We start from the raw sequence: 259,019 nt of genomic DNA, 5'->3' as shown, positions 1-259,019 counted from the left end.
GTGTGTGTGTGTGTGTGTGTGTGTGTGTGTGTGTGTGTGTGTGTGTGTGTGTGTGTGTGTGTGTGTGTGTGTGTGTGGGCCCCAACATTTAATATTGGTTCCTTTAATATCATTCAGTGCACTGAAAATGTATATAAATATTCAGAGGGATGTTTTAATACTCACAGTGAGTCATTTAATACATTCATACCAGTGTATTTCTCTGTTCATTTCATTTGAGTGTTCATTTTTGTGACGTACAGCATTTTTATCACCTGTATCCTATATTATCAGTGGGATGTTGAGTCAATTAGTGACTGGTGAACTGTGATTTGTGTGAATTATTTCACATTTTGATATTCATCTATTTTTTATCTATTTTTGACTTTCCATTTCTAGTTAGATCATTTACCTTTTGTTACTTTTACATGAGTTTTATTCTTTTTATGTTGAGTGCGTATATAGTTTAATTCTGAGTAACTTTCTAAAAGAACATTATATCATTGTGACTTCAGACGGACCAAACTACAATATCTGTAGGCATTTAGTTCATGAATCTGGAGCGCTGTCCTACTTAATTACAAGAAAGACAGGCAGGGGGCGCTACATAAAGTGGATTGTGTGAATTACTTCACATTCTTATATTCATATACATTTTATCTATTTTGGACTTTCACATTTTACAAATCACCAATAGCACACAATATCACACTGATAATACTATATATCAGGTGATAAAAATGATTTCAGTGGTCAATATGTCACAAAAAACACTCAAATGGGATTAAATGTGTATAATTACTCACTGTGAGTATAATTACTCATATAATTAAAGGTAAATTGAGCAAATTTGTTATTTCAGAAGTGTGTATCAAACTGGTAGCCCTTCACATTAATCGGTACAGTAGCCCTCAGTTTCAAAAAAGTTGGTGACCCCTGAGCTAAACGATCTTAAGAAAGTGTTTAGGTTGAATCCGAAATCACCCCCTAAACCAGGGGTCTCCAAACTCGGTCCTGGAGGGCCACTGACACACCTGAACCCGCTAATCAATGTCTTGCCAGGCCCTAGTTACACACTGATTAGCTGGTTCAGGTGTGTTTATTTGGGTCTGCAGCGAGTTTGGAGAGCCCTGCCCTAAACCCTCAATCACTATTCCCTACGTTAGTCCACTTATACAGTTCACTAGAAGGAGTCAATGAAAACGAGTGAGTGAATTCAGACAGCTGTTGAGTGTACATCGACTGTACACTCGTTATTGCGGTGCATTGTGGGATTGAATGAGTGCACTCGATAATGTCCAGACACTACAACTGGCTGTCCCCTTAAATAATGCCCTATTTGAGGGAATAGTGTGCGATTTCGGATATTTCACATGATTGTGGATTTAATGGATGGGCCTACAGTATTGGCCAAAATATGGGGATATTTGCATGATATTTGTCACTTCAGGGTCTATTAAACAATCAAAATATGAGGAGTATTTTGTAAGAAAGGCAAACGTCTGCATAAGTTTTATTGTATTATGCAAAAAAAGCATAGAAAATCAAAAAGCTCACTGGAAATAAAGCATTCTTTGACTACAATGTAATCAGTTATTAATATTTTGTTGGCTTTTTTCTAATCCTCCTTAAGTTCTTCCCAAAGTTGAGCTTCATTGGAAGATCTGCATGACTTGGCTGGAAATATGGCTTTATGGTCAGGTGACTGAGGAGGCCACTTGAAGACATTAAAATGCTACGCTTCAACACTTTCATTGCATGCAACTTTGTGTTTTGGATCATTATCATCTTCAAACAGATCCTCCATACTTGGCTACACTCTAAAAAAAAAAAGGTTCTATGGCACCAAAAATGGTTCTTGGCTCGTAATCATAGAGGAACATTTTTAAGTGCTATATAGCACCAATTTTGGTTCTTCAGCGGTTCTTTGACTAAAGTGAAGGATCATGTGACACTGAAGACTGGAGTAATGATGATAAATTCAGCTTTGATCACAGGAATAAATTACATTTTAACATATATTCACATTGGAAACAGCTGCTTTACATTGTAAATAATAAATCTGTATTTTTGATTGATAATATTGACATCCATCAATTTTCCTTGTATGGAATTCAGCACTTAATGTGAACATTCCGCTTATTAATTATTTGAGGTATTTCCTATAAAACACAAAAGGAGATATTTCGCAGAATGTTAGTGCTGCTCTTTTCCATAAGAAATATAACAAACAACACCATAAATTGTCCAAAAAAGTTCTACATATTGCTTGTGCACTATATTTCAATGCCGTCTAAAGTCACATTACATTATTGTGTCATGTTTCCACAAAAATATGAAGCAGAACAACTGTTTCCAACATTGATAATAATCATAAATGTTTGTTGAGCATCAAATCATCATATTAGAATGATTAGTGAAGGATCATGTGACACTGAAGACTGGAGTAATGATGATAAACTCAGCTTTGATGACAGGAATAAATTACACTTTACTATATATTCACATTGGAAACAGTTGTTTAAGACTTCAATAATAGTTCTTCAGCGGTTCTTCAGTGGTTCTTTGACTAAAGTGCTATATAGCACCGCTACCACATACAGAACATGTTAAGATATGGTGCTATATAGCACCAAAAGTGGTTCCTCTGTGATTACGACGAAGCTGATCAATACCGCAGTGTCCATTCAGCAGATAAAAGCTCAACAGTTATCAGAGACATGGTCAAATTGTTTTTGACTATTAATAAAAAATACAATTGAAATTGGAGTTTGTGGAAACAAACAGAATTGCAAACCAAAATTAAAAATGAAACTCTGAAATATTACAATGAAAACAAGCGGGAAGATTTTTAGTTGAATAGCATATATTCTGCCTTTTAAATGAACTGTTACTATACACTGTGAAAAAATGAATTATATGATCAATAAGTTATGACAAAACATGTTTTTACGTTGCTTTAATTCATCAAAATATGATTTTTTTTATGAGTTATACAAGATTCAACTCATTATAAGTCAGTTTAATGCAATTTAAGTTGAAATGACTTAAACGTTCAAGTTGATTTTACTTAAAAACGTAAAATGTTTTTACATTGTATGATTCATCAAACTAGAGCTTTATGAAATGCTGTGTAATAATTCAGCTATACCGTTACAAATGTACGTACTATAAAAACTATTATTCTGTTGGATTTCAGGAAGTGTCTGTGAGGTCATGTCAATCAAACATTATTGGTAAATACGGGGAAGTGAAACTTGTGACATGCTAATATTACCGTTTGACCCAAAATGAGAAGTTAAGTTGCCTCGTTCCGCGGATTCCACCTAAAATTCACGAGAAGTCAGTCAGACTCTGGGTCTAAAGCAAGCGAAGGGCTATGAAGTTACGTCTGTGTGATGATAATATGTTGTTGGTTCTGATTCTGAGTATTGTTCAGATGAGTTGGGTTCACTCTCAGGATCAGCAATGGCCTCTTCACACAGTGTGCAGCTCAGACAGACTTACGGTGACCTACAGAAGCTGCGGTGAGATCAGTGTCATACACACTCATGTTCAAAAGTTTGGATGTTTTTGACAGAAACTGATGCTTTTATTCAGCATGGATGCTTTAAATTGATCAAAAGTTACACTAAAGTACTTACAAATGATTTCTAGCTCAAATAAACGCTGTTCTTTTGAACTTTATATTGATCTAATAATCCGGAAAAAACAGGTATCATGGTTTCCACAACTGTTTTCGACATTGATAATAATCATAAATGTTTGTTGAGCATCAAATCATCATATTACAATGATTTGTGAAGGATCATGTGACACTGAAGACTGGAGTAATGATTAAAAATTGATTGCTTTGATTACAGGAATAAATTACACTTTACTATATATTCACATAGAGAACTGATGATTTACATTGTAAATAATATATCTGTATTTTTGATTGACAATATTTACAGATATTAATTGTCATTGTTTGGAATTCAGCACTTAATGTGAACATTTCACTTATCAATTATTTCTTGTGTTCCCGTTTTCTATAAAACACAAAAGGAGATATTTCGCAGAATGTTAGTGCTGCTCTTTTCCATATGAAATATAACAAACAACACCATAATTGTCCAAAAAAAGTAGTAGTCTAAAGTCACATTATATTATTGTGTCATGTTTCCACAAAAATATGAGGCAGCACAACTGTTTTTAACACATATAATAATCATAAATGTTTGTTGAGCATTAAATCCTCATATGAGAATGATTTGTGAAGGATCATGTGACACTGAAGACTGGAGTAATGATGATAAATTCCTCTATGATCACAGGAATAAATTACATTTCAACATATATTCACATTGTAAACAGCTGATTTACATTGTAAATAATATATCTGTGTTTTTGATTGACAATATTGGCAGATATTAATTTTCTTTGTATGGAATTAAGCACTTAATGTGAACATTCCGCTTATTAATTATTTGAGATATATTTCCTAAAGAACATAAAAGGAGATATTTCACAGAATGTCAGTGCTGCTCTTTTCCATAAGAAATATAACAAACAACGCCATAAAATGTCCAAAAAAGTTCTTCATATTGCTTGTGCACTATATTTCAATGCCGTCTAAAGTCACATTATATTATTGTGTCATGTTTCCACAAAAATATGAAGCAGCACAACTGTTTTTTTTAACACTGATAATAATCATAAATGTTTGTTGAGCATCAAATCCTCATATGAGAATGATTTGTGAAGGATCATGTGACACTGAAGACTGGAGTAATGATGATAAATTCAGCTTTGATTACAGGAATAAATTACACTATACTATATATTCACATAGAGAACAGCTGATTTACATTGTAAATAATATATCTGTATTTTTTATTGACAATATTGACAGATATTAATTTTCATTGTTTGGAATTCAGCACTTAATGTGAACATTTCACTTATTAATTATTTCTTGTGTTCCTGTTTTCTATAAAACACAAAAGGAGATATTTCGCAGAATGTTAGTGCTGCTCTTTTCCATATGAAATATAACAAACAACACCATAAATGTCCAAAAAAGTAGTAGTCTAAAGTCACGTTATATTATTGTGTCATGTTTCCACAAAAATATGAAGCAGCACAACTGTTTTTAACACATATAACAATCATAAATATTTGTTGAGCATCAAATCATCATATGAGAATGATTTGTGAAGGATCATGTGACACTGAAGACTGGAGAAATTATGATAAATTCAGCTTTGATCACAGGAATAAATTACATTTTAACATATATTCACATTGGAAACAGCTTTTTTACATTGTAAATAATATATCTGTATTTTTGATTGATAATATTGGCAGATATTCATTTTCATTGTATGGAATTCAGCACTTAATGTGAACATTCCACGTATTAATTATTTGAGGTACTATTTCCTATAGAACACAAAAGGAGATATTTCGTAGAATGTTAGTGCTGCTCTTTTCCATACAAAATATAATAAAAAAAACACCATAACATGCCCAAAAAAAGTAGTACGCTTGTGCACTATATTTCAACGCCGTCTAAAGTCACATTATATTATTGTGTCACGTTTCCACAAAAATATGAAGCAGCACAACTGTTTTAAACACTGATAATAATCATAAATGTTTCTTGAGCATCAAATCATCATATGAGAATGATTAGTGTAGGGTCATGTGACACTGAAGACTGGAGTAATGATGATAAACTCAGCTTTACACTTTACTATATATTCACATTGGAAACAGTTGTTTAAGACTTCAATAATATTTCACATTTTTACTGTATTTTAATGTATTTTTGATCAATGAAATGCAGCCTTGGTGACAATAAATCTTACAAACCACAAACTTTTGAATTTAAAACATGCACATATCTGAATGTTTTTATTGTTGTGTAGTTTAAATCAGGGACGTCCATCATTTGCATCAACTTTTCATGATTTCCCTTTATTTTCAATCTTAAAATGTATTTCGAATTGCCGTCATTTTCCAATTTCCGTCTCAGACCCTTTACAGGATATAGGGTTAGCTTTCATGCCTTGCCCTGACCGACTGACCGATCCTGTAAAAATCAGATTGGCCTTGATTCTGAGTGAGTTTTCATCTTCAATACCATCTTAAATAATATATTAACATCTTTAATTGTGTGATAGTCAGATTTAAATTGTGTGATAGTCAGATTTGAATTGTGTATATAAAGTCAGAATTGCGTGTATAAAGTCAGAATTGTGTATATAAAGTCAGAATTGTGTGTATAAAGTCAGAATTGCGTGTATAAAGTCAGAATTGTGTGATAGTCAGATTTAAATTGTGTGATAGTCAGATTTGAATTGTGTATATAAAGTCAGAATTGTGTGATAGTCAGATTTAAATTGTGTGATAGTCAGATTTGAATTGTGTATATAAAGTCAGAATTGCGTGTATAAAGTCAGAATTGTGTGATAGTCAGATTTGAATTGTGTGTATAAAGTCAGAATTGTGTATATAAAGTCAGAATTGCGTGTATAAAGTCAGAATTGTGTGATAGTCAGATTTAAATTGTGTGATAGTCAGATTCGAATTGTGTATATAAAGTCAGAATTGCGTGTACAAAGTCAGAATTGTGTGTATAAAGTCAGAATTGTGTGATAGTCAGATTTGAATTGTGTGTATAAAGTCAGAATTGTGTGTATAAAGTCAGAATTGTGTGTAAGAATTGTGTGTATAAAGTCATAATTGTGTGATAGTCAGATTTGAATTGTGTGTATAAAGTCAGAATTGTGTGTATAAAGTCAGAATTGTGTGTATATAAAGTCAGAATTGTGTGTATAAAGTCAAAAAAAAGAGAAAAAATGGAAAAGGGGAAAAAAATTGCCTTTTTGACAATGACTTGTGTTTATAAATAGCCCCGTTCCTTTTTTTGTTTGTTTTTTTGTTCTGTTGTTTTCTGTTTAGTTATTCACTTTTGTATTTTGACTACATTTTGGTATGTGTATACTCTCTTTCCCCTACGAGAGTTTTGTATTTTGCTGTTTTTTGTCAATAAAAAAAAAACAAAAAACATCTTTAATAAAGCCTTGAGGCAGTAACGGTGTGTTCTCTATACAGGACAGTCCATCGATGAGCTTTATTCCTCATTTGATCTGCTGCTAAATACCGTCAAAGTATTGAGTCGGGACGAACCCCTCTGTCTTCCTCATTTCCCACGGTACACTTTTTGTGGAAGCAGGAGAGGAGGTGAGAACAGGAAGTGTTTGTCATTTCTATATCGAATGCATGTTGACATTATTAGTACAAATGTATTCAATTTTCATTTCTCCAGAACTCCTCACCTTAGACTTATCATTTCAGTCAAAAAGAAACATTCCTCTGAAGGTTCGGCTTTCACATTTCCATTTCAACATCTATGCTTTGATTCTGAAATGTCTTTATTGTCTTTATGTCTCACTTGAGTTTCATCCACAGGGTCATTTTTATCTTAACCTACATGCGATAAATCAAGATGGCTTCCAGATCGTCTGCGTGAATGCATCTCTTTTCTTCCAGTGATCCTAGAGGAGCTGTTCTTCTGCTGAGTGTGTCTGTAACATGTGTTCTCATGTTGAACTCATGTTATTATTTTCACTAGTGAAATGTCACCATAGGCTGCCATTGAAATTCAATTCTTGATATCAGTTGAATTGCTACTAGTAAAAATGTTCATTCTTCTCAGCACATCTGCTGTGAAGATTGAATGTAATCTCAGTATTTGTTTGTAAATCTTTGTTATGACCAGTGTTGGGGGAAACGCATTACAAGTAACTTGAGTTACGTAATAATATTACTTTTTCCAAGTAACTAGTAAAGTAACGCATTACTTTTCACATTTACAACAAAATATCTGAGTTACTTTTTCACATTAATTTGACTGACAGCTCTCCTGCCCCCATGTTGAGAGTTAGTGCAGAGGCGTGTGTGTGTGTGTGTGTGTGTGTGTGTGTGTGTGTGTGTGTGTGTGTGTGTGTGTGTGTGTGTGTGTGTGTGTGTGTGTGTGTGTGTGTGTGTGTGTGTGTGTGTGTGTGTGTGTGTGTGTGTGTGTGTGTGTGTGTGTGTGTGTGTGTGTGTGTGTGTGTGTGTGTGAACATGAGGGTTATTGTAGTTTTAGACTAAATGTGAGCATTTATTCATCTCACTTGCACAATAAAGATTCTGCACTCCTCAAAATTAATAAAATCAGTCAAATGCAAAATCAGAGTACTATGCAAACCGCAAAATAATTACATGTTAAATAAAACAACTATTTTTATGCATAATCTAACTTTATATTTCATTTACCAATGTCTTGCTGCTGACCTTTGATGATGAAAATTACTAGATTTTTTGTTTTTATTGGAAAAACTTTTTTCTCCTGCATCCTATTCTACCATTATCCAGAATGGAGCTGCGCCCTCTAGTGTTCATGCGTGAATTCGCATTTTTACCTCAGCCTGGGGCTTATTATTTCAATTTTGGTATCAAGAGGTCTTTACCGTTGCACAAAAATATAACTTTTTGTTATAAAAAAACACAAAAAACAAAAGCAAGCCAAGCCCAGGTGAGAATAATAACGCAAAAGTAACGTAACGCATTACTTTTCTTAAAGGAACACTCCACTTTTTTTTAAAAATAGGCTCATTTTACAAGTCCCCTAGAGTTAAATAGTTGAGTTTTACCGTTTTTGAATCCATTCAGCCGATCTTTGTATCTGGCGGTAGCACTTTTAGCATAGCTTAGCATACATCATTGATTCTGATCAGTCCATTAGCATCTCATTCAAAAAATGACCAAAGACACTTTCAATATTTTTCCTATTTAAAACTTGACTCTTCTACAGTTACATCGTGTGCTAAGACCAACTGAAAATGAAAAGTTGCGTTTTTCTACACCTATATGGCTAGGAACTACTTTCTCATTCCTGCGTAATAGTCGCGGATCTTCGCGGCCGTACCATGGCTGCAGCGGCGCAATGATTGGTTGGTATTCTGTGAAACATGGTGGTAGTTACACCTTCGGCTTACTATCACAGCCCTTTACAACACACAGAACCATGGCTAATCACAGATAAATCCACAACACAATTTGTCGGCTGCAAGCCTGAAACTCTCTCTGCAACTAAACGAACTTAGTGCCGGTCACATTGAAAGTTTCCTAGCTGGGCTACTTTCAGGCGCTGTAATATCATTGCGCCGCTGCAGCCGTGGTACGGCCAAGAAGATCCGCGACTATTACGCAGGAATGAGAAAGTAGTTCCTAGCCATATAGGTGTAGAACATTTACAACTTTTCATTTTCAGTTGGTCTTAGCACACGATGTAACTGTAGAAGAGTCAAGTTTTAAATAGGAAAAATATTGAAAGTGTCTTTGGTCATTTTTTGAATGAGATGCTAATGGACTGATCAGAATCAATGATGTATGCTAAGCTATGCTAAAAGTGCTACCGCCAGATACAAAGATCGGCAGAATGGATTCAAAAACGGTAAAACTCAACTATTTAACTCTAGGGGACTTGTAAAATGAGCCTATTTTTTAAAAAAAGTGGAGTGTTCCTTTAAAAAGTAACTAAGTAACTCAATTAGTTACTTTTTAAGGGGGTAACGCAATATTGTAATGCATTACTTTTCAAAGTAACTTTCCCCAACACTGGTTATGACTGCCTTTCTGTTAATGTTCAACATGTATATGAATAAAAATAATCCAACGCCATTTCCAGCATATCTCAAACCGTCCTTTGTGTTTCATTTCTATGAAGGAAATAATATGATTTTGTCTATGGATAACTTCACTGCAAAAATATCTAAATAACTAAATAAATACAATCACTTCATAGCAAGCATTTTAAGCACAATTTGTCCATAATTTGAGGAAATTAGAGCTGAACTGAAAATAAAACATTATAAAGATATTCACTTCACTATTTGTGATATGTACCTTCCTTGTTTTCTTCACACATCAAAGTCTGAGTAACTTCACACACACACACAAATAAAAGCTTTATTCAGGGCTAACACAGTCAATTAAAGAGAAATATTTTCACAAAATAAATATTGAAATGTTTGGGTTTTTTCACTCTTTGTTCAGATCATAGCTTTTTGTATGTAATATTGGCTAAATATTTTTTTGTGTTTTAAGGTTGAAGTTTACATTGAAACTGCTTCTGACACTAAATAAATATATTTCACACAGAAGTTCAGCAACTCTGAGTGTCACCAAGAGATGGCGCCATTAACTCTTCTGATCACTCCCTCATCCTCTCACCACTGCTGAGGATTCAACTTTTCATCTGGATTTACCTTTACTAATTCAATATTATTTGTTGTATTGTTTTATGAGTTTTAACATTTTGTCAGAGAACATGGGAATTAAGTTGTCGCAATCAACTGATGCAATGAACTCAAGTGGAAAGTGGAACTTTTTTTTTATTTTACAAAATATCACACACCATATTTAACTGCAAACAATGCAAACTTTTATAATGATAACACACCAATACCTGCTATTCACGAGGAGTGACGTGACCTGATAATCTGGAGACATACAGACCTAATGTACACATGAAAGATTAAACAGGCAGATCTGGTCGGCTGAAGTGTCCCTATGGCGGTGTCTTCTCGTGTCCTCCGAGATTAGATCCGCCTCCTTCCTCATTTCACATACATTTACTTGTCATACAGACCAGAACTTCCATCATGAAAGCCCCAGAAAAACGACAGTGTAATCATTCTGAATGAAGCATCACATGCTTGCACTCCAGTGATTTAGAGAGTAAACGGTTCACTTTCTTTGAAATGAGACAATGTAAACCCATCTTGGGAATTTCATCAGTCAGTGCTGAAGTAAAAACAACCCAAGTTGGGTTGAATATGGAAAAAAAACAGCAATTGGGTTGTTTTAACTCAGTGATTCAGTTAAATGTTTGCTTAAAACAACCCAATCACTGAGTTAAAACAACCTAATCGCTTGGATCTCTTAGTTAAAACAACCCAATCGCTTGGATCTCTTGTTTAAAACAACCCAATCGCTTGGATCTCTTAGTTAAAACAACCCAATCGCTTAGATCTCTTGTTTAAAACAACCCAATCGCTGAGTTAAAACAACCTAATCGCTTGGATCTCTTAGTTAAAACAACCCAATCGCTTGGATCTCTTGTTTAAAACAACCCAATCGCTTGGATCTCTTGGTTAAAACAACTCAATCGCTTGGATCTCTTGTTTAAAACAACCCAATCGCTTGAATCTCTTGGTTAAAACAACCCAATCGCTTGGATCTCTTGGTTAAAACAACCCAATCGCTTGGATCTCTTGGTTAAAACAACCCAATCGCTTGGATCTCTTGGTTAAAACAACCCAATCGCTTTGATCTCTTGTTTAAAACAACCCAATCGCTTGGATCTCTTGGTTAAAACAACCCAATCGCTTGAATCTCTTGGTTAAAACAACCCAATCGCTTTGATCTCTTGTTTAAAACAACCCAATCGCTTGGATCTCTTGGTTAAAACAACCCAATCGCTTTGATCTCTTGATTAAAACAACCCAATCGCTTTGATCTCTTGGTTAAAACAACCCAATCGCTTTGATCTCTTGGTTAAAACAACCCAATCGCTTGGATCTCTTGGTTAAAACAACCCAATCGCTTTGATCTCTTGGTTAAAACAACCCAATCGCTTGGATCTCTTGGTTAAAACAACCCAATCGCTTGGATCTCTTGGTTAAAACAACCCAATCGCTTTGATCTCTTGTTTAAAACAACCCAATCGCTTGGATCTCTTGGTTAAAACAACCCAATCGCTTGGATCTCTTGTTTAAAACAACCCAATCGCTTTGATCTCTTGTTTAAAACAACCCAATCGCTTTGATCTCTTGTTTAAAACAACCCAATCGCTTTGATATCTTGTTTAAAACAACCCAATCGCTTGGATCTCTTGGTTAAAACAACAAAATCGCTTGGATCTCTTGGTTAAAACAACCCAATCGATTGGATCTCTTGGTTAAAACAACCCAATCGCTTGGATCTCTTGGTTAAAACAACCCAATCGCTTGGATCTCTTGGTTAAAACAACCCAATCGCTTGGATCTCTTGGTTAAAACAACCCAATCACTTGGATCTCTTGGTTAAAACAACCCAATCGATTGGATCTCTTGGTTAAAACAACCCAATCGATTGGATCTCTTGGTTAAAACAACCCAATTGATTGGATCTCTTGGTTAAAACAAACCAATTGATTGGATCTCGTGTTTAAAACAACCCAATCGCTTGGATCTCTTGGTTAAAACAACCCAATCGCTTGGATCTCGTGTTTAAAACAACCCAATCGCTTGGATCTCTTGGTTAAAACAACCCAATCGATTGGATCTCTTGGTTAAAACAACCCAATCGCTTGGATCTCTAGGTTAAAACAACCCAATCGCTTTGATCTCGTGTTTAAAACAACCCAATCGCTTTGATCTCGTGTTTAAAACAACCCAATCGCTTGGATCTCTTGGTTAAAACAACCCAATCGATTGGATCTCTTGGTTAAAACAACCCAATCGCTTGGATCTCTAGGTTAAAACAACCCAATCGCTTTGATCTCGTGTTTAAAACAACCCAATCGCTTGGATCTCTTGGTTAAAACAACCCAATCGCTTGGATCTCTAGGTTAAAACAACCCAATCGCTTTGATCTCGTGTTTAAAACAACCCAATCGCTTGGATCTCTTGTTTAAAACAACCCAATCGCTTGGATCTCTTGGTTAAAACAACCCAATCGCTTGGATCTCTTGGTTAAAACAACCCAATCGCTTGGATCTCTTGGTTAAAACAACCCAATCGCTGAGGTAAAACAACCTGTTTGGATGTTATCAGATCATTACATGTATTTGCGCACAAATATAACAATAAAACATTTTTTTTTTACTTTTACAGGCTAGTTTTCAGCGCAATATCATGCTAATGACAGGCGTGACTTTCTTGAAGGCCAAAATCTGTTTTTTTGTTGTTGTTTTTTTGCTTTGTTTTCTGTACTGATGTTTACAGGAAAATGGACGCAGGGACATTTTATGGTAGGAAGGACAGAAATTTGTCAGAATCATACTCAACAGTGGATTTTGTAGTAAGGACAGTGAGCTTGAGAGTGACAGTGATGAAGAATGGACCTCAGAAAGAGGTTTGAGAGGTAGAAAACATCTTATATGCAGGAAATTCTGAATAAAAGGCATTTTTAAATCTTATATACTACAGTAACTCCTGAGGAAAATTGGATTTCAGAAAGTGAAGATATTTGAGGAAAGGAGGGCAATTCGATCAATGTCACAATTTGAGTCAATAGCTACAGACCTCCAGACTTCAGTGGCCTTCAGATGAGCTCAAGAACAGTGTGTAGAGCTTCATGGAATGGGTTTCCATGGGCGAGCAGCTCATCCAAGCCTTACATCACCAAGTGTGGGATGTAGTGGGGTAAAGTGCGCCGTCATTGGACTCTAGAGCAGTGAGACGTGTTCTCTGGAGTGACCAATCACGCTTCTCTGTCTGGCAATCCGATGGACGAGTCTGGGTTTGGTGGTTGCTAGGAGAACGGTACTCCCCTGACTGCATTGTGCCAAGTGTAAAGTTTGGTGGAGGGGGGATTATGGTGCAGGGTTGTTTTTCAGAGGTTTGGCTTGGCCCTTTAGTTCCAGTGAAAGGAACTCTTTATGCTTCAGTAAGACATTTTGGACAATTTCATGCTCCCAACTTTGTGGGAACAGTTTGGGGACGGCCCCTTCTTGTCCCAACATGACTGACCAGTGCACAAAGCGTCGGTCCATAAAGACATGATGAGCGAGTTTGGTGTGGAGGAACTGGACTGGCCTGCACAGAGTCCTGACCTCAACCTGATAGAACAGCTTTGGGATGAATTAGAGCGGAGACTGAGAACCAGGCCTTCTCGTCCAACATCAGTGCCTGACCTCACACATGCACTTCTAGAAGAATCCCCATAAACACACTCCTAAACCTTGAGGAAAGCCTTCCCAGAAGAGTTGAAGCTGTTAGAGCTGCAAAGGGTGGGCGACTCCATATTAAACCCTACAGATTAAGAATGGGATGTCATTAAAGTTAATGTGCATGTAAAGGCAGGCGTCCCAAAACATTTTTCAATATAGTGTATTTGAAGTGGCCAAACGCCATAATGAAATATATGAAACACATTTTTCACTGAAAAGAGTAGCAGTTCCCTCTTGATTTTCCTAATAAATTTTAAGACAATATTAGATTTTTCTCTGTGATTTACTAACTATACTGCAGATCGTTGCCTAATCTGTTATCTTAAATTCCAGAAAATAAGATTAAATATTTGTTAAAACATAATTCATGCATTAGAGGGTTAATAACCAAAAGTTATATTTTTGTGTAAATGTAAAGACCTCTTCATACCAAAATTTAAATAATAAGCCTCAGGCTGAGGTAAAAATGTGAATTCATGCATGAACAGTAGAGGGCGCAACTCACACAAACCTTTCAGCCATTGGGGATAATGGAAGAAAAGTTTTACCAATAAAAATCTAGTCATTTTTGCTCATGGTTTAACTTGAAAAAGTAATCTGATTACGTAACTCAAGATACTTGTAAACCCCCAACATTGGCTATTAGTTTACTTCTTTTAAACTAAAAAATAACTAAAAAGTCTACTTTGTATGTACTTCTTATAAATTTACTTAAAAGTGCACTTAAGTATACTTGACTTATACTGACAGAAAAGTATATTTGGCCTAAACTTTTCATACTTAAAAGTATAATTAAGTACACTTGGCTTGTAATTGCGTTTATTCTTTTGATTGAGTAGCCATACAGTTTTTCATACTGTCTTATAAACGTTGGCCTACATTGTTTGAAAATATTGATTCATAAAGAAAACATAATTCTGCATATCTGATTTTTTTTTGTTGGCTAGTCCACTGATAGTTTACATAGGAATATACTTCAAATCTACTTTAGTCTTTTCCTGGCATTGACTGATTTTTCCAGCTATCCATGTTTTCAGTTTCACTTCTACTACAGAATCTCCGGATCAAAACACAGGCGAAGAAGAAGCAGAAACAAGCGCTAGAAGATTGCTCTCTTCTCTCCATATTGGGACAAATCTGAAGTGCAGAGGCATTGTTTGTGAACATGATGGTTATTGCAGTTCTAGACTAAATATGAGCACTTACTCATCTCACTTGCACAAAAAAGTGTTCAGTGTTACTCAAAATGACTAAAATCAGTCAAATGCAAGATCAGAATATTATCCAAACCTCCAATAATTAAATATGTTAAATAAAACAAATATATTTTTATGAATTTAATCTCACTTTATTGACCAATGTACTTACTGCTGACTTGCGGTGATTTAGATAAACCATGAGCAAAAATGACTTTACATTTTTTTGTTTTCATTGAACTTTCTTCTCCTGCGTCCTATTCTTATGCGGTCCAGAATGGCATTGAAAAGTTAGTTTGAGCGGCGCCCTCTACAGTACAGGAATTAATTTACATTTTCTTCAGCCTTATAATTTCAATTTTGGTGTGAAAGGGTCTTTACATTTGGTCAAAAATATAACTTATTTGTAATTTTGTAAAAAAATATGGACGTAGTGTCCGTGACGTCACCCATTGGATTCTGAAGAGCAGTTTTGAAGCGTAAAGTAGAGTCGAGCTGGCCTTCGACATCTTGGCAGCGCGTCATCGCACATCACTCCCAGGTAATAGAAAATGGGCGGGACGTGGGCGGAGCTGAGGTGATGCGATGACTAACAGACAGCAGATAAATGGCTATCCACCTGTCACTCAAAGTGGCCACGCCCTTAATTATGCAGAACTTTAAGGCTTTATATAATGTAAACGAATGAGTTATAAAAAAATTCACCCCCTATCAGTCGTCATGAAGGGCAAAATTAGCCGTATAGACCAAAACCACTTTTTCTACCAGACTGTAAACATGTTTTATTCTGCTGTAAAGTTGGGCATTTTAACATGAGCTCAATGAGATTCTGCTCCTTCTGGAGTCTGTCTCTAGTGGCCAGTCCATGAATTGCAGTTTAAGTCACTTGCGTATTGGCTTCAAGAGAAACTGGAGGAGGAGCCGCTAACTTTCCCCAACACTTCCTATAAGTTCACTAGTAGTATAGTTGCAGTACAAATGCAAAACTCAATGTACTCAAAGTTATGTACTTAAAGTTAAATACTGTTACACCTAAAGTATATTTACTTTAACTCTTTCCCTGCCGTTGACTGAATGTATCCACGTTTTCACTGTTAGGGGGCGCTATTACACATCTTCCAGTACAGAATCTCCTGATCAAAAAACAGTACAAATGAAAAACTATTTTTGTACTCAATGTTAACTACTGTTACACTTACTTTATACACTAACAAGTCGGTCAAAGTAGTATTGATTAAAGTAGTATATTTAGTACATTGATATTATAAAGTTTACTTACATTTAACTATAAACTGTGTTGATTTGCAGTTCTTCTCACATCCACTTTGTTACTTTTGACCATGTTTGCCCTTGTTCTCGTTTTTAATAAAGTTTGTAAAAGTGATTTTATAGTTTCCAAAATTTCTGGCTTTAATTACAAACCCATTTTGGGTTAATTTTAATCCAGCAATGTAGTAATTTTACACCACAATTTAGGTTAAAAAAACAACCCAGCAAGCCGGGTCAATCATTTAACCCAACATGCTGGGTTAAAATAACCTTGAGTCAAAAAAGGGACGTACCCAGCGCTGGGTTATTTTGCCAAAACAACCATATTTGGGTTGATTTTAACCCAGCAGTTTTTAGAGTGTACTTTAATAAAATGAACTTTATTTTTTGTAAGGGTATGTTGGTTTCATTCTAATGCAGTACAATAGTTTCCCTGATTAACAGGTTGAAAAATCAACAACAGTTTAACTTTGTAAAGCTTCAAACAGTTATCCGGCTTTTGATGCATTTACAACGAGGAAGAATCACAAATGTTGTGAATATATTTAGTCACTCAAATAAAGGTTATTGTCATCCGTGGCTCCATGGAACCTGAAAAAGAGGTTCATTATTCACTGAAAAGTGAATCCGAAGAATCAATAATGGTGTTTATTAATCAACAGATGAGTGGATTAATTGTTTGCACCCACAGTAACCCAATACAGCAACATGAAGGGAGCAGCACAACAAACGACTGTTAGCCGAGAATCATCCATCACCACAGGAAACCTGTTTTTTCACTTCTTCTCCAACCACCCATATCTTTGAAGAAGCTGCAAACGCAGTGCTCTAGCATGTGCTTATTGACGAACTGCCTTAAATTTGTTTTATTTTCCACGTTCACAGTAAAGAAAAATCAGGTCTCCAATTGAAAATTTTCCAGTGACTGATCACATCTAAATTTTTAAGTTGGCCAAATTGAATTTTCTGTGAATTGATGCAATTTAATTCAAGAAATTCTATTTGGCCAACTAAAAAATGTAGATGTGATCAGTCACTGGAAAATTTTCAATTGGAGACCTGGGCCCGTATTCATAAAGAATCTTAATGCAAAGAGTAGCTCCTAGTGACAAAATTCTAAGAAAATTCTTAGAAATGTGGGTGTTTACTCTTAAAATCAACTAAAAAATCCTAGTAAAGAAAAAAGTAATTCAGAAAGCATCTTAACACTTAAAAGAGGTCTTAAGGTCAAATTTGTTAGGAGCACGGACGAGGACTTTTAAGAGGCTTACGAGTTTCTTTAGCAGCGGAGAAAATGGCAGAAAGACGAAGAGGGAGAAGAAATGTGTTGCAGACGATGGATGACAGTGACTTAAGACGCTATAGATTAGATCGTGCTGGAATCATGTTTGTTGCATTAAACCCAACTTTCAAACCACCAATTAAATAGACATGCCAGCAATCAGTGTAATTGGAAAAAGTGGAACAATGTTTATAGTTCTAAGCCAATCAAATACCTTATAGGAAAGTAACAGCATGGTAAATAATAAAATAATTTATATACATATATATATATATATAATGTGTGTGTGTGTGTGTGTGTGAGTGAGAGAGAGAGAGAACGGTAAAATAGGACAATTTGCGCTTTTAATTTCTAAGTGAAGGCTTAGAATAGACCCTATACTTAAAAGCGCTCCTTTTTTCCCCTTTTTGGACAACCAACCAATCACAGTCTTCAAAAGACGGTGTCATACGTAGCAACGGGGTCAGCCCCGCCTCTTCACTAAGATAAAAGTTTGTGTATTTTCCTTGCTCAGAGTTGCTCTCAGATCGGTCCCGAATAGCTCTTTAGCTAAGACTCCTACGTAAAAGTTTTTAAAGGGTTAGTTCACCATAAAATGAAAATGCTGTCATTAATGACTTCCCCTCATGTCGTTCGACACCCGTCAGACCTTCGTTCATCTTCAGAACACAAATGAAGATATTTTAGTTGAAATCTGATGGCTCTGAAAGGCCTCCATTGGCACAATGGCACTTTACACTCTCAAGACCCTTAAAAGCTACTAAAGACGTCGTTACAAAGTCCATCTCACTACAGTGGTTCTACAATAACGTTATGAATCGGCGAGAATAGTTTTTGTGCGCAAAAAACCCCTAAATAACGACTAATATAGTGATGACGATTTCAAAACACGGCCTCATGAAGCTTCGAAGCGTTATGAATCAGTGAGTCGATTCAGCAGTTTGACACGCGATCCGAATCATGATTCGACTCACTGATTCATAACGCTTCGAAGCTTCATGAGGCCGTGTTTTGAAATCGTCATCACTATATAAGTCGTTATTTAGGGTTTTTTTGCGCACAAAAACTATTCTCGTCACTCCATAAAGTTATTGTAGAGCCACTGTAGTGAGATGGACTTTGTAACGACGTCTTTAGTGCCTTTTAAGGGTCTTGAGAGTGAACCGTGCATTGTGCCAATGGAGGCCTTTCAGAGCCATCAGATTTCAACTAAAATATCTTCATTTGTGTTCTGAAGATGAACGGAGGTCTTACGGGTGTCGAACGACATGAGGGGAAGTAATTAATGACAGAATTTTCATTTTTGGGTGAACTAACCCTTTAAGCTAAATTAGGAGTTTTCTGAGAGGACTCTTAGAATCTTTATGAATATGGGCCCTGGTCTTTTTTTTACAGTGTTTGGTCAATTATGCTCCAAATGGTCCAATGTTGTAGCCCTCACTTGTCCAGGACAGGCCGTTTGTTATGATCTGATTATTTCATTTTTTAAAATCGTGCTCATTATGCGGCAGGGCGTGCGGGATGGGATGGCTCCGCTGTCCTCAGTCTGCACTGCTGAGGTATTCTTTCAGCCTCGTTCACAGAGGATAAAGGAAACCTTTTGTTGCTGTGAAAGGTTGTTCCCTAGCAACAGGGTTGCATTTGGAAGCCTAGGTAACGGTCAATAAATAACATCACTCTCAAGTTTCGGCTAGTTTGGAGATGGAGGTCTCACTGCATCTTGTCTTACTTTGTGTGCTGTGTAGATTTGTAGGCCTCTCAGTGTAACCTGTCATCCAGCGTAGGTGTAGTTTACATGATAATGAAAGAAACGGACCATCGCTCTAACTGCCTATTAACATATCTGAGCAGTGAAACTGAAGTATTGTTCTTCTCGGTGGAGTTCTGATGCATCGCTTGAACACTCATGCAGACTTTGAGAGGAAATGATAAACTGCTCAAACGAGTTATTCATTGACCCATATGGCGACTGAACAGAGCAGCAAAACTCTGGGCTGGAGGGGAAAAGCCTCTTTATGAAAAATGCAAAACGTGTTTTTGTTTTGTCTTGTTTAATATGAACTCAGCTGTGTCATTTAATCAATTACAGAATGATAAAGTCCTCAGCCGTCGGTCATTATAATATCCAGTATCAGAGTGGAAAGAGATGTAGTCGGGGCAGGTTTGGCCAGTCTGGACGGGTGGAGGAGGGTCTGATATCCTACAGACCAAACCTTCTGATGGACTAAAGCATCATCGGTGCCCTCGCCTCGCTTATTTCTCATTACAGCCTGTTGCATTATTTGTATTTTCTTTAAACCTTCATGGCTAACTTCACACTGTATTTGTCATTTAATCTGTGTATTTTTTTCTTTTCCACTATTTTATTTGTGTACCGCTTTGATGCTTTTCAATATGAAGGTGTCATGCCATTAAAACACAAATATCAATATCACTCTAAATAATGCTGGGTTAAAAATAACCCAAGTTGGGTTGAAAATGGACTAACGCAGCAACTGGGTTGTTTTAACCCAGCGGTTGTGTTAAATGTTTGGATAAAACAACCCAATTGCTGGGTTAGTTCATTTTCAACCCAACTTGGGTTATTTTTAACACAGCATTTTTAAAGACAAGTGCAGCTAATAATAATAATAATGTGTATTCTTTTTATTTTATTAATTTACAAGTATTTTTTTTATTATTGAATTAATGAGTCTTTCTAACCAGATGGTATAATGTTAATATTGATCATTTGTGATAATTTGCTAAGATTTACAACAACGCTGTAAAAAATATTGTTGGTTTAACTTAAAAAAGTAAGTAAGCTCGTTTGCCTTAAACTTTTGAGTTCATTGAAATTAAAATTTTGAGTTAATGAAGGAAATTGGTTTAATAAATAGTAACTCAAAATATACTTGTATCTGAACCACATAAAAAAATACAAATGTTGTAATAAATCATGAAAATAGCACAATTTGGCATGTTTCACAGCATGAAACATACAATTACGCAATTTTTTTTAACAAAATCTTTTCATAAAATTTGAATAAAGGATAATGTTGATTCTCAAAAATGTTCATTGTGTTAACTCAAATTTTTTATTTCAATGTACTCAAAATTTTACGGCAACCAGGTCACTTACTTTTTAAATATTTTTTTACAGTGAACAACAACAATATTAATAATAAACACACACACACACACATACACACACACACACACACACACACACACACACACACACACACACACACACACACACACACACACACACACACACACACACACACACACACACACACACACACACACACACACACACACACACACACACACACACACACACACACACACACACACACACACACACACACACACACACACACACACACACACACACACACACACACACACACACACACACACACACATAAAAGATTTGCTGCCTTACATTTTTAAGTACAATAAACTTGAATGTTTAAGTAATTTAAACTTAAATTACATTAAACTGACTTTTAAAAAATAAGTTGAATCTTGTATAACTTAAAAAATGTAAAAACTTTACATTTAAAAAAACTTCACATGTAAAAATAACTTATTATAGTTAAAGCAATGTAAAACATGTTGTCATAACTTATCAATCATCATTTTTTACAGTATATATATATATATATATATATATATATATATATATATATATATATATATATATATATATATATATATATATATATATATATATATATATATATATATATATATATATAGTAAATTCCTTATAATGTTAATACAGATCATTTGCAAAAACATTACTACTACTACTTTATTTTACCTGTCTTTGTCAGTTAGTCTGTATATTGTATCTTTATATTGACACTATTGTACACTATATTTACATGGACAAAAATGAAGTGTAGTGTTTACTTTGAAACAACAGAAACCGTTAGTAAATTTGACAAATAATAATAATAAAAAAGTATTGTATTGTATTAAAATATTGTAAATATTTACTTCGAAAAACTTCTGGCATGATATAAATGTTGAAACAGATCAAATTTGTATTGTTTATATTTATTTATATTTATTTATCTTCCTGACTACATGGGATCATGATTTACAACCACTTTTTTGTAAGTCTTCCTACTGTTATTATTTTCTTTTATCTTTAGCCTATGTCTAACCTTTTTTTGCACCTTACTTAGTCAATTCATTTTCATTAAATGAACTCTCGTGTGTCCTCCAGTGCCCACATTCAGATAAGATGCAGGTGTGTGTGTGTGTGTGTGTGTGTGTGTGTGTGTGTGTGTGTGTTTATATGATTGTTGTGAAAGTATTTTTGTGGGATGCTTGTGTGTGTCTGCAGCTTCAGTAACGCGCGTCCCCTTGGAGACTAGAGCAGGAGCAACACGTGATACTCCGCCTTACTGATCAGCTTTAGAGGAGAGAGAGAGAGAGAGAGAGAGAGAGAGAGAGAGAGAGAGAGAGAGAGAGAGAGAGAGAGAGAGAGAGAGAGAGACGCAGTAATAAGCGTTTTCCTCTCTCCTCCCTAAAGCATCTCGGCGTGGGGGGGATTTGGGAGAGTGGGGAACTCAAACGCAAAGTTGACGAACTTTGCACATCTTTTACAAACGCCATTTTGATTCCTCTCCGGAACAACTTTTTGCAGCTTCTTTTTTTTCTTCTCTCTCCTCAGCTCATCATCACCATCATCATCATCATGTCTCGGCGAAAGCAACCCAACCCCAACAAAGTCAAACGTAAGTTACTCGGATCTCCTACAACTCTCTCGTGGGCCTGCTGTGTGTTTATTTGATGTGTTTTAGCTTAAGTTCGTGTCTGAGTTAAAGTTAATGTGGAGTAAGAGGATACTTTTTTTCCCAACTTCAGCTTCCTCGTTGCGCGAGGAGAGACCTGATGCTCACGCGCACAGCCCAAACCTGCCCCAAACAACTCCGTTTCTCTAAGACATCGGGGTGTTTCGACCCACACAACTTTGTGTTCGCCTTTAACAACTTTTTAATGCTGTATGGAAGTTGTTACATGCGGTGATGGGGGTCAAAGTCTGTTGCTGTTAGCTAGCGTTAAGCTAACGCGCTGCTGTCGCGCGGAGCATCACATCTCGCGTGCACTTTGATCGCTTCGGCTCGAGCTGGTTCTGCCATCGACCATCGAAAATGTCGTTTTTAGTGCATATCATCTGCTTTGTACGTCTTTGTTAGTCTGTTTACTTGTTTATTCTACTTCGACGACAACCTGTTGCGTCACAAAGTTTGTTTATCTGTTCAAGGATGGCCTATATTTGATCACGAAACCGTTCAGGTAGTGGCAGTTTGAGTGAAGAAAAGTCGGTTGGGTTTTTTTTAAATCGTCGAAAGCGTGTCGTCTGTCACATTATTAATCATTGTTTTGGGATTAGTTAAGATGCTCATCATCAAAGTAAACACGTTTTATGTCTATTACATGTTGTTTTAAAGTGTTCATGTAAGTTTTATTGAAAGTTTGTCGAGCTGAACTGAAGGAATGGATGAGCCCGTTCGGTCTCTCGGGAGACGGCAGCAGAGCTCGCGCTGGTTAGATAATGGTTGCTAGGCATTTGTGTTCCGTCTCTTTTCCGCCCCTCCTCGGTGAGGCAGAAACTTCAGGAGAGTCTGAGGTAAACGTGGCAAATTCACTCGCCACATCTTGTACATCCTTTACGGTGTCTTTTTATGGTTTTAATAAGCTTTTTGCAGTTAAAAAGTAACCTAGTTATTACTATTTAAAGAGACAGTAGCGCAAAAATGCAAATTCTATCCATCCTCTTGCTCACCCTCAAGTTGTCCCAAACCTGTAAATGTATTTGTTCTGCTGAACACAAAGGAACATAGTATGAAAAATACATTACATAATATTTTATTTTTGGGTGTACTATCCCTTTAAGTAACGTTAGGCCTCTGGTAACCATAGTTACAATAAAACGCACTACAACAGCAAGATTTGTGATTGATAATTTGCTCTATCGATATGATGTGATGGCTAAAATGGGCAAGTTAGTGCATATATTTGTACGTCAATGAGCGTTTTGAGTCTTATTTACAAGTTGGAAACTCGGATGCTGATTTGTGAGGTTAAAAGGGGCTGAAATACTGATGTATATGATCTAATTTATTTATATAAATTTTTTTATTGTTTTAAATCTGTAGCACTTTGAGATTTTGTTTAATTTAAAGTGCGTTACAAATAAAATGTATTAGATAGATAGATAGATAGATAGATAGATAGACAGACAGACAGACAGACAGACAGACAGACAGACAGATAGATAGATAGATAGATAGATAGATAGATCAGTGAGTGGAAAGCAAGTCTGTAGCAAATCTTGTCTGTCACTCAACTTTCACGGTTTGCTTCACATTTAGTTAAATAAGTAATAGAAATTAATATTTTCCATAATTTTGTATTTAGACGTAGGCTTAGTTAAATTGTGAACACTAAACCATAAAAGTGCCTTAAATTAAGCGCAGTCAACTTAAGTCTTTTCAACTTAAATGATATTAAACAGACTTAAAAAACTGTAAAAAGCTATTAATTTTGATTAGCATGCAAACACAAAGACTGGTCTGGAACGGTGTAAATGAGTGACACGGAGCAACAGAGACTTTGGCTCCGGCTCCACTACAGGTTTTCCGGTTTGCACACCAGTGAAGCTGCTCCGACTTCCAAAACACCCGCTCCATGCTCCGCTCCGCTCCCACTTCACGCCACTTACACACCCTGGGGTCTGGATTGGTACAAATAATAAAACAAGTCCCATTGCTGCTCAACCAATCACAACAGACGACCAAAACTAGTTTTTTGGAGGGGGGTCGTGGCAAATAAAGATGTTTCCCCTTGCCTCTTTGGCCTTCTTTTAAAGGAAGGGAGGAGAGGACAGATCCGGATGAGAGGTTCACATTCCATTACGAAATTCAACACTGTAGACGAGCAGAGTCAAGAGCTGCAGCAATGCACTATCACTACAGGCATCACGCCTTCTCTCCATCGCTATATATATATATATATATATATAAGCGACCCCTTAAAGTAAACCCCCCACCTGATGTATAAAGATGACAGAAAATGCTTTTCCCTCAAACGAATGCTGTCAAAGTTTGGCAGAGATCGTCTTTGTTATGAATAGGACCATACGGAGGCCTTGCAGCCAGTATTAAAGGATCAGCTTGATGATGTTGTGGCTAAAGGAGGAGGATGTTTCCATGTCGTTTTGTTTGTTTCCTCTTTGGCTAAGGCTAATAGGAAAGTTTGCACTCATATTTGTTCTTTTTTATTTTGGGAGATACATTCTAGAGTTTCTTGAAGTATGCACTTGGACTTTTTTTTTTTGTTCTCTGAGCCTCTGCTAAACGAGTTTGTGAAGTGTTTTCGCATGCTAGATCTGGTGAATGTGATCCCAGAGGAAACGCAGATTGATGCTAGACTATCAGGGAAGTTTTCGGATTGCATTGAATAGAATCTAGGGCTGCCAGTAACGACTATTTTTATATCGATTGATCTATCGACTGATTTTTCGATTAACCAATCGACTGATTTATTGTTTAATCTATCGACTAATTTATTGGTTAATCTATCGCCTAATTTATCGATTAATCTTTCGGCTAATTTATCGATTAATCTATCGACTAATTTATTGGTTAATCGATCGACTAATTTATCTGTTAATCTATCGACTAATTTATAGATTAATCTATTGACTAATTTTTCGGTTAATCCATCGACTAATTTATCGACTAATTTATCGACTAATTTATCGACTAATTTATCGACTAATTTATCGACTAATCTATTGACTAATTTTTCGGTTAATCTATTGACTAATTTATCAATTGATCTATCGGCTAATTTATCAATTACTCTGTCGGCTAGTTTATCGATTAATCTTTAATCTATCGGCTAGTTTATCAATTGATCTGTCGGCTAGTTTATCGATTACTCTATCAGCTAATTTATCAATTATTCTGTCGGCTTGTTTATCGATTACTCTATCAGCTAATTTATCAATTATTCTGTCGGCTTGTTTATCGATTACTCTATCGGCTAATTTATCAATTTATCTGTCGGTTAGTTTATCGATTAATCTTTAATCTATCGGCTAGTTTATCAATTGATCTGTCGGCTAGTTTATCGATTACTCTATCAGCTAATTTATCAATTATTCTGTCGGCTTGTTTATCGATTACTCTATCGGCTAATTTATCAATTTATCTGTCGGTTAGTTTATCGATTACTCTGTCGGCTAGTTTATCGATTAATCTTTAATCTATCGGCTAGTTTATCAATTGATCTGTCGGCTAGTTTATCGATTAATCAATAAATTAACCAATAGATTAATCTATCGACTAACTAATCGATTAATCTGCCGCTAAATTAATCACAATTTTCAACAATTTTACTTAAAAACATTTAATTTAACTTGCAACGTTGGCCTTCAGTAGGTGTACTATAAAAAAGTATAAACGTAAACAAGCCCTTGACAAAATGTAAAACTAAAAGAGTAAAAATGTAAAAAGGTACAAATTTGTAAACCAACATAACAAAAAAAGAGAATATCAGCAAATACTTTTTATATAGAATAGTGTTGTCACGATACCAAAATTATGACTTTGATACGATACCAGACTAAAACACCTCAATATCGATACCATGGCAAAGAACAATAAAAGTAATTGAATAATATGACAGAACTTATTATTCATTGTTTTATAATTGTTTTACGGTTAAAAACTCACTTGTCCGGCATGTTCCTGCCCTGCTTCACACAGAATATAAGGTCCGGCCCTTTAAGAGCTGCACGGACCAAATTCATTGTAACACCCGATTTCTCATTCAACTCTGTGTATGTTCACTAAAGACAAATCCCACTGCGTTTACTCGAACACTCGCCAGGACGTGCATTTTTATTAACCAATCGCGGCAGGTCTAATAGAATCCCATGCATAATGTCCCCAGTATCCTTTACTTAATTGTTTATGCGTTCTGAAACACTTGAAAATCCGGTGTCCATTCCCTCATGGGATAATAAAGTATATAACCCTCCCTCGGGTCTCAGTGAGTGTCCTGGGTATTGACATTATCTAAATTCATTAGAGTAATTCCTCTCTTACGATTAACACTTTACAGCACTGCTTTGCATCAATGAATGACCCCGTCAGATTTACATTTAATTTTATTGGATTTTCTATCTTCGATAGTCAGACCCTTGACCATTGCATCTGGAATGCTTTGTAAATAATTGATATGTGTTTTAAACCTCACATCTTGTACCTTTTTATAGCTAGAACATAGGCAGCTGTCCTGGTTAATTCTTACACATCCATTCGTTCAAGATGTTTTGCGGTTTTATCGATTACTAATGCTATTGAAGTCTAAATGAGACCTTACACATGTGCATTAAGGGACTTGAGTAGTGGTGATCCTGTTATCCTAATGGAGAGGGACCTGCTTTTGGCCTTAGGGCAGAATTGGTTGGCCCTTTGGCTCCCAGGCTATATTTATCCTGCCGTTTTTAGATAAGATTATATTCCATCCCTCTGTGTGGCGGAGGCAGGGAGGGACACAGAAAGAGTGGATGGAGTGAGAGATGGAGGTGTATTTGTAGTTTTCCCCCCACAAATTGGGTGTTTATACATAAATATGAGGATGCTGTTGTATAAGTAGAGACGCTTAACATCACACAAAAGAACTAGGCGAACTCATTCACGAATGGCGGCAATTAGTTGGAGTTGTGGATCTGTTTGTTGATGGTATTGGCTCACAGATTACCTTGCGTTGTATTAAAACGAGTGGCTTATTTTAGAGTGACATGCTTCGGTCTGGACGCCCCTACAAGAATAGTGTTGGGTGCTGACACTTTAGCCCCAGCTATATTTGTGGATGTCCAGGGCTGTGTTTCCCAAAAGCATCGCGATCGTAGAACAATTGCCTACGATGCTTTTGGGAAAGTCAATCAATGCCTGTTAACGCAGTTAGAAAAATGCAGACATTTCATGAATGCTGCTCTGCCTCCTTCTCACCGTGGCTCATTATCGTTAAATGTGTCATATATGGGATGGAAGGCCTAACCTCAAAAATTCAACCAATCTTCTCTGTGATTGCTGTCATGGCCCACACAGGCAGCACTTATCTTTGGCAGTGAAAACACGAAAAACATGTTCGGTTCAGTAACAGTGAAGCTGCTGAAAAACTAGCAGTTGCCAAAGATAAAGTTCAAAACAACAATTGAGCAACAAATCGTGAAGAAAAATTCAAAACGAGTTTGCTAAGGCCCTGTTTACACCTGTTTTATTAATGTACATCCGTCTCTTTTATTCACTTATCAGTGCTTGAAGTGGAAAAAATAAAGTGCTGGTACTCACCAGAGGGGGCGGAGCTTTGTTTGGGGGCGTGGTTATGGCGGGATTGTTTAGTCAATAATTCAAAAGGTCCATATTTTAAAGCTCTTTCTAACTTGTACTCGGCCTTAAAACTAACATATCGTTCTTGTAATTGTTTAACTATAGCATTTGTTACAATAAGGGTTTATTTACAAAGCAAGACCTCATTACCATGCAGGCCAATGTTTACTTTTTCTTTCTTTTTCCTAATCAAATAGCAACACAGTTAGAAACTACAGCTACAACACGAATATACATCTTTAGTGATCTAAATCTACTCCCTTAACTGATTATCTATTATAAATTCTATGAAAAGTCAAAATGTACCACAATAAATATAATAGAACGTGATAAACTCTAGTAAATGTGGTCATTGTGAGTTTAAAAAGCTTGCAGGACGATGTTTTCCCCTCCTCATCAGCCATTTTAGTGTCTGTTTTAGCTCATGTTCGACGTTCTCCAGTGTTTTACTACATTCTCAATAGAATTAAAATGGGACGCACATTTTATCATCAACGCCGCTGGTGCAAATCTTTGTTTATACTCGGCCTGTCACGATAACTACTTTTTGTTTCGCGATATATCGTCCCAGAAATAATTGCGATAAACGATATTATTGTCATTTTAAGACTATTTTATGCCACTGAATATATAATCCTAATATAACAGCATAATAATGCAAGTAGACCTACACACTTTCAAATGACAATCTTTTAATTCTTTAGATCATGGAAATTAAGGGTAAAAAATATATTATCCTAAATAAAAAAATAAAATAAATAGTAAATAAACATTTTCCCTTGTGAAACGGCTTTTACACTCGTCATTCTGCATTTATATGTGCAGCGGATCAGGGGATTGCGGCTTTGAAATCGAGTCCATTTGGGCTTATTCTTCCAAACTGTCAGTAGTTGTCAGGAAAACACTATAACGCCTCAAATGGCGGCTTTTTTTCACCTGTCGAAACCGCCGAGAGTGTGTGTTAGAAATCAGGAAATGCGAGAGAACATTGTGGTACGTTTTTCGTCCTCAAACCAAACTTAGGTCTCCAGCCGACAAAGTTTAAATCCCGTCTGGCTAGCGCTCTTCCCATGATGTTTCCGCATTAGGTCAGTAGAGGGTCTTTTTAGTGGCTGTTCGTGTGAATTTGACCAGCGTTTACACTACGAAAGCAATGCGTTTTCGACTACCTCTGGAAGTGGTCGATACTCAAGCTCAACTTTTTAGACCCCGTTTACACCTGTATTAGCGTCGTCCATTTGTGATCCGATCGACGAAAATGCATCTTTATGGTGCGTTCACACCGGACGCGATACACGCGAGTGATTTACTTGTTAAGTCAATGCAGAGATGCGAAATGGCATTCTGCGGCGCGATTCGCGCGAATGAGGCGGCGAATTGTCACACATTAACAGTAGATTTTAACAAAAAAAAGACATGTAAACACAGCCCATGTCAGCCATTTCTCAACGAGACGAACCGCTGGCGGAAGCCCCGCCCATGACGCAAATTCGCGTCTGTTGTGCAGCGAATGTCATCGCGCGAATTTCACGCGCGATTGAAGCGAGTAAACTCAAAATGTTCAAGCGTCCACCTTCGCGCGAATCGCGTCCGGTGTGAACGCCACATAATACCAGGTGTAAACATGGCCGAAGACGAGCATGACTATTAGGAAGTTGTGATATTCTTTTCGTCGCTATTATGATGTATAGGGAACTTGATTTTGCCTGTGGGGAATTGATTGGATGGTGGTGGTTTGCGTTTGGTGGATCTCATGTGAGTGACAGGTTGCCCCGCCCACATCATCAGGGAAGTTATTCTGATTCAAGATTTTGAGGGATATGAATTTAAAATATTGATGTGCATGGATAAATCATTGCAATAAATTAGATTTCATGACTTTTGTTTATACTTTTGTTTCACATTCAAATGATTTTCCTCCGATGGAAACATCCCATAGACTGGATGGAATTGAAGGATGGACCCAAGTCATATCTAGAAACTTGGCCCAGTAAGCAACCAGTCGAAACTCAAATGCATAGTAACCACATGGCAACCAATCACAACATCCTACCATTGTGGGCCACGTTTGTTTTATTAAAAAGTGATTAATTGCCATCCTTTATAGTCTGTAGCTATAGGATTTTGGGGAATTTTTCTTTAGAGCATTGACCCAATCATTTGCCGTGTAAAGCAGCCATCAGGCTAATGGGCCATCAGGCTGAATGCATCTTTTTGTTTTTTGACGATGCCTCACAAACACTTCTGAAGACCTGTTATTGCAGCCCGTCTTATCACCTTTCCCCATTTCTCCCCCGAGCCGCTCCAACCAGCAAATAAAGTTGGTATTTGCTAAGAGTTCAAAGTCTAACCCAACGGCTATCACCGATGTGAAAGAATGCCACAATGGAGGACAGGAGGGAGAAAGGGAGGCAGGGAAAATGGAGCTCCAGCAAAGCTGAGGAGAGGAGATGAGAGGAAAGACAGGAAGTGAAACTTGCCTCTTCTCTGAGGTGGAGGGGGAAGAGATGAAGGAAGTGTTCGAACAATAGCGAGTTAGCTGCACGACTGTTTTCCCTCTCTGAGATTCAGACAGACATGGTGATCTTGACACCACAGTCCCTGTTTTTGCAGGCGTTTCAACTTTATTCCCAACTCTCCTGTCTTGTTTACTCAAGATAAGTGTTTACGCTGAAGTCATAGACATTTCGTATTTTTAACGGAATATTGCAGTGTTTATTGATCCGTGAACATCATCATTTTAATTTAACTTTAATCAAAATCTCTATTAATCTCTGATTATGTGTTTACTGGCATGGGGGCGGGGCAACCTGTCACTCACATGAGATCCACCAATAGCAAGCCGCAACCATCCAATCAACTCCCCATGGAAAAAAGTCCCACCCTACAATTTTTCCCCTCATTCGAGAATGTTTTTCACTTGGTTATACGTCACAGTAGGGCTGGGTAAAAACATATCGATTCTCATTTTTACGAATAGATATCGATTCTTAAATCCCAAGAATCAAATGGTCTATCCTGTTTTCAGGATATTATAGAGCCCCTCCCATCCAATAAATTGCAATAATATTTGTGCTTTTGATATGAAAAAAATTCTCAGATTTCAAATTATGTCCATTTTTATTACGTAATTTAAAACTTTTTGGTGCCGTTTAATGTGGCGTGACAGATCGCTGTAGTGACATCACAGAAAGACGACAATAAAACAGCTTGTGAACAATGTCACGTAACGTCACGTTTACCTCAGAAAAAACATATCCAGTGTCCATAAACTCGTTAGTCAGCTAGAAAAATTGACTTTTGCATTTTGATAAATATAGCCACAGCCACCATTTAAGTATATTTAAAAAAAACAACGAATTGGAGTAGGGATGCTCATCTCATTTCCTGACCGTCAACCGTCGCTCATTATCGAATATTAACCGTTAATTGATAAGATTATAGATTTCGCGAAATATGTCTGTGTAGGCACGTGTGATTGCACGTGTCGATGCGCCCCGTGAGTTGACAAATATAGCATATTTTTCTTTAACCATGCAGCAAAACAAACAAAAAATACCTTAAAAAAAAAAAAAAAAAACGTTTAAACCGTTACATTTTTACTCGGTTAACGGTTAAACGGTCAATATGGCCACATTTACACTGCAGGTCTTGATGCAAAAATCAGATTTGACAATATCCGATTTTTTTCAAAAAAATTTTTTCTTTTAAACGCGACCCGTATCCGATATTTGCATTTACACTATACACTAAAGAAACAACCCAAGACGTTCTGACCCGGAAAAGAAAGTAAAACGGCGCGATATGCAATGGATGCAGACAAAATGATTATTCAATGTTTTGCTATCTTTAAAGATCAGCAAAACATTGCTCTCGTAATGCTGCGTTCACACCAGCGAATAGAGACGTTCAAATTTTTCAACTCGGGCGTCAGACGCAAATTCGCTTCAAACGCGTGATACACAAAAAGCACCACTCGCGCAAGACGCTCAATTTGCGTCAAATTTGTGCAAACTGCATGTGCGAATGAGGTGGAATCGCGCCGCTGGACCTCCAGACGCGCGTCAACGCGCCTTTCCATTTTTTTACATTTTTATGCATTTGGCAGACGCTTTTATCCAAAGCGACTTACATTGCATTGCATTACATTACATTTTGCCAGTTCTTGAATAATCCAGAATAATCATTTCCCTTGATTTAACATTGAAATCACTCGCTCCTGACGCTCTATTCGCGTTTGGTGTGAACGCAGCATTAGGCGGAGAAAAAAGAGGAGAGCCCTTGTCATGTGATCGCAATTCGTGTCCACCCGAGTTGACGTCCATTTTTCAATGGCATACGATTCGCATTTACTGGGGAATATCGGATTTGACCGCTTACATGGAAGACGCAAATGCACGTATCCGAATCATATCGGATTTATTACCGAATCCGATCGGAGGATATCAGAATTCATGCGTTTTTTTCCTGCTTACACGTTCACGTCATATCCGATTTGTGCCACATGCGAGGGAAAAATCGGAATTGGGTCACTTGAACCATGCAGTGTAAATGGGGCCTATGAGCATCCCTGAATTGGATTTAAGTGTTTGTATACAAATAAGTTAATATTATAGTAATGTAGTACTCATGCATAGTTGACTACATCAGTTGAGAGACTTTTTTCCTTGAGAAATTTGCCATGTGCTGTATCTGATATCCAAAATCAGAATCAATTCGAAGGCTTGTGAATAGAAATCGAATCGTGAAATTTGTGTCAATGCCCAGCCCTACGTCACAGCAGGGAAAGAAAAGACTTGCGCAACTTCTGTTTCACGCTGAATTGAAGCGCTATCGACTGATGTACGGCTCTTTTTCTGTCTCCGCTCTCTCAAGCCTGAAGCTCGCCCTCGCTCTCTCTCCCTCCCAGCCTGCCTCTCTCTTGCTGACTAAACAGTTTTGTCAGCTGGCAGTTGCTCGCAGGATTTGCGATAGCTTCTGGAGGCTGGGACGGGGGGGAGGGCTGGTACTCACAGGCAGCACTTGTTGCTTAGTGGAGCTGAGAGAGAAAGAAAAGGAGGGAGGGAAGAAAGGGTGGAACAGACAAGACGAGGGTGGTTGCAGAACGGGGGGAAAAAAAGCCCAGGAGCATCGCACAACCAGTCCGATTCGGTCTGAGGGAGATCGAACGCAAATGATACACTGCATTGAGTTGGGACGCCTTGTGACCCAAAAAGGGTATTTTGTTTCAGCTTATGCACATGCTGCATCTGACACGTTTGAGGACACGCAGAAAGGCCTTTGTGTAAACAGCGCAAATCTGGTCTGGCGCTAATCGAAAGCCAAGAGGCGGTTGTTTGCTCCCGTCTGCTCCGCTGCTCTTGCCACTCGACAGACAACAAATATAGCCCGCAAGGATGAGCTGCCCTAATGACATCTTACCTGGCAGCCTCAGTGCATGCTGGGAAAAGATGTAATCCTGAGATGCATGACGTTGACCACAGATCTGTTGGTGACGTTTATGGTCTTTGTGGTCATTTTTGTCTTGCGCATACTGTTGGGGTTGTGCACCAAATTAAACAATTGGTATATTGTCATTGTACTAAAGTAAAATTTGATATTGTTTGAAAATATCAAATGCAATATCATATCAATGCCCTGGCACATTGATGGCGAGTTTTGCATGTGCCGCCCTCACGTTTTCTTTTAGTATATTTATAAAAGTGCAGCGCAATGGAAATATTGTGTGTTGTCCTTGGGCCGGATTCACAAAACATTCTTAAGAATAAAATTATTCTTTCTTCTTATTTTCTAACTTAATATTTTGTATTCCCAAAACTTTTCTTAAGAATGTTCTTATCTTTTTTCTTATGATTGCTCTTAAGATAACATTTAAGAAGTATTCATATTCACGAAAAGAATGTTCTTAAAAATCATCGTAAATAACTTCTTAAAGTTAGGATAACCTCCAACCTATCTTAAATACCCAAATGTAAGATCTTTAACGAATGTATTGGGTTGTTTCAAATACTAAGCATAGCAATTTAACAGTAGCTAGCTAAATATAATATTTACAACTAATAGTACCATATGAACGAGTATAAAACTATAAAACCAGCTCGCACCAACCAGCAAGTGTCAATAGCGGACGAGAAACCCCACGTAATTTAAAAGTTAATGTGTCACAAATTGTAGTTTTAAGACTTTTTCAGGCGAGAATGTACTTGTTTAAAGATTAAAGATTTGTCTTGTGTAGATCTAACAGCCGATCTGTGGTACCCGAGCAGCGTTCTTTATAAACGGCTAGGCTCTTATAAAATACAGATTTTACAGACACGGCACATTAAAAACACGACATTGAGTGATTAACTCCCGTCAAGCCAGTCACGACGAAAATAGTCTGCACACTTTTGATATCTACGGTAATCTGCACACTTATTATGATATCTACGGTAATCTGCACACTTCTTATGATATCTACGGTAATATCTACGGTAATCTGCACACTTATGATATCTACGGTAATCTGCACACTTATGATATCTACGGTAATCTGCACACTTATGATATCTACGGTAATCTGCACTTCTTATGATATCTACGGTAATCTGCACACTTTTGATATCTACGGTAATCTGCACACTTATTATGATATCTACGGTAATCTGCACACTTCTTATGATATCTACGGTAATATCTACGGTAATCTGCACACTTATGATATCTACGGTAATCTGCACACTTATGATGATATCTACGGTAATCTGCACATTTATTATGATATCTACGGTAATCTGCACATTTATTATGATATCTACGGTAATCTGCACACTTATGATGATATCTACGGTAATCTGCACACTTATGATGATATCTACGGTAATCTGCACACTAATGATATCTACGGTAATCTGCACACTTATGATATCTACGGTAATCTGCACATTTATTATGATATCTACGGTAATCTGCACACTTATGATGATATCTACGGTAATCTGCACATTTATGATGATATCTACGGTAATCTGCACCCTTATTATGATATCTACGGTAATCTGCACCCTTATGATATCTACGGTAATCTGCACATTTATTATGATATCTACGGTAATCTGCACACTTATGATGATATCTACGGTAATCTGCACATTTATGATGATATCTACGGTAATCTGCACCCTTATTATGATATCTACGGTAATCTGCACATTTATGATTATATCTACGGTAATCTGCACCCTTATTATGATATCTACGGTAATCTGCACACTTATTATGATATCTACGGTAATCTGCACACTTATGATGATATCTACGGTAATCTGCACACTTATGATATCTACGGTAATCTGCACACTTATTATGATATCTACGGTAATCTGCACACTTATGATGATATCTACGGTAATCTGCACACTTATTATGATATCTACGGTAATCTGCACACTTATTATGATATCTACGGTAATCTGCACACTTATGATATCTACGGTAATCTGCACACTTATTATGATATCTACGGTAATCTGCACACTTATTATGATATCTACGGTAATCTGAACACTTATTATGATATCTACGGTAATCTGCACACTTATGATATCTACGGTAATCTGCACACTTATGATATCTACGGTAATCTGCACACTTATTATGATATCTACGGTAATCTGCACACTTATGATGATATCTACGGTAATCTGCACACTTATGATATCTACGGTAATCTGCACACTTATTATGATATCTACGGTAATCTGCACACTTATTATGATATCTACGGTAATCTGCACACTTATTATGATATCTACGGTAATCTGCACGTAATCTGCAGGAAACGCAAAAAGACAAGCTTTGAGGTGTTTTTCATTCAGCGAGTCTTCAGTAAAACCATTCAATAAAATAACACCTTCTTAAGTAAAAAATTAAGATGTTCTTAAGAAAATATTTGAGAACTTCTTCTTAAGAATTTTTCAAGAATTGCACTTACGAACTTCTTAGAATTTATCTTAAGAATTTTCTTAACTTCTTTCTAAAGAAGATTTTCGTGAATCCGGCCCCTGGTTCTTATTTGAAGTTGCTCCGTGTTTTTTTTTTCCAAATCCGAACCATACACTTACCCATCTACATCCACATCTACACACACACACACACACACACACACACACACACACACACACACACACACACACACACACATGTAGTGTTTTCATCTTTTATGGGGACTTTCCATAGGCGTAATGGTTTTTATACCGTACATACCGTATTTTCTATCCCCCTACACTGCCCCTGCCCCTAAACCTAACCCTCACAGGAGACATTCTGCAATTTTACATTTTCAAAAAACATCACTTAGTCTGATTTATAAGATGTTTTCCTCATGGGGACCTAAAAATGTCCCCACAAGGATGAGGATTTCGGATATTGCTATCTTTGTGGGGACATTTTGTCCCCATAACGTGATGATTACCAGTCCACACACACACCCCACACACACACACACACACACACACACACACACACACCCACACACACACACACACACACACACACACACACAATGTCCTGCCATCTCCTCTCATGAGCTGAAAAGGTACTGTTGTTTGTTCTGCAAACACGGGACACACCTCGTATCCACAGAGACCAGAGCTCATGCCCCAAGTCCTACTGCACCTCAAGGCTCGTAAAGAAGTCAACCACACACCTTCTTGCAACCTCCTGTGCAAACACACGGGCCTCCACCTGAGAGCATCCCTTTGCACAGCTGCTAAGAGCATAGGGGGATGGGGGGATGAGATTACTGGACTGGCCTTGGGACGGAGGCGGAGACACTGGGAGTGAGTGAAGACTAGGAGGGGAGGAAGGAACTCAAGGCTTTAATACTCCACCAGCATTCCTGTCTCCCACTTTCTTTTGTAAAAAATGATCTGGTTTAGACAAGTTTAGACAAAACAGTTGGTCCCGTTTTACTTTTCGCATCTCAAATTTGAAACCGATTTCACGCACGATTTTCAATCACTATGCATTTCCAGTCGGGATGGTTTGAGTAAGGGCAAGCTCGGGGTAATACACAACACAACTCTTGACGAAGTATTTTGGTCAAGAGTCAGTCCTGATCTTACCTGATTCACGTAAGAAGTGATTACGAGATTTTTAAGTTTATACCATCTGCACTGTGATTGGCTGGATTAGTTCCACCTTGACGTTGCATTGCACACACTACAAGATTAGCTTACATGGCGATAATAGCAAACAGTTTTGAAAATATTGCTGAGTCTGACTGCTCGAGACTTGGGCCATGTCCAAACTAATACGTTATCGTTTGAAAACACATCTTTTTCTCTCTGTTTTGGCCTTCCGTCCACACTGAGACGCCGTTTTAAGTTGACGAAAACATAGCTTTTTAAAAACGCTCAACAAAGCGGATAAATTTGAAAAGATCATAGTGTGGACTGTGAAGACGGAGGTATGTGAAAACGATGACGCATGTTTAGTAGGGATGGCTCGATACCACAATTTTGTCTTCGGTACGGTAATACCGAAGTATTAAATTGATACCATACAGGGTTTGAATTTTGCCGCGGGTATTGTGCATAATTTTACTCACTCGCGCAAGTTTAGGGTAATGTTATATGAAGCGGGAAATTACCGCAAAAATGTATTATTAAATGAATCAACAAAGATGATCACGTCAAATCAGTCATTTGGAAACTTTCTTCTGAGAAGTTATTTCAGCAATACTGCGCGTCTCCCTTCCCTAGCTCTCAAAATGAGCAAATTGAAAAAGCAATCTGCGCGCTCGCATTCGACACTTTCGCTGTCGTTTCGGGAAGTCACTGCCCACGTCTTTTTAAACCTTGCCAATTTGAACATGCAAGCGATTTTACAGCATTTCGTTATACATGGGATGGGAGCTCTTTGAGATGCGCTCAACAACACACTCAAAAATGTCCATCTTTAGTGAGTAGTCACATAAACACCGTTGGTTATGTCTTACGCGAATGTAAATTGTGCAATAGTATGCGTGCAAATATTATGAAATCTAAATGTCACTGGTTGAAACGAACGCTGGAGATTTCGTTATATTTAAACGATACAATCTTATGTGTGTGCGTTGATCAATGTTGAAATATCTACATTAGATCGTTTGAATTATCGATCTCTTAATGTCTTGTACAAGACAGGAATGGCAAGTGACGGATGCATGGCAAGGTTTGATGGTTCTTCATTAGTTTTATAACCAAATTTCACATCTACTCCTCTCTTTATTAATTCGTTTTGGGCGTCTTGAGTGAGATTCCTCTGCTGTATTCATTTTGTTCTGTTGCCACGTTTGCCGGTTTCACGTCAGTTTGGGTAGCGCGCGGCAGCATATACCGAAATGAGCAAAATCATGATATTGTACCGTTTTAAATAAAATATATACCGGTATTTTCCCAGTTCCGGTATACCGCACATCCCTGATGTTTAGTCATGTGACGCATATTGTACCAATAGATATGTGTGTTTATACTGCTATTGTTCCAGAGTTGTGTGCTATTCACTTTCACACAGTTGCTAAAATGTTACTTTGCACACTTAAAAGCGTTTTAGACCAAACATAATAATGGTTGGCCAAGTGCGACCTGGACGCATCAGTGAATGGTGAGATATTTTGCTAAATAAAATGATCCTGCCTGAAGAATTGTGTGATAACTTTGATGTCTATCATCTCAGTGAGCTTTTATGAGGTTTTACGCATGCGCGGTATGTTGAATTTGGCGTTTACTGACGTTTCAGTGTGGATGAGAAACTTTTGGAAAACGCTAGTGTGAAAACTTTATCCGGATTAATATAGACATAGCCAACTTAACGAGCATTGGCGACCGCAACGAGCACCAATTTGGCCATGTTATGGGGGTTTTGTTGCAGACAATGGAAAAATGTGACTGCAAAATCCAGCCAAAAGTAGTGTAGCATGAGCTTGCCTTAAGGCTGTATCCAGATCTGCGTTTTCTCGTCCAAACTGAAACGTTGGAAAATGCTTAAAATATCTTATTGTGCAACATAATAAAAGCTCATTGGGATGATACAATAATTTAATTAGCAAAATATCTTGCTTCCAGTTCCATTTATGGTCTAAAACGCAATCGTCCTCATGTTTTTTTTTTTGCAGGATCGCAATTATGAGTTACAGTATCTTTGAAATAATGTAAGATGACGATTGTACAAAGTAACATGTACCTTTAGTAACTCTGTGAGAGTATAGCATGTGTCAAATGACTGAACATGATGTTCTTACGGTGTACTGAAGACCTAAACGTACATAAAAACATGCATTTAGCCCAAGATGCGTGACCGTTATACCATGCAAGCATCAATGCCGAAGAACTCTTCCTGAAAGCCACACCCGGTCAACTCAGAAAAATGCAACCTCCCAGAATCCACCTCAAATCCAGTCATCACACACTCCTCGATGACAGGTCAGCCATTTCGAAACAACACCAGGCCACGCTGCTTCTGTTTAGGGACATCAGCATTAGAAAAGATAGCAAATGCTGATATGCCGGCTACTGTTTCCAAAATAAATGCGTCTTTGTGATGGGTTGGGTTAGGGAGGTCTAGGGCTCTAAAGTGGGCGCTCAAGCCCAATTTTGAGCTTCAAATTCAAATGGCCGGGTGAAAAGGTAGAGGTGTGTCTGCCTCACTGGTCTGGGGTTAATGGTACACCGTCTAGCTCCCATGGGAAGCAAGGAGTCAATGGGGCAGGCTCTGCTGACGTGCCCCTGAGGAGACGGCACAAAAGACAGCGAGCAGGGTTCTTTCTTCTCCTGAAACCTGGCCTTTCCCATCAGGGGCTATGTACACAATGAGCAGACAGAAACGCTGCCCTCCTTCAACACCTACGCCAACACGCTCTGATATTTCTGAGGGACCCACCCAGGTGGGGTGGAAAACCATCAAATAAATAATGTAAAAGTCTCATTCCAATTCTATCATACAGGATGAAATCTGCTTCAAAGAGATAAGTGAACAAACCTGACGCTAAACCTGAACCAATAGCATTTAATTTATTTCCTGTACAATAGCTGTGCGGTTCAACTGCTTGTTCAAATGCAGGATCATCCAACCTGTCTGTGCCTGTCACTGAGATTATAAGACGGGATGAGCGGTAACTGCCGCATTACAAAACATCTCCATCAGAGTTAGTCATGAGAAAATGCTCTCACAGCATCCCACAAAACATGAGTCTGTCCAAGAGTTATCATTAACCAGGGAGTTAGAACTCCACTCGTGAACTTTGTTACCAAGTGCTTGGGAAAAGTAGAGCAGAGGCAATAATAAACTTAATCAAAGAGCAGAGAAGATAACCAGGCTGTTGATTGCCTCATGAGAAGACCAGATCAAGGGTCCATCTGAAAGTACAGCCTTTACAAAAAATGCATGTGTCTGTTAAAATGGCTGCCTGGCGTATCCTTGTAGGTAGGGCTGTGCGATATTGAAGAAAAATGCGATATAGTTGAAAGACTAATATCTTTCACTTAAGGCATAACCGACTGTGTTTACATGAATACTCATCAAGACAGCCATTTTGACACAAACTGTGTGTGTATTTGACAGTTCAAGTGTGTAACTTGAAAAAGAACGGCTTGTGCGCACGTTTCGGTGTGTGTGTGTGTGTCAGACAGCGCGAGACTGCAAACGAGTTGTTTTTCGCAAGTTATTGCGTTTAATAACTCTTTTTGACGTCAAGCAAGTCACATAAGTAACAGTCGTGTGCCTGGTCTATTCTCTGATATATGCGTCGACCTAAAACGTACACTTTTCACAATGTTGAAGTAGCCTATTAAAATCACTCAGATATTGCGTACCCTTGCGATATGCATATTGCGATATTTCGATATATTGCGCAGCCCTACTTGTAGGGTTACGGTACTACTAGCCTATATTTTGTGGTCGAGCAAGTTGATAAGTTTATGAAATTTCATAAACTTTCGATACATGTGAAGGGTCATAATCCCAGTGTGTGTTTTGTCTCCATCAACGTTGCATAACTTGTCATAAAGTGTGTAGTGTCCCTGAAATGTCTTCTCTTAGATTGCTCTCATAATCTTTTGAAGAGTGCCTGGTGGGAATCTTAAGGCACTTAATGATCCGATTCCGATTCTGCGAGTAACGATCCGATGCCCAAAACGATTCTTAACATACTTTTTTTGGTCCTGCTGTGCAAATACATGAACTTTACATTTGAACCAAAAGCTTTTTGTTCATAGTTAGAATATCTGTTTGACAATATTGCCATATTAAAAATGATTATGTAGATTTCTTTCAATATTTTTATTTTATTAACAAAGTTATATTCAGGATTAACAAGCTCTGAATGAAACTGCAAATTGCAAAGAACAATTGTTAAGAATAAACAGTTCTCAATTTACAACTAAGTGTGACTTTTTCAGTTTCTTTAGAGCATTTTAACAAAATAAAGTCTTTAAACCAAAAAAAGTTTCCTTTCAATTCAAGTCAAATTTTATTTATATAGCACATTTAAAAGCAACAGAGTTACGCCAGGTAAGCAGGTCATAGTTTGTCCATTTTATCTTCAAATTCACCCTTCGCCACGAGTTTGATTGACAGGCGATCTGACCAATCACATCGCCGAATCTGCCGGTTTGTCCGACAAAGCAGTCAGGAGTTCGTAGATTAACGTCGGTGGATTTGAACTTGAAAAACGGTGTGTACTGACGTCTTTCCACGGTTGAAACAACATTTCTTTTACATGCTTATCAATGAACTAGAAGGAAGAGATGATGGGCGCATAGTGGTGAAGTGGCTCTTTGAATTGAACACAGAATCGATTCTGAATTTTTGAGAATCGATTCTGAATCGTAAGAAAACGAATCGCGATGTATCGACCTTTTCTCCTAGTTGGCAGCTGATAAGTTGAAGGAAACTTGTCTAATGACAAAAGATGTGCTGCACTTCTGCATTGCTTTGGGCTTTTTGACCACCATAGATTTGTTCCCGTATTTCAGCCGTTAATTCGTTTTAATCGCCACCTGATGATGTCAGGATTGGTCACTTTTGAGCTGCGTCTGTGTTTGTGATTCAGCTGCCTTTTTCATGGCTTGCTAAGGAAATGGCCTATCCCACAAGTCTGTTAAACCTCTGCTCAACAGGAAATGGTGGATACTGGATGTTACTTGTGTGATAACTCGTGCTACATTAAGGGAATTGTTCATCAGAACTAGTAAAATGACAAGACAGGAAAAGTTGTCTTTTGTTAGGGGTAAACATTAAATACTTAATCAGGTCGTGCTCTAAGAACCGCTCGCCATGGGGAGAAAAAAAGCGCTCAAATCAGTGGAGGAAACCAGAACTTTTTCCATTGTTGAACCATGTGACGGTTTCGGCTAAGCCTGCTTGCCTTTGTTTGAAAGTTGTAATTGTTCCTTCCTGCGTGTTTTAACCCCTTTTATCCTTTCAGGACCTCACAATGTTTGAGGGCTGTCACCCACCCACCAATCTGTGCCCACTCTGGTGCCGCCGCACATCTGATGGGACCCTCTTTATCAATGTGTGGGCAAACATTAAGGGCGCCTATAGAGATGGAAATGAGGCCTTTGTGGCCCTGCAGCCGAAATGCTAGTGCCCTAACGCCTCTACAGACTGTCATGGAATTACAAAAGAGATTGGTCTGTAATGACCAGCCGTCCTTTGACTGCTACACTCAGGGCTTGTGTACTTTCTTTCATTTGTGTGGCGGGTGATGCCATTCAGATTCGTCATTTTGAAGGTGGTTTATTGACGCATGAATAACATGTTGTGATGTCCAGTGGATAACACTGATAATAAAACCACCATGGTTAATTTTCTAGCGAGTTTGTACGATATATTTTTTAGAAACGATATGGATTGAGGCAATATAGTTTATATCGATATGCAATAGTTTCAATCCGAGCGCTTTGGAAAAATAGTGCATAATCCAATTTGTCCTAAACATGGCGTGTACTTTATATTAAGGGCTTCAAAATAACTGGTAAGATTTAACGCGTATAGTTTGAATCAGCAGACGTGCTCTTTAATGCGTTTGAGATGTGGTGCTTTCCTCAGAGTGTAAATTATTATATTTATTAAAATTATTAAATGGATGCCGCCTTAATGGGACAGTAAAAGCCCTCCTTACACGACCCCTAACCCTACTCAATAAATGCTTTTATTATTATTAGACATTTCGTTAGGCACTTTATTTCCATTTTTAGAACATTTTCTTAATTTTTATTGAAAGTAAATGCCTTTCCGATGTGTAAATGCTATCTGTAATCTGTAAATGTTAGAAAGTCATGCAAATATGTCATGATATGACATAATCTCCGCTAATATTCAGGCTTCAGTGAACGAGCATGTGCGCATGCGCACCAAACAGACGGCGCGCAATAGAATAAGAGCGCAATAATTCTGACTATAATATACATATTACTAAAATATTTCGTGTTGGACCATTATAATGGGGTAATAAAATATAGGCTACTATAATTAGTGCTTTTGTTTTTATTTTCATTTTTAGTTTGGTGAATTAAAAGATTGTTTTTAGATTGATAGAATGTTACAATGTGAGAATGTAATGTTATTTTAACCCCCTTTATGCACATAATATATTGTATAGTGTATAAATATAATTATATTCACTATATTTGTTTTCATAGCCATATCAACAGTTTTTGTAGGACATCACTGAATATAGAATGTGGATGTGAAATATAAATATATAAATAAAAATATATATATATATCTTTTTTTTTTTATAAATACTTTTTTTTTTAATCCAAATAGAAAAACGTAGAAAATAATGAGATGCATACCGTATCGCCATTTAACCAAAAAATACAGAGATATTTTTTGGTCATATCACCAATGTGTTCTATACATTATGTGCAAAAAAGTTACTATGCAAAAGGGCAGTTTAAATCCCTACATTAAAAAATTATATTAAAGAAAAACAAAAACACAAACTCAGAGTTAGAAGAGGAATGTTCTGCAGGATCACACACACACACACACACACACACACACACACACACACACACACACACACACACACACACACACACACACACACACACACACACACACACACACACACACACACCCGCTATGAACACAACTGTTATCCCTTTATAGTTACTACTCTCATAAAATACTTGAATTACATGTTGACTTCAAAACCTAAATTTATCGTCCAACAGCGATATTTCAGCTAAATAATTAATATTCAGTGCAAAAACATTTATCTCCCTCTCGACTGCGTTCTCTCTGTTTGACGCGCGTTCATGCAAAATGGAAATACTTGCGTGAATTAGTAACATTTACAGATGAGGATATAACATGTAAAATAACCGTTTTGCGCAGAGGATCACGGTATGTTAAACGCTAATGCATTCACTTGAAGCTTAAAATCCAGAATCCTCATGTTTTGGGCGCTTGGATCATGTACCTTTCCCAAAGCAGCTCACTCCACTATTTCCTGATGCATCCAGTGCGCGACTGGTAGTTTTCCGTGGGCAGACCCGACTAATCAATAATGAGAATGATTTCCATTATCGATTAGTTGTTGCAACCCTATCTAAAACATATATTTGGTTTTCACCAGCATTACAAACATTACAGTTCTGAAAGCTACTTTGACCTCAAACATGACATCCAATGAAATTAAATCTGAATTTGTTGTGCATAATGTGCCTTTTTAAATATAATCTGCTAACAGATCCTTCCAGAGAGTTTTTGGTTCTTTGGATTAAAAACTGGAAATTTACTCTTTTTCTTGTGTGAAATGACTAGTGCTGTCAAAAGATTAATCGCGATTAATCGCATCCAAAATAAAAGTTTGTGTTTACATAATATGTGTGTGTACTCTGTTAATTATTATTTATATATAATTACACACACATTCATGTATATATTTAAGAAATATTTGCATGTATATACTGAATATACATTTATATAATCTATAGGGCTGTCAAAAGATTAATCACGATTAATCGCATCCAAAATAAAAGTTTGTGTTTACATAATATATGTGTGTACTCTGTTAATTATTATTTATATATAAATACACACACATTCATGTATATTTTTAAGAAATATTTGCATGTATATACATTTATATAATCTATAATATATATAAATATAAATGTTTTATATATAAATATTTTTTTTCTTAAATATATACATACTTGTGTGTATATTTATATATATAAATAATAATTAACAGAGTACACACACATATATTATGTAAACACAAACTTTTATTTTGGATGCGATTAATCGTGATTAATCTTTTGACAGCCCTAATAATCTATAATATATATAAATATAAATGTTTTATATAAAAACATTTTTTTCTTAAATATATACATGCTTGTGTGTTTTTATATATAAATAATAATTAACAGAGTACACACACACACATATATTATGTAAACACAGACTTTTATTTTGGATGCGATTAATCGCGATTAATCTTTTGACAGCCCTAATAATCTATAATATATATAAATATAAATGTTTTGTATATAAAAATATTTTTTTCTTAAATATATACATGCTTGTGTGTGTTTTTATATATAAATAATAATTAACAGAGTACACACACACACACATATATTATGTAAACACAAACTTTTATTTTGGATGCGATTAATCGCGATTAATCTTTTGACAGCCCTAATAATCTATAATATATATAAATATAAATGTTTTGTATATAAAAATATTTTTTTCTTAAATATATACATGCTTGTGTGTATATTTATATATATAAATAATAATTAACAGAGTACACACACATATTATGTAAACACAAACTTTTATTTTGGATGCGATTAATCGTGATTAATCTTTTGACAGCCCTAATAATCTATAATATATATAAATATAAATGTTTTATATATAGAAATATTTTTTTCTTAAATATATACATGCTTGTGTGTGTTTTTATATATAAATAATAATTAACAGAGTACACACACACACACACACACACATATATTATGTAAACACAAACTTTTATTTTGAATGCGATTAATCGCGATTAATCTTTTGACAGCCCTAATAATCTATAATATATATAAATATAAATGTTTTGTATATAAAAATATTTTTTCTGAAATATATACATGCTTGTGTGTGTTTTTATATATAAATAATAATTAACAGAGTACACACACACACACATATATTATGTAAACACAAACTTTTATTTTGGATGCGATTAATCGCGATTAATCTTTTGACAGCCCTAATAATCTATAATATATATAAATATAAATGTGTTGTATATAAAAGTATTTTTTTCTTAAATATATACATGCTTGTGTGTGTTTTTATATATAAATAATAATTAACAGAGTACACACACACATATTATGTAAACACAAACTTTTATTTTGGATGCGATTAATCGCGATTAATCTTTTGACAGCCCTTGAAATTGCAACTAAATGCGTCAAATTTGAAAGAATTTATTTCTCTTGCGTTAAGTTCTCACTTTTGGCTTGTTCTTTGTTTGTGGACTGCCTGTACAGCCCTTTTGCAGGATTGTCAGCCTGATGCTAACCACCAAGCTGCCACATTTACAAAAAAAAAAAAAAAAAAAAAAAAAAAATTGGACTTTAACGCTCTCTCAGCCTGCAAATTCTCCTCTGAAGTTCCAGTGCCTCCACCCCCCCATTCGACATGAATCGCTCCCTTGTAGGAGCGTGTCCTCAGGCAGACGCCTATGTAGAGAGAGCCCTGCACTGCAACTCTGGAGCGGTTCGAAAGAGAAAAAAACAATGTGACTCTTATTTCACGCAGGGGCGGGGGGGCTGGACGTGATGCTTCAGCCGAGAAGCACACACTGGAGTGTGATGGACGACCCCTGCTGCAAACGCCGGCCTGGCTGTCACTCAGGCGAACGGCAATAGCTAACAGCTGGCAGCCTGGGGCGGGATTGGCCGGAGGGAGTCACATGGGTTGGCTTTTGGGGGCGTGGCCTTAAAAGTGGGTGGCGGACGGCAGTCGCAGCACCAGTTGGCTGATGTTTTGGCCTTGTACTTTGGCCTGCATCCTCACTTTTGGAGTTTAGGCCATGCAACATTGCAACAGGAGCCAAACGTGGGCCTGGAGGGGAGGTGTAGGAGTGATCGAGGGAGTGAGGGAATGCACACAATATCGCTGTCAGAACTGGGCCTTCGAGGTATCCAATAAGTGCGCTTAATATTTTCTCACACCACACAAGCGTTCCTTTTCAGGGGAGGAGAAAAGGCGACACAAATCATGCGTGGTCACTGCATGTGTGCAGATTTGAGCCACAGAGAGATGTTCTCAGCATCAGCTCGATGAAGGCTGTATTCTTCTTCGCTTTACAAAGAGCTCCATTATCGAGTGGCGTAAGAGGCATATCTGCCTAGTTCTCTGTCAAACACCCCTCCAGTGGTTTTCCTTCTCTTCAGTGTTTCACATAAATGATGGAGGACTGCAGCCTCATAACCTGACCAGGGTTTCCGCGGGGTCTTAAGTCAAACATTTCAAAATCAAAATCTTAGGCCTTAAAAAGTCCCTGAAGTATTCTGTTCTAGGTCTTAAACAGGTCTTAATTTTCCTACGTCCATGTAACGTTACCTCTAATGCTCATTGATATCCTGCAGCACTTCAAATAGTCTAAATATAATTTGCTGTAATACGACTACAAATGAGACCAATATGCAGCTTATATTGCAGCTAGTGCTCTCAAAAGATTAATCACGTTTAATCGCATCCAAAATAAAAGTTTGTGTTTACATAATATATGTGTGTGTACTCTGTTAATTATTATTTATATATAAAAACACACACAAGCATGTATATATTTATATTTTTATATATAAAACATTTATATTTATATATATTATAGATTATATAAATGTATATACATGCAAATATTTCTTAAATATATACATGAATGTGTGTTTATTTATATATAAATGATAATTAACAGAGTACACACACATATATTATGTAAACAAACTTTTATTTTGGATGCGATTAATCGCGATTAATCTTTTGACAGACGTAATTGCAGCCAATCAGCTTTTGTGTTATTGGAGTCTCTTTCAGATTGTACCACAGACACATAAAACAGATTTTATTTTTCAGCTAATAGTCCTCCAGTTTTTCGTGTTTCTGCGATTACTAAATATAATGAAAAAATCAACATGCATTTTTTTTTTTTTACATTTTTAAACCAAATTCAACAAGGTTTATGTATTTCGTTTTTTATTATTGTCATGTGTAGCTATTGTGCATTTAACATAATACATAATATGGTAAATGTGGTGTCCTAATTATGAAAAAAAAAAGATAATTTCTGGAAATTACCACCACAAAATCAGTAATTTTGCACCATCACCACCAAAAAAAATTTACGAAATCCTGGTGGGATTGAGCTATGAGGAAGTGCAAGTTTATCGATTTGTTTAATTTGAATTAATTAATTTACTTTGCAAGTAAATTTGTGACTGCACTTCCTTTATAGGAATAATTTAATTCATAATGGTCTCAAAAAGTCTTAAATTTGACTTGGTGAAACCTGCAGAAACCCTGTAGAGTTGCATTTTAGCCAATTATTCCCAGTAAATCAAATTGTCTTGACTTTGGTTTAAATGGTTAATAACTACAATTAGCATCTTTGTTTGTTGTCTCTCGTTGTTTTGGTCTCTTCTCCCATTGATTTGTATGAGGGAATCCCTTTGCATAATGGTGCATTCACTCAGATCAGTTTCAGGATGCGTGCACGGCATCATGGGTCTCTTTTTCAGGATGGCTTGTAGGAGCTTGCCGGTTAAACGGGCTGAAAAGGCCTGAAGGTACCCTCGCCACACCTCCTCCTCTTCCTACTCCTCGTCTCTTTGTGTTCTCAGGTGTACAGTGAATTTCATGAAACCAGCAGCCACACCCATACCTCAACGGCGCATAAAAGAGAGATGGTTATCGAAAGTGTCTCTATACTTTTATTGCGACGTTTGGCAAGCAAGCTTCAGTCGTCATGTGGCTTTTTAGATAACTTTAACACGTTTGTGTGTTTACTTGTGTACAGTGCACTAAATACAATTTTTACTATTTTTACTTTACTCGATTTACATCACATGACTGGGCATTTTTTAATATATTAAAATATTTGTCCTTTTCTTTATCTGCGATACTGCGAAACAACATTACGCTTTTGAGCGTTTTCATTTTCGCCTCAACTGTTGATGCATCCGTTTTTCCATCCCTCATTATTCCCAGTGAAGTTTTCCGATGGTTGATGTGATTTGCATGTTTGCAGGATCCAAACATAACTCGGTTGTTGTAGCTGATGCGAGCCATTTACTAGCCAAAAAAAAAAAATAGCCAAAAATATGCTGCCACAATTGTTCATCATCGGGTCAGAGGTCACTCTTCCACCAGAACTAGTATCGCGTATGGCCGTTACCGGAAGACAATATTTCTGTAGATATTTTTCTTACAAAAATGCATAGCTTTGTTTCAGAAGGCTTTTATTACCCCCCCCCCCCCCCCCCCCCCTGGAGCCGTATGGATTACTTTTATGATGCATTTTTTGAGCTTCTAAAAGTTACTATTCACCCCCATTGTAAAGCCGAGAAGAGCCATGATATTAATTAATATAACTCCAATTGTATTTGGCTGAAAGAAGATAGTCATATACACCTAGGTTGGCTTGAGGGTGAGTAAATTATGGGATAATTTTTGGGTGAGTTAACCCCATTTTTGTCCAATTTTAGTGTATTACTTTCAATAAAATTTATTTTACGGAGTGTCTATTTACACCAAGTGCAAATAACATGCCTTGTTCGCAAGTGCTATTTGCACTAGCTCCTTAAATCTTAGGATCCTTAAATCCTTAAGGATCTTAGTTTTGACGTGATCGACCCGGTTTCGAATCCGCCTTTTGCAGAGCTCGCTCTTCTCCCTTTTCCCATCACATATCACATCGGAAAGGCGTTTACTTTCAATAAAAATGAATAAAATATTCTAAAAATGGAAATAAAGTGCCTAACGAAATGTTTAATAATAATAAAAGTATTTATTGAGTAGGGGTTGTGTAAGGAGGGCTTTTATTGTCCCATTAAGGCGGCATCCATTTAATAATTTTAATAAAAATAATAATTTACACTGTTATTATTGCATCCTGTTAATGTACATCAATACTGAGGTGCAAGTAGTATGTATCTGTCAAAATAAAGTATAAATAGCATCTAATGACTATTTATATTGCAAAGAACTGCTACTTTTACACGGTGTAAATAGAATATATCACTATTTTCATTTAGTAAACAGCATCTACAGCTATTTGCACTTAGTGTACATATCATCTATCGCTAAGAAAATGTTATTTACACTTGGTGTAATTTTATATTGGCTTGTATGTGAAAATGTATGTAAAAAAAAATGCAAAAAAGCTCATTTAAAGCAAGAAATAAATATTTATTAAAAAGCATTCAGAATTTTTGGTTTCAGCCCAGAATTTTATTTTCGGTGCATCCCTAATACACAGACTGAGGTTTGGAGAGCCCTCTGTGTGCCTCTGGATTTATGGAGCCGAGCTGTCACTGCTGCCCCTCCATGAATGTCCCATTTGTTGCACAGATAGACAACTGTCAAAGGAGAACGGCATGGGCCCACTGCGTCCTTTCTGCCATAAAAGCCGCCACATCGGCCAGAGGGAGGAGGGAAAAGTGGGAGGGAGATAGGAGGAATTCCCATATGACTGCTTCCCCAAGAGGATTCTTTTCCATGCATCAAAAGTTCCAGTTTTGCAGCTAAAATGCATTCAAAACAAAATGATAAAACCTTGTACCTTCACCAGACCTCAAAACAATGTGAACAGTGGCCGTTTCAGTCGCACAAAGCAGATGTCAACGCACCCTAGCAGTGGCCGAGGGAAAGATCTCTTGGTCTTCCTGCAGAAACATGTCTGCTAAATAAAGGGAGTGATCATAACAAGAACAACAGGAGGGAAGGAGATTAGATGCTCAGATCCTCCTTTCAGCCATTCCTCTACACCTCACGCACCCAAAGCAAGCGTCCCCATGTAGTCTCGCATCATTGTGATTCTTCTCATTCATGGCTCTTGTTTCTCCCTCAAGGAAGAGTTCTAAAATGGCTGCCCTGTTTTTGGACGGACTGGTGGGGACAGCGATATTCTTTCAGAGAGCACACACACCATCTGTAATGAGGGTGGACAGTGTATGCTTTTTTCCAGGCAGCTGTCAATGGCACACTGATCTGTCAGCATGGACCCTGCATCTGCACTCCTCTGTAACTCACACCACGGCCTTCCACAGAAACCGTGCGTCTGTCTTCGCTTACAAGAACTCCATCTTGGTCAAACCAGCCTCTCTTTTGTGCGAGAATGCAGTTCTTTCTCTTTCCGCCCATGCATATTTGCATGGATATGGAGATGAGCCTTGTCTCAAACCTCACCCATGTGACCAGTCAACCGCTCTCCCACTGTGAAGTCTGGCCAATCCAATGCGCCATATGTGTCTTTAGGCCCAAATAAAGGCCCAGCGTCTGCTAAAAAGAAAGGTAAAAGACTTGTCCCTGTCGCAGGCACCTGTGAGGTTTGACAGCCGAGTTGTCCGTTGCCAAGGACCCCTCAATTTGCATGGCTGTTTACATCATCTCTTAAAGGGTTAGTTCACCCAAAAATAAAAATTCTGTCATTAATTACTCACCCTCATGTCGTTCGACACCCGTCAGACCTCCGTTCATCTTCAGAACACAAATGAAGATATTTTAGTGTAAAGCTGATGCTGAGAAAGGCTTCAGATAGGCCTCCATTGGCCTTCAGTACATTTACACTCACAAGACCCATAAAAGGCACTTAAAACGTTGTTACAAAGTCCATCTCGCCACAGTGACTCTACAATAATTTTACGATGCGACGACAATAGTTTTTGTGCGCAAAAAAAATCAAAATAACGCCTTTATCCAACTTGTTCTTGTCTTCCGTGTGTGCCTCCACGACGCATGCGCGAGAATATGACGCAGATCCGGCGTTCGGACACATGACCCAGAAGCGATTTGTTTACAAGCAGAGGAAGACGCGCGTGTCTAAGCTGTTGAATTCTACATTGATCGTGCTTTAGGTCTCGGCGTAGTTCTCAAAATGGGGTTAAAGTGCGCATTTAATGGATTCCCGAACGCCGGCGCTACGTCATATTCTCGCGCATGTGTCGTGGAGGCACACACGGAAGACAAGAAGAGGTTGAATAAAGTCGTCCCATCGTAAAGTTATTGTAGAGTCACTGTGGTGAGATGGACTTTGTAACAACGTTTTAAGTGCCTTTTATGGGTCTTGGGAGTGTGAATGTACTGAAGGCCAATGGAGGCCTATCTGAAGCCTTTCTCAGCATCAGCTTTACACTAAAATATCTTCATTTGTGTTCCGAAGGTCTGACGGGTGTCGAACGACATGAGGGTGAGTAATTAATGACCGAATTTTCATTTTTGGGTGAACTAACCCTTTAACCTCTGAAGAGCCAGGAGCTATTGAGTCCAGAGGTCCTCCTTAAAACACCCAAAGAACTTGTGTACCAAGAACCAGATCCTCCTGTGCATCCTTGCAACTCTACATGGATCCATTTAAAGAAGCACTGTGTTTTCAAAGTGACGGATTTGGAAGCTTTGAAGCTCTTTTTTTTTTTTACTGAATCTGAGATGTGCGCATAGATACAGAGCTGGTTTGCATGAAGCAAGCTCGCCCCAAGGCAACGCAGCCAGGGTTATTTTGTAAATGAAAGCCACTTCCTGTGTTGCCTGTTATGATGTATACTCGGCTCAGGTGTTGAATGATGTTTAGGAGAAAAACCGTCGACCACACAGGTTCAGACTTCATTTGCAAGAACTCCTAATTGTGTTCAAATGAGTATCTTTCGTCGAGGCGAGGATCTTTGCAAATTAGTCTGCAAAATAGCCGGGTTTGGTGACGTGTCCTCTTCTCTGTTCTGCTCTAATACAAACCATGATCTGTAAAAGGAACTCAAACCTCACTGGAGTTTCCACATGTTGCCACACAATGGCTGGTCAGATGATTTCAATTCGCTAAGTCTTTGCTTTTGATTGCACTTCTGCTGAATAATTGAGAAACTCTGTACCAAAAACGACTGCATGAGCCATATTTATTTGGACATGGAAACACATTGTGAACTTTATTATGATGGTAATACCATGGAATTATTTGAAGCAAATACGTCTTCTATGGTCATTTTTAGTTTTGTGAGTTATGCAGTTATTCAAAGGTGGTTAACTGTTGACATCTAGCTTCCTGAATTACAGTTTAAACGGTTAGTTCACACTAAAAATATTACTCGCCGTCATGTCGCTCCAAACCCGCAAGACCTTCATTCATCTTCAAAACTCAAAGATATTTTTGATGAAATCCGAGAGTTTTCTGACCACTTTCAAGCAGGGCTCTGAACCGGTTCAAGGAACGAAAACGAAAACCGGAAACGAACGAAATTTTAAGAGGAACAAAAACGGAAACGAAATCAAAATCAATTTGAATCGTTCTGAACAGAAACGTTAATTTGAAATGACCATTAACCGGTTAAAAACGTTATTTTATCGTTCTCTTTAATATTTTAATTTGGCAGTGACCAATCATGAAATGAGTAGCTACGGCATGTGACGTTGACGGATCAAGCGTGAGTGAAATGTCATCTATGAATCTACCGGTAACGCAAGTCAGTGTGAGCGCGCATTTTCATTCCTCAAGTACATTTCTTTCCCCGCTGAGGTCTACAATGAATGTGCAGGTATTGGAGGACATTCTTTTCGAACGTTTAAATAAGCAGAACGGACTTTAAACTCAAATAGTCTGATTTAGGCTGATTTAGTTTATGGATTTTGTTTAAGCCTGTCCAAGTAGGCTATAGCATCTATCAAACATTTTTCCTATAGTCTTTCAGATTGCCAATACAGGACAGGTCAATGTTTTCTATATAGACGGCTGATGCTTCGTATTAAATGGTATGTTATATTGCATTAAATGATCAAGCTTTATTAGCTGACTGAATTTGATTATGTGATGCAAGAACGTGTTGCGCAGTGTTTGCTTTGAAATTAGCAGTTGACGGTGCTTTAATGGTTATCCAGTTTATTTATTCTTTATTCATGCATTTTTTAAAACAAGTCGTGTTGAAAAAAAGTTATGTACAAAGAATGTTATCACTCTTCTGAAAATAATTAGGCATAAGAGGCCACTTTCGATTGTCTAACGCTCCATTAAAACAGGTCCGCTGTTTATGCTTTGTCATTAATGCATGTATTTCTGGTTTTAAAAATGTTATTAAATAAATATTCAAGTTTAATTACCATGTGTTATATTATTATTGAGTGAAAATAAGTCTATTTATACATATTTGTTTAAAGTATAGGCTTAATTAAAATAACGTTATTAACCGGTATTTTTTCATATCAAACCGTTTTCGGAACAGTAATGTTTATTGAGGAACGCAAAAACCGAAACGCTATAATATCGATTCTGCTCGGAGTGAACCGATTGATATTTTTTCCGTTTTTAAGCCCTGCTTTCAAGGCCCAGAAATGTAGTAAATACATAGTCCATGTGCTACAGTACTTCAACCTTAATGTTATGAAGTGACGAGAATACTTTTTGTGCACAAAACCCCCCCCCAAAAAATAACTAATTTTGATTCAAGTATTTCTTCTTTTCTGTGTCTGTCTCCTAAGCTGTTGACGTAGTAAACACTAGGGCTGGGTAAAAAATATTGATTTCTCGATTTTAATCAATTCTCATTTTTTTACGAATCGATTTCGATTCTTAAATCTCAAGAATCGATTAGTCATCATGTTTTCAGATGATGAATGAACGGGACATTGAAGCGCATCCAATCAATCGAAATAATCTTTGTGCTTTGTTGCTATTGATATGAAACCAAGTCTCAGATTTCAAATGACGTCCATTTTATTACGAAATGCAATAGCGTTTTTGCCGCTGTGGCGTGAGATCGCTCAAGAGAAGCGGCAGCGCGGAGCTCACGTGAACTCATCCGCGTTAATGCCAGTTACAGCGCGAAATAAACACGAATGAGCATCTGAAAGTGTGTTAAAGATACAGTACAACTTATGAAGTCATGTCTCATGTAATCGCTCAATCAGTGTTTCAACCGCGGAAAGACGTCAGTAAAACAGCTCATAAACAATGTCACGTTAAGTCACATTTACCTCAGAAAAACCATATCCAGTGTCCATAAACTCGTTAGTCAGTTAGAATAATAAACTCTAGAGAGGAGCATTTTACTAAATATATGCACCATATTAGGCTACATATGCATTAGGGCTGCGCAATATATCGAAATTATATATATATATATTATATCGACTGTTACTTATGTGACTTGCTTGACGTTAAAAAGAGTTATTAAACGCAATAACTTGCGAAAAACAACTCGTTTGCAGTCTCGCGCTGTCTGACACACACACACACACCGAAACGTGCGCACAAGCCGTTCTTTTTTTCGTGTCTTGTTACACACTCGAACTGTCAAATACACACACAGTTGTGTCAAAATGGCTGTCTTGATGAGTATTCATGTAAACACAGTCGATTATGCTTTAATCACTTAAAGCAATATCGTATCGCATATCGAATATCGCATTATTTAACAAGGATATCGCATTTTTCTTCAATATCGCACAGCCCTAAAATGCATTAAATATTGAAGAACATTAAAAATTATAATGAATGTTTGAGCAAATCTGGCGAGTTTTTATGACCGACACCATTTACATGTTTATATTTCATACAACTTTATTATTATAAAAAAATTTAAGTGTTTGTATACAGATCAGTTAATTTGTATCTTCAATATTATAGTAGGCTACAACTGACTCCCATAGTTTACTAGTTAAGAGATTTGATTTCCTTAAGAAACTTTGCCATATATTGTACCTGATATACATCCAAAATAATCGAATTTAATTGGAAGCTTGTGAATTGAATCGAAGATATTTGTGTCAATACCCAATTTTGTGCATTTACTACGTGAAATGCACAAAAAACGTTGAAGATTAGAAATTGTTGAATAAAGTTGTTTTGTTTGTATTCTCATCATAATATTAAGGATGAAACATTGGAGTCACATGGACTATTTTAACAATGTCTTGGCCGTTGAAAGCACATGTGGATGCTTCAGAAATCTCGGATTTCATCAAAAAGTATTTGTGTTCTGAAGATGAATGAAGGTTTTACAGGTTTGCAATGACATGAGGGTGAGTATTTTTCATTTTTGGGATTACTTACCTTTTAATGGCACTTCAGGGTACTCAGGGTATGGCATAGTAGAGTAAGAATGCATGCTAAGTATGTATAACGGGACTGTGTTATTGCATTGTTTTGGCTGTAACTTTACATATCAGTGTGACTGCGCTTCCTGCTTTAGACCCACATCTGATGGGATTACTACACTTTCTTCAACTTGGTCAATTGTCTTCTGTGGCCTAGTCTAACTGAAGTCATGAGTATCAGTGTGTTTGTGTCTTGTAGGGTGTACGGTTTGCATTGATAAGGATATGAGACCTCAGGGTGGTGCAGGTTCTTGTTAACTCCCTCCATCCATCCTCCGCCCCCCCCATCTCCATGTCAATGTCTCTGGTGTTTAATAGAAACAAAGCAAACAAGCCAGGGAGTGAGTAGTTCACTTGGTGCTGTCTTTCAAGCAGCGTGCAAACTGGCCCATCCCGTTTGTCCAGATTCTCACCTCTCTCGGTTTCCCCGCTTTCTTTCAAAGCTTTCTTTAAACCTTCCTGTCTTTGCACAGGTCCAATCTCCTCTCTTTCTTTCAGTTTTTTTTTATCTCACTATTGAAACTGATATTGAGGGGTGATGTGCTAGGCAGAAAGCGGCACTATCTCAGCGAGCCAACTGCTCTCAAACTTGTCTGTGCCTGTCATCCAGCCCTGAAACAGAGCAGTAGCATTCTTTCTCCCTCACACACACACACACACACACACACACACACACACACTGAAGTGCTCATGCTCACACGCGGAGGCGGAGGTAATCACATAGTGTGCATACACAAACAGGTTTAACCCAAAAATGGATATAGGCTAGCTATACCTGCGCTCATTAAACATAAATTTAGCTTAAATTAAATTGTTTCCTGGCTTGATGAAATGACATGTGACCTGTAGGTTCTCTCTCTTAGATTAGTCTGATTGAGTTTTGAATCTATTGTCTGATTTTGCTAAGAAAACTTGGTGCTTCTACTTAAGGTTAGAGATTTGCGCAAACCCCACAACCACAGCATTAAACTTAGATGCATAACTTCTGCTCTGAATGGGAGTGACGGCTATTTAAGTCACATTACTTAAGGCAAAGTCACATGACTATTTTGATGCATATCTAGGAATTTACACTTCTGCCGTTCAGTCGGTAAGAACTGGAAATTTAAAGAATTTAAAAGTCTCTTGTGCTTAACAAAGGCTGCATTTATTTGATCAAAAGAAATGCAGTAATATTGTAAAATATTTTCAGCTGTTTTTTTATGGGAATATATAGTTAAATGTAATTTATTCCCGTGATCAAAGCTGGATTTTCAGCATCTTCAGTGTCACATGATCCTTCAGAAATCATGATGATTTGATGCTCAAGAAACATTTATGATTATTGTCAACGTCGAAAACCAGTTTTTCAGGATTATTTGATCAATATAAAGTTAATTTATTTCAAATATTATTTTTCAATAAATGTCACTTGATAAATAACAAAATAACAAAAAGTATCTTCCAACCCCCAAACTTATGAACTCTAATGTATTTTATGCAAGGTTATAAACATTTTCTATAATTTATTTATATTTTAGCATTTCCATCCAGCATTTTATACAATTTATCCTAAAACCTCGTCTTATAAACCATAATATGTAAGGACTTGCTACAAAGCTTTTGTTTTTATTTCGTAGTAATGTTTTCATCTGGTTTTTTTATATAGTAAAAATGGCAGTTTATGTACGTTTTCTATTATTTTATTAATATTTTAGCATTTCCATCCAGCATTTTATACGTTTTATCCTAAAATCTCGTCTTATAAACCATAATATGCAAGGACTTGCTACAAAGCTTTTGTTTTTATTTCGTATTAATGTTTTCATCGGGTTTTTTTATATAGTAAAAATTGCAGTTTATGTACGTTTTCTATTATTTTATTAATATTTTAGCATTTCCATCCAGCATTTTAGACAATTTATCCTAAAATCTCGTCTTATAAACCATAATATGCAAGGACTTGCTACAAAGCTTATTGTTTTTGTTCCGTAATAATGTTTTCATAGTTTTTTTTTATATTTTAAAAGTTAAAGTGGCTGTGTAAAACTGATCTGGCCTACTCATTTCCTCTCCTTTTTTTTCTCCTTTTCTTTGACTATTGTGTGATTCACACTAAATAATATATTTATAGTATCCTGTCATCAGAGCGATGTAACATGGGAGAAGACACAGAGGTGTGTTTCACAGGGGCAGAGCAGACACACACACACACACACACACACACACACTCACATTGGCGTGGCTAAAGACCACAATAACCTAAAATGTCTCCTCCACCCTGGCCATTATACCTGCCTCTTTGCCTCTCAATTAGGCAGTCTTACCAGCCACTAATCTGATAATCTGTCCTGTCTCTCTCATCCCATCCTCCATCCCTCACATCTCTCCTCTGATGACTCCTCCGCTTGTCTCTCCATCTTCTCTCCATCCCCCACCACCAGTGGCAAAGTTTCCTGTGAACTTTTTATGGTCATCTGTCTTCAGTCTGTTAAGTCTCCCTCTCTCCCTCCCTCTAATGTAAAGACACACACTCCATCACCCCTTCGTCACGTCTCCTCTCTTTTGAAAAGCTCCTGCACAAAGAGGATAAAGCTGCGTAAGTCTCTCCTCCTCTTCATCTGTGCATCTCTGTATCCCTCCATCCTGTCTGCGGACGGTAAACGGGCCAATCGCTGATTAGTGATGCAACAAATGATGCTGAACGACTGCTCGCGGTGTTTATTAGTAGCAGACCCAGACAGAATATGCACTTTTTTTGTGCGATTTTAGGTGAGAAATGATTTAAACATTGGGTGAGATCAAAAACATTATAAAATACTAGTAATAAAATACTTTTACGAAATATTAGTTCCAACAAATAGGTAATTTAGCAGGTTGGGATACTTTTTTTCTTTCTTTTTATAGTTTAGCTGCTGCAAGTTAAATAAAAGTTGCTATCTATATATATATATATATATATATATAATATGATTTTTTGATTTTTTACTTTTATTTTTTATTAAATATATTTTTATAGTTTAGCTGCTGTAAGTTAAATAAAAGTTGCTATATATATATATATATAATAAAAATATATAATAATAAATTATATTAAATTATATATTATATTAATAAATATATATATAAAAATTATATATTTTATATATATATATATTTATATTTATATATATATATATATTTTATATATATATATATTATATATATATATATTTTTTTTATTAAATATATTTTTATAGTTTAGCTGCAGATTCAAGTTAAATAAAAGTTGCTATATATATATTAAATTTATTTTTATTTATTTATTTATTTGCAATATTACAGTATACAATATTTTATTATATAAAAGTTTGGGGTTGGTAATTTTTTTTTAGTTTTTTTTTATAGTTTTGAAAGTTGTTTCTTAATATATTAACTAATAATCATTTTAATATATTATAAACTGTAATTTATTCCTGTGATCAAAGCTGAATTTTCAGCATCAGTGTCACATGATCCTTCAGAAATCATTCAATGTGCTGCTCAAGAAACATTTATGATTATTATAAGTGTCAAAAACAGTTGTGAATTGTTGAACAGCATTTATCTGACATGGAAATATTTTGTATCATACTAATGATAACATCATATAATAATGTTTTACTGACTTTTTGATCAAAATAATGCATCATTGCTATAAAAAAATACAGATTTTAATGACCATTTCCAAAGTTGACCCATCGCATATTTAAACTAAAGTACACAAAACATATTTAATTTCAAAATCACACCACGTAATAATAAGGGGGTCATGTTGATTCAGTAACTGCTCTGAATGATTCAGTGAGTCAGTAAGGGATTTGTCAGAATGATTCATTTGAATGACTCATTAAGAGAGTCAGTTTGTGAAGTGAATAGAAGTGATACGATTGACAAATTTCAGCTGTGTATTGTTTTAATATTCGAGGAGACGGCTATTTCTTGATTTGGCAGAGATTGAGTTAAACTGTACCATGACTGCGGGTCAAACTCCAGCCATCGAGATCGAGATTGTCTGTATGAACAGGGCGTTTCTTGATTCAACACAGCAAGTTTTGCAATGATTTTATTACTTTATAACAGATTTCAAGGTCAAAAGTCTGGGCCTCATCCCGAAAGAAAGTGTGTGTGTTTGTGTGTGTTCATTGGATGCATATTAAACTGGCTCTTTGTGGTCTCCCTGCAGTTTGAGCAGTGGTTGCGGACACACGAGGTGAACTGCGGTCCCTCTTCAACGCCCGAACGGCTGCAGAATAATACAACCTCGTCTGAGGACGGGTAAATATGATATAAATATTGAGCGTCCTCAATGTTTGCACATGCCGCATGGACGCCTGGCCCTGCCCACAAGTGTCGCCGATTCATATCTTCTCCCTTTATTTCATCCTTTCATCCATGTCTATTCATCCTCGCTGTTTTACAGTCGCAGCTACACTCATTGCCACACATTTTTACATCCTTGGCTCGCATACCTTTGCTCTATCATTCATCAAATTCAACCGCTCGGCTCTTTTGCAGTGTTGCATGCGGTCCCTTACTGCAAAAACAGTGGAGCTAGCCATTTCAAATCGAGCTGGATAAACAAAACAGATGTGCGAATCTCCTGCTTGTCAAGTTACAGTTTATTATTGCGCTTCATAAAAGCACAGAAACCCTTAAGCTTGAACTCTGTAATCTGCTTTCAGCTCGTGAGACATCACACACACTTCATACACACACTCTCTGCATGAAGCTGGGATCTGTCAGTGCTGCGTTGTCTTGTTTTAAAACGCTTTTTGGTTCAGGTTGGGTGGGTTACAGACGTGACTTTGCATCAAGATGCAGGAAGGAATCCGAAATATGTATTTGTGATTTGTTGCTTTGAAGGAAAACATTTGAGATGTAAAGACGAAATACCAGATAAAGGCCAGTCTTCAAACTAAATGGACGTAGACTTCAATTGTCTTCAGTTCAGTATCTACATTTATTATTACATTTATTAAGGATGGATGGAAACTACCGTTGCGTAACACTTCACAATAAGGCAATTGTAAGGCATTTATTAATCTTACTTAATGCTAATTTCGACATTAATACGATTAAATATCTACATTTATTATTACATTTATTAAGGATGGATGGAAACTACCATTGAGTAACACTTCACAATAAGGCAATTGTAAGGCATTTATTAATCTTACTTAATGCTAATTTCGACATTAATACAATTAAGTAGTGCTGGGCGGTATGACCAAAAATGTATATCACTGTATTTTTCTAAATTATATCGGTTTCACGGTATATGGCGGTATTTTTTCCCCTATGCATGACAGGGTGTTAATCACATTTTCTACTGATTGAGAGGAAATACTGCAGGAGATTGACTAGAATACCCTGTTTTACTGTCATGACGAGTGAATATTGTACACGCTCAGAATCATACTTACAGACACCTGAATATTAAAAGTTGAGTTGAGGGCACCTTAAGCATTTTAAAAATTTAACAACAAACTGCCAAAACGAGGAGAAACGCGGATATTTGCAATACATTTAAGAGGACTCTCGGAACGAATGACACACATCAGTTTAACACAGAAAGAATAAAGCAGTTACTTTTTGGCCCATTCTTCTTTGAATTGTCAGTTTATTTATTAACTTACATCATTGTCTTTTGTGTAGCAGAATAATCCATCGTGTCAGCGCGTTCGTGATCAGACATAGGTTATCAGTGTAATCAGTGCATACATTTCATTTTAATAAGAAGTGATGAAATATGCGCGCATACACGCTTCTAGTTCATGTCTAGAGCACTAGAGTTTATGAAATATGTCCATAAAAATTTTAAACGCACTCGCTCCGGTCTATATCAGTGCTATATGATCCATGTGGTGAGCGTTGTTAAACTCATCGCAGCGCTCCGTGCAGAAACCGCTCTCTCTCGCGCGCCGCGTGTAGTTTGAATTCTCAACTATAATCAAGGGCTGAATCCGACATTGCTCCCATAACCTCAAATATAGCATTATTTGGAGGGCACAGCGCTTTTTAGTGGTGTCTGAAACCCTAGTGGACGTTATTGAGTGCACTCATTCTATCCCATTGCACCGCAATAACGAGTGTACAGCCGATTTACACACAACGGTTGTCCGACTTCACGCACGTTTTCATTCACTCCTTCAAATAAAGTGATAACGTAGGGAATAGTGAATGAGAGTATAGGATACAGCCATAGGCTGTGCTGTAATGCGATCTCAACTGTGCTCTGACAGCTCTTACTACAGTGCATCAATGAAATGGGTCCCCTCTCAAACAATGACGCGCTGCGCCGCGTTCCGAACGTTGTTTAAGCGACATATACCGGTATTGCGGTATCATCAAAATTCATATCATAAAAAAAATAAATACCGGTATTCAGTATGAACCGGTATACCGCCCAGCACTACAATTCAGTATCTACATTTATTGTTACATTCATTAAGGATGGATGGAAACTACCGTTGCGTAACACTTCACAATAAGGCTATTGTACGGGATTTATTCATCGTACTTAATGTTAATTTCGACATTAATACAACTAAATATCTACATTTATTATTACATTTATTAAGGATGGATGGAAACTACCATTGCGTAACACTTCACAATAAGGCAATTGTACGGTATTTATTCATCTTACTTAATGCTAATTTCGACATTATTACAATTAAATATCTACATTTATTATTACATGTATTAAGGATGGAAACTACCATTGAGTAACACTTTACTATAAGGCAATTGTAAGGCATTTATTAATCTTACTTAATGTTAATTTCGACATTAATACAACTAAATATCTACATTTATTATTACATTTATTAAGGATGGAAACTACCGTTGCGTAACACTTCACAATAAGGCAATTGTACGGGATTTATTCATCTTACTTAATGTTAATTGCGACATTAATACAACTAAGTATCTACATTTATTAATGTAGACTGTTCATTTATTGTATACTATTTACATTTTTTTAATTTATCGACTAATTTATCAATTAATCTTTCGACTAATTTATCACAATTTTCCTTAAAAACATTCAATTTTTAAACATTTAAATTTGGCATTCAGTAGTGTACCATAAAAAAGCATAAATGTAAACAAGCCCTTGACAAAATGTAAAAATAAGAGTAAAAATTTAAAAAGGTAAACATTTGTAAATCAACATAACAAAAAAAGAGAATATCAGCCAAATTACCGTCTGGTTTAACAAAGACATGCTTTTTTTAAGGTGGTAAATAATGCCGCAAACCAGTAAATTGAACTTTAATGCTTTATATAATGTAAACGAATGAGTTATAAAAAAAATTCACCCCCCCACAGTCGTCATGAAGGGCAAAATTAGATATATAGACCAAAATCACTTTTTGTTCCAGGATGTTAACATGTGTTCTTCTGCTGTAAAGTTGGGCATTTTAACATTTTAGCTTCTGGAGTCTGTCTCTAGTGGCCAGTCCATGAATTGCAGTTTGAGTCACTTCCGTATTGACTTCAAGAGAAACTTTGGGAGGAGCCGCTTGGTCTAAAAGGGAAACTCCCACAAATGCATATGCAATAAATTCAGGTGCAAAAACATCCCCGTCCACAGCTTTTCAGCGCTAATTTATCACTGCGTGTCTTTAGTAAAGCCTGACAGTGGTTAAACGCCAAAAGAGAGTTTGCACCAACGCAAGATGTTGGCCCTTCGCTTATTTTATACTTTTATTAACACATTAGCTTATTTTATTAGCTAGAAAGTCACATTAACCAAGATTAATTAGCATTGATCGTTGTTATTTTATGTTAGCTATTGCATTAACTAATCGAGCCTTAAAGATGTTTTCTTCTTTGTAGCTTCAGTCTAAATGGGTTTCCGCTGCTCGTCCTGAAGTGTTCTCAGGTAGCAGGGTCAAAGGTCAACATTCTCTCCTGTAAAACAGCTGTGTTATCTAGGGGAAAGTATGATGCTCCCAAAGACACATTCTTTTACACAGAAGGCAGCAATAGTACAGAATTATATATATAACAAGCAGCCGTTCATCCGGTCCCACAATTATATTCTTATCTTGGTATGATTTTGGATTGTACGGGTAAACCCAAGATGTGCTCAAACTAACCTCTGACTCCCATGAGTCAAGCCTATTGCTCAAGCCTTGCTTTCGGGCGCCCAAGCTCAGACTTGTGGCACATCTGTTAAAAGTCACTTAACAGGACCAAGCATTTATCACATACAGACAAGGGCACGCAATAATGACGGTGATGTTGCCAAGATAAAAGTTAACGCTCTCAAATCGACCAAAAAAAGACGCCTTTTCTGCTCTGTAAAACGTTTCTATCGTAGTGTGTAATATGTTGTTTCGCTCAGGTTTTTGGTAAGATATTGAGACATGTATGGTGGTTGAGCCTGAGGCGTCTTCGATTAGGTGAGGCAGTCTGTCTTCCACCGAAAACCTGTTTGAGTGGCTCCAGGTTCAGAGATGAACGAGATATCGAGATCTCACCATAAACAGTCGCAGTTTAGCTTGTGGCTAATTTCCTTAACACAACTGAGACTGTGTTGGAGAATCATTTCCAGTATTAAAAAAACAGTAACCAGACCAGATAGATTAGAAAAAATGGCAAATGTTTGTTGTTGGTATGTCTTTACAGTAGGTTCGTGTGTGTGTGTGTGTGTGTGTGTGTGTGTGTGTGTTTGTGTGTTTGTGTTTGTGTTTGTGTTTGTGTTTGTGTTTGTGTTTGTGTTGTGTGTGTGTGTGTGTGTGTGTGTGTGTGTGTGTGTGTGTGTGTGTGTGTGTGTGTGTGTGTGTGTGTGTGTTTGTGTGTTTGTGTTTGTGTTTGTGTGTGTGTGTTTGTGTGTGTGTTTGTGTTTGTGTGTTTGTGTTTGTGTGTGTGTGTGTGTGTGTGTGTTTGTGTGTGTGTGTGGACTGGTAATCCCTACGCTATGGTGACAAAATGTCCCCACAAAGATGGCAATATCCAAAATCCTCATCCTTGTGGGGACGTTTTTTGGTCCCCATGAGGAAAACATCTTATAAATCAGACTAAGTGATGTTTTTTGAAAATGTAAAAATGCAGAATGTCTCCTGTTATGGGTAGGTTTAGGGGTAGGGGCAGTGTGTGTGTGTGTGTGTGTGTGTGTGTGTGTGTGTGTGTGTGTGATGGGTAGGTTTAGGGGTAGGGGCAGTGTGTGTGTGTGTGTGTGTGTGTGTGTGTGTGTGTGTGTGTGATGGGTAGGTTTAGGGGCAGGGGCAGTGTGTGTGTGTGTGTGTGATGGGTAGGTTTAGGGGCAGGGGCAGTGTGTGTGTGTGTGATGGGTAGGTTTAGGGGCAGGGGCAGTGTAGGGGGATAGAATATACAGTATGTACGGTATAAAAACCATTGCGCCTATGGAAAGTCCCCATAAAACATGAAAACCCAACGTGTGTGTGTGTGTGTGTGTGTGTGTGTGTGTGTGTTTGCGCTCGCCACCCTTTTTTTTTTTTTTTGCTTAGCATATCTGTTTCTGTTCTGCTCTTGGGGCATTGAACTGATTTTATAGAGGAAGTATTTAATAAGAGGTCTGTTTTTCTCACACTACTGGATTTAGACTGTTTTGGTCACGTGATTAATTGTGGGCTTCTGATGGTTTAAATGCATTGTCTGGTTGTTCTTTGGTTAGTCAGCCTGAATCCTTCTCTTGGTCCTTCAAACGGCTCACTTTCAAGATGGAGACTTATAGTTCACCCAAAAATTTAAATTAGCCCATGATTTACTCGCCCTCAAGTCATCCAAGGTGTATATGACATAATAAAGTTATATTAAAAATGTTCAGGCTAATCCAAGCATTATAATAGCAGTAATAGTTGCTCTGTTTTTGAAGTCCATAAAAAATGCATCTGTCCGTCCTATAACTGCTCCACACAGCTCTGGGGTGTTAATAAAGGCCTTCTGAAGCGAATCGATGCGTTTGTGTAAGAAAAATATCCATATTTAAAAGTGCATTTCATTTTTTTCTATGGCTCTGCATCAGCCGTCCCCGCGGCATCACTTCCGGTGAATAAGGTCAAAATACCGGCGCGATCATAGATATATACACATAGATTCCTCATTAGTGCCTGCGGATCGGTCGAATGAGGCATCTACGTATATATATCTTTGATCGCGCCTGTATTTTGACCTTATTCGCCGGAAGTTACGGCGCTGGGAAAACTAGATGACATTCGTCTGATCAGAGGTAAAAAAAATAACAAATACTGTTGGGTTTCTCGCAGAAACTGATGGTTTCGTGTCTTAAGACATCAATGTGTCGCCACGAGCCGCAGGGTTTAATAAGGATTCGTATGTCTATGTGTTTTTACTCTCATTGCTCTCATACTCTAAAATATCCCCATTGACATCATTATACGACTATCACACTGTTAAAAATCTTCATTTGTGTTCTACTGAAGAAACAAAGACTCCTACATCTTGGATGCCCTGGGGGTAAGCAGATAAACATACAAATTTTGTTTTTGGGTGAACTATCCCTTTAACTGTACAATTTCTGTCATTTACTGATTTATTAATCTGAATTGGAAACCTGGCGAAACATATCTAGAGAACCCTCCTTGGAAATAGAGAATTTCCTTAAAAGAGCATCTATTATTAACTCGATATTATATAATATTTGGACCCCCAACAAATACAATCCAACCAATAATCGATGGACAACTTTAGGTCCAGTTCTAAAAAATGTTGGCTTGTTTATGAAGCCATTTCACTTGGATATACATCACAATAGTGAAGAAAAGATGGTTGCAGTTTCCATTTCATGCCGAAGGACATTAATTAGAGCTTTTAATTGTCTTGGAAACTCACTATTCGTGTGGATCAGGTTACAGGATTTGCCTGATTGCCGTAATTTTCATACTGAATGGCCAGACAAGGAGAAACTTTTGCTTAAGGACATTTCTTTTGACTTTGGGCAGGGTTGTGTTTTGCCTCAAGCACAAAGCTAGTTCAGTAGGCCATTACTGTAAGGTAAGAGGCTTATTCCTGTTTGAGCCATCTCAGAGAGGGCGGCTACGTTCACACTCAGTTTTTGGGATTTGCATCTACATTTGTATTCATACAGTCATACGGCAACTTACTGTAGCGTTTCAAATACAGTCTGTATGAACGTTCAACGGGAGTCAAACCCATACCACAGCGACACTGACCAAAGTAATATCAAAGATGGTGGCGTCCATAAAACTAAACTTTCTAGCACTTATTTAGTTGTCCAGTTGTAAATAACTGAACTATGTGTGAACGTAACCGTATTTAGGGATTAGTTGACTTCAGAATGTCATCAAGATGTTCATGTCTTTGTTTCTTCAGTCGAAAAGAAATAAAAAAAATTTTTTTTGAGGAAAACATTCCAGGATTTTTCTCCATATTGTGGACTTCAATGGGAACCAACAGGTTGAAGGTCCAAATCAGTGCAGTTTCAATGCTTCTTCAAAGAGCTCAACACGTTCCCAGCCGAGGAATAAGGGTCTTATCTACACTCTAAAAAAAAAAAAGGTTCTATATTGCACCAAAAATGGTTCTTGGCTCGTAATCATAGGGGAACCTTTTTTAGTGCTATATAGCACCAATTTTGGTGCTTCAGTGGTTCTTCAGCGGTTCTTCAGAGGTTCTTCAGCGGTTCTTCACCGGTTCTTTGACTAAGGTGCTATATAGCACCTCTGAAGAACCGCTGAAGAACCACTGAAGCACCAAAATTGGTGCTATATAGCACTAAAAAAGGTTCCCCTATGATTACGAGCCTTTTTTTTTAGAGTGTAGCCAAACCATCTGTCATTTAAAAAAAAAATACAAATGTATATACTTTTTAACCACAAATACTCGTCCTGCTCTTCCATTTCGCCCTGCATTACGTAATCATGTCAGAAAGGTCACGCGTGATATAGGTGGAAGTAGGGCTGGGCGATATGGCTGAAAACTGTATCACGATATAAGGGTTTCATATCGGTCGATATTGATAATCGTTGATGCTTTATGACCTATTTAAAATTTTACATTTAAACATTTTTATTTTAAACTTAACCTTCCTCTGATTATAATCCCCTCAGTTATAAAGGCAGAAATGTCAACACAACCATGGAAAACACTCAAATAATTAAAATATAAACAAGTCTAAAATTTCAACATTAAGGTGTTATTTCTTTGTAACTGTTAGCGTTTAGATGCTTTGTCATAAGGCACTGATGCAGTGTAACATTACCTCTCAATGTAGTTTCAAAGGCTGAATCCAAAATCGCCCCCTATACCCTACATAGGGCACTATTTGAGGGGACAGCCATTTGTAGTGGTGTCCGAAACCATAGTGGACGTTATTGAGTGCACTCATTCAATCCCACAATGCACTGCAATAACGAGTGTACAGCCGATATCGATTACGTGTCTATCGCGTTACATATCGTTATCGTTTTATCGCCAGCCATAGCCAAACCATCTGTCATTTTCTAAAAAAATACAAATGTATATACTTTTTAACCACAAATACTCGTCCCTGCTCTACAATGCGCCCTGCACTATGTAATCATGTCAGAAAGATCACGCGTGATATAGGTTGAAGTACCGACCTAGTGCCAAAAAACTCAAATTTATATTTGTCCGACATCACCTAACCCTAAACCTTTAAGTCTCGTTGTAAATCTTAGTTAGCGCTGACCCACATGTTGAGAACCACTGGTTTAGACTCAAAATTAGGATGTACTGATATAAACATTTTGGCCGATACGATAAATTTTTATTTCTGAAAGCAGATAAATCCAATATTTTGGCCGATAAATCTGCATCCAATTTTTTATATGATTTTTGAGAGCCTGATTACAAAAACAAAAGTCTCACCATTAAAATCCATGACCCAAGCACACAATTATGATTTTCTCATTATAATTTTATGTAGCCTATATGGCAGACTTGTGCTTTTTTTTTTTTTTAAGTGATTCCAATCATATTTCAAGCAATTTAAAACCATCATGACGAACATTGCACATCTTGAGTATCTCAGCTGAAGGAAATAAATCATTATTTATTGGCTTTATATATTTGATATCAATATGGTGGACGATATATCATGCATCCCTAGTCAAAATATACAAATTATAATGCATTTACGGGATGCCAGACCTGCACAAATGCACACTTGCAAAATTACGCTTGGCGTGTTAGTTTAGTCAATATTTCAACTACTTTTCATACCTAATTTAAGATTGTGGCTAATTCCATCGCCAACTGACTCCCTGTTGTGAAAACAATTTGGTGAAAAAACCTAAACCTTTATTTCTTTTTGACTGAAGAAAGAAAGGCATGAACCTCTTGGATGACTTGGGGTGAAATACAGGACCGTATTCTGTTGCTGTGGGAATGGGGGCACAACCTAGCGTTTTTTGACTTTCTCAGTTTGTGTAAATCCACTTGGGGTTCAGAGTATTTATTGTTTCCCACATTAATTGCACACATGTCTAGTACAATTATGTGGTTTTGTTTCATTAATACAGTGTATACTTTTTTCTTGATTTACCACGAAAGAATGGAAGTGAAATGTGACAACATGCCCCATAGGTGGGGCACAATGTAACATGACCAAATAACAGCTTAAAATGTTACCTGATATAATCAAAAAAATATACAAGACAAACTAAAATATTTTGTCAACAAAATACAATTATTAACTTTTTAAAATAAAATAATGGCTTTTTTTAATCATTAAAAATATAAGCATTTTTGAGTTTGACTACAAACACTGCTAAATACAGCTCAAAACAATAATAATAATGAATAATTTCTGAACATTAACTCTGTCATTATTCACCTTTTTCTCATGGTTTCTCAAAAGAATTCATAAAAGTATAGAATATAATGGCATATTTCTAATAGGGGCTCATTGTAACGCACACACACCCCACCTGCGCAACTGGGATTTATATCGCGGCTCGTGTCTTCTGCTGTTAGATCAGCATTAAACAACATCTCAACTGATAAATAACAGCTATAAGATTACAATAATATCGGATTTGTCTTATTTTAAATAAACACAAAAAACAGAGATGAAAACTAAACTTAAGTAAGAAATTTGGGTGACACTTTAGAATAATGGTCATGAACTACATTAGTTAACATTAACTAATAATGAACTGCACTTATAAAGCGTTTATTAATCTTTGTTAATGTAAATTTCAACATTTACTTATGCTTTATTAAAATCTTGTTAGCATTAGTTAATGCACTGTGAACTAACATGAACAATTCATATTAACTAACGTTAACAAAGATGAACAAATACAGTAACAAATGTACTGTTCATGTTAGTTAATACATTAACTAATGACCATTATTCTAAAGTGTTACCGAAATTTGCTATGGTTAAATACATGTTCAGTGATATCTTCCAGAGAATTTTGGCGCTATTTTTTCTCTAAATAATGTTGATATGGCAAATAGTAAATACACTAAGTTTCGTCATTCTGGCATGTGTGGAAAGCGTTAAAACATGCGCGTTACAAACTCCACAGGGCGAATGACATTCGAATGATTTACGTGAGTAAGAGAGCGAGTACTAGTAATATTCCTTCCACTCTGTCCTAGTTTGGCCCCAAACCAGCCCCCTTTCTCTTGGTAAACACAGTGCTCTACTGATACCCTGATCTTTGCCCTTAGAGAGTAAGAGAGACTGAACGCCACGAGTTCAAGCTGGCACACGTCTCCATAAACTCAAACGAGATGTGATTGTGCGCTCCTAATGTTGGAGACCGAATGTGCCGGTTTGTGTGAGAGGATTTGTGTGGGTCTGGCAAGTCAGGGCAGGATTCGGGCTCAATAGGCCCTAGTTTGAGTCACTCAAACATATGATTGGTAGGGAGGATGGATGCCAGGTGGGAGAGAATGAGTATGAAACTCTTCTACACCAACAGATTTGGATGTTTAGTTCCCAGGGCCCGTATTCATAAAGAATCTTAATGCAAAGAGTAGCTCCTAGTGACAAAATTCTTAGAAATGTGGGCGTTTACTCTTAAAATTAACTAAAAAATCCTAGTAAAGAAAAAAGCAATTCAGAAAGCATCTTAAAAGAGGTCTTAAGGTCAAATTTGTTAGGAGCACGGACGAGGACTTTTAAGAGGCTTACGAGTTTCTTTAGCAGTGGAGAAAATGGCAGAAAGACGAAGAGGAAGAAGAAATGTGTTGCAGACGATGGATGACAGTGACTTAAGACGCTATAGATTAGATCATGTTTGTTGCATTAAACCCAACTTTCAAACCACCAATTAAATAGACATGCCAGCAATCAGTGTAATTGGAAAGAGTGGAACAATGTTTATAGTTCTAAGCCAATCAAATACCTCATAGGAAATTAACAGCATGGTAAATAATAAAATAATTTATATACAAATATATAATGTGTGTGTGAGTGAGAGAGAACGGTAAAATAGGACAATTTGCGTTTGTAATTTCTAAGTGAAGGCTTAGAATAGACCCTATACTTAAAAGCGCTCTTTTTTTCCCCTTTTTGGACAACCAACCAATCACAGTCTTCAAAAGACGGTGTCATACGTAGCAACGGGGTCAGCCCCGCCTCTTCACTAAGATAAAAGTTTGTGTATTTTCCTTGCTCAGAGTTGCTCTCAGATCGGTCCCGAATAGCTCTTAAGCTAAGACTCCTACGTAAAAGTTTTTAAGCTAAATTAGGAGTTTTCTGAGAGGCCTCTTAGACTCTTTATGAATACGGGCCCAGGAGTGTAGCTTCCTTCCTCTACTGCCTCATCTATCTGTGTTGGCTAATGCTTATTTCACACACAAGAGAGTCTGCATTTCTCCCGTTTCCTTTCGAGCGCTGTGATGTAAAGGCTGTAATAAGCAGACAAACATATGGTCACTGGATTTACTGCAGTCTTGCCTCTAGGGGTGGGAATATTAAGGCACTTAACGATTCGATCCGATTCTGGGAGTAACGATCCGATTCCCAAAACGATTCTTAACATACATTTTTGGTATCTAATTATCCTGCTGTGCAAATACATGAACTTTACATTTGAACCAAAATTGGAGCTAATATGTGTTTTGTTTTTAGTTAGAATATCTGTTTGACAGTATTGCCATATTAAAAATGATTATGAAGTAGTGTTAGACCGATACATCGGCCGATATTTGCGATTTTTACGTGCATCGGCCGATATAAGGCTGCTGCGTTCGCCGATATTTTTCCCCTGCATTATTTCCAGACAGGCGTCCACAGGGCAGCTCTCACCGTCTTCAAACTCTCTTGCTCTCCCTCGCGCATATTAATCAAAATCAATTGAGAATTGACACGATGGTAAAAGGTGGAAAGACTGAAGTTTCACGCGGAGCATTGGGAGATTTTTTCCTGAATTACCGCTGGTGTTGCTCTACAAGAGATTAAGTGAAGTGCACCTACACTCTAAAAAATGCTGGGTTAAAAATAACCCAAGTTGGGTTGAAAATGGACTAACCCAGCAATTGGGTTGTTTTAAGCAAACATTTAACCCAACCTCTGGGTCTAAACAACCCAATTGCTGGGTTAGTCCATATTCAACCCAACTTGGGTTATTTTTAACCCAGCATTTTTTAGAGTTTAACCATTAAATGACTAGGTTGTAAATAGTTTTAAAATTAAGTATAGTACAGTCAGTTTACACTTTATTATGCTGCTTGCGTGTTGATACTGTGCGCAATAGTGTCATTATTTTATTTATGCTTAAATATTTATTTTCACCACTGAACTCTTTTTTTTTTCTTCTTGTTCTACCTCACCTGTTTTTACTATTTGTTAAAAATTGTTTTTTTTTTTTTCAGTTCAATAAATGTTCTTTTTTTTTTAATTGTAAATTTTAAATTGTCATCATGATCATTGTGTCATTTTTATGTTGTAAATTAAGGGAGCAAAAGCAGTATCGGCTCCAAATATCGGCTCCAGAAAATCGGCAGCCCATCGGCTAAGGCTAAAAATGCACTAAAAAATCCATATCGGTCGATCCCTATTATGAAGATTTCTTTCAAAACTTTTATTTTATTAACAAAGTTATATTTAAGATGAACAAGCTCTGAAGGAAACATGGTAAGCCATATATACAACTGCAAAGATCAATCATTAAGAATGAAAAATTGTCGCACTTAGTTGTAAATTGAGAACTGTTTAGTTTCTTCAGAACATTTTAACAAAAAATATCTTTAAAAGGTATGTCACTTGTTTATGGTCACTGGATTTACTGCAGTCTTGCCTCATTGCAGACCTCTCTACTATTTCTCAAAGTGCTTTTTTTTCCTCCCGCTTGGGGAAAACCTTTATACCTTCACCCTCTCCCTTAATATAAGCAATTCAAGACCTCGTCCCACTAAAACCGTGAACAAAATGGTCGCTCCATGCGATATCTGTGTGCTTTTGAAGCGCATGTGTGACTTTCGGCAGTTTGGCTTGGAGCTATTGTCTGACAGCAACTCTTGAAATGCCCATCCCACCTCGGCTCTGTCATTTGCATCCCAGAAGCCAGAAGCCAATTACTTTAATAAGAGCTCCTAATGATTGTAGGCTGGAGGCTAGGAAGGAAAAGCTCTCGTTTGTTTTTTGACTAAATCATATATTGGTGACTTGAGTTTGTGGCTGGAGGGAGATGCTTTGGCTTCAGGCCCAAGTTTTAAGGTAAATTTAGATTAGGAATGCTTCTCCAATAAATAGTCAGGTGCTATTTGTACTGTTTGGCAGTGTCATATGTGTGTCCCGTGGTAAAGAGGGAAGGACAAGCTCTTGACTAAATTTCAATTGTCGAGCTGAAACCAACTTTTAGCTTGAGCTGATTGGCCAGTTGTGTAGCATCACACGTGTGTTGGCCATACATTTTTCCCCAACACTTTTTAAATAAACACTTAACTCAAGTTGCAATAATTCAATTGAATTACAAAAGTTTGCGGGGTGAATTAAAATAAGAAACACCTAAGCTTATTTTAAATCCTTGGTTGAAAACCACTGGTTTAGACTCGCTAGAGTCAAAATTAGGATGTACTGATTTAAAAAATTTGGCCGATACTGATAATTCTTTATATCTAAAAGCCGATAAATCCAATATTTTGCCTGATACATCTGAATCCAATTTTTTATATGATTTTTGAGAGCCTGATTACAAAAACAAAAGTCTCACCATTAAAATCCATGACCCAAGCACACAATTATGATTTTCTCATTATAGTTTTATGTAGCCTGTATGACAGACTTGTGTTTAAAAAAAAAAAAAAGTGATTCCAATCATATTTCAAGCAATTTAAAACCATCATGACGAACATTGCACATCTTGAGTATCTCAGCTGAAGGAAATAAATCATTATTTATTGGCTTTATATATTTTGATATCAATATGGTGGACGATATATCATGCATCCCTAGTCAAAATATACAAATTATAATGCATTTACGGGATGCCAGACCTGCACAAATGCACACTTGCATAATTACGCTTGGCGTGTTAGTTTAGTCAATATTTCAACTACTTTTCATACCTAATTTAAGAATTTCCTGGTTCTAGCTTGTGGCTAATTCCATCTCCAACTGACTCCCTGTTGCGAAAACAATTTGTTTTGTAAAGAAATGCTGTCGATCTAGTCAACCTTGACACGTTTTCGAATAATTTTGAGGATTTGGGAAGATGTTTTAATAGGGATGAAAGAGGAAAAGCAGCGAGGGAAGACAAAACAAGATGGAGAGAGACCGAGAGCGGGAACAGCAGAGGGATTCTTGCTTGCTCGGTTTGGCACGGTGTGAGGACTTTTCCACCCTTGTGTGCTTCTGACTAACACAAAAACACTCAAGAAGCTCACACACACGCAAGCACACGCAAACACATCAGATTCTCTACTAGAATCATCTGTGCTTTCCCAGAGTTTGACTTGTTTTAACAAGGATGTGCAAGAACCTCTTTCTCTCTGTGTGTGTGTGTGTGTGTGTTTGTGTTTGTGTGTGTGTGTGTGTGTGTGTGTGTGTGTGTGTGTGTGTGTGTGTGTGTGTGTGTGTGTGTGTGTGTGTGTGTGTGTGTGTGTGTGTGTGTGTGTGTGTGTGTGTGTGTGTGTGTGTGTGTGTGTGTGTGTGTGTGTGTGTGTGTGTGTGTGTGTGTGTGTGGGATAGTGAGAGTGATGGGTGGGAACAGATGTAGTAACAGCAGCCCCCCAACTCCCTCCACCCCCACTATCTCCCGGCAAAGGAGCGAGAATCTTATGACAAGTACAACTCGCTCACACACTCTTGCCCCAAACCCCCACTCCAAGCCCTTGCACAACTCGAAACCTGCCCTGCTGTTGTGCAATCCCTTGTCTTTCTACCTCTAATCATCAACAGAACCCAACAGTATCTGGCTTGACTTTCCACACCCATCTCTACCAATACAGGTTTCCCCTCCTTTCCCTTTTCCCACTGTGAGCTTCTTTCTGTTTTTCTCTTCAGTACATGATACTAGTTTGTCCCCCACCCCAAATCATCAACCGCTTTTCCAGCAAAAACGCCCCGCCCATCATGCAGACGTCCTATCAGAGGAGCGGCTCATCTTGTCTAATGAGGGGAAACAGATATGCAACCACGCTTTAGTGTGACTGGTGGCTCGTACACAACTTCCCTTCAATGCACTCAGTTATCAGATGATGCTTTTCATTCTTGTAAAAAGTTTGCACTGACCCTTTCAGTTAGAAAACTGATGAAATAACAGTTTCATCGCAACCATTGAAAAGACATTTTTAATCCATAAATACCATTACGTTTTTGGGGAGCCATACCACATTACATTTTTACAACCTTGCCTTGTCATAAAAAGGCCAACTTAGCTGATATCTTAAAGGGATAGTTCACCCAAAAACGAAATGTTTATGTTTATCTGCTTACCCCGAGGGCATCCAAGAAGTAGGAGTCTTTGTTTCTTCAGTAGAACACAAATGAAGATTTTTAACAGTGTGATAGTCGTATAATGATGTCAATGGGGATATTTTAGAGTATGAGAGCAATGAGAGTAAAAACACATAGACATACGAATCCTTATTAAACCCTGCGGCTCGTGGCGACACATTAATGTCTTAAGACACGAAACCATCAGTTTCTGCGAGAAACCCAACAGTATTTGTTATTTTTTTTTATACCTCTGATCAGACGAATGTCATCTAGTTTTCTCGGCGCCATAACTTCCGGCGAATAAGGTCAAAATACCGGCGCGATCAAAGATATATATACGTAGATGCCTCATTCGACCGATCCGCAGGCACTAATGAGGAATCTATGTATATAGTTCTATGATTGCGCCGGTATTTTGACCTTATTCGCCGGAAGTGATGCCGCGGGGACGGCTGATGCAGAGCCATATTAAAATATGGATATTTTTCTTACACAAACACATCGATTCGCTTCAGAAGGCCTTTATTAACACCCCGGAGCCGTGTGGAGCAGTTATTTGACGGACAGATGCATTTTTTTATGGACATCAAAAACACAATTATTACTGCTATTATAAAGCTTGAATTAGCCAGAACATTTTTTATATAACGTCTGAAATAAGAATGCCATATACACCTTGGATGACTTGAGGGTGAGTAAATCATGGGCTAATTTTCATTTTTGGGTGAACTATCCCTTTAAGAGACTTAAGCAAACATGAGCAACGAACTTCATGGCTGTTAAAAAGTGTGCAAGGACGGTCATGAGTCTGCAGAGGTTCTTCTCTATAACACAATTTCCAATTTAGCTTTTTATTTGTTGTCACTACAGTGACTTTTGGTTGATGAATGCTCTTGTCAACCCCCACTTTGGTTATTTTGAGGAGTAAGAACGCAGACGAGGAGCTCCATCCGCATTTAGCGCTAGACTAGGAGGCTGTTTTTGGAGGAATTTGGTTTACCTCTATTTGGCTACTAGGCATATGTGAAGTTTCACTTATTGGTGCAGAGTTGGCCACCCCTGATCATATCTGCCATTTTGTTATGGTCCAGACAACAGCAGATCCTGTTGTCCAAATGCCTCGCCACACACACACACACACACACACACACACACTCGCATTCCCTTATCCTCTCCAAAAGAGGAAGCTGCCCAGACTGCAGAGGAGCTTCCTGTGTGGTTGTGGATGGGGAAACGGCAATTAGCAAAGAGAATCTTTCACTCGCTCGTTCTCCATCTTTTTTCCCCTCCCCATTCCTATTCTTCCTTTTTGACGACAGCTCTCCCTGCTTCATTTTAACACATTTGCAATCCCTTTTAGTCATTTTAGTCATTAGCACACTTGTTGAATCATAACCAAAGTAGCTCTAGCATCGCTCATCATCCCCTCAGGAATGAACCCCTTGCGACCTCCCCATCTTAAAAGTACCGCTTAGACCCTCATCCAGATTAGCATCTACAGCCATCTGGCAGGACGACACCCACCGAAGCAGAGATGTGTGTGTGTGTGTGTGGTCGTGTGTAGTTGCCTGAAAATTTGGTGAAACCAGTCATAGGCCACGCCCTATTCAGTTTCCCTATGATGTTGCAAGTTGTTTAACCCAATCAGATCTGGGTTTTTTTCTTAAACAGGGCTCGACATTAACGCTTGTCCGGGACAAGTGGATTTTTTGAAGGGGCAAATGAAAGAGAATTTTACTTTGCCCGACCGGACAAGTATCCTGATAAAACATCATTAACAAAAAATAACAAGGGAATCACCAAAATGCAAGAATGATTCTGCATTCATTAGTGTAAGTGGTGATCGATGGTGGATAATAATATATAATATATAATGAACTGACGGTAACGTTGAGCTGTTGGCGCTCGCGCAGCCTCTCGAGGAGAAATCGAAACAAACATGCGCCGCTCACACAGAGAAACTCAGTTAACACACTGCCGTAAACGTAGAAATGTGGAGTTTATTCATATTTATAACATATGATACAGTTGCAACGTCACATTACCAAGAGTGCTGTTTTCCTTAATAACGACTGAAAATGACACTGATTTCATACGACAGTTCCATAAACAATTATTAACATCAAGTCACTTACATTTTAGATGCAATATTGAGTGTTTTTGTTCTATTTCAGCAGCAAAAATAGTTCCAAACAAAGATCACAGCAGAACCATAACGCCTGTCACAGCAACAGCGTGTGTTAGGGAATGATTCAGTGTTTTGAATGAATCGGTTGAATCAAAGATTCAATGACCTGTTCGTAAACAACTGCCTCGTTCTTGAATGAATCAGCCGTTTGAACGAATCGACTCAATGACTCGCTCATTAAGACGGTCACCTGCTGCCACCTACTGGCGGTTTAGTTTCATCTTTAAACATTCTTTCCAACTTTTTCTTATTTGTATATTCAAAACAATCTCATAACATTATTTAAAACAGTTGTAATTTTTCAGTGTAAATAAGAAACAGCCCTATAGTGTCATCTTCTAATTTAATTTATTGATCAAATTTAAGAATATAAAATGAAAGCTGAAGCATAGCCTATATTTGGGGAAAAATGCCCTTTATAAAGGGTAAAAATATCACAAATATGCAGATTTAAAATGTCAAAGCTGATTGAACACTGGTGAGAATATTGCTTCAAAATAAATTTTATTTACAACACACAAAAAAAATAGATTTTTTTCCGGACAAGCGCATTTTTTACTTGGACAAGTGAATGACAGATTTAGTTAAGCACGTGAACAAGCTTAATGTCGAACCCTGCTTAAACTTGGCTAGGAAAGTCTTAAGTTGCATATTTCAAGGAAGTCAATGAGGGGAATTTCAGTGTTAAATAAGGGCCCATTCACAGAAAACAAAAAACAAATGTGATACACATGCAGCGGAATAGAAAAAAACGCGAGATCTAGAGATTTCTCAATTTAACCTAAGCATTGGGTTTTTAAAATGCTTTGTCATGCGTGAGACTAAAGATGTGAAATGCAAGAGCACCGGTTGTTCAACTAGCACATGTTTACATAGAAAAACAATGGGAAAGGACCAAAGTGGAATGCAAAAACGTGAATGAAGCTTCATAGTTCATCATGACGTCAAGCTTTGTGTATGATGACTCTTACGCACTTGGCGTTTGCTGTACTCATGTGATCATGAGACTCTTTGGACAGGTGCTGGAGCCATAAAGCACCAAGAGAATGTGTGTACTGTGCGTCTCATCTAGAGAACACACACATGTTCTGCTGACTGGGAAAGTGCCCTGTGTTGTGTATGCGCTGAACAGTTTTCCATTCCCAAACCGTTCTGATTTAGCCCCCAGAAAAGGTTCTCCAACTAGATGTTTTCTGCTCATAAAGTTCGAAGATTTTTATGATTTTGAGACATTATTACGAGACTGTTTGAATTTAAAGGGTTAGTTCACCCAAAAATGAAAATTCTGTCATTAATTACTCACCCTCATGTCGTTCGACACCCGTCAGACCTCCGTTCATCTTCAGGACACAAATGAAGATATTTTAGTTGAAATCTGATGGCTCTGAAAGGCCTCCATTGGCACAATGCACGGTTCACTCTCAAGACCCTTAAAATATACTAAAGACGTCGTTACAAAGTCCATCTCACTACAGTGGTTCTACAATAACTATATGAATCGGCGAGAATAGTTTTTGTGCGCAAAAAAACCCTAAATAACGACTTATATAGTGATGACGATTTCAAAACACGGCCTCATGAAGCTTCGAAGCGTTATGAATCAGTGAGTCGATTCATGATTCAGATCGCGTGTCAAACTGCTGAATCGACTCACTGATTCATAAGCTTCGAAGCTTCATGACGTCGTGTTTTGAAATCGTCATCACTATACAAGTCATTATTTAGGGTTTTTTTGCGCACAAAAACTATTCTCGTCTCTTCATATAGTTATTGTAGAGCCACTGTAGTGAGATGGACTTTGTAACGACGTCTTTAGTGCCTTTTAAGGGTCTTGAGAGTGAACTGTGCCATTGTGCCAATGGAGGCCTTTCAGAGCCATCAGATTTCAACTAAAATATCTTCATTTGTGTCTGAAGATGAACGGAGGTCTTACGGTGTCAAGCGACATGAGGGGAAGTCATTAATGACAGAATTTTCATTTTTGGGTGAACTTACCCTTTAAGCATGACTTCCAGTGCACTCTGAGTGCACCTTTGGCTTATCTACCCTTTTTTTTCTCCATAGTTATGGAAAATTCAACGGAGGAGACGAGAACCGAATCCGCAAATTGCACCCTTACTGCGGAGGAGGTGGAGCAAAGCGATGATGTCCAGAGCCCCGCCCCCACAGAAACACACACAGGTAGAAATCTATCCATTGGTCTGTCTATCTGTCTGTCTATCTATCGATCTATCTATCGTTAGATCCTTCTGTCTGTCTGCCATTAATACAAAGACATTAAAACATCCACAGAGGGTTCTGCAAGTGTAGAGGAGGAAGGAAATGAATGGGAGAATGGACAGAATAGAGCAGAAGAAGAGATGCATGTAGCCGATGGAGTGGACTTGTCTTCCATTAACTCCATGATGAGCACTGTGATGAAAGCAGCTCAACTTAACGGCGTAGTAGACTCCGCCCACACCACGCCCAATAAGGTGCCAGTCAAAAGCCCCAGCTCCAACCGCAGTGGAAGGAAGAACCAGGTAAGACGTTATGAAGAGTAAGGGCGAAGGTCACATACATATTTGCTAAATCGAATAGAATCAGACAATAGGAAGTGTCATGTATATGTGAATTTATGCATATCTGCAATTTATATATAAATACACTATATTGGCAAAAGTTTTGGGACGCTGTCTTTACATGAACATGAACTTTAATGCCATCCCATTCTTAATCTGTAGGGTTTAATATGGAGTCGGCCCACCCTTTGCAGTTCTTACAGCTTCAACTAATGGGGTTTTGGTTTCCTTGCCACTGTTGCCTCTGGCTTGGCTTGCTCAGTTGGGGACACTAAATTTTTCAACTAAACATCAAAATAAATCGAATTAATAAACTAAATTAACCATATAAACTAAATCTAAAGCCCACACTGTCACTGTATGATAATTGAAATGAACTGAAGACATCAGCGTTTTCTCCAGAACGGCTATACGGCTGAATAAAATTATGCTGCATTATTTTCCTGTTTAACACTGTAAAGCTGCTTTGAAACAATCTGCATTGTTAAAAGCGCTATATTAATAAAGTTGACTTGACTTCAACTCTTTGGTTTAGGAGTGTGTTTATGGGGAATCTTCTAGAAGTGCATGTGTGAGGTCAGGCACTGATGTTGGACGAGAAGGCCTGGCTCTCAGTCTCCGCTCTAATTCATCCCAAAGCTGTTCTATCGGGTCGAGGTCAGGACTCAAGTTCCTTCACACCAAACTCGCTCCTCATGTCTTTATGGACATGTTGGGACAGGGGCCGTCCCCAAACTGTTCCCACAAAGTTGGGAGCATGAAATTGTCCAAAATGTCTTGGTGAAGCGTTAAGAGTTCCTTTCACTGGAACTAAGAGGCCAAGCCCAACCCCTGAAAAACAACCCCACACCATAATCCCCCCTCCACCAAACTTTACACATGGCACAATGCAGTCAGGGGAGTACCGTTCTCCTAGCAACCACCAAACCCAGACTCGTCCATCGGATTGCCAGACAGAGAAGCGTGATTGGTCACTCCAGAGAACACGTCTCACTGCTCTAGAGTCCAGTGGCGGCGCACTTTACCCCACTGCATCCCACGCTTTGCATTGCACTTGGTGATGTAAGGCTTGGATGAGCTGCTCGGCTATGGAAACCCATTCTATGAAGCTCTACACACAGTTCTTGAGCTCATCTGAAGGCCACATGAAGTTTGGAGCTATTGTTAAATCTGTAGTTATAAGTTGGTGATTTCTGCGCACTGTGACCCTCAGCATGCGCTGACCCCGCTCTGTGATTTTACGTGACCTACCACTTCATGGTTGAGTTGCTGTTGTTACCAATTACTTCCACTTTGTTATAACACCACTAACAGTTGAGCGTGGAATATTTAGCAGTGAGGAAATTGCACAGATGGAAACTGATCACAGTACCAGTTCTCTGAGCTCCTGAGAGCGACACATTCTCTCACTAATGTGTGTAGAAGCGTCTGCAGGCCTAGTGCTGGATTTATACACCTGTGGCCATGAAGGGATTGAACACCTGAATTCAATGTTTTGGAGGGGTGTCCCAACACTTTTGGCAAAATAGTGTATATATACTGTATAATAAAAGTAAAATATAAGTAAAGCAATGAATTAAGTTTCTTTTTATAAATGTTTCTTCGTATTTTGTGGAACATACGTGGAAGGATGTCCTTTTATTGTCGCAAACAAGAACTGTTTGCTGTATGAAAACAGACAATATATTTATGATCCAAACTCAACACTGAATTTCTAACACTGATTCATAATTCTCAAAAAACAAACTCATACTGACTCAGTCCCCAAATGAACCAATCAGACGAGCCTTGGCTGCATGCCAATTAGCATACAAAAGTTTGTGCTTTGCTGCTGATGAGAAAGTTGACCACCAGGTCATTAAATGCATAATGTTTGAGTTTGAAATGCATTATTAATTTTAGGTAAATGCATTCAAACACACCACTATGTCATCCTGGCACATTTGGCATACTACTTTTAATTTACTATAATGGAACACACTAATCCTAGTCTTGCACAACATTTATGGGATGCAGCACTAAATAATGTGTTTTTGTTGTTAGAAAGTGGTACAGGTGGGAAGGACTTTATGGATCCAGCATCCTGTTTTTAAATGAAAAGTGACAAATGGTCTTCTGGCATCTCAATCCACCTTTTGTCCACACGACTGCATCACATGGCTCCCATTAGAGCATGCAATTCATCCCTTAACACTCCTTTGTGCGGGCAACAGGTGTCACTTTTAACCCCTTAACACTCTTGTGGAACTTGGGGGGAAGTTTAGTCTCAGAAGTTTTGGATCCAAACCACCCTTCCCCCTTTAGAGTGTTCCTTCCCCATTTGAAGAACTCACCAATCAGAGTGTTGCTCTCTTGGCATATTTGCATAGTCTGTATTCGGCAATTTTTGCCTGGAGGGCAATAGCTATAAAACCTCATAGACTTGCAAAAAAGGTTTGCGAGTCATATCTACAGACCAGAATAGACATTTGAGGGTGGGATCTTTTAGCATGTTAGCAGGGTTTCACCTGGAGAGGCTGTAGCCTAGTTCTCAGGCCTCTTTCACTCCTTTTGAGGAAAAGTAAAGAAGCTTATGGGAGTTGTGTAATTTACTGGATTAACGGAGCATAAAGAGACGCGCCAAAGTACAGCACAAACAGGCTCAGACAAAACCGGGGGAAAAAAAGTTGCTAACAGGTGTTCAGGTGCACCTTATGAATTGTAAACAAAGAAAAATGCCTAACAGCAAATGAATTACGTCCTCTTTGGGAATCAAACTATGGAGATCATCCTTGGAAGACTAGCTTTAAACCCATTTAAACGCTCCGTCTCTTCTGCTCACCAAGGCTGCCTTTATTTGATCAGAAATACAGTAAAAACTGTAATATTGTGAAATATTATTACAATTTATAATATATTGTAAACTGTCATTTATTTCAGCATCATTACTCCAGTCTTCAGTGTCACATGATCCTTCAGAAATCATTCTAATATGATGATTTGATACTCAAGAAACATTTATGATTATTATCAATGTTGAAAACTATGGAAACTTGTTTCCGCCACAGAATAAAACAATTTAAAAGATAATTGCAACTTTTTATCTCACAATTCTTCACAATTGCGTGATTATAAAGTCAGAATTGCGAAATATAAACTCTCAATTCTTTTTTCCGCAATTCTGACTTTATAACTTTCAATTCTGAAAGTGAAATTTTGAGATATAAACAATTGCGAGGGGAAAAAAAGTCAGAATTGCGAGGGGCACTTCAGCGCTGGAAATATGCATGTGTATTTAAATTGGGTCATTTATGTAGTAGAAATGTGAAATTATTTTTGAAGTTGGTGCCTTCTAGACTGAGAAAAGCCAGAAAATGTATTTTTGGCTCATGTTGAAAGACAACAACTCCCAGAATGCACTTGCTTCACTGCCCTTCAAGGCCACTCCCAAGCCACGCCTACCGGTTACATCTCTCACCGTCGTTTTGATTTTTATAGTATTAAAATAATTTATTTAAGTTAGAGAACAGACACTACAATTAAAAACTGAACGTGTACTCAACACAGCGCGAGCTCATCCATCAGAATGAAGAGCTGACAGACCACATGATCGCGGAAGGTTTGGTTTCAAAGCAAAATGAGCCTATTTAAGTGAGTTTGTCTTTGTACTGTTTAATTGTTGTGTTTTCATGAACACAATTCAAGTGACCCGCCCCCAATTGGCGCTAATTTTAAACCGAAACTAAAATGTTCCGGCATTCATTCACGGCCGCACAGTGTGTGTCCAGTCTGACGCATTTTCAGTTCATGCCTATGGAAGCATAACTCTCATAGGAATTCATTGAAAACACTGGCTTTGCTCCGCAGCGCTCCACTATGAATATCCGTGCGGCCGTCTGTGTCATTCTGTGAGTGAGATCCCACCACTGGCTGTAGTCTCTAGCCTCGGGCCAAAAAAGCCTCCGATGACGCTAAAGGATGATATTATGTGATATTATGATGATAAATGATGATATACTACCAAGTTTCTACTGATACAAAGCTTTAATGCTAATCGCTGAAGTAACCCTTTAAAGCTACACTGTGTAACTTTTTTTAGTTTATTCTTATTTAAAAACACTTAGTTTTTTCAAAAATATATGTGCTCATTAATGTATATTTACTTCTTTCAAGTAATAAAGTATTCTCGTAAGTTTATAAAATGCCATTGAAAATACATACGGGTGAGGGTTCGAATGCGGGTCGCCATGTTGCCCCTCCATCTTGAAAGTACATTAGCCAAAGAGGGACATACCCGTAAATTCAAGCTTCGCCTTTCGCGTTTTAACACTCGATGGCACCGTGTCGAATGTGGACGAGGTCGAACTGGAAGCCATGTTAATCTTGGACTAAATCGGCCACCGTTGGAGTTCAAACGAAATCGGAATTGAGAGGAACAGAAACTAATATTCACTGGATGGTCATATACCTTTTCACCACTAGATGGGGGAAAATATCACACAGTGTAGCTTTAAGTCCAATTCTGAGGGAAAAAAGACTAACTTTTTTTTCAGAATTGCATGTTTATATCTCAAAATTCGAAAAAAAAAAGTTCTGACTTTATAGCTTGCAATTGTGAGAGAAAAAAAATGAAATTTGCGAGTTATAACGTCGATGCAAGATGATTTTAGTTGAAACCGCTCAAACATTGCATTTTAGTCTGGGAATAGGGTTAAGCATTGTCTGTGATACCGGGGGATAAAGTCAGAATTGCGAGGAAAAATGTGCAATTTTGACTTTATATCACACAATTGTGAGGAAAAAAGTCAGAATTGTGAGATGAAAAAGTCAGAAATTATATTTTAAATAGTTTTACTCCATAACGGAAACAAGCTCCCATAAAGCTTCATATTTTTGTGGAAACCGCAATGCATGTTTTTTCAGGATTCTTTGATGAATAGAAAGTTCAAAAGAACTTTTATTTGTAACTTTTATTAGTTTTTACCGTCCCTCGTGATCAATTTAATGTCTTTTCTGAAAAGAAAAAAAAAGAGTTAAATAGTGCAATAACACATTTTATGACCTATGAACTTTAAGCAGGCCGTTATGCCTGAATCGTAGCGATTACATGAATGTGACTTGCTTATATGATGAAACTATTACTCCCAATTAAGGTCAAAAAAGCCCACATTGTCTGTGAATGACACTTCCCCTCATAACATGCTGAATGGTAAATGCGGTCAGCGATTGTCTCTCGCTGGTCCTGAACTGAAGCCAAGAGAGACAGAAGGAAAACAAGCTGTACGCCAACGTCCCATCAGAGGAAAAGGAAGTGCTCGTTTCTTCCTAGAGATGTTGTTGAAGAATCCAGTCTAGTTGTGTTTGTAGATCATGTGGGCGTCTATTTAGAGCCGAATTAGTGATGATTCATGCGCCTTCCCTGTTTTTATATATATTATGAGATGTCTACGCACTTGTTTTATGACATCATATCATAAGTATATAGGGCATTTTGTCATGTGACGTTAATGATCTGTCGAGAGGAGCGTGTCGGTTTACACAGATGAAAGAGGAAGCAGTTCGCACTTCTTCAAGATGCTTTTCATGAAATACACAAACTCACAACTACACGGTTGTGTCTGCAGTTTTTGTAGTTAAACTGTGCAGTGTTTGTGCTCGGCGGTTGTGCAGCAGTGACTGATGAATCTCCTGTGGTTGAGCAAGTGTTTATTTAACAGTGAATTTAGCTCAGTATCTCACACACACACACAACATGTTCTGACAAGATGTTCAAGGTCAGAAGACAAGGCCTCACTCCCTGCCTCCTGCATATGGGTTTTTACCCACGCTCGATGGCATTCGGGGCTTATACAGAAAGACTGGCTTTTATTGTTTATCTTTGAATTGTACGATTTTTTTTTTTTATAAATTGTTGTTTTTTGAGGTTAATTTACTCTAAACTCTTTAAAATAAAGGCTCTTTATTGGCATTGATGGATCCATGAAGAACCTTTAACATCCCTGCAGTCTTTCCATTGCACAAAAGGTTCTTTTATATCGAAGAAATCGATTATTAAAATGTTCTTCACACTAAGAAAAAGGCTTCTTTTAAGAACTGATTTCTCTTTGGGGAACCAAAAATGGTTCTTAATGGCATCACTGCAAAAACCCTCTTTTGGAAACTTTCTTTTTAAGAGCGTGCTGTTCAAAAGTTTTATTTTTAAAAGAAATTCATGTTTTTATTCAGCAAAGCCACATCAACGCTCATCCGTCCTTCGCCGGGTCAAAATGACCCAAAGCCCTAAAATTAAACTTTTTTTTTTTTTTTTTTTTGGTCCAGAAAGCTTATATCATTTCATTTTTTTGGCAATTTTTTTATTTATTTTTTATATACATTTTTTTTTTTTTTTTTACGATTCATGATTTTTATTTTATTTACCTTTTTAAATAACTTTAAATTTGATTTAAACACATTCTTTTCAAAATAACTCCAATACATGCATAACCAGCTCAAATCAGCTCAAAATATCTCACATTGGGTCAATTTGGGTGTTTCTGCTGACCTTTTGTTGAACAAAAATATATGATAAATATAACATGATTATTTCATGACTCATGCCATTAGATGGCCTTATAGCTCAATATGGAGCAAATGGGCTGTTCCGCTGGGTCCTAACGTCAGTTCTCGAGTTTCTCTTCAGAATGCTTTCAGATACACATGTAGACATAATAAAATAATTTTTGGCAAAGTCTTAGCATTTTTAGTTTTCATTACTAAGGGGGTCAAATTGACCCGCGAGAGAAGGATTTGTTACTTTTTTTTAATTATTACAACCACATAAACTCCTCAAATCCAGTCAGTTCATCGGGATTCGGGTCAAAACCCTTTATGTGATGTTGGGGATAAACTGTGATAAAAAGTAAAACAAAATATCCAGTCCACAATCACTTTTTATATTGAAAATAAGTCATTTTGTGTGTTTTTTCCCCCAAATCAGTGACATCATTCATGAACTTGGCAATTAAAGAGTAAAAATCCTGTATTCTTTTCAACATTTAGTAGTTTTGATCAGGACGGAGGTTGATTTAACAGATTTATGAAAAAAAAAAAAAAAATATATATATATATATATATATATCTATATATATTTATATCAACAATACACAAGGGTTAAGTAATCAAAAGTGACAGTAAATGCATAAAGAGATTGTTCTTTCGACCATTCATCAAATAATTCTGCAAAAAGCTTCAGGGTTTGCTCAAAAATATGAAACTGTTTTCAACATTGATAATAATCAGACATGTTTCTTGAGCATATTAGAATGATTTGTGAAGGATCATGTGACACTGAAAACTGGAGAAATGATGCTGAGAATTCAACTTTGATCACAGGAATATAATGCGTTTTAAAATATTTTATATTATTTAAATTGTAATGTTTCGCACTGTTTTTCCTGTGTTTTTGATTAAAGAAATGCAGCCTTGATGAGCATTTCGAAAACATTTCAAAAACTGAGTGTTGCTGTATTTAATAGTGTACTCAGACACACTTTTAGCAGACATACACTTTTGAAATATTTGTTTTTAAACAGACTCTGGTGTGCATCCGAGTCCTGAAAACAGCTTTCGTGCCAACCAGACATCAGATTTGCGTCCGCGCCAAATCTCAGCTGTGAAATTGCCTTAAAACACCGTTTGTCACATAATATAACACAATGCTGTATGTATGCTATGGAGATTATAACTCAGACATGTTGCCTTGTATATATTTGTTTCAGGAAGCCAAAGATAACAGCGGGTTGCTTGTCTGTCCGCTGTGCGATAAGGGCTTTCAGACCCAACACCAGCTCACCATGCACATCCGCCAGGTAACATGCACACCGAATTCATTTGTCCAGTATACTTTTGCTACCTGTTGATTTCTCAAAAGTCCGTATGCAAGTCAGCAAAGATGGCGTAAAGTCAATCCAGTAGAATAAACCACAACAGATAAACATGTCAGCTGTGTGGACGCCAACGAATCGGGAACAATTCTCGTTTTTAATTGATATTGAAATGGATTCTCATCCTCAATATATTTTACTCAATGCTGTTTTCTGAAACTGCCTGAACTTCACGTTATTTGTAGCGCAGCCATCCATAATCACAGGAAGATTTGTACTTAACTCTCACCTTTAATATGTCACTTTTAACTTGTTTTAGTAAACAATTAACAAACTTTTGGCGCTCTTTAATGTGGCCTGACCGATGCTCAATCTTGGAAAGCGCAATCATGTCCCATAACGTCAAATTTACCTCAGAAAAGCCATTCAATGCTCATAACCTCGTTAGTCAGCTAGAAAAATAACTATAGAAAGGGGCATTTTGCTAAATATATGCACTATATCACATAAAATATTTTTACTTAAACTGTTGTTCATGAGAGAGAATGGAAGGAGCTAAAAATGAAATTCAACACCGCCCATATAATTGCACGTGAAGAATTAAAACGCATTTATTATTTCGTAGCACTTAAAGGGTTAGTTTACCCAGAAATTAAAATTCTGTCATTAATTACTCACCCTCATGTCGTTCGACACCTGTAAGACCTCCGTTCATCTTCAGAACACAAATGAAGATATTTTAGTTGAAATCTGATGGCTCTGAAAGGCCTCCATTGGCACAATGCACGGTTCACTCTCAAGACCCTTAAAAGGCACTAAAGACGTCGTTACAAAGTCCATCTCACTACAGTGGTTCTACAATAACTATATGAATCGGCGAGAATAGTTTTTGTGCGCAAAAAAACCCTAAATAACGACTTATATAGTGATGACGATTTCAAAACACGGCCTCATGAAGCTTCGAAGCGTTATGAATCAGTGAGTCGAATCATGATTCGGATCGCGTGTCAAACTGCTGAATCGACTCACTGATTCATAACGCTTCGAAGCTTCATGAGGCCGTGTTTTGAAATCGTCATCACTATATAAGTCGTTATTTAGGGGTTTTTTGCGCACAAAAACTATTCTCGTCTCTTCATAAAGTTATTTTAGAACCACTGTAGTGAGATGGACTTTGTAACGACGTCTTTAGTAGCTTTTAAGGGTCTTGAGAGTGTAAAGTGCATTGAGCCAATGGAGGCCTTTCAGAGCCATCAGATTTCAACTAAAATATCTTCATTTGTGTCTGAAAATGAACGGAGGTCTTACAGGTGTCAAACGACATGAGGGGAAGTAATTAATGAAAGAATTTTCATTTTTGGGTGAACTAACCCTTTAAAAAAACAAACTTTTTCCCTTATAGAAGCCAATGGCTCCTTAATTGATTTTTGTTTCGTGTCTGGAGCCCTGTGACCATATATTGAAGATCTTATTGAGTTAGCTGACCCAAATGTCCTTTTTCCAGCACAACACCGATAGTGGGAATTCGGACCACTCTTGCAGTATCTGCGGGAAGTCTCTGAGCTCGGCTAGCTCTCTGGATCGCCACATGCTAGTGCACAGTGGAGAGAGACCCTACAAATGCTCTGTGTGCCATCAGACTTTCACTACCAATGGCAACATGCACAGGTGAGTCTCGGTTTTCAAATGAAATTACTTGCATTCAAAATGTGTCCCTTAGATTTTGAATGGCACACAAGAATTGATATCGTTTCAGCAGGAGGTTGTATTTCTCAAAGACAACATGAAACTGCACACATTTAATCCCCATAATGGAATTAATTTCTGAGGAAAGTGATGTTGGGGATAAACTGTGATAAAAAGAAAAAAGAAAAATCCAGTCCACAATAAAAATACACACAAAATGACTTATTTTTATATATATATAAGGTCAGAAATTATATTTTAAATAGTTTTACTCCATAACAGAAACAAGCTCCCATAAAGCTTCATATTTTTGTGGAAACCGCAATGCATGTTTTTTCCGGATTCTTTGATGAATAGAATCATCAATTTCTATTAATTTAGTAGTTTTGATCAGGACAAAGGTTGATTTAACAGATTTATGCAAAAAAAAAAAAAGAGGCAAAATTTTATAGTTTATTTTAGTGGATGTTTTCATCCCGAACATAACGAAAGAGTAGTGAATTTGAACAATACACAAGGCTTAAGTAATCAAAAGTGACAGTAAATGCATAAAGAGATTGTTATTTCGACCATTCATCAAATAATTCTGCAAAAAGCATCAGGGTTTGCTCAAAAATATGAAACTGTTTTCAACATTGATAATAATCAGACATGTTTCTTGAGCATATTAGAATGGTTTGTGAAGGATCATGTGACACTGAAAACTGGAGAAATTATGCTGAGAATTCAACTTTGATCACAGGAATATAATGTGTTTTAAAATATTTTATATTATTTAAATTAAGATTCAGTGGGAAATAATGTAGGATTGGGACTTTACATTGGGAAGTAAATAGATTTCAATAGGGTGTGAACATTTTATTGGCTATAATACTATTGGTTAATTTATTTTCTTAACCCATGAGGCCTTGATTATTTAAGTAAATTCTTTTGAGAATTGCTTTTTTTCTTCATTTAATTGATACTGATTAATTTTGTATTGATTTAGAAAGTTAATTTTGATGAGCACAAAACCAGTCATGCATCTCACGGGTATATTTGTGGCAATAGCCAATAATAAATTATATGGGTCAAAATTATAGATTTTTCTTTGATGCCAAAAATCCTTAGGATATTAAATAAAGATCATGTTCCATGAAGACTTCCTACCATAAATATAGGCTATAATAAAAGTATTATTAATAGTAATATGCATTGCTAAGGACTTAATTTGGACAACTTTAAAGGAGATTTTCTCAATATTTAGATTTTTTTGCACTCTCAGATTCCAGATTTTCAAATAGTTGTATCACGGCCAAATATTACCATATCCTAACAAACCCTACATCAATGGAAAGCTTATCAGCTTTCAGGAATCTCAATTTTTTTTATGTCTGGTGTTATGGTCCAGGGTCACATTTAATGCGAAAAGTGTAATTAGCCATTTATTATTTTGCCTTTGGGTTGCATTCATAATTTCATGCCCACACCTTTATGAACTGTTGATTACTCAAATTCATCTCGTCTTAAGTGCAGTTATAGATGGCTATGGGTAAGATGTGCCACTGTACATGTGTGTGATGTAGCACAGCCATCCGCCCTAATGTGTCGTCATATCGTCTGCTTAAATAGTCAATGAGCTGTAATCCCAAGCTTAGCATTGCCTTTGTGTCTTAGTGGATTTAATATGTTTGTTTGTTTGAGCAAGCAAAATAAGTCATATGCAGTTACTTTATGTTCCTTAAAGGGATAGTTCACCCAAAAATGAAAATTAGCCCATGATTTACTCACCCTCAAAGTCATCCTAGGTGTGTATGACATTCTTCTTTCAGACGAACACAATAGGAGTTATATTAAAAATGTCCTGGCTAATCCAAGCTTTATAATGGCAGCAGCCCAAGATTTGAAGCCCCAAAGAATGCATCCATCCATCATATAACTGCTCCACACGGCTCCAGGGGTTAATAAAGGCCTTCTGAAGTGAAGCGATGGGTTTGTGTAAGAAAATTATCCATATTTAAAGTAAATGATCTACCCTCCGGCGGACCGTCTTTCGTATTCAAAAAGCGTAACTGGCACGACGATAGTCAGACGTAGTGCAAGCATTTTTCTTACACAAACCCATCGATTCGTGTCAGAAGGCCTTTATTAACCTCCAGAGCCGTGTGGAGTACGTTTATAATGGATGGATGCACTTTTTTGGGCTTCAAATTTTGGGCTCCCATTATAAAGCTTGGAAGATCCAGGACATTTTTAATATAACTCTGATTGTATTCGTCTGAAATAAGAAAGTCATATACACCTAGGATGTAGGGATCGACCGATATGGATTTTTTTAGTGCCGATACCGATTTTTTTTCATCAGCCTTAGCCGATGAGCGATACGGGCTGCCGATTTTCTGGAGCCGATATTTGGAGCCGATACTGCTTTTGCTCCCTCAATTTACATCATAAAAATGACACAATGATCATGATGATAATTTAAAATGTACAATTTAAAAAAGGAACATTTATTGAACTAAAAAAAACAATATTTAACAAATAGTAAAAACAGATGAGGAAGAACAAGAAGAAAAAAAAAAGAGTTCAGTGGTGAAAATAAATTCTGAAAATAAATATTTAAGCATAAATAAAATAATGACTCTATTGCACACAGTATCAACAAGCAAGCAGCATAATAAAGTGCACACTGACTGTACTGTACTTAATATTAAAACTATTTACAACCTAGTCGTTTAATGGTTACACTCTAAAAAATGCTGGGTTAAAAATAACCCAAGTTGGGTTGAAAATGGACTAACCCAGCGATTGGGTTGTTTTAACCCAGCAATTGGGTTGTTTAGACCCAGCGGTTGGGTTAAATGTTTGCTTAAAACAACCCAATTGCTGGGTTAAAACAACCCAATCGCTGGGTTAGTCCATTTTCAACCCAACTTGGGTTATTTTTAACCCAGCATTTTTTAGAGTGTAGGTGCACTTAACTTAATCTCTTGTAGAGCAACACCAGCGGTAATTCAGGAAAAAATCTCCCAATGCTCCGCGTGAAACTTCAGTCTTTCCACCTTTTACCATCGTGTCAATTCTCAATTGATTTTGATTGATATGCGCGAGGGAGAGCAAGAGAGTTTGAAGACGGTGAGAGCTGCCCTGTGGACGCCTGTCTGTAAATAATGCAGGGGAAAAAATATCGGCGAACGCAGCAGCCTTATATCGGCCGATACACATAAAAATCGCAAATATCGGCCGATATATCGGTCTAACACTACTAGGATGGCTTGAGGATGAGTAAATCATGGGGTCATTTTTTCATTTTTGGGTGAACTATCCCTTTAATAGCACACACACACACACACACTGTAAATGTTATTATGCGCTTTTGTGTTTCGCCTCCCTCCATGTTACTCTACCGCAAGAAGTGCGTATGTGACGAACTATGTCAGTGAAACGTCAGTAGGCTATAATCGATTATGGTCATCGATGCTATGGTTAATTTCAACACCCCTATTGAATAGGAAAGGCTTATGTGTGGATCATCCTCGTTTGTCTGTTCTCTGGCTTTGCAGGTGAGCAGAGCCCAGATAGTAGAGCTGCACGATTAATCTTTAAAAGATCGCGATCTCGACTCAAACATCAACGCAATCTTATTCCAAACTGACAGTAATTCGCCTGTGTCTATTAAACCGTTGACAAAATCACACCAGAACATTCAGATACTCCGCTGACCAGAGAGAGCCATGTACATAGATGCCAAGTCCGCAACTTTGGGCTTCTTTTTTGGGCAAGTCGCGTTAAAAAAATCACAAGTCACGGGTTGCGTTTTTTTGGGCTTATTTTAACCCCTTACCTGTCACCCCCCTTTTTGAGAATACACATGAAAATGCACTATCCAAACTTAAACGGCTGTAATTCAAGAATGCTTTGGAATATAGACCTAAGTTTGGTCTTGTTTTAAAGCAGACACTTGGCAGATTATTGCTGAAGTGAACACAATTCAAAATATGAAAGTATGAAAAAGTTATGAAAATTTAAATTTACTGTAAATAAAAAATACTGTACTAAATATTTTTATTTTATATAAAATATATATTTTACAAAAATGTTTTAATCTAAAATTACTATAAAATCAAAGCCATATGTCTAACCAAGTTGTGTTCCAAATTTGAAGTTGATATCACAAAAATTGAAGTTCCCATGAGATTTTGTTTAGGTGCTGTACCACAAATAGCCACCGGGTGTCACACATATTCCATTGATTGTTTTTTTGATGCATTTTTCTGTAAATTTCTGTCCAAATATCCCTTCCATCACAAAATGGTCACCAAATATGGAACCCTGAAACTCAGACCTTTCCGACGATATGTGTTTTTATTATAAAGTAGTTCAAATAAATGTTGTAATATAAAACATGACGACGCCCACTAGGGGGAGGAGCCCGCTAGAATAATTTAAAGTACCGTTTCCATGGTAACGCAATGTCCAATTTCAAAACGGTTTTCACAGGATGAATTTTGAGTTCGTAAGCTTTCGAATGATACCTAATTTATGATAATTACTCAAATATATGATACGAAAAAAAGCCGATCAAAAAAAGAGTGCCAGGTGTCCCGCCAGCGGGACGGTGACAGGTAAGAGGTTAAAAACTGTGGTTGCTTGTTAGGAAAATATAATAAGCAATTTCGTTTCTTTACATTTATGGTCACTTATTTGTCCAATACATTGACTGACACTGTCTTCTCGCAGCTAATAGCCATTCAGTGCAACGATACAAGCGCTGTAGTAATCCGTCCTCATACATCCCGCCTCCTTCTCCCCCTCACTGAAGAGAAAAAACACGTTCCACGTGCAGGCATGTGACGTTATAAATGCACGTAATGATAGTTAGTAGACTTAAATAGACGTATACATTTTTACAAACAATGCCACCAGCAGAGATGTACAGAGATGGAGAGGAAACAGGGAGGAGAGGCACCTAATTTAATAAAAAAAAAAAAAAATGTAATGTATTCAAAATTACAGGCTATTATAAAAAAACAAGTCTACTAATAATAACAGTAGGTATGGTTCGAATTTATTTTATTATAAAAATGTGGCTATATTGTAGCGCTCCCTTAGTGCTTGCCTGTGTCCAAATGTGCACACTATCCATCATAAATAGTGTGACAGTCATTTTCAATTCTATTTAGGGCAGATATTGTGCACATTGAGATGTAGGGCTTATCTTTTTCAAGCTTTGCAGTGTGTGTGTGTGTGTGTGTGTGTGTGTGTGTGTGTGTGTGTGTGTGTGTGTGTGTGTGTGTGTGTGTGTGTGTGTGTGTGTTCACTACTCACTGCCCCTAATATGTGTGCACTAACTCCGACTACCATAATTGTCCTTCATGTCACTTTTTTTTTTTCTTTCTCCAAACCTCTTCTGTTCACAGCTGATCGGAGGATATTACATGTCCTTTATTGCAATTTGATGATTTTTGTAAAATCACACCTCTTTTTGCTTTTCAAACTCCGAGAGGTTTCAGTTTAATATGTTGCAGGCTCATTTATTGATAAAAAAATATATTGATGATAATAAATAATATAATAATATCGGGCTTGTTTTGGAAGCTGCGGTTGCTTATTTGTCATGTAGCCTATAGGTATGAAACGGCTTCTTTTCAACCACACAATATCGTTATTCCCGTGTTACAAATATTGATATTATAACAAGAACTGGGATGAAAGCGTATTGTTATAAACACTGATGTCTACGGAAGTGATCAAAATGGAGTAAATCACCTTTTGAAAGTAACACCGCTTCAAATAACGATAGTAAAAAAAACTTTTTCTCAGAGATGCTGGGCTTTGTTAGAAAAGTGAAAGCGTTTGTCACTCGATTACATCCTTTAGGCCTCACCCTGCCTTTGCCTGGCCCTGCGTTGAAGAGTTGCCCAGAGGATGAGTGTGCCACAAAGATAAATGAGAGGCGTTGGTTTGTTTGTGCATGCTGGTGATCATATACGTGTGCTACCGCTGGTTTGTCAGCTATGTAGCCTTGCTCTTGTTTAAGGAGAGAGAGAGAGAGAGAGAGAGAGAGAGAGAGAGAGAGAGAGAGAGAGAGCTTTGCAGGAAGTGAAGGGTGACTTTAAAACACCTCCCCCACCCATCGCTTCCCCCAGTTTTGGTCATGGTATCTTCTCCCAGCAGGCCTTGCTGATGGAGGAGGTAAACATGAGCTTCCTCCCAAGGTTGGGAAGGTTGATGGTGAAGTGCATATGGGGAATCTGTGTGTGTGTGTGTGTGTGTGTGTGTGTCTGGACAGCTCTTAGAGTAGTTGTGAAAGGCCTGAAGGGTAGGATGGCTTGAATAGACGCTCTGTAAATTGCAGTGATCTGGTAGTAAGCAGAAGTTGAATTGTACGGAGGAATTGGAAGTATTAAACTAACTTTGATTTGCATGGAATGTGCGGATGTGAAGGTTTTACTACATCCTGTCCTGATAAAGATGATTTCCTCATCTTTATCATAGTCGTCATCTTCGTTTTAAATTGTGATGAGCATAAAGAAAAAGCCTGTGTAAAAACTTGCAAAATTGTTGTAATCTTACAGGCAAAAAGAGTGCTTTTGCACAAACAGTGTGTTTAATTGTGATATAAATAGTTTTTTTGCTCTCCATTGTAGATATGCAGATCTGAAAAGATATTTGAGAGACTTTATTTCAGTGCTGAAATAAGTTGCCTGGCCTCATGCATGTCTGAGGAAGTTGTGCATGTAGTTGGCAAGGAGGCAGCCATCTTGTGCCAAAGCATCACATGGGGGCTGGGAGGAGAAGGAGGGAGTCACTGTTGCCATGGAGAAAGGTCACAACTTCCCAGAAGAGAGTTCTGATTGGCTGCTTTTATTTGCTTTAACTCCTTCAGTCTTCCGCCACAGGTTTAAAGGGGGTGCCCTTGCTGTGACATTGCTTGGAAAAGAGGAACTTTCTGACACCACAGTGCCCTCTGTCTGTGCCCTGCGGGAGGGCGGAGGAATGCTTGGATTGGATGGAATGAACCTGTTTATGCATCAACAAGTTTTATGATCCTTTACAGATTAGCCAGCCTGCTCATGAAATGCCCATATTGACATCCTTCATTCAAGGACAGGAAACTTCAGTCTAGAGCCACATTACTCATTACAATGTAATTGAAACTGTTCTGCATGACTCGGATTCAATCGTATCATTATTATGAGCTAGCAATATCCAGCTAATTCGTATTTTTCAGTGGAGAAGTTGTCATCTTGTGTATGAGGTTACAGTGGTGGCGGTTTCCATCCAATCACAGTTTGCTGACTTGGCAGTGTTGGTTTTCTGTGATTGGTCAAAGGCAAGGTCAGAGTCCAGAGCAGAGAGATATAACAGCCTGTCAGGTCCTCACACGAGTGTCCAAAATTCTGCCTGCTATTAATAAACCACTGACTGCAGAGTGAAAACTGAGATCTGCAAGACCATGACCTTTTTTACACTTGCACATGAATGTGCTTTCATAGGATGGCACACAGATTAAACTTTGGATGCATCCGGCATACATGTTTCATTTTTAATCTGACTACAATAAAATCCGTATTTTGTGAGTTGAATAGAGTGTGTGTTATGTTGGCCAACAGTGGGTTTGAAACGGTTACTTAAGTCATTACGTTGGACCTCCAATTCCTATGTATCCTCACTGGTTTCCTCAGGATCTCTCTGCAAAAAAGAGGATCAACTTCTGGCTCTCTCCATGCAACATTACCGCTCTCTTCCGCTGATCTCTACCCGCCATCTTGGGCTCCACATATGCACATTTAGAGGCTGCGGGATAATTGCAGGAGTTTCCAGGCCATTAGCATCTTCCCATTACAGTTGACTCCCATTGGGATGAACAAGGGTTCCTCTACCCTAAGTTTCTTGATTATAATTCATTAATTACTCATCCATCTAAGCATTGGGATGAAGCAGGAAATGTCCTCAAGATGCAACTACTTCCCAAGCATTTGCTTCACAACCATTAATTTTTCTAAATGGTTTCATGCATATAGTCATGTTAATAGTGTCCTATGTGAACATGTTCTGCATTTATTTTCCCCAGGTTTTCATTTTTTTTCTTGAAAATCGTATTTAAATGTGCGGCAACTATAGTTTCCGGTGGGCAAATATGTTGTATGCAGCCCTTTAATGTCAAATTTGACTTGGATGAGAACATTTGGCATCTAACTCCACTATGTCTTGATTCACAAACAAATGTATTAAGTCGAAGAACATTCAATGCAAACTCAAAAAAGCTGCATCTATCTTATAATCTGTTGAGTATGAAAATACAACAAACAACAAATATCTTAAAACAACAACAAAAGTCTTAAAGTGGTGGAACATAGTGCAGAACAAAGTGCAGCCATTAAGTTGTCCTAACAGGGCATTGTTTATCAAAAAGTTAAATGAAAATAAATTAATATAATGATGAAAAAATTACATCTATATAACAAATAAATAAATAGTCCCATAGTATTCAATGGCTGACTGTAGTAGGCGATTTCATATAATAGTGTATATGTAAACTCATTACTTGTCTGAATTTCCACATTATAATGGAATCATAAGCTACTAGTCATAAAATGAATGAGGGTCCTTGACTGATTAGAATGAAACGCATCCATTCCAAATTGGATAAAGGGTCCTCAATATTTTGGCCCTTACAAGACATAATATCATAAAATATGATATTTTTCCCTAATGAATTAAGGTCTACTGTACAGTAGAGATGTCAGTTAAAGGGTTATGTTTTAGGTGGGATATTATGAAAGCAAAAAGCACTAAACAACACCAAAAATCTTGATTTATTAACCTGTTAACACAGTATACCCCATTTCCCCATTATATCTACTTACAAGTCATTTGCCCAGTTGCCGCTTGGACTTTTGACTAAGTAATCAAAAAACTATAGATCTCTTGTAAGAATTGTTTTGTTTGGATGATTCTAGAGACCTTCACGATTATGTAGATATATATATGTCAACAAAAAATTCTTATTAGTAACATGAAAATAACCTTTCTTTGGGAGGGTTTGCCTTCGCTATGCTTCCTGGAAGTAGGGGTAGGAAGTTGGCAGTCTCATGTGACAGGAAGGAAGTTAATACCTTTTTTTTTCTTTCTCTTGAAATCCTTTATTTGGTTTCTTGCGTGTCATTGAGATATAAAACATGGATACTATCTAGAAAAATACTTACAAAAGGAAAATTACAACTATACACTGCGGCAACTATAGTTGCCGGTGGGCTTAAATGGGTTATTAACACTGCAGTGCCCAAGCATTTTTCAGAGATATGTAACCGAATAATTTCGCTAAACAATCTGTGACAGATCGGCAGTTTTAAAGGACTCTTTTATATGTTTTCAGACACATGAAGATCCACGAGAAGGATTCTGCCAGCTCCATCCCCAACAGTCCAACTCTGTCTCCACCCAAGCGGCGACGTCCCTCTGCAGCCAAACGCAAACTAAGCCATGATGAAGACCGAGAGAAGACGGAGGAGCCATCCAGCAAAAAGGTAAGTGTGGATCCGACATCTTACCCAGTGCTACCTGCACCCCAAATTGAGCTACAAATGGTGACCTGTGTGCCGCAGGTCCTGGAGGATAGTGGAGCAGATGAGCAGAGTTTGAACAAAGGACAGGAAGAAGTCTTGACCTGTCCCATCTGCTTCAAGAACTTCACATGCAGAAACGACTTTGACACCCACATGGAGACTCATCCTGACACTACACTGAGGTACAAACACACAGGACATTAAATGTATGTGAACAAAACGCAATCCTGATTCTTGAGTTTTGTTGTGAAAAGTGCGTTTCATTAGCCTGACGTCGTCATACTCAATTCTATTCAGAATATGAGTCTGAAACTGCTCCGTTGGGCTGTGATTATGGGGCGTGTTTCAACCGAACCAGGAAAGACCTCAATTGGATAGACCTACAACCAATCAGAGCAACGATGGACGCATAACGTTAGTTGTCAAATGTCAACAGAACTCAACTACACTGTGTTGCCAAGTCCGCGGGTTTAAGCGACCCAATTATGTGATATACAGACCCAGGAATGCGAATTTTAGCAGGCAGTCCTTCCAAAATAACACATTTTACCCCCCAAATACCCTTTTTTTTCCCGGAGAACCCCCCCTGGAAAGCTATTGGGCTTGTTTTTGGCTAGTTTTGAGTAACGTTAGCAATAGGGCAGGTTTTGGTGTAAAAACTTGGCAACCCTGTCTGCACGCAGCACGCTGGAATAAGTTTGAAGAAAAAGATGAGTGTAAACGATCTTTGCCGGTGTTGTAAAAAAATAATTTAAGGATACACAGAGTACTTACCAACACCATCATCATTTCTGAGAGAAATAGTAAAGGTGAATGCATATACGAACAAGTTCTCCGTTTAGGATTTGAACAAATTCAACCCAGTCGCTCTGTGATGACGTGGATGATTACGTTACTGTTGATCATCTGTCCATCATCGTCTAAAGCCCGCCCTGACAATTTCATTGGTCCGAACAGCTTCTGTTCGGGCATAATTACTCCTCTACCGATCAAGTCCAGACCGAACTGCCGAGTAAAAATGTTGTGGGCGGGGCTTACTTCGGCTGGCACCCAGGCTAGCGTTTCATAACTCACAGGCTATGTTTAGTGTTTGACAATGGAAGAGTTCTGGCCCTTCCTACACTCGGTTTTCTGTTCAGTATATTATAGCTGTCCATTAAGCTCAGACAGGAATGTTGTCCCTTTGTTCGAGGTGAGCGTTGTATTGCAGAGGGACGCCAGTAGCTGGGGCTTTAGGCTGGATCCCTGCAGTTGCTGGGAGATATGGTGGCATGCTTTGTGCTGGTACAGTCATAATTTAACATATCCGAATACAGAGCGGGCAACTCCTCTTGCTTACTAACTATGCAACGGGATTTTATTTCCGTGGGATTTTCCTTTTATATTGTACATTTGGTTGGCTTAGATGGAAATCTTTCGTCTTGTTTTACAGGTTTGGCCTTCTGAGTGTTGGGGTTTTAAGCGATATTTGTTTTGCTTATTGAGATGTTGTTGGCGGAGAATGATCATACCTACATAACTGTAATCCTGTCGACGTGTCCCCCTCCCATTCGGGAGAGGCCTAAGAGGTTCTTCCCTTCCCCCCCGCATGTGGACCCCAGGCTTAGGGCAAGGGAGTGGCATGTAGAGGAAAGAAGGGAAAATGAAGGGGGGAAGGAACCACAGAGGTTGTGTGGCTGGGGGGGGATTTAATGAGACACAGGAGGAGACTTCAGCAAGATGCATTCTGCAGGACATCTCTGTAGTAGTGTGTGTGTGTGTGTGTATGCGTGTGTGTGAGGTGGCAGCTGTATCCTTGGAGACGTCAGTCTACAGACTATCCCTCTAAAACCATTGAACCCAACCGACCGATAGCTCCTCTAGTTAATGGATAGCTGGGTAAAGGAAGTCTGTCTTGAGTTTCAGAGCGGAGTTATTGTTGTATGGCTGCAAATTTAGCACTAATCCTGTGTAATCACAAGAGCTAAGAGTGCTAGTTAAGAGGATCTAGACTGCTGTGAATTGGGTTCCACTCTGGAGATTTCCAAAAGCAGCAAAATAACCACACTCACACGTACGAACAGACACAGGAATGCTTTTCAAGATACAGACGTGTTATCGGTGTCACCCAAAACTGCCCTTCCAAGTAAGACGGACACTCCCATGCATGCCTGCTATAGTAAAATGCACCGTTCCAACTCTGAAATCTGATTGGATGAGCCCTGTTTGAAGCCATTGCAAAATAGCCAATGGGAACAACCGCATCCTGAATAAGGAATGGTTTAGTGTTTTATAGGAAAGCTTCTCCCATTTCTCACCTGACCAAATGTATAAAACCATTCACAAGCAGTTTAACCTGTTTGCACTTTAGCTCATTATGCTTCTCAGGTGGATGCTCTGCCTTGTGTTGCATTGTGCATGTCTGCTGAGATAAAAGCAGCTTATAGTCCCTGTGGACACGTCGTCACCATGATCAGGGGCAGGGCATGTGTCAAGACCAGCGCACAGACATTAGCCAGCTGTCTCTTGCAGCACCCAATAAACTCAGAATGAGAGCCATTGTAAACGAGGGTGTGATTATTATTGACTTCCAATTCACTTCCTAGGGTGCATTTCCATAGTACACTGTATTTCTTGAAGATTGTGTTATTGAGCATGAATCTGTGCATATACAACATGTAGATTAAAGGATTAGTTCACTTTTAAATAAACTTTTGCTGATATTTTACTCACCCCCATGTCATCCAACATGTCCATGTCTTTCTTTCTGCAGTTGAAAAGAAATGAAGGTTTTGGATGAAAACATTCCAGGGGTTTCCTCCATATAATGGACTTCAATGGGCTCCAAACGGTTCAAGGTCCAAATGACAGTTTCAGTGCAGCTTTAAACGATACCAAACGATGAATAAGGGTCTTATCTAGCCAAAACGATCAGTTTCTGCGAGAAACCGAGCAGTATTTATGCTATTATTTTACCTCTTACCAGACAAGCGTGATCGTCTCTGAGCTCCGCCATACCTTCCGCCAAGTGAGGTCAAATATGATCGTGGTCATAGATAAATCGATCGTAGATCCTTCATTCTACTGATCCATGCAGGTGCTAATGAAGCATCTACGTATACATCTATGACCACGATCGTATTTGACCTCACTTAGCGGAAGTTATGGCGGAGCTCAGAGTTGATCACGTTCGTCGGAAAAGAGGTAAAATAATAGCATAAATACTGCTCGGTTTCTCGCAGAAACTGATGGTTTGGCTAGATAAGACCCTTATTTATCGTTTGGTATCGTTTAAAGCCCTTTGAAGCTGCACTGAAACTGTCATTTGGACCTTGAACCGTTTGGAGCCCATTGAAGTCCATTATATGGAGAAAAATCCTGGAATGTTTTCATCCAAAACCTTAATTTCTTTTCGACTGCAGAAAGAAAGACATGGACATCTTGGATGACATGGGGGTGAGTAAATTATCAGCAAAAGTTTATTTACAAGTGAACTAATCCTTTAACTACAAATAAATACAAACAATGTGTGTGGTGTATCTTGAAATCAACACCTTACATTAGCATTCTTATTCCCAGATGTGATTTATGCTGCATTTCATTCCGGACACACCGAGGTTTGCTCCGCCACAATGCAGCTACCCATAAGCAGCTACCCACGGACCCCAATGGACGACCCTTTATTCAGAATAACCCATCCATCCCGCTTGGCTTTAATGATCTGGCTTTCATTGACTTTTCATGCCTGAAGTTCCCTCGTATTGCCCAGGTAAATCCATAGTCAACTTTTCTTGGTTAATCTGCACAGTATATAAAAGTTCATTTTTCTTGACTGTAATATTTCAGTTTTGTTAAGTTTAAGTTTTATTTTAACCCACAGATTTGGTGTGAAACAAACCTTCGCCGATGCACTGGCAAATTCCATCGTTTTGTATGTGACACATGTGATAAGGCATTCCCTCTTAGCTCGGCTCTGGACTTGCACAAAGCCTCACATGGGACTTCCAGTGGCACCCAAGAGACAACTGAGTGTTCGATTAAGAAAGATGAGCTTCCCGCTCCGGAGAAAAGCAGCTTCATGGACTCCCTGGGCTTGCAGCACTTCTCTCAGATCAAGCCTGCTCCCTCAGAAGACGATGTCCTGCAAGCCAAGCTAGATAGCATCCGGGTTATCCATGTAGAGTCGAATCAGTCCACCGTACCTCAAGAGGCTGGCCTTGGTGGAGGGGTTAACCTGTCTCTTGTAGACCCATCGACTCTTCACGGTCTGTCCCATCAAGAAGCTCTCAAACTGCTGTCCCTTCAGCCTTTCCAGACAGGTTTTCTGGTGCAGCCAGATGGTGGTATGGTGAAGAAGCCCGTTTGTGGTGAATCCAACATGGAACTCGCTGATATACAGCAAATACTCAAAGTAGCTTCATCTGCTCCTAACCAAATCTCTCTCCCACCGTTATCCAAGGCGCCTTGTAATTCTGTGCAGTCGGGCTACAAGCAGATGCCTCCTCTCAAGCCAAAGCCCTTGGTGGCTCCCAGAACTAGTATGGTAGCTTCAACTCCACCACCCCTATTGAACACCCAGCAAGCTTCACTGGGCTGCATCAGCCCTAGCCTTCCACCCCCTGCCAGCCATCCTCTCAAGACGGCTAGGGATCCCTCATCATCTTCCTCACCCTCTTCTGCCAACAACCAGGCTTCTGCAGAGAGGATACAAATGGAGGCGGACTGCATGGGAGATGCCCATACCCCAATGGACATGGATGAAAGACATATCAAGCAGGAGAATGGCAAGTTAGAAGAGACCACTGGAAAGAAAGGAGCGTCTCAAAAAGGCTCATACCCCTGCCGATTTTGTGACCAGGTCTTTGCGTTCTCAGGTGTGCTGCAGGCTCACATGCGATATCATTTGGGCATCCTACCCCACCAATGCAATATCTGCGACTATGTTGCTCCAGACAAGGCTACGTTGATCCGTCATTTGAGAACGCACAGTGGCGAGCGGCCCTATGTCTGCCGGCTCTGTCATTACCCATTCACTGTCAAGGCTAACTGTGAGCGACACCTTCGCAAAAAGCACATGAAAAACAATCGCAAGGAGATTGAGAAAAACATCAAGTATGTTACCTCGTCCACGTCCACAGCAGATGTACTGGAGCAGGCGGGGACTAGTGAAACGACCTGCCGCTTCTGTGGCGAGGACCTAAAGACTTTCCGTGGCCTGCAGATTCACTTGCGTACACACAATGGCTGCCAGCGAAAGCCATTCGAGTGCAAGCGTTGTGGAGCAGCCTTCCTTGCCAAGCGTAACTGTATCCATCACCTTCTCAAACAACATCCAGAGGTCCAAGAGCAGGATATTGAAGAGCACATAATCACTCTTCTAGCTGCATCGAACCAAAACAGCCCAAACCCATCTCCTCTCAATGGGGTTTCTCCGAGCACTGTGGTGCAGCCTATCAAGGTTGAAGACCTTAACTTCTACAGCGTAGATATGGATCAACCTCTGGACTTCTCGAACAAAAGTCGAGGGGGCAGCAGTGCTGGAAGTGTGAGTGGATCACCTGGGATCAAAATTGAACCCGTCTCCCATGACTCTTCCATGGAACCCATTGACCTCTCAATTCCTAAGAATCCTCTGAAGCAGCTTAAAAAAGACATTGAGGCTGCATTGCCACGAGAGATTAAGAAAGAACATTCATCCATTAGCATCCTTGCACAGGCTCTTCAGGCCGATAAGTCCATTGATGAGAAGCCCCAACCACTTGGATGCTACCAGGTCCCGCTAGCCTTGACCTCCCTTACAAGTAGCACTAATGCTGCAGGACGGCCCCTGCGTCTAAAGCCCCTGCTTCCTAAACCTTCCTCTGTTGCTGTGAAGGAGCTTCCACCACTGGCATCCATTGCTCAGATCATTTCCTCCGTTTCTGGTGCCCCTGACCTTCTAAAACGGGACAACACTAATACCCTTCAAGCTGATTCTGATACACATGGCAAGAAAGAGTCACCAAATGCCGTGACCGAGGAGCTCGTTCTAGAGAGCTCGAAGAAGAGGTCCAGGAAAAGGCCTTCCGGCAACATGGCGAAAGAGAAACCTGTGATGAATGCCACAGACCCGAGTATTGATTTGGAGTCTAGTGGGGAGTTTGCCAGTGTTGAGAGGATGTTGGCGAACACTGATGCCAACAAGTTCAGCGCCTATCTTCAGACCAACACAATTGACTTGGCAAGAAAAGGCGGGCAGGAGCCAGGTGCTAGTGACGAGAAAGAGGTGAAAGATGAGAAGCACTCGCCAGCCCGTCAGACCGTTCAACCCCATCAGTCCAAAGGGAAGAAGAATGCATACTCAAATTCTGTGCAAAAGATGACTTGCCCCTTTTGTCCCAGAGTTTTCCCTTGGGCAAGTTCGCTTCAGCGCCACATGTTAACACACACAGGTGACTCTTATGTACATTTTTACAGCACTACAAGAGTGATGGACACCTTCTGTGTTACCCCTCATAGTATGTGTGTAATTAATTATTTTCTTGCTTTTATTTTGAATTTCTTAAACAGGTCAGAAGCCATACCCATGTCCCCAATGTGATGCCTTCTTCTCGACCAAGTCCAACTGTGAGCGGCATCTTCTACGCAAGCATGGCGTTTCCAACCGAGTGCTTAGGCGCAATGGTGTAATCCCCAAGTCTAAGGACGCAGAGGATGGCTCACAAGAGAGTGCAGGTATCAAAAATAATATTTATATAATACACTGCAAAAAATGCTTTTCTTACTTAGTATTTTTGTCTTGTTTTCAGTCCAAATATCTAAAAAATCTTACATTAAGAAGCATTTACTAGACAAGCAAAAGTTTTTGTCTTGTTTTGGGGGAAATAACTCAAAATTAAGGGAGTTTTTGCTTAAAATAAGCAAAATAATCTTAATTCAAACAGAAAACAAGATTATTTTGCTTGCCAAAACAAGACAAAAACTTTTGCTTGTCTAGTAAATGCTTCTTAATGTAAGATTTTTTAGATATTTGGACTGAAAACAAGACAAAAATACTAAGTAAGAAAATCATATTTGCAGTGTAGAAAAAGTAAATCGCTTCTAGACAGTGGTATCTTTTTAACTTTTGATTAAAGGATTAGTTCACTTTCAAATAAACTTTTGCTTATTTACTCACCCCCTTGTCATCCAAGATATCCATGTCTTTCTGTCTTCAGTTGCAAAGAAATGAAGATTTTTGATGATTTTTTTTTTTAGGATCTTTCTCCATATAATGGAAGTCAATAGCCTCCAAACGGTTCAAGGTCCAAATGAGAGGTTCAGTACAGCTTCAAATGGGCTTTAAACCACATCAAACGGTACCAGACGATCAATAAGGGTCTTATCTAGCGAAACGATCGGTCATTTTTTTAAAAATAAATAAAGTTTTGAAAAAGTCACGCTTAGACGCAGGCGCAAAGACGTTTAAATATGTGTAAACACTGACTCAGTACTTCCGCCTGCGTCTAGCGTGACCTTTTCAACGTAATTGCGTTTTACGTGACGTCACGAGCGCGCATCACTGAACAGAACAAGGCGAGCATTTGTGCTTATAAAACTTAAACTTTATTTATAAAAAAAGAAAAGACTGATCGTTTCGCTAGATAAGACCCTTATTGATCGTCTGGTACCGTTTGATGTGGTTTAAAGCCCTTTTGAAGCTGTACTGAACCTCTCATTTGGACCTTGAACCGTTTGGAGGCTATTGACTTCCATTATATGGAGAATGATCCTGAAATGTTTTCATCTAAAATCTTCATTTCTTTTCGACCGAAAGACATGGATATCTTGGATGACAAGGGGGTGAGTAAATTATAAGCAAAAGTTTATTTGAAAGAGAACTAATCCTTTAACCACTGAGGTTAAAACTGCACTTTATTACCTGATGTATAATGTGCCAATGTATATTTTAGAGAGCACATCTGAGACTGACCTTCCTGTGGGTGAGGCAATGGATCTCACAAGATCAGACCCTGAGAAGCCTGTAGCAACAGATGCTGAAAAACCCTCACCAGCTAAGCCGACAGAAGCAGCTGTGGTAGAGCCTCTTCCTCACAAAGAGGAGGAGGACGACCCAACAGCCCTCGAATCATCGAAGCACAACGACCCAGAAACAGAGGATGGCGATTCCCATAGCAATAAGACCCTTGACTTGACGTTTGTCTCTAAGCCAAAGGACGTCAAGATCACTGAGAAAGACCAACCACAGTCCTCCCCGACAGCAGATGGTGACATGTCGGATAAAACGCCTCAGGAGGAGTCCAAATTCACCTGCAAAAGTTGTAAGAAGAGTTTCCGCTACGCTGCCACCCTGACCAGACATGAGAAAGTTCACCAGCATGATGTAGCATCAGACTCAACTAATGGACCTGCGCAAAGCCTCGCAAAATCGGGTGATGCAGTTGTGCCTTGTGAAAGTAAGAAAGAGGTTAAAGAAGAAGAGGTGAGAGCTGAGAACGAGGGATCGGGCAGTGTGGTGGAGAGTGGGTCAGAGGAGGAAAAGGAGGAGAGGAGTGATGAAGAGGGAGCTGCAACTGAACCAAAGAGTGCGGAGGGAGAAATCGAAGAGCCTGGCAGCAAGCCAGACAAGAGGAAAAAGGTGTGCAATATATGCAACAAACGTTTCTGGAGCCTTCAGGACCTCACCAGACACATGCGCTCTCACACAGGTAAAGACAAACACATACTTGGTAGGGGTGGGAATCTTAACGATTCGATCCGATTCCGATTCTGGGAGTAACGATCCGATTCCCAAAACGATTCTTAACATACATTTTTGGTAACTAATTATCCTGCTGTGCAAATACATTTGAACCAAAATTGGAGTTGCTATGCTTTTTGTTTATAGTTAGACTATCTGTTTGACAGTATTGCCATATTAAAAATGATTATGAAGATTTCTTTCAATACTTTTATTTTATTAACAGTTATATTCAAGATTAACAAGCTCTAATGAAACATAGTAAGCCATTTATACAACTGCAAAGAACAATCATCAAGAATAAGTGTGACTTTTTTCAGTTTCTTTAGAACATTTGAACAAAAAATGTCTTTAAAGCAAAAAAAAGTTTACTTTGGTTAGAGCCACAAAAAAATCTTTAAAACATAGGCTAATGCAGAAGAAAAACAACTTTAGCGCTCGCTGAGAAGCCAAATTCAGTGTGTGCGCATAACATCACACCTGCAAACTTGTCGCTTTTCGGCGACAATCGCCGTTTTCTTGGTCAATTGGGTCATTTACGTGAAGCGGCCGCGCGACGCGCACACGTGAACGCGATCATCTGTGAAGGCGATCGATCATCTCTTACTAAAGAATAAACATGAATGACCATCTGAAGGTATGCTGAGGATACATTACAATTTACTGTCATGTATATATGTGGTGTAATCACTCAATCAGTGTTTCAACTGCGGAAAGACGTCAATATAACTGCTGTAAACTACACAATGTCATGTAACGTTAGCATCACATTTACCTCAGGCAGTCATTCAGTGTCCACAGAATTTTATTCACTAGAGAAATCAACTCTTTCGCTAAATATATGCTCTATATTAGCCGTTATATTCATTATATTAGCCGTTACATTCATTATATTCTACTTAACCTGTTAGTGATGTCTTGATTATTTAATGCATGTTAAATAAACCTGTCATGAAAATGACAGACACTGTGTATAAATTATTATATTTCAACAACGAATTGGAGAAAAAAACTTTTATAATTAGATTTAGAAGTTATTGCAAAAACTGCCTTATGTGAAGTTTACATGTTTGCGTACTGTGTTATTTGAGTGTTGATTATTAGACCTAAAAATAAATAGCAACTGAATTTAGGCTAATAGTTTGGGCTCTGTTTTGTTAACCTTTAATATTAATGTGCTCCCTAATAGTAAGGGCTCCCTATATAATTTACAGAAATATCTTAAATAAACTTTTAGATATTATTTAATTCATTCAAGGACAGACACTTTTTTTTCTTCTTCAGTAAACCACTGTTAAATATCAAAAATAAATAAAAAGCAATTTTGTAAAACTGCTGTACCGAACTCGTACCGAACCGTGATTTCAAAACCGAGTTGTAAATACAATCATTTTTTAAATATTAAATGTGTCATTCTCTTTAAAGGGTTAGTTCACCCAAAAAATGAAAATTCTGTCATTAATTCCTCACCCTCATGTCGTTCGACACCCGTCAGACCTCCATTCATCTTTGGAACACAAATGAAGATATTTTAGTGTAAATCTGATGGCTCTGAAAGGCCTCCATTGGCTCAATGCACTTTACACTCTCAAGACCCTTAAAAGACACTAAAGACGTCGTTACAAAGTCCATCTCACTACAGTGGTTCTACAATAACTTTATGAATCGGCGAGAATAGTTTTTGTGCGCAAAAAAACCTTAAATAACGACTTATATAGTGATGACCGATTTCAAAACACGGCCTCATGAAGCTTCGAAGCGTTATGAATCAGTGAGTCGAATCATGATTCGGATCGCGTGTCAAACCGCCAAACTGCTGAATCGACTCACTGATTCATAACGCTTCGAAGCTTCATGATGCCGTGTTTTGAAATCGTCATCACTATATAAGTCGTTATTTAGGGTTTTTTTGCGCACAAAGTCTTCCACCCACTGTCTTCACAACAGTTTGTGTTGGCTGTAGTCAGATGACTTTAGCTGTGGTCACACTGCTAGCCTACATTATACGACTGAAGAAATAATCTTTAAATAAATAAGCTTTTAATTATTTAACAATATTTCATCTTTAATATGAATGAGTTTGTCTGGAATTTATCATTTTTACTTTCATGTTTTTACGTTGCTTTTATTTGGTTCTTTGTTCAATCTCAGACCATTTTTTTGTCGTATAGGTCATAGTTTGACTCAAGCTTTTTTGCTTAAAGTTAAAGACCCAACTTTATGCATGTTTTGTAAGATTCCCCTCTCCGTTAAACATATTTTGTTGGACTGTCCTGGGTTAAAACAAGAATGCTCTTTTATCAAGTTATTTCACTTAAGAACTTATTTAGTAAGATTATGCATGAAAAGGTTTTGGATTTTTTTATCATAAGTTGATTTAAAAAAAATCTTGTATATGACGTGTTTGTTTGCTTGGTTTTATTGTATTTATATGATATTTGTATTTTTGTAATTTCATGAATATAGCCTTAGCTGCTGACATGGCATTAAATAAAACAATCTGTATTCCATTATTTTATTTATATTATTAAGATGTCTGCATTAGAGTAAACTCTAATCGGAGCAAACATTAAACTTTGCTGAAATTAAAAATCTTGATTTGGTCTCTACACTGCGTTCTGGTAACTCTGCTAAACTATAATTACTAAAACGAAATCTATAAAAACTAAATAGAAATGTGTTTACAAAATAAAAGCTAAACTAAAACTAGCAAAATAATTTATAAAACGAACTAAAACTAAACTGAAATTTGTTACAAAATCGAAAACAATAATAAAATAAAAACTAATTTAAAAATGCAAAACTATAATAACCTTGGTGCAAAACTGCATAAAACGTCCGGTTGTTGAACCCTCTCACCGGGAGAGCGACGCCCCTGAGCAGGTCCTAGTTTGTCCATTTTATCTTAAACGAAGCCAATTCACCAGCAGACGAACGTTCGCCTATCAACAGGTTTTTCTGTTTGGCCGGTGACCGCGCGCGCACAGAATCGATTCTGAATCGTTAGATAACGAATCGCGATTGATCGACCTTTTCTCCCACCCCTAATACTTAGCTCTTGTTTGATAGCTAAATGTTTCGTATCTTATTTCGAATGCTTTGTTTCTACCAGGTGAGAGGCCTTACAAGTGTCAGACATGCGAGCGAACCTTCACCCTCAAGCACAGTTTGGTCCGGCATCAGCGAATCCACCAGAAACTACGGGAAGTGGATAGTGATGGTTCGACTTGTGGGCTCGCAGGCGGACCCGATGAGGAGGGCTTCAGCGGGCGATCGGCTAGCGAAGGCGAATGCACACCCACCAGCACCAATCCACCCTCTGAGAACGAAAGCGAAATAACGGACACTGTGAAGGGGGAACCAACCTCACAGGATAAAGAGGAGGAGCGCGCACCCTCTCCGGAGACGCCCAAAGAGTCCGATTCCTCCACCGCATCTGACATCGAGCCGTCGGAGGGATTCATCCAAGGCTTGCTGGAGATCCACACCAAGCCCACTACTGAGCACATGCTGCCCGCCTCCGAACCGCCACTGCTCGGGGTGAAGTGAAGAGCGACGCTTTCTTTTTACGTTGTGAAACTGTGCTGCAACAAGAAGCAGTGCCATATAACAAAAGTACATTGCAGTGAAAGAAAAAAAAGCGATGACTATTTCCAAGTGCCTTTCTACTTTTTTTTTTGCTATATCTTTATCAGCATTTATCATGATCTAAAGTTGATTTTTATAGTATTTTACAATTTGTTTCGCGCAATCCTGAGAGAACTTACAATAAGCAATATATGAACAAATTAGCATATCGTATTGTACAGTTCGATATGAAAAGCAGGTTTATGAGACTAACAGGACATATTTCTACTGAGAGGCTCGCACCCAAGTGCATAACTGGAATACGCAAAGACGACTTGTTCACCGCGGGGCTTCTTCTCCTTAATTTGCCAGTAGTTTGTGCAAATCCTTCAATGACAAAGGCTTCCAGAGTAATGGTTTTATTACAATAATGAGCTGTGCCGTCGTGTAGAGAGTTCTGGAAAGGTGTTCAACAGCTATCACGTAAAGTATATGGGCAATGTTTGCCCAAAAATAGGTGATGAATGTCCAGCTGTGCTTGTGTCAGATGTCCTTTTGCTGTTTGGCACAAAGGGGTGTTTTTGTTTTTTTTAAATGAGGGATGTTTTTAACTCACTGGCTCATCCCTCAAGCCCTGTCTCACACACACAAAACAAGGAAGCCCACGAGTTCTGAATCTGATGTACTTGACGAAATGGTGACCGTCTTCCAAAAACATCACTTTTCAAGCCTTACTCTTTCTCCTGAGCTTTAGGCAGGTGTCTCACTTTCTGCCGGGCTCATGATGTACTTGAACCCTGTCGCCCTGCTGCCTCCCGTCAGGATCACGCGCTCTTTTGTAGTGTTGGATCTCCTTGACCTCTCAGTTTTATGAACTCGTGTTGTAAAGAAACCTCAGACACAAACAAAGCAAACCTCAAAGGGCATGAAGACTGTTTGAAATCGCATGGACTGGTAAGCGTCTTCGGATATAGGTCTCCTGATTTCCTGGAGCATGTCGATCCGCACATGAGAAGCGAATGAGTGAAGAGGAATCGGGTTGTGTGCGCCCCCTAGTGGCGAAGATCTGACATCTCTGCTCTGGAAGGAGACCTGTAGCGGTGGATGAACTTGAATGCAATCGCAATCGCTTTTCTCAATCGGTGTATTTTCCGGGACTTCTGCTTCTCCCGATGCCTTTTTCCTGGGTTCATTGTGAGTGTGTTTTGTGTTGGTTGTGCGTGGAAGTGGTCGGTTTCCTGGTAAGAATGCTCACAGACTGTTTTTAATGTATTTATTATGACCCAGTGCGGGTGAAGAAGTAAATGTGGAGAAGCCATGTATTAACACAATTATGCTGCGTAAAAAATGATTCAAATTCAATACTTAGCATCCCAGCTTTGATCTGGGTTCTTGATAATGATGATAATAATCACTTTTGATCCGAAAGCTTTATGTAGATCTTTGTTTTTTTTAGAATGTGTGGTCTGTTTCTGTTATCTTTATTATATTATTATGATGATGATTATTTCAGTTTGACAGAGAGAAATACAAGTTGTTTTCATTGATATATTCTTTTACGTATAAAACTGTGAAATTTACTGTTATTCTGCTATGGGTGAATCTGTAGGGTAGTTTTGCATGATAACCTTTTCAGTTATAAATGTGTTTTTTTTTTTCTTCTTCTCTTTTCGCCCCGTCTGCCGCCTCGCTCTGTCTCACTCTCAGGGTTCGTACAAAAAGGCTTTCTCAAATCATTTCATTTTCCTTCACCTTTGATTTCTGAATACGTTAAATCGTCAATCACTACTTTTTAGCACTTGACTGTGAATTCAAATAAAGGGGTGGAGTTATCAAATCCACATTCCACTCATGGGTTTTCTACAAGATATGTTCACCTTTTCCTCCTTTTTTTTTTTTTTTTTTTTAATCCTCCCTGCCTCTTTGGAAGAATGGAGACCTGTCACTGTTTGACGTGCTGACCGATTTGTAAAAGGGAGTTTCGTGTCGCTGCTACATCCCCAAAAATAATTCTACTGGACTTGAATGGAACCAGAATCACCGGAACATTTTTGGTACACTACTCTTGTTCTTCGAATGAGTGCTTCAGAATCAGAAATTTAAGCTGTTCTGTATCAAATCTATTCAAGCAATAAAGATATATTAATGAAAAGGTGTGGCAGGATTTATTTTCAACCTTCCCATAGACAATCAGGCAGTGTTTGTTGCCATTTTATTGCATCATTTGGTGTTGTTCAGTCCAGAATTATCCTGGGCTTGTTGAGCGTAACGAACATTTTTCTCAACCCATGTGTCCAGAAAGCAGTGCGTCCAACTGTTAAAGTCGCCATGAAATCAAAAATTGACCATTCTTATTTATGTCATATTTTAAAGGGATAGTTCACCCAAAAATTTAAATTAGCCCATGATTTACTCGCGCTCAAGTCTTCCGAGGCGTATATGACATTCTTCTTTCAGGCAAATAAAATTTGAGTTATATTACAAATGTTCTGACTAATCCAAGCATTATAATAGCAGTAATAGTTGCTCTGTTTTTCATCCAACTGTTCAAGTCCATAAAAAATGCATCTGTCCGTCATATAACTGCTCCACGCAGCTCTGGGGTGTTAATAAAGGCCTTCTGAAGCGAATCGATGCGTTTGTGTAGGAAAAATATCCATATTTAAAAATGTATTTCATTTTCTTCTATGGCTCTGCATCAGCCGTCCCCGCGGCATCACTTCCGGTGAATAAGGTCAAAATACCGGCGCGATCATAGATATATACACATAGATTCCTCATTAGTTCCTGCGGATCGGTCGAATGAGGCATCTATGTATATATATCTTTGATCGCGCCTGTATTTTGACCTTATTCGCCGGAAGTTATGGTATGGCGCTGGGAAAACTAGATGACATTCGTCTGATCAGAGGTAAAAAAATAACAAATACTGTTGGGTTTCTCGCAGAAACCGATTGTTTCGTGTCTTAAGACATTAATGTGTCGCCACGAGCCGCAGGGTTTAATAAGGATTCGTATGTCTATGTGTTTTTACTCTCATTGCTCTCATACTCTAAAATATCCCCATTGACATCATTATACGACTATCACACTGTTAAAAATCTTCATTTGTGTTCTACTGAAGAAACAAAGACTCCTACATCTTGGATGCCCTCGGGGTAAGCAGAAAAACATAATAAACATAAAATGTTAACATAATTAACTCATGTGTCCTCATAATCTTAAATCCAAAACGTTAACCTTCCCTCCCCCCTCGAAGCGGCTTTGCTTCTCTTCCTGTCATGTGCTATGGCGTGAGGGCGGGGCTATCGCGCTCTGTCTCGTCTCCTCCATTTTGTAAGCAACGCCCAACTTCCAACGATCCAATCAATTCCCTAAGGTCGAAATCAAAAAAATCAAAAAAAAGAAAAATGTAGAAAATTAGAAAAATTTAGAATTTTTTTTCTATTTTCAGAAGCCGTTTCACTCGGATATACATCACAATAGGGAGAAAAAGAGCAATCGCATTTGCAACTTCCGTTTCATGCCGACTTTAAATATAGTCTGAATGTGTGTAATAAATCCAGACGGACCACATTTGCCATGTTACGCTTCAGCGCCATTCATGACCTCATGTGAGGATAAAGTGTCTAATGATGCACACTTCAGGGTCATTGGGTACTTTTTGCTTAAATGTTTTATGAATACTGTTAATTTGGAACAAGCGGCAACCTTCCAGTCTCTCTCTAATCCAACACGGAAGTGACTTAAACTGCAATTCTTTGAGTGGCCACTAGAGACAGGCTCCAAAAGATCCCATAGACAGAAAAGAGTGTTTACCACCTGGTACAAAAAGTGATTTTGGTTTATATAGCTAATTTTTCCCTTAATTTTCCCATCCGTTTAAGCTCTGGAAATTACATGAAGCTCATATTCCTCCATTTAGATTCATTTGAATAAATCTTGCATACATGATCCAGTCAAAAATCTTTTTTCCAGTATTTTCTGATATTTAGTGGAAACAGCCCAAACTGTCTGCAGGGTGCACACACTTAGAGTTACACACTTTCAAAACCAAAAAATCTTTTTTGAGGGGGTTATTACACCTCAGACAACATTTATTTACATGCTTATCACTTTTAGCAGTGTTTTATGTAACTTCAAAGTGTTTCCTGTAAAATGACTCCAGTATTGTGTGTTTAAAGACGACTGTATGTGGGTAGGGGAAGCTTTTCAATTTGGGTCGGCCAAATCCAGGCAGAAATGGTCCCAGAGTAATTTAGTGTAAATAAGTTACTTTGTGTAAAACAAATGCCAAAGTGATGCATATCTCCAGAAAGTAGAGACTCTCAAATGGCACCACATATGAGGTCAGAGCTCCTCCACAGACATTTAACATTTAAAGTATATACATGATGATGTCATTCTGGACCCTGTAAGTGGTTAAATTATATTAACCCTTCAAGTTCTGCATAATTAAGGGCGTGGCCACTTGAGTTACAGGTGGATTGTGCTATGGTTGCACTAGGTGGGCGTGGTTTCAACACCAGTCACCTCACCTCCACCCACGTCCCGCCTCTTTGCCCATTTTCTGCCAAAATGGCGATGACTGGTTCAGCCCACTTTGGCCTTCAAAGTCTAGGATTTGGACATACTTCTCATGTTTTTCACCTACTAGATAGTAGGGGATTAGGCATATTTGGACACAGGTACTGGGATTGTACCTGTGGATTGGTTGGTTGGCTTCAGTAGTTAACTCCAGCTGCTGGGGTAACTATACATATAATGTAACTATACCATTATGCAAAAAGCCCTGAATTACATCATCGGCCCTGTCCCAAATGGCACACTTCACATGCACTTATGGTCTTGTGGATTTACAATGGCCACAGCTTGCATTTGATGGTGTGGTTCAAAGCTCGTAGGGTGTCCCATTTGTCATTTTAGGTCATTTTGTCCTTGATGCACACTTCTGCGGAGCCCAAACTGAAGAAAACTTCGCAGCCGACTTCTACCCAACAGCCAAAGTGGCATTATTTTAAGGATCTGAGCTCATGGTCTGAAGCTCATGGCGCAGGTGCTCTTAGGGCGTATCCAAATCCACTTTTGCTAGTTTAACAACAGAATTTTTTTTGTCCCTAGTCTCTTAATGTGTGTTTTGGGCGTAACGTGCAATAAACCAATCACAGTCTCATCTCCCTTTCCCTTTAAAAGCCAGTTCTACTTGGGACAGGGCCATAGAAACAGCCAGACAATAAGAATAATACTTCCAAGACTAAGCATGTGAACTCGTTCATTTAATTTACATCTATTATGAGATGTCAGGTATAAAATAAAAAAAGTGATTACAAAAATGTTGGTGGTCCAAGTAATACATTATAATATTAGTGAAATGAGTTGGTGATTGTATATTTGCATGGCATCTAAGCAGAATCTGCAGACTTTACATTATCAACACTGACTTCTGAGGACAAATCTGTGGAATGATTTAAAAACAGTAACGTATTAAATACAGCGGTGAGCTTAAAATTGATGAATATGTAAAGGCCAGGAAATGTGTAGAAGGACAAGCACAGATTCTGTAACCGGAACATGACATTAAAGTTTTCGTACTATATCAGGTTTGTTCAATCCTCCAAGAGAGTTTAGCTCAAATGCAAACACCCTTGAATCCGAAATCGGCGCCTATTCCCTCAAATAGGGCATTATTTAAGGGGACAGCCATTTGTAGTGGTGTACGAAACCATAGTGGACGTTATCGGGTGCACTCATTCAATCCCACAATGCACCGCGATAACACTCAATGGCTGTCTGAATTCACTCACTCGTTTTCATTCACTCCTTCCAGCGAACTGTAGCCTTGAGGGGCGATTTCTGATTCAGTCCAGGTCTTCAGGATTACTTGAGAATGGCAGACAGGTGAGCTTGATCAGGGTTGGAACTGAAGTCTAAAGGACGGTGGACCTCCAGGAGAAGAATCGAAGAACCCACTACTATATCAACGTCCTTTCTGTATGTTCATCCAACAGGATTTATCCAGTCCGAGAGCTGGAAATGTCTCCTTTTGATGAGCTCTACTCATAGCAGGTGCCAAATGTCAAGGCTTCTCTCCGGTGTGAATTTGGCGAAGATCTTCTATTTGGCAAAAGTTGATGTATATATCAACAAATACAAAAAACTGTATCGGCCTCCCGATGGACATGATAGGGATTGTTATCCATGGGAATGTAATCAGCTCCACTGATTGGTGTTGTGTGGTTCCCTGCTCAAATAAAACCCATCACTGAATGCCGTGGTGTGGATTCTTGACCAAAGTTTTTAGTCTCACTCAATGCCACCTGTATAATTAAGGAGGTTAGAGTCTTCCCAGATGGAGATTGGCTTCTGGAATGAGTGTAGAATGCAATTCTATTTCTTAAAACTGCTATTTTGGCATCAGGATACTAGCAGTCCAGATTCTTCAATGTGCATTTGGCATCCTCGTTCCCATCCACATCATTCATTTTTATAAGTCACTGATGAAACTGGACTGGAAGGAGCTGAAGAGACAGTAATAGCCTTCACATCATCCATTATAGCAAAGCAGTTTTCTTCAGATTTCACTTGACATTCTGAAAAAAAAACATATCAGTGCAGTTACATTGCAGGAAGCGGTAATAATTTCAGTCATTTTAATTTGTAGGGCTGCCCCCTAATAGTTGAATAAACGTTAGTCCACTAAAATTGTATTAGTCGGTTAGTCAGGAGAAAAAAAACACACAGGAAGTGGCGAAGTCACGCAGTCCGCGAGGGACAGATGGTTAACGGCGGGCTCTTGTGGGAATTACAGACAGGAAATCCAAACGTTTGCCTATCATTCATCGACTTCAAATGTTAGTAGTAGCAACTTTACATAACTCTAACGTTAACCTAGATAAATGTGTGCTATTATTGGGCATACACTCACCTAAAGGATTATTAGGAACACACACTAATACTGTGTTTGACCCCCTTTCGCCTTCAGAACTGCCTTAATTCTACGTGGCATTGATTCAACAAGGTGCTGAAAGCATTCTTTAGAAATGTTGGCCCATATTGATAGGAGAGCATCTTGCAGTTGATGGAGATTTGTGGGATGCACATCCAGGGCACGAAGCTCCCGTTCCACCACATCCCAAAGATGCTCTATTGGGTTGAGATCTGGTGACTGTGGGGGCCATTTTAGTCCAGTGAACTCATTGTCATGTTCAAGAAACCAATTTGAAATGATTCAAGCTTTGTGACGGTGCATTATCCTGCTGGAAGTAGCCATCAGAGGATGGGGACATGGTGGTCATAAAGGGATGGACATGGTCAGAAACAATGCTCAGGTAGGCCGTGGCATTTAAACGATGCCCAATTGGCACTAAGGGGCCTAAAGTGTGCCAAGAAAACATCCCCCACACCATTACACCACCACCACCAGCCTGCACAGTGGAAACAAGGCATGATGGATCCATGTTCTCATTCTGTTTACGCCAAATTCTGACTCTACCATCTGAATGTCTCAACAGAAATCGAGACATTTTTCCAGTCTTCAACTGTCCAATTTTGGTGAGCTTGTGCAAATTGTAGCCTCTTTTTCCTATTTGTAGTGGAGATGAGTGGTACCCGGTGGGGTCTTCTGCTGTTGTAGCCCATCCGCCTCAAGGTTGTGCGTGTTGTGGCTTCACAAATGCTTTGCTGCAGACCTCGGTTGTAACGAGTGGTTATTTCAGTCAAAGTTGCTCTTCTATCAGCTTGAATCAGTCGGCCCATTCTCCTCTGACCTCTAGCATCAACAAGGCATTTTCTCCCACAGGACTGCCGCATACTGGATGTTTTTCCCTTTTCACACCATTCTTTGTAAACCCTAGAAATGGTTGTGCGTGAAAATCCCAGTAACTGAGCAGATTGTGAAATACTCAGACCGGCCCGTCTGGCACCAACAACCATGCCACGCTCAAAATTGCTTAAATCACCTTTCTTTCCCATTCTGACATTTAGTGTGGAGTTCAGGAGATTGTCTTGACCAGGACCACAGCCCTAAATGCATTGAAGCAACTGCCATGTGATTGGTTGATTAGATAATTGCATTAATGAGAAATTGAACAGGTGTTCCTAATAATCCTTTAGGTGAGTGTATATCCCAGTGTTTGTGCGGAGTGTGGAAGCTGAAGAATTAGCCGGCACGATCACATGCATTTTTTCCTGATAACAATGGAAACAACTTAAAATACTCACCATTTTTGGTCATACAGATAAGAGTCATACGTCATTTGTTATTTGTATAAACTCACAATAACAAGAAAACTTTGTGCTTTTGTAAATAAAGAAAACGAACAGGATGCGCTTTCTGCCGTCTCTGTGAACTGGAGCGCATCACAAAAATGAACCGAAACTCAGCGTATACTTGCCTCACCGACATGAGAAATATCTATAGTCATGTCTACTCAAATGAATAGACTACTCTGATTACGTAATCTGTATGAAAGGTGCATTTAGCCCACTGTGGAGATAAGTCAGCATGGTCAAATCCATCTTTGCAGCCGACACTGACTCAGAAATCACTAGTTTATTAATAAATAATTAAAATGTCTCCTTGCTATTTGTTCCGAGACATTCACTATCAACTTGTGTCATGCTTTGCGGCAAGCGTACGCTCAATAGGCTATATATTACATCTATATAGCCTATATTAAAGGCTCATTATGGTTCAGTATATTCAGTAATTAAATTAATATAAACTTGCGATTAGTTGGCTTAAATGAATGAGTCGACTAGAAAAATCTTTAATTCAGTTTTCTCTTAATTTGACGTTCTGTATGTGTGATTATTGTCTGTGAAGCTGACCTTTTCTCTTAAATGATTAAGTTTTCACACTGGGAATGTGAGTGCAAAATTCACCATACAAGTTGTATAAAGTGGTGCAGGTACCAAAACTAGGAAGCGATTTTTAGCACTTCTGGTTCCCTCGTCCCGAAGTCAATGTTTTTTTTAAGGCAGCGGCTGTTTGCACTAAGTGAAAATAAAAATTTTTTTTAGCGATAGATGATATTTACACTAAGTGCAAATAGCTGTAGATGCTGTTTACTAAGTGAAAATAGTGATATATTCTATTTACACCATGTAAAAGCAGTTTTTTGCAATATGTGTAAACAGTAATTAGATGCTATTTATACTTTATTTTGACAGATACATACCATTTGCACCTCAGTATTGTTGTACATTAACAGGATGCAATAATAACAGAGTGTAAATGATTATATTTATTAAAATTATTAAATGGATGCCGCCTTAATGGGACAACAAAAGCCCTCTTACACGACCCCTAAACCCAATAAATGTTTTTATTATTATTAAACATTTCGTTAGGCACTTTATTTCCATTTTTAGAACATTTTCTTCCTTTAATTGAAAGTAAACGCCTTTCCGATGTGATATGTGATGGGAAAAGGGAGAAGAGCGAGCTCTGCAAAAGGCAGATTCGAACCCGGATCGACCGCATCAAAACCTTGATCGTTAAGCCTTATGCTTTACTGACTACACCACTGAAAACGTTGAAATATGCCAGGGTTTTTTTTAAATCTTTTTTGTCCCACCCAGGCATTGTTAGGCAGAGCTAGTGTGAATAGCACTTGCCAACAAGGCATGCTATTTGCACTTGGAATAAATAGACACTTTCACGTCTTATTAATTTCTACAAAATTAATTAATTTCTAAAATACATCAGTAATACCCACTCGTGATTTTTTTGAAGCTGTTACGTGTCTTGAAAAAGGCGGTTGCTAACAAGTGTGTGATGATTATCTTGATGGACAACACGTGCAAGTATCATAAACTCTTGTTGATCACAGAGCTTGTTTTTTGCGATAATCCAAAAGCCTATGGGAAAATCCTATTGGGTTTATGTCGAGGGAACCAGTGTGATTCAAACTGCCGGTTAGCCTACAAAGTGATGTTAAACCTGCACCACTCTATACAAAAGCAGCTGTGCAAGTGTTTGATATGGTGTCAGTCCTGTTTATAGATATCAATATTGTATACTTGTAGCCAAAAAGTACAACAGTAGTTAGGTGAAAATGCTGAAAAGAGTGAAGTTTCTAAGAATACACATAAGTGTGTGCAATCTTTATGACCACACGTTTCATTGGTGTTGAAGGAGAAGTGGCTACATTCTTCTACACATATTGAACCATGTAAGAAAAATACACATTATATATTTGAATCTGCTGTTTCACATAAGCTAAGCCATACTTACCATATTCATCTCCAGACTCTGGTTCTTGTTTAACTTCTACAGGTGCGTTAGATGGGCCTACGCCAACGGTGACCTTCACAACTTCCTTTGTTACAGGTAAATCCTTCCCCTCTGTAAAATATTCATTTTAAATTAGACAGAAAATAGCGGTTCTGAATGTCATGAAAGTGAGTAAATGTAAGGATTAGGGGTGTAACGGTACACGTATTCGTACCGAACCGTACCGATTCATTATCATATTTGTTGTTTTATTTTTGTAATGTGTTTTTGTAAAGTCATGTTATAATATTGTTTTGAACGGCTTGTGATTTACAATGGTTACCAGTGTTTCCCCTAGAATTTTTTCCAGCAGCGGTGCTGTTACGTGCCGGAGGTTGTTACCAAGCCGCTCGTTGGGAAAAAAAAAACTTAAACCATGACTTCTGGCAAGTTTTGTGGATAGAAATAGACATTTTGAATATTAAAATCCAAATTAAGCTTTTCATTAGTTTAAAAGGTGACTAGCTTATAGCCTATTTTACTTCAATAACCTGCAGGGACGTGCAGAAAGTTCCTAAGGGGCAAGGGCTCATATATAAGAAAGGGGCAAAAAAAACAGTGTTTGGATACTATTTAATGTTTTTGCAAAAAGTCTCATGCTTATCAAGCCTGCATTTATTTAATCAAAAATACCGGAAAAAACAGTAGCCTAATATTGTGAAATATTATTACATGATGTTTTTTTTTACCTTAAGTTTTTATTAATCAAATATATATATATATATATATATATATATATATATATATATATATATATATATATATATATATATATATATATATATATATATATATATATATATATATATATATATATATATATATTGTTGTTTTGATTCACATTATGGCTCAATCGTCAACAAGTTTATTAGATGCTAAAATCATTCTCCCTTTTACGCCCATTTAAGCTAAACTGTGTTTAAGTGAATACTCTCCAAGCCAGTCATTTTGAGATATAGGTTATTTTGTTGTGTATTTGATGGTTTAGTCGCGCACACGAAGCATATGTGCAAGTCGGTCCGTTTCGCAGCGTGCGTACACACACACACACCCGCCTTGAACTTGGAAACAGCGTCTATTGCGCGGATTATTGTGCTTTTCATTTAATCAAACACGTTCTGCAATTCAGCCAAAGTGGAGAGTGCATTTGACAACAATCACAGATTGTGCTGAATCTGACGTTAAATGCATGTTTGAGGAGAAATGACAGCGCGCGCTATGAAGGGAAGGAAGTTGTGCTAGACGATGCGCGAGCATAGTTTATAATAGTTTTACCTCATATCTTCTTTTTTTAATCCTTGGAAGCGAAAATAAGATTAATATCACAGCCCTGTGATATTGTGTAAGTGTAAGCAGACTACATTTTTGTTTAGTTCTCTGGCCATCGTCAATCTCTCTCTCTCTCCTTTACAGTGTGTAAGTGAATGTCGTGATATTACTGATCATGTGAAGATTTTGCAGTGGCGCTGAAAATCCAGCGGCCACTGGTTACTATTAACTGTTTTCATTGTTTGTGCATTTTTTGTTTTTGTGGTGAATTGTATTAAAACCAGACCAAAAATCATAATAATCAAACTAAATCATAATAATTAATGTTAATAATAATTAAGGGACCCCACAACAACAACGACAAAAATATATCCCCGTTTTTAATTAATAAATAATAAGAAATTCGATTTTTAGTGATATTTTGACCACTCAAATAGGAAATGTCTGAATCTGGTCACCTTGTCCCACCGGCTGTGAGGTGAAGACCACGTCCCAAGATTCTGCGCTCAAACGTGCCGTCATCAAACTACGCCTTTGTTTTGAATAGGCGACCTCTAGTGGACGGAAAAGTTACATAGTGCACCTTTAACAGTCGACTAGTTTTAAGCGCACTTTTTAACACACTTCAATCGGAGTTCCCATACGAACATTTGAAGTATTCAGTCTAATTTATCCTAACGTTTTGACGCTCTATAATGTGGCGTGACTGATCACTGTAGAGGCGCGTCAGTGATCGGCGGCGCGCGAGTGAACGCGATCATCTCTAAACATGAATGAACATCTGAAGGTGTGTTGAAGATACATTACAACTTACGGTCACGTATCATATGTGGTGTAATCGCTCAATCAGTGTCTCAACCGCGGAAAGACCTCAATATAACTGCTTGTAAACAATGTCTGGCATCATTTACCTCAGGCAGTCATTCAGTGTCCACAGCTGTTAGTTCACTAGAGAAATCAACTCTTTCACTAAATATGACCTATATTAGCTGTTATATTCATTATATTAGCCTATATAATCATTATATTAGCTGTTATATTCATTATATTAGCCTATATACTCATTATATTACCCTAAATATTCATTATATTAGCCTATATACTCATTACCCTATATATTCATTATATTAGCTGTTATATTCATTATATTAGCTGTTATATTCATTATATTAGCCGTTATATTCATTATATTAGCTGTTATATTCATTATATTAGCCTATATACTCATTACCCTATATATTCATTATATTAGCTGTTATATTCATTATATTAGCCTATATACTCATTATATTACCCTATATATTCATTATATTAGCCGTTATATTCATTATATTAGCTGTTATATTCATTATATTAGCCTATATACTCATTACCCTATATATTCATTATATTAGCTGTTATATTCATTATATTAGCCTATATACTCATTATATTACCCTATATATTCATTATATTAGCTGTTATATTCATTATATTAGCCTATATACTCATTATATTACCCTATATATTCATTATATTAGCCGTTATATTCATTATATTAGCCGTTATATTCATTATATTAGCCGTTATATTCATTATATTAGCTGTTATATTCATTATATTAGCCTATTTACTCATTACCCTAAATATTCATTATATTAGCCGTTATATTCATTATATTAGCTGTTATATTCATTATATTAGCCTATATACTCATTATATTACCCTATATACTCATTATATTAGCTGTTATATTCATTATATTAGCTGTTATATTCATTATATTAGCCTATATACTCATTATATTACCCTATATACTCATTATATTAGCCGTTATATTCATTATATTAGCTGTTATATTCATTATATTAGCCTATTTACTCATTACCCTAAATATTCATTATATTAGCCGTTATATTCATTATATTAGCTGTTATATTCATTATATTAGCCTATATACTCATTATATTACCCTATATACTCATTATATTAGCTGTTATATTCATTATATTAGCTGTTATATTCATTATATTAGCCTATATACTCATTATATTACCCTATATACTCATTATATTAGCTGTTATATTCATTATATTAGCCTATATACTCATTACCCTATATATTCATTATATTAGCCTATTTACTCATTACCCTATATATTCATTATATTAGCTGTTATATTCATTATATTAGCCTATATACTCATTATATTACCCTATATATTCATTATATTAGCCTATATACTCATTATATTAGCTGTTATATTCATTATATTAGCCTATATACTCATTATATTACCCTATATATTCATTATATTACCCTATATATTCATTATATTAGCTGTTATATTCATTATATTAGCCTATATACTCATTATATTACCCTATATACTCATTATATTAGCTGTTATATTCATTATATTAGCTGTTATATTCATTATATTAGCCTATATACTCATTATATAACCCTATATACTCATTATATTAGCCGTTATATTCATTATATTAGCTGTTATATTCATTATATTAGCCTATATACTCATTATATTAGCCTATATATTCATTATATTAGCTGTTATATTCATTATATTAGCTGTTATATTCATTATATTAGCCTATATACTCATTATATAACCCTATATACTCATTATATTAGCTGTTATATTCATTATATTAGCTGTTATATTCATTATATTACCCTATATATTCATTATATTACCCTATATACTCATTATATTAGCCTATATATTCATTATATTAGCCGTTATATTCATTATATTAGCCTATATATTCATTATATTACCCTATATATTCATTATATTACCCTATATACTCATTATATTAGCCTATATATTCATTATATTAGCCGTTATATTCATTATATTAGCCTATATATTCATTATATTAGCCGTTATATTCATTATATTAGCCTATATACTCATTATATTAGCCGTTATATTCATTATATTAGCCTATATACTCATTATATTAGCCTATATATTCATTATATTAGCCTATATATTCATCATATTAGCCGTTATATTCATTATATTAGCCTATATATTCATTATATTAGCCGTTATATTCATTATATTAGCCTATATACTCATTATATTAGCTGTTATATTCATTATATTAGCTGTTATATTCATTATATTAGCCTATTTACTCATTACCCTATATATTCATTATATTAGCTGTTATATTCATTATATTAGCCTATATACTCATTATATTACCCTATATATTCATTATATTAGCCTATATACTCATTATATTAGCCGTTATATTCATTATATTAGCTGTTATATTCATTATATTAGCCTATATACTCATTATATTACCCTATATATTCATTATATTACCCTATATATTCATTATATTAGCTGTTATATTCATTATATTAGCCTATATACTCATTATATTACCCTATATACTCATTATATTAGCTGTTATATTCATTATATTAGCTGTTATATTCATTATATTAGCCTATATACTCATTATATAACCCTATATACTCATTATATTAGCCGTTATATTCATTATATTAGCTGTTATATTCATTATATTAGCCTATATACTCATTATATTAGCCTATATATTCATTATATTAGCTGTTATATTCATTATATTAGCTGTTATATTCATTATATTAGCCTATATACTCATTATATAACCCTATATACTCATTATATTAGCTGTTATATTCATTATATTAGCTGTTATATTCATTATATTACCCTATATATTCATTATATTACCCTATATACTCATTATATTAGCCTATATATTCATTATATTAGCCGTTATATTCATTATATTAGCCTATATATTCATTATATTACCCTATATATTCATTATATTACCCTATATACTCATTATATTAGCCTATATATTCATTATATTAGCCGTTATATTCATTATATTAGCCTATATATTCATTATATTAGCCGTTATATTCATTATATTAGCCTATATACTCATTATATTAGCCGTTATATTCATTATATTAGCCTATATACTCATTATATTAGCCTATATATTCATTATATTAGCCTATATATTCATCATATTAGCCGTTATATTCATTATATTAGCCTATATATTCATTATATTAGCCGTTATATTCATTATATTAGCCGTTATATTCATTATATTAGCCTATATATTCATTATATTAGCCGTTATATTCATTATATTAGCCTATATACTCATTATATTAGCCGTTATATTCATTATATTAGCCGTTATATTCATTATATTAGCCTATATATTCATTATATTAGCCTATATACTCATTATATTAGCCGTTATATTCATTATATTAGCCTATATACTCATTATATTAGCCGTTATATTCATTATATTAGCCGTTATATTCATTATATTAGCCTATATATTCATTATATTAGCCTATATACTCATTATATTAGCCGTTATATTCATTATATTAGCCTATATACTCATTATATTAGCCGTTATATTCATTATATTAGCCTATATATTCATTATATTAGCCTATATACTCATTATATTAGCCGTTATATTCATTATATTACCCTATATACTCATTATATTAGCCGTTATATTCATTATATTAGCTGTTATATTCATTATATTAGCCTATATATTCATTATATTAGCCTATATATTCATTATATTAGCCGTTATATTCATTATATTAGCCTATATATTCATTATATTAGCCGTTATATTCATTATATTAGCCTATATATTCATCATATTAGCCGTTATATTCATTATATTAGCCTATATATTCATTATATTAGCCTATATATTCATTATATTAGCCGTTATATTCATTATATTAGCCTATATATTCATTATATTAGCCGTTATATTCATTATATTAGCTGTTATATTCATTATATTAGCCTATATACTCATTATATTACCCTATATACTCATTACCCTATATATTCATTATATTAGCCTATTTACTCATTACCCTATATATTCATTATATTAGCTGTTATATTCATTATATTAGCCTATATACTCATTATATTACCCTATATATTCATTATATTAGCCGTTATATTCATTATATTAGCCGTTATATTCATTATATTAGCTGTTATATTCATTATATTAGCCGTTATATTCATTATATTAGCTGTTATATTCATTATATTAGCCTATATACTCATTATATTACCCTATATACTCATTATATTAGCCTATATATGCATTATATTAGCCGTTATATTCATTATATTCTACTGAACCTGTTAGTGGTGTCTGGATTATTTAATGTATGTTTAAATAAATCTATACAGACACCGTGTATAAATAATTATATAAAATCAACGAATTGGAGAAAAAACATAATTTTATAATTAGATTTAGAAGTTAATGCAAAAACTGCCTTATGTGAAGTTTATGTTTGCACACAATGTGTTATCTGAGTGTTGATTATTATGTTATATCTAAAAAAAATAACAACTGATTTAGGCTTATAGTTTAGGCTCTGTCCTTTAATATTATAGTAATGTGTGAGTAAGGGCTCCCTATATAGTTTACAGCATTATCTTTAAGAAACTTTTAGTTATAATTGAATTAATTTAAGGACACATTTTTTTCAGTAAACCACTGTTTAATAAAAATAAATAAAAAGCAATTTTGTTAAACTGCTGTACCGAACCGTGACTTCAAAACCGAGGTACTTACCGAACCGTCAGTTCTGTGTACCGTTACACCCCTAGTAAGGATAACCTATCCCATACCTGCATGCATTACACGCAGGTGTTTTTTCATGGATGACGAATGAGCGAAGAATTTGAGACATATGGGGCATTGGTAAGGCTTCTCCCCCGTGTGACTCCGCAGATGCACGGACAGATGGGCAAACTGTCGGTAGCTCTTCTTGCACTGAGGACACTGGTACGGCTTCTCTCCGGTGTGAACCCTCTGATGAACCACCAAATCTTTAGCCTGGCCAAAACTCTTCCCACATTCAGGACACTCGAATTTGGGTTTATTTTCTTTGGTGTGAGTCCGCAGGTGGACCTTCAGGTGCCCCGCCTGGCTGAAAATCTTATCGCACTGAGGGCACTCGTGCTTTTCTTCGGTGTGTGTCCGCCGGTGGAGAACCAGACTGCTGGGATGACTGAAGCTCCGCTCACACTGGGAGCACTGGAAGAGTTCATCGCCCCGGTCGTAATGGTGCCGGCGCTGATGGCGAGCGAGGTCAGAGAGTTTGACGAATCCTCTCCCGCACTCGGAGCATTTGTGAGGGCGTTCTCCTTCATGAACATATCGCACATGTTTCCTGAGGCCGGCTGCTTGAGTAAATGTCTTCAAACACAAACTGCATGTATGAGACACCCCTGAAATTATAATACACAACATTTTCATTCAATTTGTTTCAATTATTAATCAAATAAACACATGTATTTGTCCTTTCAGGAACTCTCCAAAGACAAATATTCTTCATCAATTATTAAAAAGTCAACCCTGCTACCAGGATTTTATATACACTGAACAAAATTATAAACGCAACACTTTTGTTTTTGCCCCCATTTTCCATGAGCTGATCTCAAAGACTTATTCTATGTACACAAAAGGCCTATTTCTCTCAAATATTGCACACAAATCTGTCTAAATCTGTGTTAGTGGGCAGTGTTGGGGGTAATGCATTACAAGTAACTTGAGTTACGTAATAATATTACTTTTTCCAAGTAACTAGTAAAGTAACGCATTACTTTTCACATTTACAACAAAATATCTAAGTTACTTTTTCAAAAAAGTAACGCAAGTTACTTTTTCACATTAATTTGACTGACAGCTCTCCTGCCCCCATGTTGAGAAAAATAAGTGCAGAGGTGTGTGTGTGAACATGATGGTTATTGTAGTTCCAGACTAAATGTGAGCATTTATTTATCTCACTTGCACAATAAAGATTCTGTACTCCTCAAAATGAATAAAAACAGTCAAATGCAAAATCAGAGAACTAACCTCCAATAATTAAATGTTAAATAAAACAACTATTTCTATGCATAATCTACCTTTATATTTAATTTACCAATGTCTGCTGCTGACCTTTGATGATGAAAATTACTAGATGTTTTGTTTTTATTGGTAATACTTTTTTCTCCTGTATCCTATTATTCCATTATCCAGAATGGCAGCAGAGCTGCGCCCTCTACTGTTCATGCGTGAATTTGCATTTTTACCTCAGCCTGGGGCTTATTATTTCAATTTTGGTATGAAGAGGTCTTTACCGTTGCACAAAAATATAACTTTTTTGTTATAAACAAAAAAAAAGCTCAGCCCAGGTGAGAAAAAGTAACGCAAAAGTAGCGTAACGCATTACTTTTCTTAAAAAGTAACTAAGTAACTCAATTAGTTACATTTTAAGGGAGTAACGCAATATTGTAATGCATTACTTTTCAAAGTAACTTTCCCCAACACTGTTAGTGAGCACTTCTTCTTTGCCGATTTATTAACATTTTAATTCAAGACATTTAAATTATGTAAATAAATAAATAAAATAAATACTAAAATAATGTATGTATTATAAAATAATTAATATTTAGGCCCAGAAAACGTTCGATCTCAGAATATGCCAACCCTTAACGTAATCGTGTGGTGAAACGCCGCCTCAAGCCCGCCCACCGACTCGTGGAGCGAAACTAATCGCGCTACCGAGCAATAAACATGCCGAAGAGAGTAATATATTGCGCTGTGCCTGGTTGTGGAAGAACACAGTCGCTGCATAAGCATCCTTCAGATTCTAATATTAGTGTGGTTGAACTTTATTTTAATGAAGATCCAGCTCACGTGGGGAAGACGTTGCACGTTTGTTCGCTTCATTTCACCGCAGATTCGTTTGTAAACAAGACAGTGTTTCCCACAGATTAGAAACCAATTTGTGGTGGCGGGCATGGGATGGTTGGGGGGATTGACTGGCTCAAATATTGATTTTGATCTCGATTCAGTATCAATCATATGTATATATCCTACTGTACATATAAGGAAACATAATTTTGTCTTTTTAGCACTATTTTAAACTTTTCTTGGGTTAAATTATATTTGCTTGCATTCATTAATATTCACTCGTGTTTTCTTATAGAAGTATCATTAAAAATATTAGGATGTACGTTATTAACTTTGTTAAAATTTCACATTTAAAGAAATCTAGTGTAGTGTAATGCAAAACCTAAAAATAAGTCAGAAGTTATGATCTGCAATATATTTTTTTGGGCAACTAGATTAGACACATGTATATTGATTAAAGAGCCACACAGGCACCTATAGTGGGTAAACCATGGCTTTACAAATGAAAATTATTATTTTTCCAGCCACAAAATGACTCTAATTTGCCTCTTTGCATTGGAATTCTCTATTTTAACCTTGATTACTACACTCATTGTTATATAAATAATAAAAATTAAAATATTCAATAAATATTATTAAACTAAAATATAGAACAATTATTTAATTGAAAAATAGTTAAGGTGTATGGTCACATTTGTCCACCAATGAGTATGAGTGTGCGCAGTTAGTAAGCAATGAGGGCTAAATACAAGAAAAACATTAACATTAATGTTAACAATGTTGATCTCCATCACTCTCCATAATAAAATGATCCTGTTAATATGGTTGACGTAATAAATGTTTTTTTGCTGCAAACACCTGTATAGTAAAACTATCGGCTTAAGCCATTAAAATGCATTGACACAGCGCTGGGTTGTTTCGAAGCTCTGTGAACCACGTGACTGCGCGCCGCCGGAAGATGAGAGCATGTCGCAACTGGCTTAATGGATAACAACGCGCAATATGTGGCGGCCGGTGTTGATTCTGTGACGCACCGCCACAAATTAGTCTATGTGTGGGAAACACTGGAAACACAACGAGACTGGATTTGCAGGCAGATTGAGATTAAAACACAATGCTGTGCCTTCTATATCGGATCCGACAGGAATGGTGCAACACTTATGTGAGTAAAACATGTTTTTATATGCGATGGTATTGCATTGTTACAGATGATATCTACTGATTATGTTGTGGAAGTTTTGAACATGCTGATTTGTCTGCAGTGAAGTTTTGCTGATGCACGTACTTGGCTTGTGTGTGTGTGTTAGTGACGCACGTTTCGCAGATATATCCACCGATCGAGCGGCCCAAGTAATAAAAATTAACATTCATATTAATTGCGGGTGGATGAGAGATAAATCATTGTGTTTGATTGATAAAGACATTTTGCGAGCCCTGTGAGCGGATTCCGGTTGCCGTTTCTCCACATTGGAAGTTTTCAAAACAATTCCCCACATTTACTGACGGGGGAGCCGAAACTCATTATTATGCAAAACTGTTATCCAATCATAGCAGTGGGCGTTTGCTTCCAAGTCTTCAGTGCGGCACGCCCATAAAAACAGAGCGTTCCAGGAGAGAGCCTCAAAACCAGGGCAGAAAATACTTATTCATTATGATGTTTCTAAATGTAAAAACCATGCAAACGTCATAAATTGACCTCAGACAACAGTATAAAAAAATGTAAAAACCAGTTCATGACACCTTTAATGTCAAGCCACCAGTGTTAATTTTGACAGCAAATTTTGATTTAGCTTTAGTCATAGTCTTTTGACTAAAATGCCATTTAGTTTTAGTCATATTTTAGTCACCTGAATTGTTTTTAGTTTTAGTCGACTAAATCTACAGTAAATTGTCTCCTAAAATCTAATGAGTTTAGTTAAATTGTAATACATTAAGCATTTAAGCATTACATAACCGACTGTCACTTAACTGACATTTTGACATAATTTTGTTTTTGACATTAAAAATACACGAAAGAGCTCAATTCACTTTTTTGTTTGTTTTTTTAAAAACATCTATATAGTTTTTATAACTTTGTATTTCTGTTTTAGTTAGTAGGCCATATCAGGTTAAGCTAAATCTTAAAATAAGTTTATTTATTTTTTTAATTTCAGTTAACATTTATTTAATTTCAAGTAATGAAGATTTTTTTTAATGATTTTAGTTAACTATTATAACCCTGATACTTTGATACTTTATTGAATATGTGTCAAATACTGGTCTTTCCTCCTGACTATGAATTAATTGGGAATTAAATTAAATACAGTTTATTGTGTAACAAAAAAACGAATATATAATGCATGACTTTTAATTATAAACAAGCTCGAAATACACATTGACTCTTATTTTGAAATGTCTGTGCCTTACAGTTGCAGGAGCTCATTCAGGAGTTCAGGAGATAAAATATGCGTTGTTACAACCATCTAAAACATATTACTATATAAACATCATAAAGTAAACATTGTCATTATTCATCAGCATTAGTTCATAAACAATTGCGTGGCATAAATGTGCGCTCTTCATTGATTGTGAGCCGCTCTGGAGCGCTGGATTGGGGGTGTGTGAGCCTGGAGAAGCGCAACAGCACCGTGTTTTCCAGCGGTTAGATCCGCACGTTCTGATCAAATGTGCGCATCTGTTACACAGGACATCAGTTCTGACTGGATCTCTTCCCTAATCATCCCTCCCCAACATTTTCGTCTCGTTTTTATTTGTTGACGAAAATGACAGTTGATTTTCGTCATAGTTTTTGTCATCCAACACTAGTTTTTATTTAGTTATCGTCTCGTTTTCGTCAGTGAAAAAAGGTAGTTGACAACGAAATTAACACTGCAAGCCACCCCTTACAATGTCTTACCTGAATGAAATGCATCTTGATGTTTTTTCAGACTTGCTTCAGAGATGAATGTTTCATCACACATTGAACACTGGAGAGGGTTCTCGCCCGGGTGGCCGCTCTGGTGGGCTATCAGGTTTCTCCTCCAGCGAAAACTCAGGCCACACTGAGAGCACTTGTAAGGTCTCTCACCCGTGTGAATCCGCTGGTGAATTTTAAACATACAATGCTGACTGAATCTTTTCCCACAGTGAGAGCATTCAAATGGCTTCTCCTGCAAGTCGACTTTAGGGCCACCTGTTGGTTTCTCCGTTCCACTTTGCTTCTTTGTGGAAGCTTCTGGAAAACAAAGAGAAAATAATCCATAAAACTACATTTTAATCAAAAAAACGTGAAGTATATAAAGTATTTTTGAGGACTGGCTTACTTTCATGAATTCGCATGTGAGCTCGGAGGAAACTGGGACGCCCAAACCCCTTGGAGCATATAGGGCAGTTGTGCGGCCTCACTCCTGTGTGAACTTCCAGATGTTTTTTCAAGTCTCCAGGGGTGTAAAAGCTCTTGCTGCACACAAAGCACAGGAACGACCTCTCTCCTGTGTGAGTTTTAATATGCACGACCAAAGCCGATCGCTGACGGAAGCTTTTGTTACATGTGGGACAGTTGAAGGGCCTTTCACCTGTGTGAATCCGCTCGTGCTGTAACAAGCCTTGCCGTCGACCAAACTTCCTCCCGCAATAAGAGCAGGAGAAGCACTTCCCCTCTATGTCAGCATGCTGATCTGTTAAAAGGACAAAAGAAGAATACATAGCATCAAGTAAAATTTACAACAAAATTTGGCTCACTATACTATCACTCACTATATTACAATATTGTAGTATTATAAAAAAATACTTAATCTTTTCAGGAAGTGGACTGTGCCTATTCCTTGTCAAATAATTCAAATGTCAACCCTGTTACCAGGATATTTTATAGTAAACAAATTATCTTTGAGGAAAAAAAAGTAGTAGAAATATCATCATTAAATTCTTTTTTTGACTGCTAAGACTAAGAAATGGCGGTCAATCCTATTACCATCATCACTCACCTCTGTTACAATACTGTAGTATTATAGAAAACAAATGAGTTTAGTAAACAAATTATTTTTGAAAAGTGGATATTCTTAGAAATATTTTGAATAAACATTTTTAGTGTCGAGACTTTGAATTGGACGTCAACCCTGTTATCATCATCACTCACTCCTATTATAATATTGTAGTATTATAAAAAACTACTTCATCTTTTCAGGAAGTGAACTCTAAAGACAAGTATCTGTGCCTATTCCCGTCAAATAAATAAAATGTCAACCATGTTACCAGGATATTTTATAGTAAACAAATTATCTTTAGAAAAAAAGTAGTAGAAATATCATCATTAAATTCTCTTTTTAAATAAACACATTTAGTGCCCAGACTAAGAAATGGCGGTCAATCCTACTACCTTCAGCACTCACTCCTGTTACAATACTGTAGTATTATAGAAAACTATTCTGTAGAACTACTTAATCCTTTCAGGAAGTGAACTCTCCAAAGACAAACATTCTCCATTAATTAGTAAAAGTCAACCCTGCTACCAGGATTTTGTATGGTAGTAAACAAATGATTTTAGTAAACAAATTATTTTTGAAAAGTTGATATTATTTACTTAGAGTAAATATTTTTAGTGCAGAGACTATGAAGTGGACGTCAACCCTGTTATCATCATCATCAATCCCCCCCATTATAATATTGTAGTATTATAAAAAACGACTATCTTTTCAGGAAGTGAACTCTCCAAGGACAAGTATCTGTACCTATTCCCCGTCAAATAAATAAAATGTCAACCCTGTTGCCAGGATATTTTATATTAAACAAATGATCTTTGAGACAAAAAATTTGTACAAATATCATCATTAAATAATTTTTTTAAATAAACACTTTTAATGCCAAGACTAAGAAATGGCTGGCAATCCTCATCAGCACTCCCCCCTGTTACAATACTGTAGTATTATAGAAAACAATTCTGAAACTACTTTATCTTTATCTTTTCAACTCTCCAAAGACAAATATTCTTCATCAATTATTAAAAAGTCAACCCTGCAACCAGGATTTTTTATAGTATACAAATTATTTCAGTAAACAAATGATTTTAGTAAGCCAATGCTTTTTGAAAAGTGGATATTTGTAGAAATATTTTGAGTAAATATTTTTAGTGCAGAGACTATGAATGGATGTCAGCCCTGTTCTCATCATCACTATATATATATACAATATTGTAGTATTATAAAAGAGTTCTGCAAAACGACTTTATCTTTTCAGGAAGTGAACTCCCTAAAGACAAGTATGACTTTGACTATTCCTCGTCAGATAATTATGTCAACCCTGTTACCAGGATATTTTATAGGAAACAAATGATTTTGGAAAAATGCGTAGTAGTAAAAAAAAAAAAAACATCTTTAAATATATATATTTTTAAATAAACACTTTTAATGCCAAGACTGAGAAATGGATGTCAACCCTGTTATCAGGACTCTCTAAGGACAAGTATCTGTGCCGTTTTTTTGTGTTAAATAATTAAAATGTCAACCCTGTTACCAGGATATTGTATAGTAAACAAATGATTATTGAAAAGTGGATATTCTTAGAAATATTTTTGAATAAACATTGTTAGTGCCAAGACTATGAAATGGATGTTAACTTTATCTTTTCAAGTAGTGAACTCTCCAAAGACAAGTATCTGTGATCATTTCTCAACAAATAATTAAAATGTCAACACTGTTACCGGGATATTTTATAGTAAACAAATGTTTTTTTGAAAAATGCATAGTTGTAGAAATATCATTATTAAATTCTTTTTTTTTAAAGGCTATGAAATGGATGTCAACCCTTATATCATCATCACTCACCCCTGTTATAATACTGTAGTATTATAGAAAACAAATGATTTTTGAAAAGTGGATTTTCTTAGAAATATTTTGAATGAACATTTTTAGTGGCGAGACTATGAAATGAAAACAGTTCTGCAAAACTACTTTATCATGTGTCGGTGCTCAAGTTGAGAGTGATATGGCTTTAAAAACGCACGCCGATGATAATATTTCATGATGATGAAGAACTGCAATGTCACGTGAGCGTGTCTGTGACAGTTTTCATTTGTGTGTTCAGGAGCTGTGAAGGCTCCGCCCTCTGGGGTGGGGAGCAGCAGCTCATTTGCATTTAAAGGAGACGCACACAAAACAGCTCATTTGTCTCAAACCCAAAAATTGCCTTTTTCAAAATGGTATATTAAATGATCTGTTAGGAATTGTGATCTGAAACTTCAAAGACACTCTCTGGGGACACCTGAGATTTATATTACATCTTGTAAAAAGGGACATAATAGGTGCCCTTTAAGGAAGTGAACTCTCTAAAGACAAGTATCTTTGCCTGTTTTTCAAGCGTCTACCAAGTTAACAGGAATTATAGTGTGGATATTTGTGGAAATATCAGCATACCCTGTTACCGTTCACCTTGTTACCATTTTGAATTTTACATCAGGTATTTCTGAAGGTTATACAAGTTTATATACATGTCCTTACATACACTGAAAGTACAATTTATTTCTTATCTTCATTCAAGAAAACAAATGCCAATATTGTAATTCGTCCTACCCGGATGAAATATAAGCTGATGTTTTTTCAGGGAAATTGCGACAGAGAAGGTTTTGTTGCATATGGCACAATGATATGGCTTCTGATGCTCTGAACTGGACCTCTGATCAGCATCATGGTCTTGATTCACTGATGGACTGAATCCCGTCTCAGTCTCCAATAGATGATCCCCTGTGCTCATTTCTGTAAAACATGTTAAAACACATGACTATGCATTTATGCTGTATTTAGACACAACTATGTTAAAAACAAACAACTAGAGAACATACCGTCTACTAGGGATGCCACAATTCTCAATATAATATTGAACCGTTCGGTACGGCCTTCACGGTTCAATACGCGCTTGTGAATTGCGGTTTTTCGGTTTTGCATTGAATTAATTATTTTTCTGCAAATTCTATAATTTTCCTCCATCCCAATACTGAACAACACGACATCCATTCACATCACACGTTAGTGGTAGAGTTATACTCACGGAACACTATAGTTATTCACAATAAAGAAAGTTCATTATTTGCATGCGTTTTAAAGCCTTGCCGGCTCATTCGCGTGCGCGGTTTCAACATGCGCTTTTCCGAGCGCGCGCACTAAACGCTTGTCAAACACGTGATTACTGAACTAAGTAGTCGTCTTACTGTCTTACGTCTTACTAATACTGTCAAATACACACAAGGTTTACATAAACACAGTCGGTTATGTCCAAGGTGAAAGTAAAAGCCTGTGTGTCTGTATATTAGATTGACAGCAGCGCAGCAGTGAACACGCTGTCCTTAAGGGACAGTTCACCTCTAAAATTATGTCATTATTTACACACTCTAATATTGTTCTAAACCTGTATTAATTTCTCGATGACAGAATTTTCATTTTTGAGTAAACTATCCCTTTAATGTTAATACAACAACAAAAGACAAAGAGAAAATCACTCACTGCTCTTGACTGAAAAACTAATACAGTAGCTTTAATAAGAATCAATGTATATTTTATAGTGAAGTCTATGTAGTGTTTTATTTTTACATTCATTCATTCAATTTCATACTTAAATGCTGCTGTACAGCTCTGAGCTGCCAGTGTAAATCCTATATATTTATTTTATATTATACAATACACTAGGAATGTGTACAAGGGTTAAAAGTTTTAAGTTTAAGTAAGGTTTTTCAAATCTTTTGAGTAAAATAAATAAAGAGTATTGCAATAAAAAATAGTCTTTTTTTCTCCTTAACCTCTTGCTGTTCCTGTCGCCTAAGAATAGAATAACAAAAAACTGATGTGACAAGCCATCAGAACCGAACCGAACCGAAAACCGTGGTTAAAAACCGAGGTATGTATTGAACCGTGGACTAACTGTATTGTTGCATGCCTACCGTCTACAGAAGCTCCAGGGTTCCCAGAAAGCATCGCAGACAGCTGTGATGAAACGGGAACAACACACACACCCTCCACGTCATCCTCAGGGATAAGCTCATCAGCTCCGGCGATCACAACATCACGTTCCTGCAACTTGTTCAGATGGGACTGCATGTGTGCTTGTAGGCTACTGGGACGAGGGAAGCTTTTCGAGCACAAAGGACAACTGTGGGGTCTCACGCCGGTATGAGTTCCCATGTGAGTCTTCAGATCTCCTGAACCATAAAACCGTCGGAAGCATATGAAACATTCGAAAGGCTTTTCTCCAGTGTGGATTTTCCTGTGGACGATCAACACTGAGCGCTGCCTAAAACTTTTATTGCACACGGTGCAGCGGAACGGTCTCTCCCCAGTGTGGATGCGTTTATGTTGCTCCATATCCTGATGCCGTCCAAATATTTTCCCACAGTACGGACAGGTAAAGCGCTTCCTTTCAGCGACACTCATACGTTCTTTTGAAAGAAATCAATCAACAGGATTTTTAATGATGACAGACCAATGAAATTGATGACCACATATTGTACTGTGCAATGGTATTGATGATTTGACTCAGGGGTTTTCAAACCGGGCAGCAGGAGACCGGGGCCCTATCAAGGGGCCTCAGCAAACTTCCTGTAACAAATCCTTCCCTAACGGGTCAACCGAAGCCCTAGTGATGGGGAGTCGACCTCAAACGATTCGATTCCTCGACTCTGAATAGCCTCAGAGTCGGGGTTGACTCCAGCACATGAATCGACTCTGTTGCTGTGTCTGAAATCCCTCACTTGTTTACTGATTCTCTAATCCCTATATAGTGCATGGCAGTTGAGTGCACTATATAGGGCCCTATGATTTCCACGATCACGGAATCGCGGAATTGGCATATTAACGCGGAATCTATTGTTAACGCCGAATTTCCCGGAATTTTACATATTTGGAATGAAATGCAGTTTTGTGTGGGAGAAGAACGTATATCTGGGGAAAATGCAGATGGGGGAACCAAATCTGGGCAACACAACCCCTCCCGTCATTTTAGCTCCTTCTTCAAAACAATTGAAAGATTGTAGCTTTAATGATGATTCATCTATATTTCACTTATTATTTATGCTGTTAAAGCTACACTGTGTGATATTTCCCCCATCTAGTGGTGAAAAGGTATATGACCATCCAGTGAATATTAGTTTCTGTTCCTCTCAATTCCGATTTCGTTTTAACTCCTACGGTGGCCGATTTAGTCCAAGATTAACATAGCTTCCAGTTCGACCTCGTCCACATTTGACACGGTGCCATCGAGTGTTAAAACGCCAAAGGCGAAGCTTGAATTTACGGGTATGTCCCTCTTTGGCTAATGTACTTTCAAGATGGAGGGGCAACATGGCGACCCGCATTCGAACCCTCACCCGTATGTATTTTCAATGGCATATTATAAACTTACGAGAATACTTTATTACTTGAAAGAGGTAAATATACATTAATGAGCACATATATTTTTGAAAGAACTAAGTGTTTTTAGCTAAGAATAAACTAAAAAAAGTTACACAGTGTAGCTTTAAGGAAGGTGTTGATAACTTTATTCAATTTCTGTGTAGACTATGTCTGACAGGGAAGGCCACAGGTAAATATAACAAAGCCTAATAAATGTTGAAGTTGGTAGCTATTATTTCATGTTGATAAATGCATTTGTTATTTTTTTATTTAGATTTTTATCAATAATTTAATTGAATAATAAAATTTGAGCACATTCTTTATTTTTTTCAACTTAAATACAAAATAACTCTCCATACATGCATAACACAGCTCAAAATATCTCACATTGTGTGTCTCTGCCAGCCACTTGAGGAAAAACACAATATAACATTATAACATATTTCATAACTCTTGCCACTAGATGGCCTTATTGCTCTATAGCAAATGAACAGTTCCCAAAACCTAAAGTCAGTTCTGTATCAGTTGATTTTTTTGGGTAAAGTTGTAGCATTTTAGCAACTTTGACCATTTTTTATGTGTTTCTATGTATACTGAAATGTCAGATATTGTAATAATTCAAGTTAGTAAGCAATTTTAATGGGGATTCCTAGGTTTGTGTGTGTGTGTGTGTGTGTGTGTGTGTGTGTGTGTGTGTGTGTGTGTGTGTGTGTGTGTGTGTGTGTGTGTGTGTGTGTGTGTGTGTGTGTGTGTGTGTGTGTGTGTGTGTGTGTGTGTGTGTGTGTGTGTGTGTGTGTTCTGCACTGGGGATTTTCTATAGTATCGTGCCTTCATTTGTGTATGTGTTTGTTCTGGATCGTGCCAGATTTCGTTCTTTTTTTTGGACAAATTAAAAAATCTCACATTCAATTAATTCCTAAGGGGGTAGGCTTGACCTGAGAGCGAAGAATTTGTATCTTTATATATATATATATATAATAACCACATAAACTACTCGAATCCAGTAAAAATGTTTGCATGTATTCCAAGTTTAAGTACGACAAAAGTCCTAAGGTCTTGGACCACTCCATTTAACACTTTTTTTATTTATTTATTTTATTAAAAAATAATTTTGGGTCAAAACTACCCAAGGAGAGGATAAGGAACAAGCATTAAAATAAGTTAAAACAACCATAAATCAAGATTTTTAATTGGGAAACCTAGATATACGAGGTAGACTAATTTTAAAAGTGTGCTTTTTAGACCTGGAAAAGATGAATTATTAAAATATTAAAACAGCATTGGCATTTTTATAATGATTATACATTTTTTCTAGTTACGCCAAGCTCTAAAATATTATCAAATTGAGAACCACTGTGTTAGAGGGTCCTCAATAATGAAAAATTGTGTAAAAGTTTTAAACTATTAAAAATAATAAGATTGATAATCACAAATTATTGTATTCTAGAAAGAGATAAAAAGCCCCCGAATATACAGAAACTTAGAAAGTAAATATTTTATAGATATATTTTTCACAAATAATTACATAAATGTAATTATTTTTCACTGGATCTTTTTTTATAAACAATGTTTACTTTTAAACAGCAGACAACCTTTAAATGTTAATGTATTATTTACTTATAATGATTATCATCATAAATAATAAACTTAATACATTGAATAATTTTTTTTTAAATGGTTAAATAAAAAATAAAAAAATATATAAAAAACATTTAGCTGTGGTACCGAATTTGGTACAGAGTACTTTAACATTTTTATGGTATTATTACCGTATTTTTATGGTATTATTACCGTATTTTTATGGTATTATTACCGACTACTGGAATTTTGGTACCACAACATCCCTAGCTAGCCACATTTATTACCCAATTACTGAACCATTATTTAGAGGAGTATTGTACACTTCAGGTTTGTTCATTCATAGGATCTTTTGACTTTTGTAAGACAAGTAAAAAAGAGAAAAAGGTCAATTTATAATGTTTTGTTTCATAAAGCAACTGATTTTCAGTTATTTTTTATTTCTACTTCTTTCCAGGCACAGAACACTTATTTTTTGAGAGTCGTTTAAGTGAGAGAAGATCCTGTTGTAATGTTTAATCGTTTATTTTAGAATAAAAATAAAATTTAGCCTTGAAGAAAAAGTGGATTTTTGTTTGTATACGCTGTCGTTTATAGTTCTTAGAAAGAAAATCGGAATCGGCCAAGAAAATTGCAATCGGTGCATCTCTAATTAGAAAGTTTGAAAACCCCTGATTTATCAATATCTGCAATTTCTCTGATTTCAAAATGACTCTCACCTGGATGAGCGACTCGTTGGTGCTTTATCAGGGAGAAGGAGAGAGAAAACCTCCTGTCACAGAGCGTGCACTGGTACGGTCTCTCCTCTGTGTGATGAGTACGGTGGTGTTTTTTAAGGTTTACCGCTTGACTGAAGTATTTCCCACACTGGGAGCACTGGTACGGCCTCTCTCCGGTGTGAACGCGCAGATGGATCCGAAGCTTGGCTTGCTTGTGAAATCTCTTTCCACAGTGATTGCACTGGTGCGGCTTGTCTTCATCGTGAGCAGAAAACTCTTCCTCTTGAAGAGAGCTCAGCGGTCCAATGCCTAGAAGAGAAAATTACGCAATGTTAAAAGCAGTTATGTGGAGAGAGGCTTTGGCTTGGTAGAAACCAGCCCTGCATCCCAGAGTGCTTACTATAGAATCCACCCTAAGTAGTATGTGAGATTAGAATACCCTAAAGAATAGTCTGACGGATGGTCTACTATTTCTGGTAGATTTTCGAAGTATGGATCCGCGGCTAATATTGCCCATTGGATGAGGATTTGGTCCAGAACTACAAACGTGAATAAAAAGAACTACAAACATGGCAGATGTGTGTGAGTCCGAAGACTAATGCTGCGTTCACACCAAACGCGAATTGAGCGTCAAAATCGCGTCTACCGCGTCTAGTTTCACGCGCGAACATTTTGAATGCATTCGCGCGTCTGCAGAGAATTGGACGCGCGTAGAAATCGAGCGTTTGAAGCGAAATTGACGCGCGTTCAAGGCACTCCAGGAGAAATATGTCATAAAACACCACTCTGCCTCTTTTCATTTTCATTAAACATATATATTAAGCATTAATAGCCACACAAATGTGGTCCAGGCAACTCCTACATCATCTTCAGTACATGTATATTTAAATATCCTAAAAATATAAAGTTATTAAACTTCTCTTTGCCCTCAGTCAAAACGATTTGGCAGACAACAAATTATAGATTCATGAGAGCAAAGCTCGGCCGTTAGATCTACACAAAACGAACCACTACAGGACATCAGAGCCAGCGGCAGACGCCAGAAGGACTGGCCGAGGAAAGGCTGCCTTCGCCGGGGTTATGAGCAGTGATTGCCCGGTGATCGCCTGGATCTCACAACTCCAAAAACACAAGATTATTTTTTTAAAATAGGCGCTCTCTTTATAAATAAACCACAGATTTGAGCTTTAAACAACTGAATTCCCACCTGAAAACGTCTTAAAACTACATTTTGTGACACAATAGTACTGTTTTTAATTTATGCAGGGTTTCTCATACACGTCACTTTACCTCGTGACAGCAGCGAGCAGGCTCCTGATTGGTTAACGCGGCGCGAATTGACGCCAAAGTTCAAATTTTTCAACTCGGGCGTCAGACGCGAATTCGCTTCAAACGCGTGAATGCACAAAAGCACCATTCGCGTGTAACGCGCGTATCGCGCAAGACGCTCAATTCGCGTCCAATTCGCGCCATTCGCGCGAACTGGACGCGCGAATGAAGCGGATTCGCGTCCTTCGCGCCGCACGTAACGCGCCTTCCGCGCCGCGGGACCTCCAGACGCGCGTCAACGCGCCTTTCCATTGACTTAACATTGAAATCACTCGCGCCTGACGCTCAATTCGCGTTTGGTGTGAACGCAGCATAAGTAGAGACACCCTGAAAGGGGTTTTATTAATAATAAATATCTAATCTGATTTATTTAAAGAGGACCTATTATGCTTTTTTACATGTTCAACTTTCATTAGTGTGTAATGCTGCATTTAAATACGCAGAATAAAGGGGCGGGGCCTGGTTGAGTGAGTTAGTAGTGTGTTGAAGTGGTTATGGTAAGGGGCGGGACATTTCCCAAACACATTCAAAGAGCTTGACCAATCACAACACACTGCTCCAGCCGACCAATCAGAACACATTGTGCTTTACAGGAGGAGGGGCTTCATAGAGACATGCTACTTGCATTCGCTCCAATTAGTAGGACAAACTGTTTGAGTAGTGGAGTGTGTGTGTGTGTGTGTGTGTGTGTGTGTGTGTGTGTGTGTGTGTGTGTGTGTGTGTGTGTGTGTGTGTGTGTGTGTGTGTGTGTGTGTGTGTGTGTGTGTGTGTGTGTGTGTGTGTGTGTGTGTGTGTGTGTGTGTGTGTGTGTGTGTGTGTGTGGTGTGTGTGTGTGTGTGTGTGTGTGTGTGTGTGGGCATGTTTTCGTGAAATATCAGGACACAAATGTGTATAATGACATGGGTATGACATAGTTATTACAAAAAGAGGGTGAAATATGAGGACGTTCCTCATGTCCTCACTTTTCAAAATGCTTATAAATCACACAGAACAAGTTTTTTTTCACAGAAAGTGAACTGCACAGTCTCCTGTGAGGGCTAGGTTTAGGGGCAGGGGCAGTGTGTGTGTGTGTGTGTGTGTGTGTGTGTGTGTGATGGGTAGGTTTAGGGGCAGGGGCAGTGTAAGGGGATAGAAAATACGGTTTGTACAGTATAAAAACCATTACGCCTATGGAATGTCCTCACATTTCACAAAAACAAACATGTGTGTGACTGTGTGTGTGTGTGTGTGTGTGTGTGTGTGTGTGTGTGTGTGTGTGTGTGTGTGTGTGTGTGTGTGTGTGTGTGTGTGTGTGTGTGTGTGTGTGTGTGTGTGTGTGTGTGTGTGTGTGTGTGTGTGTGTGTGTGTGTGTGTGTGTGTGAGAGGATGTTAACTGTGACAGTGTGAGTGACAGGCCGGTGACAGAATACACTTTTATGATGTGTTAGTATGTCCCAAAGCTTGCCTGCTCTTCTGCTACACACTCAAAATAACCTTCTTTTTCTTCACAATGAGTACTTTCTTTAGACTTAAGTCTAGTCCCAGACTAAAATGCATGTTTGAGCTGTTTAAACTGAAAGCAACTTGCACTGACATATCCTAAAATGGCTTTTTTTTGTCTCAAGATGCACATTAGTAACGTTTAAGCCATGTTTATATAAGCCACTTAAATGCCCTGATTGGACTAAGGCCTAATCCTGGTTTAATCTAAGCCCTGTCTGTGAAACCAGGCCTTTAACTACTAAGTACTTACATAAAAAATAAAATAATAATAATTGTTGTGTATAATGCACTTATTGTGAACACTTTTGCTGATATTGAGGTGGATGCGGGTAAGGTTAGGGTAGGTTTTTAGCAGTGGGTTAAGGTGTCATCAGTGTAATTATGGGTGTAATTACACAATAATTACAGCTGTAATTACATGCAGATATTTTTAACCCTTGTGTGTCAATTTAAAATTTATTCTGAGGTCCTTAGGACAAAAATGTATGTCAGATTATTTTTGAAGTAAAACAAAAAAGTTTAAAAAGTGTGTGTGTGGGGACAGGGAAGTTTATGAAAATAATTTATGAACAATTTTATATCAAATATATATTTTATGAAACATTTTTAACTCTCTAAAACGGCTAGAAAATCAAAGCCATAATTCTAAATACGTTTATAAAATATTCCCAATTAGACGCCACACACAGTGGCTGGATCTGTGATTTGCAGTACAGTTTTCTCTCTCAAATATTACACACACAGACAATTTCTTTATTACACACATACAAACCACCCTCTGACATCCACACCAACACACCCACACATGTATAGCGGCATCATTTATCCAATTGGCTTTATAATATTCAGAAGCAAAAAACAGGGATAAAGCGATTGTTTGCTTTATAAGCCAAACCCTGAGAAAATGGCAAAACATAGTAAAAAATGTTATTTTGAAGCCTTGCCAACAGAATGAAAGCCTATTAACAAAGACTGCATTCGTTCATAGTTAAATGGCTCCGGGGATTAAAACAGTTTCAATGGAGACATGAGTCCTGAGTGTACAGAACTATTTTGTGTAGCAAGTGTAAAATAGATTTATTAAAGGAAAATGGGGTGAAATAGTAAAATTACAATAAATAAAACAAACAACTATGCAGTTGGCATTAATACAGGCAAAATGATCAAAACTGAAAGACAAAAATGTCCATAAGGACACAAAAGGCTTAAATACAAGTACGATGTTAAAACAATGTTAATAATTAATTTAAATGTTAGTACATTTTTTGTGCTATGTTAAAGGGATACTTTATCATATTATATTATATTATATTATATTATATTATATTATATTATATTATATTATATTATATTATATTATATTATATTATATTATATTATATTATATTATATTTATTATATAAATTATTCCACCAAGTTTATCTATATCTTTGTCAAATGGCACAGCTTTTTAAAAGCTTTTTAAAAATCGGAACGTACACGCTTAACATCAGTCAATCAAGCATTAGACTAAGTTATGATATTATGATAATCAAGCACTATTTAATGATAGAATTGTAGTAATTAGAACTAAAACCGTTGGTAACCATGTATGAATGCATATTTGTAATTTAACTGAACTTTGGACTGGTGGTGGTGCTTAAGATATTATTGGTGTTTCTGTAAAAAAACAGATACTAGTAATTATATTATATTATTGAAAGATAATAACAATACTACTTATTCTACTACTAATAATAACAACATACAATGCACTAAGGATTAATGAGCGGCTGGGTTCATGAATATTAATCACGTTGACAGCATTCGCTCAAACTGATTTGCTGAAATCAAAACAGGGACAGGAAAAGATGAGCGCCAGCCAATGAGATTGCCATTTGCGCATTAGTTCCGCCCACTACCAGAAAAAACGACATATCTTCTGCTTGTTCTTAAAAGCTGAATAATTCCAAATGAACAAATGAAAATACAACAAAGAATATTGTTAACATGTAGCACGTCGATTTTGCGTGGTATGTAAGACTCTCGCGCTCTCTCTCTCTCTCTCTCTCTCTCTCTCTCTCTCTCTCTCGCTCGCATGTGTGTGTGTGTGTGTGTGTGTGTGTGTGTGTGTGTGTGTGTGTGTGTGTGTGTGTGTGTGTGTGTGAGAAACGCACTCCGCAAAGCAACAAAGTTCTTCACACTAGAGTTTACGGTACGTCAGATGAGCTGATTTGAAATCGTATAGATCGCTTGACGAGAGCGAAACTCTCGAGCGCTCAGTCTGAATGTTCAGCGAGTAAAAATATATTTATGCTAAACTTATTCTTAGCATCTAACACACACACTGGGAGTAAAATCAGAGAATGTATTAGCCAATGGCTAATGATAGATATTATTTAATCGCCCAGAGGGACGATTTACTCGTATGTGCGAGTGTTTGACTCGCATTGTAGAGGCATGTAGCACTTTTTGAGGGTGAGCAAAAACGTGCCGTTTTTGTGTGTCCCTTTAAATGCAAATGAGCTGCTGCTCATGGGCGGAGCATATTCTGTCTTGATAATCTCACCCCCTTTGTTGTGTGTTCCCGGGGGCGGGTTTTATGTAAATTTCAGGATTAGTGATGTCACTAACCCGGGAGGAAGCTTGTGTAGTCCCTACCAGCCGTTAGTTGTAGTCCTTAAAAAGTGATTTCTGTAAAAGAAAATATCTCCCTTTGCTTTGAACTTTGAGCGTCGTAACTTTGCAAATGTTGTTTATGCTCAAACAGCAACATTACACACAAACTAAAGTTAAAAATGTGAAATCATAATCAACGACCCCTTTAAGACTTGCTTTTCGGGGCGCTAAATAATGGCACAAATACCAGTAAATTGACGAGCACAAACTTTAGTAAATCACCTTGCGTGATTCATTTAAATATTCTCCTCCCATAAATACTGCGTCTGAAAGGGAAACTCCTACAAATGCATATGCAATAAGATCAGCCGCAGAAATAACCCTGTCACGCCTTTTCAGTGCTAAGTTTTCACTGTGTAAATCCTGACAGTAACGCCAAAAGAAGGTTTGCGTTGACGCAAGCTGTTAGTAATTCTGGCCCTTAGTATAAAGTGGGACCAGGTATAGTAGGCGAATTGGGATGCAGAATATGATAAACATGGTAAGGTTTTTGCAATTATTAGACTCACCCTTTTCAGCAGAATCCTGAGAGAGCTCAGATGAAGGAGATGGAGCTCTCTCAGCCACTTCCTGTTGACTTTGGGCATTGTGTTCATTAGATGCCTCGCTCTCAATACTGTCTACAAGGTCCAGCGAGTGCGATTGAATATTGTCCGTAAGTGCGTCAGTCTGTGAGTGTTTGTGCAGATCTTCAGAGTCCGCAGAACTGCAAGGCCTCTCGTTGTCATGAGCATCCGAATGGTCCATGTTGTCGGATTCAGAGAAGTGCGATACAGCCCAGCTGTTGACACAGTCAGGGCAGCGGTGGGATATCTCTCCGGTGTGCGTCAGCTCATGTTCCTCCAGCTGACATGCAAAATTTTTCCCACATTCAACACAAATTAAGCACTTACCCTCCGTACTGACATCTTGACCTGCAAAAAGAGAGGATACTTCATTCTGATTGGTCAAAACCTCTGCCTTTCGATATTATAGGCATGATGATACAACACTGAATAATAGGGGTGGGGGGGGCGGGTCAATTCACTTAAGAATCACGATTATATCTGCCTCGATTTTCAAAATTTCAAACATTACTATTCTGAAGTGTTACATTTCTTAAAGCTACACTGTGTGATATTTTCCCCCATCTAGTGGTGAAAAGGTATATGACCATCCAGTGAATATTAGTTTCTCTTCCTCTCAATTCCGATTTCGTTTTAACTCCTACGGTGGCCGATTTAGTCCAAGATTAACATGGCTTCCAGTTCGACCTCGTCCACATTCGACACGGTGCCATCGAGAGTTAAAACGCGAAAGGCGAAGCTTGAATTTACGGGTATGTCCCTCTTTGGCTGATGTACTTTCAAGATGGAGGGGCAACATGGCGACCCGCATTCGAACCCTCACCCGTATGTATTTTCAATGGCATTTTATAAACTTACAAGAATACTTTATTAATTGAAAGAAGTAAATATACATTAATGAGCACATATATTTTTGAAAGAACTAAGTGTTTTTAGCTAAGAATAAACTAAAAAAGTTACACAGTGTAGCTTTAAACATCATTGTTCTAAAAGTTATTGACACATTGGTGTTTTATTAATCACAATAAACCGCGAAAAACGACTCGCGCAGACGGATACAGCCGAAGATCAAGCACAGGTGCCGCCTCTCAGACGCAGTGTTCATTTTGACAGCAAATTTAGATTTAGTTTTAGTCATATTTTAGTCAGCTGAATTGTTTTTAGTTTTAGTCTTTAGTCGAAGTTAAATTATAATGCATTATTTAAGCATTTAAGCATTACATAACCGACTGTTACTTGAATACCTGTCAAATTTTGACATAATTGTGTTTTTGAGTGTTCAAGCGCAAAAATACACGAAAGAGAGCTCAATTAATATTTTAGTTTGTTTTTTAAAAACATCTATATAGTTTTTATAATGTTGTATTTCTGTTTTAGTTAGTATATCAAGTTAAGCTAAAGCTTCAAAAGTTCAAATAAGTTTTAAGTTAACATTTATTTAATTTAATTTAATTAAATTTGAAATGCCTTACAATTGCAGTTGCAGCTGCTCTTTCAAGTTCAGATGAGAGATATAAAATATGCGTTGTTACAACCGTCTAAAACATATTACTATATAAACATTGTAAAGTAAACATTGTCATTGTTCATCAGGATTAGTTCATAAACAATTCCCTATCCCACTGTAGAAGCTCAACAGTGCTGTGTTTTCCCGCCGTTAGATCTGCACGTTACAACTCAAATGTTCAGTTCTGACTGGATCTCTTCCCTAATCGTCCCTCCCTAACATTTTCATCTCGTTTTCATTCGTTGACGTAAATGACAGTAGATTTGCGTCATTTTGTCAGTAAAAAAAGGTAGTTGACGAAAATTACTCATCAACGAAATGAACACTGCTCAGACGTATGCGACCCCAAATTCAGTTCTCTTTCAAAGCTTATTGCGCTTGAATGGTCAAATACACACACAATTATGTGAAAATGCACATTGTGTGGAGTATTCACGTCTTCACAGTGTATTATGTCATGTCCTACATGAACATAAACAGTTGGAGCAAATCGGATGTGTAACAGTATATTAGATCAGTGCATTTGTTCTTAAAGGGACAGCAGCCTAATAAACTGTTGCCATCCGTTTCATTAATGTTAATTGTTTTTTTAAAAATCAGTAAATCACTCACTGCTTTTGACTGAATCGAAGTCAAGGTATCGTATTGGTATCAAACTTTTTTTTTACGATACCCAGCCCTACTAATAAAACCATGGAAAAGTCATTGCGATGCATAGAATCGAATGTCTCGTTCAGTACATAAAACGTTTAGTACCTTGATGAAATGCACGCAGATGTCTTCTCAAGGAGGATAACAGGGCGAAGTTTTTAACACAGATCGTACAGTGGAAGGCCTTCGCATCCGTATGGACAATCTGGTGAGTCTTGAGGTCTCTTTCCCGGGTGAAAGTCTTCCCACACTCCAAGCACTCGAAAGGCCTCTCGCCTGTGTGAATCCGGACATGTTCGGACAGATGCTGTATACGGGAAAAACCCTTCCCGCACTGAGAGCACTGAAAAGGCCTCGCTCTGGCAGAAAGACTCTTTAGGTGGCCGTCTGTGGGGATGTTAGAAAAGGAAAATCACTGTGTTATGCTGTCTCTCTCAACAAATGCATACATCTATTCAATATATTTGACATAGTTGAGTGTTTCTGATGACATATTATAGCTGGAAGATTGCAGCATGGTACGGTCGTATAAAACAGGAATCCAGTTGTACTCTATAGGCCAGGGTTTTCAGGGGGTTTTGATGCCTTTGACCCCTAAATATATATCCACAAGATGTTAAAAAGTGTCTTATATTGCTGAAAATCATGATTTCTTCTTGTCCAAATTAGTCAGTGTATTTTGGCACTGCATCATGCATCATTGTGTAATCAAAATGTTTTATTTTACTTTTGGTAAAATTTCATTTATTGTATTTATAAAAGCCCTAAATAGTCATATTTTCCTAATTCTACAACATTAAATTGTTTAAAAAAAATACTTTTATCTTATAAAAATGTGTCCATAAATCTTGTGTCAACTCCATACTTTGCCTTTAAATTGGTGGAATTATCTCCCACAACTATCTAAGATACAAGAAATGATGTCACTTTCCCTCACTAAAGGATAATAGACCTGAAGCACTGGAAGGAATGTGTTAAAATATTTGTTATTTTGTAGTTATTTTGTAAAACGTCAAAATTGTCACCACAGTATCAAAAGGAAAACAGAGTTGATCACTGATCACACAGCGGGTTTGTTTAAAAGTCTTTTAATCGTGATTTCATTGGTGTCATGTGCTCTTAGTGTTTATGCAAGTGGAGGTTTTGGCTAAAAAGTTTAAAATTGTCCATTCTGTTACCGCCAAACTCTGTTACCATTGCATAATTTGTCTGTAACAGAGTTGTCAAACAATTCTATAAAGAAATCTCTTTTTGTTAAAAGTAAAAAAGGAAGATACTGAATCACTGAAGCATTGAATTATCACAATTTAATATGTTTTATATAAGATAGTGGAAAGAATTTCTGTTAGTGAACTTTTTGAAATGCAAAACATATCTCCAATTATATACACATATGCAGTGTTGGGTAAAGTTACTTTGAAAAGTAATGCATTACAATATTGCGTTACTTCCTGAAAAAGTAACTTATTGAGTTACTTAGTTACTTTTTAAGAAAAGTAATGTTACGTTACTTTTGCGTTACTTTTTTTCACCTGGGTTGGGCTTGTTTTTGTTTTTGTTTATAACAAAAAAGTTATATTTGTGTGCAACGGTAAAGACCTCTTCATACCAAAATTGAAATAATAAGCCCCAGGATGAGGTAAAAATGCTAATTGACGCATGAACAGTAGAGGGCGCAGCTCTGGATAATGGTAGAATAGGATGCAGGAGAAAAAAGTTTTACCAACAAAAACAAAAAAATTAGTAATTTTCATCATCAAAGGTCAGCAGCAAGACATTGGTAAATTAAATATAAAGGTAGATTATGCATAAAATAGTTGTTTTATTTAACATTTAATTATTGGAGGTTTGCATAGTACTCTGATTTTGCATTTGACTGATTTTATTCATTTTGAGGAGTACAGAATCTTTATTGTGCAAGTGAGATAAATAAATGCACACATTTAGTCTGGAACTACAATAACCATCATGTTCACACACACACACACACACACACACACACACACACGCCTCTGCACTTATTTTTCTCAACATGGGGGCAGGAGAGCTGTCAGTCAAATTAATGTGAAAAAGTAACTCAGATATTTTGTTGTAAATTTGAAAAGTAATGCGTTACTTTACTAGTTACTTGGAAAAAGTAATATTATTATGTAACTCAAGTTAAACCCAGGACTAACAGCAGGTATTTTGGGGAGACGTAAGTGAATAGGGAAAGAAATTATATATCACTATGAAGTATGAAATATGAGATATTCTTATGAAACTGTTGCCAAGTTATTACTCCCATTATTATAGTCTCACGGTTCCATCTTTTGTGATAGAAGTGAAATTTATATAAGTTTGAAAAAACTTAGTAAAACATTGTCTGTTACAATATTACCTGTGAAATATTTACATATATTAACATATCTTAAAAGTAAAGTCATTAATCTCATTAATCTCTTTAGAAAACAGAACGGTAATGTCATATATAATTTAATTTAATTATATCTATTATACAATTTATTTATAAATAAATAAACTATTATATTAATTTGGTTTTATTAATTTACTTGCATATTAAATGTTTTTAGATTTTTCTCTGAACTTTTTGGTACACTTTTTTTAAGGTGTCAGTATTACCGTGTAATTATACATTTTAAGTACTGAGTAATAATAATTAACTACATGTAATTACTATAGGGTAGGACAATAGTTTAATTGTATGTAATTATGCATAATTTAAAGTTAGGCAGCGGCGTAAATAACATATTGATGATATGTACACTAAGTGCAAATAGCTGTAGATGCTGTTTACTAAGTGAAAATAGTGATATATTCTATTTACACCATGTAAAAGTAGTTCTTTGCAATGTGTAAATAGTAATTAGATGCTATTTATACTTTATTTTGACAGATACATACTATTTGCACCTCAGTATTGTTGTACATTAACAGGATGCAATAATAACCAAGTGTAAATTATTATATTTATTAAAATTATTAAATGGATGCCGCCTTAATGGGATAATAAAAGCCCTCCTTACACAACCCCTAAACCCAATACATGCTTTTATTATTATTGAACATTTCGTTAGGCACTTTATTTCCACTTTAAGAGCATTTTCTTAATTTTTATTGAAAGTAAATGCCTTTCCGAGCTATGTGATGGGAAAAGGGAGAAGAGCGAGCTCTGCAAAAGGCGGATTCGAACCCGGATCGATCGCATCAAATCCTTGAGCCTTACGCTTTACTGACCGCCACTGAAGACGTTGAAATACACGCTTCTTTGTTTAAATGTTGTTTGTCCCAACCAGGCATTGTCAGACGGAGCTAGTGCAACTAACACTTGCCAACAAGACGCACCATTTGCACTTGGTGTAAAATAGACACCCTGTTATAGTTATTACCACAGTAACTACATGTAACATGTGTAACAGTGACACTGTCCCTTTAAGGCACCAGACCCCAGACTGAAAACCCTGCTCTTGACTATCTAAAGAAAAACAAAATCTGGTCAGTTTAGACTTTTTCACAAATAGGGGGTACAGTATCAAAATGTGATTATCATACAGTAGTGAATGAATGAATACTGTAAACTCCTGCATTCTCACCCAGTAATGAAGCGTCTGACGGGTTTAGATCAAGCGTCCTCGCTCCTAAATCAGCATCCAGATCTTCAGTGCTGCAGCCGGCTGATGGGAACACTTCCTCTGGGTCAGCGGAGGAGGACTTCATGCTCAGGTCCATGTCTCAGACCTAGAAAAATACTAATTATTTACTAAAATGTATTCATTTTTTATTTTTTTGGGGGGGTGGGAATGCAGTAGGGTGTTACTCTGGCACAGTTATGGCATAAAAAGGTAAAACTGTGGTATTAAATTACTATACTTTTTATGTATAATTTATGTACAATGCAAGGGCATTGTAAATATTATACTATAATAACATGGTATTACCATGGTACATGTCCAAAGAAATGGTAATTCTCTGAATAATCTAAATATATTCTGAAATGTATTGTGCTGTATTATATTATGTATGTCTTAATGTGTCTATATGACAACAAATCAAAGCTGGAGACTGAACAAGCCTCCTTTAGTTGCCTTTGACTTCAGTTAGATGTCAACACACAGCTAAAGGCGCATTAGCTGTCTCTCAGGCAGACGAAAGAGAAACATACACACTAATGCGTCACAACACAGACACACAAATGTGAAGTTCATGCAGAAGAAGCCTCACCTTTCCTGTGTCTCATCACACAATTATCATGCACGTCCACACGGACTGACAACCCGGAAATGGCTGGAGGTGACTATCTTTTCAAAATAAAAGTCAAGCGCAAAAAAAAAAGCTTGAGCAATGTAAATAGTAATGTAATGTCCATTTTAACATCCAACATATCTTTGGACACGAACGTAAAACATGTTTTAAATGTTATTACATGTTATAACATATATATCAAACAAACCGCATTTATCTGAAAGAAAGATACGAACACCTTTCAAGCAAAACATTTTATTTAGATTTGTTTTGGGGGTTGTTTTTATCATTTTTAAATGATAAAACTATAGTTGTACAGTTCACAATGATGATGTTTTAACACTTTTTAAAACAATATATACATATTGTGACACTTTATGGTTGTTAAACGTTAGTGTAATAATATGTTTATTTAATGAACTACACAGAATTCCAAGAATATTGTCTCAGAAAGACATTAAAAAAAAATGTAAATCATCTGCTAAATAAATAAATATTAATAGTTTTATATGCTGCTATCTAAAGGAATGACATTCACACGTTTGTAATTTTCTAAAAATAAAAAATAAAATAAAAAGTGTTGTGACCCCAAAACATATTTAGGCACATATATGATCTGTGTATGTGCCCAAATATGTTTTGGGGGCACAGCACTCTCTTTTTGAGAAAATTAAATGCTATTACTATAAGAATTTATTATGAGACAATGTGTTTTGGTGTGCTGGCATGCTGTGTTCTTAACATTAGGACCTTGATGCAAACAAATATCAGTAAGATAAGTCAGTATATGAGAGATATACATTGCACATATGAAAAGGTTCTTAAAGTTTCTCATTGTGGAGATGTTGGTCCCGTTGCTCCCTTTCATACACTGGCCTGACGTAACAAAATGACACCAACTTGATGTCCGGGGTTTGGTCTGTCACCTTCACTAAATGCAATAGTGTAATAACGTTGTAATATGTACTCCATCACAGACAAAAAATACAGAAAAACCTGCGATGTGGGTCTGTCTGCTTCTCTACCTGAAGAACTGAACCCCTTCTATGCTAGGTTTGAGAATAGCAATACCTTCCTGCAGGGAAATCTCCAGCAGGCAAGAACAAATGCGCTCTAAAAATCTCTCCTGACATGTTCAGATCGTTCAGGGTGATCAACCCATGCAAAGCACACGATCCCCCTATTTTAACAATCTAAGTGCATTGTTAAGCGCATGGCGCAGGTGCTAAGGGTGTGTCCAAATACACTTTTGCTTGTGTAACGATTAAAAAATGGATTGGTGCACCAGACACATGGTCCAAAAGGGTTGTCCCTCATCTCTTAATGAGTCATGGGTGTGTTTTGGGCATAACGTGCAATAAACCAATCAGAGTCTCATCTCCTATTCCCTTTAAAAGCCAGTTGTGCGCGCGCCATGGCGGATTCACTATTTACATGTGAGTGGAAAGACTGAACACTTTTCCAGAGAGGAATCCTTTTATTTTTAATATTTAAAAATTTTTGTGTGTAATATTCAGAGCGTACGTATGTTGTGCTCCGCCTACACTGTAAAATCCAACAGTTGTTCTTACTAAGACTTTATTAGTGAACTTTACTTAATGTCCAATAATTTGTTGACCTTACTTAAAACAAGTAAGTAATCTGAACTATTTGCATGCTATGCCTTCGTTACTTAGAAAACTCAAGTAAACATTACTTGACTGGTTTGAGTACCATTTGGCCAAAGCAAAAAAACAAGCAGGCGGACGTGCGGACGGGCAAAGTGTTTTTGAGGTGGGGCAATTTTTTATAGACTTATCACTCATTTCCTCCACTTCCTCTCACCATAACTGTGATTAGTGTTCCCTTTGTTTGGACACTTGGAACTTCATCATAATATAGTAATTAACTTCCTATTAATGCAGCAATTCAACAAGAAATTGATTTCAAAACAAGGGAAGTAATATATATATGTATATGTGATATTTGTCCATTAATGATATAAAATATAACTATATTTCATGTCAAATAATGACCTTTTAACAATTTTTTTGCTAATATTTATGGCATAACCTTTTAATTGAGTTGATATAATCCCTCTATGTTTGACACAATATCATTTGACCATGCTTGAGTGTGTCACACACAGACTTGAACATTCAGCATGCAAAACACAACAATGGTAACAAGGATTTTTTTTATTCATTTTTTTATTTTTTTATTATTAATACGACCTTTACTATTTTACTTGCTGTCATTATTGGGGTTATACTGACAAAATAGTAAAATAAAGCCAAAAATAGTCCAACGAAGCAATTAATTTATTCACGCCACAATGCACTCTGGGAGTACACTTCCTCAGATCCCAGATAGAATTAAGTTGACAAAACTTAAACGGTTTAAGTTAGAACAACTTAATGCAATTAAGTAATGCTTACTTAATTGAATTAAGGCAACAAGTTTGCACAATTTAATTAAGTAAACTGAACTAATTAGTTTTTACAGTGTATAGACTCATATTACTAACACACCCTTTAAATAACACAAAAAGTACTGCATTATTGACCAGTCCTTCCAGAAAAATGTGGATTTTTTTTGTGATTGTTTGCGGGCAAAAATCCTTGATTTTGCCGCACATTTTCTTAAAAAATGCTATGGAATATGCGGGATATTTATGCTATTTTATGTGATGAAATTGCGGGAACTTGCAAAAACTGTGGTTTGATGAAAAAGAGCAAAAAAAGTGATTCCCCAACACCCTGTTCTCACTAGGCTACTACCTTAAAGAGTCCTTTCTTGTTACTTCCTATGATAAGCAAGCATATACATCACAGAAAGTGCTGGGAATATTTCAGTTCTCATCTTGTTTTATTTCAGACCTTAATAAACACACGGCTCAAACTTACAAAACATTGATGAGTTAAACAAGTTCTGTAGCTTTACAAAAGGAATATGCTCCAACTTCTAAAAACATGAATAAATATAACAAAAATTCCTGTTTTGGAGTAGCCATACAAAACACACATTTCTTACTGTAACGTAAATTTACCTACTAGTAATATACTTACAACTGTAAGGTTTTTGAAACTCGTATGATTTAACCCACTGGTAACAATAAAGTGCAATCTTACAACTGTAAAGTTGCATCAGCTCCTGAATGAAACTACAACTGTGAAAATGATTTGCCCCCACTGTCATGTAACACACCAGGAAACTAGTTTGCGTGGTCTTTTGCGCTTATTTTTGTTGGCAAATGAGAATGATTTGCGTGCTTCATCATGGCGTCATCGCGGGGTTTGCAGCTTTTCGATGATGTTCACGTCGCGTAATTACATCACTTCATAACGTTCTCATGGCAATAGGTGGAAATGGCTGCTCTTGTGTGAAGTTGTGATCAGCAATTTATGCTGCAAAAGTGCAGTGTATTTTGAAAAAAATGCAGCCCCCGCATTACAGTTTTTCTCAGTCGCTTTGGTACATTTCTCAGATCAGAATTGAAATTCTCAAAGCTACCTGTTCAATCTTCACATCATTGTGTCACTTGTGCACATCAAAAAAGCAGTTTCTCATTTCTTTGAACAAGTTGCAAATGCTTGTGTACATCCGTGCAAATGATTATGTACAATTCTCTGCTGTTTCCAACATTATCAGTTGCTTATGTCATGTTGATCAAAATGTATTATAATGGGTCTCTGTTGAATAGTCTCACCCCACACAACATTTAGGCATTAGTTCATAGCATAAGTCTTTACATGCAAAATGGTTGAACAAGTTGTCATAAAATGTCAAGCATATTTCTATACATTTCCATTAGACGTTCTCATTTCTACTTTTGTTTTTCTGGGTTTTTTTCTTTGTGCTATGCAGTGCTGTCTTTTCCTTTCTGTATCGCAATGACATGGTCTGTCAACAAATTACAGTACAAACAGTAAAAGCATAAATGTGAATCTTGTCCAGTCTCTTGCATTCAAACTCCCACATACACTAAGGTGTAACCTACAATTTACAATAATTGTCAACAAAATTTTAGCCATATTTACATCAGAACATCCCTCCAGAGTACAGTTATATTGACAATATGACTGAGCAATTTGACTGTCTTATTCATACACAATGACACAAGGACTTGTCATTCTGATGGCACTGACATGTTCATTGACACTGATATTTACTTTTGAGAGATGAACTCAGGATTTTGAGCAAGAGACTGGCTTTTGCAGGTAATCCATGGTGTTTTGCTATTTGTACGAATTGTTTTGAGAAATGCACTTGCTGTTTTGCAAATGTCGAGGATGATTCGAGAAATGTACCAAAGCGACTGAGAAAAACTGTAATATGCAAACTTACGGCGTCTGCAACCTTTTGCCACTCAAGTGCCTTTTTGGCATTAGTAATGCCCACACTGTGCCCTCCAAAACAACAATTTTCTCCTCTTTTCCACCTTGCCAACGATAACTTCTACTCCATATTGAGTGAAGTTAAGTTTTTTTTTATTTCCTCTCTGTTTTTGCCATGATTTCGCAATCGATGAATAATGTCACAATCACAAGTGAGAGTGCCCCTGATTGCCACCTGAGGGCACTCCACCCCAGACTGTCACTCCATCACAAACTACATTACCCATAATCCTTTGCCCGGACTCATCAACACTCATTGTTTGCACCTGTGTCACATTACCTCATTACCCTATTACCCCAACCTATATAAACCATGTTCACTCTATCATTAACTGCGAAGTCTTACCCTTTTGCCTGTCTCTCCTGCCTTGTTTGCCTGTGTGGACTGTTTGCCTGTGTGGACTGCTTGCCTGTGTACGACCTTTTGCTTGTTTTTGACTACGATTGTGGATTACCCTCTCAATAAAGCTGCGTTTGGATCCTCAACCTTCTGACTCAGAGCAGTACGTTACAAATATTAACTTGTGGGCGTTTCACTGACTATTTATGGGCAACTATGCGCGTGACATGAAGCCGCAAAAGCTGCGCTACATTTAGAATTGATTGTGATTTTATTAAGGGAAAACTGCATAGGATGTGCGTGTGCACGGCGAATATTTTTGTGTGTACGCACGTCCTATGTTTCATCCTTACGCCACTTCTGACGCAAATCCTACGCAAAATTTTTATAAATGAAGCCCCTGGTGTTCAGTAGGGTTGGGCATCGAGAACCGGTTCCAACTTGGAACCGTTTAAAAAATAAACAAATGTATCACGCAACGATACAGGGAGACGCGCGCCATATGGAAAGTGTTCAGGGGGCACACTATAGGTTTTGCCAGAAAGAAACCGTATTATTCAGTCAAAACACTGAGCTTGGCCGTTATTCTGAGCGCGCTCCTCTGTGTGCACTATGAGCCGTCAGCAGCCGCCGGCGCTCATGCCTACTATAATAACTCGCACTGTTGTCATTGCACCCACGATAAACACACACACACACACACACACACACACAACCATTTTGAGAAATCAAGCTCGATAGAAAAAAACGCGATTCTAACGTATATGATAAGAAATAATACTAATAATATAACCTCCTTAAGTGAATATTGTGTAGCCTACCGGTTGTCATGACAATATTGCACGAGGCTACTGCGGCTTGGAGTGCGCACACACAGGAACACGCGCATTTGAACAACAGCTGGGTGAGTAAAAGATGGCTTTATTTTCATTTCAGGGTGAACTAACATTATCCCAACATTATCAGGTAAGTGATTGTACTGTAATAACAAATTGCGAATTGTGGTGAACAACAACGTTACTGAAATTATTTCCCCCCCTCGTAGATAAATGTAGCTATACGCAAATTGCCCACGCTAGCAGTCCTAATATGACTGCTGTTAATGCTATTGTTAAGCCGGGACTCGTGTGAAACTCCATTCACCTTTGCAGCAAAGCAAGTGAAAATGCCAGCGGAGAAAGTCCCAAAACTAAAACTCATTTTTGAATCAAAATACAATTTTCCTCTGTGAAATAAGCCTGTGACATGTTGTGACTCCACCCCTCAAAGAATCGGAATCGAGAATCGAAAAGAACCGTAATCGAAACTAAGAATCGGAATCGGAATCAGAATCGTTCAAATCAAAACGATGCCCAACCCTAGTGTTCAGACCAGACGCCCATGGGCGAACAGATATGCCCAGTGTTGGGGGTAACGCATTACAAGTAACTTGAGTTACGTAATAATATTACTTTTTCCAAGTAACTAGTAAAGTAACGCATTACTTTTCAAATTTACAACAAAATATCTGAGTTACTTTTTCACATTATTTTGACTGACAGCTCTCCTGCCCCCATGTTGAGAGTTAGTGCAGAGGCGTGTGTGTAAACATGATGGTTATTGTAGTTTTAGACTAAATGTGACCATTTATTTATCTCACTTACACAATAAAGATTTTTTACTCCTCAAAATCACCAAAATCATTTACCAATGTCTTGCTGCTGACCTTTGATGATGAAAATTACTAGATTTTTTCCAGCCCAGGTGAGAAAAAGTAACGCAAAAGTAACGTAACACATTACTTTTCTTAAAAAGTAACTAAGTAACTCAATTAGTTACTTTTTAAGGGAGTAACGCAATATTGTAATGCATTACTTTTCAAAGTAACTTTCCCCAACACTGGATGCGCCAGTGCGTTTGATATTTAAACAACGTGGAGCTGGACGTGAAAATGAGAACTGCGTCAAGCTGAAACTAGCAAAAAACACTTGCTTCGCCCAGTGTTAGTGACATGTAACTAGATAATGTAATCGTAAACGTAACAGTTAACTGAAAGCTGTAACAGGGGAGTAGCATCTTTTTTGGCAGAGCTAAGAAGTCAGAAGGCAACACAGTTTTCTCTCTTTTTAGAAAATGAGAAACAGATGGATGATCTGGCCTTTTTGGTTGATATCACTTCACATCTGAATGAACTGAAGTTGAGGCTACGGGGCAAGGACAATTTAATTTGTGAACTGATGACAGCTGTCCGCTCCTTTCAGAGGAAACTTGAGGTGTTCAAGGAAGACTGAGCAGAAACAGGTTCCGGGACAGAGAGATTGAGTCTTCTTTAGTTTACTTTATTGATAAGATTGTAAACTTCAGCAATCGTTTTGACAGCAGCTCACCAACCCATTTCTCATAACAGATGTCAAGGGCTTCTCAAAGGAAGTTACACAGCACTTTGGGTATATTCTGGGTCTCCAGGTGAAATTGGTTGATCCCCAAGCAGATGTGGCCCTGAAAGAGCAGTTTGTAAGAACTGACCCTTCCACTTTCTGGCTCTAAATTGGCCCTGAGACAGCCTTCCTAGGTCTGAGGAAAGTAGCCCTATATGTACATCTTGACCATGTTTGGCTCCACGTACAACTGCGAGGCAGCTTTCTCCACAATGAACATGATCAAAACTAAATATCGTTCCACCTCCACATGTGTATGAGAATGGCCCTGACTCCATTCAAACCCTGGTTTAAGATTTAAGAATCCTGTCAAGATAAGCTAGAGCTCAATTCTCTCACAGAGCAAAAAAGTGGGGGAGTGGGATATAAGAGGAGAAGAAAGGGATACTCTACAACGGTTCAATTGTTAAGATGTGTTGAGATTTATTATCTGTAAAATTGGTCAAGATGTAAAGCTTTTCCTCCCTTTATTAAATTTTGCTGAAGTTAAGCACTTTATTAGAACAATTTTCACATTTCATTTTTTTCTCTTAATTTGAAACGCAGCCCTACTTTTATTTAGTTAATGAGAGAATATTAAACATATCAGTCATACATACTGTATAATGTTCAGATCTGTTATGTGACAATTGTACTGAATTCATTGGATTTGACAGTCAGGTATTGACCACCCGTTCTCACTCCCAAGGCGTCAAAATCTGAAGCATGGTCAAATGCTTCTGCGTCACAATGAAGACGCTAAAGTTACCCCTAGGAGTCACTATATCGACCCGCAGGTGCTCCATTGATTTCAATGAGAAACCTTTGTTGTCACACACAGACACGTTGGGCATGGGAACGTTATCGTCATGATGAAATGATATCGGGTTAGGATTTTACCATTATGATATGTTGGAGTGTGATTCTCAATTTAATCAGGCAGCATAATTTTATTTACATTTATTTTATTCACGCTATTTAGACACGGTTGAACATGTAACCTAACCCCATCCCTAAACCTTCCCATTTGTGTATTACAGTGGCAAGAAAAAGTATGTGAACCGCTTGTAGAATCTGTGAATTAATGCACTAATGCACTAATGAAAACCTCCTGTTCTGTGTCGGAGGAACAGGTCGCAGGGGAAATTATGTTTTATTAATAAAGTTTGGGAGGAGCACGTTCAAATGTTCCTCAACAGTTTTTTTCTGCATCCCTCCGCCACCCCAACTCCTCACTTTGGCTGGCTCCTATCCCAGTCAGGGGGAGTATTCAGGGTTCGGGGCACTTTCCGAGCTCACAGCTCTCACACGGACAGAGGACGCAGAGCTCTTTTATGTGGCAGATGTCAAGTGCCTCACCTTCCTTTCTTTTGAAGGTCGCATCTCTGTCTCATCACCGCAACAGCCAGGCCGGACAACCCTTTTGAATCCACAGGAGCATTGAGAAAATCTAATTTCTCTTTGTCCCCGATACTTGAGAAAATAAGCCAGAGCGACCTCTCACCCACAATGGCGAGAGCATGGCCAAAGCTTTACTATTCCACACAAGAAGATTGAGGTCTGTTATATTTAAAAGTTCCTCCCTGAGTGCCCAGCTCCTTCAATAACTCGGCTTCATAGGCAATAGACAATGACGTTCCATTAAGTGCCTGCATGGATAACGCCAATGATTTATACACTCACCTAAAGGATTATTAGGAACACCTGTTCAATTTCTCATTAATGCAATTATCTAATCAACCAATCACATGGCAGTTGCTTCAATGCATTTAGGGCTGTGGTCCTGGTCAATCTCCTGAACTCCAAACTGAATGTCAGAATGGGAAAGAAAGGAGATTTAAGCAATTTTGAGCGTGGCATGGTTGATGGTGCCAGACGGGCCGGTCTGAGTATTTCACAATCTGCTCAGTTACTGGGATTTTTACGCACAACCATTTCTAGGGTTTACAAAGAATGGTGTGAAAAGGGAAAAACATCCAGTATGCGGCAGTCCTGTGGGAGAAAATGCCTTGTTGATGCTAGAGGTCAGAGGAGAATGGGCCGACTGATTCAAGCTGATAGAAGAGCAACTTTGACTGAAATAACCACTCGTTACAACCGAGGTATGCAGCAAAGCATTTGTGAAGCCACAACATGCACAACCTTGAGGCGGATGGGCTACAACAGCAGAAGACCCCACCGGGTACCACTCATCTCCACTACAAATAGGTAAAAGAGGCTACAATTTGCACGAGCTCACCAAAATTGGACAGTTGAAGACTGAAAAAATGTTGCCTGGTCTGATGAGTCTCGATTTCTGTTGAGACATTCAGATGGTAGAGTCAGAATTTGGCCTAAACAGAATGAGAACATAGATGGTGGTGGTGTAATGGTGTGGGGGATGTTTTCTTGGCACACTTTAGGCCCCTTAGTGCCAATTGGGCATTGTTTAAATGCCACGGCCTACCTGAGCATTATTTCTGACCACGTCCATCCCTTTATGACCACCATGTCCCCATCCTCTGATGGCTACTTCCAGCAGGATAATGCACCGTCACAAAGCTCCAATCATTTCAAATTGGTTTCTTGAACATGACAATGAGTTCACTGTACTAAAATGGCCCCCACAGTCACCAGATCTCAACCCAATAGAGCATCTTTGGGATGTGGTGGAACGGGAGCTTCGCGCCCTGGATGTGCATCCCACAAATCTCCATCAACTGCAAGATGCTCTCCTATCAATATGGGCCAACATTTCTAAAGAATGCTTTCAGCACCTTGTTGAATCAATGCCACGTAGAATTAAGGCAGTTCTGAAGGCGAAAGGGGGTCAAACACAGTATTAGTATGTGTTCCTAATAATCCTTTAGGTGAGTGTATATCTTCTGGTACATGGAAGTGGTGAAGCGTTCCCAGGGAAGGAGGCACTGGCAGATGAGAGAGTGGTCCGCTTGTTTGGATACAGGTGGTGAGAGACCAAGTCTTCGACCATAAGGGGGTTAAAGAGACCAAGCTCCTCCATCTTGTACACATCAAGTGAAGAGTAGCCTTTGACCGGCACACGATGAGAGAAGGGTTTATGTTTTATGCTTTTGTCGGAGGAAGACGGGAAACGAGTCTTTTCCTATCGTAAATATCCTGTTTATCTCCCAGATCCACAGGAGTTACAGGCCAAGCGATACTAAGCTTAGCTGCCACACGCTTACAAACCTCCACCACCTTCAACGCTAAATTGGCAATTTGCATACTTACAGGCCTGGATGCTTGGGCCACAGACATGATAGTGTCATCCTCCTCATCCTCATCCGGAGCCATAGCGGAGCGTTCAGGTCGCTCCGCTAAGACTTTGCTTTTATTTATTATTCTACTCTCTTTTACTCTCTATTTTTTCCAACGGATCATCTGCTTTGATCTGTTACGACAGCAAAACACTTCTGGAAATTGGTTACCGCTACACTGACCTGTTTCAGGACACTTTCTCCAATCTTCCATCTGAGATTCGCCGGGACGCCGAGTTGAACAATGGCCACTCGAGTCGACGGCGAAGATTCAAAAAACACCGCGGGAAACGCGCTGGGATCCGCAACAGACTGAGAAAAAGAGCATTCAGTCCTCCTCTCCCGAGCATTTTGCTCGCAAATGTCCAATCCTTGGAGAATAAGATGGACGATCTTAGAGCCAGGATAAGTTTTCAACGGGACATGAGAGACTGCAACATCTATTGTCTGTCCGAAACATGGCTCACGCCAGCGGTCCCGGATACAGCCGTGACGCCGTCCGAGAACTTCTCTGTTTTTCGGATGGACAGAACAGCTGAGGCCGGGAAATCTAAAGGCGGTGGAGTGTGTTTCATGATAAACAAGAAATGGTGCGATCCTAGGAACATCTCCATTCTTTCGCGATCCTGCTCGCCTCACTTGGAACATTTAACTCTCATGTGCCGGCCTTTCTACCTGCCGAGGGAGTTTTCCTCGGTCATCGCTACTGCCGTTTATATTCCACCACAAGCAGACACGGGGCTGGCTTTATCTGCCCTCCATGATGTGACCAGCGGCTTCATAAACAAACACCCCGACGCTGCTTTCATCGTCGCGGGTGATTTTAACAAAGCAAACCTAAAGAAAGTATTGCCAAACTTTCACCAGCATGTCTCCTGTCCCACACGAGGAGCAAACACACTGGATCATTGCTACTCTCCGTTTAAGAACGCCTACAAAGCTCGTTCACAGCCAGCTTTTGGCAAATCGGACCATGCCGCCATTTTCCTCACACCGGAATATAAACAAAGGCTCGTTCAAGAGCCCCCGGTGAGGAGGGAAGTCAAACGCTGGTCATCCCATTCAGAGATCACGCTACAGGCAGCTCTTGATGACGTCGACTGGGACATGTTCCGCGCGAGTTCTGAAGACGTCAGCGAGTTCACAGAAGTGGCGCTCTGCTTTATTAACACACTGACAGAGCAAGCCACACAAACAATAACTATAACGTCCTTCCCTAATCAGAAACCGTGGGTGGACAGTTCAATTCGCACTGCAGTAAACTCGCGCACCACCGCTTACAATGCCGGTCTCCAAACGGGGGATATGAGGGAGTACAAAGCTTCTTGTTACGCCCTCCGGCGCGCCGTTAAAGCCGCAAAACTCCGCTATAAAGACCGAGTGGAATCTCATTTCCAACTCAACGACTCCCGGCGGATGTGGCAGGGACTGAGAACCATCTGTGCTTTTGGAACTAAATCCTCTGCAGAGGTGAGAGCTGATCCGTTGCTGGTGAACGAGTTAAACTCTTTCTACGCTCGCTTTGATGGTAATCGCGGCAGCGCGACTCCGGCGAGTGACGCGTCAGAGAGAGTCCCTCAGAGCAGCAACAGTCACGTGATCTCTGTCTCGGAGGACGAGGTTCGGAGGGCACTCAAACGTGTGGATGTCAGGAAAGCTGCTGGGCCGGATGGTATTTCAGGTCGTGTTCTGCGGTCCTGTGCTGATCAGCTCGCAGGGCTCTTTACATCCATATTCAACGAGTCCCTTGCTACATCTGTTGTCCCCACCTCCTTCAAACGATCCTCCATCATCCCTGTACCTAAGATCAGTAAACCCTCTTGCCTAAATGACTATCGTCCAGTGGCTCTCACATCTTTAGTCATGAAGGTCTTTGAGAGACTCATTAAAAACAACATTTGCTCCTCCATTCCTGACACTTTGGACCCTCTTCAGTTTGCCTATCGTCCCAATAGATCGACTGAAGATGCCATCTCTCACGTCCTTCACTCCTGCCTCACTCACATCGACAGCAAAAGTGGGAACTATGTCAGGCTGCTATTTATTGACTATAGCTCAGCCTTTAACACCATAGTTCCCATTAAGCTAACACACAAACTCCTGGATCTAGGCCTGAATTCTTCTCTCTGCCTCTGGATTGAAGATTTCCTCACTGGCAGACCCCAGGCGGTGAGAGTAGGCCAGTTCACCTCCACCTCCATCACCCTGAGTGTTGGAGCTCCACAGGGCTGTGTGCTGAGTCCCCTGCTCTACTCTCTCTACACCCATGACTGTTTGTCCACACACAGCTCCACCTCGATCATCAAGTTTGCTGATGATACTGTTGTCCTGGGTCTCATCTCCAACAACAATGAGACGGCATACTTGGACGAAGTGGAGCAACTGACATCATGGTGCCAGGACAACTGTCTCTCTCTGAATGTTAACAAGACCAAAGAACTGATTGTGGACTTCAGGAAGAGACAGCATCGGTCATACTCCCCTCTCATGATCAGCGGGACACCGGTAGAGAGAGTGAACAGCTTCAAATACCTGGGTGTGAACATCTCCGAGGATCTGACCTGGACTACACACATCCAGACACAGGTGAAAAAAGCCAGGCAAAGACTGTAACACCTGCGCCAGCTGAGGAAATTCAGGGTTTCACCAGCCATCCTGAAAACTTTCTATCGAGGGGCGATAGAAAGTGTCCTGACTCAGTGCATCACAGCGTGGTACGGGAACAGCACCAGTCACGACTGCAAAGCCCTGCAAAGAGTGGTGCGCTTATCCGAGCGCATCTCAGGCTCAGCTCTCCCGTCTCTGCAGGACATCTACACCAAACGCTGCAGAGGTAGAGCTACTAAAATCATCAGAGACATTAATCACCCTGCAAACTCTCACTTCACCCTGCTGCCATCTGGTAAGCGCTTCCGTAGCCTGATGGCAAAGACTGAAAGACTCAGGAGGAGTTTCTTCCCCCAGGCCATCAGACTCCTGAACTCAGTCACGTGACTCACTTCACCCCCGCACACACATAAACATACAGTCTTTTAACATTAACATCCACATACTGCAATTGCACTGCACTTTACGTCCCTATTGTTACTGCGTAACAACCTGTAATAAACCTTGCACATTATACTTCTTTATATATACATATTATATATTTTATGTTAACCACTTATTTTTAAGTCTACAGTTTATCTCACTTATCATATCCACATATTTTTTATATTTTTATTTTTATCTTATTTCCTATTTTTATCTTTTACTTGATTTATTTATAATTCTACTTATGTTAATACTTTTTATTCTAATTTTATTCTATTTCTATTTAATTTCTTGTAACTGTTATTTGCACTGTCCATGGAGCGGACCTGTTTACATTTCACTGCCAGTTGTATATTGTGTATATAACTGTGTATGTGACAAATAAAACTCTTGAATCTTGAATCTTGAATCTTGAATCCTCATCCCAGAAGAGGCGAGCTAACCTCTCCTCATCATCTCCCTCCACCTCATCGCATTACGCTAGCAGATATGGGTCGAAAAGTGGTGTAAGCTCAGGGGACTTGGCATCCATAATATCCCCATATGAAGAAAGATCCCACGGGGGAGAGGGTTGAGTTCCCTTAGCCGAAGGAGCGATCGTAGAGAGAAACGGTTCAACTTTTAAAGATGCAGCCACCTGAAGCCTTCTTTCCAAAATCCTGGCCAACAGTGCAGACAGCTTTTCGCATCCACCAGTGCGGCCAGAGCATACTTGACACTCATGCATGCAGTTTCAACACTAAATCGGCAATTTGCATACTTACAGGCCTGGATGCTTGGGCCACAGACATGATAGTGTCATCCTCCTCATCCTCATCCCAGAAGAGGCGAGCTAACCTCTCCTCATTATCTCCCTCCACCTCATCGCATTACACTAGCAGATATGGGTCGAAAAGTGGTGTAAGCTCAGGGGACCTTGGCATCCATAATATTGGGTTGATGGTTGAGTCCCCTTAGCCGAATGAGCGATCGTAGAGAGACACGGTTCAACTTTTAAAGATGCAGCCACCTGAAGCCTTCTTTCCAAAATCCTGGCCAACAGTGCACGCAACTTTTCGGATCCACCATTTCGGCCTGAGCATACTTGATACTCATGCATACATAGGAAGCGAATCCCTGCCCGAAATCATGAATCCACATGCCGCCGGACATGGGGGGGAAGGAGCACCTTCCCCTTTGTAAGGCCCGCTAAAATCTCGTTCCAAGGAAGGTAACGAGCTGCGGTTGAAGGTCGCTGCGCTTTCTGTGTTTCAGCTGGGCAAAATGGATTTGATTATAATATTCTTTATCTGACTCCATTTTATCATATTGTCGAATTTAGGATAGAATGCCAATTGGTTGTTTGGGCATTTATATTTAATAGTTAGTCATACATTTAATCATTCCGTTTTAACCCTTTGTTGAAATTATATTCGTTTCACAATCTGAGATAATTAATCAATCCAGAGTAAATCAGAATAGGTCAAAATGTAACAATTTTATTAACAGTCAGGTAAATGTATAATGCCAATTGACCTATCGGTAAGCCCCGCCCCCCTTAGTTACTGTTGCTAACTCAGACAAACAAACAGAGTTGCTTTATCGTACAATGACAGCTGTCAGTGTGAAAACCTTATCCCAAGATGTTTTTGGACGCAGAATGTAGCGTATATCCCGTCCGAATGATGGCCAAACTTTACTGATCGTTTATCAAGTTTATGATGTCCTTTTTCACTCCAAAAAATCATCGTAAGAGCTGAACAAACAAAGCATAAGAAGTGCGCATTAACGTCTCATTCACAAACTATCTCTCTCCATTGCATTACCATTAACATACACAGCAAATTACACAAAAACACTCATACAACTAACTGTAAACAAACATATACACAGACCGTATGCCTTTTCGAGGGTGCAGTTAATAAATGGTAAACTTTGTATCTGCAAAACAACTCCGATAAACTGCGCGCAAGCTCTTCTTTTCAATACCCGTAGACTATAATACCCATCAAAATAGGAGATAATGTAGACCTTAAACATATCTAAAATTAAATTAATTTACATATAACCAGTTTAATATGGAGAGGCACTGAAATGTAGACCTTCGTGTTTTTGACCTACAGTGTTACATGACGAGAGAACAGTTAGTTATTTCGGTTTGTATGTTAGCAGGGACTTTAATCGTAACTTAAAGAGAGTATGACAAACAGAAAATCCTCTCAGGATCCCTGGAATCAGTGTTGCAGTACCTCAGGCATAACATTATAGCATTTTCGGAGCATAAACACCATCAAATCGATGAGAGCTTCGGATTTTCCAATGTTTCTCTATGGCGCTGAAACCTAAAGATGTCCGAGTTCCGGTCCCAGCGCAACTGATACTCAACTGCTATTGGCTCATCTGCGTTCGAGGGGAGGGGCTTACCGATAGGTCAATTACATAATTAATTCAAAGATAATTTGTACATAACATCAAATATTCCAAAATAGCCTAAAGACTGAAAGATTTCCTGACTTTCTGAATATTACGTAACACAGAACGTTTGCTGTGTTACGGGCCAATCTTATTATAGTATTGCGCCCCGAACTCATTGCTACATCGCTTTAAGTAGTTCAGACCAGACCGAAACCTCTTTCAAATGGAAACATCTGATAACAAAGGGAATTTAAATTGAATCGATGTCCCATTTGCCTGGATTGAAAGAAGAGACCAAATGACTCCAAAAGCTCTAAAAACTCTTATTAACTTCTTGTATACTTCTGTGGTTATAAGATTTTTGTACCAGTCGCACTGAGACATTTCAAACGATATCAAACACATATAATACTGGATAGTGAGAATTGACATTAAATCCAATAGATTTTGGGTGAATTCTAAGTGATATCTCAGCAGGAAGTGGAATAAGATCGGGGGAAATTCAGGGCAAGGTAAATACATTCAAATTAAGGCAATTTCCATTTGATTCACTCAGTGGGACTTCGTCTGCGAAAAGTGTCCTCTCAGTGAGTAATTGTCTTTCACCAGACAATCTGGAGTCATGCAAGTTTTCACAGTCTTTCACCTTTCTCCACGTGATCTTGGACATGACATTGTGGCTGCATCCGAAAGACAATGGCTTGTAAGGCAGCGTTTGTGCATGAAGGCACCTCACAAAACTGATTTCAGACAGACTTTTAAGACAGTGTAACAGTTTAATGATCTACAGCAAAATAGAGAGAGCTTTATTGAGAACTAAACAAATATTTATTTACTACATTAGTAATTTCTCAATAGAAATGACATCAGAAGTGGCCAGCAAACGCAACTTTCGGATGCCATCTTTTTTTCCCCCAGCTCAACTGTCACAGAATGGAAAGCACAGGATTTTGGGATATCAAAGGCAGCGAAGGATACAAAATGCAGCCTTCATAAATCAATCAGATGAAGGTATCTCAGGAGAAAGGAAGTAAAGTTAACATTAGATTCGGATGTGCCTTGATGCCTTCCTACCTTGAAATGTGTCCTCTGAAGGCAGCATTTTCCAGGTTTGGAAAATTCAAACTATCCAGAAACTTAGCTCACCTTGAGGTTAGGAGATACCGCTATTGAAAGCGAAGTAGACTAGCAGAGAAGAAGTTAATATCCACAACAGATATGAACTGCACTGTGTTTGGCAATGGTAATCTTAACGGTAAGTTTGTGAACTGGAGCGGCGCAGCCTAGGTACTGAAGGTAAGTCTTCACGGGGAATAGAACAAGAATTTCTGGGATCACAGCTGTATATATAAGAAGGGGATGGGATCCTTGTCATGAACTGTGGTTGGTCCATCCTTCGGACAGACATGTGTGATTGGTGCTTCCATAGTCTATCATGCCTGAGGCATTTCTCTTAAGCCGCGCTTCTACCGCAGGAACTTTCCCCAGGAACTAGGAACTTTGGGGTGATTCTCGGTGTGTTTCGACCGCAGGAATCAGGGTCTAAATGAAGTTCCGGGTAAATATTTCCCCCTCCGAAAGTCCCTGCTTGCGAGGTAGTACTTTTTCAAAGTTCAGGAACTTTCGGGGGTGGGACTTGGGCACTGAACATGCTGATTGGTTGAGTTAACGCAGCATTTTATTTCAAGCGGCATTTTTAAAAGTATTTTGCGAGCTATGTTCTGCGTTCAATAAATATCCGTCTTGATCTTTCTGTCCGATGGCGTGCGTTCATCTCAGCCATCTCACGGTCAATGTCCGTAATAGCTGATAATTACATATGTTGTCTTATTTTAAATCTAGCTTTACGAGCTTTCAGAATACGCTTTAGTATCAGTGCTCGTCTCTTTTCCGCCGTTTTGTTAATTACCTCTTTAGTAAACCAATACATAACTAGCAAAAGCAGCGCTGCTTGAATCTCCTCATACTTGTTATTGTTGCAGACAGTGTAGCGCAAAAATGATGACTGTCTGTCGCTGACTGGGAGGAGCAGCCGCGCGCAGTCCTACATCACCAGACTGATTTGCCTAATCTTCACGGTACTTTAGACCGCAGTGGAAACGCAGACAGCAGAAGGTCTGGGGGGAAAAAAGTTCCTGTAAAAAAAGTTCCTAGTACAAATTGTTCCAGGTAATTTCGGTGGTAACAGGGCTATAGTGAAATACTGAACGATTGTTTGAAAGAGAACATTATCCTGAACATTATTCATTATCCTGCTGGAAGTAGCCATCAGAGGATGGGTACATGGTGGTCATAAAGGGATGGACATGGTCAGAAACAATGCTCAGGTAGGCCGTGGCATTTAAACGATGCCCAATTGGCACTAAGGGGCCTAAAGTGTGTCAAGAAAACATCCCCCACACCATTACACCACCACCACCAGCCTGCACAGTGGTAACAAGGCATGATGGATCCATGTTCTCATTCTGTTTACGCCAAATTCTGACTCTACCATCTGAATGTCTCAACAGAAATCGAGACTCATCAGACCAGGCAACATTTTTCCAGTCTTCAACTGTCCAATTTTGGTAAGCTTGTGCAAATTGTAGCCTCTTTTTCCTATTTGTAGTGGAGATGAGTGGTACCCGGTGGGGTCTTCTGCTGTTGTAGCCCATCCGCCTCAAGGTTGTGCGTGTTGTGGCTTCACAAATGCTTTGCTGCATACCTCGGTTGTAACGAGTGGTTATTTCAGTCAAAGTTGCTCTTCTATCAGCTTGAATCAGTCGGCCCATTCTCCTCTGACCTCTAGCATCAACAAGGCATTTTCTCCCACAGGACTGCCACATACTGGATGTTTTTCCCTTTTCACACCATTCTTTGTAAACCCTAGAAATGGTTGTGCTTGAAAATCCCAGTAACTGAGCAGATTGTGAAATACTCAGACCGGCCGGTCTGGCACCAACAACCATGCCACGCTCAAAATTGCTTAAATCACCTTTCTTTCCCATTCTGACATTCAGTTTGGAGTTCAGGAGATTGACCAGGTCCACAGCCCTAGATGCATTGAAGCAACTGCCATGTGATTGGTTGATTAGATAACTGCATTAATAAGAAATTGAACAGGTGTTCCTAATAATCCTTTAGGTGAGTGTATAAGTAATGTAATATCCAGAAGCCACAGGATAAGAACTTTTTTCATTGGCATCAGATGGTTAAATGGTTCAGTAACTTCACATACAATAAAAATACAACCACTGTAAATGTGCAGTATTTCCTCAGTTTAATATAATTAGTTTGAAAAGAAATCTGTGACCTCCAACGTGCTTATAGAAAATGTCATAAATATATCCTAATAACACTGAATACACATTTGCCAGCTGCCAGACATTTAATATACATCTAGAAAAATGTAATAAGTAGGGGGAAAAGGAATATACATTTAGATGGCAAGTAGAAGGCCTATGTGCAGATGTACAAATTAAGTACTGTACTTACTGTGTATACAACTGTATAATATAAATGCGTATTTACATGAGTTATTATTGTTCTCCTGAAGTCCACAATCCTCCCCACTGTTCTGAGTGTGTTCAGCTCCAGGTTGTTATGACTGCCTCAGTCAGTCTGCAAACGTCAGGAGAGAAGAGTAGAAGAGGAGAGAACACAGCTCTGAGGGGCGCAAGTGCTGATTGTGCGGGTGTTGGAAGTGAATTTTCCCAGCCAGTCTGTCAGGAAGTTGATGATCCACTGACAGATGGAGGTGGGCACAGAGAGCTGGGTCAGTTTAGTCAGGAGGATATCTGGTGTTGAAAGCCGAGCTGAAGTCCACAAACAAGTCCAGAGGTGGACAGTAACTAAGTACATATACTTGAGTACTGTACTTAAGTACACTTTACTTGTATCTGTACTTTACTTGAGTATAATTTTTTCGGGAAACTTTGACTTTAACTTCACTACATTTGAAAGACAAATATCGTACTTTTTACTCCACTACATTTCTATCAAGGCCCTCAAATTCGAAAGTCGTTTCTGTAGCAGCTTTGAAATTCAGTCGAGGATTTTTTTCTTCTTTAAAAGGTTTTTGTTGTTGTTGTTTTTTGCAAACAGCCTATCAGTAATCACTCTTGTATAGGGTCAGGTGAAGTTTCCCAACATTTTTTGAACACTGATCAGTTTATAGCAAAATGGAAGAAGACGGTTCCTTTGCGCAGTGTGTGCACCCACGGCCATACTTAAAAAGTATGTTTCAGATTTCTGTAACGATTAAAGATTAATTTAGTTGGAATATACTTGATGCATGTCTCATAAAATTTTCAAAAATGTAAACATCTGAGAGAAAGAGAAGATTAAACAGTGGGAGAACATCGGATGTGTATCAGTGTATTGGATCCATGCATTTGGCCTTAAAGTGACAGCGATTTTGTAAAGAGCTTTGTAACTTTTATACAAGTATTTAAATTAGTTTAAGGTAGACGTATGCTAGCATGTTGGATGGAGCATCACTGACTGGCTTAAACCACCATGGTGGCATAATGTGTATTTATACAATGCAACAATAATAAAATAATGCATTGACATAAAAAATTAAATTTACTTTTGATACTTAAGTACTTTTAAAAACAAATACTTCTGTACTTTTACTTAAGTAAAAACCTGTTTTTAGAACTTTCACTTGTAACGGAGTAATATTTGACTAGTAGTACTTTTACTTTAAAGGGGCTATATGCAACTTTTTCCCCAAAATAAACGTAACAATAGCCTTTTTATTTTACCATTTATGACTCAAACATCTCCTGATGAGCATACTGACACCTTGTCCGCTCACAGTGGGTGCACCTGTAAGCCTGTATCCTATTTTTCATATTTTCTGGCGGGTCGTTTTTTTCCCGCGCTGTCTGCGGATGTGACGTCACCACCGCTGCGAGAGCGAGCAGAAAATAAGAGCAGTTCTGTTTTTTGGCCACAGGTGTCAGTCGCGAGTTTAAATTTCAGAAGAACGCATATAGCCCCTTTAACTCAAGTACTAGAGTTGTGTACTTTGTCCACCTCTGCATAAGTCCCGGGTTTGTCCCATCATCCATGGACCCGTCTGCCCAATAAGCAAACAGTGATGTCCTTCAGGTGTGTGACACCACTCTCTCAAATGACTTCATGACCACAGATATCAAAGCAACTGGTCTGTAGTCATTTAGTCCTTGAAGCAGGAGGGGTCTTCACACAGCTCCAGTGATCTGTTGCAGATCAATCAGTGTGAAGATGGTCAGCACTGGCTTTTGGACAGGCAGGTGAGACACCGTCTGGGCCTTTGGGCTATGTTTCCAGAAGACCAAACATACATCCAGACACAGGGCCGGCCCGTGGCATAGGAGGAATAGGCAAATGCTAGGGGCACCACTCATCCATAGGGGCGCCTAAATGTATTATTGATACTGTTTTATTAATATTAATTCGAAATATTACCAAATAAATCGCAAAAAAACCTAACTAAGTCCCCTGCCGAGCTACTTGAAGTGCGTCAGAAATATAACATGCGATCAGTTTAACGTTGGGAATTTGTTGTGTCTTGTCGCCTCTCGCCGCATCCAACGTAGACAGGATTGCTTTCATTTTTTAGGGTGCTCGGCCGCTCGCTCCAGGTGTAGACACAGCCTGATTATTTATGACGGATGGACGAATTGTAGTGTCAAAAAAGACAGAAGCCCTCTGATACAGCGAAGATAAGGGATACACTGCAAAAATGCTCTTCTTACTTAGTTTTTTGTCTTGTATCTTGTCAATTATTAAATCAAGATGCATTTACTAGATACGATTTTTTTCTTATTAAGTGAGTTTTTGCTTAAAACAAGCTCAATTATCTGCCAATGGGGTGAGAAAAATAATCTAGTTTCTTATTGAAATCTTGTTTCTGTCCCAAACAGAAATAAGATTATTTCTCTCACCCCATTTGGCAGATAATTTTGCTTGTTTTAAGGAAAAATTCACTTCTTAGGTCATTTTACTAGTAAATACTTATTAATAATTTTTTGATATTTGGACTGGAAACAAGAAAAAAATACTAAATAAGAAGAGCATTTTTCGCAGTGTAAAGACAGAGGTAAAGTGATGTAGGCTAATGAATGAACAGTTTATTTAATTGCATAGTAGTGAAATACTAATGTTCACGAATTAATCCCAGTTTTACCTTAAACTATATGCAAGCAGCTGTTCTGGGTTCTCCAGTGGCCACAGCCAGTGTGGTTTTATAAATAATAATTAAAAAAATCATATCCGTTTTTTTTTACGCATGTAATATCACTTTTTTAATAGCCTAATGTTTTTACTCTACAGTTGTGCAGTTTTAAGGGGACATATGGCAGTTTAAAAATGTAACTTAGTTTTATTTTATAAACAGGTTTATTTAAAATAGCAACATTTTATTTAAAATTCACATTAAATATTTAAATTTCTCGGTTTTATTAATGGTGAAAACATGAGTGTGTATAGTTTAGTGGAAGATTGCTGCCATCTGGAAAACAAACACTTTTGCTAGTTCTCAATGCATAGTTTGTGCATGAATGCTAGATGCACTCATTTGTGTTTAGGCTGTAATGTGGTGTCTGTGCTATTTTTGTATAGTTTAACTATCATCAGCCTTTTAAAAAATAAAATAATAATAATAATATCATGAACATAATGACAGGGTAGAATGGACTGGACATCATATAAAACAACAACAATAAAAATAAAAATAATGCATTACAAAAATAAAACAGTAGTAATTCCACTACTTAGACTGATAACATGTGGGTCTAAACCTTGATACAAGGGGCACCAAGTAAAATCTTGCCTAGGGCAGCAAATTGGTCAGGGCCGGCTCTGTCCAGACATGACTGAATATATTGCTGTCTAAATAAAATGAGGAGACAATATTATTTTATATTTTATTATAATATAGTGTAGCATAATATTTATTTAAAGAGACAAGTTTAACGGACTAATAAAAGTGTGGAAATTGTAGCTCCTCCTGTCAGGGCCGGCTGTTAGCGTGTGTATGTTCATGAATATGGTTTATGAGGACACAAATGTGTATAATGACATGGGTATTACAACGTAAACATGGTTTATGACGACATCTGTGTCCTCATACTAAAACATACTAAATGGTGTTTTTTTTAATTCAAAAAATGCCAAAAATGTTCTGTGATTGGTAGGTTTAGGGGTAGGATTAGTTTAGGGGGATAGATTATACAGTTTGTACATTAGAAAAACCCTTATGCCTATGGAGAGTAACCATACACCACATATCCGAGTGTGTGTGTGTGTGTGTGTGTTATGGGTGTGCTTGTTTATGTGATTTATCAGGACACAAATTTGTATAATGACATGGGTATTACACTGGTATTACAACATAAAAGTGGTTTATGAGGACATTTCATTTGTCCCCGTAAATCAAATAGCTTTAAAAACATACCAAACAATGTTTTATTAAAAATTTAAAAATGCAGCATGTCTCCAGTGACAGTGTGTGTGTGTGTGTGTGTGCATGCAAGAGTGTGTGTGCACATGCGTGTGAGAGAGATTGTGTGTAAGTGTGTGAGAGAGTGCAAGAGTGAGTTTTGTTTCTACCCCTGCCGTTCCCACACAAGGTTGCAATTCTTAAATGTGATCTAACAAAGGTAAAGAGAAAATATTAACCATATATGCTGTTTATATTGCTTGTAATTGGGATGAAGTAAAAATCTGTGTTTAACATAAAATGTTTGATTGTGTTGAATTAAAAACCCCAAAAGGCAGCGGGTCCACCAGACCCACAAACACTGGCTGAATAACAAAAATATGAACACCACACACGGGTTAAACCTCACTCCCCTGGCCTCAAGAGGCGCGCTAGCGGCTGACGCTAGCGGCTGCGGTCTTTAGCGTCCTTGTTTGCGTGCCTGCCAGCAACCCTGATTCGGAGCGGGTCGAGTAGGACCGGTTACATTTGGTGCCATGACCCGGATGGGAGTGAGGTTTAGGGGGGTGAGTCTAATGGAGGCAAGCAAGTAAGAGCTGTGCGTTTAAACCTCACTCCCCTGGCCTCAAGAGGCATGCTAGTCCTTGTTAACGCGCCAGCCACCCATGCCAGAGAACCCGGTTTGAATCCCGCTTGGAGCGGGTTGAGTAGGAGGACCCGTTACGCTAGACTATCTTACCTTGGCAAGAAAAATTCTGGCCAGTTGATAATACAGAGAATATCGAAATCAACTGCAGGCTGTCGATCCTTTTCCTATTTAGCACCTAAACTCTGAAACTACCTTCTTCCTAACATTGTTAGGGAAGCAGACACACTTTAAATCTAGACTAAAAACACATCTCTTTACTGTGGCATATACACATAAAACACTTTTTCAATGAAATGATTGTTAGGCTGCATTAACTAGGTCAGCCGGAACCGGGAACACTTCCCATAACACCTGATGTACTCGTGACATCATCAGAAGAATGGCATCTACGCTAATGATAGTCTCTCTGTTTTATCCCGAGGTTTACTGCAGTCAGCCGGATCCGGGCCGTATCCAGATCAGATGGTGGACCTGCACCCAGACATGACCAACACATGACCCTGAAGTGTCTGTAGAGACCGTGATTAGACTCCCCTGAAACTGCCTCATCGACACGGCATCCTCAATAAACCCGTCTACAGCGTGATGACTCCGATTGTTCGAATATTACAATTTAATAATTGTTAAATCGATATGGCATCCTCAATAAACCCGTCTCCGGCGTGATGACTCCGATTGTTCGAATATTACAATTTAATAATTGTTAAATCGATATGTCATCCTCAATAAACCCGTCTCTGGCGTGATGACTCCGATTGTTCGAATATTACAATTTAATAATTGTTAAATCGATATGTCATCCTCAATAAACCCGTCTCTGGCGTGATGACTCCGATTGTTCGAATATTACAATTTAATAATTCTTAAATCGATATGTCATCCTCAATAAACCCGTCTCCGGCGTGATGACTCCGATTGTTCGAATATTACAATTTAATAATTCTTAAATCGATATGTCATCCTCAATAAACCCGTCTCTGGCGTGATGACTCCGATTGTTCGAATATTACAATTTAATAATTCTTAAATCGATATGTCATCCTCAATAAACCCGTCTCTGGCGTGATGACTCCGATTGTTCGAATATTACAATTTAATAATTCTTAAATCGATATGTCATCCTCAATAAACCCGTCTCTGGCGTGATGACTCCGATTGTTCGAATATTACAATTGAATAATTCTTAAATCCATATGTCATCCTCAATAAACCCGTCTCTGGCGTGATGACTCCGATTGTTCGAATATTACAATTTAATAATTCTTAAATCGATATGTTATCCTCAATAAACCCGTCTCCGGCGTGATGACTCCGATAGTTCGAATATTACAATTTAATAATTCTTAAATCGATATGTTATCCTCAATAAACCCGTCTCCGGCGTGATGACTCCGATAGTTCGAATATTACAATTGAATAATTCTTAAATCCATATGTCATCCTCAATAAACCCGTCTCTGGCGTGATGACTCCGATTGTTCGAATATTACAATTTAATAATTCTTAAATCGATATGTCATCCTCAATAAACCCGTCTCCGGCGTGATGACTCCGATAGTTCGAATATTACAATTTAATAATTCTTAAATCGATATGTCATCCTCAATAAACCCGTCTCCGGCGTGATGACACCGATTGTTCGAATATTACAATTTAATAATTCTTAAATCGATATGTCATCCTCAATAAACCCGTCTCCGGCGTGATGACTCCGATAGTTCGAATATTACAATTTAATAATTCTTAAATCGATATGTCATCCTCAATAAACCCGCCTCCGGTGTGTTGCCTCCAATCCTTCGAATATTGCACTTTAATAATTATTTAATCAACACATCATCCTCAATAAACCCGTCTCCGGTGTGTTGCCTCCGATCCTTCGAATATTCCGATCTATTATGACCTCTGACCTGTAAAGTTGTCAGAATAATAATCATACGCTGTTTGTTAATTGGCCAGAGGAGAACTGGCACCCCGACTGAGCCTGGTTTCTCCCAAGGTTTATTTTTCTCCATTAGGTCGCCTGATGGGGTCTTGGTTTCCTTGCCACTGTTGCCTCTGGCTTGGCTTACTCAGTTGGGGAGACTAAATTGTTCTAAATTTTTCAACTAAATATCCAAATAAATCTAATTATTATACTAAATTAACCATATAAACTAAATTACTGATCTAAAGCCCACACTGTCACTGTATGATCATTGAAATGAACTGAACATCACCGTTTTCTCCAGAATGGCTATATGGCTGAATAAAATTATGTTGCATTATTTTCCTGTTTAACACTGTGAAGCTGCTTTGAAACAATCTGCATTGTTAAAAGCGCTATATAAATAAAGTTGACTTGACCTTCATGTGTTTCCCTGGGGTTCTTCAGTGCCGTTACACCCAATCCAAGTACAACTTATCTTATTAATAAGGTATACCATGATATAACATGATCCAAATATATTTATACATACATAATATACATTAAGTTTTGTTGTAATTAGTTATACTAGAAGTGATAGATAACAAATATGATTCCATTTAAGACGTGACTGTGAAAAACCATTACGAATTCCTTGTGAAAAAACACATTATGACAAAAATAAATTCATTTCTGATTGGCTATTTGTTCTGTTAAAACTGAAATATCATAACGAGTAAAGCGAAATGCCAAAACATAACGTTTTTCCACCAAACATCTTCTAAAAAGTACTAAAATGATCGTTAATGCAACCGTCAACGACCTGGAACCGTTAAGAAGAACGAGATTTGTTAAATTTCATACTCATGCCTCTTCTGTCACGACTTTGTCCGCGAACAGCTGCCGTACATTTCGGTCATACCACCAATAAAAGGGGGAGTCTGGTGAAAGTTGCGATACAATATCATCGTTTGTTTAATGGACAACACATTTCATTAATACACACTTTTTGTGTTATCCAAGTAATAAACGTTCATTCGATGTCTCGTGTAGTTTAACGGCTGTCATAACGGTAGACATCATTAAGTGCGCTCGTCCACCCCTACAGCTGATGCAGTGGTACAGTCCGCGAAAGGCAATGGCAGAGGTGTAGAGGGAGAGAGAGGAATCAAGCGTCCTGACAGCTTCACTTCAAACCCTCACCCGTGACACACTGACCCGAGGACAGCACATCCAGACCCGCCACAGCCGAGCCTCCGGACCGCCCGAGACTCGCAGCTCCGCAGGGCTTTCTCAATCTCAGGTGTGTGTGCGAATGAGCAGCGCTCATGTTAGCACAGACGTTAGCTCCTGCTTCTGCTCCATAACACTGCATTTATGTCATAAACACACGCCGATCTCTTATAAACACAAGTGTACGTGTTTGTTTACCACAGTACACAGCTGCTATCCTATCACTTCTGCTTAAAATAACCCACCAGCTTCTGTTTTCATGCAGTCATATCATGGATATGTGTAACTAGGCCTCTCTGCAGTTTGGGGGTGACTCTGTTTTACAGCAAGTGGATGTATTGGAGGTGTAAACTCATTTGTTTTGGCTATTTATAGAGGAGTTTCTATGTAGATCAAATGACATTTATACTTTTGATGTGCCTTGACAGCTATTTTGGATGTTGACACTGAGATAATGAGTTGATCTTCACTGATGGGACAATCAGTTACTCTAATAATCAGTTTCCCTTTGATTGTGTTGTTGTTTATGAAGTGGTTGTATTGTGTAGAAGTCTTTATTCTCTTCTAGACAGATCTGTCAACTAATATTACTTTATTGTTACATCTGTGTGTTGGTGTGGTCAACTGTTAGCAGTGGTGGGTAAGTTACTCTAAAAAAGTAATTAATAACTCGCTACTAAATACATCTTCAACTGTGTAATTAGATGACTGTACTCATTACTCTCTCTATAAAGTATCGGATTACTTATTAGTTACTTTCTAAATCCTCGGACAGTTCAACAATAGAAGGATAGAAATGAAACCGCTCTTTCAAGTAAACGATATACAATTATTCTTAATTTATTATTATTATTTAAGAATATAAATCGCGTAAAAGCAGAAGGTTACGTTAAAAACACATTTTACGATGTTAAATCCACTATTGTTTTATATAGACTTGTTCTGTAGTATTTTTAGTGCAATTACATCAGAAGTAACTGTAATTAAATTACAGAAAAATAAGAGTAATCACTTAGTTTACTTTTACGAGGGAAAGTTATTAAATTACACTAATTCAAATAACTTAGTAATTAATTATACCCAAAACTGACTGAAATATTGAGAGCAGGGAAGAATGATATAAATATAGATAAAGCAAATATTGAAACACAAATGTACACAAAAAGTCAAAAATCTGTACTTCTTATTTACTTGAAATTCACTCAAAGTGTTTAATATATTTGAGAGATATGAATTATGCAAGGTAACTCATAATATGGAAATGGAGAAATATCTTTCGGCCTGGGTGATATATTGGTATATTTAGAAAATCAAAAAATGCTAATGCCCCATTAAATTTTTTTGATGCATTTACAAAATACATTTGCAAGTTGTTTCTTTTTTTTTTTTAAAGAAAAAACTTTTATTATTCATTGTATTTGAACAATTTATGTGCCGCGTGTGGTAGGAGCTACTGTTGTACTATTAATAGGAAACCTCAGGGAATTTTAAAATAGTAATCATTGGGGAAACAATCATGGGATTTTCTACAGAGAAATATAATTTGCTTGTTATCATGGCTTGACATGAACACCCGCCAACTAATTTCATTTGCTCCGGATGAATATTGTTGTTGTTACAGGGCTTGAATTTCGCCGTGGGATTGCACATAGTGTGCATGATTTGACTCATTCCGGCAGATTTTGTGCTCAAACACCCAAAGTGCGCCACATAAAGCCGCCTCTCAACACTAAATTGAGCTCTTTTTCGCTGCTTATCACGCTTAAACAGTCAAATACACACACAATAATGTCAAAATGCCGGTCTTGACGAGTGTCCACGTAAACACAGTCAGTTCTGTTTTAAGTGAAGGTAAACAGTTGAGAAGGAAAACGCATGTGTAACAGTGTAATGGATCCGTGCATCAGGTCTTAAAGTGACAGCAGCCTAATATTCCTGCTGCTAAATTATGAGATAATATTAAAATATCTATATGTCATTTTTTCACCATGGTATTGATGTCAAAATTGTGGCTAGTAACTTTGGAAAACCACTAGCCACAGTCTGCCATTTCTACAAAATGCATTTTAAAAAAAATCCTTATCCAGTTGAAATTAAATTTTTTTTGTATTATTTATACTATTTTAATATTTTGATTTGATGTAAGTTTTATTTTTGATGTGTTTTTCTCTTTTTTATTATTGTTTGTTTTTCTTGAATATTTCTATTTAGCTTTATTTTTTGTTTTAATGAATTTTAGTACTTCAATGTATTTCAGTTTTATTTCAATTTCCGAAAATGCCTTTTGTTTTAGTTAAACCAGCACTAATGGTAATGCTAACGATATCTCCTGCTTTTTCATGTCTCCCCCCCCAGTCGAAGCCGAAGCCACACACCATGTCCTTAAAACCGCGGGTGGTGGATTTCGATGAGACGTGGAACAAGCTCCTGACGACAATCAGAGCGGTTGTGATGCTTGATTACGTGGAGAGAGCGACATGGAACGACCGCTTCTCGTATCCTGAGCTCTTTGATTTGATTTAGAGCAATCGCGTCCTCTTTCTTCTTCCTTTTCAATTTGTCTTGTGATCAGGATTTGGGGATTTTATGAGGATTTTATGAAATGTTTTACATATTTTATATGTACCTCTTACACTACCATTCAAAACTTTGGTAGGATCAATAAGATTTTAAAGGGTTAGTTCACCCAAAAATGAAAATTCTGTCATTAATTACTCACCCTCATGTCGTTCGACACCCGTAAGACCTCCGTTCATCTTCAGACACAAATGAAGATATTTTAGCTGAAATCTAATGGATCTGAAAGGCCTCCATTGGCACAATGCACGGTTCACTCTAAAGACCCTTAAAAGGTACTAAAGACGTCGTTACAAAGTCCATCTCACTACAGAGGTTCTACAATAACTATATGAATCGGCGAGAATAGTTTTTGTGCGCAAAAAAACCCTAAATAACGACTTATATAGTGATGACGATTTCAAAACACGGCCTCATGAAGCTTCGAAGCTTATGAATCAGTGAGTCGAATCATGATTCGGATCACGTGTCAAACCGCCAAACTACTGATTCGACTCACTGATTCATAACGCTTCGAAGCTTCATGAGGCCGTGTTTTGAAATCGTCATCACTATAGAAGTCATTATTTAGGGTTTTTTTTGCGCTCAAAAACTATTCTCGCCGCTTCATAAAGTTATTGTAGAACCACTGTAGTGAGATGGACTTTGTAACGACGTCTTTAGTACCTTTTAAGGGTCTTTAGAGTGAACCGTGCATTGTGCCAATGGAGGCCTTTCAGAACCATCAGATTTACACTAAAATATCTTCATTTGTGTTCTGGAGATGAACGGAGGTCTGACGGGTGTCGAACGACATGAGGGTAAGTAATTAATGACAGAATTTTCATTTTTGGGTGAACTAACCCTTTAATAGTTTTTCAATTTCAAATAAATGCTGTTCTTTTGACCTTTCTAATCATCAAGGAATCCTGATCACTGATGAGTAACTATGTCATGTATCCTGCATTTAAAATCTCCTTAACGTGTGCTTCAGTGACATATATGCGCTGTGTGTGGCATATCCGGAGCCTTTAGGGGAAAGACTGTACACTGAGACGAAGGTGTTTCTGGAGAACCACGTCCGTCAGTTGTTCAAGGTAAGAACAGTCTTTGGCCCCTTCACACACCCGGCGCAATGTGACGCCAGGCACGACGCAAGTGTTTTTGGCTAGTTTCAGCCTGACACAGTTATCATTTTCACGTCCAGCGTAGGGCTGCAACGCGTCAGCGTCACATTATTTATGTTCTAGAATAGAACAGGTCTAGAATAATGGCAGCTTCTGCTCCTGGGCATTTACAAAAATTATCATTTATCATATAAAGCCAGACCGCGGCATTCAAAAGTGTGGGAGTACTTAAAAAGAAGCCGAATAAAACTGTGCTTTGTTCGCTCTGTACATTTGCAAATACAGACGAATATTGTCCATTCGGTCACATTTTCCGGTGTTATTCTCCGACCCCAGTACGTCTCGTGTTTTGATTTATTATGGGCTGCATATATCTGCTGCAAATGCGACCGGGTTCCCCTCTTTCCCAAACACATATGCATATAATGCTGTATATAGGTAGTTTGCATGATTAAAGTAACATTAAAGTTAAGATATGCCTCTAGTTTTAATCATTTAAATGTGTCTTTGAAGTTTGGGCAAAACTTTAGTCGTTGTTTATTCACATGTATATCTTCAAAATAGACGACTAGTTATACATTAACACTACGCTGAAAGCTCCTGTATGTGAACCTTTTGCAGGTAAATACAAGTGCATTTTCGTTTACTTTTAACACAAATCAATAAGTAAATCATACTCAACTATTATAGTAAACAACTTTTCCTAATTAGGCCTACTCTGTATACATTTTATGATGAATATTATTATTAGTTATACATAATGTTTAAAATGCTTCTTGTGTTCATCTATTTCATTATAAAATGACTTGAGTACACTACCCTTCCTGAAATACAATTTATATTGTCATCATTCATTGATTTCATGTTAAAGTAATATACAAATTCACTACCCTCTCTGAAATAAAATAATCGGAAAAAAAGAATCATCAGATGAATCTGACAGAAAAAATAATCGTTAGTTGCAGCGTCACGTTGTTTAAATATCCAATGCACTGGCGAATCTGTTCACCTAGGGCTGGACGATTAATCGAAAACTTACCGAAATATGCAATGCCTTACATACCTTGAATGCAATGTAAGTCGCTTTGGATAAAAGCGTCTGCCAAATGCATAAATGTAAATGTAAATAGCAAATCCTCTCATGGTGCGCGCACAACTGGCTTTTAAAGGGAAAGGGAGATGAGACTCTGATTGGTTCATTGCACGTTACGCCCAAAACACACCCTTGACTCATTACGAGACGAGGGACAATCCTTTTTTTCCGTCGTAAAACTAGCAAACGTGAAGTGCACCTGCGCCGTGAGCTTAGATCGTTAAAATAGGGCCCTTTATGTTTTAATTGTGGATGTCTTACATCATTGCGGTGTGTGTGTGTGTGTCTTACAGAGAGTCCTGGAGTCCGAAGAAAAGGTTTTGGTGATGTATCACAGATACTGGGAGGAATACAGCAAAGGCGCTGAGTACATGGATTGCTTATACAGGTACGTCCAGCTAGCACAGGGAATGCTCGTGAAGGACGTTAAAGGTGATGTGTGCTGTGTTTGTCAGCATTTGAGTTCTCCTAGTCGAGTTTAATGTGCTGAGACTACTATATACAAGCAGTTCATAGGTTGACTTTTTTCTGGCTCAACCAATGGTGGAATGGGGGCGGGACTAGCAGGTTTGCTCAGCAATATCAGATGGTCGACAGTCGGATTGTTTGGAAACAGTCGTTATATTTGCAGTTCTGTTTGGTACGGCTAGTTTTTAATTGGTAAATGGTGTTGGTGTTCATGCTGGGGTGATGCTTGGATGGGGAACTCTTATTTAATAACGGTCAGATCGCTCAGTCTGTTGTGATTGGTCTACTCTGCTCTGATTGGTCAGATGGCCCTGTCCATTGTGATTGGTCTACTGCTGATAGCGCACGTCAGAATCTAAACTTCAGCTCCAGCGGCTTCCTAAAGCTCAGCGATTGTAAAGACAGTAGCGATGGCGTCGATTTTACCATATCAATCCGAGTGAGAGTCCGAAGATGAAACATTGGAAGCAGGGCTGTGCGATACTGAAGAAAAATGCGATATGCAATGCCTTGTTAAATAATGCGATATTCAATATGCGATACGATATTGCTTCAAGTGTGTGAAATCTATTTAAATTCTATTAAAAAAATATTTAAAAACTGAGAATGATGCCATTTATGTGTTTCACATTCTTTCTGGGAAAAGAAAGCATCACTACAACTTACTAAAAAATAATGTCACAAATCTGGCAATATAATTTTAACATCAATGTAAACAAACAAATGTAATGCCAATATTAAACCCTTTGCTTGACTTGGTAATTATATAGTTACATCAACCTAAAACTTAACATCAAGAACATCCAGGTAAACAAAGACACCTGAACGACACCTGGGTGGACGATTATTTTTGTTATTTTAATTTATCTTTATAAAAAATTAGAACTAAAGACAGCAGTCATTGTTTGACAGACAGCGGCAGGATTACTGTATTAGCAGGCTGTCACTTTAGGACCTAATGCTTAATAATCACACGCTCTCAGAAAGGTGGCTTGTGTGCACGTTTTGGTGTGTATCAGACAGCGCGGGGCGGCAAGGAGTTGTTTTTCGCAAGTTATTGCGTTTGTCGTGTGCTCAGTCTATTCTCTGCTATATGCGTCTAACTAAAATGTACACTTTTCACAATATTGAAGTAGCCTATTAAAATCATTCAGATATTGCGTGCCGTTGCGATATGCATATCGCGATATGAACTAGTGTTAGACCGATATATCGGGCCGATATTTGCGTGTAACGGCATCGGCCGATATAAGGCTGCTGCATTCGCCGATATTTTTTTCCCTGCATTATTTACAAACAGGCGTCCACAGGGCAGCTCTCACCGTCTTCAAACTCTCCTGCTCTCCCTCGCGCATATTAATCAAAATCAATTGAAAATTGACACGATGGTAAAAGGTCGAAAGACTGAACTTTCACGCGGAGCATTGGGAGATTTTTTCCTGAATTACCGCTGGTGTTGCTCTACAAGAGATTAAGTTAAGTGCACCTACACTCTAAAAAATGCTGGGTTAAAAATAACCCAAGTTGGGTTGAAAATGGACTAATCCAGCAATTGGGTTGTTTTAACCCAGTGATTGGGTTGTTTTAACCCAGCGATTGGGTTATTTTAATCCAGCGATTGGATTGTTTTAAGCAAACATTCAACCCAACCGCTGGGTCAAAACAACCCAATTGCTGGATTAGTCAATTTTCAACCCAACTTGGGTTATTTTTAACCCAGCATTTTTTAGAGTGTAACCATTAAATGACTAGGTTGTAAATAGTTTTAAAATGAAGTATAGTACAGTCAGCTTACACTTTATTATGCTGCTTGCTTGTTTATACTGTGTGCAATAGTGTAATTATTTTATTTATGCTTAAATATTTATTTTCAGAATTTATTTTCACCACTGAACTCTTTTTTTTCCCCTTCTTGTTCTACCTCACCTGTTTTTAATATTTGTTAAATATTGTTTTTTTTTGTTCAATAAATGTTCCTTTTTTAAATTGTAAATTTTAAATTATCATCATGATCATTGTGTCATTTTTATGATGTAAATTGAGGGAGCAAAAGCAGTATCGGCTCCAAATATTGGCTCCAGAAAATCGGCAGCCCGTATCGGTCATCGGCTAAGGCTGATGAAAAAAAATCGGTATCGGCATCGGCACTAAAAAATCCGTATCGGTCGATCCCTAATATGAACATTTGCGATATTTCGATATATTGCACAGTAGGGTTGGGCGATGTCTCCTAAATTGGCAGTTGACGATGTTTACAGTAAAACATCGTGATGGACGATGATATCGTCGTTTTTTTTATTAATAAAAATATATAATTTACTATATCTGTATTTTACCATCTCTTTACATAAATACTATTTTCTACTTAAAAACTATATAATTTCGTTATTTTTCTAACCCAAATAATGACTCATCCGCGCTAGGTTTGCACGTGAGGGAAAAAAGTAGCTTCCTTCCACTTAAGAAGAGTTGTGCACTTTTTATTTTAATATATCTCTTTACATAAATACCATTTTATACTTCAAAACTATAATTTCGTCAGTGATTTGTATGGTAATGCTGTTTTACGTGAATAATACAGAGTGAAGCACAAAGCTTTGTTTACAAAGGAAATAAATTCGCAGCCATGAATGGATTCATACCGAATGAGAGAGGTATGCTGAGCCCAATTTAAGATTTGTCAGCTTTTTTATTCTGTTTTGCGATTTCCGTGAATTTTACAATCGGCATAACGTTAGTCCATTTTATCCCACATGAACATCTCGTTTCTTTTCTCAAATCTTCACTCGCGTCGCACCCATTTCGCAGGGAATTATAAACGTTTCTTCCTTTCGTTTGTTTATAATTAAGTCTATTATACCCATTCACGTCCTTTACTGTGGGAAAGTAGAAAAACATTGAAGGACGAATAGGCTACCTTTTTACTTAATTTTATTTAACACAGTTTGTGCTTGTTATTAGACTTGGTAAGGCGCGTCAAGTTTATTTGAATAGCGCATTTCACACACACAGGCCATTTTACTTTCGTTTTCTCTGGCAGTGAATAATCAAACATAGCTTAAATGTCTTTACCCTGTGGAAGATAAAATTCGCTCTTCAGACCTTTTTCAACAAGTGTGGCTTTGCAAGATCATGAGAAAACATGAAGACGAAGATATTCGAGAAGGTGTCTATCCAGCTCGTGATCTCGCGCAGAGCGGAGGGCACGCATCATTGAGGGGAAATTATTATTATTATTTTTTATAATATTTAATTTTCTTATATTCTTTAGGTTATCATTATTTACTGATAATTGTTTAAATATTTAACAGGCTGTGGTGTGTTGGAAGCGCTAAAAGAAACACGCATGCTTGAAATGGATGTTTGAGCCTCGTTTATTATTTCAAAATGTAGGCTATATCTGGCATAGACTACAGTATTTAAAATAGAATATATGCATTAGTTATATTCTCAATTTAATTGTTGCAACTGTAATTCCTCCCCATCAGCATTAACAAGTGTATGTCCATCAACAAAACCATGTGTATATTTCTCATTTATTGCGGTGCACATGTGGGAACTGTATCAATATCAGCGCATATGTTAGCCGAGCACTAACGTCAATGACTGATGTAACATTAAAGTTTGTAAAAACAGATCTTGCTCCATCCTCTATCTTTACTCAAAGTAGTAAGAATGACATTAACAGACACAGTTGTAGGTAATAGTGGCTCACAGATGATGAGCAGAAGTGTTTCAGTAAGACAGTAATAACGTGAGTTAGCCGGAAACTTACACAAAAGTAAGTATTTTGAACATCCGGTAGAAAACATCAGTAATTATTCATACGTACAGGTTGTGATTCTGAGGAGCAGCTGGTCCAAATAAACTGATACTGACCCATCTTTGAAGAGCAAGCGTTTTGCGGATCCAGTGTTGAAGGGCAGGTCAAGTTGTTTGTGGACGGACAACGTACAACATAGCCGGGCATTATGCAAATGTCTAATCTAGTGATGTAGAACCGTAACACAGTGGGATTCGAATTACTGACGACTCGTTTAGACAGTTCAGAGTCGATTCTTTCTTTTGGGAGACAATAACTTTATTTGTAGTGCACTTTCAACTTTACAACTTTGCAGAACGTTTACATTCACAAACAGCGATATTACACATTAGCCAGGCTCCGCCCTCCCACCTACCAGTGTTAATTTTGACAGCAAATTTTGATTTAGTTTTAGTCATAGTCTTTTGACTAAAATGCCATTTAGTTTTAGTCATATTTTAGTCACCTGAATTGTTTTTAGTTTTAGTCTAGTTTTAGTCGACTAAATCTACTGTAGATTTAGTCTCCTAAAATCTAATGAGTTTAGTTAAATTGTAATACATTAAGCATTCAAGCTCCATTTAATTTTGACATCATTTTGTTTTTGACATTAAAAATACACGAAAGAGAGCTCAATTCACTTTTTTGTTTGTTTTTTTTAAAAACATCTATATAGTTTTTATAACTTTGTATTTCTTTTGGTTAGTAGGCCATATCAGGTAAAGCTAAAGCTTCAAATAAGTTTATTTATTTATTTTTAATTTCAGTTAACATTTATTGAATTTCAAGTAATTCTTTTTTTTAATGGTTTTAGTTAACTATTATAACCCTGATACTTTATTGAATATGTGTCAAATACTGTTTTTTCCTCCTGACTAAGAATTAAATGGGAATTAAATGAAATACAGTTTAGTGTGTAACCAAATACGAATATATAATGCATGACTTTTAAATTATAAACAAGCTCGAAATACACCGGGACTGTTGCAGTTGCAGCTGCTCATTCAAGTTACAACCGTCTAAAACATATTACTATATAATCATCATAAAGTAAACATTGTCATTATTCATCAGCTTTAGTTCATATACAATTGCGTGGCATAAATGTGCGCTCTTCAGTGATTGTGAGCCGCTCTGGAGCGCTGGATCGGGGATGTGTGAGCCTGGAGAAGCGCAAAAGAGCCGTGTTTTCCAGCGGTTAGATCCGCACGTTCTGATCAAATGTGCATCTGTTACACAGGACATCAGTTCTGACTGGATCTCTTCCCTAATCGACCCTCTCTAACATTTTCGTCTGATTTTTATTTGTTGACGAAAATGACAGTAAGTTTTCGTCATAGTTTTAGTCATCGAACACTAGTTTTTATTTAGTTATCGTCTCGTTTTCGTCAGGGAAAAAAGGTTGTTGACGGAAATTATTCGTCAACGGAATTAACACCGCTACGTACTTCCGCTCAATTTTAATTTTCCTTACTCCGTCAGGGATTGCGGTATATTCTCTGGTTTTCTCCGGGCAAATTTTAACCGGTCCAATCAGCGAAGAACTGAGAACGTGGCCGAGAACGATGACGTGATGTCGTGCGCTAGTTTGAGACGACATACGTCACGACCAAACGTTAGCGATTGGTTATGGCAGATCCAGAGTGGCTCTTTGTCAATTTTAAATAATTTTATGTTTCCTTGCTGAATAAAAGTATTTCATTCTTTAAAAGAAATCCAGTTATCATATCAGACATACAGTTTTGCAATTCTTTATCTAGTTTAGTGTAAACTTGTCTGAACAATCAGTTATGTCACCAAAGGGATAAAAACTAAAATAAATTAAATAACAGTTGTTGTTGGTTTTGGTTCATTAGGGACTGTTGAGATGGCATGTGCATGTTGTATTACTGCTCAATTTGGCAAATATAGTAGATTTTCCGGTTGTTTCATGCATTCAGAAAATGTGCATACTGTGCACACACAAGTTTAGTAAGAGTGCAGTATTAGGGCGTTTTCACACCTACCTTGTTTGGTCCGGATTTTCTGACTTTTCAGTTTGGTCCAAATCAAAATTGCAGGTGTGAAACCTCCTCCGTACCACGGTCAGGACCAAACTGATGAAATTTGGTCCGGCGAAAAGAGGTCGTCTCGGTCCGGATCAAACTGAACAAAGGTTCGGTTCCTTTCTAGTGTGAAAGCATTTTTTCTGTATATGGTTCGGACTTTCAGAGCATTTACAGGAAGTTCCTGTTTATGTTTACATATTATAATGTTATTTTTAAATTCAATCTAGGCTACATTGATTATGAAAAGATGTGCAATATGTCAGAAGACAGAAGGTCAGAAATGATTTTGAAGGAAATTTTGTATGATTTTGCTTAGAAAGCCTTTCTTTAGTGTGAATTTCGTTTTGTATAAATTGTATCTTAATTTTAATCAACGTTTAATCAGATAATTGCCTGGATTTAATAAATAAGAAGCAAATAGTCTATAGCAGACAATAATCACGGGAGCGATCACATTACACATGAACAGGAGCGTCTCAAATAAACCGAAACTCAGCAGCTACTCGTCTCACAAACATGAGAAATATGTGTATATAAAGCTTGAAATGTCCACTTTTAAACGTAACAAATAAAAAATAGTCAAGCAATGCGCACTGTTCAATAGTGGCAACGATATGCGTCCGTTCATTCATTCTTGTCAAAGACGCTGACGTCAGACGCACGTCTGTTTACAAACCAATCAATGTCCAGATGCAACTCACATAGATGATGACGAGTGGACACAAGTGTAAAGTTCTTTAGTGCGCTCGCATAATTGCAATGTGAAACCAAACCAAAACTAACCGAATGTATCAAAACATGAACTTCGGTTCGGACCTTGGTGCGGACTTTCAGGTGTGAAAACGCCCTTAGTATGCCACTATAATAATAAGGTTTAGTTATCTTTATTTTTTTTTGTCTTTTATTTGATATCACTGATTGTGAGTGTTCACTATCATGCGCTGCATTGAGTGCACAAGGTATTGTTTCTCTGGCATGCATTCTCCGGCCTCGCCAAGGGCTTTGCTTGGTTTCTGCTTGATTTCATCATGCTGGCCCGAACCCCATCACTGTCCCGCTGGTCTTGGTCAGCTGAGAAAACAAGCAGCTATTGAACTGACGTCACCCGTGGCTTTATTATGCATCAACACACACACACACGCACGTATTCATCTAAAATAATAGATGCTTTTCCCTAATGACTGTTTTCATGTATTCCCTGCAGGTACCTTAACACACAGTTTATTAAGAAGAACAAGCTGACTGAAGCTGACCTGCAGTATGGATATGGAGGAGTGGATATGAATGAGCCGTTAATGGAGATCGGAGAGGTATGCATGCTTTCCTAACCAGGTGCAACACAAGTGGATGTTGAGCCATTCACAGGTCAAATGTCAAATTGGGTTTTTATTCTTTCATAAACTGTAGTGCTTTTGTTGTATTTTTTAGCTTGCACTTGACATGTGGCGGAAGTTAATGATTGAGCCCCTTCAACCGATGCTGATCGGGATGCTTCTGAAAGAGATCAAGAAGTAGGTTAAACCTTGAGATGAGAGAGTTGAATGCAAATTTAACTCGAATTCTTAGTTGCTCCGTTCATGACCACTTTAAAAATGTTTGAAGGATTTTTACATGGCACTCCGGTTGGGAATAACTGCTCAAAAATGCTATAGCAAAAATGTTCAGCGTTTAAACCATTCTGCCCACTTGCTTGTTTCTGTTGTGTTTTACTGTAAATACATTTACGGTTTGTGACTTCAACAAAATGCAAGTCTTTGGTACCACAGATACAATCCATAGATGCTGTTGCATGACCTGAACCCAAGTTCAGTTTTATTGATTATATTTCAGCTCTGCAGAGGATACATTTGTAGGTTAATTACTAAGTTTTGATGTTGTTTCCATAGCGACCGATGTGGGGAGGACCCAAATCAGAAAGTAATCCACGGGGTTATCAACTCCTTTGTTCATGTTGAACAATACAAGAAAAAGTTTCCTCTAAAGGTGAGAAGCTCTGTCTAGATGCATGTGACATCCATTCAAAGTTTTTGTTATTTTTATGCAAAGGTGAAACTTCAGTAGTATTTTTAAATATTTATATTTTTGTGTACTACCGTTCCAAAAAATTATACTTTTATTTAGCAAGGATGCATTAAATGGATCAAAAGTGACAGTAAAGACATTTATAATGTTACAAAACATTTAAATTCCCAAAAAATCTGTTCTTTTGAACTTTGCATTTATCAAAGAATCCTGAAAGTGTGGCGAATACATCATCTTAGAATGATTTCTGAAGGGTCATGTGACCCTGAAGACTGGAGTAATGATGATAAATTCATCTTTGAGCATATAAATAAATTACACTTTTCTACGGGTGTAACGATTTATCGTTATATATCACGATATAAAAATGTGACGATATGTATCATTGATGTAAACGATATGATTCGCGATATAGAGGTGTTTTATCCAAGGCTCAACTTGCTGTATTTATAAGGTATAATTCACCCAAAAATGTAAACTCTGTCATCATGTGCTCACCCTCATGTCGTTTCGTTTAACTTCAACACAAATGAAGATATTCTTTATGAAACCTTAGAGATTTCTGTCCCTCCATTCAATCTTAAAAGATCCAAAAAATGTCATAAAGGCATCGTAAAAATAACTAATCGAGTGTCTAATCCAAATCCAAGTCTTCTGAAGAGACACAAACGATGGTTTATGATGAACAGATTCACAACCACACGCATACTGTAGTAAACACGGACGGTCAGATGATTTTGTGACGCGCGAAAACAACATGAGAGAGAGTAAACGCATAATTAAAAATCTTGGATGAGCTAAACATTTACAGTTTGAGTGGTCATTTAGACACACGATTAGAACTGTGATGGATTGCATTGATCATCTGAAGCGCGGGCACACACGCACTCATCAAAGTCAAGGCGCAAACATCATTTAACCCTTGTGCATCAATTTAAAAAAGTTACACACAGGTCCATAGAGGACAAACATGTCCATGTCAAGTCAAAAAAGCTTAAAGTGAAACCAAAAAAAAAATGTTATAGAGTTTTAAGTTTATGAAAATGATTTATGAATCATATTTTATATAAAATATATATTTTTTAAGAAACATGTTGAAACAACAACTCTAAAACTGCTAGAAAATCAAAGCCATAAATCTAAAAAAGCTGTGTTCCAAATTTGAGGTTGATATCTCAAAAAATGAGCTTTCAGTCAGAGTTTGTTTGGGCGCAGTGTCAAGTTTTTCCCCATTAGATGCCAGTGAAACTCCACTGATACACACAGTGTTTTTTTTATTACACCCATACAAACCACTCACTGACATCCATACCAACACACCCACACAGTAACAGCTGCATAAGTTATCCAATTGGCTTTATAATGTGCATAAACCGAAAACTGGAATAAAGCGAGTATTTCCTTTTATACGCCAAACCTGAAAAAATGGCACCATCTGGTCAAAAAGAGTAAAAATTAAAATTGAGGCCTTGCCAACAGAATAAAAGCCTATTAACAAAGATTGCATCATTTTATAGTTAAATGGCATTTGGGTTTTAATGGGTTTCAATAGGGACATTTTTGTCCAAAAGGCACTGAGAGGAAATATTTTGTGTACCTAGTGCAAAATAGTATTTTTTAAAGGAAATGGGGGTGAAATATTAAAATTCAATAAAAATACACACCTGTGGCAAATTATATGCAGTTAGCATTACCACAGGCAAAGTTATCAAAAAAACTAAACTGAAAAAATGTCCATAAGGATGCACAAGGGTTAAAGCGGCACTCCTTATAGGGAAAGCGCAAACATCATTTAAATCACCAGATCACATTTGGTTTTAGTAGTATGATTATTCAAAGCATTTTAGATGGTTTATTCTTATATGTATAGCGCATTAATAGCGGGAGAGGCGGGTCATAGCGAGCAGCGGGAGAGAATCCTGCCTGCATTGAAAGTTTAAAAACGAACGTTTACGCAGTTTCAGTGACATTACTACATTAAACAACTATATATAATGCTGAATATAATGTATAATAATGCAATGGGGGAATATTTGTGGGTCCTGATAATAATAATAAAACAATAATGATAATATTATTTTGATAATAATAATTTTTTATTTATTTTGGCTTAAAATATCACGATACATATCGTATCGTGAGCTCAGTATGGCGATTTATATCGAATCGTGACACGAGTGTATCGTTGCACCCCTACACTTTACTATATATTCACATAGAAAACAGCTGTTTTGAGTTGTAATAATATTTCACAATACTGTTTTTACTGTATTGCCTTGTTGAAAATAAGAGACTTTTCAAAAACATAAAAAAAATCTTACCAACCCCAGATGTTTGTGTACATAGTTGCATGCTTAGAGTCTGTGTATGCATCTCATTTGAAGGCCACACCCTCTCTTTTTTAAATCCCAGTTTTATCAGGAAATCTTTGAGGGGCCGTTTCTGACGAAAACCGGCGAGTATTACAAACAGGAAGCCTCCAATCTACTGCAGGAGTCCAACTGCTCCCAATATATGGAGAAGGTGAGATTGTGTAACCTCAGCCTAATTTAACCAATACCATTTTTTACATTTAGAACAGTCACTTCAACATGGTTTTGTTTATTTTTAGGCTTTATTGTGATCGTAATCCGGAGTTTTTTACTCTGCTGTTTTCTGCCGCAGGTTTTAGGCCGGTTGAAAGACGAAGAGGTGAGATGTCGGAAGTATTTGCACCCCAGCTCTTACGCCAAAGTCATCCATGAATGTCAGCAGAGGATGGTGGCCGATCACCTGCAGTTCTTGCACGGGGAGTGTCAAAATATCATCAGACAGGAAAAGAGAGACGGTCAGCACTTTATTTACACTTGTACCCAGTGTGAACTTTCACTTTCAGACCGGGCTTGACATTAACACCCACCAACCTGCCAAATGTGGTGTATTTCAGCAGTGGCGTGTAACGCAGTCACTCCTACTAGACACTTTGGCGGGGTTGAATTTTATAAGCTATATAAAATATACATGTTTGAATTGTAGTCTTTTAACAAGGCATCTGAAATAATAAACTAAGTGCAATGTCAAAAATACAGATTTTTCGATATTGAAATATCTGAAATACTCATTTTCCACAGAATAGACACACAATATCGGCAGCTCTTTCTCTCTCTCTCTCTCTCTCTCTCTCTCTCTCTCTCTCTCTCTCTCTCTCTCTCTCTCTCTCTCTCATCTCTCTCTGACAGCGAGTGACACACAAACCCGCCTCCACTCACTCACTCGCTTCATTTGCTCCGGATGAATATTGTTGCTGTTAAAGGGCTTGAATTTCACCGTGGGATTGTGCGTATTGCACATAATTGTACTCATTCCTGCAAAATTTGTGCAAAAATTTTGTGCGGCCACATAAAGCCGCCTCTCAGCACTAGTTGAGTTAGTTTTCGCTGCTTATTGCACTTAAACAGTCAAATACACACACAATAATGTCAAAATGCTGGTATTGGTGAGTGTTCACGTAAACACAGTCAGTTCTGTTTTAAGTGAAGGTAAACAGTTGAAAAAGAAAACGCATGTGTAACTAGGGCTGGACGATTAATCGAAAAGTAATCGAAACCAAAATTCAGAACCTCTAAACGACGTATTTTTCCCATGTGGGTTATTTCGGTTTTAGTCACGTGACTCCGCCCCGTTAGTCACATCAAGTGCAGTTTGCAGGCACACAGAGAAGCAGGAGTAGTTATCTGTATTTAAAGATACCCAGAATCACTATAGTAACTGCATGTTTTACACAGTTTATACAGGTCAGTTAATTGCCGTTCTTATAGCCTACGCGCTGACACACACACACACACACACAGGAGGCGCGCGCAAGCCCCTAAGCCAGATCGCTTTCACTTTCGTCCTCATAAAGTTTGTCAAGTATATGCGTTTAAAGGCTTGCCAGTTTGAACATTTAAAGCGGTTGTGCACTATTCAAAAACAACAATATGGAAAATCTATCCGTTCAGCGCTTTTTCTGTGACACAGAGCCGAGCCGTGTCGCGTCTCTGACAACACACGCCCTGAAGGCAGATCTTTCACCTGCGTCCTCACAAAGCTGTCATTTGTGTGTGTTTTAAGACCTGCCAGTTTTAACATTAAAGCGATTTTAGACCATCAGATGTGTATTATGTTGAACTAATGCCTGATATACTGTGGCAAAAGAACACTCAGACAGAAGCTCGCACATCATGTGAAGATCGCGCGCAAAGAGCAGCGCAGAAACGCAACGTCAACGCCGTCCTGTGACTGAAGTAAAGTCACTAAAGTAGCTCAGAAATTCAACCGTTATAGCATATTTTGAATACCTTTGAAGTAAGTACACACCACAGCTTCATAATGAATAGAGACGGTATGAGTAATTCACACACAATATCACTCTCTCATTAATGCATTCAAATAAATGAAATGTAGGCCTACTGTGCTAATCTATCTGTATCTGATGTACAACAAACAGAAATCTGCTCCATAGACAATAACTGCTGAAAGTGAACCATTTCCTTTAAGTATTTTAATATCACAAAGAAAATGCACTTTCATTAAATAGTAGAAAATATTTACAGTAAAAACCTTATGAAGGCAAAAAATGGAAAGCAAAAAAAATAGCAAAATAATCGTTCATTAATCGTAATCGAGGTAAAATGTTCAATTAATCAAGGTTTTTATTTTTGGTCAAATCGTTACAACCCTATGTGTAACAATGTAATGGATCCGTGCATCAGGTCTTAAAGTGATAGCAAATTATGAGATAATGTTAAAAATATCTGATCATTGTCAAAATTGTGGCCAGTGAAAATGCTAAGTGTCTAGTAATTTTGGATAACCTCTAGCCACAGTGGCTGGTAGGGTTGGGTACCGAACTCTGTACTTCTAAGGGCACCGACCGAATTACTAAGGGCACTACCGATTCACATGAATTCAATCTCTGCCAAATTTCAGTACCTGAGAACGCATCTGGTGATAGACTAATGTCTTTGAATGTTAAACCGCAAAAAGACTATTTAAATACAAATCATGCGTGTCCTGTGTTTCTCTGTGTGAATGAATGGTGCAGACGCATGGTTTTATTTTCCTCACACACACACACACACACACTGAATCGCGGGTGGCGGTCGCATGTTTTCATCTTTGTCGTTTCAAATGAGGATATGAACGCATGAACGTCATCTCCAGAGCCGCTCTGAGACTCACAAAATCAAATTTTTTCTTCCATGTTTTAATTTGAACAGAATAAAGCTTGGTTGTGCAGCACTTTGTTTGACAAAAAAGTTAGTTTAAAGGTCCCATGGCATGGCATTTTTCTATTATTTTATAATGTTTCCTGAGGTGTACTTATATTGTTAGTATGACTTTTACATCATAAAATGTCATAATTTAGAAATAAAAGGCATTTTTTCTATACTGCTGTTTGCCATGTGGCTGACTGCCCTGCTTCAAGAGGCGTGTCTGCTGTGAGACTTCAGTAAAAACGCCCACTGTTGTGATTGGCTGACATCTTTGCATTTTAAATGAGCGGAGGGGGCGTGGTTTAACGAGGTCTACGAGGCACGAGCTGCTGCCAGACAGACGGATGGACCTGAGTTCACTTCTCATCAGTTCTCTCAGCATGTCTGAACTGTTGTAGTTACTGCATATACTTCAGGTTATTAGTCTATTTCTAGTCAGAGGGACTGTCACTCATGTCAGAAAGTTAGTAACTTTAGTAAATTATGGATCAGCGCTGACTGGAGACGTGAACCGTTTAGAACGATTCAGTCCGATTTGGTGAACTGATTCGGTTCACTAAAAAGAACCGGTTCAAAAGAAAGATCGTTCGCGAACCGGACATCACTAATGTATCAGAGACTGAGCTCAGCGATTGCTAACAAAGTTATTTATAGTAACTACTGAGTTATGAGAGCGCTGTCAGTCAGCGCGAGTTGTGTTTGTATCTGAGAGTTCTGAATAAACACGAGTCCCAGTCACGCCGAGTCCGTCTTCATCATTATTACCAACTTTGTAACACATGCAATGTACCATTACAGCGAGATGAACGAGTTAAAAGTAAGTGTTGATAATAGCATTATTTTTAAAATAAAATAAAAGCGTCAGTGACGCGCGTTGAGTACACAGCGCAAACAAAGACACAACAGCAGTAATCGAATGTAATCCAGTTTATTGTGGGGAAAGCTGGCTAGCCTAGCCGGATACCCTCACACTTACCCCCCTTCTGCTTAATCTCACGCCGCGTTTTGTGCCTCCGCTGTGGGCCAGATGCAGTACTGGGGGTCGGGGATGTTGAAGGCCGAGCTTCGGCGTGCGTGAGGTTTATCTCTAAAGATGTTACTCTTCTGATGTTGAGCAGAAACTCATGACTGTATGCACATTTTAGAACCGATAGACGCGACGAGGACATACAAAAACACTGACTCACAAGATAGAAAACACGAAAACACCGTTCTGTCGGGAGAGAGAGAAGCCGCTGCGTGTCCACGAATAATAAATAATTAGCTACACATAAGAAATCACTGATCACAGATCAGAAGGAACTGAAAAAAGACTTCTGTTTTCATTTGTACATCCAAACACTGAGAAACTGCCAGCATTCACTCGTTCACAACCCATGATCTCTGGAGCGCTTGCATGGATTCTCTGGGCGGAGGAAAGGGAGGAAACCGTTCCTGTTCTGATGTCATAACAGGAGACTTCAGGATTGGCTCGTCTAGCCTGTCATTTTCTCAAAGGCAGAGAAAGACAGCCAGAACTCGGGTTTACACCGATCAACATTTCTATCCACTCGGGGACAATATTCAGGCTAGGGGAACTCATATTAATGTTGAAAAACCTCATAAAATGAAAATTTCATGCCATGGGACCTTTAATTCAATTAAAAGATAAATGAAATGTTATGTCTTCATTTGATTACCAGAAATTACACAACACAGAATTTGTATTATATTAGAATGGTTGTTTTTTTTAAATTAAATTAAGTAAGTAGCTAGTAGCCTACTATTTACTGGTAAATATTACAGTATACAAACATCACAGACAATGGCAGACAGAGTCCAAGGCATAATGTCAAAAACAACAACACTTTCTTCACAGTTATTGAGGTAAACATTCCCAAAGGTACCGGAAAAAGGTACCGTTGGGTACCGGTTAAACTGTGAATGGAGCAAAAGAGTTAATGTCAAGCCCTGCTTTCAGCTCATGAATGTATGTTTGTATTGACTGTATGTGTCTGAATTGGCATGTTGTAAATGTAGGACGTGTTGTTGGTTTCAGATATGGCGAATATGTACACGCTACTGCGGGCCGTGTCCAGCGGCTTACCTCACATGATCCAAGAGCTCCAGGTCCACATCCACGATGAGGGTCTCCGAGCCACCAGTAACCTCTCTCAGGAAAACGTGAGTAACTGGGGTTGTGTGTACACTTTTAGTTTCACAGTCGAAATCTAGTCCCAGACTAAAATGCATGTTAAACTGAGACTGACATATTTCTAAAATATATCAGTGCCATTTGCTTTATCTCAAGATGCACAACAGTAATGTTTTCTTTCTAAGGCATGTTTATAAAAGTTACCTAAATTTCCTAATTGAACTAAAGCCTAATCCTGGCTTAAAGGTGCCCTGCCACACGTATTTCATTACTTTTGTGGTAATGTCTGATGTTCTACCATGGACTCTGTAACATTTTTGTGGAAAAAATGCCTTGGTTACCTAATTTCAAGCCATTCTAGTGTGGTGTAGAAAGCCTGCAGGAAGACACCGCTCGATTTGCGCCAGTTCTCATTAATATTCAACGAGCTACGCTGCTTGACTCTGATTGGCTAACAGCTAGCCAATGAGAGCCTAGCTATCTGCAGCCTTTAAGTAGAGGAACTTTGTTTAGTAATGTCTGGAATCGCTGCAGAAATGGCTTCTTCAGGTATATTACCATATAAATATGACGTTCAGCCATCCTTGCTGTATACGAAAACTGTCGAAAAATATGTGGGCGTGGTCTCAACTGGGCGAGCTCATGAATAGTAATGAGCTCAGGCGACACCACGTCAGACTGACCAGCTTTTGTAAATGGCCTGATTTCTCTGCTTATTTCTTTTCAGTGGCTAGAGCTGACAGAGGAGGAAGCAGTTCATTTTCACATTCGCCACATAACACAAACACATATGGACCTAACATATACAAAAAAAAATACAAGTAAAAATGATTTTTAATCTAAGTCTTGTCTGTGAAACCAGGCCTTAAAGTCTAAAAGGGGTCGGTAGCTATATATATATATATATATATATGATGAAAAATGCATAATTATTTGTATATAGCATTAATTGTGGGATGTTTCCTCTGATCTTTGTCTTGCAGATGCCAACCCAGTTTGTGGAGTCAGTGTTAGAGGTTCATAGTAAATTTGTCCTGTTGATTAACACAGTGTTGAATGGGGACCAACACTTCATGAGTGCGCTTGATAAGGTACACTTACGCTTCAACATGGTTTAAAAATGACTTACGGCAATGATTTAGACACACTCATTATTGATAATAAAAACATCAACACTTTGAAATATTAACATACAGTATAATGTAATGTTATAGAATGGCTACACTGTTTTAATGTGCCCTTGTTACAGTGTAATTTAATATTAATTAACAACATGTACTTAATGTATAATTATGGTTAGGTTTGGTTTAGGATTAGTTGCTTGTAATTATGCATAATTTACTGTTATTACTATAGAAAGTACATGTAAAATGTGTAACAGGAAACGGAAACACTGAAAGAAAGTGTTACCAATACAATAAATAAAAACATAATGATAGTAAAAACCTCAATACTTAGAAATAATACAAATGCAATTATCGAAATTTTGAATATATAGTAATATTATGTAGTATAATAACAATATAATAACAGGTAAAACATCAGTACTTAGAAATAATACAAATAAAATTATGGAAATTAATATATATGATCAATTATAATGTAATAACATAAAATAATGATAGTAAAAAGTCAATATTTTGAAATACTTTGAAACTCAATACTTTAAAATTATGAATATATAGTCAAATGTAATATAATTTAAAAAAACAATGATAATACACTGAAATAAAGTGTTACCAATACAGTAAATAAAAACATAATGATAGTAAAAACCTCAATACTTAGAAATAATACAAATGCAATCATGGAAATTAATATATATTATAATAAATGATGATGTAATTACATAACATAATGATAGGAAAAACTTCAATACTTAGAAATAATACAAATGTAATTGTGAACATTTTAAATATATAATAATAATATTATTGTAGTTTAATAACATAATAATACCAAAAACATCAATACTTTGAAATGATACAAATGCAATTATGGAAATTTTGAATATATAGTAATATAATGTAATAATAAAAACATAATGATAATAAAAACATCAATACTTTGATATAATACAAATGCAATTATGGTAATTAATATATATTATAATCAATTATAATGTAATGAAATAACATAGTGATTGTAATCACATCAATATTTTGAAATAATACAAATGCAATTATGGAAATATAATAATATAATATAATAAATTATGATGTAGTCACAACATAATGATAGGAAAAACTTCAACACTTAGAAATAATACAAATGCAATTATGTAAATTAATATGTAATATAATAAATTATGATGTAATTACATAATAATAGCAAAAACATCAATACTTAGAAATAATACAAATGCAATTATGGAAATGTTGAATATATAGTTATATTTTGTAGAAATAAAAACATCAATATTTTGAAATAATACAAATGCAATTATGGAAATGAATATATCATATAATAAATTATGATGTAATAACACATTGATTGTAAAAACGTCTATACTTAGAAATAATACAAATGCAATTATGGAAATGAATATGTAATATGATAAATTATGATGTAATCACAACATAATGATAGTAAAAACTTCAATACATAGAAATAATACAAATGTAATTATGGAAATTAATATATAATATAACAAATTATGATGTAATAACACATTGATATACTTAGAAATAATACAAATGTAATTATGGAAATTAATATATAATAAATTATGTAATAACATAATAATAGTAAAAACATCAATACTTAGAAAAAATACAAATGCAATTATGGAAATGAATATGTAATATGATAAATTATAATGTAATAGCAACAATGATAGTAAATAAATAATCAAAACTTTGAAGTAATACAAATGGATTTATGTGAATTAATATGACATATTAAAATATATATTAATATACAATATCATGTAATGCAATAACACAATGTAATGAACGTTAAAAATGCAACACTTTGAAATAATACAAATGCTGTTATAGAAATTAATATAATATAGATATACTCTAAAGCACCTTAGCAAACTATAGCTTAATTTTATGAGTTCAAACATGGCAAACCTTCTCCCTTTAGTCCAGTAGGGGGCATCTGAGATCCAGAATGCATTGACCTCGGGTTCATGTGTGAGTGTTTCGAAACACTGGAGTTTGTGGTTTGTGCTTTTATTGCTCATTTCCCTTCCAGGCCTTGACTTCAGTTGTGAACTACAGAGAGCCCAAATCCATCTGCAAAGCACCTGAGCTGGTGTGTAATCACTACTTATCCCCCACCGTTAGATCAAGATGACTAAATAAACTACAAACCACATTAACATGCCTTTCCCTCTCACAGCTGGCCAAGTACTGTGACAATCTGCTGAAGAAATCTGCGAAAGGAATGACGGAGAATGAAGTCGAGGACAAACTCACCAGCTTCATCACGGTCTTCAAATACATTGACGACAAAGATGTGTTTCAGAAGGTGAGGCCGTGACGTGATTTATGCTCCGCTGTAGTAGAAAGAGAACAGGAAATGATGCAAAGAAGGCGGGGACACAGGATATGGAAAATGTTACGTGTTGCGAGCTGGATTTGAACCTGTGTTGCTTGCATTTACATTAAAAGTTGACAAAATAACCTTTTATTAAACAACTGCAACAACAAACATACATATAGAAAAACTATTTTTATATTGGGAAAATTACCAAGTATAAAGTGTGTAATATAAGCTAAAAGCTATTGGTCAAACATTTAAATATGTCCCGTTCCATGCTAGCATGTTTTAACAATGTGCGACAGTTGTTGTGTTAGCAATGTGTTAAAACATGCTATAAAAAATAAATGTTAGAAACATGTTAAAATAATGCTAAAAACATGTTAGAAATATGTTAAAACATTCCAACAAGAAGTTAGAAATATGTAAAAACATGTTAGCATTGTGTTAAAATATATTAACAGCATGTTAACATGCCAAAACGTGTTAGCACGTACTACGAACATGTCAAAACATGATAGCAACATGTTAAAACATTAGCAAAATGTAAAAAAAATATGTTAACCCGTTTTAGTAACGTGTTAACTTTTACATTGTGCTAAAACATGCTAGCATTGTTGTGTAAGGACTGTGTTAAAACATGCTAGCAGTATGTTAACATGTTAAAACATGCTAGCAAAAAATTTTAAAACGTGTGAAACATGAGCTTACAGGTCATAATTACGAGTTGGGCGTGACGATTTGAAATCTTGTAATAACATTAAATCTGACATGGTTTGAACACATCTATGTTATGAACGTGTTAAAACATGTTAGCAACATGCTAAAACATGCTAGAATTTCGCTTGAAATGTGTTAAAACGGTCACACTTCATATTAGGGTCCAATTCTCACTATTATCTAAATATAATGACTTTTGCCTCAATAAACTCTGCTTATTAATAGTTAGTAAGATAGTTGTTAAGTCTAGGTGTTGTGTAGGATACATATACAGGTGCTGGTCATATAATTAGAATATCATCAAAAAGTTGATTTATTTCACTAATTCCATTCAAAAAGTGAAACTTGTATATTATATTCATTCATTACACACAGACTGATAGATTTCAAATGTTTATTTCTTTTAATTTTGATGATTATAACTGACAACTAAGGAAAATCCCAAATTCAGTATCTCAGAAAATTTGAATATTACTTGAGTTCAATACGAAGAAAGGATTTTTAGAAATCTTGGTCAACTGAAAAGTATGAACATGAAAAGTAAGGTCATGTCCAGCACTCAATACTTAGTTGGGGCTCTTTTGCCTGAATTACAGCAGCGATGCGGCGTGGCATGAGGAGATCAGTCTGTGGCTCTGCTCAGGTTATGAGAGCCCAGGTTGCTCTGATAGTGGCCTTCAGCTCTTCTGCATATCGCATCTTCCTCTTCACAATAGGTTAAGGTCAGGCGAGTTTGCTGGCCAATTAAGAACAACAGGGATATCATGGTCCTTAAACCAGGCACTGGTTGCTTTGGCACTGTGTGCAGGTGCCAAGTCCTGTTGGAAAATGAAATCTCCATAAAGTTGGTCAGCAGCAGGAAGCATGAAGTGCTCTAAAACTTCCTGGTATACGGCTGTGTTGACCTTAGACCTCAGAAAACACAGTGGACCAACACCAGCAGATGACATGGCACCCCAAACCATCACTGACTGTGGAAACTTTACACTGGAACTCAAGCAACGGGGATTGTGTGCCTCTCCTCTCTTCCTCCAGACTCTGGGACCCTGATTTCCAAAGGAAATGCAACATTTACTTTCATCAGAGAACATAACTTTGGACCACTCAGCAGCAGTCCAGTCCTTTTTGTCTTTAGCTCAGGCGAGACGCTTCTGACGCTGTCTGTTGTTCAAGAGTGGCGACAGCTGAAACCCATGTCTTGCATACGTCTGGTTCTTGAAGCACTGACTCCAGCTGCAGTCCACTCTTTGTGAATGGGTTTTGTTTCACAATCCTCTCCAGGGTGCGGTTATCCCTATTGCTTGTACACTTTTTTTCTACCACATCTTTTCCTTCCCTTCGCCTCTCTATTAATGTGTTGGACACAGAGCTCTGTGTACAGCCAGCCTCTTTTGCAATGACCTTTTGTGTCTTGCCCTCCTTGCCCAAGGTGTCAGTGGTCGTCTTTTGGACAACTGTCAGGTCAGCAGTCTTCCCAATGATTGTGTAGACTACAGAACTAGACTGAGAGACCATTTAAAGGCCTTTGCAGGTGTTTGAGTTAATTAGCTGATTAGAGTGTGGCACCACGTGTCTTCAATATTTAACCTTTTCACAATATTCAAATTTTCTGAGATACAGAATTTTGGGAGTTGTCAGTTATAATCATCAAAATTAAAAGAAATAAACATTTGAAATTTATCAGTCTGTGTGTAATGAATGAATATAATATACAAGTTTCACTTTTTGAATGGAATTAGTGAAATAAATCAACTTTTTGATGATATTCTAATTATATGACCAGCACCTGTTGAATATGGTCAGGCAGAATAAGGCATTAACATCTGCTTTATAATTGCTAATAAACAGCCAATATCCTAGTAATATGCATGCTAATAAGCAACTAGTTAATAGTAAGAATTGAACCCTAAATCAGGGGTTTTCAAATTTTATCATCCCAGCTATGATGAATCTTGTATGAGGGACCCCCTTCCTAAAATCCATCTATATATTTGTATGTACGAAAAAACAGAGCTAAATAGTAAGTGTGACATTATAAATACAACATATTGTTTCCAAACTTAAATTGGCTATACTTAATGTTGGATGTAAAAACTCGAAGAAGAAATTTTCAATTAAAACGTATTTTTATAAGCAACTTTCACAATAAATGTATGTAAGCAGCTTACGTACTGCGTTAAGAAGAATACTGCCATAATCACTGCTATAGTGAGAAAAACTCACTAGAAAGATACAAAGCAAACATATACAATTCTGGAAAGTACGTTTACAGCAAGAAAGGAGAGAAACGTTTAGATTTAACATGAAACGGGTAGAATGTTCGGTAGACTTTATCCATTTTTGCTTTGTCTTTTTACTCTCTGGAATTTTCTGTAGACCCCTTAGAACCTTCTGGAGGACCCCTGGGGGTCCCCAGACCCTAGTTTGAAAACCCCTGCCCTAAATTATAATGAAGTGCTACTGTTAAAAAATGTTTAACAGTATTTTGACGTGTTAAAACATGCTAACAGCATGTTATCAATAACATGGAACCACAAAAATGTTAAATTATCAACATGTTAGCAGGATGTTGACGTGTTAAAACATGTTTAACAGTATGTTGACGTGTTAAAACATGCTACAAAACCGTTAAAACATGTTTAGCAGTATGTTGACATGTTAAAACATGCTAAAACATGTTTAGCAGTATGTTGACGTGTTAAAACATGTTCAGCAGTATGTTGACGTGTTTAGCAGTATTTTGACGTGTTAAAACATGCTAACAGCATGTTATCAATAACATGTAACCACAAAAATGTTAAATTATCAAAATGTTACCAGTATGTTAACATGTTAAAACATGCTACAAAACCGTTAAAACATGTTTAGCAGTATGTTGACATGTTAAAACAAGTTCAGCAGTATGTTGACGTGTTAAAACATGCTACAAAACCGTTAAAACATGTTTAGCAGTATGTTGACATGTTAAAACATGCTAAAACATGTTTAGCAGTATGTTGACGTGTTAAAACAAGTTCAGCAGTATGTTGACATGTTAAAACATGCTAAAACATGTTTAGCAGTATGTTGACGTGTTAAAACATGTTCAGCAGTATGTTGACGTGTTTAGCAGTATTTTGACGTGTTAAAACATGCTAACAGCATGTTATCAATAAAATGTAACCACAAAAATGTTAAATTATCAACATGTTAGCAGGATGTTGATGTGTTAAAACATGTTTAACAGTATGTTGACGTGTTAAAACATGCTACAAAACCGTTAAAACATGTTTAGCAGTATGTTGACATGTTAAAACATGCTAAAACATGTTTAGCAGTATGTTGACGTGTTAAAACAAGTTCAGTAGTATGTTGACATGTTAAAACATGCTAAAACATGTTTAGCAGTATGTTGACGTGTTAAAACATGTTCAGCAGTATGTTGACATGTTAAAACATGCTAAAACATGTTTAGCAGTATGTTGACGTGTTAAAACATGTTCAGCAGTATGTTGACGTGTTTAGCAGTATTTTGACGTGTTAAAACATGCTAACAGCATGTTATCAATAACATGTAACCACAAAAATGTTAAATTATCAAAATGTTACCAGTATGTTAACATGTTAAAACATGCTACAAAACCGTTAAAACATGTTTAGCAGTATGTTGACATGTTAAAACAAGTTCAGCAGTATGTTGACGTGTTAAAACATGCTACAAAACCGTTAAAACATGTTTAGCAGTATGTTGACATGTTAAAACATGCTAAAACATGTTTAGCAGTATGTTGACATGTTAAAACATGCTAAAACATGTTTAGCAGTATGTTGACGTGTTAAAACATGTTCAGCAGTATTTTGACGTGTTTAGCAGTATTTTGACGTGTTAAAACATGCTAACAGCATGTTATCAATAACATGTAACCACAAAAATGTTAAATTATCAACATGTTAGCAGGATGTTGATGTGTTAAAACATGTTTAACAGTATGTTGACGTGTTAAAACATGCTACAAAACCGTTAAAACAAGTTCAGCAGTATGTTGACATGTTAAAACATGCTAAAACATGTTTAGCAGTATGTTGACGTGTTTAGCAGTATGTTGACATGTTAAAACATGCTAAAACATGTTTAGCAGTATGTTGACGTGTTTAGCAGTATTTTGACATGTTAAAACATGCTAACAGCATGTTATCAATAACATGTAACCACAAAAATGTTAAATTATCAAAATGTTACCAGTATGTTGACGTGTTAAAACATGCTACAAAACCGTTAAAACATGTTTAGCAGTATGTTGACATGTTAAAACATGCTAAAACATGTTTAGCAGTATGTTGACGTGTTAAAACATGTTCAGCATTATGTTGACGTGTTAAAACCGTAAAAAAAAAGACGTGTTAAAACATGTTTAGCAGTATGTTGACGTGTTAAAACATGTTCAGCATTATGTTGACGTGTTAAAACCGTAAAAAAAAAGACGTGTTAAAACATGTTTAGCAGTATGTTATCAACAACATGTAACCACATGATATGAACATTTTTAATTTATCAACATGTTAAAACAAGCAAGCATTGCTAGCAAAATATTAAAACAGGAACATGCAAGTGATGTGCTAAAACATTTTAAATGTTAAATGGTGTTAAGGTTTATTGGGTACTGAACTGGTTTGATTTAGTTTCTTTCGTTTTGTGTCTAGTTTTGGTAGTCTTTCTGTGTGCGGCACTCACTGATTTCCTGTTTTTCTCTCTTTTTAATTGTCATTTGTTCTTAGTTTTATGCCAGAATGCTTGCAAAGCGGTTAATACATGGACTTTCATTATCCATGGACTCCGAGGAAGCCATGATCAACAAACTGAAGGTACAGAAAGTCTCACTCATAACAGCCGTCTTTCCTGGAGAGTGTGTAAAAGTTCACAGATGTGACTCGTCCTCCATAATCAAGTGTTCTCCGGCTGTGGGCGCCTCGGCTTTGTCATCATGGGACTGATGAAGGGTTTGGTGTGATTAAAGTGAGCAGACCTTTCATTGTTTCTCTCTCTGCCCTTTGCCCTCCAGCAAGCGTGTGGCTATGAATTCACGAGCAAACTGCACAGAATGTACACTGATATGAGCGTCAGCACCGACCTCAACAACAAATTCAACAACTTCATCAAAACCCAGGAGACTGTAGTGGACCTGGGCATCAGCTTCCAGATTTACGTTTTACAGGTAAGAGAGAATATTACTGTGTTCATGCATGTTTATTTGATCGTTTACAAATGATTCCGAAAATATTTGCCATTGAAATGACTGGGAAAAAGTGTCCCAATCAACCTAAAGTCACCAGATACTATTTGAAATCATAATTGCATTGCATGATGTTGTTTTAAATCCCAAATATTTTACTTATAACATTCATCATTACCAATTGTCACAATATTACTGTTTTTTTAAAGCTCTTCTTTCAAAAACATTTCTGACATTTGACATTGAAATATGACATTCCAACATTAAAAAGAAAGTTTCTTTTTTGGCAGATAATTTAGCTTGCTTTAAGTAAAAACTTTAAGTAAAAAAAATTTAGATTTCCCCCCAGAAAACTTTTTTTTTTTACTGTACTTATCTAGTAAACCTAAAATCTAGTAGGCCTACCTAAAGCTCATTTATTATGCAGGTCTTTGTTTCTCAGGAGAGATCACATTATTATTCATGGCTCGTTACTCGCATAAGGCCTGAGTAAAGAAAAAGTGTTTTACAAAATGTAAATGAATATATTGTTTTATGTGAATGAGTAGGCTCAATGATTCTCACATCAGTTTAAAGCAAAAACTCTAAACAAAAACACCCAATAATCAAAGGGCTTGTGAACACATACCTATTGTGTGTTTTGAAGCCTTAATTTTAAAACAAGTTTTTTAGTTTTTTCAAAAATTATGCATAAACATTATTCTCTCAAAAATACAAGCATGAACATACATGTTGCTCACATATTATGGTCGCCCAGTTTGTGCTGAATACAATAGAATTACACTTTTGCCATTAATATGTTTATAAGCAACTGAAAAATGCACAAATGTCAGAGCATGTCAACTTCTAAAGGGCCCAAAAACAGCTCAGACTCCTAGGGGTTAATACCAAATATTAAGGCCTGTTCACACCAGGAACATTAAAGCTAACTATAAATATAACTATGTTAGCATAGCATTAGACATAGTCGATTATTATGTCTTAACTGAATTTTGTTGTATTTCATAGTAGGGATCGATCGATATGGATTTTTTTAGTGCCGATGACGATACCGATTTTTTTTCCCATCAGCCTTAGCCGATTACCGATACGGGCTGCCGATTTTCTGGAGCCGATACTGCTTTTGCTCCCTCAATTTACATCATAAAAATGACACAATGATCATGATGATAACAATTAAAAATGTAAAAAAGGAACATTTATTGAACTAAAAAAAACAATGTTTAACAAATAGTAAAAACAGGTGAGGTAGAACAAGAAAATAAGAGTTCAGTTGTGAAAATAAATTCTGAAAATAAATATTTAAGCATAAATTATTACACTATTGCGCACAGTATCAACAAGCAAGCATCATAATAAAGTGCACACTGACTGTACTATACTTAAAACTTTTATACTTTTAAAACTATTTACAACCTAGTCATTTAATGCTTAGGTGCACTTAACTTAATCTCTTGAAAAAAATATCGGCGAACGCAGCAGCCTTGTATCGGCCGATACATGTAAAAATCGCAAATATCGGCCGATATATCGGTCTAACACTATTTCATAGTGACTTAAGGCCTAAAATTAAGGTAAAATTAAGGCCTGTTCACACCAGGAACATAAAGCTAACTATAAATATAACTTTGACTATGTTAGCATTATTCACTTATTCATCTGAGACATAGTCGGTTATTATGTCTTAAGTGAATTTTGTTGTATTTCATAGTGACTTGTGTTAGGAAAATGCTGCGATTTAATGTGGATTATGATTATTTCAGGCAGGCGCATGGCCCCTCACACACGTTCCCTCTTCCACGTTTGCCATCCCACAGGAGCTGGAGAAAAGTGTACAAATGGTAAGCGGCCAAACCTTGCTCATCATCATTATGGGCAAGAGCTTAAGCTTCCTCCATGTACTGAGAGCTGAACATGTAAAATCCCCTTTCATGACGCTGATTTAATGGATGTCTTTCTTCTGCAGTTCGAGTTGTTTTATAACCAGCACTTCAGCGGAAGGAAGTTGACCTGGCTACATTATCTCTGCACAGGTAAAGTCCAGCAGAAACACACACTGGCTTTCGGGTCGGTATGATTTATTGTATATATATATATATATATATATATATATATATATATATATATATATATATATGTATATATATATATATATAAAAAGAAGCCATTTTCGGCTTCAGTTTCGGTTTTCGGCCAGGTGCATCCTTAATTTTCGGTTTCGGCCCAGAATTTTCATTTCGGTGCATCACTACTTAAGAGCTATTCGGGACCGATCTGAGAGCAACTCTGAGCAAGGAAAATACACAAACTTTTATCTTAGTGAAGAGGCGGGGCTGACCCCGTTGCTACGGATGACACCGTCTTTTGAAGACTGTGATTGGTTGGTTGTCCAAAAAGGGGAAAAAAAGAGCGCTTTTAAGTATAGGGTCTATTCTGAGCCTTCACTTAGAAATTACAAACGCAAATTGTCCTATTTGACCGTTCTCTCTCACTCACACACACATTATATATTTGTATATAAATCCTTTTACTATTTACCATGCCGTTAATTTTCTATGAGATATTTGATTGGCTTAGAACTATAAACATTGTTCCACTCTTTCCAATTACACTGATTGCTGGCATGTCTATTTAATTGGTGGTTTGAAAGTTGGGTTTATTATTGTTTAATGCAACAAACATGATTCCTGCACGATCTAATCTATAGGTCTTATTAAGTCACTGTCATCCATCGTCTGCAACACATTTCTTCTCCCTCTTCGTCTTTCTGCCATTTTCTCCGCTGCTAAAGAAACTCGTAAAGGATTAGTTCACTTTTAAATAAACGTTTGCTGATATTTTACTCACCCCCATGTCATCCAAGATGTCCATGTCTTTCTTTCTGCAGTCAAAAAGAAATTAAGGTTTTGGATGAAAACAGTCCAATGTTTTTCTCCATATAATGGACTTCAATGGGCTCCAAACGGTTCAAGGTCCAAATGACAGTTTCAGTGCAGCTACAAAGGGCTTTAAACGATACCAAACGATGAATAAGGGTCTTATCTAGTCAAACCATCAGTTTCTGCGAGAAACCGAGCAGTATTTATGCTATTATTTTACCTCTTAACAGAGGAACGTGATCATCTCTGAGCTCAGCCATAACTTCCGCTAAGTGAGGTCAAATTAGATCGTGGTTATAGATATATCAATAGTAGATACCTCATTCTACTGATCAATGCAGTCGCTAATGAGGCATCTACGTAAACATCTATGACCACGATCTAATTTGACCTCACTCTCTGGAAGTTATGGCTGAGCTCAGAGTTGATCACGTTCCTCTGTTAAGAGGTAAAATAATAGCATAAATACTGCTCGGTTTCTCGCAGAAACTGATCATTTGACTAGATAAGACCCTTATTCATCGTTTGGTATCGTTTAAAGCCCTTTGAAGCTGCACTGAAACTGTCATTTGGACCTTGAACCGTTTGGAGCCCATTTAAGTCCATTATATGGAGAAAAACCCTGGACTGTTTTCATCCAAAACCTTAATTTCTTTTCGACTGCAGAAAGAAAGACATGGACATCTTGGATGACATGGGCGTGAGTAAATTATCAGCAAAAGTTTATTTACAAGTGAACTAATCCTTTAAGCCTCTTAAAAGTCCTCGTCCGTGCTCCTAACAAATTTGACCTTAAGACCTCTTTTAAGGGTTAAGATGCTTTCTGAATTACTTTTTTCTTTACTAGGATTTTTTTGTTAATTTTAAGAGTAAACGCCTACATTTCTAAGAATTTTGTCACTAGGAGCTACTCTTTGCATTAAGATTCTTTATGAATACGGGCCCTGGGTTTTTGGTTCTGGGGTTGTTTAGCTTGTTTGCTGTACACCTTGACACATATCAGCTTTCATGTTCTGTTTTTTGTTATAAGTCAGAAATGACAAGGAGGCGCTTTATGCAATACAAAGTCAATGGAGACGGTTTGATTGTTTCCCCCCTGGTGGGCGTGGTTTTCAGATTATGACACGTGTCTCTAGAAATGAAAACAAAATCGTCCTCTATACCCTTAAATAGGTCACTATTTGAGAGGACAGCCATTTGTAGTGGTGTCCGAAACCATAGTGGATGTTATTGAGTGCACTCATTCGATCCCACAATGCACCGCAATAACGAGTGTACAGCCGATGTACACTCAACAGCTTGCTAGAGAATACCCAATAATGCACTGTGAGGGTTGTGCCGAATTAATTCCTTTTTAATTGATTATTAAATTGTGTAATGGCGGTTTCCATGGCAGAGTTCAAGATAAATCTTTCATTACTACTGGAGCTGCCAGTTTGGAAAGTTACAAAAGCTTATTAAACCACAAGCACAAACTATGCTAAAGCGGAACACCCAGTGCCCGAATTCACTCGTGTTCATTCACTGCTTCAAGTGGAGTAATGTAGGGAGTAGGGATTGAGGGTGTAGGGGGCTAGAGCTAGTGTTTGTTGGCTGGTGCTGTGGAAGCCGGATTAGCCGCACCTGGTATTTCTACACAACCACAGCAAATCCCCGGCACAGTTCAGCAGCAAGAGTCAGATTATCACACTGAGCTGTGACAAAATATCCTGAGTAATCCGGTAACACCGCAGGACGAGCAAAATACAGTCTCACTTCTAGTACTCATAACATTGAGCGATTTGAGAGTATTTGAACAAACCTTTAGCCCTCACGTATGGTCCCAGACATACTTACTCATTATTATTACTATTGGCCACATTTTACATTTTTAGAACATTTCAAAATAATAGTAAAGTTTATGAAATAACACGCATTGAAATATGGAAAATATGTGGTGACCAAAACAAGTTAAACAAATCGAGATGTATTATTATTTATATTAAAGGGTTAGTTCACCCAAAAAGGAAAATTCTGTCATTAATTACTTCCCCTCATGTCGTTCGACACCCGTCAGACCTCCGTTCATCTTCAGAACACAAATGAAGATATTTTAGTGTAAATCTGATGGCTCTGAAAGGCCTCCATTGGCACAATGGCACGGTTCACTCTCAAGACCCTTAAAGACACTAAAGACGTCGTTACAAAGTCCATCTCACTACAGTGGTTCTACAATAACTTTATGGAGTGACGAGAATAGTTTTTGTGCGCAAAAAAACCCTAAATAATGACTTATATAGTGATGACGATTTCAAAACACGGCATCATGAAGCTTCGAAGCGTTATGAATCAGTGAGTCGATTCAGCAGTTTGGATCGCCAAATTTCAGCAGTTTGACACGCGATCCGAATCATCATTCGACTCACTGATTCATAACGCTTCGAAGCTTCATGATGCCGTGTTTTGAAATCGTCATCACTATACAAGTCATCATTTAGGGTTTTTTTGCACACAAAAACTATTCTCGCCGATTCATGAAGTTATTTTAGAACCGCTGTAGTGAGATGGACTTTGTAACGACGTCTTTAGTGTCTTTTAAGGGTCTTGAGAGTGAACTGTGCATTGTGCCAATGGAGGCCTTTCAGAGCCATCAGATTTACACTAAAATATCTTCATTTGTGTCTGAAGATGAACGGAGGTCTGACGGGTGTCGAACGACATGAGGGTGAGTAATTAATGACAGAATTTCATTTTTGGGTGAACTAACCTTTCGAAGGTTGTCGAAGGTAAGTTACTCAACTAGCTAGCGAATATATCACCGTAACTTTGCTCATAAATGATAGATCCAAAGTGTGAGTGCTTGACTTGTGTCATGAGTGAATTTGGGTGTCATTCCAAAGGCAGCGCGCGCTCCGAAACAGAACGAGACGAGACGAGTAAATTATACTTTCGGTTTCATGTGCAAGTCAGGGATGGCTGACGCAAAACTGTAGTTCCGAAGCGCAGATGTTTCGAGTCGAACGATCCGAAGCGTGATTCAAAACACCTATGTCACGTGACTACAGCTAAATGAAGCCAAAAATATCTTATATAATGTGTATCTTTGTTAATTGTTTATCTTTTGTTTATATATATATATATATATATATATATATATATATATATATATATAATGTATGTATATATATATATATATATATATATATATATATATATATATATATATAATGTATGTGTATATATATATATATATATATATATATATATATATATGTATATATGTATATATATATATATATATATATATATATATATATATATATATATATATATATATATATATATATATATATATATATATATATATATATATATATATATATATATATATATATATATATATATATATATATATATATGTATATATATATATATATATATATATATATATATATATATGTATATATATATATATATATATATATATATATATATGTGTGTATATATATATATATATATATATATATATATATATATATATATATATATATATATATATATATATATATATATATATGTGTGTATATATATATATGTATATATATATGTATATGTATATGTATATGTATATGTTTCTCTATGTTATTTATAGAGAGCTGTGGGAGGGCTGTGTTGCAGAAATTAAATAGTTTATATACATTTTTATATTTATTTTTCTTATGCTTTTCTTTGTCATGTACAGTGTTGGGGATAACGCATTACAACTTGAGTTACGTAATAATATTACTTTTTCAAGTAACTAGTAAAGTAACGCATTACTTTTCAAATTTACAACAAAATATCGGAGTTACTTTTTCACATTTATTTGACTGACAGCTCTCCTGCCCCCATGTTGAGAAAAGTGAGAGTAAGTGCAGTGGCGTATGTGTGTGTGTGTGTGTTATTGTAGGTCTAGACTAAATGTGAGCATTCATTTATCTCACTATCACAATGAAGATTCTGTACTCCTCAAAATGAATAAAATCAGTCAAATGCAAAATCAGAGAACTATGCAAACCTCAAATATATAAATGTTAAATAAAACTAATATTTTTATGCATTTAATCTACCTTTATTGACCAATGTCGTGCTGCTGACCTTTGATGATTCAGTTAAGCCATGAGCAAAAATAACTAGATTTTTGTTTTTATTAGTAAAACGTTTTTCTCCTGCGTCCTATTCTTCCATTATCCAGAATGGCAGCACATTTTTACCTCAGCCTGAGGCCTATTATTTCAATTTTGGTATGAAGAGGTCTTTACATTTGCACAAAAAATGACTTTTTTTGCTATTAAAAAACAAAATAAAAAAGCAAGCCCATCCCAGGTGAGGAAAAGTAAAGCAAAAGTAACGTAACGCATTACTTTTCTTAAAAAGTAACTAAGTAACTCAATTAGTTACTTTTTAAGGGAGTAACGCAATATTGTAATGCATTACTTTTCAAAGTAACTTTCCCCAACACTGGTCATATATAACAATAACTTGCATATAATTGGATATGACTGTTGGTTGGACAAAAATATATATATATATATACTGCAATAAAAAATTCATAGTTACAATGATAATTTGGTTATTTTTGCATGTCTCCAGGGGCTCTCTAGCTCTTAATTCGTGTAATCTATTTGCTGTATTGATTAATCCTAATGTATACAATACATACAGCTTAATGGAAAAGTTTTCCTTATATTTCTTTCAGGGCCAATAAAAATATAGAAGGGGCCAGTGGGAATTTTTTTTTACGTTGAGCCCTGCATAGTATTTGTGTATAGTGGTTCTCAACCAACTTGTTTCTCTCAGGTGAGGTAAAGATGAATTATCTGTCCAAGCCGTATGTGGCCGTGGTGACCACCTATCAGATGGCGGTGCTGCTGGCGTTCAATAACAGCGAGACTGTGAGCTACAAAGAACTGCAGGACAGCACGCAGATGAACGAGAAGGAGCTCCAGAAGACTATTAAATCTCTGCTGGACGTCAAGATGATCAACCACGACTCTCAGAAGGCAAGCACAGCTGCTCATACAAATGCTTTTATTTCTAGTTGATTGCTTGATTTTTTTTTTTTAAGTGCCCCTGTTATGCTATTTTAAAGGTTCCTAATTTAGTTTGAGTCTCCTACGACAGGTTTACATGCATCCAAGGTCAAGAAACACTTGAATTTACTCCTAATATACACTGCAGAGTCAGCTCTTTTCTCACAGTGTCTGAAACTGGGCTTGATAAAGGATCAGGTCTTTCTAAATGCTTCGTTTCCAGAGAGCCTGCTCTGCTCTGATTGGTCAGATGGCCCAGTCTGTTGTGATTGGTCTACTCTGCTCTGATTGGTCAGATGGCCCAGTCTGTTGTGATTGGTCTACTCTGCTCTGATTGGTCAGATGGCCCAGTCTGTTGTGATTGGTCGGCTAAATGACCATATCTGAATTTCAGCTCCAGATCTTCCTCAGCACTTGTGTGATGGCTTCGGCTTTACTGTCATTTTGCGTCCTCATCCTTTGGAAGTGGATTTGCTTTTGCAGCACAGTAAACTGCGTCTTCTCAACATGAACAACACAATCCAAACTCCAGCTACAGCGCTCGAGGGTCAAAGTAGACGTTGTTCACCGGCAGCCAATGAAGACTGGCATTATGCAAATGTGTTCAGAATCGCTTCTTTCTTTTGGGAGAAAATAACTCCATTTATCTGCACATTCACAAACCGCTGCATCACACACTGCATGAAAGGTCATATCCAATAAAGCATAACAGGGGCACTTGAATGAAACTGTGAATTGATTGATTATAACTAAACTCCCACTTTCTCTTCCCCTCCAGGAGGAAATTGAGGCCGAATCCACTTTTTCCCTAATTATGAGTTTCACCAGTAAAAGAACAAAGTTCAAGATCACGACGTCAATGCAGAAGGACACACCACAGGTACTGAGCCTCATATTGAGCAGATGTCACACGTTCATCTTGTTATATATTGTCTGAATTCCCGACCCGGGTTCGAATCCGCCTTTTGCAGAGTTCGCTCTTCTCCCTTTTCCCCATCACATATCACTTTGGAAAGGCATTTACTTTCAATAAAGATTAAGAAAATGTTCTAAAAGTGAAAATAAAGTGCCTAATGAAATGTATTGGGTAGGGTTAGGGGTCGTCTAGGGAGGGCTTTTATTGTCCTATTAATATTGAGATGTAAATAGTATGTATCTGTCAAAATAAAGTATAAATAGCATCTAATTACTATTTATATTGTAAAGAACTACTACTTTTACGTGGTGTGAATAGAATATATCACTATTTTCAAGGGCTGGGCAAATTAACGCGTTAACACGGGCGATTAATTTTTTCAGCTTAACGCTTTAAAAATATTTAATGCAAATAATGCAGCGTCCGTTTTTATATCCATTTTTATATCCATTTTCACTCCTATTCATGTAAATGCTTTCAAGCACGATAAGACACGAAAATGCGCTGTATGTCAATGTCCTGTATGTGTGTGTGTGTGTGTGTGTGTGTGTGTGTCCTGTCTGTGTGGGTGCGTCTCATGTCAGCTAATGACACACATGACACACACACACACACTCGACGCACAGACAGATTCGCGTCAGTCTCCTGCTCACATCCAGTTCTCTTTTGCTCTTGAACAAACAATAACAACAACACAGAGAATTTTGAGTATTCTCATATTAGGAGTCTTAAATTAGTCGAATAACGTCTTAAATGAACTTAAAGAGTTGTGAGGAAATGAGATGCGCGGCTGTTCTTAAAGTGACAGTAGCACTGATGATGCCTGTCATTAATGTTCATCACAGAACAGCGGGAACAGAGACAATTGTAGCTTTAATGAGGATTAATCTATATTTCATTTATTATTTATGCAGTTAAGAAAGCTGTTTGATAACGATTACATTTCTGTATATGTCTAACAGGGAAGGCACAGGTAAAAAATAACATTTATTATAATGGGTTTATGTAAAGATTGTTTTAAGTTCACTTAAATTAAAAGTTGTTTTTATAAAGCCTAATAAATGTTGAAATTGGGAGCTTTCAGTTAAACTGTAATGTAACGTCATTAATGTTTCATAGAGACATCAGTGATACTGGCCTTCATTCATAAAAACATATACAACACATATTTAAAATATGCTGTCAATAAATTGTTTCTGCATTAATTTGGAGAGTAACTGAAATTATTACAATATCAAAATATTAACAACTTAAAATATTAACAACTTAAAATATTAAAAACTCGCGATTAATTACAGAAAAAATTTGATTAATTAGTTAATTTTTTTAATCGATTCCCAGCACTACTATTTTCACTCAGTAAACAACATCTACAGCACTAAGAGATAAACATGGCCTTTGATCTGAGTATCCTTAGTCTGCACTCTTCTGCTCTTTCCATGACCTTTTGACCTCTTCTGAGGTGACCAAATCTAGTCTTATAAACCGTGTTGCGTCCTCTGTGTGGCAGGAACTGGAACAGACGAGGAGTGCCGTGGATGAAGACAGGAAAATGTATTTACAGGCTGCTATAGTGAGGATTATGAAAGCCAGGAAAGTCTTGAGACACAACGCCCTCATACAGGAGGTGAGATGACATGTATTCTGCTGAAGTCGAGTGTTTGAGTGTATAATCCTCACTTGTGGCTTGGGAGAAGCGCTGAAGGTGTGTGTGGTTCCTGACGCTGAGGTCGGACTGCAGATGCAGATAAGAGCATGTGAAATGTCAGGAATGAGAGACGTTGTCATAGACTTCTGTCAGAACACGCCTGAAGAGCGATCGCCCGCCAACACAGGCTGTTACACAACACCTGTAATGTGTACTGTTTTTATTATGCGCGCACACACACACACACACAAACACACACACACACACAATCGCATAGACACGCACACATGCACAAACAGACAGACACACACACACATACATGCATACATACACACACACACACACACACACACACACACACACACACACACACACACACACACACACACAGACACTCACATAAACACACACACACACACACACACACACATAAACACACACGGACACACACACTTGCACTGACACACACACACAGATACACAAACACACACACACACACACACAATCGCACCGACACGCACACACACACTTGCACCGACACGCACACATACACACACACTCACTCAGACACACTCATACACACACACACACACACACAGACGCTCAAATAAACACACACAGATACACACACTTGCACTGACATGCACACTTACACAGAGACACTCACACACACACACACACACACAGAGACACAGATACAGACACACACACACACACACACACACACACACACACAGAGACACAGATACAGACACACTCTCTCACACACGCACACACACACACACACACACACACACATACATCACAGACACAGACACACTCACATACATCACAGACACAGATACACACACACACACACACACACACACACACACACACACACACACACACACACACACACACACACACACACACACACACACACACACACACACACACACACACACACACACACACATACATCACAGACAGATACACTCACACAGACACACACACCTACATCACACACACAGACACACAGACACACAGACACACACACACACACACACACACACACACACACACACACACATACATCACACACTCAGATACACTCACACAGACACACACACATACATCACACACACAGATACACTCACACAGACACACACACACACACACACACACACACACACACACACACATACACACATACATCACACACTCAGATACACTCACACAGACACACACACATACATCACACACACAGATACACTCACACAGACACACACACACACACACACACACACACACACACACACACACACACACACACACACACACACACACACACACACACACACACACACACACACACATCACACACACAGATACACTCACACAGACACACACAGCACTAAACTCACACTGTTTGTTTCTCGTGTCCAGAGGTAAGCTGCACATTGTTTGTCTCTTTTGAACAGGGACCGTAGAGGGAATGGTATAATAGATCATAACCTGTTTGCATTGAACAGGAGGTTCTGTAAAAAAAATTACAAATAAGATTCATGTTTCACCTCAAAATCAAATGAAAAGGATATAATAATTGTATTTTTCATAAAGAAAATGAAGCCTGAAACCAGTAAGATCTGTTATTGATTTTCATGGTAATTGAGCACATTTACACCCCAAATTCTCATTCAGGACTGAAAAACATCCTGATTTGATCCAAATTAGCATACATTTAATTTAGAAAACCAAACACTACCATAATGTTTATTCTACATTTTACACTGATGTTCAAAATTGTATTCAGTAAGGACGCATTAAATCAAAAGACTTTAAAATATTACAATATTCTTATTCTTCCTGGAAAAATGTTTACCACAGCTTCCATAAAAATGTTAAGCGGCAAAAACTGATTTCAACATTGATAATAATCATAAATGTTTCCTGAGCAGCAAATCATCATCTGAAGGATCATGTGACACTGAAGACTGGAGTAATGATGATCAGCTTTGATAGCAAATGTCCATACATGGAATATTTCTTCTGGTTTAATCCGTATTGTCAATATCTGCAGCCAATAATGTTGTGGAAACACGTTTTTGAAGAATATGGGGAACATCTGTTTATTGTAAATGGCAAGGCCGAGCTACAGCTGCTGACATGAATTGTATTCATATGTTATCATATTACAAACTCATGGGGACAAAAACTTAATAAGTTGTAGTTATGAAATCTGTACTTAACATTTTAATATTCCACTTATATTCTGATCAACCAATATTGCTTTAATTCAGCTGTTTACTGTTTATGAAAGGAAAGGAAAAACACAGGGAAAACGCTAGGAAATGGATTTGATTATGGGCTGTCAGTTTCTTCCTGTAGTGTAATAATGCAGCTGCTCATAACAATGGCAGCGCTCAATCTTCAGTGTGTTGCTTTATTAGCTGGACGTATCAAGGACACTGGCAGGTCTGCTTTATCTCGTAGGAAATATGGATTTCAATAAAGTCTGCAACTTTAATCTGTACACAAGCTTTGCTAAAAAGATCAAATCCTCAGTTTCTGGGTCATTCATCATGACAAGACGCTTCTTATCAGTTCCCAAGAACATTCTTGTAACCAGAGATAAGTTTATAATCAGACTTTGAAAGAACATACACTATATTGCCAACTTTATAATGAACTTTAATGCCATCCCATTCTTAATCCGTAGGGTTTAATATGGAGTCGGCCCACCCTTTGCAGCTCTAACAGCTTCAGCTCTTCTGGGAAGGCTTTCCTCAAGGTTTAGGAGTGTGTTTATGGGGATTCTTCTAGAAGTGCATGTGTGAGGTCAGGCACTGATGTTGGACGAGAAGGCCTGGCTCTCAGTCTCCGCTCTAATTTATCCCAAAGCTGTTATATCGGGTCGAGGTCAGGACTCAAGTTCCTCCACACCAAACTCGCTCCTCATGTCTTTATGGACATGTTGGGACAGGGGCCGTCCCCAAACTGTTCCCACAAAGTTGGGAGCATGAAATTGTCCAAAATGTCTTGGTGAAGCATTAAGAGTTCCTTTCACTGGAACTAAGAGGCCAAGCCCAACCCCTGAAAAACAACCCCACACCATAATCCCCCCTCCACCAAACTTTACACATGGCACAATGCAGCCAGGCAAGTCCCGTTCTCCTGGCAACCGCCAAACCCAGACAGAGAAGCGTGATTGGTTTTACCCCACTGCATCCCACGCTTTGCATTGCACTTGGTGATGTAAGGCTTGGATGAGCTGCTTGGCCATGGAAACCCATTCCATGAAGCTCTACACACTGTTCTTGAGCTCATCTGAAGGCCACATGAAGTTTGGAGCTATTGTTAAATCTGTAGTTATAAGTTGGTGATTTCTGCCCACTGTGACCCTCAGCATGCGCTGACCCCGCTCTGTGATTTTACGTGACCTACCACTTCGTGGCTGAGTTGCTGTTGTTCTCGATTGCTTCTTCTTTGTTATAACAGCACTAACAGTTGAGCGTGGAATATTTAGTAGTGAGGAAATTGCACAGATGGAAACTGATCACAGTACCAGTTCTCTGAGCTCCTGAGAGCGACACATTCTCTCACTAATGTGTGTAGAAGCGTCTGCAGGCCTAGTGCTGGATTTATACACCTGTGGCCATGAAGGGATTGAACACCTGAATTCAATGATTTGGAGGGGTGTCCCAATACTTATGGCAATGTAGTGTATATCTGAATGTGAGGATATGTTCAGATTCAGAACATTTAACATATCCCGCATAGAAAAATAAACACAACAAAGTGTGTGCAGGGGTTTATTTTCCAGAGAAAATAATAAAAACATAAAAATAATTATAGCTGCAAGCAGCAATTATCAGGGAAAAGCACAAAGAACACAAGTCATGCCAACATGGCGCAATGATTGGTTGGTATTCTGTGAAACATGGTGGTAGTTACACCTTCGGCTTACTATCACAGCCCTTTACAACACACAGAACCATGGCTAATCACACAGATAAATCCACAACACAATTTGTCGGCTGCAAGCCTGAAACTCTCTCTGCAACTAAACGAACTTAGTGCCGGTCACATTGAAAGTTACCTAGCTGGGCTACTTTCAGGCGCTGTAATATCATTGCGCCGCTGCAGCCATGGTACGGCCAAGAAGATCCGCGACTATTACGCAGGAATGAGAAGGTAGTTCCTAGCCATATAGGTGTAGAAAATCGCAACTTTTCTTTTTCAGTTGGTCTTAGCACACGATGTAACTGTAGAAGAGTCAAGTTTTAAATAGGAAAAATATTGAAAGTGTCTTTGGTCATTTTTTGAATGAGATGCTAATGGACTGATCAGAATCAATGATGTATGCTAAGCTATGCTAAAAGTGCTACCGCCAGATACAAAGATCGGCAGAATGGATTCAAAAACGGTAAAACTCAACTATTTAACTCTAGGGGACTTGTAAAATGAGCCTATTTTCAAATTTTTCTTCAATGTTCCTTAAATGTTTAATATATATTTTTAATGAAAATGAAAAGAGGCAGAGTGGTGTTTTATGACATATTTCTCCTGGAGCGCCTTGAACGCGCGTCTATTTCGCTTCAAACGCTCGATTTATATGCGCGTCCAATTCGCTGTTGGCACTCGAATGGATTCAAAACGTTCAAGCGTCCAACCAGACGCGATTTTGACGCTCTATTCGCGTTTGGTGTGAACGCAGCATAAGTCACATACTGCCATTGCGTTTGTAAAATATAGCAGTTTTTTGACAAAATTCAAAACGGCTGTTATGGGAAAATTGGTATTGTTCGACTTGGCATGCTGCACCAAATTTAAAGAGACCACTTTTATGATGTTTATTGAAGTTATAAGCAAAAATATTAGTTTTTGTATCTCCGGACCCATAGGTGGCACTGTGCAGAAACTGTGCTAAAGCATTGCGGAGATATAGCCTTACGTCCATTTGGGCGGGCATTTCGTTGAATTTGGTTAAATTTTCATGATTGGATTAAATGGTACAATCGAATCGTCTCGAGGAAAAAAATATTTAGTTTCTAGCCCTTACGGTTCAAAAGTTATTAGCACAAACGCAAGTCAAACTTTGGACAGTAGGTGGCGCTAGAGGGATTGAGTTAGAGACTTCAAATTTGCTTTGGTGAATGTTCAGACTGTCCTCTACCTGTGTGCCAAATTTCATAACTTTTAAATCATACGGTTCTATGGGCTGCCTTTGACTTCCAGAGCGGAAGACTTTTTTTGTTGTTGTTGTCATGTCTGAAACTTTGTATTGACCAATCAGCATCCAGGACTGGAACGGTCCATTTTATAATGTCGGTAAATGTAGTAATTGTGAATGTTTGAATTACACTCTATGTACATACAATATACAAGCATCCTAATTTTGTCTGTGTGTGTTTATTCTTTCAGGTAATCAACCAATCCAAAGCGAGATTCAGCCCGAGTATCAGCATGATCAAGAAGTGCATTGAGGTTCTTATCGACAAGCAGTACATCGAGCGAAGCCAGAGCTCTGCGGATGAATACAGCTATGTCGCATAAAACCATATTAATTTAACGAAAGAAAATAAACGCCGTAAAGCGTGAACGGTAAACATGTCTTTTATTTTCGGCTCTGGCTGGCTCCGGCCCTCATCCATCGGATTGAATCGGGACTCTGTGCCTCCATCTTTGTTAAAAAAGGGCCTCCGAGTAGCTGGACAGTCATCAAAAGCACCGTCTCCCCAAACCCCGCCCCTCCTCCTTCTGATTTTATGCTGTTTACATCACCAGTGCCACGCCCAGTGCGTCTACGAAAAAAGAGGAATGCCTATAGTTACTCGAGTGTAAGAGGATCATACATTTTTAGACGTAATCGTACAAGAGAAAGCGAGCAAATGAAACGCATCACATAGAGCAAAATTGTTTGAGAAACGGCCGGAAAAAAACAACCACGCTTTCTTTTCTCACGTTGCAGTTGTTGTGTGTATTCTTTTTTTAATGTATCAAAGTAAAAGAAATATTGTAATAAAACTGGTATACTGATAATTGCATTTACTTTCAAAATATTAAAAATATGAGGTGACAAACATGATTCTGCTGCTTGTCAAATAAACAAATAAAAACACACTTTTTCGTAAATGTTTTGAGAAGAATGACTGCATCTTTAGTAGTTATTAAAGCTTTATTTATTATAAATGTTTATTAGTTGAATGCATATGAACTCCACCGCAAAGTGACTTTCTTTGAGCCCGAGTTTAGGGCGTGAACGCGAGAAAATGATGGTAAATTTATCGAAATGAAGTTTCAACCATAGATATACATAATAAAGGCTAGATGTCTCGCCAATGGAGGTCGATGTCCGCACCTGGCGGCCATTTTGTCACTCCTAACATTGTTTTCATGGTGCTTGCACTTTTTAAATAACCATAACTTGCTCGATTTTCTACCGATTTTCAAACTGTTTGGTTTGTTATAAACGTCCGAGATGTAGTTATGACACTGCATACTTATGAAAAATTATTCATAATTATAGCCACGTTAATAATGTTTGTAAGAAACTAAACCATTTGTAAATCCGTCAAGATGTCAGCGAGATAAGAGTATTTGTGTTCAGATCACCAGAAATCCGCCAGAAAGCTTGCCTGTGACAAGATGGCCGCCGGTGATGACGTTAGAGACTCCGCCGTAAGACATCTAGCCTTTATAATGTATATCTTTGGTTTCAACTAGCCAAGTTGCATGCACAAAACACACCTGATGCTCGTGTTTTACTCATTTGAACACCCCTGAAGTCGCAATTACGACTTCCCTACTTGGACTGCGTCTGAAATTGCACATGCTGAAACTACACATGCTATATTGGGTAGTCTTCATAAGCAAATCTCACTCTTTCAGCTCCTCCTAGCTGAGGATTCAGCCCTAATGAAAGCCATATGGAGAAGCCTGACCGAATCAACATGCCTACAGTATGTGCATGTCATCAGCAAAACATTTCTGTACAATATACATCATCTTACGTAAGCCTGACATTTTGCAGATTCACAGATGTCGAGTCACTGGAAGCTTCAGAAAGCAATAAATCTTCATTACAAGTGAAGAGCAGATACTTCAGGACTCTTATCTACCACAAGGGGGCGTTATGCATTATAAAAAGCAGAAACCTATAGACCACACAGTCTCAGAAATCTTTTGAACTAGTATGATATCTGTCTTGTAAACAAGCGCTGTGTATCTGTCCAGTGTCTTTATTGGAAAAGAAATAAACATCTGTGTTCTTGCTAAATGTGGATGCATACGGCCGCTTTGCATGCATGTCTTGTTTAAAAGATTTCATGAGAAACCTACAATTATCAAATCTCCTTTTTTTTGGATTATGATAGCTGGCTCAAAGAGGCTCTAGCTTGATCAAGACCAGTTCCATCAGATTCTTCATCTTGGACTAGCTAATGATCTGGGATGGAACCAGATAAGCCCAAAGATGTAATCTCAACTGCAATCAGACAGATAAACTACAGGGGGATGTATATTTACTTCTGGATCTTTAGATCTTTCAACCTTTATTCACTATGATGTCTGGCAAAATTATTATTAATATGATTCAACTGATCACAAACCAATGGAATAAAGCACAACCGTATAACTTAAATATAAAGGTTCTTTATTGGCGTCAATGCTTCCATAAAGAACCTTAAAGGGATAGTTCTCCCACAAATGAAAATAATGTCTTTAATTATTCATGTCATTCCAAACCAAAGTTTTCTTTAATGAAATCTGAGAGTTTTCTGTCCCTCCATTGACAGTTACGCAACGAATTACATCATTACAGTAATTCAGTGGTTTAACCTCAATTTTATGAAGTGACACGAGTGCTTTGTGCAACAAAAAAAAACATAATTCAACACCACTTTATTTACAAAATATTCATCTCCAACGCGTGTTCACGAGAGATCCACGACGCATGCGTGTTGTGTTGACATGAGAGCAGACTTTATTACCTGAACGCGCATTGGACATTACTATTTTGTGAATAAAGTGGTAAATTATGTTTTTTTTACACAAACAAAGCACTTTTTCCCTCAGAATTGTGTTATATAAAGTCAGAATTGTGAGAAATAAAGTCAGAAATGTGTGATATAAAGTCAGAATTGTGAGAAATAGTCAGAAATGTGTGATATAAAGTCAGAATTGTGAGAAATAAAGTCAGAAATGTGTGATATAAAGTCAGAATTGTGAGATGTAAAGTCAGAAATGTGTGATATAAAGTCAGAATTGTGAGAAATAAAGTCAGAAATGTGTGATATTAAGTCAGAATTGTGAGATGTAAAGTCAGAAATGTGTGATATAAAGTCAGAATTGTGAGAAATAGTCAGAAATGTGTGATATAAAGTCAGAATTGTGAGAAATAAAGTCAGAAATGTGTGATATAAAGTCAGAATTGTGAGATGTAAAGTCAGAAATGTGAGAAATAAAGTCAGAAATGTGTGATATAAAGTCAGAATTGTGAGATGTAAAGTCAGAAATGTGTGATATAAAGTCAGAATTGTGAGATGTAAAGTCAGAAATGTGTGATATAAAGTCAGAATTGTGAGATGTAAAGTCAGAATTGTGAGATATAAAGTCAGAAATGTGTGATATAAAGTCAGAATTGTGAGAAATAAAGTCAGAATTGTGAGATGTAAAGTCAGAAATGTGTGATATAAAGTCAGAATTGTGAGAAATAAAGTCAGAAATGTGTGATATAAAGTCAGAATTGTGAGAAATAAAGTCAGAAATGTGAGATGTAAAGTCAGAAATGTGAGTTATAAAGTCAGAATTGTGAGAAATAAAGTCAGAAATGTGTGATATAAAGTCAGAATTGTGAGAAATAAAGTCAGAATTGTGAGATGTAAAGTCAGAAATGTGTGATATAAAGTCAGAATTGTGAGAAATAAAGTCAGAAATGTGAGATGTAAAGTCAGAAATGTGAGTTATAAAGTCAAAGTCAGAAATCGAGTTATAAAGTCAGAATTGTGAGATGTAAAGTCAGAAATGCGACGTTATTACGTAAACGCACATTGGAGATGACTATTTTGTAAATAAAGTGGTAAAATATGTTTTTTTTTAAACAAACAAAGCACTCGCGTCACTACTTCAGAACTGCGTGATTTAAAGTCGCAAGTATGAGAAAAATTGCGAGATATAAATTCTAACTTTTTTCCTCAGATTTTTCTCAGAAGTCACAATTGCTAGTTATAAAGTCCGAACCAATTCTGACTTTCCTCCACTCAAAATTCGCGCAATTCTGACTTTATGACTCACAATTGCTACTTCATGTCAAGCAATTCTGAGTGAGTGCTTTATTTGAGTAAAAAAAACATAATTTACCACTTTATTTACAAAAACTTATCTCCAATGCACGTTCGTAACAACGTCCGCTCTCACGTCAACAACACGCATGCGTCGTGGTGCCCTCGTGAACACCTTGGAGATCGATATTTTGTAAATAAAATGAATAATTATGTTTTTTTTTTATAAAATGTAGGTTAAACTGGAGTCATATGACTTTATATCTCACAGTTGTGAGGAAAAAGTGCAAAATGTGAGATAAAAAGTCGCAATTATCTTTTCAATTGTTTAATTCCGTGGCATAAACAAGTTTATTTAACGGGATCACTGTGAGAAAAAAAACTTTGGAACTTTTTTTTTAAGAGCAGAGGTGGACAAAGTACACAACTCCACTACTCGAGTGAAAGTAAAAGTACTACTGGTCAAATATTACTCTGTTACAAGTGAAAGTTGTTAAAAACTATTTTTACTTAAGTAAAAGTACAGAAGTAATTGCTTTTAAAAGTACTTTAGTATCAACAGTAAATTTCCTTTTTTATGTCATTGCATTATTTTATTATTGTTGCATTGTTGTATAAATGCATGCTATGCTATGGTGGTTTAAGCCAGTCAGTGATGCTCCATCCGATATGCTAGCATACGACCATGAACTAATTTAAATACTTAAAAGTTACAAAGCTTTTTACAAAGCTGCAGAATGCATAAATCCTACACACTGATACACATCCGATATTCCCCCAACTTTTTACGTTCACTTAAGACATAATCAACTTTGTTTACGTGAATACTTTCCAAAATGAAAATGTTGACATTTTGTGTGTATTGGTCTGTTTAAGTGCGAAAAAACACACAAAAGAAAGCTCTATTCAGTACTCTGGCATCTGAGAGGCACAAACAACCAGGCTGAACTGAGCTCTTTCATCATGCTTTTTCAGATTCATCCATTTATGCTTCTCCCAAACATTTACATTTTGCAATAAAAAAAAAAAAGGAAGAACAAAATAATCCACTGACTTGCAAAGCTGCTACAGAAACGACTTTTGACTATGAGGGCCTTGATAGAAATGTAGTGGAGTAAAAAGTACGATAAATGTACTGAAGTTAAAGTAAAAGTTTCCCTAAAAAAATAATACTTCAGTAAAATACCGGTACTCAAAAAAGTACAGTACTCAAGTAAATGTACTTAGTTACTGTCCACCTCTGTTTAGCCAAGAATAAAGTGGTGTGCCTAAATAATTGAATTCAGTCCAAATTGGTAAACACAAGTAGGCTAACTAATAGCCTACTAGCATTTAACGAGTAGGCATACTTATCATTAACCTGACACAGATACTCGTGTAGCTACACATTGAAAGGGCTGTGAGTCAGTCAGTCAGTCAGTCAGTGTGTGTGTGTGTGTGTGTGTGTGTGTGCGAGAGAAGCCCAACCCACGGCCACTTCACCCGCGACACCCGCCGAGACGAGCTCAGACGCCGAACAGGTGGTCCAATCCCACCTGAGGAGCACACCATGAGGATTTATCCTGCTTTTTACCTGTATGGATATGTTGCCGTCGCTTACTGATTTTTCCTGAAGAGTTCAACACTTCACGCGCTTCCCTGCGGGAATATCGGGCGAATATGAAAGTGACAGTATGTTTTGGAAGGACCCGGGTGGTCGTTCCCTGTGGAGATGGGAATATCAAAATACACAGTCTCATTCAGCAAGCGACAATGAGATATAAAAAAGCCATAGCCAAGGTAAGTCGAGAGTGTTTTTGGGGAAAAATACCTGGTCTGCTCTCAACATGGCGCTTTTTCTGGAGGAGGAAGGAAAGCACGGGGAATAAAGAGCTACTGTGTATCGTCGATTGATGTGTTCGCTTATTGAATTTTGCATTTGTGATTGTTGCGTCACAACGCGTTGTTTGTTATAATTGTTGCAACTTCGGCGCGCGCTTGTGCGTCCGCGATCAAAACTCCTTCCAACAGGACATGTCGGCTGTTATAACGCTCGTTTGTGACTGTAAGATGCGTTACAGGGTTTCCGAGTAAACGGGGAGTGTAGGGAGAACTTTAGAGGCACGGATGGAGGGCGAGGACTGGAAAACTTCCCTGGAAATCAGCTCATGCAGTCTTTAATCTCACACATCATTTGACTGTTCACTCTTAAACATCCACGATGAATGGTTCTTTCTATACCTGTATTAGTATTAGCTATCGTTTAAAATGATAATGGGTTGAGTGGTTAATGGTTATGGATAGACTGTAGCCTTTCAAAGGGTTGATTGACAGGGATCCGATAGTCATGAAAAAGCTGGACATTTTTAGTGGAATGGAATTTCTATAGTGGTTATAAATCTTATAGATTCCTGTCCAGTTCTGTACCTGCATGGCGTTCGTTAAAACCCCATCCTGACCACTTTAAGCTGATTGTTGGAGGTCTGAGAGGGTTTCAGCATCTAACAAAAAGTTCTTAAAGGGATAGTTCACCCATAAATGAAAAGTATCCCATAATTTCCTCACCCTCAAGCCAGGTGTATATGACTTTCTTCTTTCAGCCGGACACAAATGGAGTTATGTTGCTGGCTTTGTAATGGGAGTGAATGGGGGATGATATTTTGAAGCCCTAAAAAAGTGCATCCCTCCATCATAAAAGTAATCCATTTGATTAACTTCGCTTCAGAAGGCCTTTATTAACCCCCTGAAGTCGTCTGATATACTGTTATGATGGAGGGATGCACTTTTTCGGGCTTCAAAATCTCCTCCCCCATTCACTGCCATTATAAAGCTCGGAAGAGCCAGGATATTATTTGATATAATTCAGATTGTGTTTGGCTGAAAGAAGAACGTCATATACACTTATACTCTAAAGAAATGGTGCTATATAGCACTAAAAGTGGTTATTTTGGCTCATAATGATAGGGGAACCACTTTAAGTGCTGAATAGCACCAAATTTTGGTGCTTCAGCGGTTCTCACTCTAAAAAAATGCTGGGTTAAAATAACCCAAGTTGGGTTGAAAATGGACTAACTCAGCAATTGTGTTGTTTTAACCCAGCGATTGGGTTAAATGTTTGCTTAAAACAACTCAATCGCTGGGTTAAAACAACCCAATTGCTGGGTTAGTCCATTTTCAACCCAACTTGGGTTATTTTTAACCCAGCATTTTTCAGAGTGAGCTGCTATATAGCACCGCTACCATATACAGAACCTGTTAAGATATGATGCTATATAGCACCAAAAATGGTTCCCCTATGATTATGAGCCAAGAACCACTTTTAGTGCCAATATAGCACCATTTTCTTTAGAGTGTATAGGATGGATTGAGGGATAATTTTCATTTTTGGGTGAACTATCCCTTTAATAAGTTATGAAAACAACTCTCTGAACGTTCAAAATGTTTTTTCTTGGTTATGCAAATGTTCCAAACATTCTATTAATGTTACTGGATGAATGTTTGTTTGAGAGAGCCTTGACAGAACGTTCCTTGTTAAAGGTGCACTATGTAAGTTTTCCGTCCGCTAGAGGTCGCCTGTTCAAAACAAAGGCGTAGTTTGATGATGTCACGTTTGAGCGCAGAATCGTGGGACATGTGGTCTTCACCTCACAGCCGGTGGGAAAGAATCGGGATAGGACTCGGCCAGAAATCATGTTACTCTGTGTGTTCTCTCAGCGGCTGCTATGACACTTGTTCACACTGCAGTGAGAGGAAAGCGTTTCTGCAAAATAAAACCGGAAACTGAGGCTAACGCAGATATGATGTCATTGACAGGGGACTCCCTCACACGTCCCGGTTCATTGGGTAAAATAGCAATTTCTCACGATTTACAAATAGTTGGAAACATTTGGGATATTGTAAGTACTCAACTGAACAAAATATATAACACTGGCCTTTTTTTTATATTTTACTGCAAAAATGTTACATAGTGCACCTTTAAGTGGGAACCATGTTTCAGAACTTTCGGCAAGGTAGAGCTTGTGGAGAGTAAAAATGGCTTGCAAACAATAGCGACATTCAATTTATACCAAATTGTTAAAATGCCAATTTATAAGCAAATTCTTGTTGTTTTCCCCCCAATAAAGCGCTCAATTTCACAAAACTTTGAAAAAGTGCTGTCAAACGATTAATCACATCCAAAATAAAAGTTTGTGTTTACATAATATATGTGTGTGTACTGTGCATAGTTATTATATGCATATATAAATATGCACATGGTATGTCACAAGTTCAAAAGAGACCATTGAGGGGATTCTCCACCCAAAATACTCATCCTGATAACGTCATTTATGTTTGCAAATCAAAAGTATTCATAAATGCATCTGGGAATCACTTTTGGAGCCGAGCAAGTCGGAAACAAAGTGACAAGCTAAGCAAGCATGGCAGAGAGCATCAGAACAGTAGAATAAAATGATTATTATTTTTCAACATCTGCTTCCGCTGTCATTTATTCAGGAATATTATTAAAACTAATTTAAGGATACAGACTAATACTAAAAACATTGCAATTATGGGAACAATGGCAATATTATCTCCCTTTTTGCCAAAATGTCATTCGGAGTAACATATATATTTATGTAAAAATTAAACAATATACTTATTTTAACCGGTAATCATTAAAATATATAAAATATGTGATCATACTACATTTTATTATATTTTAAATGACAAACGGGTAAACCAAATGCTGGCAAATGGGTAAACCTAGTTGTTTGAAAATGTGTGGCAAAGTATAAAGATTTAAAAATGGTAATTAGTTAGTATTGGTGGGTCTTTTAATATGTCATCATTTCTGATACATACATATTGTTACTCTGAATGACATTTTAGTGGGTGTCTTCTGTTAATCACGGTAAAAAAAATGTATGATAGTCATTATTTTGTGCTCAGAAAATATCTTCTATTAAAATATATCTATTCTAATGTACAGGGGAAAAACAAAATTTAAAGCTGTATTACACATTTATTTCTTTGATGCTTGAAACCCAAAGTTTCATCTTTGACCCATGTATATATTCAAGAATTTTTTTTATATTTATATATAAAATATAAATTTACAGTATATACATGCAAATATTTCTTGTGTGTATTCAAATGTACATAATAATCATGTAATAGTGATAGGCTATTTTCTGCCTTGGTTTTGAGGCTCTCTGAAAAACGCTCGGTTTTTATGGTCGAGCCGCACTGAAGACTTGAAAGTAAACGCCCACGTCTAGGATTGGGTAAGATTTGCATATTTAATGAGCTTCAGCTCCTCTCAGTACATGTGCGGATTGTTTTGAAAGCGTGTGGAGAATCGCTCACAGGACTCATGAAATGCCTTTATCAAACAAACTCAAAGATTCGTCTCTCATCCACCCAGCGTGATTAGTTGGAATGTTATTTTTGTATTACTTGGCCCGATCAGTGAATAACCGCAACCCGTACACACACACACACACACACACACGTGCGCGCAGGAAAGGGATGTTATTTCACTATTTAAGATAGCCGGTGATATGTTTTGGTAGCCCGTCTGAAAAGCACATAGCCCCGGGACGTTGGGCTTTGCGAGCTGGAGTTACAAGTCTGAGTCTTATCACGAATGAACCAATAACAGCTTCTCCAGCCTGTGACCGCGTGCTAAGGTATGTAATCAATAGATATCAAACAATCTGTAACAATGCAATACTAACACATATAAAATAAACAAACTTTTACAATGGATGTGATTAATCGTTTGACAGCACTAGTTTATGATTTACAAAAATTAAATTCTTATCATCATCTTGTGTTTTCTCATTGGTTGTCATAAATCTGAAGGCAAGCCTGCAGCTGTGTACTGGTTGTAATATGAATATGTAGTCATGTGTTGATTTTGAACTGCTAAACTGCACAAATGAACTTCCAGATCTGATTTCTGTACTCCACTTGATTCATGATTTGGAGTAGGAACTTAAAGGCTTTGTTGACTTTGGCTTAAGCGTCATGTTGTGCATGCTTGTGAGCAGAAACTAAAGGTTTATCCTCCTCATTGTGTAGTTATTGAGAACTTATACATCATTTGTGAGAGTGGTGTTGGACAAAGCTGAACATTTGAGTCTTGTATGTGTTCCAGCTGAGGGTCAAGAGGTCTAGCTGTTTAATTATTAATACGTTGTTTTTTGTCATTAGTTGTGTAGAGATGGCAGACTCACAGGCTGTATTGGTGTTGTAAAGGGGCATTCGGTTCCTGTGTGTCTTGAGTTGGCATCCGTGCTATTTTTCCTGCCCAGATCTCAACAATCTGCTGTTAACTTTGGCTTCAGGTCCAAGCTCTTCTGTTCTACAGGCCTTGAATAGTTTGGTGAACCGACGCTAATATTGCCAGGTTTTCTCTTTTACAGAGCGACTCTTTAATATGGAAAATTATTTGAGTTTGCATCCTTGCGAATAGATTGGCTGGACTGTTTTTTGCATGACAAAAGTTGAAGATTAAAGCGTCTTAAAGGGACAGTTCACCCAAAAATGAAAGGTTTGTCATCATTTACTCACCCTCAAGTTGTTCCTGTATGAGTGGAACAAATACTCAATGGGGGCTGTTAACAGTTTGGTAGCGATATTCCTCAAAATATCTTGTGTTCAGCAGAAGAGAGAAACTCATACAGGTTTGTATGAATTTAAATTAATAATTTTTTTTGGGTGAACTGTCCCTTTAAGGACAAAGAATGTATGTATTTGTATATATAAAAATGTTATTTCCAGTGTTAAAATACATTTTCTATCCAAACTTAACAAGAGACTATTAAAAGTAAGTCATTTGTAGGTTGATTTCCCTGAGAAGTGTAAACAGTGGAGCTTTCATAATATTTTCTGTTTGTTTAAGCATCCCCAGTCTGATATAGCAACAGCTCAGCCAATGGTCTGAGTTTGGGGGCGGGGCTAAATGTTTGTCCGAACAATAAAGAGTGTTTGGGAAACCTGTTTAAAGGAACACGCTACTATTTTTGAAAATAGGCTCATTTTCCAAATCCCCTAGATTAAACAGTTGAGTTTTACAGATTCAGGAGATCGGCTGAATGGATTCGAAACGGTAAAACTCAACTGTTTAACTCTAGGGAAGTGGGAAAATGAGCCTATTATTTTTCACAAATAGTGGCGTGTTCCTTTTAAAAGCAATCACTATTTTTGAGGCTCAGATTTATGGGGTTTTCGAGCCGAGTGCAGCCAGACTAATTTTGTAGACTGAACGAAATTCAGTAAATGCTTATGTTCTTTTTGTGAATGAAATGCTGAATCTTGAAAAACTGTGCAGACAACTTGCGTGAATGTTTTGTCCTTTCCATTGTTGGACAAATTGCATTTTGTGACATGCTGGGTGCATTTTGTTTTATAATTTTGCCGATATATCGGCCACCATGTCGGTATCGGCCGATTATATGTTAATTTTTAATGTTATCAGCCCTATATATTAAAGCCGATAATGAATTATTTCCCCCGGCTGAGACTCTTCAGATGCGCACTGTTCACCATGATGGTTTTAAATTGCTTGAAATATGATTGAAATCACCTTCAAAAAAAGAAAATACATTTCAGAGCAACATGTGCAACACAAGTCTGTCATAAAGACTACATAAAATTATAAGAACATCGTAAATTGTGTGTTGGGACATGGATTTTAATGGTGAGACTTATGTTTTTGTAATCAGGCTCTCAAATGATATCGGTAATCAGCTTTAAAATATATAGAATTATCTGTTATTGGTATCGTCCCAAATTTTCATATCATTGCATCGCTGGTTGTACACTTTCACTTTCAATTTACACTTTTAATTCCACAAATACATGCGGTAAAACTAAGGCTCTGTTTACATCATCAATACCAGATGTAAACAGGGCCTTAAAGGGTTAGTTCACCCAAAAATGAAAATTCTGTCATTAATGACTTCCCCTCATGTCGTTCGACACCCGTCAGACCTCCGTTCATCTCCAGAACACAAATGAAGATATTTTAAGCCGCGTTTCCACCGAAATTACCCGGAACTATTTGTACCAGGAACTTTTTTCCCAGGAACTTTTTCTCCCCCAGACCTGCTACAATCTGCGTTTCCACCGCGGTCTAAAGTACCGGGGAGATTAGGCAAATTAGTCCGGTGACGTGGGAATGCGCGCGACTGCTCCTCCCAGTCACCGACGGACATGAATCACTTTTGCGCGATACTGTCTGCAACAATAACAAGTGTAGGTGATGCAAGCAGCGCTGCTTTTGCTGATTATATGTACACACATTACCAACACTGTTTATTTAAACGTGCACTTTCACCTGGTTTGACCATTTTAATGCAAAATGGGATGATGGGCAATCCAAAATCTGAATGTGTTGTAATAGCTCAATTCCAAAACAAAATATTTTCTATAAAAGGATAATGAGGTTTCAGTCATTCATGACAGATGTGTGAAAAGTTAATTGAATGAAAACAATAGACTGAATTAAGCGGTTGAAAGATTAGGTACTAGACTGCAAGTATTTTATTTTTTATCACAATAACATCTCTTTACATTCACAAAAAAAAAAAAAAAATCACATGACTAGTATTACAATATGCTTCATTAAATGCATAATATTAGAGACTTCTTCCTCAAATTTGAAATGAAGTAAGACCACACTTATGGCTTCACTTAAGTTGTGGTTATAAGTTATTATACTACATTCACATAGTTATACATTTAAAAATATAATATTTGGGTTTTCTAGATATGTTTATGTGCATATTCAGAAAGACTTGCGAGCAGCAGCCCTTTTATTTGCTTCCTACACTATATGAATACAATTAGAATGTGGTTATATAGTTAGAATGTGGAAATTAAAGACACAGTGACATTTTACACATTTTACTTTATTTTAGACAGATTAGTTCTTACAAAATTAAAATAAAAGTGTGCAAAGACAAATAAATTACTAGAACAATAAAATGAAAATATAAAATGTGAAAACAACAATATAAAAAAAGTGTATTTTTCAGTAACCTGTCCAAGAGCTGTGCCAACACGTACAATATATAAAGTACAAATGTGGTAGAGCAAATGCTTCATTCAAGCGGCTGGTCATTGTGGCTACTTCTTGAACAACTGGACAAACTGTCCAAGAACAGACAGAAACCCGGTCTGAAAGTCCCTCTGCTGCCGTCAGCTTTCTTCCGCTTCTGACTGGTGGAATGCCAAATCTTGCCTCCTCATCTCTCCTCGGCCTGGCCATCCAGTAACAGCTGCATATATTGGTCAGTTCTTGTCCATGCTGCAGGGTTAGCATCATCCTCCATGTCCCTCAGTGCATCAAGAAAGTCACAGTCCCTTTTCCTTTTCTCTAAGTAGAAAAATTGCACAGAAACACATGGAAATTAATACACAAGGCAACCATGAAACAATAGAAACCATCAATTAATTATTTAAAGTGTTTTCACTACAAATAATGAACAATTGTTTGCCCAGCTTGAACAATGCCCAGTGTGCAATTTTTATCATGGGCAATTTAAGTTTACAATTAAAAACAACAAAACCATTAAGGATTACACATCAGTTTTTAAATATATACACATTTTTGTCAGCTTTATAACGTACTGGTGACCGCGGGGGAAAACACGCTGGTCTCCGTTGCCTGCGATTCATCAGGGCCACTCGTTACACCTGGAAAAGCACGTTGAAAAAAGTTACTGCAACGTGTTTAAACACTGCAACGAGTTTAATAGATGATACCAAGATGATATATTTAACTTACCTTCAACCCACTCGGATTCCTGGATGGTTTCCAACAACGCACTAGCCGAGTCTTTCGTTACCGCTGCGCCAGAAAAGGACGGTCTGTGTCCCAGCAACGCGTCCAGGCGGTCGGAACCGCTCCGGTTGTTATGATCCTTTAATTTCTTGTAATCTTGTCTAATTTCTTCAACTTCTCTCTGCGCTGTTTTCCAGTGTGACTGGAACCGAGTCGATATCTTCAGTTATACCTTTTCATTGCGGGTCGCCGTTTCCAGTTCCCGCTGGATGTCCTCCTCCGCATATATGCTCAATAAAGCCTGAACCTCGTCGTCGGTCCATCGGTCGAATTTTTTGTTGAACTCCATTGTTGCAAAAAAAAATATGTACTGAACGCAAAACCCACGGAACTCACCTCGCAAAAGACTTGTAAATATGGCGGTGGAAAAAAAAATAGCTGCGAGAGGTCAACCAATCAGCATGTTCAGCGCCCAAGTCCCACCCCCGAAAGTTCGGGAACTTTTGAAAAGTCCCACCTCGCAAGCAGGGCCGTTTGGAGGGGGAAATATTTACCCGGAACTTCATTTAGACCCTGGTTCCTGCGGTCGAAACACACCGAGTTCCCCCCCAAAGTTCCTGGTTCCGGGGTAAAGTTCCTGCGGTGGAAACGCGGCTTTAGTGTAAATCTGATGGCTCTGAAAGGCCTCCATTGGCACAATGCACGGTTCACTCTCAAGACCCTTAAAAGGCACTAAAGACGTCGTTACAAAGTCCATCTCACTACAGTGGCTCTACAATAACTTTATGGAGTGACGAGAATAGTTTTTGTGCGCAAAAAAACCCTAAATAACGACTTATATAGTGATGACGATTTCAAAACACGGCCTCATGAAGCTTCGAAGCGTTAAGAATCAGTGAGTCGAATCAGCAGTTTGGATCTCCAAAGTCACATGATTTCATCAGTTTGGCGGTTTGACACACGCGATCCGAATCATGATTCGACTCGCTGATTCATAAGCTTCGAAGCTTCATGATGCCGTGTTTTGAAATCGTCATCACTATATAAGTCGTTATTTAGGGTTTTTTTGCGCACAAAAACTATTCTCGTCGCTTCATAAAGTTATTGTAGAACCACTGTAGTGAGATGGACTTTGTAACGACGTCTTTAGTGCCTTTTAAGGGTCTTGAGAGTGAACCGTGCATTGTGCCAATGGAGGCCTTTCAGAGCCATCAGATTTCAACTAAAATATCTTCATTTGTGTTCCGAAGATCAACGGAGGTCTTACAGGTGTCGAATTAATGACAGAATTTAAATTTTTGGGTGAACTAACCCTTTAAAGACTGAATCAAGACTATATTTTGCAGCGTAGAGAAATCTCACTCTTACAGCAAAGTATGAGTGACCTTGAAGAGACCTCACGTTGAAACTCAACACCCAATGGAGAGCGTGCTTCCTCTGTCGTTCCCTTTGCATTCTTTTCATAAACCGGGTGTCCTTGCAGACGGCAAAGACTTGGAAACTACAGTTCATACATGCACACACCCATGCTTGTACGGCTTAGCAGGCACGCCCTGTACCTCTGCCTCAGCAGAATGACGGCGGCGGGCTATTGATCCGATCTGGAGGAGGTTTTCCCGGCGGAGCTCTGCATGCTCACTCCAGAGCACACTTCATTCTGAGGATCAGCGATTTGCTGCGCAAGCGGGAGTGTGAGAGGGATGAATTAGCCTGTGATCTATAGGGAGATGTGACTCTGCTGAGAGAACTCAAGCTCTTCATCAATAACCCTAAGAAATAGGCTTCCTTCTTTGGGACGCCCAAACTTTTCCTCCTCCTTTGCAAGATTGCTGTCTGCAGCCTTTCCATTGACTCTCCTTTGAGTCGATATGAATCTAGTGTAACGGAGGTGGTGCAGACAAGAGTCTGATTGGAGATTTAACCAATGTATTTGTTTGATTTGTTGATCTTTGTCTTTTTTTGCTGTTGCTCGCAAACCTAGCATATGTAGGGGTGTCCGAAAACATAGTGGGCGGCTGGGCGGTATATCGAGTTTTTAGAAACTATATGGAATGAGGCAATACCGTTTATATATGAACGAATGATACACGGATTGAAGTGCACAATCCAATTTTTCCTCAACATGACTCATGCCCAAAACGCTGCCTTACAAGCTATTGTCTGATAAGGCATCGAGTCAGCTGTCTAGGTTGTCTGACACAGCCATAGTTACCGTGTATAGTTTAAAGCAGCTTGACCTGTCAGATGCTCAGACACATGTGCTGACTGACAGACTCGACTTGAGATGTGGTGCTTTCCTCAGTGCAGGTTTATTCTCCATCTGTAAATGTTAGAAAGTCATGCAAATATGTCCGTTTTGCTGTCAGGAGAGGACGGGCCTTCTGCAAGTGAATCTCCGCTAATATTCAGGCTTCAGTGAACGAGCGCCACTGTGTGCACCAAACAGACGGAGCGCAATAATTCTGACTAAAATATACAATGTGTTGTTATTGGACAATGTGGAATTTTAAACCTACAAGTAAGTGTATTTTTTATGAAAGTGACAATTATAATGGGGTAATCAAATGTAGCCTAATATAATTGTCTGTGCTTTTGTTTTTATTTTAATTTTTAGTTTAGTGAATTTAAAAACAAAATCATTATGTAATGTGATTTTAACCCTCTTATATATTGCATAGCCTACATTACATTTACTATATTTGTTTCCATAGACTTCAATATCAACATTGTTTTGTAGGACATCACTGGGTAGGATGTGAAATAACATTTTTATAAAATAAATACTGATTTTCTTTATACTAATGGAAAAACGTAGAAAATACTGAGACGTATACCATATTGCCATTTAACCAAAAAATACAGAGATGTGATTTTTTTGTTGTTGTCCAATTTGCCCAGCCCTAGGCTGAATTCCACTCCAGTTTTAGACACGCACTTGCGAACTTCCCTAAGCACTTCCCCTTGGGGGAATCCATAGACAGTAAAAGAAATGGACACAGCGACCCCATAGACTTCAACGGGAAAAAGTTAAGTCAAGTAGAAGCACTCACTTCCTGATGGCTGATGTACTGGGCAGCTTCAGTCTGAGCTTGACGATGTAGATGTGATGTGAGCAACCAGTCTGACAGTTGTAAGTCTTCTAGTAGTTGTGCAAAGTGAAATCTGAATCACGTTGTTGAAATATTTTGTCCCGTTGCTTTTGGCTCTCTATGGGCATCTCCACATGCTTCTCCCTTGACTTTATCAGACTTTATGCCTCCACGTCCCCCCCGATTGCCTCATAGACAGTAAAAGATTGCCTGGGAGCTTCTTCTCCTGTCTATACGGTAATTTCTCTACTAGTGGCTATGACGCAATCGTTAGCCTATTTTTTACAAAAACGGCTTCTACTGGGCGATAGTGTAAGATACAAGGTAATGGAGCCTTTTATACATTGTCGTGTTTCTTTAGAAATAAACAATGGACGAATAGAGTCTTTAAACACCTCAGATGTAAAGTTATTCGCTGTCAAAGTGACGCCAAAATGAATGAGAGTCAATGGGATGCTAACAGCAGGTGATGGCTTGGTTAGCGATGGCCGCCCCTATGGTAGGTACGCTTTCCGGGTGCTGGATCACCCATTGGGGGAATCCCTGCCGCCATTTTGAGTGCGTTCCTTTGTAATGTGGACGAGGGAAGTTTATATGGACAGACCCTCGCTCCCTCGATTTTGACCAAGGGAGCGAGTCTACTTTATATGTACACTTCAGGCAGCTTCATACCACAATGCAACACGAATGTGACGTCACAGCATATCGCGTTTAATTTACCCCACCACAAACAACTCTATGCTATTTTAATTATTTTTAAAACAACCCAAACACACCTATACATATAGAATGCTGCATTAAACAATTTAGTAAGGGAAAATAATAACTAACTAATAGGGTTGGGCATCGAGAACCGGTTCCAACTTGGAACCGTTTAAAAAATAACGATGCCATTGGAATCGTTTCGAAATTTTGTTTTCGATTCCGATCATCGGTTCCAAACGGGCAAGTTTTTCGGAAGTGCTTGCCGCGCCCGTTTGTTCTGTTGCAGCCATGGAGCACGGTAAGCGGCGCTCAAAAGTGTGGCTTTATTTCACTTAAAAAAAAAAAAGCCTGGGTCGGCACAGTGCAACACATATGACAAACTTATTTCTTGCACGGGAGGATGCACTACAAATATGTGGTGTATAAATTAACGAGTGTAGCGTGTTTGAAATGCTGCGCAGGTCTGTCCTCCTCGGGCAACCCTGCGCTAACCAACGTTATTAAAGGGATAGTTCACCCTGAAATGAAAATAAAGCCTTCTTTTACTTACCCTGATGTTGTCCCAGTGCCCTATGTCCTATGACATTTAAAATACTGTTCCTGCACGCGCTCCTTCCTATTATGGCAGTGAATGGCGATCAGCTAAAACATTACAAAAAGTAAACAAATGTATCACGCAACGATACAGGGAGACGCGCGCCATATGGAAAGTGTTCAGGGGGCACACTATAAGGTTTCGCGAGAAAGAAACCGTATTATATTCAGTCAAAACACTGAGCTCGGCCGTTATTCTGAGCGCGCTCCTCTGTGTGCACTATGAGCCGTCAGCAGCCGCCGGCGCTCATGCCTACTATAATAACTCGCACTGTTGTCATTGCACCCAGGATAAACACACACACACACACACACACAACCATTTTGAGAAATCAAGCTCGATAGAAAAAAAACGCGATTCTCGTCTTTTCTATAACGTATATGATAAGAAATAATACTAATAATATAACCTCCTTAAGTGAATATTGTGTACCGGTTGTCAATATTGCGCGAGGCTACTGCGGCTTGGAGTGCGCACACACAGGAACACGCGCATTTGAACAACAGCTGGGTGAGTAAAAGATGGCTTTATTTTCATTTCAGGGTGAACTAACATTATCCCACCTCGTCATAATCAGGTAAGTGATTGTAGTGTAATAACAAAGCCCTTGACCAAATTGCGAATTGTGGTGAACAACAACGTTACTGAAATGATTTTCCCCCCTCGTAGATAAATGTAGCTATACGCAAATTGCCCACGCTAGTAGCAGTCCTAATATGACTGCTGCTAATGCTATTGTTAAACCGGGACTCGTGTGAAACTCCATTCACCTTTGCAGCAAAGCAAGTGAAAATGCCAGCGGAGAAAGTCCCAAAACTAAAACTCATTATTGAATCAAAATACAATTTTCCTCTGTGAAATGAGCCTGTGACATGTTGTGACTCCACCCCTCAAAGAATCGGAATCGAGAATCGAAAAGAACCGTAATCGAAACTAAGAATCGGAATCAGAATCGTTCAAATCAAAACGATGCCCAACCCTACTAACTAATCAACTCCATAGTGGATTCCAAGTGATCGAAGGCTTAGGATGTTCCAGGTCAGTCCATAGCAAAGCTTTGGCCAGTAGTGGACACTCATGCAACTTAAGCAATGACGCACATCCGAGTGAACGAGACCGAGGGAAGTTAGCAAGTGAAGGGCATAATAAAAACCAACCGGAATGCAGCAATGGTGGACATTATCGAGTGCACTCCATCTATCCCACAATGCATTGTACAGCCGATGTGCACTCAACGGCTGTCTGAATTCACTCACTCGTTTTCATTCACTCCTTCTAGTGAACTGTAGAAGTGGACTAACGTAGGGAATAGTGATTGAGGGTTTAGACGGGGATTTTGAAGTCAAAAACACGTGAGACTCATATTTCAGTAATGAGCTATAAGAAATCTTTGCCTAAACAATGTTTTTTTTTTTTCTTTTGTTGAAAGCATAAATAATAGAGTTTAATTATATGATTTTAAATAGAACTATCATCAATTAAAATGTTTCATTGCAATTAATCTCATTTTCAGTAGCACATTTAGTTCCTCCTTGTTAAGAAAAGAAAAGTACATAATTAGGCTTTTGTGTAATTATTAGGTACAAACATATTTTATGACATTTCTTGTGATGTTACTCATTTGTAAGATGCATTGGATAAAAGCATCTGCTAAATGTAAAAATATTGAATTAATTGCATGTATGAACACGTTAACTTTGATGGCTGAAGTAAAAATATGAATAATGGGGAAAAAATTAAGTATCTTTTTTGCATTGCATTTTGGAGAATGAGACACTTTTGGTTGGAGAAAAAGGGAAAAAATAACTAATGTTAATGCATAAAATCTTGAAGGTACTAAAATGGGACAAAAAAAGGCAGGTCGCAGGCACTCAGTCAGACTTTTGAACAGGATGAAGATGTCCAATTTTTTCTTATTTTTTTTCTTATTTTGTTTAAATATATATATATATTTTTTCATTTAGTTCTGCCTTTCAGAAGCAACAGAAGATACTTGTATTATTCCCGGAAGACAAATTACGTACAATTTACCTTGATTTTCAAATTCAATAGGTTTTCACCCCCTGGCTCTTAATGCATTGTGTTTCCTTCTGGAGCATCAGTGAATGTTTGAACCTTTTTTAGTAGTTGTGTTTGAGTCCCTCAATTGTCCTCAGTGTGAAAAGATGGATCTTAAAATCATACAGTCATTGCTGGAGAGGGTTCAAATATGAAAAAGAGGCTGGAAAACTGAAGAATCTGCAGGACCTGGAGGATTTTTCTGAAGAACATTGGGCAGGTTAAAGGGTTAGTTTACCCAAAAATGAAAATTCTGTCATTAATTCCTCACCCTCATGTCGTTCGACACCTGTAAGACCTCCGTTCATCTTCGGAACACAAATGAAGATATTTTAGTGTAAAGCTGATGCTGAGAGGCTTCAGATAGGCCTCCATTGGCATTCAGTACATTCACACTCACAAGACCCATAAAAGGCACTTAAAACATCGTTACAAAGTCCATTTCACTACAGTGACTCTACAATAATTTTACGATGCGACGACAATAGTTTTTGTGCGCAAAAAAAAATCAAAGTAATGACTTTATTCAACCTCTTCTTGTCTTCCATGTAGACCTTCACGACACATGCGCGGGAATATGACGTAGCGCCGGCGTTCGGGAATCCATGAAATGCACACTTTAACCCCATTTTGAGAACTACGCCGAGACCTAAAGCTGATCAATGTAGAATTCAACAGCTTAGACACGCGCGTCTTCCTCTGCTTGTAAACAAATCGCTTCTGGGTCATGTGTCCGAACGCCGGATCTGCGTCATATTCTCGCGCATGCGTCGTGGAGGCATACACGGACAAGTTGGATAAAGGCGTTATTTTGATTTTTTTTGGGGCACAAAAACTACTGTCGTCGCATCGTGAAATTATTTTAGAGTCACTGTGGTGAGATGGACTTTGTAACGACGTCTTTAGTACCTTTTAAGGGTCTTGAGAGTGAACTGTGCATTGAGCCAATGGAGGCCTTTCAGAGCCATCAGATTTCAACTAAAATATCTTCATTTGTGTTCTGAAGATGAACGGAGGTCTTACGGGTGACATGAGGGTGAGTAATTAATGACAGAAATTTCATTTTTGGGTGAACTAACCCTTTAACTGCTCAGGACAAACAAGGGACTCGTGATCAACCATCACAAAACAAAAAAACAGCCGTGGATCATCCAGGGAACGACACACAGCCCTGAGAATCAATGGTTCAGAAACTGTTGATCAGGGTTATTTTAATAAATTCAGCTATTTTTCTGATGTCTTGTGGACTATATATAAACATTGTTTATGTAAAATATCTTATTCAGGACAGCACTAAATGCATTTTGTATGATCCCTCTTATTTAGTTCAAATTATTCCCATTTTCACAGATTCTGCAAGCGGTTCACATACTTTTTCATGCCACTGTAGCTCCGAAATGTCTAGGTATAAATCTTACCGTATTGCCTGTGAAGCACCACAGCAAAATATCCACCTTTTGTGACTTGTGTGACTTTTCTCCTCAAGGTTGAGTTATTCGTGTTGCTCTGAACTTCTGCTCTCTAATAACGGAAGCACATGCGATGGATCAGCCCTCACCCCTGCTGTCTCGTCATACGGCTGTAATTAAACACAGGTCCGCACAAAACCATACATTGTGTTTATGAGACTCCCATACATCTGGATGTCTAATACTGAGAGGGAAATGCAGTAACTGCAGACGAGCTTTGACCTTCAGATCGGAAATCCTTCCTTTTAGAGGCTTCTTTGTAGTGGGGACCTTCATTTCTGAAATACTAGTTGGAAAGTGAAGTTAGTTGCAGATGACATTCGCTTGATGTTTTGTGTGATTTGTGACTTATGGCCAATTGTTCGGAGCGTTTGGGAATAACGGGAGCTCATTTGCCTGTAGGAACGTGTAGGAAGGAGGTACATCATGCCTATAAGAAGTGACGTTTATTATGTTGAATGACTAATAACAGGACTAGAAACTTTGATCTGTTTTCAAGGAGCACATTACATATAAAACCATGACAGATGAGTCTGCGAGATCATGTTTTTATGTGTGTATTGTTGCGTAAAATCAAACATGTTGAGACTAGAAGTCACTTTAAAGTGAACTTTTCTATTTAAGATGTCATGATGCTCAGTCCTCCTGCACTGCAGTTGTGTTGTTTTGTAGCTGGTATCTTCTCATCTTTAGATTAGGTAACATGTACTGTATTGTAATGTGGCCTCCACTGTTAGGAGTTGATTTGCTTTCTTTGATAATTTTTTTCCCTTCCATTATTTGTCCTGGCAGTTTAACGTATTTCATGCTGAGTTAAGATCAAGGTTCGCCAGCAATTTATAGTAATAGATGACAAGTATGGGTTTCACTTGAGGGGAGTTGGAAAAGGAGCCTGTTTTCAAAAAGAGTGGCGTGTTCCTTTTAAGTTTAGGCTTTTAAGGAAAGGAGTGGTTTGCGTAACAAACAAATCATTTTATCTTGATTATCTTTTTCATAATCATTGGAATCCAAAAATCGAAACCAAAACTAAAATTTGATTTATCACACAGCCCCACTGCTGTTGAATTACACAAGATAGTCACATGATAGGGATAATTTGGCCAGTCGGCTAGTTGGCAGTCATTGCTGTATTACGAGGACATAAAAGATCACAACCTCTGTGATTCGCTTGAAAAGTAGATCATGGACACTTTCAAATCACAAATCAATCACGATATAAAATCGTTAGATCGCCCACCCCTAGCTGCAGTCTATTTAAAACGTTTATGAATCTCTTGAATGATTCAAAGACTCGCTTGTTTCTCTACTGGATGAATCAGCGTTTTTGAGTGAATCTCTTGAATGATTCAATGACTCGCTTGTTTCTCTACTGGATGAATCAGCGTTTTTGAGTGAATCTCTTGAATGATTCAACGACTCGCTTGTTTCTTTACTGGATGAATCGGCGTTTTTGAGTGAATCTCTTCAATGATTCAACGACTCGCTTGTTTCTTTACTGGATGAATCAGCTTTTTTGAGTGAATCTCTTGAATGATTCAATGACTCGCTTGTTTTTTTACTGGATGAATCAGCGTTTTTGAGTGAATCTCTTGAATGATTCAACGACTCGCTTGTTTCTCTATTGGATGAATCAGCGTTTTTGAGTGAATTTTTTTGAATGATTCAATGACTCGCTTGTTTTTTTTTACTGGATGAATCAGCGTTTTTGAATGAATCTCTTGAATGATTCAACGACTCGCTTGTTTCTCTACTGAAGGAATCAGCGTTTTTGAGTGAATCTCTTGAATGATTCAACGACTCGCTTGTTTCTTTACTGGATGAATCAGGGTTTTTGAGTGAACCTCTTGAATGATTCAATGACTCGCTTGTTTCTTTACTGGATGAATCAGCGTTTTTGAGTGAATCTCTTGAATGGTTCAACGACTCGCTTGTTTCTTTACTGGATGAATCAGGGTGTTTGAGTGAACCTCTTGAATGATTCAATGACTCGCTTGTTTCTTTACTGGATGAATCAGCATTTTTGAGTGAATCTCTAGAATGATTCAACGACTCGCTTGTTTCTTTACTGGATGAATCAGCATTTTTGAGTGAATCTCTAGAATGATTCAACGACTCGCTTGTTTTTTTACTGGATGAATCAGCGTTTTTGAGTGAATCTCTTGAATGATTCAACGACTCGCTTGTTTCTTTACTGGATGAATCAGCGTTTTTGAATGAATCTCTTGAATGATTCAACGACTCGCTTGTTTCTCTACTGGATGAATCAGCGTTTTTGAGTGAATCTCTTGAATGATTCAACGACTCGCTTGTTTCTTTACTGGATGAATCAGTGTTTTTGAGTGAACCTCTTGAATGATTCAACGACTCGCTTGTTTCTTTACTGGATGAATCAGGGTGTTTGAGTGAACCTTTTGAATGATTCAATGACTCGCTTGTTTCTTTACTGGATGAATCAGCATTTTTGAGTGAATCTCTTGAATGATTCAACGACTCGCTTGTTTCTTTACTGGATGAATCAGCGTTTTTGAGTGAATCTCTTGAATGATTCAACAACTTGCTTGTTTCTTTACTGGATGAATCAGCATTTTTGAGTGAATCTCTAGAATGATTCAACGACTCGCTTGTTTCTTTACTGGATGAATCAGCATTTTTGAGTGAATCTCTTGAATGATTCAACGACTCGCTTGTTTCTTTACTGGATGAATCAGCATTTTTGAGTGAATCTCTTGAATGATTCAACAACTTGCTTGTTTCTTTACTGGATGAATCAGCATTTTTGAGTGAATCTCTAGAATGATTCAACGACTCGCTTGTTTTTTTACTGGATGAATCAGCGTTTTTGAGTGAATCTCTTGAATGATTCAACGACTCGCTTGTTTCTTTACTGGATGAATCAGCGTTTTTGAATGAATCTCTTGAATGATTCAACGACTCGCTTGTTTCTCTACTGGATGAATCAGCGTTTTTGAGTGAATCTCTTGAATGATTCAACGACTCGCTTGTTTCTTTACTGGATGAATCAGTGTTTTTGAGTGAATCTCTTGAATGATTCAACAACTTGCTTGTTTCTTTACTGGATGAATCAGCATTTTTGAGTGAATCTCTAGAATGATTCAACGACTCGCTTGTTTTTTTACTGGATGAATCAGCGTTTTTGAGTGAATCTCTTGAATGATTCAACGACTCGCTTGTTTCTTTACTGGATGAATCAGCGTTTTTGAATGAATCTCTTGAATGATTCAACGACTCGCTTGTTTCTCTACTGGATGAATCAGCGTTTTTGAGTGAATCTCTTGAATGATTCAATGACTCGCTTGTTTCTCTACTGGATGAATCAGCGTTTTTGAGTGAATCTCTTGAATAATTTAATAGATACAATCGTTATTTGAAGCGCTGTTACTTTTAAAAGGTGATTTACTCTATTTTGCTCACTTCCATAGGCATCAGTGTTTATATCCGAACTATACACTGTGATTTAATATGAATATTTGTAACACATAAATAACTATAAGAGTGTTTGTGAAGCGGTTTCATACCTGTACTGCTCTCTCTATCTCTCTGGATCAGCAGAAGCTTGAACGCAGATCTGAATGTTCTGGTGTGATTTTGTCAAAGGTTTAATAGACATCGATTAATTGTGCGGCTCTATTTTCCAGTGCACAGAAGGTTCTTATTAATAGTGGAAATTGTTCTTCAGATGATTAAAATGTTCTTTACACTGAGAAAAAAACGGTTAATTTAAGAACTTTTCAGTAAAAGGGTTCTTTGTGGAAGTAAAAACGTCTCTTTTATTGCATCGCTGGGAAAACTCTCATTTGTAACCTCTATTTGTAAGAGTGTAGCCACCCGTAAGCGTGAAGATTTGTGTCGATCCCAGTCTCTCAGCGGTGATGATGGGTGTGATGTCTGGGAATTAGCGCAGTCAGTATTGTTGGGTAATTTGTCGATACAAGCAAACCAGACGGAGGGAGTTTAGGTCTGTATAAAGCCTGTACACTCAAGACATTCAAGGGGAGATTTACTCCCTTTTTACACCAGATTAACAGCGTTCATTCAGACATGTCATTCATAACTGTAAATCATACAGCACTGTACTGAAAAAATACTGGGGTTGGAATGAGGATGAGTAAATGAGTGAACGGGGGAACCTTTTACCTGGTTTATCCCAGCATTAGTAGCCTAGGATCGCATCCATAATTGCGTGTCTGTGCATTTGCATTCATTAGGATGTCAAAGGCTCTGTTTGCTGTGGATGTGTTGCGTGACGGACCCCCTGTAGTCTCTGTTTGTCCACCCGTTAAGCAGGGCCTCATGGTGCCGCCCATCTGCGTTCGCCCTGTAGCATTATAATGCTCCGAGAGAAACCCACATCACTCATCCCTCCTTCTCTTGACACGTTTCCCTGGAAGCCAACTATCACTTTCAGTCTGGCTTTCTGCAGTGATCTTTAGCAACTGAAGTAATGTGAGGGGAAAGTGTAGGTCGGCCCGGGGATGAATTTCAAATGGCCTGCAGCTTGTCTATTTAAACATATTAGTTTTGGCCCCCCACGCATAATTTACAAATCGTGCAGTTTAGGGCTGCAACTAACGATTATTTGAATAATCAATTAATCTGTCAATTATTTTTCAGATTAATCGATGAATCGGATTTAAAAAAAAACATTAATTTCCAATCCTTTATTCAAAAACAGAACTGACAGTGCAAAAATCTTCAGAAAGTGCACAGGTTGCTGCAATAAATCTATAAATATAAATATTTTTTTGTATAAAGAAAAATATTAATCAGAAAACATACTCACAAACCAAATGTAATGGGTTTAGTTATAGGGTTAGTTCACCCAAAAATGAAAATTCTGTCATTAATTACTCACCCTCATCTTCGGAGCACAAATGAAGATATTTTAGTTGAAAGCTGATGCTGAGAAAGGCTTCAGATAGGCCTCCATTGGCATTCAGTGCATTTACACTCACAAGACCCATAAAAGGCACTTAAAACGTCGTTACAAAGTCCATCTCACCACAGTGGCTCTACAATAATTTTACGATGCGACGACAATAGTTTTTGTGCGCAAAAAAAATCTAAATAACGACTTTATTCAACCTCTTCTTGTCTTCCGTGTGTGCCTCCACGACGCATGCGCGAGAATATGACGCAGATCCGGCGTTCGGGAATCCATGAAATGCACACTTTAACCCCATTTTGAGAGCTACGCCGAGACCTAAAGCACGATCAATGTAGAATTCAACAGCTTAGACACGCGCGTCTTCCTCTGCTCGTAAACAAATCGCTTCTGGGTCATGTGTCCGAACGCCGGATCTGCGTCATATTCTCGCGCATGCGTCGTGGAGGCTCACACGGAAGACAAGAACAAGTTGGATAAAGGTGTTATTTTGATTTTTTTTGCGCACAAAACTATTGTCGTCACATCGTAAAATTAATGTAGAGTCACTGTGGTGAGATGGACTTTGTAACAACGTTTTAAGTGCCTTTTATGGGTCTTGTGAGTGTGAATGTACTGAATGCCAATGGAGGCCTATCTGAAGCCTTTCTCAGCCATCAGCTTTACGCTAAAATATCTTAATTTGTGTCTGAAGATGAACGGAGGTCTTACGGGTGTCCAACGACATGAGGGTGAATAATTAATGACAGAATTTTCATTTTTGGGTGAACTAACCCTTTAAATTGTAATGCATTAAGAATTTCTCTAAAATGTCCAAACCCATTATACACTCCTGGAGAAAACATCTACTGTATTAACCTATTAATATGAATGATATTAAAGTTTAAACATGCAATCCAGACACAGATTTAACTGCTGTGACATATAAACAAATATTATGTAACAATTAAATAAAACTCATCCTCCTAAAGAAGAACACAATGTCTTATTTTCAATGAATGATATGCATTCTTTATAACAATTTGCATACAACATTCCTTATAGATTAAATATGGATTAGGGCTGTAATCAACCAAAGAAAATCTTGGTCGACTGAAGTCCTGAAATTTTCGCCTAAAAATCGACTAAAATGACGTTAGGAAAAAAAAAAGTTAAATGAATAAGCTGCACACTGTGCGCAGTACTTGGTAGCCTTGTTGTCTGCCTAAATTAATTATAAATAAACATAAAAAACTAGTAGGCTATTTGCAGAATATTAAATCGTTTTTGACCTGATTATTTTGCACTGAAATTAGTCTTTTGACACATGAGTCTGTCGGCTCTGACAGCGTTGCATCACGTGCACCTGCGCAATATCATAGCACTATATTTTCGGAAGTCATAGGCTATGTTGTCAACTAGATATCACAAGAACTTTTGAGGAATATGCAACATAATTTAGACAATTGTTTTTGTCATATGTATTATAATAACTGACAGACACTATCATTTCAGCCGCTCTGTGCAGCTCGAACAGGAGCTGAGCTCAGCTTCGCGGCTGAGACACGAATAGACTATTAACTTAAAGCTTTTACTCTTAAACACAAAAGGCACGTCCACTTTAATAAAAAGGGAATATTTATTAAACAAGCCAGATCAAGAGCAGAAAAAAACGCTCTCACAATTAGATAAATAATATACAAGAAAACTAGCCTTCTTCAATCTGTCTCTCTTCTCCAGTGGGTTGGGCTAATCCAAAAGAAGTGGAAACAATGGGGGTGTTCTGAAGGCAGACTGTTACCTGTGAAACAGGGGTGCTCTGAAAACACCCCCATTAGCAATTAGTGCTTTCCACCTGATGAAAATGAATGCGGCGCGGCAAAACTGATGAAATGAACGCAGCAAAACTAATGAAATGAACGTGGCTCGGCAAAACTGATGAAATGAACGCGGCAAAACTGACAGAACAGATCCACTTAGCGCGGTGTTGTGACGCTTCCCCTCATGTGTATGTTGTTGGGCGTTCCTCAAGTTTACCGCTATGGGCGTGCGTTTGAGCCAGCGGGGAATGAAAAACAAAGGACCCGCGAGAGACTTCTCTTCTCCAGTGGGTTGGGCTAATCCAAAAGAAGTGGAAACAATGGGGGTGTTCTGAAGGCAGTCTGTTACCTGTGAAACAGGGGTGCTCTGAAAACACCCCCATTAGCAATTAGTGCTTTCCACCTGATGAAATGAACGCGGGGCGGCAAAACTGATTAAATGAACGCAGCAAAACTAATGAAATGAACGCGGCAAAAAATCGACCAATCAGAATTTTGGTCGAGCCAGAACGTATCAACTAATAATCGACTAATCGACTGGGAGATTACAGCCCTATAAATAATGAATGTATAATAAATATAATGAATCCTTATTTAAACTAAAGAGGTGATTTTCTCTGTCTTTTGTTTGATTAATACTAAGAGCACAAATGTTAGCAGGTTAATGGACTGCTATCACTTTAAGACCAAAAATGACAATAGATAATTTTGGTCATTCAAAGCTGGTTTTGAGTTTAGTCTCGTTTTTGTCTGTGAAAAATGTTGTTGATTTAAAATATTGACAAATTATTTGTCAACGAAATTAACATGGCAACAGATCGAAAAATGAATGGGCCAAAAAAGGCAAGTGATTAAAAACTTGCAAGTCTTGCAAACTATACCACCCCTGCTTTACTACTGTTATTAACAAGCTAACGCTAACTTGTCATGCTTGTCAAGCTGGATAACGAGTAAACGAGCACCAGAAGAGCTAACGTTACTGGAGGGACGTCACGCTCCTCACTTCCAAGACCTAGTGCAGTTTCACAATGTACTAGATTTTAGGCCAGGGAAACATTAACGCACCAAAAGCGTAATGAAAACCATGGGTTGAAGCGGCCTAAATAATGTGATATTTAGCCCCGGAAATGCGCATTTTAGCAGGGGAACCCCACCAAAAAAAACTGATTTTCTCCCTGAACGCAATGTTTTTGTTTTGTTTTGTTTTTTACCGGGGGAGCCCTGAAATGCGACTGGGTGAGTTTTTAGTAGCAATTGGACGATTTTTATTGTGGAAACCTGGCAACCCTGAATGAAACAGCGCTACTCATGGGCAGTGCAACTCACGAGCTCTGAACAAATGTGAGTGTCTCGATCACACGGCCACTAAACAGCCAATGAGAAGCGTTCAAGTTCGGCGTAGAGGTCTCCGGTACAACCTGCACATCTCTCTGAGTTAATATTCAGTTTAAAACCAGTTCAACAGCGCTGACACTTCAGCTCTGCAGCATATTTAGAATTTTTTAGAGAATTAGTCATATCTGAATTTAAAAGAGCGCCCTATCCACATACATTGGAGTAAATTGATAAAAAGGGTCTAATTTTATAGAAAACACTCTAAATTTTAACACAGTGGTGGAATATTGCATATATTATATTGTATTTATTCACAATTTTATGATAAACATAGATAAAAAGTCATATTTTGATTTTATTTTTTAATTTATTTATTGGAAAATCTATAATTTATCTGTTTGGTCTATATCCCTTCAGAACGTTTCTGTCGATTCCACTAGGTGTCAGTAAACAGGGGAAAAATAATTTTCTTGATATCTCCTTCCAAAAAAAAGTTATTGAGATTAATCTGTGCAAACTATCTAATAACTCCGACTCATCTCCATTGATTTTCCATAGCCACTGGGAAATTGAAAGAAGGCTCCGCCTCCTAATTGGTCTGATTGGCTCTGATTGGTCTATGATCGACATGTCTATAGAGAGCTGAGATACTCAGCTTTTTTGACGTATGACGAAATATGTGATGACGTCATTAAAAATCGCGGCTAACAAAGACGATCAAAACTAAGGATAATAAGAGTATTTGTCTGCATCACATGTTTTGATCTGGACACCGGTGACATATTACAGTGGCATTTGGCCATGCATACTCAGACATGCGA

General features: G+C 37.7%; 5 protein-coding genes across 8 annotated transcripts in view; 4 read left to right on the top strand and 1 right to left on the bottom strand.

Moving 5' to 3' along the window:
* Positions 1-3,406: 3,406 nt before the first annotated feature.
* ly86 (lymphocyte antigen 86) lies at positions 3,407-7,610 on the top strand. The gene is made up of 5 exons (XM_079806000.1): positions 3,407-3,506; positions 6,002-6,088; positions 7,084-7,212; positions 7,298-7,350; positions 7,441-7,610. Exons 1-5 carry the CDS (start codon positions 3,419-3,421, stop codon positions 7,522-7,524), a joined length of 441 nt encoding a protein of 146 aa, XP_079662126.1. The 5' UTR covers positions 3,407-3,418; the 3' UTR covers positions 7,525-7,610.
* A 14,533-nt stretch (positions 7,611-22,143) lies between these two features.
* Positions 22,144-114,576, top strand: rreb1a (ras responsive element binding protein 1a). Of its 3 annotated transcripts, XM_079805965.1 has the most exons (12): positions 22,144-22,434; positions 80,589-80,705; positions 80,817-81,046; positions 88,822-88,911; positions 90,431-90,594; positions 99,974-100,124; positions 100,203-100,345; positions 103,722-103,911; positions 104,023-106,573; positions 106,692-106,856; positions 108,074-108,829; positions 111,974-114,576. In XM_079805965.1, the coding sequence occupies exons 1-12, from the start codon at positions 22,395-22,397 to the stop codon at positions 112,408-112,410; spliced, it is 5,034 nt and encodes a 1,677-aa protein (XP_079662091.1). In that variant the 5' UTR covers positions 22,144-22,394; the 3' UTR covers positions 112,411-114,576. The 3 variants fall into 3 exon arrangements, with proteins under 3 accessions (XP_079662091.1, XP_079662092.1, XP_079662093.1); XM_079805966.1 differs by lacking the exon at positions 80,817-81,046 and having other exon boundaries at positions 22,333-22,434; XM_079805967.1 differs by lacking the exons at positions 22,144-22,434; positions 80,817-81,046 and adding an exon at positions 60,672-60,735.
* A 3,108-nt stretch (positions 114,577-117,684) lies between these two features.
* Positions 117,685-155,880, bottom strand: znf271 (zinc finger protein 271). 2 transcript variants are annotated; one of them, XM_079805968.1, is made up of 12 exons: positions 155,816-155,880; positions 155,188-155,332; positions 151,700-151,981; positions 149,380-149,784; positions 143,402-143,710; positions 139,658-140,152; positions 138,297-138,479; positions 135,057-135,410; positions 134,651-134,968; positions 129,702-130,304; positions 122,666-122,776; positions 117,685-119,018 (listed from the first exon to the last, which is right to left on the bottom strand). In XM_079805968.1, the coding sequence occupies exons 2-12, from the start codon at positions 155,321-155,323 to the stop codon at positions 118,903-118,905; spliced, it is 3,312 nt and encodes a 1,103-aa protein (XP_079662094.1). In that variant the 5' UTR covers positions 155,324-155,332; positions 155,816-155,880; the 3' UTR covers positions 117,685-118,902. The 2 variants fall into 2 exon arrangements, with proteins under 2 accessions (XP_079662094.1, XP_079662095.1); XM_079805969.1 differs by having other exon boundaries at positions 134,651-134,965.
* A 26,824-nt stretch (positions 155,881-182,704) lies between these two features.
* cul2 (cullin 2) lies at positions 182,705-230,489 on the top strand. The gene is made up of 21 exons (XM_079805562.1): positions 182,705-182,901; positions 185,187-185,326; positions 186,382-186,484; positions 187,901-187,995; positions 195,130-195,235; positions 195,354-195,436; positions 195,812-195,908; positions 198,360-198,470; positions 198,612-198,774; positions 203,223-203,347; positions 204,302-204,409; positions 206,520-206,579; positions 206,667-206,795; positions 212,283-212,369; positions 212,567-212,719; positions 214,501-214,578; positions 214,704-214,770; positions 220,435-220,637; positions 221,446-221,547; positions 223,094-223,210; positions 228,638-230,489. The coding sequence occupies exons 2-21, from the start codon at positions 185,208-185,210 to the stop codon at positions 228,767-228,769; spliced, it is 2,238 nt and encodes a 745-aa protein (XP_079661688.1). The 5' UTR covers positions 182,705-182,901; positions 185,187-185,207; the 3' UTR covers positions 228,770-230,489.
* A 3,434-nt stretch (positions 230,490-233,923) lies between these two features.
* pard3aa (par-3 family cell polarity regulator alpha, a) overlaps positions 233,924-259,019 on the top strand; it is a 753,733-nt gene continuing 728,637 nt past the window's right edge. The window contains exon 1 of the mRNA XM_079805963.1: positions 233,924-234,273. Within this exon, the coding sequence (XP_079662089.1) occupies positions 234,154-234,273 (120 nt within the window). The 5' untranslated portion in view covers positions 233,924-234,153. The remainder of the gene's footprint in view (positions 234,274-259,019) is intronic.

The sequence above is a fragment of the Gobio gobio genome, assembly GCF_949357685.1.
Source record: "Gobio gobio genome assembly, chromosome: 23".
NCBI classification, from domain to species: Eukaryota; Metazoa; Chordata; class Actinopteri; order Cypriniformes; family Gobionidae; genus Gobio; species Gobio gobio.
The sequence above is the reverse complement of the archived record's forward strand: the minus strand, read 5'-3'. Positions and strand labels throughout refer to the sequence as shown.

Excerpts from the sequence above, each read along its gene's own strand:
- ly86 (XM_079806000.1), top strand. The coding sequence starts at position 3,419 with ATGAGTTGGGTTCACTCTCAGGATCAGCAATGGCCTCTTCACACAGTG. Across the intron at positions 3,507-6,001 it reads GGTGACCTACAGAAGCTGCG|ACCCTTTACAGGATATAGGG; the intron begins GTGAGATCAGTG and ends TTTCCGTCTCAG. Across the intron at positions 7,213-7,297 it reads TTGTGGAAGCAGGAGAGGAG|AACTCCTCACCTTAGACTTA; the intron begins GTGAGAACAGGA and ends TCATTTCTCCAG.
- rreb1a (XM_079805965.1), top strand. The coding sequence starts at position 22,395 with ATGTCTCGGCGAAAGCAACCCAACCCCAACAAAGTCAAAC. Across the intron at positions 81,047-88,821 it reads GCAGTGGAAGGAAGAACCAG|GAAGCCAAAGATAACAGCGG; the intron begins GTAAGACGTTAT and ends TATTTGTTTCAG. Across the intron at positions 100,125-100,202 it reads AGGAGCCATCCAGCAAAAAG|GTCCTGGAGGATAGTGGAGC; the intron begins GTAAGTGTGGAT and ends TGTGTGCCGCAG.
- znf271 (XM_079805968.1), bottom strand. The coding sequence starts at position 155,323 with ATGGACCTGAGCATGAAGTCCTCCTCCGCTGACCCAGAGGAAGTGTTC. Across the intron at positions 151,982-155,187 it reads GTCAGACGCTTCATTACTGG|ACGGCCACCTAAAGAGTCTT; the intron begins GTGAGAATGCAG and ends ACATCCCCACAG. Across the intron at positions 138,480-139,657 it reads CCCTGGAGCTTCTGTAGACG|AAATGAGCACAGGGGATCAT; the intron begins GTAGGCATGCAA and ends CATGTTTTACAG.
- cul2 (XM_079805562.1), top strand. The coding sequence starts at position 185,208 with ATGTCCTTAAAACCGCGGGTGGTGGATTTCGATGAGACGTGGAACAAG. Across the intron at positions 198,471-198,611 it reads GCTCCCAATATATGGAGAAG|GTTTTAGGCCGGTTGAAAGA; the intron begins GTGAGATTGTGT and ends TTTCTGCCGCAG. Across the intron at positions 214,579-214,703 it reads TGGAGAAAAGTGTACAAATG|TTCGAGTTGTTTTATAACCA; the intron begins GTAAGCGGCCAA and ends TTTCTTCTGCAG.